Source organism: Eleginops maclovinus, chromosome 3 (genome assembly GCF_036324505.1).
Source record: "Eleginops maclovinus isolate JMC-PN-2008 ecotype Puerto Natales chromosome 3, JC_Emac_rtc_rv5, whole genome shotgun sequence".
NCBI classification, from domain to species: Eukaryota; Metazoa; Chordata; class Actinopteri; order Perciformes; family Eleginopidae; genus Eleginops; species Eleginops maclovinus.
The window spans coordinates 12404404-12638232 of record NC_086351.1 but is presented as its reverse complement, the minus strand read 5'-3'; the positions used below and the strand labels follow the sequence as shown (position 1 = coordinate 12638232).

Below are 233829 nucleotides of genomic sequence, written 5' to 3'. Positions count from 1 at the left end.
GTTGTGTCTTATGCAGAGAACCGTGTTCAGTGCATTTAAAAAGTGCCATTTTGGATTGCAAAATGTGTGTAAACCAGAAAATGTGTTTAGAGTTTTGGAGACTTGAGAAGAGGTTTTGCTCTCTATGTGTCAGTTTAAATAATTGTGCTATGCATGTCATTTTAATGTCTTAGCAACTGTAAAACAGTAAATGGAATAGAAAACGTTGAGTAAAAAAATCTAAAAACATTTAGGCTGCATTTGACCACCTGGCTGGGTCTGACCTCATCATCAACAGGAACATCTTCCCTGCAGACATGGAAGGAAGAAGCTAGATCTGTGTCACACCAACTACACACTGTTGTTCTCAATCTAAAGCACTTTCATCTGGCAGATAGCTTAGTGGTTAGAGCTTGTGGCCTACTCACAGAAAACCTTATCCTAGTAGGCTGGTTTGAGTCCCGAGCTGGCTGGACATCTCTGGCTATGACTGCCCTTCTGTTTCCCCCTTTTACTTACACCACATACTCTAACATCTCCAATAAAGGCCATCTTTTCTTTATTGTAAAAGAAAACATTTTCTTTCTGAAAATCTTCGTTAGAAAATTCTGCACTCGAGAAATATGTGCGGAAACACCAATATACTGTTGGAACAAAACGTACCACCATGCATGCATGCATACACAGGGTGAGTTGTGTGAACAAAAATAGGCTTTCTATCAAATAAAGTACATTGAAAAGTAACTTTGAGCTAAAAATATAAAAATGTATTTATACATAAAATAATTATTTAGATTTAGGGACTAGCTGTGAGTGGCACCAACAACTCTTCACCATCACAGATGATATCTCCCCTCTCTTCCACTGCCTGTAGAAGAAGAAGCATGAACACAGGGCTGACATTCATTCAGTCCATACTGAAAACCACTACTCAATCACTAGATCTCCCTCTAGCTCTTCCTCTCGCTGCTATGTCCACATATCCATTGTTGTTGTATACAGTTAATACGTGTAGTCTTTTTCTAGTGTTTACATCCTGATTATTTTGTCAAGGATAAAGCAGTTCCATGTTTATGGTCATTTGGCGCATGTATTTGTTAACTGGTTCATTTGTGTAGCATTTTTAATGGCAGTGTTTTGAAAATGGCAAACAAGTGAATCTGTCAGATTTCTGTGTCTTACTTAAAGAACTGTGTGCAGTGTTTTGCAAAAAGTGCCAAGATGAATTGAACATTTAGTACAAAGGTGAGAATGTGTTTAGAGTTTTGAAGACTTGAGTTGAGGTTTTGCTCTTTGAGTGTCACTTTAAATAATTATGTTTTATGTGTAATTTTAGTGTGATAGCAATGGAAAAAAACACGTGAAGGATAAATTAAAAGTAATTTGCACAAAACTATTTCAATACATTGAGCATATCGGTCAGTAACTGTAGTTATACAACAAGACAAAAAGGCAAAAGCATGAGTATCAATGAACCCTACTTAGGGGGTAAGGATCTATTTCCTTAAGATAGTTGCATAATGTTTTGGGTATTTGGATGACAGTTATCTATTTTAATTGTATGGGATGTTGATGCTTAAAAATCATATTTTTAGAAGTATAGTTCACCCAGTTTTTCATAGTTATATAGTTATTAACACTTAGCAACAAAAAACAGAACCCAACCTTCCAAATAATCCAACCTGAGGGCTGAGCTTGATTAAACGAAAAACAACAGCCAAGAAAGATACCTTCAAAATAAAAGCATAAATAATGGCCATGAACAAAATTCTGCCATAATGGCTATTACAGTAAGGAAACAGTGTGTGTGTGTGTGTGTGTGTGTGTGTGTGTGTGTGTGTGTGTGTGTGTGTGTGTGTGTGTGTGTGTGTGTGTGTGTGTGTGTGTGTGTGTGTGTCTTTTGATTATTCATTCTTGTAAATGAATAGAACATTTCACAGCAAATCAAATGTTCACACAACAAAATGCATTAAAAACACATTTCTGAAAAATACGACATGAAGATTCAGTGTTTTGGGGTTATTCATGTTGTTGTTTCTGATCTTAAAACAAATACATTATATTGGAGCTGTTATCTGGTTTGAAGAAATGTGTTGTAGGTCCACAAGAAGACAAATAAAGGACAGAAAAACAAAATAATCCTCTTTATTATCCCCAAAATAATGTACGTATGTAAGAACAGAATAATAGCAAATAAAAGATTACAAAACAAGACGTTTTAAAATATGATATAAACTTCCAGGAGTCGAAACAATACAAAAACTACAAAACTTAGAAATCAAAGAAAAGGTTGAAGTTTAAAACACCAATACTTTATCGATGGCCTTCAGTTATAAAACTATGTTACAAATAAACAGGTAGATGGACACAAACTAAATAAAGGTGACCTACAGTATCTCGAAGAAGTTGCTCATTCGCATGCAATCAGCGGTTTGAATATTTGTCAACTACTAGTTTATTTCTTATTGTATGACACTGATGCTGTGATGTATTGTTTGGTACAATACGGAATATATAAGTACCATGTTAATATGTGGTTGGTCGTTGGCTTTTGACGAATTTAATCTCCTTGTTTTAGCAGTATGGTGGGCTGCGGAAAAAGAGAATGACCATTTTCAGTAACATATCATCTGGGTCATCTGACAGTATGCGGTTGCAGTGTTTCTAAAGAAAATGACATACCAGCTCATTGAAATGTTGTCTGCATACAGCATGACTCAACCAGTAGATCAAGAAAAGGGATATGAACATTTCAACGCCCAGCAGAGTCAAAATCAGTCCCACGATGCCTCTATAGAGCTGTATAAAGACATTTGATACAGAGGTGGAAGTTAGTACACATTGCCTTGTATTTCAGAGAGGTTACTTAAAGAAATATAAATGTTGTGGTCTCTTACACCGACTTCGTTTTGAACAATGTCTTTGTTTCGAACTTCATAGGGCAAGAAAGGAAGAAACAGGCGGAAGCAAAAAAGTCCCCCAATTGACCAGAAGAAGCTGACGATGTTCAAGGAGAATGACAGCTTTGTCTGGAAGGTGAAACATGCATGAATAATGTAGGTGTTACAGAAAACAATCAGGAACAACATTTAAATACATTTAAAAAATAATCAGACCAGCATTTTTCACACAGAATTATTAAGAACGCATTCCTAAAATCCAAATGTGTTAGTAAAAATGTTTCACTTATTGTTGCAGCTAACTACAAAATACTTTTACAAGTCACATTCCAATTGGATGGCAAACATAATTAAAGCTGTTTTCCCTTTTTCATTCACTTCTACAAATCGAATCAAAGCATTCCGCAGGTCCAATATTCATATTCAAAATAATAATAATTTGGGTTTGGATTAACAAACCTATAATTCACTGAAATAAATCCTGTTTAATTAATAAAAAAATAAAGCAAATACAGCAAAAGTTTGGACAAAATGTGACAGAAGCTTAATGTCCTAAAGAAACATTTTAAATATATATCTAGAATAATACTACTCTCCACTCTTGAATTAGGGTAATTCACCTATTGTAGTGGATTTTTCACTTGTGAAAAATAATCATTATTCAAAACTTACCAAATGCATGTTTGGACACTGTCCAGCTGCATAGGACAGCATACCACAGACTGAAAACTAAGATATTGATGAAAAATGTGAATTATTATACACAAAATATAATATTCAAGAATCTGAAAAAGCAACAGATTACAAAAAAATAAGATATGATAAGAACAATTGTAATATATATATATATATATATATATATATATACAGTATATATATATATATATATATATATATATATTATTATTATTATTATTATTATTTAGCATATGCAAGGAGTCAAAATGTGCCAGAAAGCAAAAGGAAGTACAAGAACATTTGCATTTATATAACGTTCTCCTTTAAAGATCGAATAAATAGAAAAGGAGTGTCTAAAAAAAGGGTTTTTAAATGTATATGTATTTATTTAGATCCATAAGGTACATATGGGAGTGAATTATATTTGTAATTGAGCATTTGTATTTACCAGGACACTTGGTAGGGTGCCGAACATAATAAAGTCTCCTGGGTAAACCATTCCGAGCGCCAGAATGAACACACCAGCGATGGCTTGGGCTGCCTGACAAAAGAACAACACAATACTGCAATCCTGCATGTTCTGTGTTTAGGTTGAAGCCACAAATGGTAGATAAAACAATGAAGTATTTTGTGATCAAGACAAATCAATTCAACTTACCCCAAGAGGTTTAGGTTTCCCTTTCACAGCAAAGACCTTGAAGTGATCTTTGTACACACATTGAAATTTATCCGGCATCAGATGACCCTTTCTGGCGTCCCTCAGATTCCCAATGGGAATGGTGATGATCATTGACTCGTTGCATACAAATGTCTTCTTCATTCTGCTGTGGATACCGTCAAAGCAATACATGTTTAAACAGTTTTTGTCACTGTGGCGACCTGAAGTAGAGGATTTCAGCAACATACCTTTTCCCTTTTCTTATCTCGATTCAGACCTGAAATCCTGTTTTCTCAAATAAGTTCGACAAGGAAATGACCTGCAACGACGACTGTCTGTGCCTCTCACTCTGTTCTGTTTTTCTCACACAAACACACACACGCACACGCACACGCACACGCACACACACACACACACACACACACACACACACACACACACACACACACACACACACACACACACACACACACACACACACACACACACACTGTTCACATGCATGACAAGCATATAAAACAGTCAAAGCTTGATTATTATATATTGTACATTCATTCATCCATACTGAAAACCACTACTCAATCACTAGATCTCCCTCTAGCTCTTCCTCTCGCTGCTATGTCCATATATCCATTGTTGTTGTATACAGTTATTACGTGTAGTCTTTTTCTAGTGTTTACATCCTGATTATTGTGTCAAGGATAAAGCAGTTCCATGTTTTTTTTTCATTTGGCGCATATATTTGTTAACTGGTTCATTTGTGTAGCATTTTTAATGGCAGTGTTTTGAAAATGGCAAACAAGTGAATCTGTCAGATTTCTGTGTCTTACTTAAAGAACTGTGTGCAGTGTTTTGCAAAAAGTGCCAAGATGAATTGAACATTTAGTACAAAGGTGAGAATGTGTTTAGAGTTTTGAAGGCTTGAGTTGAGGTTTTGCTCTTTGAGTGTCACTTTAAATAATTATGTTTTATGTGTAATTTTAGTGTGATAGCAATGGAAAAAAACATGTGAAGGATAAATTAAAAGTAATTTGCACAAAACTATTTCAATACATTGAGCATATCGGTCAGTAACTGTAGTTATACAACAAGACAAAAAGGCAAAAGCATGAGTATCAATGAACCCTACTTAGGGGGTAAGGATCTATTTCCTTAAGATAGTTGCATAATGTTTTGGGTATTTGGATGACAGTTATCTATTTTAATTGTATGGGATGTTGATGCTTAAAAATCATATTTTTAGAAGTATAGTTCACCCAGTTTTTCATAGTTATATAGTTATTAACACTTAGCAACAAAAAACAGAACCCAACCTTCCAAATAATCCAACCTGAGGGCTGAGCTTGATTAAATGAAAAACAACAGCCAAGAAAGATACCTTCAAAATAAAAGCATAAATAATGGCCATGAACAAAATTCTGCCATAATGGCTATTACAGTAAGGAAACAGTGTGTGTGTGTGTGTGTGTGTGTGTGTGTGTGTGTGTGTGTGTGTGTGTGTGTGTGTGTGTGTGTGTGTGTGTGTGTGTGTGTGTGTGTGTGTGTGTGTGTGTGTGCGTGTGTGTGTGTGTGTGTGTGTGTGTGTCTTTTGATTATTCATTCTTGTAAATGAATAGAACATTTCACAGCAAATCAAATGTTCACACAACAAAATGCATTAAAAACACATTTCTGAAAAATACGACATGAAGATTCAGTGTTTTGGGGTTATTCATGTTGTTGTTTCTGATCTTAAAACAAATACATTATATTGGAGCTGTTATCTGGTTTGAAGAAATGTGTTGTAGGTCCACAAGAAGACAAATAAAGGACAGAAAAACAAAATAATCCTCTTTATTATCCCCAAAATAATGTACGTATGTAAGAACAGAATAATAGCAAATAAAAGATTACAAAACAAGACGTTTTAAAATATGATATAAACTTCCAGGAGTCGAAACAATACAAAAACTACAAAACTTAGAAATCAAAGAAAAGGTTGAAGTTTAAAACACCAATACTTTATCGATGGCCTTCAGTTATAAAACTATGTTACAAATAAACAGGTAGATGGACACAAACTAAATAAAGGTGACCTACAGTATCTCGAAGAAGTTGCTCATTCGCATGCAATCAGCGGTTTGAATATTTGTCAACTACTAGTTTATTTCTTATTGTAAGACACTGACGCTGTGATGTATTGTTTGGTACAATACGGAATATATAAGTACCATGTTAATATGTGGTTGGTCGTTGGCTTTTGACGAATTTAATCTCCTTGTTTTAGCAGTATGGTGGGCTGCGGAAAAAGAGAATGACCATTTTCAGTAACATATCATCTGGGTCATCTGACAGTATGCGGTTGCAGTGTTTCTAAAGAAAATGACATACCAGCTCATTGAAATGTTGTCTGCATACAGCATGACTCAACCAGTAGATCAAGAAAAGGGATATGAACATTTCAACGCCCAGCAGAGTCAAAATCAGTCCCACGATGCCTCTATAGAGCTGTATAAAGACATTTGATACAGAGGTGGAAGTTAGTACACATTGCCTTGTATTTCAGATAGGTTACTTAAAGAAATATAAATGTTGTGGTCTCTTACACCGACTTCGTTTTGAACAATGTCTTTGTTTCGAACTTCATAGGGCAAGAAAGAAAGAAACAGGCTGCAGCAAAAAAGTCCCCCAATTGACCAGAAGAAGCTGACGATGTTCAAGGAGAATGACAGCTTTGTCTGGAAGGTGAAACATGCATGAATAATGTAGGTGTTACAGAAAACAATCAGGAACAACATTTAAATACATTTAAAAAATAATCAGACCAGCATTTTTCACACAGAATTATTAAGAACGCATTCCTAAAATCCAAATGTGTTAGTAAAAATGTTTCACTTATTGTTGCAGCTAACTACAAAATACTTTTACAAGTCATATTCCAATTGGATGGCAAACATAATTAAAGCTGTTTTCCCTTTTTCATTCACTTTTACAAAGAGAATCAAAGCATTCCGCAGGTCCAATATTCATATTCAAAATAATAATAATTTGGGTTTGGATTAACAAACCTATATTTCACTGAAATAAATCCTGTTTAATTAATAAAAAAATAAAGCAAATACAGCAAAAGTTTGGACAAAATGTGACAGAAGCTTAATGTCCTAAAGAAACATTTTAAATATATATCTAGAATAATACTACTCTCCACTCTTGAATTAGGGTAATTCACCTATTGTAGTGGATTTTTCACTTGTGAAAAATAATCATTATTCAAAACTTACCAAATGCATGTTTGGACACTGTCCAGCTGCATAGGACAGCATACCACAGACTGAAAACTAAGATATTGATGAAAAATGTGAATTATTATACACAAAATATAATATTCAAGAATGTGAAAAAGCAACAGATTACAAAAAAATAAGATATGATAAGAACAATTGTAATATATATATATATATATATATATTATTATTATTATTATTTAGCATATGCAAGGAGTCAAAATGTGCCAGAAAGCAAAAGGAAGTACAAGAACATTTGCATTTATATAACGTTCTCCTTTAAAGATCGAATAAAAAGAAAAGGAGTGTCTAAAAAAAGGGTTTTTAAATGTATATGTATTTATTTAGATCCATAAGGTACATATGGGAGTGAATTATATTTGTAATTGAGCATTTGTATTTACCAGGACACTTGGTAGGGTAGCGAACATAATAAAGCCTCCTGGGTAAACCATTCCGAGCGCCAGAATGAACACACCAGCGATGGCTTGGGCTGCCTGACAAAAGAACAACACAATACTGCAATCCTGCATGTTCTGTGTTTAGGTTGAAGCCACAAATGGTAGATAAAACAATGAAGTATTTTGTGATCAAGACAAATCAATTCAACTTACCCCAAGAGGTTTAGGTTTCCCTTTCACAGCAAAGACCTTGAAGTGATCTTTGTACACACATTGAAATTTATCCGGCATCAGATGACCCTTTCTGGCGTCCCTCAGATTCCCAATGGGAATGGTGATGATCATTGACTCGTTGCATACAAATGTCTTCTTCATTCTGCTGTGGATACCGTCAAAGCAATACATGTTTAAACAGTTTTTGTCACTGTGGCGACCTGAAGTAGAGGATTTCAGCAACATACCTTTTCCCTTTTCTTATCTCGATTCAGACCTGAAATCCTGTTTTCTCAAATAAGTTCGACAAGGAAATGACCTGCAACGACGACTGTCTGTGCCTCTCACTCTGTTCTGTTTTTCTCACACAAACACACACACACGCACACGCACACGCACACACACACACACACACACACACACACACACACACACACACACACACACACACACACACACACACACACACACACACACACACACACACACACACACACACACACACACTGTTCACATGCATGACAAGCATATAAAACAGTCAAAGCTTGATTATTATTATTATAATTGTTATATATTGTTGTTTGACTTGTCTGTGTTCTTGAATGTATTGAAAAAAATAACCGCTTATGTCACTGAGGTGCTAAAAGGCAGAAAAATATGACTTGGAGAGATCTGTCTCTTTCAGAGCGAGGAAGTTAAGGTGTGAGCTGACCTCATCTTTCAAAGCATTTGCAGGGAAGTGAAAATCAAGCTTAAACAGAGAGGCACTTGTTTGACCCAGATGAAGAGCGTGAATTAGTTACTTCTGAAGCCAAACTTGGTAAGATCTTAATCTGTATCTTTTTTAAAAGGCTTTTCTATAGATCCGATGTTTTGGTGAAATAAAAACTGTTTACATTTGCAAGCTGTTAATATTCGGCAAGTACTTGAGTATACGATTTTTGGGAGCTGCAAAAGCCCTGCAATAGAGACAACCTTATATAGTTATAATATAAGTTATACCTTATTCATATTTTTGTTGTCATGTACTCCTTTAATTGTTTGGTTGTTGAGTTCCATGCATGTAAAGCTGTTATGTGTGCTGATGATTCATTGGGATGTATTTTAGTGAAATATATCCCTAACATCAACATCTTAATTACATTTAATAAAGAAAAATCAAAGATGATTTCAGTCATCACTTCACTGTGTCAGCAACAATTATAGATCTCACATTTTTACAATCTGTTACGTGGCTGTTTTATGGCATTGCAATGTAAAGAGGTTACTATTGTTCCGGTCTTGTTGTGTTCTTTGAATAAATGAATGAACACATAATGATTTTGGATTTATTATATTCTATATTCTATATTCTATACACAAAAAACCTTCATCCCTCCAGGTCAGAGAAGCACCATGGCCTGTGCCGATGTTGAAATGGAAATCGATGAGGACGAAGGGGCCCCAGGCAGACCCCTCCCGAGAGAGCCGCCGATGATGCAACTGTACCAAGCTTCAGAGCTCTTACCGGACCAGAAAGGGCCTCTGTACAACCTGTTGCAGAAAAAACAACCTGCAGTATTGGGGGTAAGACTGACACAATTAAAGATGCAATGCCAATCCTTTGAGAAGGCCATACTGGAACTGTTTTTGAGATTGTGTCAGAGAGGTGTTGACTAAACTTCTTATGGTACGACTGGTGTTCACTTAATGTCACTTTTTTACTCCAGCCCTTATTATTATCGGAATTTCAAGCTATTGTATACATTAACCCCCATTTTGTATTCTAACTTTAGCATGTGTAAGACCCAAAACCCAAGAGAGGGTCACGTTTTTATTTGAATAGAGCTGACTGCACGTTGCAAATGATTGGATTAAACACTTGTCTGTTTAAAAAACTGCATGTTATAGTACATTTTGCTGGCATTATTTTTGAAAACTTGTATGTCATTATTACATTTCATTTGGCTGACGCTTTTATCCAAAGCGACTTATAATAAGTGCAAAAATCGTAGAGATTCAAACACCAAACAACAAGGGAAGTGCAGATATATTCACTTTCAATTCATACCATTTTAAGCTAACTCTTTAAAGTGCCTTTTTTATTTATTTATAATAACCTGTATAGCGGCAAAATGTGACCAATATGGGTAATTTACTGTAAATTGGTAGATTTTTAGAAAAATGTTCCTGTGGTACTTTAAACATTACGGTCTCTCATAGGCAGACATTTGGGCTACACTGTATGTCTTGTTCCGAGAAACCACAAACTCTGACTAACCATAAATAGCCTTATCAAAAAGTGTCTCAACTTAAAAAAAACATGAAACATGGTTTGTGTACAGTCATAGTAAAAAATGAAGAATGTGTATTTCACACATTTCTACTTTGTATCAATCCTTTACTTTGCAAAGTCCAGGCATTAGTGACCACAATATTTTACTGCCTGTTACTGTGTTTTTATGTTTTAAAGATTTAGCAAAGTTTATATATTATGAAAGACATCACAAACAGATTAGAGTTTTAGTAAAAGAGGATGTCCAAAAGGCTTTGTACCCGTAGTGCAGGTGTGACCAGCAGCAACAGGAAATGCTTGATTGAGGGTTTTGTGGTCTTCTACTTCTTGAATGTCACAACTCACATTTTTCTATCATTATAATACTGTGAATATGTGCCCAATATTTTTAACTGGAGTGTTATCTGCAACTAAAATACATCTTGTTTTGGGAACAATTTTCAGTTTCAGTTTACATGCATTGTCATGAATACATTTATGAACTGTTCAGTTGTTTCCCTCTCAGTCTCTGCAGATGGTGAGTGGTCTCCTGAGTGTTGGAGTGGGAATTATTTTTGCATTAACCCAAGAGATGGAAGGCTCTTTGTTCAATCTGTTTAGAGTTTCCCACCTGACTGGAACCCTTGTAAGTGTCTTTTTCTAACAAATGAAACTTGACAAATTATAAAAAAGTAAAGTGAATCAGATACAACTGTAAGGTCTTGTTGAATTACTTAAACATTTGCCTTTTTCTCCTTCAGTTCATCATTGCTGGAGCTGTTTCCCACCTGATTTTCAAATATCCAGAATTGCTAAGTGTGAGTACAACTCAATACAAGCTCAATATGCAACATTTATAACAACAATTCATAAAAACTTCTGTTCCAGGTGTCCCTCATGGCTAACTCGGGCTGTATTATTGTAGCTGTAGTTTCAGCTTGTCTGATAAGTGTTGACCTGGCTTACTGGCGCAGAGAAAATGATCAGCATTTGAGGGTAAGACCATGTAAAGAATATAACAAACCAAGCACTGATATTACTGTTTATTCGCTGATATAAAACTTCATTATCTTGATGTTTCTAGATGGAAGTGCTGGAATTCTGTGTGTTGGGACTCGAGGTTTGTCTCTCTGCAATCCTTTGCTTCTGGATCTATAAAGAGAAACGGGCCAAATCATCATCAAGCTGAAGAAGACATTTGAAACAAACTTCGTAATTCAAATAAATTATTTGGATAGGACACTGGGGTTGTATATTAGTGCTGAATATAATCTAGGTCTCTGTAATAGCAGACTTTTTTGTTGGTTTGTGTGGCTTTCTGTTCCATTGCGATTGCCTGTATAGGGGCATGGGGCTGTGGTCTGCGCCTAAAAGTCTCACGAGGACACAGAAATTGTGGTAAATGAATGTAAGCTCTCTCATGTGAAGAAAAAAACCCTCCTCATCCTTCGTCTCTCTGTGCAACGGTAATAATGATCTATATGCAAAGGTCTCTGTGTGTGGTTTGACACTCATGCTTTAGTATCAGTGGAAATATCTGCAAGGTTTTTTTTTCAGATGCGTATACACTTCCAGCTGGTTTCACACACAGAAAGCTTTACCAATCAAAGGTTATGCGGGTATGCGAGAAATACGCAAAAAGTGTCAAACTTAACTGCTGTAAAGACAGAAATACAACGTTATGTTTTTAAACATTTTAATCACCTGTACAAACGTTTCATTACAAAGGACTGGCAACAAAATAAAAGAAACATGACAGTTAAACATTGATCTGCCTGCTATTTTTTTTTGTAAAACACATCTACAATATAAACATGGATTATTACCTAGTTTTTTAAAACAAATGTACAGACCATTTAAGTACCATCATGGTATTGTATACTAAGTGTCAAAATATCCAATATACAGTGAATTACAATGAAATGTCATAAAATAGTTGAGCTTCATCCTTTAGTGCTTTGAAGCTGGACTCCTCTTGTCTCCATCTCCTTGTCCTGATAAGCAAACCACTGAGACGTCAGTAGTATTCAGCTTGAGGACTTCACAGCTACAGAGAGAAAAGGAAAACACAAGAAAACATATTTAGAAAAACATTTCGTCTACACATTATGCATTTTGAATGATTTTACTTGAGAATACATTATAATATACATCTAAGGTTTTTCCTACTTATTTAAACAGTTTGAGTCCATTGCATTGATCTTACTTTAAACTGAACTGTTGATGAATAGATTACTGTGCTTTATACAAATTAAATCACGCTGACACATTTCTTTGACCACTGAATGGAGCAGAATGAACAGAGTATGTTCATTAAAAGAAACACTAAAATATGCAGCAGGGGATATTTGGGTGAAGCATATCTAAATATATTTAAAAAAATACTTAAACCTTTTTCAAAACAAATGGTCACATATGTAACTATTTAGGACTACTTTGATTCAACAAGCTAAAATTCAGAAATTCAGAATATAATTGTTTTTTTTCTTATTGAATTAAAAATGTTTAAGTCAACAACATTGATATCAGTCCAAGCAGAGGTTTTTATGACAAGTTCACTCAATTTACAAAGGAAATCACACTGATTACTAATTACTTTAACCACTGAAGGATTAACTTTATTTCCTACAACCTCCAGGGCGTTAATTGTAATGCTGATATTTGCATTGTAATATTTTATGTATGAAGTCTTTTAGTGTATATTTTCTTCTTTTGAATTAAATACAATACACATTTTACACAAATAATAAAAAAACTAATTAATCAGATAAAAAACAAAAAAAGCACAAATGCATTCCAAAGCCCCAAAACAAAGGTGGTAACAGAGCATGCGTGTGTTCAAACATACATAAAACTCTTGATAACAAAGTTCATTACACAAATTTCTCCCTCATGTCAAACGGACGCACAGAAGGAAAAGAGAGGATGAAAAAGAGACAGGAGTTTCCAAAACAAACCACCCATCAGGGAGATCCCTCAGGACACAGTGCCATGCACGTTTTCACACAGATTAGTAGCCAGTCGGGTTCCTTACAGTTGTTAATGAGGCTTGGAAGGGAACAACACAAGTGTCCGCTCCGGTGACATCGGTTACTTACGGAGCTAAAACCCCTCAGCTCTGAGTCAGACCACAGTAGAGAGGCCTACTGTTATATGAGAGGTCTTGCTCTGGTAAAAACAGAACAGCAAAAATGTAGTGAGTGAAACTAACACTTCAAAACTTTTCACTACCAATTGTATGCTCAGTGTCTTGAATCCAAATTAAAAATGACCTGATAATTTAAATAAATAGTTCTTCAACATTGGTTAAAAGAGGCCTGTCAGTCTCTTTTTGTGTAGTGAAAAGACAGTATATCAGAATGAAAGTTCCACATTCAGAATAACGTGTGACTAAAGAAGAAAAATATAACCAGACTTTCGCATCTGCAAAAAGTACACATTGATGTTCAGAGTTATATATTATAATACAGGCTTAATACAATTGCATTATCCTTGTACTGGCTTAATGCTTCTTTACGAAAAATCAACATGATGCTAAAATGTTTCTAATCATCATTTATTCGTTATGAGTTACAAAGTGCAGTAAATAGGCCTTTGACTCAAACGCTATTTCCCTGTAGCAGTCGATATAACAAACATTTTTGGTTGAACTTTCCATAATAGGAGATGAAGGCTCAACTTGAAAAGACTCACAAGATCAATAGGTAACAATATAGAAGGCTATGGTTTACATTCAAAGGGTTTAGGTACAATCAAGAAGATTACCTCTCTTTTAAACAATTTAATAATGTAAGTACTCCTACTGTCCCTGAACCAACTAAAGTTTTTCAAACGGTGAATTGAACAGCAGAAAAAAACAAACAGATATTCTTGGTTGAAGTGTTCATATATCTATATATAGGTAAGCTTAATCTAAAAACACAGCACTTCAGATTCAGACACCAAATACAAATGGGTGTCACCACAGCTACCTAATTATCCAAAAATGCACTCGCATGAAACAACATGATACGTCATTAACATCTGGTCATCTTTGTATAAGAAGATAATCAAACACTCACTGCTGTGATGAACTTGGTGCCCTGGGGTTGGAGGTCATCCTCTTTCTGGAATATGGAAGGAGAGGTGATGGAGGAGGGAGGGCTTGAGGCGCACAGGAAAGGTGGGGTCCCACTGTTGTTGTTGTTGTTATAGGAGTCCATGCTGAGGTTGGGGTGCCCGGGTATAGTGAGGGTGCTCAGCCCTGTCACACTGTCACTGGAGGTACACTGGGACGAGGTCTCCGAGCTCTCAGTGACTGCCACACAACACACAGAGAAATAGACATTAATACTGCAGTAGTGGATAAAAAACACAAAACTCCCATTCATTTCTTATTAAGGCGAGAGTTTAAAAAAGGTCAGTGAGTTGGCTTTTATATGTTCTTGAAGTTCTTATGTGCAGTATTTCAAACTGTCAGACTTTGGCAGCTCCTAGTGGTAGCAGCAAAGATGACACTGGCAGTAATCCCCCATGTAGTCCTATAAACATCTTACAGATAAAGTGTATATATCTGTTTTATTATATAGCTTGTTTATGTGTTTCACTTCATTTATCTCTTTTATGTTGCTCTGTGAAGCTATTTGTAACACACTGTAAAACTGACTTGGACTGGGTGAATACATGTGCAAAGTATACTATTGTGCATTTGTAAATAACTTAAATCACTTCAAAGAGATCTGTTAATTATAATTTAAAAGGGTCTTTTATAGTTACAGATTGCTCTACTTTTATTCAGTGTTGTAAGACAGTTAAACCTGAACACATAAATACCTTTTATAGGCACTGTGTGGTTTGAAGAGTCCTGAAAAAGGTTTTATGATCAGATCTGCTTATACCGTCTCTTTAACCCAGAGTTTATGTCCTCACACATCAAAAAGTTGTTGAGTTTTCTACTGTAAGACGATACTGATTACAGCAGTTTTAATAAAATAGGTTGGTGTTAAATTCACAGCTCAGAAAATACTTTCAGGGGTAGAAACGGAAAGTGGGATGGAGCAGAATTGATCTTCAAATGTAGCAGTGAAAGCCCTCTTAATGTATGTTTTCTCCCAGAATGTTTTTTTTAATCTGTATAATAAAGAAACACAGATACAGATACATTCCTGACGTTTTTTTGTTGCTCTTTACAAAAAAGAATGATTCAACAGCGGTAAACTAGCCACTCACTCATGGAGGGCTGGCTCCCGGTGTCCTGCTCCAGCTCATCTTCCTCTATGCAGTCGTAGGGCCACTGGGCAAAGGAGGGAACGCTGGTCACCAGGTGTGGGTGTGTGTGCGGGTGAGAGGGTGAGGAGTAAAGATGGAGATTGAGCGGGCCCATCAGGGAGGAGGACGACTGACTGCTGGAGGAGGAGGTGCTGCTGTTGGAGATGGTGGAGTGAGGTCTCTTGAACGAAGTGGCGTGTTCAAACGAAGACACCGCGATGGATGCCCTAGTCCTGGACTCTGTTGGTAGAAACACACAGTGAGCTGTGAGATCATAGGAGTGATGACAAGTGAAGAGAATATATGACAACTCCTGTGGTTGTTAAAGAGGGTAATTACGGCATGAAGCGTTTTTTACAGCATCTGTGGTGTGCCGTGAAAGGACAGAAATGTAATATTATTTACTGTGGATGAAATGACTTCAACTCAGTATGGATTAGATTACATCTGCGTTAACTTGACAAAACTCTCATAAAGCTCCTTACATTAAAATACTTGTAAGCAAGAGACAAAGGAAATAATTGTATCTACATGATTGCAGTGAAGATTGAGGGAAAATACAACTAGTTTTCAAGCTCACCTGACCCCTTCATGAAATAGTCAATGGCTCTGTCACTGATAGCTGCATCACTCGGCTTGATGTCCATAAAAGGCTTGCTTCCAATTCCCATGGAAACCATCTCCTGCATGCGCAACTCTACAATCCAGCAGTGAAAATCTTTAGTGCCCAAATCTTTGTCTTACATGGGATGAAGATGATAATTACAGTTACAAGCACCTCTGTTTCTGAGCGCCTGCCTCCACAGGATCTTCCCTATGATGGCTGTCCACACAGCCTTGACCTCTGCGGAGCTGGCTTGCAGTATGAACGTGTCCTGTGACTTCCTCCGACGGAACCAAATCTCAAAGCGTAGGCCGCTGTCGCCAACATTTTCAGTCATACCTATCTCTGCTGTCTAAAAGAAAATAATAGAGAAACACTGTTAAATGTATTGTTATTGTACGAGCAGAAGAACCTGCCAAAATAACCAAAATAAACTCTTACTTTGAAGGACTGTTTATAGATGTAAAAGTCATATCCTCCTTCGATCTTCTTGGTCTTGCTGAACAGGATAAGGTCTTCAAACAAGAAGACGTGGCGGAGGTATTTCCTCCGTCCACACCAGACTATGAACTCATCCTGGCAGCGGAGTTGACCCTGCTCTTTTAGGTTCACCTGGAGAGGAAACACGGCCAATAACATGCGTCAGAGAGGAACAATACAATTCCTGGTGGGACGCTGACCTCACTGTGCTGTGTGCATAACAAGATGACCTCCAATTTAAAAGTAGTTCTTGTTAAAGTGTCTCATAATAAACTTAAGTAGTGTTTGCCTTTTTATGCTGACATCAACATATCCTTCATAGCAGCAGACGCATTTATACTTACATCACATCCACGAATGGCATCCATCGCCAGCAGGTCGTTGCCATGGCGAAGCTGAAACTTGACCATCTCCTCTGCGGTGCGGAGGTCGCTCAGCTCTTGCTCCTGGGACTGACTGCACTCCTTGTTCAGGTCTTTCAGCAACAGCGCATATTTACTCATCCTCTGGATGGGCTTCAGCAGGTAGGAGGCCAGGTCCATCTTGTCCCCGAGCTCCATCTGCATATTCTGGAGGGAGAAACACTCAGGATTATTATCGTGGCATCACTGCTTTTACTACGAACTGTTGTTTTTAGTATGGGTTACTTGTGGAAACGTTAAAACAAGTGCAAACTGAAGGACAATAATTGTTTCTTCTTGTTTAGTAGCTCTGTTAAAGTATAGAGCATGACCAATACCACATTTTTTTAGGACATCATCGATATTGCTATTGTGTTGTATAACATTTTAAACTATAACAACTGATATTCATTCGCTTCCAAATCAACACGTGACATAACCAAACCTTTATATAAATATGATCAATACAAAATTGTGATATGAAGTTAAGATAACAAGAAATGTAATACGTGTTGCACCTCTAGAAAATATGTGCTCTCTTGTAGACTTTACTTTATGTTAACACTGAGTCTAAATTTCCTCAAAGCTCCATCCCTAATATTGTTAATAACATTGAAAACAACAAGGAGGAAAGATCTTGAGCTGAGATTGTGTCAAACTCAAACATATTTTTGGGCATTTCTGTGCTGTAATTTTCACTTATTGCAGTAATATATTTTGATACCAATAGGTTATCTTGTGAATAACTGAAATCCATCAATATAAAATAAGTCATTGTATTTCTCATAAATGTATTTGTGATCCATAGTGTAACACATAAACATCATGAACTTTTGACCGGCCTCTGTTCGAGGAACGAAACCAAAGTTTCCAGACGCACCTTAAAGAATTCGTTCCCATGGCTGCTGAGCAGAGTGTCGGACTGAGGCTTATTCTTGCTGTACAGAGCATACATTCCAAACTGATCTTCCTGCACACAAGATCAACATGTTACAACACTGACTACAGTAAGAAGTATGCATTTCAGCATGTCAAACGCCATAATGAGTCAACTCCTAAGAGACAGTGAAAAATGTAATTGTATGGGTTCATTATGCTGGTGATGAATGACTTAAAAGGGGATAAAACAATAATAGAACTGCGCGTTGGTGAAAACCTGAATACGCTGAAAACAAAGCCATAAATTGTTTTTTAAAAAGTCAGTAACTACAGGTCAGCACATCATTACTGCCACTTAAACCTGACTGATGTTTTTCGGCTGTCAGTGTGCCGCTTCAGGGCGAAATGACTGACTGTCTGGACTCACGTGTCTGAGAAAGCAGCTACTGATGGACAGCGGGGAGTGGGCGCATGACTCCAACTCCTTCAGGAAGTACTGGCTGTGGAAGTCCCACAATTTCTCCACGTTCCCGAAAATGATGCTGCGCTTCCCCCGCAAGTCCTGGGGCAAATCCGGGCGCTCCATCTCGGGGAAATAGTGCTCAATGATGTAACTGAGCGAGCGGACGTACTCCCGCTCTGTGGTGATCATCTCGTCCATGATGTGCTGCACTTTACTGGTGGACAGAAAGACATGATAGGGTGTAAGAGTATTTATGATACTTACAATGCATTGACACTTATACAAAACAACATCAGGTAATCACACACAAATTAACAAACCATTTTGATGATTGAGCAATCCTTTAATAAATAAAAAACACTAAAACGCCGTATATATATATTTCAGCATTTGAAATACGATTTGCTTCTTTAAATCTGAATTATATTATGATATAAAAATACAAGTTCTTATTTTAGGGATCGTTAATCAATAATTAAACCATATGTGTCAGGGAATCATCTCAGGAAAAACCAGACAGTAATCTTTATGACAGATTTAGAAACGCTTTTATTAAAGAACTTTCAAAAGAAGTTTAACTGCAGGTTTACAGCTTAGTTGTTTTGAAATGTCATGTTTGTTCTGTTCTTACCTACATATATATACACTTTTATAATACCAAATTACAGTTTATGTTTAATATCTTTGGTTTACTTCCTCACCTGCTCTGTTTCTTGCCCTCTCCCTCAGTGCATCCGCTGTTGATCCTGGAGGGCGTAGACATGCTGCGGCTGCGTCCCAATGCGGGGCTCATTACATCAGGTCTCTGCAGCTTCTTCTCCGCAGACACGTTATTAGCCACCTCCAAACCCTTTATGTACACACCCGTGTAGCCATGAATGTGGCTGACGTCCGAGTGATGACTGCTGTCCCTCGGGGTCAACTCATAGCTCATCGTCTTCTTCATGATCTTCTTCATTGGCTGCTTGCGGAGGCGGGACGTCCCAGAGTAGACGGGCTCGGAGTGGCAAGATATTGTCGAGTCGATGGTGCAGTCGCTGTCTGTGTCGTCAAACAAGGACGGACTCTGCCTGAGTTTGCTGTCTTGGTCGGGGGAGAATGTGAAATGTGAGGAGGAGATTGAACTGCTTGGGCTCTTGGAGAAAGGCCCAGCAGAGTTGGGCTTGTCCTCAAAAGTTAATGGTGAAACAGGGAAAAGAACACACGCTTTCACTCCATGATGTTCTGTGGAGGAAATCGGGCTTTCTGGAGTCTTTAAAGAAGCCTCTATGTCAACAGCCGTGGTGTTCGGAGTGTGAGTCATGGCTCGAGCCAAAGTCTCTTCTAGCTGCTGCTTGGTCTGCTGACACTTGTGCCACACGGTGGTCCACTGCTGAAGCTGCAGGGGACTCTCCAGGGAGAGCACCATGTCGTTGAGGATGCTGAAGTTGTCCATGGAGAACTTGGACGCCTCGGTGTAGTAATCCTGCAGGATCTTTACCACAGGTGGCGAAAATCCGGCACCTGTAGCGTCCAGATTCAACTGATGGAAATAATCCTGGCAGTGCTCGATCCATTGGTTTGCCTACATATTTTAAAGAAAGATTAATCTATAATGTAGTTTGAGACAAAGTATAGGTAATTCAGAAAAAAATCCTTCTGGATTATGTTAGACGTATATAGTACTCATTGTAAAGTACTTTGGATGAAAGTTTATTCTTAATCCTAGCCCAGGCTGTATATTAAAAATATGCTTTTGCGCTTCCATTTTATCTTCATTTTTAATACTTACAGTGTCATAGAAGTCATACAGGTTGGTTAGGATGTCTAGCTGGGTCTTCCTTCTCTCCACTCTGCTGAGGATGGAGCCCAGATGTTGCTTGAAGTCGAGCAGAGCTGAACCTTCGAGAGACTCCGGAGAGTCCTTGACCAGCTGCAGACCATGCCTCTGCTGGTGCTGTCAGGATAAGGACAATACAGATCAATAAAGCACTGATTTTCTTCTAAAGATTACACATGAGAATATGTTTGGGGCCATATTTACCACTGACTCCTCCAGAAACGGTTCCAAGCTCTCTCTCAGCTCCTTAACTTTGGCCACAGACAGAGTGATTGATTCCAAAGGAGTGAGCTGCTTCTCCCCCTCTACACTGAACCAGAGTTTGATCTGAAAAGAAAGGGTGGTTGTTTTTTGAATGAGTATTCGAAAGACATCAAAAGCATTAGAACATGTGCAGCACAATGATGACAACGACAAGCGTGAAGCTCACCTGTTGTGTTTGCTCCTCAAAAGTGCGCACCTCCAGCAGGCTCTCTAACTGTTTCTGAGACTTGTTGGAGAGGATCACAAGCTTATGGACTTCTTCATCTACCTGGTTGTACAGTGCATTCAACATGTCTACAGCATCTCTAAATAAACAAAGAAAACAATAAGAGGTTTTGAGAAGTTTATTTAATCGTCACCACAGGTTTTATTCACAATAACACATGTGGTTGAGAGTCAACACACTCTTCCTTCAGTACCTGTAGTTTTCATTCTCAGAGGCCTCTTCCTTCCTGATGCGGGCGAGGACAGTTCCTCCTTCTAAGCGCAGTCTGTTTAGACGGGTGTCATCGAGTACACACTTCATGAGGGTCTTCTGCTGTTCCATCACCTCAGAAACCTCCTGAAAGGTGAACATACATAACTTAAATGTTAATTAATACATATCACCATGACACTTCCTGTTGATTACTTACATTAGGACATTTGTTTTGTATTTCAAGTTTGCCAAGGTGTAATCTTTATTTAAAATGTTTTGTTTCTGGTCTGTTATGGGATCCTGTTATTGACCAAAACAGCATAACAATCATGAAATGTAACCATAAAACAAACTCCTAAACTGTTTACTCCAGTTAAGGTGAAAAAAGGCCAGCCGAAAGCTATTGTGTGTCAGACGCATAATAAATCAGACGGCCAGACCGCCTGCAGGAGCTAGTTTCTGACCTTAGATGTCTTCAGGTTGCCGCTGTTGCTCAGGGTGCTGATGGACCCCTGAAGCGAGGAGATGGCTGCGCTACAACTGCTGGCAAATGTGTCGATTTTCTGTGAAAGACACAGAGGGAGAATATTAGCACTAGCAAATGTAAAGAAATGTACTTTAACTTTAAAAAAAGGCAATTTAGTAACAAAATCACTTTGACAAAACAAGTGAAAAATAATATTATTGCACAGGTATCCCCACCCTAACCAACCTATTAAGCAAGTTTACACATATGTTTACAACTCCCAGCCACCTCCGTCACACCCACCTGTCTGAAGTGAATCCAGTGCTTGTGGTCGTAGTGGAAGTTACCCTCCAGCTCTCTTGTGAACTGGGTATGATCGATGTGCTTCAGCAGGGCTTTCAGAGACGACAGTGTTTCAGTCTGTTGCAGGAAACGAAAAACAAACACAATTCTGAGTCATCACAGCCTACAAAAAAAACATTAAATGGGAACACATCAAATCTAAATCCATTTGAAAAGATTGCAAATCCCTCATGAAATGTACTTAGATTCAGCATTCAAACAGGTGTGAATCACTTAATTAAAAACTCCCATCATCCATCTAATTAAAAGGGTCATTCACCTGTACATCCATGTCTCTCTCGGGTTTGGCTGCTGTCTCCTTGTCCACCAGGAAGAGAACAGTGTAAAGTGCATTTGGTGCTAACGCCTGAAAATAAAAACAAGCCAAATTAATAACAAAGTGAAATAAAATTAAGAAAATAAATTATAACACATGTAGATACAGAATATACAGTTAAAACTGACTTATGACGCACGTGTTGTGGTTTAAAGAATTGTGACCCTGACATCAGTATGAAAACTCATCACCATAACATGATGATATGTCTCTTGCAGCCAGCCCGCTCCCAGTGTGCGGTTAAAAACAGACAAGTAAGTACAGGCTGCCCCACAAGAACCCTGAGGACAGCCTTTTTTCAGAAAAATGTCTTCACCTGCAGTCCTTACACATTTGAAGGTGTGTCACTTAAGAAAACCAAACAGGAGACTGTGTAGCAGACTGAGAGCTAGAACAATCAGAAGTGTGTAAGGAACGTCATAGTGCAATGACTCTGAGAGAGCCGGCCAAGAACACAACAGAGATTTAGCAAGGTCTGAACACTCTCTGGGTGTGTGTTGGAGAGTAATTACATATTTTCCACTGCGGGCTCACCTGTAATTCAGACAGAGATGACAACAGAGCTGGAACAGGCTGCTGCCTCCTGCTGTCTATTACAACAGTTAATCCTTGATCACGCCTTTCTTTCCTGAAACCGAAGCATTACTGTCAGTGCACTGTCTTTTATCAAACACTTGACTACATGAAATACTATTATTTGACAGCTTAGAAATTAATTGAGGGAAACCTTTCCAAAGAAGACGATAATATCATATTTTAAGATGGATTTGGAGAGTCTAACAACTTCAATTACACTTATCTGCTACGTCTACTAGAAAGACTCTAATAAGTTGCAGGGTTTTCTTATCCGTAAGTTTACTGGCCTAAACCCATATAAAAATACTGACTTTTTCCATTAATTTTTTAAGTTCTCAAAGACAGCTGCAGGTTTAAGCAACATTCTAAATGTGTTATTACAGTCTTCACAAGCCAGCAGTCAGGTTAACCTCAGGGCGAAGACACAGCTGTGAAAGTCACTGGAGTTATTCTTAACTCAGACAAAACAAACCCAGAGTGCATGACTTACCGCAGCGTGGAGTAGTAGTAGCCCAGTAAACAGGTGAGGTCACTGACCGTGCAACTCTCACCTGCCCACACCTGAGCTCTGGTGCACACCTGCAGCACAGCCCTCCCACTGCGATCTCGAGTTCCTGGAAGAGAGAAGGCCAGCAGGGGGTCAGCACTGACTGCTCACATGTCAACTATCATTTTTTATGTCAGGAGGGTTTAAGCTTTGAGAAGCTCAGAATTATGGCTTCAATGTCATGTGGGATCAGATTCTATTGCAAAAAGTATTTAAACTTTGTTTAAAAGTGAGGAAAAAAAACAAACACTGGGAAGGGTATTACTCAGTTTTGCATTATGATCTTACACAAAAGACCTTACGTTGTGCAACATAATGCAGAAATAAACCGGTAGTATATTAAAAACTCAAAATGACCACAAAGGTTCATGAACTAAATTGAGGATAATGTTCATTTCTATTCTTAATTTCCAGCAATGGAGAAGACATGTTGGACACTTTTATATCATAGTTCAAAGGTTTTTTTTACTAATGGGTAACATGTTAAAACACATTGGACATGCTTTTTTTGATTGTGAAATTAACTGTTATTCTTCAAAAATGTGATTGAAAACATATCATTTCTTTTGTTACATGGTTTTTTCCTTTACTATACATACAGCTGCAGAGACAAAGGAAAGGGGGAGAGAGAAGGGATGACATGTATCAATAATGGCCAAAGATTGTGCTCAAACCCGTGGCTACTGTGACCAGGACATAGCCTTAGTATAGGCTGCAACTCTACAAGGTAAGCTACTGGGATATATGTTCTGCTCTCAATGTGAGTGAAATATGATACAGTAAAGGAAATGTAATGAGTTTGCCTGTTCAAATGAGATACCTGTAAGAAAAGCCGTAATGTCAAAATGAAAGCAGCTTATATCAGCAATGTCCGCATTACTTGTTCCCTACCTGGCAGGATCACAGCACCCGATGTGAGCAGCTCTTGGTTGACCTCTGACACCAGTTTAGGAAGTGCTGAGAAACTCTCATAGGTTGAGCCTGACGCTGAAGGCCGCCTGAGTGTTGTCCCATTGGCAGCTTTAGGACTGTGCAACTCTTCTCTGCTATGCCTGTGCCGCCTGCTCTCAGTGCTGATGGTGTCATCACGCTGTCCTGTGGAAGAAAATTATAAATAGTTGGCACATATTGTCAAAGTGCACAAAAATACAGTGCTATCAGTGGAAATGAGAAGCTTCCTTTCACCTCAGTAGTAATCGTAACTCCTCACAAAACAAGTGTTTATTATAGGTGAGGTAAGTACTCTAGTAGTGAGTTCACTTTGAGTCATCGTGTGGACCAGGTGTTTAGTCAGCCTGACTCATGAGTACTCATGGCGGTAATAGACTCTCTTATCTTCACGTCCTCATACTCCATACCTGGAGGCTTTGTTTAAGGAATGCTGCTCCTGACACAGTTTATAGGCTTCAAGCTATTTCTGAAGCAGAAAACTCAGTAAATCTGTTAAACCACTGGATACTTCAGTGGGCGTCGCTAAATTATGTAAGATAATTGACAGAATAATTACGGGCAACCAGGGTGTTAATCTGAGTCATTTTACAACCTTTTAAGAAAAAACGATTAATCATTTGCAAAAGAAAGCAGTTGAATAATATTTGAAAATAAATAGCCGTAGTTTAACAACTCAAGAAACTTAACTAAGGGTATTGGATTTGTAGTAAAAAGTGTGACAGCTCATCTGTTTTGGTTGCCATGTTTGCTGCACAGTCCTGAGCCTGGTGTGAATATAGCACCAAGATCCTATCTATCCACACGTATCCGAGTTGTGGCTATTTTGTTGGGTTTTCCTTTGCTTTTAAAATATAAAACCAATGTAGCTCATCTACTTTTCACCCTAATGATATCAGACTTCAACTCAGTAAGTTAACTTCATTAGTTCAACACATTTGTAATAAATACATACATTTTACCATCAAGTTTACTCTTGTCTGTCACTCTTGAGATCAGGCTGCGACAAATGTAAACACTTATATTTTATGAGAACATTTAAAATACCATATAATAAGACTGTCTAAAGTCATGTCTGTGGCTAAGTTAGGCTACAATTACGCAGAGGAATGCTTTGATCTAAATGCCATTACCAGCATGCTAACAGAGGAGGGCGAACTGCATTTTGTACTTTAGTAAAAGTAGTACCAGAGTGTAAGAATACTCTTACAAGTAAAAGTCCTGGATTTAAAAGTTTACTCAAATAAAATTACAAATATATTAGAGGCAAAATATACTTAAAGCCCCCCAAACATGACTTGTTATGCAGATTGTTCCATTTCAGAATAATATATACGTGTTATCAAAGCTGGTAAAGGTGCAGCTAGTTTTAATGACTTTGTAGCTGCAGGGTAGCTTGTGAATTTACTCCAGGTGTAACTAAAGTATTAGTTAAGTGTTGTTTGTCCTATCTAATCATATGTGTAACATTCCAGTGGAGTACAATCATTCCAGTTCCTTTAGTTTGTGCACTAAAAATAGATTAAATACAATATTAGTTGTAAAGGTATTTCAGTCTGGACCAAAGCGTTGGTCTTACCAGCTGACCGGCAGACATTCCCATCCCTAGAGCCCCAGTCATAAATTAGAGAGGTTCTTTCAAAACATCCACAAACTAATAGGTTGGGTAACAAATATAAAACCTTTGTGCAGCCAACTCCACAGTTAGATCTGTAAATATCAGTTTGTGATGGACACCTGTTGTGTGTTGTCATTTTAAACAGTTTGAGGCCTCTTGTATTGTCCTGCTCTGCTCTGTGACAGTAAACCCTCCCAGCTCAGCCTCTATTGTCTTCTAACAGTCGGTGTATTTCCTGTGCGACTGTGTGGCCAGGCCAGTGTTTGGGGCATGTTTCCTAAATTGCTTTGTTTTCAGAGGAAGTGGCAAATGTAGAGTAAAGCCTCCTGAGTATTGTCCTGTGTGAAAGTGTAGTGTGTAGTCTGCGGGACACATTTGAAAGCTGTCAAAGAGGCTAAATCTGCACTGGTGGATGGACCTCTGAGTAACTGATCTCATAAATCACAGAGGATGTGTTTTGATATTGCACAGTTCATATCATGAATTATTCGACGCCTTCCGGAGTATTTTTTTTCAGTGTAGCGTGAGTCAGAGCAAGTTAGATCTTGTGTTCCTGGACTGAATGGACTCTCCAAAGACACAGGCATGGATTGAAAGGCTTTTTTCCCCCTTGTGGATCCCCAGTCACTGATTGATTTACAAAGAAACTTTTGTAAATGAGGCAAACCATCTGGGATCAGTGCAGCCCCCAGCCCCAATAACACTGTAGGGTCATCTCATTGTGGGATGCTGGGGTCCCTGTGGTTGGTTTACAGGGTTTACAGGATCCTTTGTTGCCTTTGAATTGTCGTTGTGGGAAACCTGCTTTGCAACAGCTGAAATACAATCCCCTCTGAGGTAATCTCAGGAACACAACACTGATGTGATTTAACTACTGTATTTTTGCTGCATGGTGGCTATTTCACAGACTTAAAAAGAACACGTAATCGCCTCTATTTTAACAATGCTTACAACCTTAGCTTTGCTCTGGCATTGTCCAGGGTTAGGATTCAAAGATTTAAATAAATTCAGCCAGTTTTAACCTCATATTTCAATTCACGGAAGAATCTGTGTTTTCTAAAACAACTCAATTCCCTGGGTGGTATTTTCACATCGGCGCTTTCCTGAGCTACCCTGTCTGAACCAACACAACAAAAACAGAGTGAGAGTGGTAAAGAAAACACAGGGTGGTGAGGTTGTGAAGTTTTGTTTCCATGGTAGGGCCATACCTGTACCCTGAACGTGCCAAAGACAACACTGAGTGGGCTTTGAAAAGCAATCTGTCACCAATGACAGCGTTAACGCTTTAGGGATGCGAGCTGTCTCAACTCAGACGCCAACTGCAGCCACCTGACGTACTGATGTAACCACTCCTGCTGCAGGGCACGAGTACTCACCCAGGTGAGGAACCGCCATTATTTTACTATTAAGAGTGAAACTCGGTTTTCGCGCCCTTAGGTTAGGAAGGGAGGAATGAGTCATGGACTATAATTAAAATTCAACCACTCTTGTAAAAAAACAAAGCTCAATACAATCCTAAATACGTTTAGAGTTCTCCAGAAAGCATATAATACCACCAAATCGATTTGATATATTTAACCCTTATTCAACTGTGATGTGTTCCTTTTACAAATGTGTTTTTTATTGTTGGAAAAAATAATAAACAATCTCGAAAAACAAAGAGTACTGTAATTTAAAAGAAGCTTTACTAAAACAGTAGATGATCCTGCATTTATTTGGGACTGTTTTCAGCAGTGTGTTGATAAACTTTTTTTGATCTAGTGAGTTTTTAATGCACCAGGTGTGTATGGGATTGACACAAAATAACCATATGGCCTTTGTTCATTATGGTAAAGTAACATGTCCTGCATTTAAAATTGACTTTGATAAATTACCAAGTTTAAACTGTTCCTTTACTCCCATTTTGAGTAATATACATATGGTAAGTGTCTCAAAACTGTACTTAATGAATCTTCTTTGGAACTTTCTATTGATGGTAAAGCCAACAGAAAAGGTATGAGCATGTAAACTGTAACAGTAGCAGTTTGATTTCTTTTGACAGCATCACATACCTGAGTCGTCTTTGCTGCTTCTTCTCTCAGAACCAGGCAAAGCTGCTTCAAGGTCCAGCTTCCCAAAGCGAAGAGCGTAGCCATTCATCAGCTTTTTGGGGGAGGTTCCAGCTGCGCCTCCAGAAGAGGATCGCTCTCTGTGGCCTTTAACCTGACCAGCTTTGTTAGTCCTCTCCAGGGACTTTGAGCGTCTTTCCGCTCGTCTCTCTGCGCTCCTCAGGCCCCTCTGTAAGTAAAGTAAAGGTGTGCTGGGCCTGGAGTCATCACCACCGAGCCAGCTCCGGCTGCCCAACCTCCGAGATAAGTGTTCTCTGGAGGAGGTCCGGGGGTCTGGGCTGCTGCCTGGTGTCAATGTACTCTCTCTTAAGCCAGCACTATGCTCTGAGCTTTCCTCCAGTATGGATTCAGAGCTGGACCCGAGACTCATGGGGTTCTGCAGGGCCTCCATGTAAGATTTCCTGAAAAGTCTTCGACTCTCAAATTGAACAGAGTCCCTTGGGAGGCGACGGCAAGGGCCTGGGTTACTGAGGTCTGTACTAAAAGACAGCAGCTTGGATCCCCGCCCACTGCTATCGTCGCTCCCTATCCCACACTCTTCAGTGGGTCTTTCCATTTTAATAATGGGTGTAGCAGTGTCCGGCGCACTGTCACTGTGGTTCCCACTGCTAGGGTCCATGTGGGGTCTGTTTGGTGAGTTTGGCTCAGAGAAGATGGAGTCAGCTCCCTGAGAGTGCAGCGACTCTCTGGAGCTGCGGTGGCTGTCCAGAGTCCCTGTGGATCCACTGGTGCTGCAGGTGCTGAGATGACCACGGAAGCCACCTCTGCTGCAGTGCGCCTGCATGATGGCGTCTGCCGTGCTGCTGACGAACAGAGGGTTGACCACGTTCTTCCACGGCGTCCTGAACACAGCTGTACCAGTGGTGAGCAGACAGTTCTGTAGTGGGTGCAGGTTTCGGTCCCGTGTTACATTCTGCAAGAACTCAGCTGTGAAGACGCTGCCATACATGCTCTCTGCGATGGGTACCTCTGTAATGGCCTGCCCAGTGACCGACAGACATTTTATTACAAGCTTGGCAGTCTTGCGGCCTAAAGGGACAATCTGTAAGTAGAAGTCTCCTTGCTTTAGTCGCACTTTGTGCAGGGGGGCAAGCTGCAAGACGACTTTCTCGTGGATGCAGAGAGGCCACCCCTCATGATAGAAGAGCAATCCTTTGAACCTCACCTGAGAGAAAAGAGAGAAATCAGTCAATACCCACTCCCATAAAAGAGTATCATGTGTGTGTCATTGCTCAGCTCTGGTACGACTGACATCTGCAGAGCTGTGTTCAAACACATGTTTAACTTTAATGGAGTGGCGAGATGTTTTCATGGGACGCACAGGATGAATCACTGTCAGCAATCACTCGACTAAAAAGGAAAACCTGTCTGATCAGGCCTGGTTTCGCAGCAAGCACAACACAATATTTTTTCTTTGACAGAATAACAAACAGGCTCTAAATGCTTAAGGGCTTCAATACAAAGACTCTCATGCACAGCAAGCTGTTCTCAGGGGCTATGCTTAGGAGAAACTATTGCTATCGTCAGAGTGAATGCAGAGGAATAAAGTTTCCGTGCTTCGGTTGTAGAGGCCTAACCAACAGCAATCAAAGCCTGTGAGGGAGAATATTGGATTTCACTTTGGGCCCAAGAGTCCATGGCAGCCTCTCAAATAGACAACAGTTTGCCTCTGTTTTCCTATTCAGAGAAAGATGGCAGCTTTTCATCTGTTTTCAGAACAATAATGAACTCTCAGTCTGATGCTCCCCCTTCCCACTCGACAGAGATATTCACTCAGCAGCACTGTTCTCACATTCTTTTGTCAAAACATTGTTGTCTCCTCACTTTAGTGGCTCATCTATCATGATATTTATTATTCAATGTTTAGTTTGGTCAAAGTGTTTAGGAAAGGAGATCAGGATATTGTTTTAGGAGGGCTTTAAGATTGTTTTCTTGTGTGGGCAGATTTTCAATATTTGATTTTGGAATAAATCACAAAAAGTTAAATCAATGTAACGTCAGCCCCCATATTGATCGATAACTCACAGAGGTTTCTTGTTGTATGATTTGCAAGATCCTCTTGGCAGGAAGCAAGAAGTCAATGAGGCAGCGGAGGCCGTCTCCCCGGTACTGCCTTTCCACCACACTGAAGAGCTGCCACAGGACGGTGGCAGCGGTGGCACTGAAGGGGCGGTAAAGGGCTGACAAGGTGCTCTGGATACAGCTGTCCAAAGACTCAGTGTCCTGAGAAGGAAAACAAAGAGTTAGATTATGTTGGGAATCTTAAAAAAGATAACGTTTTTTGCTAAATATCTCAAGGTAACAAGAAGTCTTAAAGTCTCTTAGACATGACAAAACACTGAACAATATGCTATATGGACATGAGAGTGTAGACGAGTAGTTCCCGACCTTTTCGGATTTTGATCCCTTAAAGCAAACAAAGTCTACATCATCACAGGTTATGGCCTTGGTGCAATGGGCTGTGAGCAGGCTAACCTAAGAACAATTTTTCCCTCGCAGGTTTTAATTTTAAGGACTTTCAGTAGTGTGAATTAGTATGCAGCATTTTACCAGATTCAAACATAAAAGAAAAGAAAAGAAAAACACATTTTGTTGATTTTTTTTATGTATATGCCCTTTTTCTTTGGACTCTTTGAATTATTTAGCCCTTATTTCAGAAACCACTAGTTTGTAGTGCGTTTAGAGGAACCATAATAAATCTAAGAGGACTCAGAGCTGAACTCAATGCTTACAGGCTCACGGTGACGATGCTAACATGCTGATGTTTAGCTGTCACTGCAGATTGGCATGTTATTAGGTAATTAGAAATAAACAAAGCAGCTCAGGCAGATGGACAGTTCAAAAACAAATAGTTTGGCAATCCATCCTAAAGTCTAGCTGCAAAGTATTTCCTTGAAAGACAGAAATGTCCACCTTTTAATGGACTTAAAGGGAAAAGTTAGGAGATAGCAAATGTTACCCTGGATTAAACCTTTGTGTCTCATGAATATTGGTACGGAATTTCAGAGCATTCAAATATTGCCCAACAATGACAATGCATCTGCTTACTGTAGAGTAATTCAACCAGATAAACATACAATTGCATGATCCCACTTAGCCAGACAGTCAGGAAGTTTGAACATGACAGGAAAGGTCAGCCATGATGGTCTTTCCACCGTAGAGAGGGGAAACACCTGGTGGGAGTGACGTCACTGTCAGCGATCACAAACAGCAGAACTGGAAAGTACAGACTGGACTCCAGTTGCAGTCGGGATGGTGCAATGATTGCTACTAATAACAACTGTGTCATCGCTGACTTTTCTGACCCTAACATGACCTGGGCCACCGCCACCTGTCCCCACCAGAACAGATGACATGTCAGACAGCGTTAGTTACAACTTGTCCGGTGATGAGATTGGTCATTTGGGACTAGAGCAGTCCTGCGTGAGGTTGACCTGGTCTTGTAGTTGTGTTCACGGTTCAGGCTTTGACCTTCCTCTCAGCAGTGGGAGCCAAGGCCAAACATGCCTCGGCTATCAGTCCTTCCCGAATGGAACACAACAGTGGAATAGAGACATCTGCCTCCAACGATAACCACACAGATAGCAATGCCAGGGAAAGTCCGCACTATGACAACTGTGTAACACACTGAAGAACGTGGGGGTTGAGGATGTAGCTCCTAACTTTCACTTGAATGTCGAGTCTGGATTTACATGACAAAAAAAGTGTGTTAAAAAAAGAGGGATGTATAGAAATCTAGAGATCGCCCGTGCTCTGGTGAATTAAACCTGTCAGGCAGCCCATGTTTCACCCTTTGTAGGATCTGTCCTGTTGATCTAAGCAGCTCAGCACCATCAATTAGAGGAGAGTGAGTACAGTTCAGTGCATTGGTACACATGCCACGACTCTACTACAAGGCGCTCATTGTGCACTCCGCCTCTCTAAGTGGTATGTGCTGTACAGTGTTTGGTGCCCTGAAACAAAACGCCCATCTCCATTAGCAGTCAGCTTGCTTTTAGCAAGACAAAAATGTCTCTGGGCATTAGTCACTGTTGCACCCGGGAGGAAAAGAATAACATGTGTTTTTATTGGAGGAAAGCTAACAATAGGAGGAAAGCCTACATAGTTAGGTCACGCCAGTGAGTTTCTCTTAAGGTTTCCAAGGCAGAAAAAAAACAGAGACTTGAACTCATTGATCAATTAAATGCTATTCAACCTGTTTCACAGGAGTGGCTGTCCATTTAATCCAATGCTTTAATATGGACAAAAAACTGCACCTATCTGAACAATAGATGCAATTTTTACATTCAGAGGAATGGCAAATATTCACTACATCATCCCTAAGGAAGGAACAACATATATTGTTTTCTATTTTCAGGAAGCTTTTGGAAATTTCCAAAAAGTGTCACCTGGCTAGTCGGAGACATATTTGCCTGTCTCAGCAGAACTACTGAGCTTAGCCACCAAAGCTAAGCTTCCCATCCGCTCTGAGCCACAGAGGAATGCAGTGTGTATGGTTGTGTATGTCTAGCCTTAGACCCTCAGCCAGGACAGGAACACATTGGGAAGTCCCACCCTTTCTGATGCCAGGTCTTTGTAAGCATCCGCCTGTGATGGAGGACTGAGGTGGTAATTAATGGTTCAAGCTCCAGGTGGGACATAACGTCAGCAAACCAGCTGCTCAGAAGTTGCACAGAGCTGGTAAGCAATCACATGATGGGGGTTTTGTCCCTCAATAAAACAGTAAAACACAGACGTTTGGTTTGGTTACAAATACTGCCATTTGAGTTGGTAAGTCACTTCAGTATTATGTTATAAAAAACATTAAATATTCCATGGGCAAATGTCTTATTTTAATAGCTGGTAACTCTACACGTACAGCTCCTTTAAAAACATTTATCAGAACGCAAAGAAGAAAAAGAAAACATTAAGTCAGAGCGAAAGAAACAGAGCAGAAGTGCATCAAACACAAAGAAGAAGTGAAAGACCTACAGAAAGAGACAGAGAGAGTGAGCGAGAGGTGGTTACTGACACATTTAGTGGGTCAGGGACACAAAAGGCGCTGCCTACCAGGCCTCCAGTGGAGCATGAAGCCACCAGGGGAGTGTAACAGGAGAGCCCTGGAGCCCCCATACAGACTGCTCACTAACCAACCTGCTAACAGCCTCAAAGGCTGCGGGATGACAAAGGCCACAGGTTGCTCAGACCTGCCCCGCTGCCAGGTGCCAGGATGCCAACAAAGGAGTCTAGAGCGACCTCACCATTGAAGCTTCAGTTTGATTCAGCTTTTGATCCGTACCGACAGAAATGGTATCTTATGAGAAGAGGAGAGGCAAGGATATAAAGGATAAAAATACCTGAATAATGCACTAATAATTAAATGTTAGCTATGACATTACTTATTAATGCTAAGGCAATGTCTTACATTAAATATGTTATGACATTGAATTTATTTGGTGCAGTTGGCAGATCTTTAATCTAAATTCTGCTTTTAAAAAGTGCCTTTAAGAGCAGCTCAGCTAAAGATTGCATATCTAAGTATTAAAAGAAATGTGTGCTTGAACACATCCGGATACATATGACACAAAAAAACAATCATTGTTTGAACACTAGATAGCACTATCTTCAGTGGAAAGAGTCATAATATTAGAATGGCCACTTTGGTAAATGTTATAATGTTATCTCAGCAGATAAACTTTAACCCGAGAGGCCCACTCTGATTGTGTGCCAAACACAGCTGGGTCTGTGAGGTGACAGCGAGATCAACAATAATGGAAGTCTGGAGGTGATAAACTAGCCCACCCATAGCTTAAGTTACCATTTTTTATTCCGTAAAAAACATTTAAATCTGTATGTCTTGCTTGTGATGCTAATGATAATCACCAGCCAATTGGATATGTTGCAAAGTGTAAAACCTACATATTTTCTAAGCAGTGTCCTAAAGGTGCTGCACAAAACAAAAGCTGTTAGCCAAGAGATTGTTCTTGTTTGAAAAACAACAAAATGATGCAGTTTTTTATTGTGTTAAAGGAAAAAACATAATGAATTCCCACATTGGTTATCAGAAAGACTTGATTTATGCAGTGATCTAATGGCTTTGTCATACAGGATGAAAACAACATTGACAGGAAATTGTTCCTCGGCAGCCCTGACAGACCCTATAGATCACACACACACACACACACACACACACACACACACACACACACACACACACACACACACACACACACACACACACACACACACACACACACACACACACACACACACACACACACACACACACACACACACACACACACACACACACACACACACACACACACACACACACACACACACACACACACACACACACACACACACAGGAATGGAGGTCCTCCAACCAATCAGAGCAGTGATGAGCAGTGACAGGAGGGACAAAGGAGAGTAACAAAGTCTGTTGATATCTCCGCAGGGTAAATATAGCACGACTCATACCACAACAAAAGGGATGATAAAGGAAAATGATTTATCAGAAAGGATACAAACTCGTGTATTTTACTGACCCCAGCAAAAAGATAAATAACACATTAATTAAATGTTGTTTTTGTTCTTCTGCTTTTTGTTTAAAGATGAGAGCCCACCCTTGCTGATGATGGCACACAGCAGCAATATGTGGATGTCTACATTTCCTGAAGAAATACATTTAAGTTTTTAAGTAAGGGGTATTTGAGTGAATGTATGTGTTTAGCTCCCTATAAAGTCTGTCCACCTAATTTGTCTTTAACCACATATTTGCCAGCCACTTTTTACTTGTCATCAAACAGATTGAGAACACATTGGAGGGCCATAAATGAGGAATTCCCTCATGCCCTTCAAAGTGAACACAGAGTATTAAAAACAAGCAGGTATCTGAAATCAGTAGACAAAATGTTGCTGAAAATGCAACTATTTACACAATATGCCACACTCAGTTACCATAATGAAACAAACTAGAAAACAAAGGCATTAAATACAAACTAAATGAAGGTCAAGGAACGTAAAAATTATGAACAACAAACATGCTGCTCTTTGCTCTCTCACTTTCTGAAAGTCTAAATATCTGCCTCTATGTGTAGTCATAAGAACAAAACATTGTTCACACAGTCAACAACTGGAGCCAGGTTTGCACTCAACACAGGTGAGTTAAAACATACAAAAACACACCCAAAAGAAACAGAATCCTCAAAAGGTCTTATTAAAACTACAAAGAAGACATATTTAAAGTTCATACCTTAATACTCAGGTAGTTGTCACAACTCCGAGACTTGGCTCTGGAGTGCATTTTGCCCAGTGACAGCATTTAGGCACCAGACGAAGCACCAAACTTAAGTAAAGAGACAAGTGACATCAATTCCAAGCGGTCGCATCCACCAATGTACAATCCTCTGTGTAAGTGCTGAAAGTCATTGCAGTGGTATCAACAGGTCCCAAGGCTTTTCTCTCCCCAGCTCTGTCTGTGTGCTGTGGTGTAGGCAGCTGGAGCAGAATAAACTGCTGTCGGAGCGTGAGAGACGCAGAGCGCTGGCTTCCCCAGTCACTCACACTCCCTCCCTAAAACGTAACCTCCCCCGCCCTGCTGCTCTGCTACTGAAGCCTCTTCCAGCTGGATAATGCACACTGCTGCAACTTCAGGCTCATCATTCAGAGAGACAGAGAGAAAAAAACACTACCTGACCTGCACACCACCACCGCCCCCAACACTCCACCCGGCAGGGGTCAGACTCTGACTAACTCCTCTCTGCCCCCCCCTGACCCCTTGCACCCCTACCTCCACCGGCAGCTCCCCTCCACCCCTCCTGCCACAATGGTCTCTCTTTGTCCTGAGAATACAAATGGACTAGGGTTTCAGCTTATTCTGCTGCTTTTCAAAAGGAAAAAGAAAGGAAGACATCAGCATAGGATTGGTGGCTCAGGTCACTCTCTACAATGGTGTTCCTCTTAAATATTGACAGGGGAATACCCAATCCTTTAACTGGCTCCACTGACATATGTGGGACATCCTCCTGTTATATAAGACCGATATGACATCTTCAAACTACATAAAATGTTCTTCTTTATAGAGCTTTCAGAACAGAGTGGTCGTTGAGTTTAAGACATGGAACAATAAACTCAATTATGTCATTAGTCGACATTCCCGATTATATCTGACAGGCATCACAAGAAAACCTCACCAGACACAAAAAAACAGGAGCATGTTTTTACCTCTTGAATGCAGTGAAGCGGCAGTTTGTTAGCTCCTTACCAGCTCTTCCCAAACACAGGAAATCCTTGTTCGGAGGAAACATGCTCTGTGAGAATGCATACCTTGTGTGATAATATGAAGATCACATTAAAGCAGCCTGTGTAAACTGAGACGGTAGTGAGGATAGGTAATTGGGTTGGTTTAAATTTAGAGAGGGACTCTATTCTTGATTCACAATGACTTGGAAGGAGACAAAAAGACACGCTGTCACTGGCTGCAGTCACACAGCACACGTGGGTGTCACACAAACACATTTTAGTTGATCTCACATTGATGAATGTAGACCTTTACACACACAAAAGAGCAGAGACGTTACTGTAAACTAAGAGGTAAGATCATAAATAGCATCAGCACATATTGTTATACAGTAGTATCTACTTTTAGTCTATATATACATCTACTGTATAATCTGCTATATAAACAGACACACACATACCTCACATATGCACTATGCAAATATACACTCTACCAGTCTGCCATGTCTGACCCTATAATTTCTGCTGCCCTGGCCTTTCCACTAGGCTGGTTTTACGTCTCCCTTTTATGTCTCCCCTTGTTTTCTTCTTTCCTTCTTTTTAATTCTTACTTAACTCATTGGTTTGAAATTATAGCACATGAGCGACAAAACGGTTCATATTGAAGTCAACAAAGGTCTCGGGTCGGCACATGTCCAAGATGCTAGCACGTCAGCCAACTGAGCCAGCAGGATGCCCACTGAAACAGCTCTTAGTTGGCCTTGTTGACGTTTGGCCAGGGAAGTTTAAGATTGTAATGTAAATTAATTAAGTCTGACAGTAGAAAGATGACAGGAAGTGAGGGGGAATGACATGCAGCAGAGTTCCCTCGAGGCGTCAGTACTGGGAACGTTGTTTTTGATGGCCACTAAGGAACCATGAGTATAAACTAAACTGTGCTCCAATGTCTATGAGTGTTGTTTTTAAAACACGTTCAGTTTATAATCATACATAATATATATGGCCCATTTAAATCAATAATTATGTTTAAATGAGCCATAAAACTGCCATGCTAGGTGTACACTGTGTTGGTTTTTTAAAGGTTGTTTTAGACACAATGGATTTAATTTATTTCGAGAAAATTAGTAAGAACAATAATTACAATATTATTATGGTTGGGACAAAAATATATACTTAGAGAAAATCTATTTACAAAATCGTTTGCATTTGCTGATCATAGCACCATCAAATTGCAATCAGATGATATAACATTTCAAATTGATGAAAGTATTACATGATGCGGTAACAAAAGGTATATAAATTCAAAGCTACTTACTCAGAAAAGACCCACTTTTTACTATTTACTGTATATTGTCCCCTCTTCATATGTCCTGTCTGAGGATTTGGACATGTGGTTCCTCAGTGGCCACTAGAGGAAGCATCAGCTGTGTTTGTTTTCCTGGTGATTTATGTTCAGAGTAAGCCCTGCTGCCCTGAGATAAACAGTCAACAACATGTATCCTGGAGCATAACTGTATGTTTAAATGTATCATACTTAGTCCACAGTGCTGAAGACATAAATAAATCCATTTGTTTCATACGTTCTTATCAACAGAGTGCTCTGATTCAAATCAACACCGCAGTAAAGTTTTAGACAATAGCCTAAAACATAAACTCCATGTAAACTGCAATGTTTGTACAACTACACAAATTAAAATTTTCCTGCTGATTTTCCGCAAGCAACCATGAGGTTTAAAATAGCCTCGTTTACGCAGACTTCTGGTAAACAATATTTATGTGATCTGCAAGTCCAGATAGGGTGGTCCCAGGGGGGGCATGCCATCTGATAAAGCAATCAGGGGAACAAATTAGTCAGATGACATGAGAGCTCCAGTTCCATCATTTTTCATAGATATATCTTACGGTAGTTCTAGAGATAAAAATATGAGACAGATGTCAGGGGGTAGTTTTTGTTTGTATTAAGATTAATCTATTTTTGAAGTCCACTTTAGACCTGTACAAAAACAACCAAAACACTTTACCTCTAATGGATTCATTTTAAGTTTATTTCTAAAATGTAAGCATGATTTGATCAAGTGCAGGCACTGTTGTAAATAGATGGGTGGTCATTTGGGATGAATCCAAACACACACACATATACACACACACACACACACACACACACCAAACTGTGGAATGTGACACATTGGTCCTACCTCACTTCGTACCAACCTCACAGTGCAACACAGGCCACCCAACTGTTGGTATGAAAACTTTAAACTTCACCCTTTTTCCCCCTCTTAAACTCGAGCATTATATTTAACTGCGGCAGATTTAGCAAAACATTGTCTGTCACTACAGCATTACTGTTATTAACATTTATATGTCCTACAGCAGCAACTTTTCTGTTCGATCAATCTAAATTGAGCATCTTTACAAAAACTCAGGCAATACATAACAACTAGGGTTGCAACAAACAATTATTTTCATGGCCGTCAAATGTGATTATCGAAACAGAAGTGACATCTCCAAACCTCTTGTTTTGTCTTACTTTTAGCAATAACCAACAGTATTTCATTTGATACAATTCATAGCCAAGAAAAGCAGCCTATTCTTACATTTCATAACCTGAAATCATATTGTAGGTAGTTTTGCTTGTAAAAAACTTAAACAATGAATCAATCGAATAATAAGGCAATTCGTATCAATGTCTTATATTTAGCCAAAGTATACATGCATTTTCATGCTTACTAAAGTATGTCAACCAAGTACATGACAAATACAGAATTACGGTATCTGTAGCAGAAAGTCACTGTTTAACATAAAGACAACATAGAGGAACACATTTATAAGAACTGCATTTTTCAGAAGTTTTATACTTACATTTCAGACCGGTAAAGAAGCTGAGACCAGATGATAGCGGACAGAGTGAAAGAGTCATCACTCTCCTTTTGACCGCCTCACACAGCCATGGGAACTCACATAACATCACCATCCAGCCTCACACAGGCTGAGCTGCTACCCCCTCTGTCCCCTCTCAAGCAGTCCCAACAGGCGCGTAAAAACAGTGACTGGGGGATCTGACTGAAACCGTTCCTCCTCTCACAGACAGAGTTGCACACTTTGGGCTCCAGGACTCAGATTGATTACCCTGCTACCCAAATGCACACAGCTACACAAACACAAACACCCACCAACCTCCTGTCCCAATTGCCACGCAAACTCTGTCCCAAATCTGTATGGAGACATGCATATGTTGCACTAAGGCATTCAAGAAGAAGTGTCTGTTTCTGATGTCTTTGTCAAGAATTACATTTTCCTCCACCACCGTGGCCATGTGGTGCAGCTGTTGCACCAACAGCCCGACCGTTTTCATGCTCTTACTGTGGGGCAGCAGAGGAAGAGCATGCCACCTGTCATAGCCGCCTAATGTACCTCAGCCCCCCTGCTGTGTGGACGTCTCACTCCTACACAAAAGCCAGTGTTTTCTCTGAGCGCGCGAGCACAGGTGGCTGGAAGATGCAAGGTCGAGTTACAGCAGCGGCTCCCACAGTGGAAATTATCAAGGAGTCAAGGAGAGGACAAGCTCAGTCTGACACAAGTGCACATAAACTGTATTTGTGGACAAACAGAACAAACAGACGCTGAACTTCATATTGTAAAACATAAGTAATCCTGGGTCTAAAACTACAGTAATCCAGTTTCCCTCCCCTTTAAAGTCTAATCACACAGAATCAAATCTAATCTGTGCTGTAGGGCAGAAGAAAAGGTAAATCATGAAACAGATCTTATCCTTTATTAAACACACTGATGTTAGATTTTACTAGTCTTGCACAGACTTGTCTGGGTTACCACGTACCTTTAAATCTGTTTCAACAAGCATTTAAAACATCCACTAAATACTGTTGACTGACCACTTTGTTTTTGCTGTATTGCGTTGCATTTCTTTTATTTATTTCAAATATATATTATATTTCTTAAGACAATAGAAACTCCATACGCAGGTCATAAGACATTTCCACTCTTACATTTCTATTATTTAATTAAGTCATGTGAGTGTGTCATGTTTGGTTTTACAAACTAACCAGGAATATTCCTTTTTAGTACTTTGGCGTAACTTAGCGCACTTTCATAGATTATAAATTCCAAAACACTGACTAACATCCCTTGCATGAAATACTGTTCAGCAATAATAAAGCTTAACAGTGCTTTGCTCTTAGATACAGTTCAATTAACTTGAGCTTAAGAACAAAAAAACAGATCCCAAAACAGAACAATGCCCCAAAGATCACTGGGCGCAACTTGACTCAACAAACCCAGCACAGGAAATAAATTATTCCAAGCTAAAGCTTTTGGATTGTTTTTTAAAAATCAGCACTCACCTCACTCTGCTGTCCTGCTTTGAAGCCTTTAACAACACATGGAGGAGTCTCTGGGTCTCTGTGCTCTGGCAGGCTGACAGCTGTCTAATCGGAGAGGACCAGCCCCCGAGTCCTGGAGGAACCTGACATGTTCCATCAAACGCACGGCTTTGTTGACTGAGGAGAATCACAATATTAAGGCTAGCCAGGCAGAAAGTTTCCCAGCCCCCCAGGCATCCCAATTCCTCGGCGGGGCGTGACCCAGTCGTTTTATCTGCACCCATCTCCCTCGTGTGTGTACACTGTGAGGGGAACCGAGAGCAGCTCCACTGGCCTGCCATGTCAACAAAGTCTAGACCACTGCACTTTACCTGTGCTTTCTGTCCAATTAATAGTCTTTAATGTGTACAAAAGTTATGCTTCAGAGATATATTGTTTTTTTTAAACAATCTGTTCCATAATTTCATCACATTTTCCGCTAATTTAAAAAGCATTTTAACCCTGTGGACTCCCTACTGTGCTGTCAGTAATAAACATAAAGGATTAAAGAGATCAACATCGCAGTCACACAGATCTGGAGAGACAATGCAGCGCCTGTCAGAGCAAACGGCCTCCAGTGCACCTGATGGCCCCAGATGTCAGCCTGCATTGTTATATGGATTACCAGAGCCACTCAGCAAACACCTCCAGGTGTGCATTCCTCACCAGGAAGGGGAAAAGGCGGGAGCTGCTCCTCCGAATCAATAAAAAGTGCTGACGTTTCTCTCTCTCCTGAACTCTGTGTGCCTGAGCAGAAAGAGAGACGGTTGGAATTGGGTTACCTGCTGATGCAACCGTTTAACTGGACGTCAGGAGAAGCTTTCCTGCTCTAAATGTAATCTGTGCACCTTCACAGCGGCGGTGTCCACGAGCAAGGTGTTTATTTCGTGTAAGATGAAGGGAAGAGTGGTGGGTGTCTAATCATTGGTCTGAAGTGTACACCTGGTCTAAGCAGGGTCTTTAATCTTTTGAGGAAGGAACAGAAATTAGAGGCCCCTCTCCTCCATCTCTCACATTGGGTTAAACTACCAAGGGCGTGTAAATATTCACCAACTATGAAGTCAGAGGCATTGTGATGCAAGTCAAGCTGAAGAATGTTGGAGGATTAAGGTTTAAACAGTGGGACATTGCAGTTAAAGTCATATTAGTGACTTGGAAAACAAACACAGATAAACATGTCTGCTTTATGGGCTATAAAAGCTTATTAATTGTGACATATTGTTGTTGTTTGTGCTTCATATCGTTGTAATTTGAATGTTGTAGCACTTTTGGGCCATTTGTCTTAAACCGCTAGTTTAGTAATGGGATATTTTGTCAGAATATAAACGAAAAGAAATGTACCATTTAATCCATTATGAAAATGACTGGTTTTTCATTCTATCATGCATATACATGAGCAAGAATGTCCAGTGTTGCTAAATTGTCCTAACGTAATATGCAGCAGATTCATTGCTTTCTGGATTAAAAAAAATAAAAACAGGCACAAGCCATGTCCTCATTTCCAGTAAACCCAAGAATCTAAGATGCCCTGATAACCATCACAGGACTCATTATAGTCTCTGCACCTGATAATTTGTACAAATAAATGCACATCTGAGAAGACAGAGAGGAGGAGGAAGACGGAAAGAGTGTATGGGGGCTGGAGAGAGGAGGGAGAAAACGATAGGGAGGGCGAGGTGTTTCCTGTTTCCATAGCTCTAATTATACCTGCCTCTGGAGGATACGGCCTACCAGGAAGAGGAATTTTGTCAGTGAGTTACTCCTCAATGACAAAATGCTGAGTTTCTATACTTTGCTATAACTATGTTAATTTATCTGCTTTAGATAAAGTTAGTAATAGCCTACAGATTGGACCAAAAGGTAAATCCACACTTAGCTTTACATAAAGTGTAACATTCAGATTCATGTGGAGAAGAAATTCACTGAGCTGTTTCTGTTCTGTCAAACTGTTATAATCCTACAAATTAACCAAAAAAACAAAAGCTCTCTCGCTCATTATACTGACTGTTGGTGTGATGGTAGTTTTTTGCAATTGAGAGCGTCTCTTCTTATATAAACTAAACACTCACTCCATCTGTTTGTGAGTTGTTGTCAGAGTAATGAATACTTCCTGTTTAAAGACGAGGTGGAGATAGTCTCTTTTGACTGATTGCTGAGAGTAGGGCAAAGAGATTATACCTCCCAAAGAAGTTTTACAAACATTTTATCAGAGGACATCACAGCAAAAACAGTTACAAGAAGGTCTACACTACAACTGAGTTTACTGCTTCCAAACATTACTTGGACACTGCCCTCCTCTGGTGGACAGCATTTTCTTGTTGAATACAACAGGACACATGCAACTAACAGTAACTGCAAGCTGCTAGACTTTCTGTCTACTGTATTTCACAGTGAGTTAGTGAGAACCATAAATATAACAAATAACAAAAGACGAATGAAACATAAACTACGGCCCCCTGAAAAAAAGACCACAAAGCGAGGAATATTAATAATCAGTTTGACAGTCCTGCTTGTAATCAGCTTTTTGTCTATCTATTAGTATGCAGAAGAGGAGAGGCAAGTTAAGAGGAGAGGTGGGGGGTTGCAAGACAGAAAGAGATGGAGAAAGCAGCCTGAGGGGGAAAAAGACCCTCCAGAGCAGCCTGTGTCCAGCAGCTCATATCGCCTGGCAACCTCACCACCAGACAGAGAATGTGTACAGTGATCTGCTTCTGCGTACTCTCGACATTAGAGATAATTGCTTACAAATACAGAAAAATCAGTGGGGAGGAATGGATTTCAACCTGCTGTTAAACTCTGAGCTTGCAGTTTAGTGGCACAGGGAGGTTTCCAAACAGCAATAAAGAGCCACTCAAAGAGAAGCTGTCAGATCCTCGCCTGAATCGTAAAGAGTTGTCATAAATCGCATTGGTGGCATTCACACCAATCCTTGAAAACTAGTGTCCACATCAAAATAAACAACCCTTATAGTATTGTTCATGCATTGTTATGTTTGCTTGATAATTAACATCTGGTCTGGTTGCTAACAATCTGCTTTTGCTGTAAAACGAGCATTATGCTTACGTGTCGATTTGTTGTTGTTAATCAGTTGTCAACAACTTTCAATGCAGAACTGATATTCTTGTTATAATTAACACAGTATGTAGCTACACATTTGTGCATCCTAAAGCTAGAATAATCCAGCAGGAGCTAAATTATTAACCTGAAGATACGAAAACGTTTAGTTTGCTTTCAGGTGTCTGTCACACTTTGGCTATCCTTTGTCACACAATATGGGTTTAAAGCCAGCAGAAAAAACTTGTGTCAACTTTTTGAATCAGATCAAATTTTGAAAAAAGAAAACAGCCTTCCTTCTTTTGTGTCAGAGCTTGAGAGTCAGAATTAGTGAACCATTTTCCCTCCAGATTCAACTCTGCTCAGTTTAGGGCTTAATCAAGTGGAAATTGGGAATAGGGGGTTGTGGGGGTGGTCAGCGTTTGGGTGAAGGGTAGAATGGAGCAATTGTTCAGATAAAGGCCTCATGTTGGGTCTGCTTTGATGTTTCTCAGGGGGATATGCTGGGATTTTACAGTAGCATTTCACTCCATCACATTATGCTCACCGCTGGCAAAAGAGTGCAGGCTGCAGAGATGATGCAAAATAGGGCTTAGAGCTGCCTATTCAGAAACAACTAAATTGTATAGCCTTTGCTAGCACACCATTGAACACTTGAGGGTCAATCTCAAACTTTGCATGTACTATTTCTTCAAATAGTGTCTGTTTTATACCCAAAATATCAACATTCAAGTGAGATACCCCTCCGTTAGCCCCACGTCTACAGGCAGACAGGCTCCCACTGATCTATTATGTTGCAAAGCCTTTCTCATGCATGTCTTGAATGAAAGCCAGCGTATCGATGGTCTGAGGATAATCACGTTTTCCTGAGACAGGCTTAGCTGCACTAAATAAGCTGCACAGAAGGAAAAAAAGCTGGGTCGAACAAAACTGTCGTAGCCTATATTAGAAGAAAACATCCAAAAGTTTTCCACAAGAACATTCGTCAACAGAAATGAAAGTAGCGGTGAGGATTGTGAAAGAAAGGGGGGAATGTAGTTGTGAAAGGTTGAACCGACGGAAGGGAAGAAGAGGAGAGAGTTTCAAAGCAGGCTAATGTCCCAGTATGCTACATCGTGATGCTGCACTTGTATTTGAACGCCGTATGTTTCCTACCTCTCGGTTGCGTCCCTCAGCAGGTGCACTTGGCACATTTCAGAGATGCTGCAGCGTCCTGTCTGCTCAAACACTCTCCACTTCGCTTTGCCACTTGTTGGTGAAGCAAAACCGCCTCCATGTGAGAACTTTGTCCGCAGATGTTTGCAAAATACAAAGACAAATACCGAAAAACGTCACTCTTTTAAAGTTGGCGTCTGTAACACCAACTCACTTTGGGTGGAAGTTGGTAGCTAGTTGTCAGTGTTTAGTGCAGGTTCTCCAAGGCGCACAAAGTGGATATTTGCATTAGGCCGACCCTCCCCTCGCCTTTCATAGCTGCCATTGTTTGTCTCAGTCGGGGCTCGGATTCAGACCTTCCCTAAATCCCTGACGACCGGAGCAGGGAATGCTGCTTTCTCTGAGCTGGACTGGCAATTAACAAAAGCGCGTTGATATGAAGCGACACAAAGAAACTATTATGCCAACAGCTTTAAATTATAATACATTAAATAATACGGTCGTCTGGAAAACACATGCCTAATATAGCAGATAATTAGCATAAGATGTGGCTGTAGTTGGGGTTATTCCGTTTTACTTGACAGGTACTGAATGTTGCATCTATGGTCACGTGAACAGGGCATGCTCAGAAAGGTGACAGCTCCACTTGACCCCCTGATGGAAATACCTGAAATAGCTGCATTTACATAGACGCACTCAATGGCATTTGGTCTTACTTTACCTAAAGGAAGGAAGCAGTGATGTGCTTTAAAGCCTTATTTATATAGACAACAACTTGTGCAATTGAGTTGAACAAAATATTTAAATCAATGTTGTGCTTTCAATGTTCATAGGTCTGTTCAATATTGTCTTGTTAACCTACCTCACCCGACTCTGACAGCTTCAAAAACATTATTAGTATATTTAGATTCAGGGTGAACTATTGACCCTTGGAAACAGCCGTTGACAATAGGTACCCTGTTTTTTGGCCACAGATGAAGATGTGAAGTGTGAAAAACAGCACTATCTAGAAGGTGATCATTATACAAATTCCTGTGATGGGCCATGCCCTCTGAGGCAGACTCATTTAAACAGTAGTCAACATCCTGTCCCGTCCAACAATTGTTACCAAGGTCAAGATAAAATAAAACAGATTACTTTTCTAAGAACTCAAAGATACTTGAATGAATATAAATCTTTATGCCAGAACAAATGGAATAGATGTTGTCTGATTAATATTGTGGGAGACAGCAGGCTTGTGTTTTGCTGGTGAATCAACTCTTTTGTTTACATGTGGATAAGAAACTCTGTCTTTTCTATACAATCTGAGGTGTAGGTTGGCTCAGTTATTGTACAATGATTCCCTTTTTATACTTACTTTATAACTTCAACAGATCTAAGATGTGGCTGTTGCCCTACTGAATTGTACAGTCTTCCAAGGAACACTTCACTGCTATCTTCTTACAATAGGTTGTGTCTAACAATGGTGGCCATTTGTTGCCATCTAGTGGCTGACTAAATGAACAGTTTCAGGAGCCAGGTAAGGTGTATGATGGCTCACTGTCTTGTTAACAATACATCTCCGCTTTTCCTTCTTTGACAATTAAACATATCTGCTGTTGATAATATGCTCAATTAAAGCAACTGCCAATATTAATAGGTTGATCCTAAATTATAACTTCTAGAGGCGCTTTCTTTAAGTTTTAAAATGTTGTTTTCTTATTGTAGTTAATATTGTTCTTGCATAATCAGTTTGTGTTTATTCAAATGACCAAAAACTACTCAAGGGGCTAGATGCTGCAGACCGCAGGAACTACCATGTGGTATCAAACTATTCCCTAGGCTTCCTTCTACTTGGTCAGAACCACCGGGGGCATTGTAATTTCACTAAGGTATGGACTCTTTAGGGAAACTCAGCACAGCCGATTACCACCTTTGTGTTATTACATTATACTGACTGACTGTTCACACTATGGAGGAGGTGCGATGCTCTAAAACAGCCAGTGCTCTGTCTTCTTAGAAAATAAGAGGGAAGGAGAAGAAAGAATTTGGAAACAGAAAACTAAACAAGACACTCTCTTATAGTTACATTTGTGGCCAGACAATTACACCATTTGCATTATTAGTAGACAGTAGCGGTTGTTCCCAAATATATTTGTATGGCTGATAGTCATTTTCAACCTTTCAGTTCTGCTGTAGACCTTTTGCCCACCTGGTGCATGCTGGTTCTTCAGGTCTTTGTAAAAATGAATACAAAGCAATTGCATGTAAATTAAATAATTATTTACTATTGTAGCAAAATGTAGGTTTTTGTTGTGCTGTTGTTTCTATCCACACAGCACCGCAGCAGACACAGCATCATCAAATACGTTGTGCTCAGAAATAAACAAACTGTTGCTGAATTAATATAAATGAACTATATAACGTTTATTAAAATATATAAAAGACAAAATACATATATGCATAATTATATCCATGATAAAATATGCATATACAGTATAATAATTATACAGTAAAATGTGTTTACATATATAGATTTTTTTATACATATAGCAAGATATTTTGCATTAAAACTGGCAGTGGTGATTTTTTACTTCCCTCTCCCCCAACAGGATACTCCTCAGTCCATGTCAGGCCTCCAAGAGGAAGCAGCCTCTGTGAATAGCTTGAGAGCAGCAGCACCTTTACACCTGAGATCCATGTTTTGGAAAGGTCTCACACAGAACAGCACACCTATTCTGACATATAGCTTCCAGGGACTTTTACCCGCAGCATCAGGAGGGAAAGGATGTCTCGTCAAAAGTCCTCTGTTCCTTTCTGGTACCTGCGCCCTTACTGAACATGGGTACAGTTGCAGCAGTCCCAGCATAAAAAACAACGAGAACTTCAAAGCTGTGCCACACATCTTTTGTTATTACACAATAACTTGAGAAAAAACATCCTTCCGCTCCAATATCATCAGCTATCGCACTACAGGATTCCCCATTACATCTAATCTCAGCATATATCTGTTTAGCTTGCAAGAGGATAGTAAAAAGATCCTGGACAGAGCATGAGACACTCCCGTGGGATGACGTAAAAAGTCCTACAGACTGGTGTGGTTGGTTTGTGGTTGGTCCTGTACAGTTTCAGTCACTGCACGCTGAATGCGGTCATGTCTGATGGTAATGGTGGTAGTGGTGGTGGTGGTGGTGTTCATGGTGATGGTGGTGCTCGTGACGCTGGACCACGGGAACCACAAATCCCGGACTCCCAGGTGGACCCGACACCTGCTCTCTCTCCAGGCCTGGCAGTACATGGGGCTGCTGCTGGGGGTGGGACTGAGGGGACAGCGGGGCTTTGGATGGGGACATGGCCTCTCTGGCTTTTGCCCTAAGACGTTTGCTGTGACTGTATTGCAATGGGTGCTGGTGGTGGCCGGAAGATTGACCTTGGTGTGGAAGGTGGTACACATCCTGCCCCCCGTGTCCTGCTGCGCTGCCGCTGTGTAACATCCTTTCCACAGGCGGGTAGTGGCCGTGACATTTAGTGGATTTGCCTCCGCTGCCCCCGCTATTCCCTCCGTTCCCTCCCTTGTAGGTTCCTTTCGGAGATTTGACAAACTGCGTGCCTTTGCTTCGAGACTCCGCAGGGTTGTAGCTATCACCGATGACCTGTGAGCGGCGATGGTGAATAATTTGGGGTTCTGGTTCCTGGGAACGTGAGCGACTCTGGCTCTGGGAGCTCCGAACGTTAGTCTCCTGGGGAGGGGTGGTTCCTGGGAGCCAGGCAGGAGACACAGGGTCAGAGGTTTCATGCACTAGCTGTTAAAGTTATAACCATGCTGCTGTTTACGCACTTTCAACATTGTCATTGTGATATTATATGAATTAATTAATCAAACTTTAATTTAAAAAGTATTATACAGATGACTGGCATCCAAAAATAAGACATTTTAAGTACCATAAAAAAAATAATACTAAGTGATAAATGATTATCGAAAAGTAAGAAAATATCATCAAAATACATTATAACAGTAATAGTAGTTAAAACAACATCATATTTCAAAAATGATTTAAATACATATCATTTAAAAAGTTAAATAAAACAAAATTGAATTAAAGACCATTTTGAATAAAAGGTATGGCTGAATAGGTTACTATTCAGCCAGTATTGGTTTAAAGATTTCAACACCTGCAGCAGCAAATATTCTAATAATATCTTAACCAAAAAACAAGGAGGCAGTTAAAAGGCTGTTATAAAAGATAACTACCTTCAAATCTGGATGTGTAGTTCTCTATGCCGGCCAGGTCCAGGTAGTGATTCCTCCTCTCTGTGTTTTCATCCACACAGTAATGCTGACCCTCGGTGGCCGGTGCCTCATTGCTTTGCCCTTTGCTGCTAAAAATGTGTAAATTATTCACAATTAGAGGACTGTAAATTATTTTTCAAACAATAAAACGACTTTAATTACTACAACAGACACCCACCAGCCTCTAGGCAAAGTATACATGACTTGAACTGACCTAACGTAGGAGGACAGCCGCTTGTCAGCTGATCGACCCTCTTCCTGGTGACAGCGATCTGAAGAGGGAAAACATGAAATAGGTAGAAATGTTTAGGACAAAAGAAAGTTGCTTTCTAACACTCAATTCACCTGCTCCATTACAATTTGCACTACCCATGCTTTCAAAGGAATTTTGAGTGCAAGAAGCGATGACATTTGATATTGAAATTATTGGTTTGTATTTGAATTAATAACACATTTGGCATGTCCAGAAATACATGTGTTTTCCAGACTCAGTTTTTCAAAGCACATTGGGCTAGTAAATGTCTGAGATATGATGCTGTTTTTGTTTTCATTCACCTGTTCCTGTTTCTCTTCTGTGGGACCTAGGCTCTGGAGTGACGGTCAGTTTGACACGCAGAGTCTTGCTCTTATTATGGCAGGAGTGATTCACTGAAGCATCCACCACATCATAGATGGTGTGCATCAGACTTGACATGTCCTATAGGGATAGACAAAACACATTTTTTAAGCATTATCTCCAACAAAATAACACGTGAAAGGGACAGACTATCAATTGAAAAAAAACGTGGCACATCAAGGCGCACAAATAGAAAACACAGCACTTAAAGTCATGGAAGCTAACAAACACGTACGTCCTTTGTGACTTTCCCACTGTTGTCAAAGTCATATAGTGTGAAGATCCACTCCTGGCGGTTGTCATCCTCCACGGAAACGTCACACTCCAAGTCCTGTGGATACCAACATGATCATACTTAACACAAATAAACAGTTACAAGGTTTGAGCTACATCTTTCTGTTAATAATAAGTTAAGAAATTGTTCTTCTACAGTATCTCATTAAGCATTTATGACAACAGGGGGCTGCAACCTATTCTCAATTTAATCATCAAGGCCACTGTATCTACACGTCTCCCTTCTGTCTGAATTTACTGTTAACAGGGATTTATGAAACAATCTATCCAATCTACAAGCTATCTGATCACAATCAAATCACACCTAGCTTCAATGAGCATGTGCCTTATCAGCAAGTACATTTAAAGTACCTTCCTATGGCAAAAAAGAGCATAGGGTGCTTAAAAACATGGTTTTCAACATGTAAACATATCACTTTCTGCTGCTTTACCTTGTGTGGGGGAGCACAGAGAAATCAGTCAGCACAGTCGGCCCTACCACTATGACCTTGTATTTCTACTTTCTTCCAGGAAAGAATGAGCAAACCGCTATTCTCAGTTACGACTCGTTGGCAGTTACTTTGATTCAAATGTATCTAGTAACATGGCCATAATTGGAAAAATAAACATCTGGAATATACGACCTGCCTGCAGGCATGTTGGGGAGCTGACTCTGTGTGAAAGGCAGTGTGCATTTACAAGGGAGGCGACCCCAGGGAGAGAAGCAGATCTTTATGGTGCTATAATATCTCCTCAGCTCACATAACCAGGAGTGATCACCAAAGGGCAGATCTAAGCAGTTCTTTAAAACATGCAAGTCTAAACATTACAATCTATTTATTCAATTTATTGATCCCTAAATTCAATCAGGATATGGTCTGGAGCAGTGTCAACATGCAGACAGATGTTGTGTGCACAGTGTGAAAGCATACAGCTTCAGCTAGGCTAGAGGTTACCCACCATGCGTATATTTTATAACCTATGAAAAAATGCTTTCTCACTCCACCACAGGACTAATGGACAATTATTATCAGTTATTTAGATTCCTCAATCCCTGTTACACCCCGTGGTTGCATATACATGTGACATGTGACTTGTTGTGTTATTGGAAACTAGTCCAAATTACAGCATTGGAAAAGCTGCTTACATCCAGACTGATGCGTTTCTTCCCCGGAGCTTTATTTGAATCTCTCAGTATATCCCGCACCCCGTCCTCTGAGTGCAGGTACTGCAGGTAGCTTTCACAGCCCTCGGCCTTCTCTGGAGGAAGAACCACTGTTGACACAGGAGGACCCGTTTACTATATACTGACAAAAAACTTGCTGAAGTTGGGCAACATTTTGTACACTTCCAAAGAAAATCTCATGATCTTGAGAATGGACATTAACATTGTAATGCATACAGTTATGTCATACAAATCACTGAACATAAGTTCTAGTGTTGTTTTATAAATGGGATCATAATTAGTTATTTCACATACATGTGCTCATTTATCAGAAAAACATTATACCATCATAGCATAAAGCTTATCACTATGAGAGAGAATACATTATTCTCTACTTACCCTCTAGGGGACAGTGTTGATCTGTGAATTGTCTCTCCTTCAGACTTCCATTTGGAAACTCCTGCAACAAGGAAAGAAATGAAGAGAGAGAGAGAGAGGGAGAGGAGGGGGGTCAGAGATGTAAGCGAATCTACAGTTCAGACCTCAGACACAGAGAAAACAAACAGTTCCAGCTAAAGCATTTCCTACTCAGATGAGAGGAGAGGGCTGGAGGCTCCAGAGCGGCCAAACACTTTGAACATCTGCACGCTTATTGTGTTTCACTGTCTGGGACACGGCGAGTGCAGCCCAAGCCAAGCTTTCAATAGTCCTCCAAGCCATTCATTCGGACCCTCGCATCCATCAAAAAACCCATAATGGCACTTTATCGTCAGAGCTCTCTTTCAGAGCCAACCTGTTTATTCTCATCCTGCCTGACATGGAAGCAGGCGAGGAGATTTTGATGGAACAAGCTCAAAGTTGCGTTGCATTTCTCATTGAAAACTGGACTCAGGACTGAGAAGTTGGTTTATTTAAAACAAACCTTCCAATGAGCTCTCAGCAACATGTGTGTATTTATTTTTTAATAAAGAATACTTGCCAGATGGAAATTTCCATACAGATAGGATGGGACTGATTTAATACACAATTCCACAGCCATAAAACAAATGCAGGACAAAAGGGTGGAAGGGGGAAAAAAGCTCTGCTGTCATATGTGAATAATCTTTTTCCAGCAAAAAACTGAACCCCAATGTATTCATAACCATCCTACACATGTGCTTATGCAGAGGCACAGTGAGGCAAAGGCAACCATGTCTCTATGCACGCACACGTAGCCATTCTTTAATTACAACTGGATTGTGGAAACAATGAAAATTAAGTGCAGAACAGCCCCCTAAACCACAAGTATTTAAACAACAAATGATTCATCTTATTTACGTCATCTCAGTCCTCTAAGCTGCTCCACACACACTTTGAAATAAAATCCCCACCAGATTGAATCAATGAGGCCCATTGAAACGAGACAAATAAAAAACAGATAGATGCTAGAAAACAAAAGAACTCCATGTACCTTCAACAGAGCCGAGGCTCAAGCGAGATTCTGAACATCTGCATGCGTTTAGGTGAACGAGCCCCCCTTTTCCCTTACCCTTCCCATCTTTCTCAGAGTAATGACAGCGCCAGGGCCTGTGGTTCTGTTTAACAATCTCAGAGCCCTTGATTATTCCTCACTTCAGAAGATGATAGCACCAGCCTGCGATCTGGCCCTGACCTTCACTGCTGAAGGGGGGAGCCGGTTGAGTCTCAGGGTCAAGGCCCGGACACCCCCTGCAAATTGGCCACCGGAGAGATTGAGAGAAAAACAGTAAAAAGAATGGGAGTTCAGCTTTGGGGAGAGGAGGCAATGGGAAGCAGGAGAGGAGCAGGAAATAAGCAAGAAAGAAGAAAGAAAGGAGAGGACGGAAGAGGGCACAAAGGGGAAAAGGAGGGAAGGCAAGATAAGAGGAATAAAGATGGAAGAGGAGAGAAGCAGATAAGAGCTGAAGCAGAGGAGGATGTGGTTTGTTAAATGGGAGATAGGGCCTATCTATTCCTGACTCCAGTCCCTGGGAGCTCAGTAGGAGAGGTGGAGGTTGGATTTTAAAGACTGTGGAAGCCTTCTGGGAAAGGTGCAGACAACTGGTACCGCTTCCTGGGTCCCAAACAAGCTGCAGTCTTTAATAACAACACACACGCATTATAAACTAGTCGAGTGTATGTGCAACACTATGAGAAAACATACACCATCTTCTGTGGTTACTGAAGCCAAGTTGTTGTTTCCTTTCTACACTGGATGCTTTTATCTCCCCTCTTTGTAGCACAGGCCCTAATGAAGGGCAGTATGTAGGGAAGAGGGAGTTCACACAGACTCACTGTTCAGCAGCTCAGAGGAACATCAAAGACAGCCATTGATTCTTCTTATCCTTGTTCCCATGAGGGTGCAGAGCAAGGTATGCGCACCTCTTAATGAAAAGACAGGTTCCTGCGTTAAATATAATGAAACAAATCAATCAACCAACTGCCAAACGTGAATCTGGTCTCTAATTAAAATGCTGATAACCATAGATGTCTTGCTGCGTGTACAAGGAGGGGACCAGCAGGGCTTGTGTTGAACACATGGCTCCCCCTCAGCACCACCACCGCCACCACCTTCGTGCTCATTACATCCATCGGGGGAGCTAATGAGAGAGCAGGCTGGGTCTGACCGCAGTCTGCCGTTTAACGTCTAAACACATGGCATCTCCATCCACATCGCCCACGGTGTCGGGCTTAAATCTGCCCACCACATGTGTAATTAACTGCTTTCTGGCATCCGAGCTGCTCTCATTCCTTCACTATCAGATCACAAACTGCTCTGGAGGCAAATGTGTTAGCATTTTAGAGTAAAGTGTTCTTTGTTTTCCACCTGAAGCCATTCATATTCACATCTACACACAGCTCGTGATATTAAGTATGGGGAAGACTGCATGTGCGGGGCAGACGCAACGACAAGAATGACAAGGAGATGATAAGGTTTCAGATCTGCATTGTCTTAAAAAAAGTGCATTGAAAATATGCACTGACACTGTTCCATGTAAACAGGATCCCAGACGGCTTGACATAAGAGACAAACAGAGAGGTGTGTGATGTTTGTTCCTGTTTAATGCAGCAGTTCTGCCAAGCTTCCCTAAAGCCTCAGCCTACTGCCAGACTTTTATGTGGGATAGGGTAACCAGGGGAAGCTTTCATAGCTCCCTACCAGGTGACATCAGACATCCCCCAGCAGTCTCTCTCTCTCTCTGCCTGCCACCCATCCTCCCGCTGGAAAACACTGCACATCTTTGTTCTCACATCCCCCTCTTCCAACTCACCCCCTAAATATAAGCACACACTCTTCTTTTAGACCATTCTTCAAACCATACGATGCACAAATGATTTTGTAAATCACATTTTCAGAAACAGGAGGAGGCCAACGTGAAGATTGTTTACACTGCTCCTCTGGCCTCGGGGTGTGAAATATATGTGATCAGACGTCTGGATGTGTATCCAAGTACAAACATATGCTGCAAACACAGGATACTCTGGATGCTTCCTCATATCATTTTTAAGATACATTGTTTTTGGAAATAATTACTTTTAAAAATATATTTTTTAAATTAGTTTAAAAACTACTTTCACAATTTACTGTACATTTAATTCTGTGTTATAATCTAATTCTTTGTCCAAGTCAGACCAACAATCTCAGTGATTTCCTTTATGTGATGAAGAGAGTGCTCGGGAGACAATTACTGAGCAGCTAACAGCAGGTTTCCTTCAGGATCTACAACATTTGTAGAAATCCAAAGTCACCCGGAGCTGACACTTAAAAGGCGCCACAGGAAATCTTTGAGGACCACCAGCAGACCAGCATTCCCGCTCTTACTGGCCAATATTGGGATGATTGTGGGGTTCCCCAATGATGAAAATGGGGATTGAGTAGAGTCAATATAAAGAAAGGAACACCAGTTCATAAACAAACTGAATACTCTTCACCGCAATATGAAACTGGAGAGGGAGTGGGGCCATTGAGAAATAAAAGCCCTCCATTCCAGAAGAAACCAACCTGGCCTTGACTCAAAACCAGATGTGAGCGGTTACACTGAAGAGAGGCAGAGCAAAAGAGAGGGGATGAGGGGGTGGAGAGAGGGGGGGAAGGGGCTGGGGCTGAAAATATGGAGAGCTGAAGAGAGAAGGCCAATTGCACAACTTCTGTCTTCTCTTGCAAGACATTGAAAGAACAATATGTTGGTCTCTTGACAACGAGAGCTTTCTTTTCCTCTGGCTCATCAGACGTCAGCTGTCAGTCCAAGTCAGGGTAATTATAGTGTTCAGAGACAACAGAGCAGATTGGCACTGTAAAATCAACAGCACTGTATATACTGCTAGGTCTGAGTTAGCCAGCCTTATAATGTTCATCACAATATTAAAACAATCTAAAGGCGTTTTTAAGATTCAGTTTCTAACACTGCTGTGGTGTCCTGGCTTATCTCATACATGGTTTGTAATTATAAAATCTGACCCACATAACCTAATAACACACATAATTGTGAGCCAGGAAATGTCATATTATAAAAAGCAACCAAATTGTGGATAGTAAAGAGGAGGGGATGGATGGGTCAAACAACAGAGGACGCCAGGAAGCAGAAGTGATTTCTGTCTACCTAACTTCCATACTTAACTACCACTGCAACCCTAGACCAAACTATGAATTTTTCCCCTAAACTTTACCAGCTAGTTTGGTTGTCTTAACAGGTTTCACACTGCAATCATTTGACAGCTCATGTTGAGAAATAACAATAACATTTTGTATGATATCATACACGTATGAGGAGACCTTTTATTTTCAAAACTAATCCAAGGATTTCCAATAAGGGTTTGGAGCATTTTTAAGTTCAGCCACACCTCACCTTTTGAATCTTCGCCCTTCCTTGACAGTAAGCTAAAATGTGCCTTTGTGCACTAATTACGATATTTGAGCTATGTATGTGCTCTAATATGTCTTTCTATGAATGGAGCAGAATGCCATCCTGTCAGCTGGACTGGACCCATTTGGACAAGGTGGCCCAGATATGGCCCTTTGAGGGTAGAGGGACTCTCTCTGAGGTCAAACAGGAGGCAAAGCCTCTCCCTTGGCAGGACATGAATCACTGGGGTGAAGTCTCTTCAGTCCTAGTATAACAACAGCTGTGCGGAGAGATGAGCATGCTTGCCTGTCTATGTCAGAGCAGCACGTAAACCACTGAAAGTCAACCGCTTCCCTTCAATCAGGAGAGACTATCTCTTAAACTCTGCACGCAGTTCCTAACCCCCCTTACCCTCTCACTGATCTTCCTCCTCACTTTGATTATGACCTGCTGGATGGCATAAACAAAGATTAGCATCACTGGCTGACCACCCTGCATCTGTCACCGGTGCTGTAATCAGCTCGCCTTCATTAAAGTGGGCTTTGATGGGAGTCTGATGTAATGGTGTGCCCTCCTCTCAGCTGTCACACAGGCAGCTACTGTAGGGACTTGGAAACCATGTGCTTCATACCAGGGACTGGAATCACACTCATGAATCTGGGTTAGGCAAATGTATTAAATTATAGAGGTAGAACATCATAACACTATTTGATCAGTTACTGGAAAAGGAGAAATACAAAGTGGCTTTCATGCTTCACTATATTCCAAACACAAAAAGCTGAAGTTTAGTTAGAATGTGGTGCCACACACATTATGAGTGCACCACAGAGAGCACGTTGCTTTAATTCAGAGGTAACAGGCCTTGGTGGTGTAATGCAATAGTCTCTGGGTGGACTTATATATGACCACTGCCATGTGTTATATGCACTCAAACATTTTACAATGAACTCTTAAAAAAGTTTTGTAAAATGGGTTATTTTAACAGTCAGAAGTTTGTACTTTATTTGGTTTTTGGGTTCTAAAAGCTACAAAACTCACTTCAATGTGTTTGCTTGAGTTTCCAGTTTTTAGAAGACCATGTTTCAGGTGGACATGCTTTGTGATGAGGTTAACTAGTTAGGTATAAATCATTTAAACTTCCTTATATCTTTTCTTTTAACTTTTGCAAATAAACGGCAACTAAGTAGTTTTCACATTATTATTATTTTCCAATCAATAATTAAAACATCTTCAAATTCAGGGAATGGAAAAAAAAATCCCTTTCTCAATATTCCAGAACACTTTAAATGTCCTTTTTTGTACAACTTTCAGTCCACAATCCAGCAAATGGTCGGCAACATTTTAAAATAACATTTCAAGTATTATTCCATATTATCCCATTAATCATCCCAACTTTAAACTACAAAAAGCAGATCCAGACGCAAGAAGAAAAAAAAATGTACACCAGAAACTAGACAGGATTGTGAAACATGCACACACACACCCTGACAAACACGAAAAAAGGCATATCAAAGCCAGTGTGGGACAGGCGGTTAGACTCAAACAGGATGTTCCTCTGTTTCTGGCCTTCATGTGAAATTCTGTAAGCTCCCGCGCAGGCCTCTGGCTCTTAAGCTCGGCCAATGGGGAGCGCGCCCAGGCCGATAAAGCTGAGGGGATTTGTTCCACATTCCACAGGCCCTTTAAACAACACAGTGGATCTCAGAGTGCCAGGTTGTGGGTGAGGTGGCTGCAGCACCAAACGCCACCTCTCACATGTAGAGACTTTTCACAATTGTCCAGCAGAGCATTATTTTAATGCAATGACCTGATGTAGCCAGGGTGTTTCTTACAACTTAACTTTTCAAAATGTCAGTCAACAAGTCTTTGTAAGTGCATCTCCGCTTTGTCTGTGTCTGCTGGGTGAAAACCATTTCAACACACTCCCTCTCACCTGTAAGGGCGCTTTATGTTTACTGTAGTAAGTGTCAGGTTTCCAGCTGTCTGTCTAGCATTGAGATGTCAGTTATAATTGCTCTCACCTGTGACATAACCGCCAACACCACTCTTTTCACTGCTCGTTTTTGTTAAGCTGCAAGGGATTTGAGTCACAGCTTTGAAAGGCAGTCCTGGCGGTTCATAGGGGCGAGGTTGTGGTTGGAAGCTGGTGGAGCTGCAGGCATTACAGTGCTGCTGTGGGTGACTGAGAAATGTAAACAAACGGTGTTTGGGAAGGACAGCTGCGCGCCAGTGTGGAAGATCAGCGACATTGTCGAAACTTAACATGTAAAGTGGTTCTCAACGTTTATCTCTGTGGGATGTGTCCCGTCAGCATCAGGGGGCGATTTCTCCACAACTCAACGTGTTCGCTAAACATTTCAACTTCTCTGTTCACTTCCAGCTAGTTTTTTTTCCCTTTTAACTGCAACACATGGCTAAGATTGGTATGCAGCTTAAAGATTACATTTACAAACGATTGAAGTCATAAATATTAAAATATTTTTCTTAATCAATATACATCATTTTTTCCTTTAAGTTAGTTAAGATTTTTTGAGCTTTCCATGTCCACCTTGCAATAAGTGTATCCCCAGATAAGTACCCCCTGGTTGGATATCACTGGAGCACACACTTGAATAATGCGGTCTATCTAATCCACAATGACTTTTGGCTGCTCACTTAAATCTGAGGCACTCCCGCTGTTAATGGGCTTGTGGATGAGCTGCCCGCTGGTTTCCTGAACATGTCTTCCAGCAGGATAAGAACAGGTTCAGGGTCAAAACCACAGCTTTACCATCCACTAGTTACTGCTCCCTACGGGGAACTTACAAAGAGAAGTACAGATCCATATGACTGACCACGATAAGAGGAGCTTTTGTAGCCGTGACCAATCAGCCGGTAATGTAGCATGAACTCTCAACACATCCATCTGTGAGGCATATACTGGGCGAACAGAGACGGGCGGTTCTTGTACAGTACTATTAATGCATTCAGCCCTCAGGGAAAATTAGGCTCACTGGTCACAGGCTGCCAAAATAAAGAGTTCAGTGCAGCAGGATGCAACAAATAAACAAGGTAGACAGGCCCCTCATAACTCATCCAACTATTCTCAGTGACACTTGCCAAACTTGAAGTCCAAGGAGACACTAATTGTTTGCACAATTGGTTCTGTTACTCACTTGCTTACTATGAAGTATTTAAGGTTTTGGTTGAAAAATGTGTGTGGATTTTGCAGAGCTTTAAACGTTTTTGACAGTAAATATCATGAATCTGATTGAAAAAAGAGCTGCTGGATATTCAAAGTGGCTGCACCTTTTTTATCTCATGTCTCTCTCTGTGTTGTTGTGTAACTTTCTCTGGCTGTCTCTGCCAGTTGGTCGGGATTGCCAGTCTCAAAGACCACGAAAATTCTTGACACTGCAAGAACAGGCTTACTTCCAAGCTGTGAAGTTCCTCACAGTCCTGGAACTGGACAGGGGGTCATCCCAGGGTCAACACCCAGTGTTTTCCTGAGGATTCCTAAAAATACACTCCTGCTGGGTGCAGGAAGCAGAGGAGACTCCACAATATTCAGACGATGTGAAGGAAGCCTGGACATGTAAAATGGACCATTGCCAAAGAACCACTGGCTGTAATGCTTTGGAATATTAGATGCAACTTCCCATGAAGAAGAGGACAAAGTTGAAAGCTGAGGATGAACGGATGAGAAAAAAGAAAGTAGCACATGCGCCAATTACTGATGCACCAAAATCATGCAAGCTTTTTCATATTTCTGTTGAATTATTCTCAAAGAAAATTACTGGTCAAAAAAAAAAAAAAAAGGATATGAGGATATGCATATTACTATGAAAATGTAGCTACAAGACAAGAATTTTAAATCCCGTGGCGCAAACCCTGAATTCCAATTTTTATTTGTGAAACATCACGGAAATATGCCAAGTAGAGATTTTGAGGCCGCAGTCAGCCAGACTGCAACATATGTGCTTCTTCCTTTTGGACTGAAGCTGCCATGTGTGCACTTTAGTGACCTGACAGACAAGCTGTGTGTGTCTGAAACACTGTTCCCCAGTGTGAAATTCTGGAACGTAATTCATCCATGGCACAAGCAGAGATCAAAAGGCTATGGTGCAGAGGGCAGCTCAGCAGAGCGCACAGAGAGCTGCTGCTTTCACAGCCATAATTACTGGAAACCTGGGTCGTGAGGCAATATGAAAGAGCACTTAAACATGAGCTGACTTAGCTTAGCTTAGCTGCTTGTGTATTCTTATCTTATCTTAGGTATAAAGCTAAAAGTCTGATGGAGTCTCCTCTTTTACACAGCACGTCTGGAGGCAGTCCACTTGAAAGTACTAAGTATGACACTTAATGTGTGATAGAAGTTCTTGAAAGAGAACTTGTGGCTCAAAAAGTCGAAGGTGCTGATGTGCAATAACACCTAATAGCTATGACATAATCAGGTGCTGCCAGGATAGAGCAGTTCTCAAAGCTGAGCACATGACACTGGGGGTAAAAGTTCAGATATTCTGATACACTGGCATTCTTGAAGTGATAGGATCAGTCAGCCCCTATCAACACGCAGAAGTAGGTGCTGGTTATAGAGAAATACCTTTCCGTTGGCTTTATCTGAGAACTTTTCTGTATTATTTTATATGCAAATACTGCCTAAATGTTTACTGTCACTGCTTGTGTCACAGACTTTCAAAAGCAAATTTTTTTGTACAATATTTTAACACATTTTGGTACACTTTAAGCTGAGTACTTTTTATAAGGCTGGATACGAAAAGCACTCAGCAGCAATATCATGAAAGAAAATCCTGATTTAGAAGAGTGCGTTTTCTTAGTGAAGCACCTCCTTCAAGCAGATGGTGTCTCTGAAAGGCTCTCAGCGAGGGGGGGCAGGCATTTCAAGGAGAACTGCTGTTTATTTGAAATGAGCCTTTAGGTAAACAAGTTACATGGCACACACAGGGCCAGGTCAGCTTTTGAAGTGGACGAGGCTCAGGAAAGAAATGGGCGGGGGAAGAAAAGAAGGCTGCCTTCAGAGGAAATGAGAACAGTGGCCTCTTTCAGCGCTGTTTCATCCTCTGCCTCCCTTTTTGTCACATATACAAAAAGCACAAAAGGTGTTTTTGGAATATAAATACACCAGCAAAGATTGTGAAAACAAACTTGTTATTTCTCCTGAACAGTGAAAGGAATCATTCTGCAGTCATTACTTCCTAAATAAATTCACCAGAAAAATGACCACCCGTGACAAGAAATAAACCACTTCCTTTTCATGGAGACCCATTGAGGGTTATGATGACGGGAACAGGTTTGTGTAACAAAAGCAAGTTTGCAGCCATTCCCCATCGGAGAGGAATGTGATGTGCAGAAGGAAGGCCAGGCATGGGCTGTCTGCAGAGCCTGGATGCAAGCTTTGAAGCTGCTCGTGTGTTTCAACAGCTAACCACTTTCAGATGGGACTGTGGCGTTTTATGAGCTGAGTAATAGCGATACCTACACATGTGCAGGCTCGGGGTCCCAAAGAGGGGGAGGCTCAGCTCAGAGCAGAGAGAAAGATGCCTAACTCCTCGGGGGTCTGGGCTTGGCTGTGTTTGATAAATGTTGTGCTATGGCATTCTGTATATGAAATTGCACGACAGGAAGATGAATGTTGTGTAAAGTCTGTTCAACTATAAACACAGTTCTGCTATAAATTCATTTTTTCCAATGTTCTTGAACTTCGAATGGATTAAAGGTATTGACTCCTTGTATGGAATAAACACTCAAATCCTGGACATTTTCCAAAATCTCACCTGGAATGTATGCTTTAAGCAAACATATTTGCAGAATGCTTCGTCTATATCTAAAGAATAAATCAGCCCAGCATCACAACAATGAGAAGCAATGCCAGTCACTTTGGGTGCCCTCCACTAGGCCTTTTTTTTTTTAGCATACAGGAAGTGGGGTTTGTGGTGTGTGGTGTTTCAATCTCCAGTCTCAAACCTAGCAGGGCGTCAGGTTCAGGAATGTGGAGCAAGAATGAGGGTTTAAAGCATTTAGGGGTGACTCTGAAAGCTTTTTGCACCAGAACAACACTAAAAGTTAATGCAATCCACCAAAGGGCCAAAATGAGATGCATGTGGCATCACAGGAGGTCATTTTCATGTTCTACCTATATTTTTAAATGTATTTATTTCAAGATATTCAGGTCAAATATTTACATTCTAACTCATTCATACCTTTCACCATATTGTCCCACACACTGCTATTTAGTTTCCCCTGCACTGTGTATTGTGGAATATAAGTCAGGTCAGCATCTGACCTCTGTGTAGACAATGTCATATTTCCAATGGCAGAAGTCATAGGATAACACACTTGTGTCCAAAAGAGCAATCCCCTGTCCTGTTGTCCAAACAAGCAAACCCTCCGTCTCCCTTTCAATCTGCAAATATTTAAAGCAACTGAATATTGAACAAACATAGATCTGCAGAGCCACCTCTGATAATGTTTAAGTTTGACATCAAGTCTGAAGCTGTCCGTGTCCTCCCTGAGCTCCTCACATGCACTACGCTCACTGAAGATGTAACTTAAACAATGTAATCAATTAACAATGGCTATAACGAAAGCATACAATAACACCACCAACAACCATAACTGAAAAAATGTGATATTCCCCTGGCTGCTCTAAGGCTTGCGAAATGAAATCCACTTGGAAAAGAGCTAAAGCTTTCTAAGGGGGAACAGGGGTTTATGTGGAAACATACCTTACACACTAAAATGTAATAACCTTTGAGTCTCCCGGTGTTTTACTTGGCTGGGAGAAGCACAAGATCAAACACAGACTTGGATCCAGCAGCCTTTGCCAAAAATGTCAGCGCTAAGCACTGGGCTCCAGCTTCAGGTATTTTCTTTCCCCTGGCAGGGACAGAGAGCATAGACACAGACCAGTGTTAACCCTAGGCGGGGCCGCCCCATACAGCCACCAGCACACTAACCATGAAGGGGAAGTGAGGTATCCCTGGTGTCATCACTGACCATGCACGTCTAGGTCATGTAATGTCACTGAAATCCTGTGATGGGCGACATTCAGGAAGTTGAGATATGCACATACAATTGCACGCCTGATGATTTGCTGCAAACCAGTCCTGTTAAGTTACACTGATCTCTCTGAAGTATGAGATAACTCATAAATATCATGAAAAGCAATGACAAGAAATGACTTCAAAGCAGCGCTGATGGCACTAGATAGCTCCAAAGGCGACAGAGCTTCATTCCATATGTCTGCAGATAAGAGATCCAATAATGAAGGAAGCGACTGTCATTTCTCTTATCTAAATATAGCATATACTCTTGTGAGCTGTAAGAACATTTTATATATTTCTATAATGCCAGCATACATATGCCATATAAATGAGTATGCAATCTGGGTATATTATACTTAATTTGATGATAACCTCGGCAAAAAGAGGCATAAATAATGCATTTCAGGTCTTATTCCACTCTGATGTCTGTATAGTAAACATGAAGCTACAGCCTGTATATGATAAAATGAGCTTAGCTTAATGTTTTGAAACAAGGGGAAACAGTTAGCCTAGATCTGTCTAACGGTTACAGAAATTAGCGTACAAGCATCTCTAAAGCTCACTGAACATCATGTCGTAACTTGTTTTTCAACCACAGTTTTTTGGCAAGACACAGTGACTTCCTTAACAAACAAGATATAATGTGTCGATAAATGACCTATAGATGTACTGGAGGGGGGTTATTTTGCTTCAGGTACAAGTGAGACTTTAAAGTCAATCCAGGAAGTCTAGTTTCAGTAACAGATCTGCGAAATTAAAGCTTTCATACACAGTTGAAATACAGTGTTGTTCTACAGCAATCGGCCATTTTAGTGGTTGACAAATTATGTTTTGTTGCATCAAAGGTTATGCTATGTTTAACTTTTTTTCTAGTGCTCATTGTGTTGCCATCCTTGCTGCCCCATCAGACTGGATCCATTAAAACGTCAGTCTGAGCTTTAAGGCAGAGGTAGTCGCTGAACATTGTAGCTTCAAAATAAGTATTTAGTAAAATGATCGTACATTACCATCCCAAATATAAAGTTACTAAAGTAAATTTAGGATTAACCTGATCTTAGATTTAGTTTAGAGCCAGAAATCAAAGTGGGTGGGAATATCAAAAGGGCAAACAATTAATTAATTTCCAGACACCTGTAAAGATAAATTAGGCCCTGGCTTGTGCTGAAGGATTTTGAACCATGTGTGATGACTCTTTGATTCCTCCTGATGTCCAGAAAGAGGGGAATTAGGGAGAAAGTGAGCAAACTGCTTCAAAGCACTTAAATTAAAAGTTAATCCGCCTGCAGTGTTTCTAATGTCTTTCTCCATAAGGCACACAAACCACTCTTTGCCTCTAACTCAGTCATTCACTCACAAACACACCGTTAGGAAGTGAGAGAAGGACAGGACGTCTGACTTACAGGCGAAGGAGCCTTGTGGTGTTTCGCACTTACACACTCCAGCATGAAAGAATGGCTAAAACAAGCATCTCACACTTGGGACCAGAGTCAGAGCCCCCACGGTGATGATGTTTACATTGACAGAGACGTGAATGTTCAATGTTTGTTCAGGACAAATGGCAACCAACATAGAAAAAAAGGTCCCAAGAGAGCGGAGTGATTTGGAAAAGTGAGATCAATGGTCAGCTCCTGCCCAACAATGCAGTGGACCAGGCGGATGTGGCTCTCCATTACTTCCCTCCCCCCACTACCTTGAAAACCCCTCAAATATCTCCCCCATGAAAAAAAACACCCTTAAAACCCCCCACCTCTCCTCCTCCTCTTTTCCTCTTCCCCGCCACCCTCTCCCTCCCCCTTCCCACCACAGCCCCTCTCCCTGCTCCAGGATTTTGCTGTACAAACCAGGAACAGATGTCTGCCGGGGCCGTGCTGAAAGACCCCGCTGTTCTGGATGCCAGCCACATGCTTTTCATTCAGAGATGAAGGCTCACAGCTCGCCTTCTTGTGAAGCCAATTTCCCCCAAAAAAAGGGCTGGAAAAAACAAACTCTCCAAATGCCTTCAAGTCCCTTCAAAAGCAGTACATATATGAGCACACCTTTTTGTTTCGGCTCTGCCATGTACTGCTCCCTGGTTGTGCTGGTTTGTGTTTGTGAGTGAGGTGGAAGAGAAAAGTCATGAGATGTTTCCGATGAGAAAACTTCTTAAGAGCTCTCAAAGACTTTAGGAGCTTTGCGATTGTATCCAGTGTACACAACTCAAGACTACCACATAACAGACCTTAGTTTTAAACTTCTGGTTGTGTACTGAACAATAAATTATAATTTTAAATCAAATACTGCTAACTCAAAAAGGAACACGGTGACTAGAAGACATTTTGAAATACCCAGCGGAATTTTTTTCCAAACAAAACATCCATTTAGAGGGGGGATTGCCAAATGAGTATTTTTATATAAAAAAGTCTTATTCAAAGACTCAAAACGACTGTTAAAAAAACATTAGATTTCAATTAGTTAAGTGAGCTGCTTTGGTTCGCTGCATTTAAAACAGATTTACTATTGAGCGGTGAGTGCTGTGTAACTCTCCGCAAGTCACAAAAAATTTGCCTCTCGTAGCTTTTAGCCCATCAGTACATCCAATTGCATCCCTAACTGAGCCCTTTTTAACCTCATGTGTGATATGATTAACATTTCAAAGTGGAATAATAAAGCTCTTTGTTGTGGTATTTAAAATGTTGACACACTCCCTCTTCACAGGCTAAGTCTGTGGGAAATTTTGAGACAAAAGATGGTGCTGAAAGGCTGAATTAGCCAGGCATTATTTGGGCATCCAAGCATATCAGTTTGAAGCTCCAAAGTGAAGCACTGTGGTTGTGTGTGTGTGAGGGTCTGGACTGTGGATGTGTTGATGTTTCCAGAGGTGAAACACACTGAACCTTCACAGAGCTCTTCCATTAATGAACGCAGGTTCGGATAAGTACAGGGTTAGGATTTTTTCTGCATGTGTTATATTTAATAACCACAGATTAGGCTCATATTTTGAGGGAGGGGGCAGGCAATTACACCTTGGACTACCACTTTGATCTCACCTGTAATATTCTTTCCACCAGGTGCTTTAACAGGTAACATTTGTTCTGAGCAGCTGCAAAGAAGTGTCAAAATCTGGATGACTGTTGCCAGGATGAGCCAAGTCATCCTGCCGAATCACGCTTTCTCTTTGTCTACTAATACCTCTTTTTAAAGAGCATATAAGGTTACACACTGAGAGGAACCTGCCAGGTGTAATCTTGAATCATGGTTTGTGGCGATATCAATATTTAAACAGGCCTTTGCATCCTTTGATCTTTTGTTATTTCTTGCCAGTGCAGCAAAGCATTCACAATTTGTTGAAAAGAAAATGACTGCTTTACTGAAAAGATGGATGGGTTTACACAAACTGATGTTGGGCACAGGCTTGTTTTCCTGGTTGTACTCCATCCTTCAGCCCATCCCCCAGGACAGGGCAGGGGGATAGAGGGGTGAGGGTTCGGAGGCTCCACTGATATCAGAGCCCTTTTATAACTCCCAGCTCTGCGCTTTGAAGTTGCAGCCAGACAGCTCAGGAATCCTACTCCCCCATTTGACAATGAGGAGGGGGATGGTCATAGCTAAACAATTCGTTTGGCAAATCTCATCCTGTACAAAATCATAAGCAATTTTATCTGTCCCTGCTGCTGATCAACACGGTTAAGTGAAACTGCTATCTGGTGAGAGTTATATGCTGAAACACTCAGGAAGAGAAAATATGGCACAATTCCATGATATATCATTAAATCTCATTAAAAATGCAGTTTCCTATTTGACTTGGACTTGTTTAATCATGGTCCAATGGTCTCCAGACATCTTACAACTCATAATCCGATAATTAAATCTGGAAATGTCACAATGTAATCCCATCCTGGTGCCATTAATTAATGGTGTGTGGGATCAAAAGAGGAAATGTTGCTGCAGATATAAATTTGATCTGTGTTGAAAGTCAGCATGTAAGATGGGAACCTATACAGCATGAGAAACCTCCCCAGGGACATCATCCATCTTTACGTTAATGTAGGCATTGACTCATTTCAAACAGCATGAACAGAGCTGTCACTGCATACGAGCAGGCTTTCACATATTGCCTCTGTGCCTCAGTGACCGTATACGCAAGATATCATCCTAGTATCAATTTCATTCATGCGACTCGTTTATTTAAAATGTGATACTTTTACTACGAACCATGATTTTCCTTATCAGTAGGTTTGCACATTTTTTTTCATTTTGATCATATATTGTTTGGTATTGTTAAGAAAAAAATTTGAAAATACAAAAAAATGCCCTTGAAAACAGTTTCCTGAAGCCCAAAGTTCTGTCTTCAAATGTTTTTGTTTTGTCCATCCAACAATCGTACACCAAGAGATATGTCACATTAGACATAAAAAAAAGCAAATCCTCATGACCGTGAAGCTGCAAATTTCAGAATATTTCGATTTTACTTTATCTATATATTATCTGGCAAAGACTTTGATAATTTTCTGTCAGTGATCTATTTTATATACGTATGTTGGACTTGGCTATACTTTGAATCCTGCTTTGGGTTTTGTTACACCAAGCCCATTTTCACTGCTTAAATCTTGGATGTTTTTCGCTGAAACTTCATGTTACACTGAATTGAGACAAAAAGCAATATTAAACACATTTTTTTCTGGAGTAGAATATGTAGCCTGAACAATATGTAGCCTGGCTCCCATAAATACATGATGACTGATGCTATATATCATATGTAGTTGTATTTTGGTTTGTCCCTCTCCTCTCACCCAATCCTAAATTAGCCTCAAAGAAACAAGAAAAGTAGTAGGCTGGTTAGGTAAATGCTGATAGTTATCCAGTTCTGGCCTGGGAATTAATGACACAAAATAAATCAGGGGCCTGACTTTGATAGAAGTGAGGGTGGGACCCACCTACTATTAAGTGCCAAACTCATGCATTTGGTGGTTTTCCTTGAGAGGAGTGTGAACTCAGCCTCCTCTGAAGCAGAGTAAAGTTCTCCTTTAATTTGCCATGAGTGGGCGGTTTACAGCCCTGATATAATCCATAACTCTTCCACTATTACAACCACCCACATCACAGATTGTCAGTACCTCTGTGTGAACTTCTTGCAATTTCTGTCTGAGAGCTCAGGACTCTCATACCCCTCAAAAACGACACACTAATTGAAGTGATGTAATGTTATGCCACAAGGGCTGCCCACTGGGAGCCGCACTAGAATGGGAGGCATTGAGGAAAAAGACACAGCCCCGAGTCATGATGCCAGCAGCCACAAAAGCAAACGTTATATCCCTCAGTCTTAGAAACGACTACCTTTCCATCCAGTCTGTGTGTATGTGTGTGTCTGTGTGTGTGCTGCCTTGCCAAGCCGCTTTACACACAGGGCTCATGGCTGTCATAACCCATCCAGTGATGCTGGCAGGGGAATAACCGCTGCAGTGTTGTGCCGGAGCCAGACATGACAGAAAGAACAACAACCTACAACTTTGCAAAGACATCAGCATGTCCTCACACAGGCTTTATGAAAACAGTTCCCCTTCCCCTCAGGTAAAGAATTTCTTAGCTTTTTTTTTTTTTTTTCGGAAGAGGGAATGTAACAGCTTCTAACAGACAACTTTGAAGTGCTTGACAGGCTCATCCCCATCAGCAAACACACACATACACAGACACACTTATTACAATCATTTGTATCAAATAAAATTAATAAACATGAGAGTTGTGCAGCATATGAAAAGAGAATTTATAACATTAAGAGTTCACAATTTAGACAGAAAAAATAATAATACATACAAAAAAATAAGAGATGAATGCGTTTTTTTTTGCGTCTTTGTAAAAACAACCACACAATCTTAACAATTAAATGGAATAATTATAGCCTTATACCGTTTTCTTTTAATGAATTTTAACCATTAGGAATAGGGAGCAAATAAAGCCGAAATGCCTCATACCTGCATGCTCTTCAGCTTGTGATCCGTTGCGCTGTATCTCTCGCATTCTTCCATCCCTTTTCGGAGGAAGGCGTTCACTACAAAACTGTCTCCTGAGACATGAAGAAAACACAACGATAAGCAGGTAAACATTTGAAGCTTAACCTACTTCATAAGATAATCATAATTAATAAACATTCATTATACAAAATAACCAGATTATCCTCACCTTCAGGGTTTTCTCTGCGCTTACACGCTTCAGTTCATCAGAAACAGGGATGCAAAAAAACATTTGTTAGTCTATGTAAGGATATAATAGAAATAATTTTAAATACTGTCAATAAATGCGGAACAACTTAAACATTTCTTACCATGTTTTGACTGAAGTTTCCCCATTCTTAAGTCCCTCTTCCCTAGATCATTAAACGTACTCCGATATAGCAGAAGGTGAACACAGTCACTGCTTCAGCATGGTCACATTGTGTTTATTCTGCAAGAAGGAAACTCCAACTTCATCCATAGGCAGGTAATTTAATCGCTTGTTCATTGAAGTATCACTTGAAATTATATAAATGTTTAGAAATATCTGAGCAGGAGACAGGGAAACACTCGCTGTCTGCCTCCAGACTTCCCTTCAGTCCAACTGAATGTAGAAGCGCTTTGAACACAGCTCACATCACGGAGCGTCAAGATAGACAGCAGGTAAAGCACTTCCGGTTAGTGTTTCTACAAAATAAAATATCAACATGACGAAAGCGTTGATAACATTTGAACAAGTGATAAAACATTCATGCAGAGAGGAACATGTATAAACTAACTATTGAATAATAAAAGGAATTTGTTTTCCAAATGAAGTTGTTCACATTATCAAACATGGATGTTGTTGACATGATCAGTCATGGATACACGTCCATTAAATCATAAATCTTCTTTGCAGATTACAGATTGCACGATTTTGTACCAAATTGTCTTTATTTCATGACCAACATTTCTGCACCGACAAACTGGCCCAGTTTGTTGTATATTTATAATTGAATATTTAACCTTTTAAGAGTGTCGACAATTATAACAAAAAACATAGCCCTGTTTTGCACATATGCCAAAGTTAAGGCTCAGAATTGTGTATGATATTCCAGACGGGAAAATATTTGAGTACACTTATTGATTTGAAACCTTGTAAAGTGCTTCGAAAGGGTTCAGTGAAATTGCATTGCGAACATAATAGTATTTTAATTAAAGGTTGCAACTCAGTAGATCTGCTGCCTTTTTTCTTTTAAAACATTATAAATAGAAAAAGACAACAACACAGTACGAACCCAGCACATCCTTACATTTGACAAGTTGTCCATTCTTTGTATGTTTTACAATACGTTGTATCATTTTGAAAAGTGAATTAATTCATTTCCGGTTGTAGGTGTTGTTTAGCTTGTCGCACTTTTGGCTGGTTTGGCAGCTCGTGTGATGATGAATGTCAAACCGCGTCCTCTGTCGGTGTGATTTTCCGAACAGTTCCATTCATGGTTATCAAAGTAGACCGATATTTATGACTAGGACATATTTTTTAAGAATTAGTTTCCCATTATTCAATGTCAAATTTGTTTGTAGACCTGTTAGTATCACACGTCAATTAAACGGGTAACGCTGTACACTAGCTTCTTAAATTGTGAAATAACAGCTAATTACATATGTCTCCACAAAGTGCTGTGATGTGCACAATAATAACAGGAAAACAATTTATGTTGGATCACAACAGAGGTTTCATTTATCTGGTGTGCTGTAGAGATAAATGTGCAATTATTAACATTATTAGTAAGTTGTTACTGTAGAAGTCTGTGTGTTAAGCAAACACCATTTAGCTCCCCATTATTTGTTTTGATTGTGTATGCAACAGATGCTTGAGATAAAATCTTGTTTATAAAAGAAAAACAGGAAGAACATGTTGTACCAGACATCAAAAGCTTCTTAGCAGTTTTATAGTTGTTCCCTTTGGCAGGGTGTTAAAACTGGGCCTGGCTGCAGGACACATGCCAAAAGTTATGATTTTTTTCATTCAGTAAGGCAAACTTTGGCTCAGTAGGAAAACACAACTGTCAGTGTTTTGTAAATATTCCACTCCTGTGCTGCTGATTACATTCAAAATGAGAAGATATGCTACGTCGATCTTTGCATGTTATCAAGCCATAGACTGTTAGTACACGCCTGGTGTCTCTCACTTGCTCACTGCTCAAAAATGCTGCTGTCAAATAAAAACTGACAGTCAATAACTTAAATCTTATCCTTTACCCAAACAGAGCAGCTCTGGAACATCAGACCCATGTTTTGTCTGCGCTGCTGGAAGAACATCTTCTTGTCTGTAAAAATAGTACTATATCATAGTGTCCCAGTTTCACCACCATACCGTGATGAATGGGGAGTGCAACTATATATTGCTCTTCCTGTCAATTTGTCTGCCATTTGACTTCTTCACAGCCTTCTCTGTGGCTGACAGGATGAGCCGACATTTGCATAGCTCATTGATGGCAGCTTTCTTTGATCCTTGCCGTGCCTAATTATCACCATTTCTTTATGCAGCCTTGCTCCCAGGATTCTGTCTCTTTACAAGGTATCTCTCCTTTATCCCTATCCTCTATCTACCGTTCTCTCCAACATCCAACTTAAATAGATGACATACATATGGGATGCAAAAAAATCTGAAACAGAAACAACTGTTCGTGCAGTTTCTGACAGGATCGGCGGGAACAGACAGAGGATGTCTTTAAAGAGAAATGATAAAAGTCCTGGTTTTTCATCAAAGGCTGTCATGCAGATGAGGAATTGTAAAGCCCTGACACGGCTTAACTTTTATGTGCTCTTAGTGCGTATTTGCACAATGGATATGGATCATTATTCTGGCAGAAGTGGAGGGTTTCACTCAATTTACGTCCATCAACCTCTTTAAAATCATCTAAAAGATCATATCAATGTAAGCCATAACCTCTTTAATCTATACTTTTTTACTCAGAGAAATTAGTGATAGTTTCCACTATTTTGTGGGCAGCTCTGTTCAGTTTCTCCCGAACATGCCTATAAGTTAATTCCCTCCCTATGTGAATCACCATTGGCACGTGCAGCGATATTCCATTGCTTTCAGCCATGTACCTGAACAACGGTTGAGAGGATAAACATCAGACTGTTTGTTATGTTTGGAGTTTTCTCGCATTTTCAAACTTCTCGAAACAGTGATAAAACCCTCTAACAATAAGGCTTTTGACTTTTCATCCTTCTGCGTCTTGATTGCCTTTTAACAGCTGCCTGGTTTTGGAGCAGCTACAGTCAAAAGGGGGGGGGGGGGGGGGGGGAAAGGCCTCCAGACAGAGTAATTATGGTTTTATTTACCATGCCCGTTCTTACAGCTTTCTTTCTTTCCTCTCTGCCCTTTGTGATCATTGATCAGATTAGAAGAAAGTGGAGCTTTTTCATCTGATTCATCTCACATAAAAAACTTAATTGACATAAAAATTGTGGGCACTAAACAATTAAATATAAAAGATACATTGGAATTAAAAGGGATAATTCACAAAGACAACAGTTACGCATCCTTAATGAAAAGACATGTTTCAGGGGAAATCCATTCTGGGTTTCTTGTAAAACCTAATACTTGTCTATCCTTTAAGGTCCTGATTACAGTATAAATCTTTTGCTTGATCTTAACGCCAGACAGTATAATCAAATCCATAAAAAATTCATGTGAAATGTACTCAATGGAACAGCCAAGAAAGGTCATTTAAAGTGTGCTAGCGATAAGAGTATAAATGAAGTGTGTGAAAAGAGATGAACTGCAATGTTTGCTTTCCTTTTACATCGTGGAACGGCCTGCAGAATGCGCCTTTGAAGTGGAGTGAAAAAGCTGTTGCTCAACAACAAACAAAGGGCACATTGTCTGAACCCGGCAGCTGACATGCAAAGCGGCAGAGCATTCACAGAATGCAAAACATGTTCATACGAACAATAGAGCCACTCATCTGTTCATGTAAACTGTGCATTTGGCCGATACATTTCATAAATGAACCCTCTTTCAACAGTTTTCTTTTAAGGGCAAATTGGTGGCAGCCACGCGCAAACAATCAGTCGGACAGTATAGACATATTTCCCTTTGAGCCCCTGCAGGAGCCTGTCTCATGGACCAGCTTTTTTACCTCCAGATCTGAAAATGTATATTAAACATTTGTTTGGGTTGATTGTTTCATTCATTAAAATGATTTGGATAACCAATGAGACATTCTCAAGGTCATCCGCAATCTGGTGTCAATGCTATGGGCCTTTTCATTTTCTTCTGCTGTTATCACATATTTTCTAAAAACCCACAATAATTAGCCTCTATTTAAAGCTGTACAATGGCATCTGTGCGCCACCAAGTGGTGGCCCACAATCTCCAAAACCCATCTGCATATCAAAAACAAACATAAAATACATTGTTTATTACAAAGTTATATACAAAATAAAGTCGTAATGAACACATTAATCCAGAGAGTTTAAAGAGGATTTCTTGTTAACATAAATATATAACTGTGATGTGATGGTCTATGAGGAACATCCCTTTTAAAAACACATGGACAGTGTAAATGTCATGTTTAAGGGAAAGTTCACATTTCTCAACATAAGTCGGTATCTTGCGTGAACATTTTCTACAGATCCTGTGGATGGAGTTGGATAGCATCTTGTAAATGAACAGCAGAAAAGGGGAGTTTAAAACATTTCCACATCTCAATGAGATATCTTCAAAACAGTCCATGGAATGAGCTAATGTGTTTTGCAAAAGGTAACTTATGCCGAAACAGATGCGAACTATCCCTTAAACAAAGGAACCGTCAAAGAAAAGGTGGCACTGTTAAGTTTAAAGCTAAATGTTACAGCAGAAAACACAAAGCATTTGGTAGTTCATCTTAAACCAGACCACAAATACTCATAGCATCTTGGTCTTTTGAGGCAGCAGCACCAACAGAATAACCTGAACAAACATTTATGTTACAACGATATAACTTACCAATATATTTAACACATTTCTGCCAAATTAATTGAATAAGCTTTATAAAAATATGTAAAGGTCGTAGTTTTCCAAACTACAAACAAACAAGCCTTGGGAGAGCTCATGAACAGCCGTGTGTCTGCCTTTGGGCATTGTAAAAGTTCAGATACCATTCACCAGATTAGCCTTTTCCTCCCTCTGTTTCTCCACTGTTTGGTGCATAGCCTCCATAAACCTCTCAAGGGTTACTGTTGGTGTCTGCAGGCAAACAAACTGTGTTAAGAAAACAAAACAACTCTTTTCTTCCTACACTCGGAAGAACCAAAATCCAATCTTACCTTTACAAACAGCGCGTGGGCTAGAAATGGTAACTTCCTGAGTGCTCTTCCACTCAAACCTTTGCTTTTTCTGGAAAGGAAAAGAAAAACAACATAAGCCTAGGCCTGTTTCAGTTCCCACTGGCACTCAGTGCTATACAAGAGCACAGTGATGGTGCAATTTGGGTTCCATTGCATTATGGGATGTCGGTGATACTCACTGAGCAATGCTCCTCAGTTGCAGACTGTGCTCGGACACCTCACTCTTGGCGAAGCGCATCGTCTCCAGCTCAAACATGGTAAACAGCTGCTGCCGGGGGTAGATGATCTGGCACTGCACAAATCACACAGCACAGACTTATGGGAAATTAAAAATACATCAATCCACCGCATTATATTTTAAGTGTTGCTTTGTTTTGTGCCACGAAGAGTCAATCAATCAAATAATTGTCAACTATTTTGATAAAAGCTTGTATTTTATTGGAATGTGTAGATATCATGCTTTTATATCATAATAAAGTGAGTATGTTTGGGTTTCGGCCTGACAAAACTAAACATTTAGAGATATGACCTTGCACTTTAAGAAACTGTAACGGGCCTTTCTCACTACTGACAGTATATATAGAAAAAGTGAAATTGAATAAGCATGTTGATAAAAAGAGATAAACATGATTCCTACCATAACATTCAAGTTTTATATTCAACTGAAATATTACATGTAAGAAAATATTTAGCGTTTTATCATCAGCCCTTTTATACAGAGCTCTTCATGCTGTTGCTGACCTACAACCATTGAGGGGATTTGGGTAGGATCTTGTTTAAGTACACTAGACACATGGGGGTTAAACCACCAACCCTTTAATGATAGGACAATTCAATAGCTTAATAATGGTAAATAACAACAAAATGTTATCAAATGTTAAACCACCAACCCTTTAATGATAGGACAATTCAATAGCTTAATAATGGTAAATAACAACAAAATGTTATCAGATTGCTCGGTCACCTTCATCAGCTCCTCCAGGCAGGAGAGGTAGATGTTGTAGATGCCCTTCTCTGACGGAGGTCCGATGTACTGCTTGATGTCAGCTCTGTCCACAAACGCCAAGTCTATCTTGTCCGTTACATTAGAGGTCGTCAGAATCACCACGTTGGAATGTCTAAAATATGAACCCAAAAGTCAACACAACACAAACTTGTGTAAATAGGAAAAAATTAAGGTCTGAAGGAAGGATTTTCCAGTAAAAAAATAAGAGTGATTATAAGAATGCAAACCTAAGGCTTACGGTGTCACATGTTATAATGGAGAGAACATAGACTATTTTCCTTCCTCACCGTTTGATCTGGTCCAGTTGAGTGAGAACGGCGTTGACCACTCTAATGGCGTCAGAGGGCTCTGTTCCCGCCTGGCAGGCACTCCTCGCTGCTGTCAGACTCTCCACCTACCCACCATTAACATGTTCACAAGGAAGCAGCCACGGTCACATCAACAGGAGATCACTAGGTCTAAACAGGTTATCTTGTTGATCTAAGTGAATCTGAAACAAACCAAGACATTGAAGCCAGCCTCCAATAAAGGTATTTCATTTTTACCTCATCAATCAGAACAAACACAAGAGCATCTTTGTCGTCAATCAGCTGTTGGATCTTTTGAAACATCTTTGTGACCAGCTTACCGCTCTGTAACAAAAAAGCATGATGAAAATAACATCAATTCAATCTGGAACATTCTGCAATCAAACAATGTTACATAAAAGGAGCCAGGTGTACCTCTGAGAACCACTTCGAGAACAAACTGTGGCTGTTTATCTCCACAAATTGCCCATAGGAATACCTGCAGGGAGAGGAGTGTATTATCAAATGAAAAGAGCAGATGTTATTATTGCTCAAACAGTTACACTAAAATTAGGATTGTCTTACCGACTTGACAGTCTGATAGACAGCTTCTGGGCGAGAGCTTTGCAGAGCGATGTTTTCCCTGTGCCCGGGGGTCCTGGACAAACAGTGAGAAATCACTTTTCACAAACCATTTCAGACATGTCAACCAAAAAGGTGATATCTCATTTATTATTTACCGTGAAGCAGCACTACACGGTTCCACGAAATCAGGTTGCTGTTGACACTTTTGTCAGAGAAGTAAATTGTTGTTGTGACATAATCCAGGAGCTGAAGGAACATTTAAACAATGAGAAGTGAAATAGAGATGCACTCATTTTCTCAAAACTGCCAGTTAATCTTTTTACCTGGGTTTTTACTCCGCTCTCGTATACCAGACTCTCCCATATCCCATGGAATTCAGCTGTTAAAAACAGATCAAGTCATTTCAGGGAAATATTCAGCAGAGATTGAAATGAAATGAGCCACACATAGATTCATATTCATAAGATGAATCCAAGCATCTATTACCTATGAAGAACAAAAAGAAAAAAAAGAAAGCCACTTTGAATCCAACAGGGAGTATCAATAGGTTTACTTCAGTCTTTTTTTTCTGTCTTTGTTTATTGTCAGCACTTTGCCCGTTGATTCAGCTGCACATTGCTGTAACAACCGCATAGATCTCCTTTTCACATATAGGAGATAAGTCTCATTCTTTTTGGATCCTTTTTGATGTATCACATTACCTCATATTGAACTATGACATATTGCTGGCCAACATGATAACTTCCTGTTTTAGGTTGTTGCTGGCTCTCCAACATTTCACATTAAGAAGACAAGCCTTTTCTCAAGATGGTTTTCTATTCAACGTGTTATCCTTCTCAATGTAGGGAAGTGTCACCTGCTGGCAGCAACCAGTGATTGGCTGCTGAAAGCTCCTCATCCTCCTCCAAACTGAGCGTGCTGGGTCCATCCTCATTCAGAGTGAAGATGTGAGTGGAGATAGAGCAGCTATTCAAATCAAGGGGCTGAGCAGGGGGGGGGGAATGGGGAAACAAAACATAGCTTAACAAATGCTAAGCATTATTATTACTTCATAATGACAAAAAAAGATGATGTAATATATTTGCAAAGCAGACCAAAGTAACAGACCTGTGTAACCATTTCCTCAACATCAACTATAGCCACAGACTCCACATGTTTCTGCAGGTAGTCCTCATCAAACTCTGTCCATCTGTAGTTTCCAAAAACCATGCTGTGGCGATTCAGAAGAGCCAGTATGTGGATCCTCACTTCGGACAGTTTAGCTGTGCTGAAATTTCCACAAAGGACGGGAAAATCACAATTACATTATTGGTTATCATGAGGATAAAACAGTAAGTAAACATATTCATGGCAGATACCATTCAATAGCAATACGAATATTGGTTTCTAGACATTTAGAAAAACATACTGTGGGTGTGCGTGTCTTTTCTGTATTCACGGTAGGCTCTTTGTTTTTAACGGATTTACGTTTTCAATGACCTGTTTAAAACTACTTAGACTGCCTACCTGTGAGATTTAACATGGACCTCCACGTTGATGTTTTGTTTCTGGTTTCCCACCTCCATTCTGTCGCCGTCCATCCCTGCAAAGTTGTGGACAACCGAGCAAAAATCATGACTTTATTGTAGTATTGTTTATTTCCAGAGGTATCGAGTACTGTCATTAAGTAACATTTTGAGATACTTGTGCTTAACCTGAGGATTTCCATTTTTAGCTTCTACTGCTCTACAATTCAGAGGTAAATCGTGCACTAGGCTACCTGGAGTAAACTCACAAGCTACCCTGCAGTATACAACGTAATTAAAACATTAATGCATCAATAATTATGATCAAAACATATCATATATTATTCTGAAATGGACTAATCTGCATAATGAGTACTTCTACTTTTGGTACTCGCGATAGTGAGCTTTAGCTAGCTTACATAGCTGGCTAACAGGAACTCACTTTGTAGCTGAAGCTAAACATTTTGCTACATTAACAAAACTGTAATCATACCTCACACCATTTACGATAAGACTGTGAATACTTGCCTCAACCAAAGTTGTGGTACCCAAGAAACTACCGACGGTCCGCTGTCAGAAAGCAGAAATTACTCGCTCAAATACCGCGCGCGAGTTAAACCGGAAGTGTATCATTTGTTTTGTGTATCACTTCCGCTTGTAGCTAGATTTCCTGCTGCAGATCTACAGTAGTGACTGCTTGCAATATAATTGGAATAAACAACAAAATCGTCGGATACAAAACACGGAGGGATGGGGAAAAAACACAAGAAACATAAGCCGGAGTGGAGAACAGTTGAAGGTACCCGAGTGCATAATCAAATAACACTTACCGCTTTTGTTGCAGCTAGTTTTACGTTAGCAAGCCTAGCTTACCTTGCTAGCTCAAATGAGAAGGACATCATATTTGCATTGTTTTTGTTTGTTTTGAATGTCCACCCTTATCAACCAACATGGTACACATCCCACATATCTCTGTTATGGTTTCCTTCTAAAAGTCCAAGTAAAGTGTTCGTGTTTGTTTATTGATCCCGAGGGATCTATTACAGAAGAAATTACATATAAACGGAATAATATAACTTTATTACTTCAATAATAATAAATCAACGCAGAAGTAATAGCATAAAGCAAGAGTTTACCAGGGTATTGCACAGTCAAATTATTTAGTATGGGGTTATAGCTGATGAAATCATTGTTGAGACCGTTGTATGTATCTGCTTTCTTTTGCATTTTGATTTTAAAATTGTAGTTCAAGTAAATAATTCCAACACAAACAGTTGAGCAAAAGCACAAGAGGTAGAATCAATTACACTAAAACAACACAGTTAAAATGCAATTAAACTCAATCATCCAACATACAGTGGAAGGTTTTCTACAACATTTTATTATAGCTACTCGTTTTACAATACACACCATCTTTAGTGTTTAAAGCAATACCAGAGAAAACGTTCAATATACCTATCATATTAATAAACATCCTTCATTCTCACTTACTCCTTCCACAACTTTACCCTTTGCATCATGAATTCTGATCTCTACAACTGCCTTCAACTACGCTTCTTTTGGCTCTAGACTGTGAAGACAAGGCTCTTGAGAAGCCCCTGAAGCTTGTGCTCAAAGTTGGAGGAAGTGAGGTGACAGAGCTCTCTGGTTCGGGCCATGACTCCAGCTTCTACGATGACAGATCAGACCATGAGCGGGAACGGCACAAAGAGAAAAAGAAGAAGAAGAAGAAAAAGTCGGAAAAGGATAAAGACAAATATGTGGATGATGAAGAGAGAAGACGGCGAAAGGTTTGTTTACAAAAGAGCATTGTACCATTTGTATCTGGGTGTTGTGCCTCTGTAAGTTAAAAACCGGTCGTTCATCATATACTACAGGAGGAAAAGAGGAAGAAGAGAGAGCGAGAGCAGAACGAATCAGAGGCTGCAGCTTCTACTGCTGCCAGCAGCGTGGGTGTGCCTGTTGAACCTTTCACATTGCCAAAAAGCATCAGTATTGGACTAGAGGTAAGTAAAATAATTTAGCCCTTCAAAAGCTTCTTGATGATTCCCTCACTCACAACGTGAATGTATCTCCTCAGCCCGAGGAGAAGAAAAAAAAGAAAGAGCGAGAACGAGAGAGAGAGAGAGATAGAGAGTTTGAGCTTGAGGACGAAATGGATGAGTTCAACCCCCATTTGAAGATGGAAGGAGATCCGCTAGGAGACAGGCCGGTCCGATCATGCAGGACACAACAAGGTTAGAATGCCTACCTCTCTATCAGAACAATATCTTAAATTACATCTCCTTTTGGCAATTATTCACTGAATATTTAATTTTAAAATGTTTTCCAAATGCAGAGAGTGAATCCACTCCTCGTCAACAACTGCTGGAACACTTTCTAAGGCAGTTGCAGAGGTAAGATACAGTGATTTCAGTCTTATTGCAGCACCCACCTGTTGTGCCAACATTCTGTCCTTCATCCATCCTTATTGCCAGAATTCTGCTTCTCAAGAGCTTTAACTATATCAAGTATAAGGACTAAGGGAAAGGCAGGATGATACATGTTCCTTAAGCTTGATATGGATGTTTTCTTTCTTAAACCATCAAGCACATAAACATCATACATTTATTTGTGTATTATCATGATATTTAATGATCCCAATCATATTGCCCAAAACATGAGACCAAAATGTCAACTTTGCATATTCAGAATGTCAAATTGACAGATCGACATTAAATGTACTGAGAGCAAATTCATACATTGTCCTAAGGTGACAAATCCCTTTGATTTAAATGGCTTTCCTCTACCCCCTGTAAGAATCTAAGAAGAGTGATTTACGCGTCACTTATACAAAAGCATGTGAAATAAACTTTGCAGCATCCACAGTAGTATATTTGGTCTTTCTTCCTTTTCTGTATTCATAATTTTGAGTGTAGTGAGAGTCATGTTTTGATAGAAATGTGTGTAACCTTTGATGCTTAAGCCAGATGTTGTTATCAACACTAAGACAACATCAGACCAAACGTTAAGTCCACAGTACGATGTGGTCTGGTTCATCAAATCACAACACAGCAAGATCCATTTATATTGATCGTATTCACCTGAAAGATAACGTGCGCCAACATGGTCTGAACAAATCTTAAGCATGGTGCCGTAGTGAATAATTTCCTGTCATGCACTACTTGTCCTTCCAGGAAAGACCCCCATGGATTCTTCTCATTTCCAGTAACAGATGCGATTGCTCCCGGTTACTCAATGATCATCAAACATCCTATGGACTTCAGCACCATGAAAGACAAGATTATGAACAACGATTACAACACAGTTACAGAATTTAAGGTGAGGAGACTTTTCAACACAAGGAGAAGGTTGGGATGTTGAATATGTATTTTGTATGATACAGAGTGAGAAAAAGTGTCAGTAAAACAAGTTTGCCTTAATACCTGTTTTAACACTTTGTATGCCTTCAGGGGGATTTCAAACTGATGTGTGACAACGCCATGGTGTACAATCGACCAGAGACCGTCTATTACAAGGCTGCCAAGAAGCTGCTACATACAGGATTCAAGATGATGAGCAAGGTAATGCGGTCAAATGGTAGTCCATGTTAGCTGTCCTGTGTATTTGCTTAATTGAAAAGTAATTTACTTGTAGTACTGCTTCGCTTCCATTTGTTTCAACTTTTCAACGTTTTTTATTACTTCAAATGCATCACCTTAAAAATATATTTCCATAACTTGTACATTTTAGTTCAATATATTTGAATTTGAATCGATTTTAAATATACGTCAGGCAGGCAGACTGAGTGCAGTAATGATGTCACCTGGAGTCAAATCGTGGCACTGCTCCATCACAGGGAATAATGGAAAATGTTCATAGTACTATGACAGTTTCCACTGTACAGCAGCAGATCCTAATCAGCCGTACACATACATAAAACTCAAGTCTTGATGATATGATCTTGTCTAAAATTATATTATTTCAGGGCGGATTTCACCTTTAAAATCTCCCTCTAATCATCGACCCCTTTCTATTCCATCTCTTCTCTTATCCATGACAGTAAAGCGGTTACAATAAGTGTTGCCCTATTCTCCTCTGCCCTTTGTACAGGAACGGCTGCTGGCTCTGAAACGCAGCATGTCCTTTATGCAGGAAATGGACTATACCCAGCAGGCAGCCATTTTGGGAGATGAAGATCTTGAAGCTGATTTACCTCCTCCAGAAATAATCCCCAGCCCAGTGGAATCAGCTAAGAAGTCCAAGAAACAACCAGTCAAGGACATGAAGGAAGTCATCAGGTATTCCTTATTCTAGATTCATGTGCCTTTTGTACACGTTTATAAAATTCAATGTAGTCAAAATGAGCATGGAGAAAAGTCCTAGCTTATTTGATGTTTCAGTGATTCAGCACCCTGTTCGTGTAATATTGCTTTAACGCTCTTATTTGTGTCATTTCAGTTACCTGTTTGAACCGGAGGGAAACGCTTGCAGCTTGACTGACAGTACAGCAGAGGAGCACGTCCTGGCGCTCGTTGAGCATTCGGCAGATGAAGCTCGGGATAGGATCAACAGATACATGCCCAACTCCAAGGTATTCTTCTTACTGTGTATACATTAATATTTATACACACTGTTTCTACCAACTATAGCTGTATTCTATGAGAATAAATGACAAATTGGTAGTTAGGATTCAGATAAGATAAGATATACTTTTTTGATCCCAATTTGGAAAATGTTTCTGCCACAACAGCATAAGACATTAAGTGAATAAATAATTTAAGCCTCTTCTATGTTTTTATTGACAAATATTTGATGTGTTTTCAGATGGGCTATTTGCGTAAAGAAGCAGACAGTTCTCTTCTTTATACGGTTGTAAATCAGCTTGATGCTGAAGCAGAAGGTTTGTTATCAACGTGATAATACATCTTTAAACACATTTCAAAGCCCTATGTTCACACATGATTAGTATGATTATCCTTTTTTTTGCAGAAGAGGAGACTCATAAAGTGGACCTGAGCTCTTTGTCAAATAAGCTTCTGCCTGGATTAACAACTTTGGGTTTCAAAGATGACAGGAGACACAAAGGTAGGGCAACAGAAACTTTTGTAGATTTAATTACCATCAATCAAACCAAATTAATAACATTTGCTAGAAATCGCCACAAAGTCTATGACCTATAACTGATTTTGTCTTTCTCTTTTTCTGTACAGTAACTTTTCTGAGCAGTGCCTACAACGTCCAGACCCTTCAGAAGAACTCCATCTATCCAGACCTGCAACCTGATGAGGTGGACATGCTTTATTCAGCCTATGGCGATGACACAGGAGTACAATGTGCTCTCAGGTAAGGCATTTTTTATATCATAAGTTACACTTAAACTTAATACATAATGTGTCCCCATTCTCAGCTTTCCAGTTCTCAACATGTTCACTTTCTCCCTCAGCATACAGGAGTTTGTCAAGGGCTGCAGTGGTGTCACGCAGCATTGGGTCGACAAGCTTCTGGACAAGATGACTGCAGACGATCACACTAAAGCTGTCAGTCAAATCCGACAGGTATCTAACTTTATACTTAAAGGTCTCCTATTATGCTATATTTTAATAATATTTTGTAGGGCAATATCTATACATAACATGTCTGTGAAGTGTTTTGCTCAAAATACCAAACAGATCACCCATTGTAGCATGCCTCATACGCCTCTATTTCAGCCCTGTTCCTGAAGTGCTGATTCTGTGACTGTTGTTTTAAATTTGAGCTGAGCTGAAGCTGGCCACGCCCCTTTGAAGCGCATGCAGCTCTCTGTCTGAAGAGAGTTTTCTCCTGGAGAAACTCATGATTAAACGCCTTATTATGTCCAAAACCACATCAAGCATTATTTCTGAAACACTTATTTTCTCAGTGTTTACCACTAGAACAGTGACACTATTTGTATTTTATATATAGCATCTTTACAATAAGTCCCTCCTCCAGACATCCTGTTGAATACACAGACACACACAGCTGCCTACTCATTGAGCTCACAACAGTATATAGCGGACGATAGGTTGGGAGGTGTCACGAGGGTGGGACGTTGCCAGGAGTTTAATGTGAAGCCAGCCCACATTTCGGTTATGACGTCATATCGGCCACAAATCTGGATCAGCTCGTTTGTACCCCCGTTTTTAGAGATGTGGGTAAGGAGGAAAAGAGAGAGGGTTGTATTTTCTGACACTTTGTGAGTCTCCTTACACACCGGGGACACATATTTGTATATAAAAGACAGCAAAAAGTCCATCTTGCATAAATGGGGAACTTTAATGTCCAGTATTACACACATTGCTTCCAGTGTCAAGGGTATAATGTACCATTTGTAGCATACTGCTCTCTGGCCTATCATGTGTATGATGCTCATTTTACATTTCAGAAACGAAACATCATGCTTAAACCCGATGAAACCAAATCCAACATCTGTGACATGCAGGTATGTTGTATTTTTTCAAATGGTGATATTGAATTCAAATATTTGCTTCTATTTGTCTGGTTGAAGTTGTTTATTTCTGTTCAGATGGCAGACGGCACCGGCCTGGGAGACAGCAGCTCAGTCCTGGACTTCATGTCAATGAAGAACTACCCTGATATGTCTCTGGATATATCCATGCTGAACTCATTAGGTGATTGTCCCCATCAACACACGTGTGTGGGATTAACATTTCTCCAATAATCCACTAACCTCACTAATGAAAACTAAAAGGTGTAGTCTATGAAAGTGCATAACTTGCGCTAATGGGATAATATAATCTTCTTAAAAGCTCGAACAGAGCTTTTACTACATTATGAAACACGTACTGCAGTGGAGCTACTTGAATACTTCTTGCATTACAGAATTTTTGGATATAATCCTCTACTCCTTTTCTGCTATGTATGCTCTTGCATTTTTTATTCAGTTCTTTGCTAATTTAATGTTATTATTGATCCTTCTTTTTCGACAGGTAAAACTGTTAAAAAGGAGCCGTGCACTGAGGATGGCCAGCAGCAATTTGATGAAGCAGACAAACTCCTGCAGGAGTTCCAGGATGCTCAAGTGGAGAGAGTCGGCTCCAGACCATCATCCAACCTGTCCTCCCTCTCTAATGCCTCAGAGAGGGACCAGCATCATCTAGGTATTTGTAATAGGACTTACAAACTAGGTTAGCTCAGAAACGAACCCTGCTCATGCCTTTTAGCTTCACATTTTATATAACATTGGTGTCATTAGGATGCTAACGTTCCATAATTCTATGTTGCTCAGCTTCTGGGAAAATATCAACTAGGCATAGCTAAATATTTCCATTGCTTTCCATTGAAGAGATACACCAGAGCAACAACATTAGAGCCATATTTTCTGTCTCCCCAGGGAGCCCATCACACCTGGGCGTTGGGGACCAGTCTGAAATGGTTCCTGATCCCTACGAGTTTCTGCAATCTCCGGAGCCAGAGAGCACATCCAACAGCTGACCACACACACTTCCAGTTTGTTATCCTGGTGTTAACAGCACTGGGTACTCAGTCTTGGGTTAATTTTAACACTGCGGACACTGCAAGAGACCTGTTTTAAAGACTGAATATGAATGTACAGGATGTTTGTATCGTAATTGTATGTTTTTTTATTAGTGAAACAAATGAAAAATAAATGCTTGCACCTGTATTTATAAATGTGTGTGGTTCAATAAGCCAAAGAGAAACTGTTATCAGCTGCATTGTACAATAAATATGCTGTGGGAACTGTCAACCAGTATAAAAGTCCTCCAAATGTAATGCATCTGCAGTTAGAGGATGTTGTAAGGTTATCCGACCGAGTCCTGGTTTGTGAAGAAGTAAACTTCTGTGTTTTAACTGAGCAAAAATATTCTTTGTTTTCACTACATGAGACACAAAAGAGAAGTTTTAAAAAAAAAAACGATAGGCAAGCAGTATACATTGACATTCAGCTTATTGTTACATGAGAGGTTTAAGATGGAAGAATTGGTCTTTTCAAAGCAGAAGTGTTGCGCAAATCTGTGATTTCAGTTCCCTTATGCTATAATGATAACCACAGGCTATTTTTGAGGGCCTTATATTCTCCAGGGTTTAAAAGTATGAGAAACGACAGCAAATACTGTTAGATTGACAAGCAGTTTACATGCGCAGTCATCCACTCGGTGAAGGGCCACAATAAAAAGCTGTGTGTCTTGAGAAAAGCGCATGCGCGGTAGGACGGTTTCCATAGCGCCGCTCCGACCTGCTGAGTGAGTTGATTGTTCAACTTCTGATTCAGTTCCCTCGGTGACACAAACCCAAGGACGTCGTAGCATTTTATCCTTTTTACGGTTTTAATTGTTTCGCTTTATTTCCGGACATTTCATTTCAGTATGTGAATTTTATTTATTGAGGCACCTGCTCGGCTGACTAATTATGGGATATCAAACGGTAAAAATCGACTTCAGGATCTGAACTGGAATATTTAGTTTTTTGTTTTAATGTCGGTCGCTTTCCTAAAACGGCAACAGTAAGTATTTTATTCGTGGATGAAAACACACGCTGCTCTTACAAACGCTCGGGTATTTTCGGCATTACTTTGTGGTCTCTTTCGAGCCGTTGAAATGATTTGAATTGTAAATAAAGCAAAACAAAACGCTGGGAGAGCTAAAGCAGGCGACCATTATTATAAGCCAACTGCTGTTAAGGAAAACGGACGCAACAAAACCAATAGGCGTGAAGACAACACAAACGAGTTGATGAGTTGACTTTGACTTCACAAGTAGTTGCTGCTTTTTAGGTTTTGTATGCTATTTAATTGATTTTTATCATAGTGTTGTGTCCAGCTATAAGCCTGAGGAAAACATGTGATTCCAAGGCCTTGTTAAGGAATCGCATGTAGTACTTTGTGTAACTGTTTTACTCTGGATCAGCTGTTTGCTGTAGACAATATGTGACAATATGCTCCTTATTTATACCCACTGGTTCTGTCCATTTGTTAGAATGGATAAAGCACTCTTCTGCTACTACCTTTTTCACACAATACACAGCAATGCCAGTTTATTAAGTAGAGTATTGTAAAAGTAATGAAATGTAAGACAGCAGCTTTACAATCACTCCTACCTTAAGTTTTTAGTGACAGTTTTTGTTAAGATCAGTTTAGAAAGCTGTAGTTTTTTCTTTTTAGTATATTATCATTTTGTCTGCTGTACCTCTGATGAATTATTTATTTAACTAATAAGTTTAAGGATGTTGTATTTGTTGCTAGAATATAAGCTACATCCAGATAAGGCAGTGTGAGTGTTGTACCATAATGGCTGAACATTATCATGCTCAACTCATTTTCCTAACTCATTTCCCCAGCAAATACAGCCACACTCTGCCGGAGCTGCACTTGCATGTGTAATGTGTGGACGAGGTTTGAAGGCGCTTGGATGAAGCTTTTATATGTGACTGTTTATTCTCCAGATGAACTGCTTCAACAAAAAGCTGAGACGCACATCTCCCATGCATGGCAGCAGTAAAAATGAACTGGTCCCCTCAAAACCTCCAAGGGTGAACGGATGGTCGTGGCCCCCCCAGGCTTTCCAAGTAGTCGGCTGGGTGGTGTACAGCTACCTCGGGATCGTCAGCTTTGGCATCTATATCCCTCTTCTGCCTCCACCATGGAACCATGTGGTCTATTCTGTATCCTTAAAACACACAGCCGATACTGTGTTGTTGTGGCTGACTGTTAAGTGTGTAGCAATGGGTCTCTCAGAATTGATTATGGAGCAAACCGTCTCTGCTACAGTTTTGTTTGGGCTGCTGGGCAAGACAGAGATGTTGTTGTGTGTGCTGTTTGTATGGGCTTCAGTCATACAAGACATCACTGTCTCTGGTTATGTAGTCTCTATAAAGCCTAAAACACATCATTTTGTCACATGTTGGATGCTGCGTGATGTCAACACTGGTTCACTTCAGTCATAGGAACAGTTGATTTCTTCAGAACTGACTTAACACAAAACATTCACTTGTATGCATCAGTTTGCAGTATCTCTTACTGCCACTAACTATTCTGTACTGTATTAACACATATTGCAGAATTGCACTAACATTTTGGCTATTTTCCTTGACTCTTGTTGTGTACAGGTAACTGGCATAGCTTTTGTTTTGCACTTTCTCACCAATATTGCAGCTGTGACTATAGACCCAGCAGATGGCAGTGTGAGGGCAAAACAGAGCTACTCAAATCCAATGCCGTTTTTTGACCGGATGAAGCAACCGCACGTCATCAAGGATCTACACTGTTATTTATGTGATGTCAAGGTGTAAGTATTTAAAGGAGGGCTGCAACGGTTAGTCCATTGATCTATTAATCAATTGATAGGAAAGTAAGGGCTAACAGTTGTGACAATCCATTTATCAAAACTGCTTTTCTCTGTTTTATATTACATTACACTGAATATCTTTGGGTTTTGGTTTGATAAAACAAGATCTTTTAAAAATATCACCTTGAGAAACCAGGATCAACACTTTTTTACTTTTCTCTGTAATTTTATGAACCAAACAATTATTCTATCTAAAGACGAATCAGCTGATTAATCAATAAGGAAAATAATCAGTAGGTCCAACTCTTTTCTTCTGCATTAAAAATGAGAGCTATATCATTTTACAATCGTTCAAACGTTTAATGACGTTCAACATCTTTCCGTAGTGGCCCCAAAGTTAAACACTGTGGTGTTTGCAACAAGTGTGTTGAAGACTTTGATCACCATTGCAAATGGCTGAACACCTGTGTGGGGGGCAGAAACTACTGGTAAGGCAACATGGATGGACGTTCTGTATCTGACTCCATAGCTGATGTTTAAATGAAAGGTGCAATGCTGTGTAAACTAACTACAGGTTTTGTGTGTTGCCTTCAGGTACTTCTTTGTGGCACTGTGCTCTGCTACACTTTGCGTCTTCATGCTCGTTGTTGTCATCTTGTTCATATGTATTCAGCATTACCTGGATCCAGGGAGTCTCCGGACGGCCCCTCAGTTTCACGGTGAGTCACCATAATATGGAACTTTGCTTTCAAAACAGCTTTGATCATATTTTTGTTAAAAGCTGACTGCATAATTCTTCTTTTGCTCCTTCTTTCTGTAGATATGCTGGGGAATGGTACCTGGCTGGTGTTTTTACCCCTGGCACCCATAAAGACTAGTTCAGCTGGTCTCCTTATCTTAGCCTTTGTGACAGCCATTCTGAGCATCACCTGCTTGCTGCTGCTCGGTCATCTGCTGGGCTTTCACTTTTACCTCTGTGAGTCCCAATCTGCAAGACAGACATTTGAATTGGGTTAATTTTCTTTCATGCAGTCAATAATTCTCACTCTTCTTTGCTTTACAGTTTTTAAAGGCATAAGCACGTATGATTATGTAAAGATGCAGCGCCAAAAAGAGACCAGAAAATCTGACTCAGGAAATCCAAAAGATGTGAAAATCCATAACAAGACCCTACAGGTGAGACCCGTCTTGCCTCACACTTGTTGACATTTGGTTAGTCTCTCTTGTGTCTAAAAACACATTTTGTTTCCCCTTTAAAGTGTCAAGATAACTCCATTGACGGTGAGCCAGCATTTTCACAGAGTTCAGGGTAAAACACATTCCTTACAGAGGTTGTTGTACTATTATTTAAGATATTTTGAAGGTGAGTTAATGTCACTGGTTTTCCTGCAGTACCTGCAAATTTGAAAAGCCGACTTTCAGAGTCAATATGCACTGAGGTAAGTGTGCCCTTTTGTATATCTGTTGAATTGTTTAACATGCATCAAATGGGTTTAAAAAACAAAAAAGTCTATTTTTATGAAGTGAAAAGGTAAAAGAATACTACATAGAAATTCTGCTTGCTTTCTAGTTGGAGAACTTTAGGAAATCAGAGAACAGTTTCCATTATGGCACAGAAAATCCAAGTAGGTATTTGACAATTTGCAATTATCTCTACACATTTCTTTGCATCAAGCTAATTTAAGATGATGTAGATGCAACAATATTTCAAAATAGCAGAATGTATGGACTGCATTACATTGTAAATGAATTGGAAATAAAGTATACATTTATATACATTGTAGACAGATTAAAGGACTTTTGTCAGCCTAGTTTATTAAATATGGATTACAAAATAATATTTGTCCATGCAGTTTGTAAACAATACTTATCCCCTCTTCATTCCTGTGTCTAAAAGGGGAATTGAACACCAGTAATAACAAGATGCCCGAAAATGAAGAGACTCACAGCGGCGTTGTGACGTCTGCTCACCGAGTTCCAGGAGTGCAGGACCCTCTGGGCAGCGCCGTTATGACTCCAGATGACACTTAGCAGTAACTGAGGTCTGCATGGCGATGCATCGGGATAAGCTGCTCTGAGGTTTCATAATTTTATCAAGGAAGATGTGCATCACAAAGCTTTGCCAAACAATCACACGGAGCATTGTGTTTTGGACAGAGGACGTGTTGAACTTCATGGAAACCGTTTTTTCCTCCAGTGGATATTTTATCTGCAGTCTGAACAATTGTGAAGCCGTCATTGTGTTTTCTTTTTTTTTTTTTATCTGCACTGTGTTTTTATGACGACCTTCGAATTATTTAAAGCATTGTTTTTTCTCACTGATTTTGAAAAGAGAGCCAAAGTCCGGCCCCCCTTCCAGGTTGAGCACTTTTCCACTGATCAGATAAATGGATGGATTTTGGCATCTTTCTCAAACATGTTATTGAAGTTTATTGTTTCTATTCTAAGCCAAATGGGATCAAGAAATGTACTGGCAGTAACCTTTAGCTTCATATCATTTTATCTGATGGCCAAAGAGAAACCTTTTTATGGAAAAATGCATAGTCTCACTAAAGGTAGTGGAGCGAACTAGCTTGTGAAAAGGACAGCTCTGTAGCTCTCTGTTGCTGTTTATGATTATTTAAGGATTATATAAAGCTGTTTGGGTTTAGAGACTGTTTTTACTTGATTTGATAGTAAAGATTTTAGATTCAACAGTTAATGTTTGATGCAGATTCTTCTTCAACCTATTTGACCACACATTTGCACTTTAAAGGCAAAGCATAGCCACCTGTTCCAGCTTCTACAGTTTCTAACACGGTATTCTGAACTAAAAACGTGTGTATCTGAATGGATTTGTCAGCAACATACAGCATGAACCACTGATTCGTCAGCAAAAGTGGTTAAAACAAAGCATTGAAGAGGGTCCATTTATTGACATCCACATAGAGCCCTGTACATTGATGTAAAAAGCAGTTTCACTCATTCAGCAAGAGGGGAAAAAACATCGCCAAATAGATCAATGCTAAAGGCTACAGTTTAGGGAATATTTTAACCTGTTTTTTTAATGACATCACAAAATGATAATCAGATGGATGTGTCTAGAAGGGAACAGCAACATTTGACAGAATGTAGCCACAGAAATGGACATGGAAGAAGTCAGAACTGAGCCTTCGGCTGAAATTCAATGATGAGGAAGAATATGTGTTATCTATTCCGTAACATGTCTGCTCGAAGTCTTTATTGAAAGACTGTTACATATTTTCAACACTAGATGGCTATTAGCAGCATTCATGTAAAAAGGGGGGAAATAATATCATTATTGTATGTTTTAATACCAAAGACAAGTTGTTTGTAAATATAGATTATTTTCCCTTATTCTACATGAAAGGGGGATATTGAAAGGAAATGCTGTAAGTGCAGCTATTAACCACACTGGGGCGCAACTGAAGCAGCTGTAGATAGACTATTATGTCATCAAATGATTTCACTCAGTCCAAGATGTTTTCATCATGATCTGAGCCCTTTCTTTTGCTTATGGACATGCAGGTTTGTGCCAATAGCACCTGTCTTTAAATTGTATACTGGAGATTCGCATTACAATATAATTCAAGCCATGAGTAAGACTAAAGGTTACATAAAGTGTCCAACCATGGCTACTGGTTATGTAACACATTAGTTCACTGGACATCAGATGAGTAAGGTTCTGAGGTCCGGGCAGGATAAGCATCATTCTTGCCAGAAGAACATTTCTCATCATGATTTAAAAGGACATTAAGACATCGTTTCCCTGGACAAGAGCCAGGAGAAGAGTGAACTCATATTTTTTTATAAAACATTTTATTGCTACTGTATGTGACCATTGGACTATCATGTCCTCATATAGTTCATGATTACAGAAAGGGTTCATCCTGGTTGGTTATTAATGAAGCTGCAACGACCCTCCAAATAAAACGCTCCTCGTCGTTTGTTTACATTTTCCATCTCCGCTTCCTGAATCACCCAAAAGATGCTTCGAGCTCCACTGAGCACTGTGGCACCATCATAGCTACAACACCGAGGCGAGAAGAAAACAGCCCCTCGCACAGCTCGGCAGCCAATCAGCGGGCTGGTTTCTCTTCAGCATCTCGGAGGGCAGCGCACTGTCGGGCAGACTAGAGCACAGGCGGCGGGGAGGAAACACGCTTCAGGACTCCGCGACGCGCAATTATGGTTTTGTGAATTTGACGGAGGATTAGCCTACATCAATACCAGGTGATTAAAAATGGATTTGGCACTTCTTAAATTGTTGCCTGTTTTGGCTCATGGCACTCATGCATGTTTTCACACTATACATTATTCGATTACTGCATGCAAGCCCACACAAATAGATCTTTAGGTGTTTTTTGTTTTTGTTTTCATGTCTCTGCACGCTTGCTTCCTGTAGAGGTTCTAAATGTTGCAACATAAGGAACATTTTAAGCTATTGTTTAGGCAGAATGCTACACCTCGAGTTTAAGATTGAGGATTTTAAAGAATTTAAACCAATGTTTAGCTATAATGCCATTTTTGGTATTGACATGCATTGGGGGGGCTGACAATAACACATTGATCACGTGGACTCTGTGGGGATCTGACATTTGCCAGTTTATGTAACATGTTTCGCTCAGACACCCTCGTGCAGCAGGAGCTGCAGCAATGTCCACTAACATAAACAGGAGCTCTCTGTTTATCTTTGAAACGCGGGGTCAATGACAACCAGAGTGAAGGCTTCTCCATTAAGAACCGTTATTGGTCAGAGGCAATGATTAACAATGCGTCTTGCCTGTGGCTACAGCTTACATGCCAAGCTGCTGGGTAACATGCAGATAGTTACATAATTATGCATGAAAAATGTAGTCCCTACTTGATAAGCTTACTGATTATATGCAAATTAATGTCATAGGGAAATTAATTAAAAGGCCATTCAAACACCACTACGAAAAAAAAAAGTTAATACCTTCTAATTAATTTTGTTGTGTATCTGCGTGCTCTCCATAGGTGGAATTAAGTATGCATGAGAAGAAGACACAGTCACTGACTTTGTCCCAGATTTCTCTGTTCTAGGTTTCATTGCATTGGTCTGAGAGCCTTTGGGTTCTGTCACAAACAATTAACCTCAGAGAGTAATTTACCCTATTTTGTTTGTGATGACTCAATCTCAGGTCAGGTTAGAAACAGGGGAAGGTTTTCGGGCCAAATTAAGTGTTGCAGTCTATCAGCATTTTCTTTACTACACAAAACCGTGGGGCAATTTTCTTTTCATGTTGACCTTACATTGGGGAGTAGTTGCCATGGTGTTTTTCACTGTGTTTATCTCTCAGCATTTGTGGCTGCTATAAATATATTGCAACAGAAACACAGATGGCATTAGCATAGCATTGCAAATACTTTAAAATTAGTTTAATTAATTAATTGAGATAATATTATACAACCCAGTCTGGCTTCTCAAAATCTTAAACTAGATTCAGAGATAATTTGCTGCTGCTGGCCCAACAGGCCTCTCTCCATCGGAGCCATGTCATGGACACTATCCTGTCTCAGGCATCATGTATTCCTCACAAATGTGGGGTTGCATAAGGACCCCCGGCTGTCTTTACACTGCCTTATAACTCTATTTGGCTTGCTGTTGCTGCCAACAATAACCACTGTAGCCTGTTTCAAACAGCTTATTTTTCTACTGCACAATGCTTGCCAAGATGTTTGACTCACAGAGCAGTTAAAGGGGTTTAGGGAGGCGAGGACTGACAGAGAGAGCGTGGTGGTGACCTCAGAGTCGAGCTGCAGCAAGCTGATGTCATGCCTTCCCTCTTTGTGTCTTTGGGCAGGGGGGGGAGTGAGGTTGGAGGAATGGCCATACTGGGAAATGGTTATATTTATTGGTGTCTGGAGACCATGTTGATGGATAGGGATTCCACAATCTTGTTTTTATCAACAACGTCTAGGAAAACACCAAAGCCAACAATGTTCTTTCCAATTCTGTGTGATAAAAACACATTACTGAAGAGAATTTTATAAAAAATATGTTACGTAATGTTACAAAAAGTGCGAATATCCTAAAGCATCTTCTTGATAAACTCTACTCAAACATGACCAAGTGATTGATTTAGAAAATAGTCAGCAGTCCTAATAGACTACACTGTAGCACTGGGTGAAAATTGTCCCCTAAATACATTTTTATGTACATTATTTTAAAATAAAATCCCACATACAGTGTTGTATGTCATTATTTCCTTGAGACATATAGGTGAGGTCATCAAACATTGCCTACAAACAGAATGAACTCTTAAAATCTCTTGTTTGTCTATCCATTAGTTCAGATCACCAGAATATATTTATATTTTAATAAATAATCCTATTCAACCATCAAATGTTTGCCATTTCTGCTTAACATATGATTGAAACAAGTAAATTGATGATTTAAATAGTTAGTACTTACTTTCTATTGATCGGCTAATGAATTAATTAACTCATTGTTGCAGTTCATTGGCTCAATGATTGAGTTTCAGGGGGAAAATCATGGTTTGCGGCTGTCTAGTCACCAGAATAGGTAGCAAATAGCTGGAAGATATGTGTACTAAAGATGGAGCTCAGTTTTGAGCACAATGGGGGGCTCCAGTGTAGTAATGATGGTCTCTGCTTTATGTTTTGATCATCTGACACAGTCACATTCCTGAGCAGCTGCCTGTAAAGGACAGTGATCCAGATAAAAAAGCAGATGGGATCTCTAAAAGTCCACTTACTACGATGGCGTGATGAGGGAATATACCTCAGTTACACATTCTCCTCTCACAGACTCATAAATATTCACATCCTTTTGGGACCAGTGTCATCATAAGTGACAATCCATCTGCCGGGCTAACAGTTAAAACTCAAAATGTAATTTATTGGTGTTTAAGTCTGCATGTTGTCTACCAGCTGATCTCCCCCCTTGAGAATGAATAGAATGTTCCAGCCATGGCTGTGTATTGTTGCTATGAATAGATGCAGTTCGAAATGGGTCAATTTATGGTTAAAGCACTCATCTGTGCAGTGTATTGCCAGAAGGCGAGTGTATGTAAGCATGCTGTCATCCAGTCACAGATTTGTCTCTGGAGATCTGCTCTTGACCAAATGGCTCATTTGTATCTGGAAAGTGGGGCAAAGTAAAAAAAAAAATCTACAACAATGTTTTTTATTTGTCTCATTCATTTTTGTATCAGTGCAGGAATTTGGCCAAATTACCCTATTGGTGAAGTAAACCTTCACTGCACCAAATTATTCTCCAAACTGTCCATATAGTTTATCATAATACCATCACAACAGCTCGGTAAGAGCACTGAATTTCCTTTCATCTGCTTATGTGTAGTACTTGAGGCCACTGAACTGTGTTAATGACCTCTCTCTCATGTATTGAACATGATGTGGTTTGAGGAGGCTCGTTGTACTGAGGACTCAGACACTTGGAACGACTGATTATAATTTGGAGGAGGAGAGTGAAAAGATTCCTTTGTTTCACATTGATTTTGCTGCTGTCATTGACGCACAAAGGAAAACACACAGCAAGTGGCTACTCCATTTGAAGGATGTGGATCCCACATAAAAGTAAATTTAAAAATAACCTCTGGGCATCACACCTAAACACAAAGGAGATTTTACTCTGCTTGAGGTTTCCTTGTTGGTAGGTTATAATTTGAATAAACTGTTTTATTAAAGTACAATTCTATTGAATATAAATTACAAACCCTCCATAAACTTTTTTAAGAACAGAATGTGATGATCTAAAGTGAATGTGATGTAATTAGTGCTGAGTACATGGATTAAATTCAATATACGTTTGTTTTATCCACAAATGCAATTGGATTTTTGTGATCCAAGTGAAGCAGACAGAAGATATTTGCATAAACAGAACTTAACAAGCAAGGAATCTGTTCAAAACGACTTTGGGCTGATGGTGAAACTGATATAAAAATGATGAAGGATTTTATAGTCCATTGTCACAAAAATGTATTGCAGACTATAGGGATTAATACATCGTTTAAGTAGTTTATTATGCAGATATTTTCTAGTTCTAGCCTCTCAAAGGAAACAAATTGCTTCTTATATTTTTTATATTAACTTAAATGAATCGGTATTGGACTAGACGTTGACATTTTATTAACTAAATGAGTAAATGATTAATACAAAGAAAATCAAAATATTACTTAGTATATAAAGTAGCTGCAGCCTTTGACATGATTGTATTAGTTCCGTGAAAAAATAAACAAAACAATGGTGTCTCATGTATGTTGAAAGAACTATGGCCCAGTTTTAAAAGTTGACACCTTTTACTTTATTATTTCAAATATTTTTACATTTCTTTTCTAAGTGTACTTAAAAATATGATCATATAATGAAGTGTAACAAACTGATTTTAGATTTTTTCATTAACTACTGATCTACTTATATCGTAGTGATGATTTACACATATTTTGTGGTATGTAAACTTATAAAAAACATGAAATGTTCAACAACCTCTATCTGGATTGTGTTGGCCTGAGTCCTCGATGACATATGACTACAAAACCCTGCCATCAATAGGGGTGCTCTGCGATGTCCCCATGCGTGTGTGTGTATGAAGAAATGGGCCTGGGTCAGACAGAGGAGCCACTAGTATTAGACAATAGGGTCCCAGTGTCTGCTGCTCTGAATGCCATTATTCATAGACATTAATAATCTATTCTTTTTTCTCCTTAGAATCGACATCCTGATTATAATGGCTTTATGCAGTGTCAATCTTGGAACTTTTGTACCAATTTAAGTGTTGACAGTACTTAGCAAAGTCCCATTTGTGACTGTTGGCCACAGAGTCGTGGAAACAAACCCCTTCGCTGTACATGGTCCTGCTTAGGGTGAGTGAAAGCTCTTGAGGGACTTGCTTGAAAATTTGCTAGCTGGAGCAGACGGTTTGGTCCACAGGAAACCGCATCTATCTACGGTTTGCATCTTGCATACAACCACTGTTTTTTGAGATTTTGTTTGTGTGTACTTTGCTACACACAAGCTTTAAGGATGCTGAGCTAAGTATGGGAACAGCGGAAAGGTGAGACGAGCACTATCATTTGCTACAAGTTTAGGGTTACATTTTGTTCATGGAAATAACAGAGGGACTTTTTTGTTGTTTTGGATGAAAGTTATGTGACTTTAATTATTAAGGACTTTTAAAAGCCCTTCAGATGTTGCTGCTCTGTACATAGAGATGCAAGTCAGGATGATGATGTGCTGAGAGAGAAATCCCTGAAGTCAGACTGAATGAAATCATCTTAATCGAGAGAGGGAAGCAAAGTTGTTTGCGTGCTAGTCTAATCCTCACAGCAAACAATTACTTACAAGCGGATGTGATCTTGAAGTAATTTGTTAATGATGATGAAGACGAGGAATTTTTATCTTGTTCCTTTTGAAAATGTAGTTATTATTAGAAGGTTTCCCGCAATGTCTTTGTATTTGTGTGACTGGATTGGGTGTTTCTTCGTACATAATCGTGTATTGATTCATTCAGGATCAAAGAGTGTATAGGACAAGAGTGGGATATTGCATTTTGTGTCGTGTTGTGTCGTGTCAATTGCTTTAATGTATTTTTTTTCTTTAAATTCCTTCCACTCTCTGGCACTCACATATTTACAGACACATCCTCTCACCGTATTCACCTCCATTTTCATCTTTTCCACAGCACAAAGAGAAAACAAAAGTCAGCTAATCCAAGCACTGCACAGAAGGAACCAAATTCCCACACAAGCATGGCAGACCAGAAGTAAGTGTGCAGAAGTTATGAGTGTTCACTTCACATTTTGTATGTTAGTTAAAAATACCCATCTGCTCTCTTGGTTCTTGATTTGTGTGGATTCTGAATTCCACAGGGATCTATTTATATCCTTCACCTCTATGCCAGAACACGCAAGACATATGTGCATTCACAGGCACTGCATTCACAGAAACGCACCTCTTAAGAGTCTAACCTTGCCTTGTTACACAGAAGTACCTAACAAAGAGGGGATAACAAAACACAAATTAGCCAGTTGTGTCTTGACCTTAAGGAATGACACACTGTTCAAATTCTGTGGAAGGGTTTGCCCGTTCCAAATCTTGTAGAACAAAACCCCTCTTCTTCTTCTTGTGAACTATATAACGTTGTTGCTTGATGTTCAGCCAACAGGACCTCTTGTAATCTGTCTGCTGTCATTGGAAAGTGTTGCTGCATTTTCCATTACATCACCTCAACTGAAAACTGCCATGTTCACCTCTTACAAATGATGTTGTATTTCTTCCCCATCAGAGACAACATAGATGACTTTAAAGTTCAGACAGCCAAGCATCCTAACTTGGGCTCGGCCCCTTTACGGCCACACAGTGAACAGTCTAAAGACCGGATGTCCAAAAGGCTTTCAACTGAGTCTAATGGGACCAGTGACGGAGGTGTGGGCTCATCCACACCGGTGGAGGTAACCGCTTTAGAGGAGTCGTTTCGCCGCTTCGCCATCCATGGTGATACTCGCGCTACAGGCAAGGACTTGCACGGCAAGAACTGGTCCAAGCTCTGCAAGGACTGTGGTGTAATCGACGGCAAAAACATCACCCTCACTGATGTGGATATCGTCTTCAGCAAAGTCAAGTAAGAAACACAAACTGTAATTTTGAGCTACAGTTCACTGTATAAAGCAACCTTTCATATATCTGGCAACATCTCAGCCTGCAGGCAAGCCATGACATGATTCTTATTCTGAATAAGAGATGACTACATGTTTACACACTCAGATTAGCAGGCCCAAAGGTCACTATAGGGAGGAAAGCATGGTTGCATTGCGGTTGTTGAGAACATAAGAAGTCTTTTGACTGTTCATGTAGGAATGCTTTTATTCTATTGTCTTTGTGTTGAGATACACTCAGTGGCATCGTCTTTGGCAAGCAGTCAAATAAAACAGGCTTCAACCTTATCAATAACACCTAATAAAAGTGTCAACTGTTTTATTAATGTATGCTCCAACAATATTAGGCCAACAATGTTTGTCAAATTAGTATATGCAAGAGACTATAACCGCACACATTTTGGAGTGACTGATTTCCGTGACTGTGGGCAGTCTTGACGATAACTTGTTTTCTTATATTAACTTGGGTCAGCTGTCAATCAGCAGCAGCCAGAGCAAGAGGCCAGGATGGCTAATCCTGTATCTCCTCAGGCCTGGTTTATTTATCCTTTACTGCCTGATATAAATGGAGTAGAGAGTCTAATAATAATGAGATCTTGTACTTAAGTAGAAGTACCAGAGTATAGGAATACTCTGTTACAAGTAAAAGTACAAGCATCCAAATATACCTAAAGTACCAAAAGTAAAAGTACTTATTATGAAAATTGACCCACTTCCGGATAAACATAGAAAAATATCTACTCTATGTTTTGATTATAATTATTGATGCATTAATGTGTTACCAAAGCTGGTAAAGGTGCAGCATTTACTTTGTATACTGCAGGGTAGCTTATGAATTTACTCTAGTGTAACTAAAGACTTATTTGTCTTAAATAAGTGTTGATTATATTTCTCATAATTAATCTCAGTAAATTAACTAAAGGTATTAAATAAATGTAATGGAGTAAAAGTATACGATTTACCTCTGAATTGCAGTGGAGTAGAAGTTTAAAGTAACATGAAATGGAAATACTCAAGTAAAGTAAAAGTATCTGAAAATTGTACTTACTGTAAGTACAGTACTTGAGTAAATCTACTCAGTTATTTCAAACCTCGGGCTTTAACCTTGATATTATTTAACCAAAAGGCAAACATGTTTCTTTTGCTGTGTGTAAGATTACCACGAGTACTAAAGAGTATATTTTGACTGTTGGTGATAGCACTATGTGAGAGGAGGGATTTTTTTTCTCCATTATGTTCAGTCATACATAAAGCAGCTTTGATTTTTTTCCTGGTTTAGTGTTATGAATAAAGATTATTCTGCTAGGCAGCACCAGAATAAAACAGTATGACTTGAAGCCACTTCCTTTGGTCTTGCTGCAGGAATGAGAATCTCACATTGAATCAGTGAATTTTCCATCATCTGCTGGTATGTAACAATTATCCAATCTTACTCACTATGTCTACATACAATAAGGTGATCCATAATAGTTTTAATGTAATTTGTCAGTGGGTGTTTAACCCTGTGTCTTTAACATAAGAATTGTAGTCTTAATGTATTTCCACCAAACTAGGACTTACTGACTTCAACGGTTATGAATATACAGTATGTGGAAAACGGTTATATTTTGGTGATTTCATATTTGTTGTGTATCACATAGAAAGCAAAACAGAATGAATTATAAAATAAGTATTGTACTTTAAAATCAATTTGGTAACCACCAGTTAGTTTAAAACAAAAAAATAGCCTTAATATCGTAAGCTTTTATCAAAAATAGTAACAAAGCACTGAAAATTGTGTGTCTCAAAAAGGAAGCCAGGCTCACAACCCTAAGTTCAAAGATTTTCTAAATAAGATTTGGAAATTCTCTGTTGAAATATAATAAATAACTTAATTATTTCTTACAATATGCTTGAGATAAAGTTATAAAGCACAGGAAGTTTACTGGTGGTGATTCAAACACATAAACACCTTCACTGTTGGCATGGCAATGGTTGTCAATGTTTACTGTTGTTAACACTTCTTGGCAAGAATAGCAAGTGAAGTTAAAGATGACAGCATGATTTAGGCTTGTTTACCCACTCTTTGGAGAGCATTATTTAGAAATATGCTAAAAATATGGTGCAAGCACTTTAAGGGAAAAAAACATGTTTCCTGTCACACATGCTTTCTGTGGTGAATCTGTGAAGTGTTGTTTAAACATTACAGTACATTACGTTAATACATAGTCATTGGATGTCAATGTGTCATCGAAGCTGCACATGTTTTACTGAGGGTCCCAGATAGCTTGCTTTATGAACCACAGCTGTGTCGAGGAGGATATTACGGTATACTTTCCGACTAAGCGTGTGGTGAGCCAGAAGTACAGACTGGGGGAAGGGCTCGTGTTCTTGTCTTCTCTGACTCCAAGCATGAATGAGCTGGGGAGGGCTGCCATGCCACAGATGCAGATCTCCACTTTGCCTTTAATCAGTGTCAAAGCTCTTTGCTTGCACACGAAAAATTAAACATCCTAATTAGCACTGGCTGATCACGGTACGGCCGAATGAATCTGTATCTATTGTGGGTGTGGAAGTCTGCTGCACCACATTGAGTCTGGGCTGTGTTGTTTCCCTGCTTGGAGCCAGAACACCACAGCTTTAACTAAGGATGAGGAACAAATCTGGTGTTGACTAATTAACTGCTCACATGGCCTTATGGTGGCTTCTTTTGTAGGCTTTCGCTGTATTTCCTCATCACTGAACATGATCGTAGGCAGTGCAGGGGCGTATTAGCATGACACAGATTCAGCCAACTACTGTGTCAGATCCATATGGATCATGTACTGCAGATGGTTGAACTATGTAAATAAACAGCAGGTAAGATACCACAGTAACCAGGAATAAAATAAAGCTCCACTCACCCTATAACCCTTGTCGTTCATTACCTTATCACAGCCACCTCAGATTGTGATTTACTGTTTATTTACGCACTTTAACAATGTATTTGCTTGTGGGAATTTAATAGCTCAGTGTGGGGAGATTTGCAGAAGACAGTTATCTTGCTCGGACAGAAGCGGCAGCTGGAAGTCCAGTTCCCCTGTGACAATAGACAGCATGGAACAGGCACAGAGGAATGGAGCTCTCAAATGTTCTACACTGATGAATCGCCCAAACAAAACCACTCACTGGATGAGTCAAATTAATAATAAACCCAAACATCCCTGTTTACTGTGGCTTGTTGCTATGACAGCAGGTTGCCCAGGAGGACTGTGGGTTTTATGGACTGTTGTTTAGGTGATTTATTACCACGGCGATGGCTGTTTGTGTTTGTGTTACTATGCACTTTTTGCATGGAAGTAAAACGGGCAGAGGGCCAGTTAAACAACTGGAGCACTCTCAGAGGGAGAGGGATTTATGATGATGATCTGTGGTACGGTACTGTCAGTGGTTACAACATTTACTTTTATTAATGAATACAGGGCTTCAGCAGGTTGAAGTGTCGAGAGCTGGAATGAGAAACATCAGTGCTCTGGATCCTGACTGCAGCTGAAGTGTAAAGCTGGACACAATATGATCCATGGTATGAAAAGACAGTCACATAAATGTGTGCGGTTGCTCAGACAACAGTTGAGTACAGGGAGACGACATCAAAACAGTGAAAGTTTCTTATTGTTTATCTCAGCAGGATATCATCTCCATGCTGTGTCTTACATCTGCCATGATGAAGTGATCACACATGGCTCTGTGTACAATACTGTTAAGCTTCCAAACTTTAGGCCCGGGCCATGGCGCGGCTGGCTGGGGCACCTGCACCGTGCGCCGGCAACCCGGGTTCGATTCCCGACCCGTGGTCCTTTCCAGATCCCACCCCGACTCTCTTCCACTTTCCTGTCACTCTCCTATCCGATTAAAGGCAAAAAGCCCCAAAAAATAACCAAACTTTACTGAGAGGCTGGAAAAAAGCTGATAAAAAATATGGCTTTTCTGTCCCTGGAGACAGTGGTTTTTGTGGGATTTATGCAATATACTGTGACAAGTGTTATCCCATACTTAAGCTCCTTTTCCGACCTTATTACAGGAAGAAATCTTGTCGCACCATCACATACGAAGAGTTCAGGGCTGCACTTGCTGAGCTGGCAAGGAAGAAATATAAAGAAAAGACTGGAGAGGAGGCCGAGGCCGAGGTCTTCAAGCTGATTGAGGGGAAGACGCCCGTCATTGCAGGAGTCACGGTAAGACTCAAAGGGTGAATATAACACTTATTAATCAAGGAGGATCGGGATAACCTTAAATGTTTTCTTAACTTCCTCGCAGAGGGCCGTGGCTTCCCCGACAGTGAGCCGTCTGACGGACCCAACCAAGTTCACGGGGTCACACAAGGAGCGTTTTGATGACACCGGCCGCGGGAAGGGTAAGGCTGGACGAGTGGACGTGGTTGACACTTCTGGATACGTCTCGGGGTATAAACATCGAGGAACGTACGAAAAGAAATTGAATAAACTCGCTTAGGGCAAACCCATGCGAGTGCGGGGTAAGGAAATAAACAGTTGGACAACTACTAGGATAATTTTCTATTAAAAGAGTACTCAAAGAAAGCACAAAAGAATAGGATTTCATATTATATAGGATTTCCCCAGCCATCTATTTTTGTGTGTGTCTGTGTGCGTGTAGAAGAGTCGTTTTTGAGTTCCTCTCTTTGAGAAGTGTGAGAACTGGAAAACTGTTTACATCTATTTTTACAATGTCATCACCAGCTGGTACATTCCTGTCTGATCGCAAGTTACTGCCAAACACTGAAGAGAACAAACGAGAGAAACTTACGCTATGAATATTAAAGATTTGTTCCATGATAGGGCCTTATAATATTTATTGAGCACAATGAACAACATGCCAAGAAAAACAACAGTTGGATGAATTAACAACATTGCACTTTTTAATGGAGATTTTTCTATTCCCCTATTTAGCTGAACAAATGCATTTTTTATTTGCTGTGCATCGTTTCAATGGAAATCGGCACAGTTCTGACAGAGATATTATCAATGTTTAATTCTTTACAAAACTTAAATTGTTCCATCTCTGTGTTAATTGTCAGTCTGCCATCCCCACTTGTCAATTGTTATGAAGTCTTAAAAATAACCTGCTGTTCATTTTTTTTATTTAAGGAGCTCACACTGTTATTTGTATTATTTGCCTTCAGCTCAAACCAAGTAAATATCTTAAGGATTTTGACACCTAGTTTTTTGCTTAGATACAAAGTAGTTAACCGTTAGACTACACATTTTTGGACTTTTGCCATTTCTTCTTACTTTTGTGAAAAATATAAACTCCTTCCATGCAATCCTTTACAATATGCCTGATTATAACACTTCAACAAAACAAAAAATGAAATAGTAATCTATAATATATGTTCTCTTTTGCCAACATGCATTTTGAATTTCAAATTAGTGGATTCAGTTTAAGAAGCTCTTACCACATTAGATGAGCTCAGTTGTACAAGATTGTATTTTTAACATTTTACTTATATTTCATCATTAGATTTCTATACATTAGTTCTAATATATTTGTGGTAAGATTGTGTATATTCCAAAAGTTTTAGCCACATGGCTTAATTTATGACACAACTACATATGTTGTTGTTTTTCTGTATTGCTGTACTTTGTGCATGTTTATGTATATTGCATTTGATTCAGAAGCATATAGACGAGCAGGAGTTTGTCATATCTTATCTGAACTGCTGTGAGGACAGACTACTGGACAGACTTCAATATTTTACTGCTAAAAAATGTGATGTGAAATAGTGGGATTATGATAAAATATTGTATTGCTTTGTAATCAATATGTATCAACTTGTACATACAAAGTCAGCTACACTCCAACGTTATATTTGTCTGTTGGTAAAGATTAAGAGTACCCATTATGTGCGGTACTGTCATCCAAGGCACAAAACCAACTGAAAACAAAAGCAGGGCTTTACTGTTGTATATGATGTATGAGATGAAAGGGAAAATAGCAAACAAGTGACATACTTTTGTAGAATATTTTTCCAACATAGTGACAGTGTTTTGGTCACACACTACCTGTAGCCTCAGCTAATGAAGAATCATGCATTAAAACCAGCAGCTATTACTGTGTTAGTTTGTGTCTGCTGCCGTAGCTTGATCTGTTTTCTGTGCTTTATGCCAAATACTGTGCACCTTTAATGTCTTTTGTATTTTGCAAATAACTTTTAATGTACTATTGTGCCCTGGTGCATGCAGCGTGTTCTTGTTCTTTAGACCTCTTAATGTGTGTTCATGATTTGTAGTGCATTACTTAAAATAAAAACAAACCCCAGAACCTCTGCGGAGCATGTTTCAGGGTGTCAGTCAAAACACTGTTTTATATTTGTATGGCTTTTTTTCAGGAATATGTGAAACCCCCTGTTTCAGCTTTACTGACCTGTAATATTTACTTGTAAACAAGCTACTTTCAGTTTATGTAGAAGCATCCACATGCTAACCTGGTATGCCAGGTCTCGCATTAGTGCTTGTGAGAGGAAAGTGCATCTGTGTGTGTGTGTGTGTAGCTCTCCAGCCCGAAGGCAGAGATATAAATAAAGTCACAGTGCAGCTGGAATCTAGATGCATTCATTCCACTGCAGCGTACAAAGCAAAGGAAGACACAAGTGACCTACAAAATAGAAGAAAAAAAACGCAGGGGAAAGCAGAGAGACACAATCTTGCTACTGGTCCAGGAAATACATTATGACCTTCTCACTAACATTTTCCCCCTTAAAACCATTTAACATAACAGCCCTGTCACACACTCATACACAAACTTCCTTGGATGAATTGCCTTTCCCCAAATTGTTTACATCAAGCAAACACAGCCTATACAGATTTTGTTTAAATAATAAACACGTTGTTGTTGTTTTTTAAAACAGGGCTTGGAACTTAATACACACATATTAAAAAGGATATCACGTTAAAAAAAAAGTCTGTAGCTGCAGGGGCTTGTGCAGTGAATGCAATGCTAATATAAAGCTCAGCAAAGTCTTGCTTTGAAATTTGTATCCCACTGTGCATTGCTCTTTAAAGTTCTCCACTTCCCTTTAGCTCAGCTAGCAAACACTCGTTGGTAGCCACCAGAGACCTGCAGTACAGAAACAGTGAGAACATCATTAATTGTGGACACGAAAAAAAAGAGTATTAACATCAAGATGTCCGCATCTTCTTACCCGTGGCTTTCTTGCAGCTTATTTGACCAATCCTTGACTTTCTCCGTCTCATGCACTTTCTCCCTCAACCCCTCGATTTCTTTCCTCAGTTCCTCCACTTCTGTCTGGGCCTCTAAGGATTTTCAAGAACGAAGTGTGAGTTTTTCTAAAATAAAACTGCCAGATTAGCACTCCTACTTTTCTCCAATAGGCATACACACCCACCTTTAATCAGAGTAATTGGTGAACTTTTCCTCATAGACTTCAGATACTGTCGTTCTAACTTGATGAGCTGTTTCTGTAGGCCGACATTTTCTTCCAAGACAATCCTCAACTGCTCGTTTAGTTTGGCCTATGTTTGAGAAAATTAAAACAATAACAGTATGCTCATTAAAATCATCAAGGCCTCCTAAAGCTCAACATTGCCTTCTAGTGTTGAATCCACTCACAACTGCACTGCGAGCTTCTTCCAGTTGATCGGAGAGGTAACGAACTTCAGTTTTGTGCTCTTCCTCACGTGCTGCCCCTTGAAAGCTAAGTGCATCGGCTTCCCGTCTTAAGGTCCTGACCTCTGCCTCCCGACTGGAAATATCGTTTTCCATCATGGAGAGGATCTGGATTGCCTGAGCTAGAGCCAAAAATAGAATAATGAGAAGACATTTATTATCTTCAGGCTCCTGTAATCAGATAACACATTCCCCAAACCAAAGTCCAAACTCACACAGGAAGTTGTTGTTATGATGCAGCGATCGCTCTCCAGTCCAGTGTTTGTCCACGAGGTTGAGGAGCATCTCCAGAGGTTTCCTATAACCACCCTGGGATGTAAGATACGATATTTGTTTATATAAGAAAATAAACTATTTCAAATCTGTTTTGTAGAAGAAGTAAGAACACATTTCCCACCCTCTTTTTCTTCTCTCCTTGCGGTTGAAGGGTGATACCTCCTTCTGTCTTATTGAAGCTAGAGTAGGTCAGTCTTGGAGGATGTAAGATGGGGTTGGAGGGGTCAGACAAATTCAAACCAGGACCACGTGGACTGGGAGGCCGGATATGAACTAACGCAGAACTATGACGATGACTTTGATCTGAAAAAATGTTGAAAACACATTTAATTACATGTCAAGAAAGTGGAGTGTGGATGTTTATTAGTGTCTGACAAAGGATTGTATTGAGGACAGACATTATTCTTACCAGGATTAGGGGTATAATGTCCCTTGGCCGCCTGTCTGGTTTGCTTGGCAAAGTCCTTTTGCTTTCCAATCACAGGTCTGCGTTTCTCTACATAGGGGCCAAAGGACACCTTTGGTCTTTCAGTCACTTTAATTGTGGAAGAGCTTCTTTTATGAGATGGTTCTTTCATGTGGGGCACTTTGGACTCTGTTTTATCTGGTCAAATTATAAATGACATAATAATACACTGAAATTAATTTACCCTCGTGCTCATGATTAAAATAAGATTAATACAATAATAAAACAAGAATTGGCTTCTGTCTCCACCTAGTGGAAAAGACAGGTCAATGATCAGGGTGCAGCTGTTATTTAGATAAGATAAACTGGACCTTTCAGTTCAATTCAGGTGTTATAGCAGCAACAGAATAAGAGATTAACTATTTGGATTTATTATTAAGTTGCAACAAAAGAAACAGGTGCTTCGATAGCTCCCTATCATCAACTGACACTTACCATCATTTGTAGGGGGATTCCTGAGGATGGATTTAGCCCATTCCTAAAAATAAAACAGAAACACATGCAGTAAATATAACAATGTAGATGTACTACTGACAATAATGTTTGACCAGAAGTAAAAAAATGACCTGTTTCGGAGTAGAACTCCTCAGTTCTGTAAAATCTTTGGATTCGTTGTTTGATTCTGAGCCAGAAAAAAAGTTTGAATAGAAGTTAGAAAAAAAACACACTTGTCGCTGGGTTGGTTTTAAACTGAAACTGTATTTGTTGACTTTCACATCTTACCTTCTTCCTCCGGCGCTGAGTGAGACTGAGTGTCACTCTGCCCTTCATGATTCCTCGCAACAAAATTCAACACAATATCGTCAGTGTCAGTCAAGAGAGAGAGCCTCTTGGTTAAGCGGTTAACAAAAGCCAGCCTCTGATCACTGCTTCTGTAAACCACAAGCAAGACAGTAAAGATACAACTTTAGAGAATAACAGGTGAGATATTTGTTTGGATAACTGCAACTGTGAGTGAGTGTTTTGTAACCAAAGTCCTAAAAATCTCTACAGTGATGTGTTTGTGGTGCCTGTCTTTATAATTAATCACTTGAGTCACTCTTTTTTTAACAAAATTGTCCTTCTCTTACTACACTAACCAAACATCACAATACATTGAGTGTTCTGATGTTCTCAAGATCATAGTTAGACCTATTCAGTCATAAATTGAAGTGAAACCCAAGCACTTGTCAGTTTACCTTTGGTCGGCAACCTGATTTAAAGATGAGCTCTTCTGCTGAGTTAGAAGGTCGGAGGAGAACTGCATTATGGCAACTTTGCGCTCTGTGTCTCTGATTGGACAGCTGTCTAGAAAGCAAGAAAGGACACTCTGTTACATTGAAAACTGACCATGGATTAGCCCAAGCTGGGGGACTAGGTTATATTTTACCTAGTTTGCGTAGGGTGGGCATGGCATGCACCAGGAAAGGGCGGTATTGCGGGTAACTTTTAGTCAGAGGGTTGAGTCTGAGGTCGAGCTCTCTCAAAGCTGGCAGCTCGTACAACACATTCACCTCTTCAAGGGAAGGTATGCGATTATAGTACAGGATCAGCCTCTCAAGCACTTTCAAATGTTGAACCCCCTAGGGAGGAAACAATACAGACTTGAAAAGAGTTTCAGAGTTTCTAACAGATATCAGATCAGTATTTTCAAGTACAGATTTTGAAAATAGAATATTCTACAAAGATATCTTAAATTAGAAACATTCATAACAATGAATACATTTAAGAGCGTCATTAAGACTGTGCTGAAAGAGGCATAAGGTTGTTTGTTCTTTGGCCCTTATGTTCAACTGTTTTTTTGTTTGATTGTACATTTTTGTAAATAATATTGTATTTCATGTGTTGCGGGTTTTCATGTGGCTGCCATGGCCTGATATCTCAATGCAATTTCCTGGATAAAAAGACTTGATCCAGAGATAACCCACCTCAATGCAGACGATAGCGTTGCAGGAGAGGTCCAGAGACTTCAGACGGACAAAGTTATTCAGTGCGTTTCCCAGATGTCTGATCTTCTCCTCATACGTCCCAGGGAGGCTCAGCGATCGTACATCACCTGTTTAAAAATAAAGACATGTGCTGTGAGACTGAACTGAATTATTAGCTTGTGGGCTTTGGTTTGCAGCAGATCACAGTCATCGTCGGTGGCTATGTTAGCTGGTGCTAGCTTAGCCGTCGATGCTAAGGTTTTGGAAAGTAACTACGGTTAGCTGCAAAAGTGTTTAAAACAACAAAAGCTCAACGCCACGGGTTGACCTGTAAAATTAGCTTGTATGTATTCCCATACGGCGCTTGTATTAGAATAAGATAATTTTACCGAGACATGGATGTTTTAATTGTAATCTCTCCCGTATCCATTGCTCTGTTATGGTTGTCAAACTCTCCGCCGCCATACTTTTCGAACTGCAGCTGCTTTCAGGTACTGTCGGAAGAAACCAAGAGCATAAATCCGTTTGGGTTTACATTAATGCACCCCTATGGAGCAGCATCTGTTTTACTGATTGAAACCAAAGACTGTTATCACAATCGTTTGCTACTCATACTAACATTATTTATTATTTTCTACCGGTAAAATAATCATTGTTTTAATGCAATACTGATAGATATGATAAACAACATTACATTAATTATAAAAAATAAATACATAAATTAATGTGTATGCCAACGAAACAAATACATATGTCTATTAAATATAAAGGCAACACAATTCACAATAAATGGTGCACCTATTCTGCTTGTACGTTACAAACAAGTTTACAAGGAGCGACGAAGGCGTCTTTTGGAGCCTGCGTGTTGTCCTTATCACGTGTCATAACAAACGTGTTCCTGTCTAAAGTTTGGTCCTCTGTTTAGCTGACTATAAAACACCGTCAGATTCATACAACAGTTCTAGTAGTTTACTACGTACGCTTATTAGAAACAGCGCATTTGTTGCCGTTAGTAAGGGTAGCGTTGTCAACATCCTGGAGAGTGCCAGTCGTCGTCAGGATCAATGGCGTCCTGTGCAACAGAGTTGATAACACCATGTTCCAACATCGTGTTGTCTGCCACAGCGTTATACTATTCCTACAGACTATTTAAGGTAGGTGGCATTCAGTGTAGTGCCACATATCGATTATGTTACAATTTACTAACTTTACTAAATCGATGTAGCCGTTTGTGGTCGAGCTAACGATGCCCTGTGTAGTAATACAATGCTGCACTGTTTTATAGTCATTGGGTCACACTTTTGAAAAAGAAACTTTTGAATTGTCATTACAAAATTGTTATCAAAGAGAAATACACCCATTTCTTATAAACGATTCTAATTAATCAGTAAGGTACATGATACAGCAGTGAGTAAAAATATATAAGAGTTTTAATAAAACAGCATATTTATAAGGAAAATTAAATATTCAAATAAAATCGAAGAATTATTCAAATGTATTTTACTTGTTCATTGTATTACCACAATGCTGCATTCATTTAAAATGATGAGGTCACACTGCCTATGCATTTATCCCTCTCTGTAGGATCACAGGGCTCCATCAATAGGCCTCTTCCTGCTTGGACTCTCTGCAGCACTTTGCATCTTGCAGCCCTCCAGCTCATACCTCACCTCTTTACAGAGAGAAGCAGAGTGGACTGCCCAGGTTCTGGCTCCAGCGCTTGTCTCCTTCGACTTCCTATGGCTCAGTGAAGACCATAATACAGCACATATCCTCCTGTGTGGCTCCTGTCTGCTGCTGGGACTGTGTGACTGGCTCTCAGCCGATGCTCTCACGCTCATGACGCGATGCCTTGGTTTGTCTTCGCTGTCCTGCTGTCTGACGGTCTGTCTGTTTGCTGGCAATGCTTTAGGGGCCTTGGGTGGTGTGGCCCTCAGCTTGCCATTGCTTGTGGCTCAGAGAGTCGGAACAAACACTTTTAGTCCACTTATTTCTCAAGCTGCAACTGAGGGACTCATCAAATGGCTTTTAAAAGGCATCATGTCTGTGGGCTGTTGGGCCTCAACACAGGCCCTCGGCAAGTTCCTGTTGGATGTGACTGACCAATGTAGCATGGACCTTTAGTGAGTCAGTAGATGTCTGTATGATGAGTCAGGATCCGTGTTTAGTGATGGACTTCAACAACAAAAAAGTCCTTTGACACTGACCAAATGGACCCATGCAAAAGTGAATGTGCCTAACTTATTTTGCTGCAATATTTTTTTTGCCATTACAACAAACTTTGTCATTATTTTTTTTACTCACGTCAAACAAGAAATAAAACATAATAATAATGATAACATTAATGTTAACAATAATAATACAATTTAGCTTGTATTTTAAGTTATAAAAAGATTAAAGTAGAGAAAATGAAATCACAATACATTTTCTAATTGATTAATCAAGAAATTGTTGATTATTTAGAAAAATGCCACACAACAGCTTCTCAAATGTTAGGACCTGCTGCTTTTGTCTTTGTTTAGTCATCACAAAACAAATATCATATCGAGATAAAGACTGTTACAACAAGCAACTTAAAAACTTCTTCTTAGGCGCTTGGAAACATTTAAAAATACATTCTGACATCTTACAGATAATATGATTAAGATAAATTCAAGATGAAATGTACTTTATTGAATCCCAAATTGAGAATTGTTTTCATTGCATCAGCATAACAAAATCAAGGCATTGCACATAAAAAGAAATTAAAGGAGTAGCAATAAACAATAACAAAATATAAACATCTCAAAATAGAAATAAAACAGCATTAGAGAGTAGAAAAATATACAGATGACAGTGAAGATAAAAAATCTATAAGCTATCTGACAAATAAAACACGACTGAAGAGCCAATATAAATCATGATAATGATTCATTTAAGATTCTTAAAAAGACAATGTAAAAATATGCATTTGTTTCTTAATATGGGGCCACATGCACTAAACTATATGCTTCACACATTTATGTTTAGGAACTGAATATAATTATTATTTAGCACAATGATTAAGGCGGAGATGTATAAAACATATATTCTTACAAGTGCTTTTTATATGTATCACACTTTGTGTTCAAAAAGAAAAATCAAGCCAAATATTCCACATGGTAATGGGGAGTCAAACTGCAGCTTACACTTCCTAGTATTTCAGAAATCAAATTTAGTAAATTATTTGTAGTACCAATTAAGTCCCAGATTGGGTTTACAGTATCCACTGAGCATAGACCTTGGCTGAACTTAATACGAACTTTATTTGAATAAAATACAAAGCATTAGCAAAACACAGATGCCGCTGGACATTAGCATAAGAAAACCTGACCACAATTAACCACTGATAGCCCATGGTGGCGTTCTGCATGACTGTGATGCAGCAATGACCTTTATTAGACATATTGGAGTGCTTGCTGACATTTATTATGCTGTTCAATTTGAATATTATGTGGGCGGTTTAATTGGCTCTCTGATCATTTAAAAAAATGTCTTGCAGGCTGTATTCACTGTCTGGCTGTTAGAAGCCTGCACACATCTCTTCAAAAGTTTCAACATCTAGGTGCTTCAGAGTCTGGGTCCTATTTTTTCTGCAGCCTCAGCAGTATCACTGTTTCGATATCTGCAGTGGTCTGAGCTCTTGGCCCTGCTCTTACCTCACCATGCTCATTTGATACTTATCAGTAAACATGTTACATAATGGTTTGCTGCAGTGGTAACAGAAATTACCTCATCTGTTTAACATTTTGCCCACATTGTTGTCCTAGCAAGATTTCAATATTCTGTGCAGCTATGTAAAGTGGACACTGCAGATTCTCTCTCATGATTTCAGAATTGTAAGCAGCTGCCTCAGCATATTTACTGCAGTATAACAACAAGAATGTGTGCTTGTGTTCTTGTTTGTGGAACAATGCCTTTGTCAGACCTCAGGAAACGGGTGACAAGGGATATTTAAAAATGTATTTCATTCTGTACACCCCGGTGAGTTTGGTTTGCATAATGATGAGGCTGATTGTGCTGTGATTCATCATTAAGGTCAAGTCTTTATTGGAGACATGAATCTGTTTTTAAAATGTCCCATGTTGTACTTTATTTACATGTTTTTAATTTGTTAACAAAAATGTGATAACTTAAGGCATTTTAAGTTGACATAACTTAAATAAATGATTGAAATGTGTGTAAAGTTACTCTAGCTACAGAATATGATTTCTTCTCTGGTGGCCAACTTCTGTAACATATACTGTCCTTGGAAACATCTCAAAAATTGCAAGTGCATATGTTGATGTATCTGCTTTTTTATGAACACCTGGAACCAGGCACATCTTTTCCACCCCTGTCTCTGGCCTCTGTTCTCAGCACCAACCGCTCCTGGTTCAATCTGCCTCAATACAGAAATTGTCACTTCACCACTGCAGCGGATCAGTAAACTGCACTGAGCATGCTCGCTGCAGATGCAGCCTGTAGATGGAGCAAAGTGGAGAGGAGGAGGAGAGAAAGCGGCAGAGAGGGAGACAGAGGAGCTGCACACAGCGCCGGGATGCTGTTGCAGCTCTGAGAACAAAACCTGCATGGGAGGATTTGTCTTGATCAACACAGATGGAGTGTGAAAGGGGAATAAAAATGACTGGGATGTCAGATTGTCATCATCAAAGAGAAACAGATATGTGAAAAGGTAAGAGAAAAATCTCTGCCTGATGGAATGAAGTGACATTTAAAAAAGAAGAAAGATAAATGTGTCTTTTGAGAAGTCCTGATGTATTGAGAACAGTTTTTTATATTGTCATCCTTTGATTATCAGCAAGACTTGAAATGGAATTGTGTCTGCTCTGTTCTAATGCAAGATCGAGATTAATGAGATTATTTACTGAGTTAATCTGTCATTCACAGGGACTCTTGGACGGCGTAGAAATGTACGCCTTCTACTCCCTTTTAGTCTACATCTTCTACACTGTCTTCAAGAAGGATGAGGAGGAGGAAGCTTTGGAGGGGGCATGTGGATCTTCCTCAAATGTATGTCTAGCCACATCATGTCTAACCTCAGGGGTCCTCTGTCAGGAAAATCATTTTTTATTTTGGGGAACATGCATGCGTCATCATTACCCCTGACAGTACAGAATGGCTCATGTATAAATTAGCGGTGTCATTTATATATATTTATATATATATATATATTTTTTTTTGTAGATTACTTTGGATGTAATATGTAAATATTGAGCCTGTGCATTAACATCTGACCCTAATGCATGTTGCTGTTCAGGAGCCAAGACCTGTTTCCATGGAAACAGGGAGAAGGAGGAGAGATGGCCACACCTCCAAAAAGGGGAAGAAGGCTTGTGCTCAGCTTGGGGAATCCAGTGAGTGCTCAAATAGCTTTTATTTTTAGTCCAATGTAAAGGCTGGCATGTGATATAGAAGATTAATAAAGCATTTATGATGTGGATGGATTCTACTAATTGAATATTTAGTATATGCATTCCTTTACACTTTATTGTTTATGTGATTGTTTTCATCCAGGCAGTAGCAGTGACAGTGATGAAATGTCTCTGAGTGATGAAGGTGAGGCAGATGGCCCCGACATCCCAGCATGCACACCTCTAGCTGCCTTTTTGTCCTTCAAGCATGAGGCTGAGAAGAGGAGGGCTTCACAGGTCCAGCTGGAAACCACAGGAAAGGTAATGCAACTGTCATCACCTAAACTTAGATCCTCACTTTATACATAAATGAGAAGTTCCCCAAATAGTAACTTCTTATGTGCTGCTCAGTCGACAGAGTCTCCCCTGGTGGCGGTAATGTCCCACTTGCTGACTTTTCTGGAGCAGTACTCCCACTTCCAGCAGCTGCAGCAGCAGGCCGACCAGTACCGGGTTCAGCTGAAGAGGCACCGTGTCAAGCACCGCCGACAAATGAAGGCCCTACGAGCGTCATACCGCCAGCGCCTTAGAGACAAAAGCAGCATCATCAGCAGCCTGGAGGAAGCCATCAGCCAGCAACATACCCCCAGCCTGCTGAGCGAGGGTGAGGGAGAGAGGGAATGGTCACGTAGGGGAAGGAGAGAGGAAAGAAAGAAGGGGGAGGGTTTTTTTTTCAATTTCCATCCGGTAGGTGTGAGGAGGAGGAAAATCAGAGAGGTAGAGGTTGAGTGGTTGTTTTAATAACCAAAAGTAGATGGATTAGTGTGAAGCAGAAAATGGCCCTAGAGACTAAAGGTGGATTTAAATCCATATGAGACTTCAGATTGGGGGAGATCCTGTGATGGATGGTGATTAAAAGGAAGCACTTCACATACTCATCATACAGGTTTCTTTCAGGGGTTACAGAATAAAAAGAGATGTGTTTTCATTTAAACCTATGAAAGCCCAGTCATTTCCACTATTATATAAACAAGTGAGTAGGATTTGAGAGTGAGTCATCAGTTCCTAAGATAGTGTCTTACCATCAGTGTTGTCATGGGGATTTTCCATTGTTGGCTCACCCTAAATTAAAGTTTTAACTGGGGATACTGTAGACCTTTTTATAGAATAATACAGTCTTCAGCAGAGGAGCAGACTGATTAGATTTATAAGTAAGTCAAGAGGCCAGTCTATCTCTGTACAGCTGCAATTAACCTAAAAGCTTTAGATCTGGGTATCTGCTGTGTTTCAGTTCTGACCAGATGGTTCTTTGACCGCGGAGCAGAAGGGTAGCTGTACAAGCTGCACTGTCTTACATCACTTTCCTCTGCGTATGTACAGTATAGCGTGTTAACAAGTGCATGAAGCTGTTGTAGACGGATCACATTCCTGTCCTGAGGCTGACTGTTGGTTGGCTGTTAGTCTTGGAGGAATATGGCCATACATATGAGACCCAGACGGGGTTATATGAATCTCAGTGTGTAGGTGTGTTTAAAGGGAGGATCTCATGCGTACTGAATCTCATTAGCCATAGGAAAAAGATACATGATTCTGAGGCGAGGTTCTTTGGGTACTTGGATAGTGACTCTGTGGCTCCCTTTCGTGAATAAAACATGGCTGAGAGTTATGTTTTATTCCCTGCAAATGCACTTACAAGTTTTGGCACATGCAAGGAGCCACGTGTACTTGTGTTGGACTAAAAATAGCCCACGTCAATGCCCCAAGTGTTACAAGGCTGTTTGGTATGTTTGTTTACTGTTGTCCACTGGGCAGGCCTAAGTGGAGTAGTGATGCTTGTCTTGGATGTGCAGCATTTCCTTAGTGTCTCACCTTTCTTGCAAGAATGTTTCTTTTAAGATGCACAGCTGTAGCCTTTCCTTCATTTCTGTTGTTGTCTTTCCTTCACATCACCACCTCTCCTTGCCCCATTGTGACAGCAAACCTGACATGGCGACATTTATAAAATTAGCATAAGGCCTTGCAATGGAAATAGGAGTTGACAGTGCCCGATAAATCATTGAGGAGGAAGAATGTCATTCAAATGCCGAGGGGCTTGCTCCATGGAGTTTTTAGCAGGCTGTTGCATTGTAATAATTATCTTCAATGCTCCAGGCTGCACGTGAGAAGCTGCAGCAATCCTGTGTAGATCTGTAAAGATGCCCAGGAGACTTGAGGGTGTTAACCTCACTGCAAGTCATGGTGACTAAAGGGATCTAAAAGAGCTTCAAGTGCATTAATAATAAAAAACTTGCAAGCATTCAGGCATACTTCAGAATTTTGTCACAAGATAAGCTGAAAAACTGGTCAGAGGAAGTTCAACAGATATTGGCTTGTCCTATTCCTGGGTGTCCGATTATGAATATTGATATAAAGACTTCAGATTAAAACTAAGGTTATTTTTCCAGGCTGTTGATAATGATGATGGTGCTGCTGCATAGGCTGATTTTAATGTTCCTTATATGTGTCCCCCAGGTGAGTCCAGCAGTGATGCAGGGACACACGCTGGGGTTCACCGGCTGGTTGAGTCTCTGTACGGTCTGCAGGGCGAGAGGAGTAAGCTGAGAGGAGAGTTGCGTCTGCTGCACTCACAGCTGGAGGAGAAAGATCTGGACAGACACTCTCGTATACAGACTTTCCTGCAGCAGGTAGGCAGTTGCATATTAGATAAATCCAAAATGCTTTATCCATTTAGGAACAATTTGCAAACCGAAACCATACATGTAATATTGAAGTACTTATATGTATAAAGTAATTACTTATTATTGATATTTACAAACACAAAGCAGTATAATGGAATGATAGTGTGTTATAACGTATATAGTGAGTAAACTATGTCTGTACTCTAAATCTGTCCTCATACCTGTTCTTATTTCTTACACAGATCGACGAGCTCAAGAGCTGCATAGAGGAGCGTGAGGAGGAGCTGTCCAGACTGAAAACAGCCACTGTAAGCTCGGTGTACTATTGATTTAATAATCTGTCACTTCCCTCGTCATCAGCAAAGCTGCCACGTCTGCCCACACGCTTCTAATGAAATGCCAAACATCAGTGACACTGCCTTGTTTAACACCTTAATTATAAACCCACTACAAGGATATATATGTGAGGTAATCTGGTTGTGATGCATCTCTGGTTGTTATGCTGAACATTTTCATTTATTTTCCTCAGGGGGCCACTGACTCAGAGAAGCGAGTGATGTGTCTGTCAGCCGAGAATGAGAGTCTGAAGCAGAACCTGAGCGTTACCCAAGGCCTCCTGCAGCAGCTGTCAACCATCCCCTCCCAGTCCAGCACAATGCTCATCAAGGTGAGACGCTCCAGCATGACTAAGAGATCGTTAGAGTGGGGAGACTGTGGCGCAGTGGGTTAGAGCCCTGATCTTCAGGGGGACACTGGTTCCATCCCCACTGCAGACAGCATGTTGTTGGGCAAGACACCTTAACCCAAATTGCTCCTGTGGTGATTGTCCACAGTATTGAGTGTATGTAAGTCACTTTGGATAAAAGTGTCATGTCAAGTGACATATAATGTATTGTTAATGTGCTACAGAGGAAGCCATTAGTCACCACAAACATTGTAAATTAACTTTATTTTGTGTACTCTCTCAGGAGAATGAAAACCTCCGCAGTAGAGTGCAGCAGCTGGAGATGTCCCTACAGCAGCGTGCTGAACAGCTATCACATCTGGAGCGACAGAGCGAGCAAAGTGAGTGGAGGAGAGGAGAGGAGCTGAGAAAACGAGAGGACCGAGTGAGGGAGCTGCAGCTGGAGTTGGACAGAGAAAGAGGGAAGGAGCCAGTGGTGAAGGTAAATCTTAGGGAGGTTTATTAAGTACAACAAGGAATAATATATCCCATAGCCAAAAATCAAACATTTTTGAGTAGTTGACCCTTATCAGATGTTTTGTTTCTCTCTCAGTATGTCACCCAGACGGTGGAGGTGGAATCACCAGCCACATTAAAGCAGCTGACCAAAGCCAGACAGAGGAATGAACTCCTGTCTGATAAGCTAGCCAATCAGAATGAGCGGTGCAAACAGCTGGAGGAACACATCAGGAAGTCTGATGAATACAGCTGCAATCTGCAACACAAGGTAACAAGGGCCAAAGAGTTCACGCTTAACTAGTTTCTTGTCAATTCTTATGTGTCAATTCTGTGTTGAAGTATATACTAATAACCAAATATATAAACAGCCAGTTCAAAATAAGGTATACTTGTGAAACAAAAAATTGGGCTACACCAGGCAGTAACAAGCCTGACATAAAATAAGATGGGCCAGCGTAATGTTTTATCTTAATAAATACTGTTCGCTTCAGGCCACTAAGATGCAAGGAACCTGGTCAGAAATCCCAGATGTTCCTTTTGGTGCTGTCAACCTTAATACAAAAATAAAAAGAGACAGAATTGAAATATCCAGAGGGGTAAATAAAGCACATGCTGTTTTAGAGGATAGCTGATCAAAGCGGTGAAAATCAAAGACAGGGTGAGGAAGTTTCCTCTTTGCTGCTGTAAATTCCCAACCAGATCAATATGATCGACAGATGAACTCATTACAGAGCTGAGCCTGCACAGATTGGAAAGGCAAGCTGACATTTTAAACAAAGTGCTTTGTGAAACCTTTCACAGATTGCAGCGTATGAGCGAGAAATCACTAAACTGAGGGAGGAGCTGTTGAAAGAGATTGGTCACTTGGAGGAAAAAAAGGAGGAGGCTGTAAAGGCTGCCTCCACCTGCTCAGCCGAGCACTTCCAGAACCTGCAGGACCAATTCTTCGGTGAGTGATAGAAAAAGTCCTTCAATCTTTAAAGAGATAGTGCAGCAATTTGGGACATGGGTCTATTAGCTTTCTTGCCGAGAGTTGGATGAAAAAATGGATACCACTCTTTTTGTGTAAAAGAGTGAGGTTAGGGGCCTGGTAAGGAGATTTTATTGACTTTGAACAAAGCAAGGCTAGCTGGTTCCCCATCTCCAGTGTTTTCGCTAAGCTAATCTAACCAAATGCTGGCTAGAGTGGTATCAATCTTCTCATTTGACTCAAGAAAGTGCAAGAAAACGAAAAAGCGTATTCTTTAAAATTATTATTTGATTCAAAGTTGTATTTGTTTCTGATTCCACATGTCTTTTATGTCAGGCTTGCAGAAGCGTCTCACTGCACTCCCTCCAGCTTTACGCTCCATGAAAACAGACTACACCAGTCTGAGGAGCCAGGTTAGAAACTTCTCAGACTTTTACGGAGCAGCTATCAATGACGCAAAAAAACAGGTACGTCCTGTGACTTCACATCATCATCACTTAAGGCCCTATTGAATGCATAAAGGGAGTGGATCTATTGGACTAAATCAATATGTTTTTTTATGCATTTGTTTATTTGTCAGATTACAGCAGCTATTAGTGAGATGTCTGAAGCCAACAAAGATCTCCTGGAGAAATACAGGAAGGAGGTTGCACTGCGCAGGAAGTACCACGAGCAGCTGGTGGAGCTTAAAGGTAAGCAGAGAGAAAAAAACAAAAACACTGCAGTAAATGAAATGTACATCATTAACTGGGCCATCTTTTTTTCAGGCAACATCCGCGTGCTGTGCCGTGTGAAGCCTGTGCTGAAAGAGGACCAGCACGAGGAGGGCCAGTCTGTGGTGGTGACCACGGACCCCAACAACGAGTCCTCACTCAACGTGCTGAACAAGGGAAAGGATCGCATCTTCGAATTGGACAAGGTCTTCCACCCTCAGGCCACACAGGAAGAGGTATGAGGACGCACAGCATATGCAGGAAATATAATCGTAAAAAGAGATCTGACACTTTATGTGGTTTCTTTTCAGGTCTTTCAGGAGATTGAGCCTCTTGTGACGTCCTGCATCGATGGCTACCATGTTTGCATATTTGCCTATGGACAAACTGGCTCTGGAAAAACCTACACCATGGAGGTACACTCTCTAGTCTCTAGCATTTTTGGAGCTGAATATATTGTACACACAGGTATTTGTTCCACAATATGGGCTGCAGGTTAAGTATCACTTGATTTTCAGGGCAGTGTGGAAAACCCAGGCATCAACCAGCGAGCCCTGAAACATCTCTTCAGCGAGATCGAGGAAAGGAAGGATATGTGGTCTTACACGGTCACCGTCAGCTCTGTGGAGATCTACAACGAGGTGCTAAGGTACAATGTGCTGCACGTTTCCTTGGATATCCTTTTAGCCTGTTATATATACACTGCCCCGCCAGAAAAAAGGTCACACACTCAAATATTCGTTGGACCGCCTTTAGCTTTGATTCACATGCATTCGCTGTGGCATCGTTTCCACAAGCTTCTGCAATGTCACAACATATTTCTGTCTTGCATTAATTTTTCGGCAAGATCTTGTATTGATGATGGGAGATTCGGACCACTGCGCAAAGTCTTCTCCAGCACATCCCAAAGATTCTCAATCGGGTTCAGGTCTGGACTCTGTGGTGGCCAATCCATGTGTGAAAAAGATGTCTCATGCTCCCTGAACCACTCTTTCACAATTTGAGACCGATGGATCCTGGCGTTGTCATCTTGGAACATGCCCCTGCCATCAGGGAAGAAAAAATCCATTGATGGAATAACCTGTTCCTTCAGTATATTCAGGTAGTCAGCTGACCAAATTCTTTGGGCACATAACGTTGCTGAACCTAGACCAGACCAACTGCAGCAACCCCAGATCATAGCACTGCCCCCACAGGCTTGTGACCTTTTTTTTGGCCGGGCAGTGTATGATATCTACTACATTTCTCACATACTGTTTTGTTTTGTATATTATATATCCAATTGTATCTATCAAATTATTTTCCCTAATCGAAAGGTTTAAAGATAAATACAAGATACATTTTCTACAGTTTTCATCAGGGTCACCCCATCTCTCTGCTCCTGTATTTCCCTTTTATTGTTTTTTTCCCTTTTTTTTTTGTTTTTGTAATTGCCTTGATTTCATTGTAAATAAGGTACGCCCCTCAAGTAACATACAAATGTAAATAAATGTTGAATGAAGGATTTTGTTTCTCAGAGACCTGCTGAGTAAGGACGGTGAGAAACTAGACATTAAGATCAACCCAGATGGGACGGGACAGCTGCATGTGCCGGGCCTCAGGGTCATCGAAGTTAAGAGCTTTCAGCACATCAAGAAGGTTTGTTTTAAACATTTTGTACTTATTAAATAATGTTTAATATATATATATATATATATATATATACTGTATATATTAGTGTTTTTTCTTAATTACATGTGTGGTAATTATTCTTGTTATTGTTAAGATTTTGGCTAAAGCCCGAAGGAACAGGATCACCTTCGGCACTCAGATGAACCTGCACAGCTCCCGCTCCCACGCTCTGCTCTGCGTCACCGTGCAGGGCACTGACCTCGCCACCGGCTCCAAAACCACCGGTCAGTAACACAGGCACTTCTTACTATACAAGAGAAAGTGTTTGAAAGGCTCCCTATTAATATTTGCTATAAATCTGAATACGATTTGGCATTTCTCTTTTGAATCCATCTGTTTTATTCAAGCTGAGTGCAGTCTACTAAATTATGCTAAATAAAAAAATCAAACACTTCCAAGGCGACGTCACTGTGAATATCTGCAGCCCTTAGTCGTTGGGGGAAAGAGTAAAAGTGTCAAGGAGGAGCTTCTGATCAGGATTCAGTCAGACAGTCCAGAGGTAACTATTCATCGTTTCCTCAGGAAAATTGAACCTGGTGGACCTGGCTGGCTCTGAGAGGGTTTGGAAGTCTGGAGCAGAGGGAGAGAGGCTGAAAGAGGCGCAGAATATTAACCGCTCCTTGCTGTCACTGGGGGACGTCATTCAGGCACTGAGAGCTCGGCAGACTCATATCCCTTTCAGGAACTCCCGCCTTACATACCTATTACAAGACTCCCTGGGAAAAGGTAGCAAGACTGCCATGGTGGTGCAGGTGAGATTTCGGATACAAATGTCTTGTTTCTCAGCCTTAAAAGTATAACATATTATTACTAAACTACATGTTTATTCTTCGATGCTTGTCATGAGCCTTGTTTTGTTTCCATTAAAGGTATCCGCTCTGGAAAGTAATGTGGGAGAGACATTGTGCTCACTGAAGTTTGCCCAGCGGGTGTGCAAGGTGGAACTGGGTCCTGCAGCCAGGAAGATTGAATCTGGTGGAGGACAGTGCGACTGACAGTCCTGCACCAGCCACTTCCTGTTCCCCAGTGTTTACCAGGGAGCCATGAATCCACAAGTCAGATTATCACCCACCCTACCAACCAATCATAACGCTTCAATATCAACAAGATCAAGAGCAATCCTGCTCAAGGGCTAAATCTGAGGAGGTCTGTGTGCCAGCCGAATGCCAGCCTTTGATTGAGGTTAGGTTTTCAGGCCTCCTCGTTGCCATGTTCTGCTTCTGACAAGCGATAACCCTTTATCTTTCGCTAATCTGCATGCAGGGGTATTTACTCTTCCTATCCGAGTCCCAAAACAACCTCTGACTCCCCCCAAGGTCTAGATACGATGCTTCCCTTGAACTACAATATCTCAGTTTCCTTTTATGAAATACCAAAAACCAGGATTAATCTTATCAGCTTTTCGTGCTGATCATCACAGTATTTAAAGCAGGGTGACGATAGAGAACATGTTCAACAAGCTTCCAGAGCCACAATATCAACACCTCCGTTTTTTGTAGTATTTGTGATCTTGCTATTAATATCCGTAGTTTGTGAGCTTCATCGCTAATGTTGTATATTTTGGAGGGTTGTAGTGTGTAGGAGTGTGTTTGTCACGTTAATGCAGTTTTTTGTGAACTTCAGAAGAGCATTGAATGTTTTCTGTTTCTCTTTAGAGCCTTGATCATTTGCCTTTTGAGAACAGAGGAACGCTGTTGAAGGGACAGGTGGCCTTGAATAAGAAGTGGTAATGAACGGTGCAATACGCTCCCGGTTGAGGAGACAGTTAAGGCCTACGTTGTCGGAAGAAGCACTTTATTGTGGGAGAAAAGGAACATTTTCGTTCAGAACAGGTATATCCGTGCTTGCCATAGATATCACTAGTGAATGTCATACCAAAAACCGCGTATCTGTTCATCATTGTTCCTCTATTTATCACCCATTGGATCAACTTGGTTCAATAGTAGCAAGACATTAATGTTGCAGTAACTATCATGAGTGCATAGGGCTCACTTAATAAGGCCTAGTCGGTGAATTTTCAGATAGTTTTCTGAATAAATACCACGTATTTACAAAGTGTCTTTTCTCTTATTTGATGTCCAGCAATAAAATCATTAAAAGTAATAATTGGTGATAACATGAAACCACAACAGCTATCGCTTAAACATCTCAAGATGTAGGAGTCAATGTTTATGGGCACGAATTTGTCAATATTATATTCCACTACATAGTTATTTTTATGATTTTGATGTCAGTGTTTTTGCATACTGTATTATATTCGTCATATATATTTATTTTTACCTATGCCGTGATGATGGAATCCTTAATGCCCACCCCTACCCTCAAAATAAAGGCAGCATGCATACAAATAATAATCAGGCATTTGAAAAAAATCACATTATTTTACTTGAAAATATAAAAATGACAGAAAGATATTGATGTAACATCACCAATGCACATGAATAAACCACATAAGCAGTATGTTCCATTACATATTAATATGTTATAATGTAATGATACAATGCAGGATTCATTACTTTACACCCTGAAAGTGGCAGTCTTTGAAAACAACACAGATGTGACAACACTTTCCCATGTTGTAGGCAGAGGCGATCACTCTGTAGTCTTATTTTTATCCGTCACATTTTGGATTCAGTCCGAGTCCCCGTTCTCCACTCCTACTGCTCCCACCGCTGCGGCCAACTCCTCCTCACTGCCTCGCAGACGATCCCCTGGTCACACAAACACTCACGGTCAATCTGATACATTCGTTCTTCCATCAATAGATGTTTAACATTTATAGAGACCATGAGTATTGACCAAAACCTGCTTACGCTCTTATTCAGGTTGATTAACATGCACATATTGTATCTATCACAACCACAGAGAGGCAGAGATACTCCCACACAAATAATGCTATTTACAAAAAAAGTAATTTACCTTAAAATGTAGACAAAAAGAGTTGGCACAGAAAGCTCCAACCAGATTAAATAGAGTTACTGCTGTTTACGTGTTCTCCATGAAAGCTCATGGCCATTAGAATGTGGATCAAACCTCAGTGGAGGACTCGCACCATTGATGTAATCAGATGGCGTGGAGCCTCTGGAGTCTGGAAACCACCGAGCAATTAGCCTCATAATTCACGCCTCGCTCAGACCTGCTCGTCACTGTGGTGCAAAACACATGAAAAAGGAAATACTAACGGATGAGCTCAGCGATGGCTCTTTGTGTTCTCCTCTCCAACTTCTCCAGTTTCTTTGCCACATCACGCTTTAGATCCCTACGATCAGAAAGAATATATATTTTTAAACACAATAAAAAGACAATGTCAGTAACATTAAATCAAATCAAGATTTAGTGCAATTTGCAGGGTGAAACAACATTTTCTAATAGCTCTTACCAGTCTGGTTTTCTCGGGGCAAGGTTGGCCAAATCCTGAGGAAATAAAACATCTGATTATAGCAACTAAAAAAAGGATTCTTCCACAAACTAAATCACATTTACTAAAAAGGAGTACTCACCACTTCTTCAATGATGGGTTCTGGATTAGCTGCCTCTAATTGGTCTTTTACTTTATCCTCAACTGCAAACAAAGAACATGTATCATTATTCAGTACATCTATGGTTAGCAGGAGTCTTTGAGTAGTACCCAGGAGGTGCTGTTCAGATGCTGACCATGTGCTATTGCTCAGGTCTGATGTGAATACTAAGTGAATGTTTTCTTAAAGCTCTCTTATGATTGAAGAATTTTCACCTGATGCTGGTTTGGCTTTGGGCACCTGCCTCTCTTTCAGCTCTTCATCCTCTGGAGTGTAATTTCTTAGCTTCAGCTCTCTGAGGACAGAAAAAATCAGAGTAATGTCAGTTTACTTTAGAGGTAGGACTGAACAAAGAGATGCTAAACATACATGATCAGTCAACAAGGCTCTCCCTCTCTCCCATCCAGGAGGTGGCAGTGTAGCCACACATATTCCACCAGAGATTAAGAAGCATAAAAGACCATCTGCAAACCCAACACAGCTGCACGGTTAGTGTCCAGAGGAGGTTGGGTATAATGTCCCTCTTTATTCCTGTGAACACGTCTGATTAACATGGTCCACCTGCTCCTGGGCAAGGACTTGAAGAGAGCAGCAAACAGCTGAGGAATTCTGTCCTTGATGTTGAATTACGCAGTCTTTCATCGCATATACACAGAGGAATTCTTGGCGAGTTTAGCTGACATCTCTGCAGATTATTCAACGCCATCCAGACGCAGAGGTAAACTATTGTCCCGCTAAGCACGGACCCCGAGGGTTTATCAGCTGCTCTGAGCTTAACATGGATTTGCGATGGGACCGAGAGGGTGCGCTCTTGACACATTCATCACACCCCTGCTGCCAGCAGACAGACCGATGCCTTGTATGGGTATGGGCAGGAATGCTGGTCATGTTTTGCCTTTGCTGGACTGACGGTTACTCTTAGTTTACACACATCTCTCTCTGTGCCTTCAGAATCCTCGTGAAGAGGAATACGTCTACATATCTAAACCTATATAGAATTCTCAATACCGCTCATATTGCAGTCAAAATAAAATGCACTTTTTTCATGTGAAGTTATGATAATCTTAGAACTATGAAACTAAATTACATTGATTTAAATAAACAAAAGGAAACTACACCAACGGTTGTCGTAAAGGGCTAAAAATATATATAAAGGTTTTAATAATATTGCCAACATTAGCTCCGTAGTCACAGTGTAACAAAGTCCAGATGCCCTGACAGCAAGTTTCTTAGCTTGGAGTTTGGAGTAGCCAGAAGGTATCTGTCCAGAGACAACAACAGGCCATCAGCCTCCAATAGATCATATTGGGATGAGACTTAACATAAATAAGGAGGGAACAATGTGCCATAGATCAACAACATTGAAGATGAACCTTATCTAGGTAATATACTCAACACAATCACTACAGGTGTAAATGATGACACTGACTGAATGGAGCTGCTTTGATTTCAGGTTGCTGGTATTGCTCATGCTCACTCTCACTGGGACTCTCGATCAGAACGAAGCCATCATTAGCGTTATGAGTGACACCTTTGCTAAAGCTGGGCTGCATTATGTAATGTAATGTGTGGGAGTTGAAGTATTGGTGTAAGGGTGGCAGTAGTATAAAGGGTCATGACTATCAAGAGAAAATGAAATTGCATTCCTGCCATTATTAATCCATTTCTACAAGATTCATAATTTCTCCAAACATGATGTTGGATGAAAGACAGACAGAGGTCTTCTTTGGAGGGGTTTGTGGTGTAAGCTCTATGACAATGTGTTAATTAAGATTTTAACTTTTCGTTTTTTTGGCACGAAAGGGAAGGTGAAGGGGTCACCTAATAAGGTACATCATAGGAAAATGAATATTACTGAAAATGTAAATATCGAGGCATCTTTTTTAATATCCAAACTGAAGTCATCTATCCTGGCTGGTAAATGTCAAGATATTTTTTCATATACTAAAGTACATTTGGAAAGAGAAAGAGACTATTATCTGCTAAGACAAAAAACGGAATTAAGGACTTCAATGAACATATATACATTTTGTATCCGGATTCTTAAATATATTTACATGTATTAATCAATGTAAATACATTTAACAATCCATATACAAAATGTATATATGTTCATTGAAGTCTTTAACTCCGTTTTTTGTCTTATAAGATACTTACTGTACATCATTTTAATCATTTTATTTTTGTTTTATTATCCTGTGAACCACACTGTCCTGTTTTTCATTCTTATGGTGTTGCTGCTTTAACTGCTGAATTTCCCCACAGGGATTAATAAAAGTACATCTTATCTTATCTATAAATAATTTTCCTACAAGCAGGACACAAATCTACAAGAAAATGTACTGCACATGTCCTTCGTCCAAAGTTTGACATCACTTTTGCCTTTCTTATTGTATCCAAACCTTTAAAGTGTGTTTACACATTTCCACTTCAAACACACTGTGGCATCAAAGAGAGCCAGTGATAAATTCAGAGCTGTGTCCCAAGTGTCACCCTTGAAATGTTTAGAGTGAACCGTGGCTGAGGAGGAGGTGCAGCAGTGTTCAATTGTTTACACATATATCACGCTGCTACATTCACCAGTGCAAGAAATAATTCAACAATTAGCCTCCTCAGTGAACCACGGAGACTGTTTAAGCTAACATGTTAGCATATCGATATTATAGAGGCTTTTTAACTTCATTGAGTCATATTTTTACAATTTGAAACCATTTAAGGTAGATTATTTAAGCCTTAATTGGTTTAATAACAGCAGCCCAACAACACCTCAAAAGATGTAATAAGTCATTCAGTCATCATTATTTCAATAAGAGGAATAACTTTAAGACAAACATGTTTATTGTTGTGTTTTTTCATGCCTGGGCTTTGCAATTTGATCTCACATTAAATTTGAATAGCAATTTTAAGACAGATTACACCACACCTTGCTATAGGTGCATCTTGATTTAGAGAAAAAAAAGTATTCAAGAACATTTAACACTGAACTTTGCTTCACTGACATTGGTCTAAAGCATATAAAGTCTGCAGTCATTTTCGTTCTCATGAGAGAGCTCTGTCCTGTTGGACTTGAGGAAAAACAGCAGCACTCCCTCAGTGCCGTCATTAAATATAAACAATGGAAACAAGGTCCTGTAGGACAGGAAAGATGGCTGCTGCTTTCTACCAACAAAGTAGAGTAAGCTGCAGGATATTTGAGCAGCTAATAGCACGAGGTTGTGATCCGGCCCCGTTTAAACACTGCATCTTATGACCTGCACTGTGATACAAGGAGATGGTGTTCAGATAAAGCTTAACAAACCTCAACTGAATGTGCAGCAAGAGTGAGTTTTAGAAATATTTACAAGCTTTATGAAATGTATGATTTATTAAATTAAAACAAAGAAATAAAATGAATGAGTGTGTAGTGTGACGAACTGACCTGTGCCTTGCTTCAGGAATCTCCTCTACAGAAGCTTTTTTGTTCTCTGGTTCCCCCTCCTCCTGCTCCCGGCCCTGTTAAAATATAATCATGTCATGAATAATTGAAATAAACCAGCCACACACAGAGAAAAACAAATGTTGACCCCCAGTCATAAGTGACAACAAAAGGATAGGAACCCCTCCCATCATGCATTTTCCCGAAGAGGCTTCCTGTCCACCTTTTAGAACAATTCAGGGGACTGACTCATTCTTGAAGTACAGTACAAAAGGACAACAGTCCCGGCTTTAGGAATGTCAACAACGGTTGATCGATGCTAGTCATGCCGAGACGCTTCAGCTCAACACCAGCTTAGTGAAACACTGTGTAGAGTAACTGCCATAACAGTGGCTTGCACATTGAACAGGGTGTTTCCTGTTGAATGAGAATTCATACTCAGAGCTGAAAGATAATCCTAGTGGAGCAGATTAACTTTGTATTGTATAAGTAGTTCAACTCAGACAGCCATAGTGAAACTCGACAGGATGCTCTCAGTCCTATTTAATACAAGGTTTAAGAGATATGACATTGTGACAGTACAATTATCACTGGAATTACTTCAGCACAAATCGTGTGACTGATAAGATACAATTCTTAGACACTTCATACACCTTACATTTTACAGTAGAGTGTGTGGCCACAGAAAAGTGCTGTTACTCTGTTGTTGTGCTGTGTTTCCACAGATTCTTCATTTCATAAGCACCTTTCTTGTAGCTAAGATATGTACATTCTTCATGCACGTTATCTGTTAAAGCTGTAAATGTTTTCCTTTCCGTTTTTCGACCAAGATTCCTCAATCTTCCTTCATAAGTGTGTATTTTCCTGCCAGTGTACAGTTTAAACATTGGTGGCACAAGGTCTTCGTGCTTGTGTTCATTGTTGTTTCAATGAATCAGGTGGAAATAGGTTTGTGAAAGAGATTGAAAAATGGGTGTTATTTATTGGCGAATCCATGACGTCCTCAGATTATCTTCACCCCATTATAGCCATCGGAAAAATCTCTCTATGCTCCATTGTATCCCAGACCTTTATAAATCGGAAGCAGGACTTTATATGGCGTGTTTATAATAAACTGTGATTTTATCATATAATGCTTTAAATGATTCCTATCCCTTTAAGGCATCAGAGATCCTTCCATAAAAAGAGAGTCAGAGCTCATTGTCCTCAAGCCACCTTCATACCATTTTTTCTTCTTAACAACAACCAGTTGTCTTATTTGCTAGGTAATACAACTGCTGGATTAGTTCTGGTTTTACCAGTCTGTCGAGAAGCGTAACATGTGGCCTGTAGATATAAAAGAACCATCACGTGCCTGGTTGACTGGCCTGTTTGAACACCTGCCTTCTGTTTGGTTATAGTATTTCACAGAAGATCTTTACCATTATTAAAACACACATACCGCGGGTGAACGCTTTATCTAAAGCTGATCATATCCTGCCAGAAGTGTTGTTTGTCGTTTGCGTTAATACGTTTGTTATAGTTTTCAGTCATTCATTCAAACTAAGATTTAGCTTCGATTTTAATTTTGAAACATGAGTAACAAACTATAAAGGGTCTGTTATTGTCTCTGAATAAAAATACCAAACAAGTTATCATAGAAACGGACTAATTCATAAAAAGAATAACTAGATCAGGACTCAAAAAATAAACAACTTAACATCACAACAAAGACAGCACTGATTATCAAACTACATTAGTATGCTAACGTTAGCTTCAAGCTAAGTCGGCTAACGTTACTAACAAATGAAGCGTTTTATAGAGGCTATGTTGCATTTAACAGACACCAAGCATCACAAAATAAGTGACTTACATGAAGTTGTTTATCTCTTATTGCTTTTAACCTCTCTTTTCTCTTCAGGGCCTGCTCCTGTAGTGACCCAACATTTCGCTCCATGTTTATTTCTACACGCCGCTCAATGCTCTCTGACCTCCATTAAGGGTCCTGGCTCAGGATGTGAAAACGAGCGTCGAGCACATCGATTGAGCTGGCTTGTTGCCTGTTTATCATGTGATATTGTTATATTGAAAAATACAATCATAAATAAGATTGATGAAATATGAAGCCTTTAAATTTAGTTGGATGACCATGGCATAATATTTGAATTTCTTGACTTTAAGTAGCTTATAGGCTATTTGATGAGTATTCATTCAGTATTCAACATACCTATGTATGGACTATGAGCAGACCTATACTTTGAGGGGACATACACTGGCACAGTGTCCTGCCTGTTGTTGGTCCCACTGTCAGGTCCTGGTTAGTAATGCAGGCCATCTTCGCCATGGTAATACAGCTGCCCCGAGCTTAATGGTGTTCATCATCCTAATGACCAAATGTGTGACAAAAGGTGCTCACAAGGTTAAAGAACATTACACTTATCAATAGATAATCCATTTGTAATACATGTTAATGGCCCAATAATAGACAAATAAACTGTTGTTATATGTTGAATATATAGGCTACTATAGAACATATAGGATAAGTTGTCTTTACTGTAAACCCTCTGAAGATAGTGCTTTTTTTATGCTTTTGTTCAATATCAAGCAACTGATACTTTACAGGGTAAATCAAAAATAGCATATGCTTGTCATATTTAACAAAGGTTATATTATAAACAGGTAAAACATGAAACGTTGTTAAACTTGGAGAAAACACACCCAGCTACATTCAACGTTTGGGCCTTACTACACTTGCAAAGTATTTAAAATATATATAGAATTTATAGAACTCCTTATACTTTAAATATTGCAGCCATGTGAAGTGACTTTAACTAATAATTAGATGTGCTTTTTTTGCCAGAGAAGTGTGGGTTTACAGCTTATGGAGTTAGGCCAAGCACCACCTGCACTAGGCCTACTACCTTTTGATTAATTAAAGTCATATTTTGAATATATTTATATATTTAACTTTCAGTATAAATCAATGGTACCGGTCTCAGCGATTTGATTAACAGTTTTCCTCAGGAATATGAGACAAAAATACATGCAATAATTAATACAATCAACTAATGCAACGGGAGCCATCATTGATAGTCTAGTTGATAGTCCAAAGTTCACGCGTGTGTGTGTGTGTGTGTGTGTGTGTGTGTGTGTGTGTGTGTGTGTGTGTGTGTGTGTGTGTGTGTGTGTGTGTGTGTGTGTGTGTGTGTGTGTGTGTGTGTGTGTGTGTGTGTGTGTGTGCGTTTATGTCTTTATGTTATCAGCATTAAATCTTGCTTGGTGTGCAAAGACACAGCTCGATCCTCATTCAACAAAAATTGCACAACAAGGTTTTTTATATTCAGAAAACTGGGTACCTTGCATAGAGTAATTGCTGTAGCATATTATTAAACGTTTTATTAGTTTTTCATTTCTGTCTTTTTTGATGATTACCTAATAGAAAAACAATTTTATTAATGCATGTAGCAAGACTTCAACATTCCTTTATCAGGTAGTTTAGAGTAATCCTGAAGGACGCTTTCTTCATGTGTGCGTGTGTCTTTAAGAATACCAGCCTACCTGTGAGCATGATCTACAGTCAACTCTTCAGTATTGTTCACAGAGTCAGACACTAGTTGATGATAATGTGCTCATCACAGGACTCTGATGACTGATCCACAGTCGTTTCTTGGTGTTGAGCGGATGGCATCTATCGCTTCCGTGGGAACTCTCTCCAACAGGAATCATACGGCAGCAAGCTCGCTGTAAACGCGGACATTGGGTGTTCCTCCAGACATGAATTTCCACGCATTTTTGTTCCTGGTTTTATAATTTCGACTGCGATCGCACCGTGGCCTCATACACACACTGTTGTGTTTTTCCCTCTCATGCCACTCTGATAACTTTGCGCGTCGAGACAGAAAGCACTTTTGCGTGGATTATTGTGCCTGAATAATGGTTCCCAGGAGCGTGCTGCGTCCTGCTGCCTTTAGGAAACAATTTCAAACAACGCTCTCTTTGACCATGCTTACCCGTTTCATGATTTAATAATAAAAGGGCTATGAGCAACCACAAATGCAGCGGGATGGCATCGAAGGAAAGACTGTACGAGCTGTGGATGTTATATTACACAAAGGTGAGTGAAGTGCGGAAGACCTGACGGTGACACCTGTTGCAGCAGGTCCTCTGCGTGAAGTTATGTATGAAAACAATATCACGTTGATGTGTGTGATCTACTGCAGACGCGTATCATGTCTCTGACTTAAACGGTTAGGCTACATGAGGAAGTGGCTTATTTAGCGCCTGTTTGAACAGCAGCTGTTTATTTACTAGGTGGTCGAAGCTGTACTGTGCACACTAGTACATGTCATATCATATGACTGTGTCACTGAGCCATTTAATGTATTGAAATCCCTAAGTAAATATTGCAGATTAGCTTACTTGAGGAAGTTTTGTACCTGTAGCTACCTGCGATGCAGGTGTCACTGTAGCTACTTCCTGTTCTTGTTCCTGCCTGTGTTTCTTCCTCAGTTAAGCACACGGTTGAAATATAATGGGATTTATATTATAAAACTTAATTTATATCCTCACTTGAGTTGGTGCCAGCAGCACTATGTCTGTTAGGCTAATATATAGGCATATTTAAATGAGAAATGAGAAACCATGTAGGTGTCAAAACTAAAATGGCATTATCCCAGATGAAGTCAAATAGTTTTGTGTGGTATGTTGGTCTTTCCTGTTGTCCCTTGTGGATGTAACTGCAACTTTTTTCTTTGGTAGGTTATAAAGGACCAACATATCTGTAATAAGAATACAAATGAGTTGAAAGTAAAAGTATGTTGATGCTTTCATGGTATTGTCTTCTCCGGATGGAGAAATACAGTTTGGCTGTGAATAACTTCAGTATTACTATTTAATGTGTTTGCAATCTGCTTCCATGCCCGAGGACAGAGAAAACAAGATCAGACTTCTTTCAAATTTGCATGCACTGTATGTTCACTCTTGGGTATAAAGACTGCTCTCTTATTATCAAAGTGAATCTAAATGGCATAATTCTTTACAAGATAAAGTCTAGTCATGGACAAGGACATTTTTCATTACATATCTTAATTAATGTTGCTTTAATTTACAGACTTGGCTTAGTTCCAATCAAGGAAACCAGACTATTGCTAAACAGGGCAAAAGTCAATGCTGGAAGAACTGCAAAATGCTCTACAATATATTCACGAGTGACACACCTCTTGCAGCATTTACTATCAAAGTGGTCATTGTGGTCACTTTGGGCATATCCCAAATCTGAAGTGTGTTTGTAATCTGCTGTGTTACAACTTCTCTTGGCTACTGTGCTTGTAACTGCAGACTCACTTTCAGACTTTAATAAACATAATGAGTTAAATGCACTGTCACAAATAATCCATGGCTGGTGTCATTGATGTGAATGTGTGTGTAGGTGTGTGCACACTTGTAGGTGACTCTGACAGCTGTGTTGTATCTCTATGTGAGACAACTTCCTATTTAGCTGCCTCTCGACTCTAAGTTTTATCAGTTGCCCTAAAATAAAGAAAAATGATAGACGTCTCTCTCTGTCTGTCTCTTTTTGTCTTTGTTCACATTTTCCACCAGAGAATGACACATAGATTTCCAAGCTTTCTTGTATTTGCATTTGTGCAAATGTCCTGCCCTTATTAACAAGCTGCGATGAAGAATGGCACAAGCAAGAGATTTAATTAAGCCTAACATTAAAGTGCACCACCTTATGTGACTCAGAAGAGCACAAAAGACTGCAGAAAGGCAGCAGAGCCATTTCAGAGAACAATCAGCTGCCTCTCCTATAGCATTCAACTCGAGGTTTTGTTGTATGTAAACTGGACACATCCTTCTCTGGCTCACCGATCTTTAATGATTGTCACACATCAAGGACAGATTTCACTATTGCAAATGAGCCAAATTGGACAAGAGAACTAAGCTCAGTATAATAGGATTTGTGTTAGTGTTGCAAACAATCTTTTACTAATAGGAGCAATGGCCTGAAACTCTGTTTGAGCCACAACAAACAAACAAACCCAGGTAGCTGTAAATATATCTTTCTTGTGATTCTCTTTTGATGATGTTTTTACTGCATTCATCAGCCTGTTTATGCAGGCGAAATCCTGACAACATCAGTCCATGTTTGCTCAAATATGAACTTAGTTTAAACAATAGATCCGCGAGGCATCCTGACAGTTGATTCCAACATGATTTAGTACATGCAGTACCTCAGCCATCATTCTGTATTTGCAACAAGAAAAGCAAAACAGGTTCAGGCTTGTCGGTGAGAAAGGAGCTCTGCTTCCTCCAATTGTGCAAGAAATCACACACCCCTTGCATATTGTTAGATCAGCTGAGGCTTAAGACTGTGATAGTCATTGTGATATAGAAGCATCTTATACTCAAATTGGGAGTGTGAGATATAATTCTTGCACAATTGATCCAACAGACTGACAGACAAGGATAGATGAATTGATGCTTTTCTACAGAGTCTGTGTCACAGACAAGAATGTTGATTATTTGCTATCATTGAGACACTATTTTAAGGACACACAATAGAAACACATTTATGTCATCACGTTGATATATATACAACTGTATTGACAATGTAAATGTCCAATGTTTACTCACTAAATGCTTCTTTCTTCAGGTTTTTGCACTTTTAAGTTAGGTGAGAGCATGCCAAGCGAAGCTCAGTGCACATCATTGTCTTTCATCTGCTGGAGTTTCAAACCCACTTATTTGCAATTTCTATGTATCTCACATCTAAGACTGCTTTCAAGCCCATGATAAAATGCTCATGCCTTACACGTACGGACACACATTAAAGAGCGTGATCTTATCGCTGAGGGAGTACCAGAACTTGTCAGATCGTGTCTAAAGACAACCAGATTTTGTGTTTTTTGGATAGTAATACTGTTAGACTGCACTTTAACAAATGTTTATTTCAATGTTGTGTCATTATACTGTAAGCTGGTTGTAAAGCTGAAATTCGTGCCTCTTTTTTAACACCTTACTTTGAGGATGAATTAAGGTACTGTGATCAATTTAATGATGATGAATTGTGAGGTGTTTCTAATCTTCATGTATCTGTTCTGTAATTAACTGCAAAAACACCCACTTGTGTTTAGTTGACAGTTGTACAAAAGTGAGAAAAACAATGAGTTACTCATATTTGAGAAGCAGGAACTAGAAATGTTCAGTTATTTTACTGGATAAATGACAGATTGTTAAAATAGTTGAAACAACAAATCAGTCAAGTTATTTTTCTTAAATAAGCTGCTAGCAGGATATATATTATTGCTAAAGCATTTTGAATTGAAATTGTGGTACAGCAGGAACAACCGATCCAAATATAGATTTTTGGCTTTACAGCTTTATTAACTTTTCAGAAAAAACATTTAAACAATCCCTCACTGAAGCCTCTCAGTTGTGAGAGTCATACTTTTTCTTTGTTTCATTTTAAAAGTTAAATGATAATTAGACTTGACAATCAATCAGACCGAAATTTGAAGACACCCACTTTATTTTCGGTTGATATCTTTACATTTTTAAGTAAAAATGATGAGTGATGTGACTGAAACAGTGTCTACTGCCTAGAGATAGCTGTTCCAAGACGCATTGAGTTAAGCTACAAACCCGCTGGAGCTAATAATCCTGGATTGAAGTGATAAACGTCAAAGTATAATTCCCAACAGTGTATATACAGTAAGAAGAAAGACTTGCAGAGGAATAGTGTGTGATTATCCTCAGACCATTAGTTTAAGAGATTGGAATAATTCAAGTCTGTAGCGGTAGAGATGGACCACAGGGACAAACCGACTGCAACCCATCCACACAGCCATGAAACCCCCCCTCTGCTTGGAAAGAGAACAAGTCACATTTCCTGGATTGGTCACCACACTTTCAGTCACCCAAATGTGTATTTGTCTCAGTTTCTGATTGTGCTATGATTCTCATCAATATCAGAGGTGAAACAACAACAGCCACGACTGCAGCTCTCTATTAAAGCCCTATGAGCCCTGTTATTGAATTCCCTCATGTGTCTCCATCTCCCCTGTTTACCAACAGAGGGGCCAACCAGAAAAAATCAAAGTGCTCTTTGCCTTCACTTGTGCAGGAAGCTGGAGCGAACAGAATGCCAAGCAGCAGAGAGCGGCACAGCTGCTTGGCCATGTGCAGAGAAAACAGGGATAAATGGCACGGTTTATAGGGGTTGGTACCTCATGGTTGATCTGTGACATCTGGTCTTATAGTGACCTTATCGAACAAATCCTGGAGCTAACTGCACTGGGCCATGTTGAGTGAAATAAATTGAACTGAGAGCGAAGGACGTGTATCTTTTCTGAGGCGTTGATCAATAGTAATTTTGTAAGGGATGATATCAGGTCAAAGGTTCAGACATAAAGTAAGGCAATGTATGTATGAAGCAATTATGTCTTGAATACAATTCCTCTGCTTTACTTCCTCATGGCAAACGGGATTCACTTACTATTTAATTGTCCTTTAATTATGTGTTAAAATTGTTGCCGTTTCTAGTTATACTCTGCAGTTCGGGCGCTCCTACACCACACAGCTTTGCATGAACCTACGTGGGAACAGAAAAAAATGATGCATCTTTTCTCATAAGACTAGAAAGCAAACCTCACTTCATTTGTTCATAGTTGATGTCAAAATGGTGTCATCTTCTTATAAAGAGTTGTAAAGTTTGGTAAACCCTATCACTGTGTCTTTGTGAGTTGAAGTAGATTATAAGTGGTGTATACTTTGCATGGTGTCGTCATCATTAACACTGGACGATTAAGAAAAACCTGTTTTCATATGCTGAGTGATGTTAGGGAGGACTCAGTCTTTCAGCTACTGAATCTATTAATGGAAAGTAAAACAAAGCCAAAGGAGTGTTTCAAATATGTCTTCACGACCTTGCCTCACCTACTCAATGTTTCAGATACCTGATTGTCAAGATGTTGGAGGCACCAAACAATAGGTTGTTCGTTTAGGTTTCCTGTTTTCAATCAGCACAGATATATTATACAGTACATGTGTGATCTACGACTTAAATATGATTCTTTCCATAATTTATCAGATGTTGTTCATAAAGTAGGGTGACAGGGTGAAGGCATATGAACTAAGCTTACTCCAACTGAAAATACAATTTGCTGTAATTATGGCATTCATTGTTTAAACTTGTTCCATTTAAGTCTGTTTGTGCATATATTCGGTTTTGTTTCTCTTCTACATCTTTCTGTTCCCCAAAAGCCTTTACGCATAACCGGTGTTTCATAGTTTCTGTGGGAAGTTTTTTTTTTATACACGCCTCCCTTTCTATCTGCTCACAACTATAGTAGTAGCAACACAAGAGGAAAGGGTTTGACAAGGAGGCCACGAGTGAAGGAAATAAACTACAGTTAGAGTGAAATGTCATTTCCTGGTTGCTTGTTTGACATTTAGAAGGCCATAAAGGGGCGCGTCAGACGCTGGTGTTGGTTTAGGAGTGATGTGCAGCTACTGAGCTGCCAGCTGGGCAATAAACTGAAGGCTTTACCTGAGACTGGGTTCGCGGGAACCTGGCACCCTGCTCAGCCACATACAATGAGAGATGGACTTTCTCATAAGTCAATGCCAGTTGGTAATGTACATTTAACATTAATGCAGCATTAGAACAGATGGAGTTGCACTTTGTTTTCAGAGTTCACTGCATTAGATATACATTTGTCTAGAGGAGCCGTGGCAATTTACTTCACATAAAACATGCAATGAGCTCCAGTTTTGCAGCATTTTGGGTCTCTGTACTGCAGCAGCTTTTAGATTGACCGATATGTAACGGTTTACTCATTGCTAATGTTAGACCTATTTGATTGTTGGCTTATGGGGAAGTACTTGATTTATTGCAATATCATGTGCTGTTTGCTGTTCATTATGCTATTTGTGTACAATGAGTCAATCAGTCAGTCTGAAACAACTCATGTCTTCCATTCTTTCCTGCACTGCACTCCATCACACGGCACATCGAGGAACATTTCAGCATGTCCTGTGTTTTTGAAATTGTATTTTAAATAATTAAGTTTAAAGTTGGTTCCCTGGTGACCCATGTCACATTTGTTCTATGTGAGACTCTAAGTGACTCATGTGAAGAGGTAAGAGTGGCAGGATATGTTGCACTGCAGAGGCAGATCAAAGCTGCGATAACACCATCAGTGTGTAAACATCCTCACATTAAATATTGTTAATTGAGTCTATAAGGACGCATCAAAGCAGGAATGTCTCATTTAATATGACATGCTTACAGTAAGATGATGTTTTTGTAAGTTGACATAATTTACTGAATGTTTGAAACTTTAAACTTAAAAGATAGGAACATTTCTTTTGACCTCCCTGTTAAGAAAAGGAAAGAATTGGCGTGTGTGTTCCTCTGTGAGTTATATATCTCTTTGCAACATCCTGTTACAAAAACGGGTCACAAGGGTATTGCAATGTTTTCAGCCTCTGTCACAGTTAAAAGCTTAACCTATTTAGAGCAGTACCTGAACAACTGCAAAGAACATGCGCCATTGATGCTTATAGTGTAACCATGCGCATTTTTCACATACACTTTTATTTATTTACCCTGCATGCCTGCACGCATGAAGGCCTCATGTGTTCTTTCCTCCCTCCTGCAGAAAGACGTGGGTTATCTGCAGCAGTGGCTCGAGGCGTTCGTGGCTTCCTTTGAGAGACTCATTGATGTGCAGTCACTGGAGCCACGGAGGTGAGTAGTAACAGTTATATACAAACTACAAGCTCCCACCAGTTTAAATTCCCCATATCAGGATGAACTCGACCTTCTGTGAGATACCATTTGACATGTTTATGGCATGTGTAAACAAAGCCCCTATAACCTCTCCCATCTTTCAGGCTGGAGGAGTGCAGCTCCGAGGTGCCCTTGCTTCCCAAGGAGGTCCTGGTGCTCCTCGGTACACAGCTATGGGAGAGTGCAGAGCAGCTCACCGACCCCCCTGAGTCCAACGGCACCGTCCCTCATCCCCTGCTCCTCATCAAGTTCTTCATCATAGTCTGCAGGTGAGGGCTCCGCCTCCTGTGTATACGTTTTATTCATCGTGACCATGAACATGCTATATATAAAGGAACTGTGTTAAATCAAATATAGATGTTTATAATGAAAAGTCTCTAGTTACAGGTTATTTTTCATTCCTTTCATATTTGTTGTGGTATTACTTGAAGTAATAGAAATGAGCCTGTTAGACATATGTTTACGGATGAAATAAATATTATTTAGGAATGCACTTGGCATTTGACTAAATCTATTTTTTGTAAATGCAAATTTACCTAAAATGTTTGTATGTAATATATGGAATTAGGTCATTTTGTCCTATCCCTTCTCAATTTCCTTTTTTAAATGTTAACTCTGTTTTAATAACAAAAGAAGCAATGGCACTAAAAGGAACTGGATGTATTACAGTTTTTGAACTTTTCCAGAAATTGCAAGCAGGTTGTGCAAACAGGCTGCAACTCAGTGTCAGGATGTTCCTCCTTATGTTCTGTGCGTCCATTGTAGTGTGTCTTTTTCAGCCTTATTGGGTAAGCATCCTCCTTAATACTCAATTGCACACATTTCTCTCTGCTTCTAGGAATATGGAGAACATAGACCCAGACAACACTCCTGGTTTTGTTTTTGAAACCATCAAGCTTTTGAATTTCTGTTTAAGCCAGGTAAGGCCAAGATAAACTGTACCTCAAACAGGACACTGATTTCATTGATATATGATGGGAGTTAGCTTCACTTTAAGCTCAGTAAATCAATCATGCAGGGATTATTCTGTGCCCTTGTAGACAATCTGTGCAGAAAAGTGATATACAACAGAGGTACAGGAAGCCTATACAGAAGTAACCAAACTTGTTTACACTTGAAAAGAGATGGATGTGTAGTTGACCTTCTATTCTTTGAATTGGAATGTGTATTTAATGCATATTTTACAGATAAAGATGAATCTGTGTTGAGGAAGAATCACAAAATATATTTCCAAACTTTTATTTTTTACAGCTAAAGAAGGGTGAAGGGGAGCAGTCGTCTCTGCAGTTGGCTGTGCAGTACGGACTTGTGATGTTTGAGAATCTCTTTGACCCTTATCAGACATGGAGGAGAGGCCTGGCGGGGTGAGTGTGTGCTGCCTACTTTGCCCTAAAGATCGCCTGTTTAATGTGTGGGAGGTGGAATTTAGCCACACAAAGACCCAAATACTCTTAGATGGATTTAGTATCTTGCCCAACCTTGTGGTGATGTGTAACACCCTGTCTTGTTGCTTACAATCATTGAAGTCAAGCCTCATAATGCCAGCTTTAGTGGCAGTCGTTGACTAGGCGTGATGTGAGTCAGTGCAGTGACTCGAGGCTTTGTTTGTTGCAGGGAGGAGGTGAGCTTGCTGGAGAGGAACAAGTATAAGTTCTCCCCACTGGCCTTGCCAGAGGAGCTGCCTGCTCTCTTCCACGGTGAGATACTCCCCTTCGTCAGATCTACCACACTGATCTCTGTCAGACCTCACATACCACAAGAATCTGAATGTTCCCACTGCTGCCTAAACACCACTTAGATCTGTCATCTTTGACATGAAAAAGTCTGACCTTTCGTTTTCTCAAAATCAAATTCTTTGCCGTGTTTATTATAGTGAAAGATAACTGGTCAGTGCATTCAGTGAGAGTTTTGGGCTTAAAACTTTAATTATTCACCATCTAATTATCAAGTTTCAATCTCCGGAGTCCAAGCATTTCTAAATATAGCAGCCCATTTGATCAGTTAGCACTAATCTATAAACCATGTGGGAAATCTCTGCCTGGGCAAATTACAGTATGTCCACATTTTAGGAAGATTATCCCATAATAGCAGGGTTTAATTAGAGATGTAAAGAGCCAACTGTGTAATACCTAGCCAATTAGAAAGACTTAAGCTTTAGTTTTTCATGTAATTCCAAAGTACAGCGGTGTCATTGCAGGGGAACTTATGTTCAACCATGTGACATTTATTATTCCTATGATAATAAACAATCAAAATGTACACTTTATTTTGACAGCATGGTATTAATGGTTGCTGTATGGTGGCTAAGTGATGAGTGAAGTAAGTTTTTTAAATTTTTTATAACTTTGTTTCTTGGTTTGAATGTCACAGAATGTCTGCAGGAAAGCGAGAAGATCCCCGAGGTCATCACAAGAAGATTTGTTCATCTCCAGGGCTCTATCATCAGCGGTGGAAGGGTCTGCTATTCTTTCCCACGTTCATCAGTATTTATCATGAAAACACCACAATTTAAGACTGATTTCGAGGGACTAACTTTGTCCGTATGATTTTCTTACAGAAGAATGGCCTTCTCTCCATCACCCCTCACTCTGTTGAGGACCTGTTCTCTGTTCTGCGAGTGTGGTGCTGCCGGGCCTCGACCGAACCCAAGAGCACGGCTCTCTCACGGCTGACCCTGCAGTGCCTGACGGCGATGATTCACCTGCTTCATGCCAGCAGCCCTGCTGAGCGGCAGGTGGAGATCAGGACGATACTGGAGAGCTACTTCCAGCTGCTCAACTGGAACCGTCCTCTTAGCAGTGAGCTGAAAGAGAGGCAGAACTGGGAGGAAAGCCTGATCTCCCTCCAGCGCCAAATGCTAAGTAAGAGCAGGACTCAAGTGTAGCTGAGCGATCATTTTTTTTATGTCTCTTAATCAGTATGGACGCTGAATAATCGATTTTCCCAGTGTCTGAAATATAGTACACATCCTTCTTGTCAATTCTAGCTGCTGTACCTGAGATCCTGCAGTGCCCTGACAGACCCGTCCTGCAGGCTGTGTTCCTCAACAACAACTGCTTTGAACATATCCTTAGACTGGTTCAGAACAGCAAGGTCAGAAACCTGCTCATCTATTTGAATGTCATGTCTATTTCCTAATTTATTTGCCTGGATGCCATACTGCTATTTTACTGCTTGGTCAAGGTGAAATATCCCCAAAAACATTAATGCTTTCAGTTTATATTTCCCCTTACTGCTAAGACACATGTTCCCCACTGCAACTGTAGAGAAACCAGGATCTCTATTACCTCTGACAGATGACTGTTTTGTTTAATTGTCTGTCTTTCTGTGTTGTGTGTATGTTGTTTGTTGCTCCATGTGTACATCCTGCAGCTCTTTCAGAGCAACATGCATAGACCGGAACGTGAGGTTGTGTGTGACCTCACTACTTGTTTACTCACAGAGGTCGAAGTGGACCAGGTACTTCCCCCCCACTTGGTGTTGATATTGGTCTCTCAGCAGGAAACTCAGCCTTCTCTCCTCTCGTTAACTGCTCTGAGCTATTTAAACAGGAAACTTCAAGCAGGAAGTCTGGCTTTCTCTCATTTTGTAAACAAAGCAGGTAAAGGCTAGTCATTAACATCTCTAGAGCTCCCTTTTTTAATGTATCGAATCCAACTTAAAAAAAAATACAATCAAGGACAAGTTGGCAATAGTTTTGAGCGCAGGATTCAAATGATTAGTTGAAGGATTCATTTTTGCTAGTGCTGGAGTGTCGATTGATATAACATGAGAGGCTGAATTTCTTGTTGACATCTAAAGGCAAGAAGAGCATGCTGAGTTTTTCTTGGTGCATGCATGAAATGGTGGTTTTTCAATAAGCATGTCTTCCTTCTACTCTTTGTCTTTGCTGCTTTGTCGTGTGTCCGGTTTGTCTTGTTTAAAATACCTGGCAGGACTTGGTGTTTTGATATTGCCTAATTTGTTGCAATACTGGGGATTTCCCTGAGTTTTTTTAAAAACATTTTTATGGTGGTTGGCTTTGGATTTTGCATGCTAGATTCTATCATTCATTAACAAAGAGGCAATTGTTTAGTGACTGGTACAGCAATGCACTTACCCATTCTGCTCCAATAATTGTGGTGTGGAAAAAAAAAAGGAAATGAGCTGTACTTCCCCTTGCACTTTACAGATAATCATTCATTCATCTGGTGAAAGATTTCTTCAATGCTGATTTATTTGTTTTCTTTCTTGGTTCTTTAATGATTCACGTTTTGAACTCTGCAATGCTTCAATCAGCTTTGTTTAAACACAATCTTTATTCTTATGTAGGTTTTGGAAAAAGGATCAGACAGTATTACAGTTCATGCCCTAGGAGTCCTCACAGCTATAATGAATAACTCCCCCTCTGCTAAGGTAAGACACCTTTTTGATGCTCTGTGGTCAAATCTTACATCCCTAATACTTCTTTATTACATATGATATAACCTACAATCCCAGAAAGAGTTAGATCCTGATGAGGAAAGCTGGTTTCCGTTCATTTAAGACCTCTCATTGTATTCCCTTCCGATGTATGGAAGTGTGCCAACTAGTTATCCCCTGTGGAGCAGCTTTCTCCAGCCTATTTCTGTCTCATTTCCCCACAGGAGGTTTTCAAGGAGAGGATTGGCTACTCCCAGCTGTTTGATGTGCTGAAGAGTCAAGGTCAACCCACCAAAAGGCTTCTGCAGGAGCTGATGAACATGGTATAACACACAGCACTCATTATCCCCACTGAGTGACAGTAGATGTCAATTAGCTGTTCTTATCTAAATTGTGTTGTTATTGATAATATGACCACATATCATCTTCATTCTCTGTCTTTTATTCCAGGCAGTGGAAGGTGAGCATGCCCACGCCCATCACCTTGGCATTAGTAACGACCAGCCTTTGCTGCTGCTCTTGCAGTGGCTGCCTGACCTGTCAGGTCAGAGAGACCTGCAGCTGCTGGTGGCCCAGTGGCTGGCTACCGTCTGTGGCGGCTCCCTATCCTGTCGCACCGTGGCTGTCGAGGCAGGCATGGTGGGGGCTCTGCTGCAGGTGCTCTCGCAGCCCCAGAATCTAGACAGGCAGTGTGCAGATGCCCTGCTTGGCCTCCTGCAGGACCTGGGCTCCCTGTGTCTGAGACCAGAGGAGCTGAAGAGCCTGCTCAGACTGCTCAGGGTGGATCAGGACAATGGCGCAGTGGTGGGGAAGGTGCACCCCTACTGCGCTCGCGTAATCCAAGTGCTCTCATCCATGGCGGCCAGAGAAGGCCAGGACAGTGCCTTGCAGTACTTTGACCTCACGCCCCCCATGGCTGGCATTATGGTGCCGACAGTCCAACGCTGGCCAGGCAACGGGTTTGCCTTTCATGCCTGGCTCTGCCTCAACATGGAGTTCCCATGTCATTCGGAGTCCTCTAATCAACGTAAACCTCGTGCAAACTCTGTCACAGGGGTTCAGTATGACATGGGAAAAGGACCCCGCAGGAAGCAGCTCTACAGGTAGAGAGAAGTTAAAGTGCATGCTTTTATAAATAGATGTCTGTGTTGCACACTTTTTGACAGAAAGTATTCTTGTAAAGTTTCTTCACAGCAAGTGGAACTGGGCTGGAGGCCTTCTTCTCCTTGGAGGGAGTGCTGGTGGTGGCTGTCTGCACTAAAAAAGAATACATGGCTGTCACGCTGCCCGAGCACCCACTAGCTGACTCATGCTGGGTGAGTTTGGACACACTTAGTACAGCTAGGATATTAGTCAACATGTTTCCTTTTTTAGCCTGTCCCAAATAAAAATGGATTTGATCAAGGAGAAAATAACACATCATTTTCTAAGCGGTGCTGTCTGGGCCCGTAACTTTGAAAAATAATCAAGTGCTCCTCTTGAAGGAGCTGGAGAGGTCTATCATTAGGTTGAATGAAAGCTGTCAACTGTCTGGAGACTATGTTGTGCTGCTATTTTCTCAATACATAAATGTACCTAATTTAGTGTCATCATCTTCACAGCATTCAGTCGCTATAGTCCACATCCCAGGCCGTCGTCCTTTTGGTCAGAACCTGGTCACCATCTACATCGACGGAGAGCAGCGCAAAACGGCTCCGCTTCGCTTTCCATCTTTCAGTGAGGTAAGTGACACCAGTATTTTAATGATCCTGGCAATAGATATCATGTTTCTAAATAGTTGCCCTATTAATCTCACTTCCTATTTTTCTCCCCCAACATGACACCTGAAGCCTTTCACTTCCTGCTGCATCGGATCTGCAGGCAACCGGACTACTACCACCACCACCACCACCTCCCCCAACCTGCCCACATCCTCGTCCTCCAACCCATCAACGCCAGAGTTTTCTTTCCCCTCCCATGCACCCTCCCTTATCCGTTCCCAGTCCTTCCCAGCCACCTTTGCAGGAGGTCGCTGGGGGTCTTCAAGAGAGAACACAGTGCACACCATCCCAGCAGGACTGCAGGACACAGAGTGGGGAACCCCAACGTCTCTGGATGGGCTATTGGGCACCGCCTTCATCTGCCACGAGGCTCTGCAGCCGACACAGACAAGAGCTCTGCATGCTGCAGGTATGTCACGCAGTGCAACAATGCAAATGTTGTTGTAAACATTATACACCTTGTAATTTGACTTTTTCAGCTCTTAGCTCTTCCAGAGTTCACTAGACAATCTAATGTACAGAAACCAATACTGAAGTAAATCAAATAATTCCCCTTAGGATTCTTATTTTCATGCATACCAAGTAACGTTTGCATATTTTGTGACCTACATTGGTTTTTGCTCCCCCTCACAGGCCCGAATCACGTGTCCTTATTCAAAGCGGAGGGAGAGTTATCTGATCTCAACAGCAAGCTTCTTCTGTACTACACTCCACAGGTGATCCATTTTATAACACTGCTTTTATTATGTGAATTATGAACAACCCCAGTAAAATATTCTTCTTTACGTGTAACTGTTTGTATTTTGCAGGCGTTCAAGAGCCAGAAATGTCTGGACCTGTCGCCCAATCACCAATATGATGGCAGGCTCACAGGACACAGTGTAGTGAACTGGGACATCAAGGTTAGATGTGACACAATTAAATCAAGAGAGTGAGAAGTCAATTAAGAGAGTGAGAATTGAAATGTCCGCCATGACCAGTCTCCTTATTGTTTTAGCTTTCATTTTTCCTTGTTGGATGATCAATTCAATTTCTAATCTAAATAGGACGAATTTGGAAGTTTCCGAAGATATATTTTTGTTCCCCTTGCAGGATGTTGTAAATGTGATGGGAGGTGTAGGGGTTTTGCTGCCACTGCTCGAGCAGGTATGTGAAGCAGAGCAGGTTAACAACGGCAGTAAGGAGATCACCGACCTGCTGGGACCAGAGCTCACCTCCTCCAGAGGCCCCGCCGCCATGCTGCTGCCACTCAACAAGTCTGCAGGTCAGCTCCTTTAGCTCAGATATTTACACTAGTAGATTTTTCTTAATGAAAGGGTCAGTTCACCTTAAAATGAAGGGGCAGGAACATTGTTTCTGGAAGGAAATGTCACTATGTTAATGTCATTTTTAGAATACTGTGAGCATCGAACGTATGTAGACGTATGTAAGTCAGAAAACACTGTATGTTCGTTTTTGTAATTTTGGTAAATCAACCTGTAAAGCATCATTAATACGTTATGCTTTCAGGGCTAACTGTGTCGTTGTCCCTGGTTCTTTTTGTTCACTACTAATCATATGTTAAATGATAAATATGATTTTCTGTTTAGTTTAGAATCAGAAGATAATTTGTAATGGCGGTGAGTCAGCGTCTAAACACTTTTCATAGTGCAGGAACAAACAGGATGTGCAAGACAGATAAGAGGCACATGCTATAATATAAAACACACAAACATAAAACAGATTGTGAAATCAATGCTAACAGTTTAAATGTCTTAAGCAGCCTGAGGTATAACATTTGCCAGTATTTATCCAGTTAAGTGGCCCAATGCACCTTATTCTGCAAGAAGTCTAACATGAGATATATGAATCAGATGCACAAAAGTGAGAAAAATACCAAAACCACAACTCATGTTGAGTTATGCTAATGTCAATAAAGTGCTTGGTAATGCAGAAATATCACTGTGGGAGACACAGGAAACCATAAATGTTGTTTTGCCCCTTTTCTTTTCTCTCAGAGGGCAGACTAGAGAGAAACAGCGTAGCCGCCTTCCTGCTGATGGTGAAAAACCTGATTCGTCATCACCCTGTTAATCAGGAGTGCCTGCTGCTCTGCCATGGACCGAGCATCATAGGAGCCATGCTCAGCAAAGTAAGCACCCTGTTCTTGGTGTTGCTCTAGCAAGTGGGAGTTAATTACGAGAAGAGCTGATTAGCATCCGAAAGTGAATATGTGACCTTTTTCTATTGTAGCGCCGCAGTATAATTGCTGTGTAATGAATGGGTTTGGTGTTATTGAAACAGCATTGGTTCTATGAGAATCACAGTATCACATGTTTGTGTGGGAAAATGAATGCAGCGTTTGCAAGATTGCGAGGGCTCTTTCACTGAGCACAAAAGCTGGCTATAAAATGTGTTTTTCAACAACAACAAAAAATGTTGAAAGCAAGGAAGATGAATATAAATTTAATCAAAATCAAAGACTTCCAAAATGCTTTGTGTGTTGCTAGCAAGAAAAACTGAGCATATTTGCTTTTTGCTGATATAAACTGTGAATATAACCTTATTTATTGATATGGAATTAAGGACAACTCTTATAAGGTTCAAATTAATGAGTTGTTGAGCCCCTTGTGCATAACAAGTATTCAGTATGCCATATGTATTAATGATTTTTTTTAATTGATGATATTCAGAAGTTTCAATTGTCAAACAGTGGTAATAGATCTCTGATGGTGGCAGCCAATAAGATGCTATGTTGGTGCAGCACAGACACAGATTTTGTCTGACAGGATATGTTGAAATACATGCTGTGAAGGTGGAGCATCCTGTAAGGAAGTTGTGTCATAATATCTCACGGGGTTGCCAAGTTTGACCGTGGCAAAGACATGAACACTGACAGAACAAAAACACTCATATACTAAACATACACTCAGCTCCCATTTCTGCAGAATCAAGTGTTACCAAATATAGACAGTCCATAAACCCTAGTTCACAAATAGCAATCTTTAACACAAACACACATTAACACCTCTCCTCTTGACTTGCTCTGCTGCAGGTTCCTGGCAGTATGATGGACATGAACGTTTCAATGGCCTGTCAGCTGCTCTTGGATCAGGTTTTCAATGAGGGGAACAGCCCACTTCTACAGCAACTTTACCAGCACCTGCTCTTTGATTTCCGCATCTGGACTAAAAGCCATTTTACCGTTTGTCTGGGTAAGGCACAAGTGGCCCTCGTGTCTTCAAGTAATGCACCTGTGAACCTTTTCATGTGTGCCGAAGCTGTTTGTGTCCCTTTTTATGAATGCATAAGCTACACTGAAAGGAGCACAAGCAGGCTAAAAGCAGAGAGAGCAGAGGTAGAACACATTAAGGTTTCTAGTTCAGGCTGTGATGAGTGAATCTGCGCCTGAAGCCTCACTGTGTTTCCCTTTTTTGTAAATGAATGCGATGTCAAATTGGAGAAAAATGACAGAAGTATTATTTTTCTTCCAAAGCCCACGTGCAGTACATGGTGTCTGTGCTTAACAAAGGCAAGCAGCGAATGAAGAAGAAGTACGGAGTCCAGTTTATTCTGGATACAATTCGCACATACTACAGGTGAACCTCTGACATACACTTATATAAATTCAACATATGGTTTCAATGTGATGTCCAACAAAAATATGTTTTAAAAGGTCAAAAGTTAGTCTAAATATACTGTTTCATATTTAACTATATCTTTTTTCTATTCACCTGAATGCAAACTGAGATAAGTGATTGATTGCTTTACTCATTTTTTTGCTCATAGTGTGGAGAAAGATGGCAGCGCTCTGTCCGATGAAAAGCAGACGATTCAAACCTCTCTCTTTGCCTTGCTGAAAGACTTTCTAAAGTCTCCTACTCCAGAGGAGATTCACATTGTTCTCGCCTACATTGTGTCTGTCGGAGAGGAGAAGCAGGTAGAGCATATGTTTTATGCCTGTGTTCCTTCGGGAGTTTATTTTGTTATCTTTTGACCTTTTTAGCTTGATATTTCTATTCCTATCCCCATATGAACTCTCCCTGATCATCCACCTGATCTATCCTCATGTTTTCGCATCTCCATACTTACGAGCTCCTCATGTAACCACTTAAAACACTACCCTCCCTAAATCCATATTTGTTGGTACTTTATTCTCCCCTTTCACCCCTTCCTTATGAATCTCTCCTCTCTCAATCAGGTGGTGAGGGCCTTGGACGTGCTGTATGAGCTGTTGCGGAGCAGCCCTCCTCGGGAGCAGGTGCAGGCCGTGCTGCTGGAGTGGGGCGTAGAGCAGCTGTACTGCTTGCTGCTCACTCCGAGCTTCGGAGACGAGGCCAGAGAGAGGGTCTTCAGGGTGAGAACAACTGAAGTGGCATCTTCTTAAAATACTTCAGCTTAACACTTGGCAGATGTTTTGCCGTTTACAGCATCTCCTGTGTGATCTATTGTCAGAACTGAAAAAACAACCACTGTTACACAATATCTCTTCCATGTTGCAGGTTTTGTACAAAATCCTTAAAAGCGAGCGAGTGTCTGAGCGAAACAAGCAGCGCATCAAGCTCAAGGATTTCGGATATCTTGGCCTGGTTTGTTTCCTAGATGCGATCCCCGTCACCATGAATACTGTGCGGTGTCTGTACGAGCAGGTCCTTGCTACAGGTAATGTCAAAGCAGCTCAGTGCTCTGGGGTCGAGTGAGCTGGAAATGAATGATGAAAGAGACGTCTTTAAATGCTGAAGCAGCTGAAAATTTGATTTCAAATATTTTTCATTAACATTTAAAAAACTGTCATGAAAGAATATCAGAATTCAAATTAAAAAAAAGATTTGAATTCTCAAAAACTCATCTGCTTCATAAATGATGTAGTTTTATTGACCGTTGTGTTTCCCTGGTTGCAAAACTGTGATATCATAAAAGCTGTCAGCAGTGTCTGATTCTCAAGATAGTATTTGTTGAAGTCATTAACACTTTATTTCCATAAGTTCCTACTTAAATCCATTTATTATTTCCCGAAAATGTCCATAACATTTTCATTGATTTTCCCATGATATAATAAACCAAATTACATAGTTCTGAGGATCTGGGTTCTACAGGAAACTTTCCATAAATAGGGAAAAGTAAATCTATAATATCTTGATTACTATCATTCCGATTTTGGAAGATAATAGGTGAGTTTATGAAGGATCCCAACACTTAAAAAAAATTCTGCCCCACAGAAGCGACCCCAAACTTCAGAGACCTCCTGGCTGTCGTCTGTCTCTCCCATCGAGCTGAACTCACTGTCCGCCTAGATGTCTGTCGCAAGGTCAGTAATTTCTTTAATTTATACACTTTTTAAACTGTCTTAGTCAACTTTTGAGTGCAAAAGTAACATCCCAAACACAATCATGCTCTCTGTAATACAAACAAACTGGTCCTCTTTGTTATCACCCCAGCTCTTTCATCTGATCTACTCCAATGAGGATTATGTGAAGCAGCTCGCTAAGCAGCCCGGCTGGCAGGATGTTTTTACCAAGCTGTATGTGAAAGAGTCCTACGAGTCCCACGCTGCCAGCATCGCAGGCTCCAGCAACCACACCTCCTACCGGCCGCCACTGCAAAGGGAGCAATCTCTGGTCATAGAGGACGCACACCCGGACATGTTCCTGAACTACCGCACCTCGCAGGACATCGGGGATGAGGAGGAGGAGGATGAAGGTGGCCATCGAGACACTTCGGAGGGATTCTCGGATTTATCCCAGTCTCCTCCAAGTGGAGGTGGAAGTACACTTAAAGACTTCACTGGTTCCCTTAATTTTAAGTGTTTTGATTCAGTGGACCAGGAGAGCCACTCGTCCTCCATCTCTAATGCAGTTGATATCACCCCATCTCGCCCTGATTACGAGGGGAGAGACTACCAGCCGCTCTCCCCCTTTGGCACCCCTTTTGATTTGGACCTAGGGGGCATGGGAGATAACGGCACACACACTCCTGCAGGCAGTCTGACAAACACACCGTCTCCTCTAGAGAACAGCAAACCTTTTCCGCCTGCCAGACCCAGGAAGAGCTCCAGTCTGTCCAACGTGCTGGATGATACCAGCTATGGGACGGACCCTCCAACTGGAGACACCATCTCCAATACATCCAACCCACAGGTAGGGCTGCTCTCGCCGCTCATATGTTATTCATATTAAACCTATTATTTGTCATTTTTAAGAGCATTTATTGTCTTGGATTCAGAATGTGGGTGTTGTTTGCATTACAGCAGACCCCTGAAGAGGAGTTGTGCAACCTGCTCACCAACATCGTCTTCTCCGTGCTGTGGAGCCGCAGAGGGCCGGAGGCCTCGGAGGATGTGGTTTGGAGAGAGAGAGGACAGGTATTCTCTGTTCTCACCAAACTGGGCTCCTCCTGCCAACTGGTGCGCCCTCCCGATGACATCAAACGCAGGTCAGTGACAGTGATTTCAAATTTGCCTCCACTCACAAACACATTGAAATGGCAGTGACTCACAATGGAAAAATAAAGTGAACCACACCTCAAACTGTCACCTTTTGTGTAACTATCCAGACACATTGTTTTATGTTACACTGGGGTTATTAACTCATCCTGTTCGCAACTTTTGTTCCAGTCTGCTGGAGATGATGCTGGAGTCGTCTCTGTCAGACCTGAGGGAGGCTCAGGGTGTGACCCTGCCTTTCTGTCCCAGCCTGGTTCGCCTCCTCAGGCTGCTGCAGGACTTCCTGTTTGCTGAGGGTACAGACAACCACACCCTGTGGAGTGAAAAGGTACATCAAACACCCAAATTAAAATATATAGACTACTGACATGTTCTGTTGGGACTAAGAGTAATTTCATGACTATCGAAAGGCTATTTTGGTAAAGGTTGGTTAACTTTAAATACACAGTTGTCAATGATTAATATATAAATAAATTGACAACTAGGTAAGAATATAGTCAGTTAACCTGAAATATCATGATACACTTTAATTCCATATCCATGCTTTCAGATTTCAACCTAGCTGATTAAAAACAGACTATAAAGCAGCTCATTGTAGCCTTATATGTACTGTACAGACATGAGAGTGGAAGTGATCTTCTTGACTAACCCGCAAGAAAACCTATCTCCAAAACAGTTGAACTATTCCTTTAATTTGTTTTGTTGTGTCTGGGGATGAATAGTAAAACCACTTTGGGTATCTTTTGTAGAACAGCATTAATTAGACAGAAGCTGTTGTGGGACTTCACTTTGCAGTACTTACATTAGGAGTTTACTACCAGTGCAAGGCGGCCCATGTTTGATTTCCATAAATACTCTACATAAGTAGAAATTAGATTACTGATGAACTACTAATCTCAGTCCACAAATAATCAATGGTGTGTCTTCCAGGAAATGTCGTCCTTTGACATTAATATTGTGATAACAAGATATCATAATTTATACAGGCTAAATGTAATACAATTATTAACACACTCACTACATCGTGGAACTATATTATCAGGATGTGATGTGAATTGTATTTGTTACATTTGATAAGTTAAGAAAATATTAGATATTGTATTAATATAGACTTGAGAAGCAATACAGTAATACATCTAACACAAAGCATGGTCAGCTGGGTGTGGTTGTTGAAGGTTACTATGTTTAAATGTTCCTGAATGTTTTACTGGAGGGTGGAGAGTCATGGTTGGGTGAAGGTAGCATTTGAATCACCTTTTTTATTCTAGGTTGTTTAATGTAGTGAATGGCTTTTGGTTGTCCAACAGTAGATGCTGCAAGGTGTGTAAACAGGTCTAGCCTTTATTCAAGTCCTTTGTTGAAGGTAAATGTTGTGTTGTTGCAGATATTTGAGGGGGTGGTAAACCTGCTGGACAAGTTGCAGGCCTGGCATAGCACCCCTGGCAGCCCAGGGAACACCGAACTGAAGGAAATGGCCCAGATCGGCCTGCGTATCATCACCGGATACATCCAGCAGCAGCACTCGCAGGTCAGCTGCACACACAACGTGTCCTTTCCGTCAACCAGACAGCCCGCCCAATTTAAAAATAACTTCACAATATTTCACAACCCAAACACCTGTGTTATTTGACTTTGCAGGAAATAAATTGAAAGGGGTGTACAGTGTTTATTTAACTGAAGTGCAGTCAGATAAGGCCATTTTGGAAATGCTAGGCCTTCTATGGGTTTCCTTTCAAAGACATTGCCGGCATTCCTCTCAGGGAGTGTTCCGTATGAAAGGGCAGCTTCTCTCAGAGTTATGGCTGATGGATGATTGTGGGATTGAGCAAGTGGTCATACATGAGCTGACCATAAGGCTTTCCATCACATACTGCTGGTTGTGTTCATCTTCAAAGCAGTACAACCCCACGCTTTTACCATTGGTCACAGAATCAAGTTTGAAATAAATCAATTTCATGGCACCTTGACATATGTACTGTAGTTCTCTTGGAACTAAAACAAGCCTGGACCCACTCTTTAATTTCACAAATTAAACAGAAGGAATATAAACATGGCTTTATTAATGTCAGTGGTGGAAGGTAATTAAGTAGATTGTTTAACATTAGATTTATGATACTTCATACTTCTACTCTCCTTCCTTTCAGAGGAACGTATTGTACTTCATCAGCTTGTAACATCAGTAAAAGATTTCTTTAAGCCTATTTAGCTGATACCTACATAATATAAAACCTTTAGTTTTACTGCAGTACTTTCAAAATGTGGTTTTGAATACTCCTGTACCACTGATTAAATCCTTTTTTCGGTGCCATGAGAGCTAACCAGGTAAAGGTCGACTTTTACCGCACCATCCGACCTTGGACCTTTTCTGCATAGCATTCCCTTCCTTTCCTACGTTCCTATCCATCTTCGACTGTACTAAACACGAAAAAGAAAAAAGTCTATCCTACCAAAGATGTTCCCCCTTTAGCAAAATCTGGAAAACTAAGCCATAACATATAAATGTTTATTTATCATATCTTTTTTGGAACTCTAGAGAACCATAGCAAGTGATTTGCCTGTTACCTCTCTTCAGGTGTGTGTGATGGCCTATGTGAAGCTCCACAGCCTTCTTCAGACCGTCCTGTGTCTGAGCTGGGAGGAGGTGTGCTTCCTGTTGGGGCAGCTGGGCGCCCCCCTGTGGCCAGGAGGGATAATGGACGGTACCAACTGTGGACATGCAGAGACTTACTCGCAGCTTGTGCCCATCGTGCGTACGCTGCTTGACCAGCACGCCGACCCCATCACCCTCCATGAACTACTACCAAACCTGCCCGTCACTAATGGCAGCACCACCTTCGCTGAGGACCTAAAGACTTACTGCCACACTCTGGAGTGGCAGGAGTTTTACCAGCATCAGGTCGGTGTTTTGGTTGTGAATTTAAACATAGATGTAATTTATATTTTGTTTAGAGAGTCTAGGGGGCCTCCTCTCCAGTCTTTGGTATGACTGAGCATATATAATCAACCATCCTCTCTGAGATACTGCTGGCTCTGTTCTGTGTCACATTAGTGCACATTCAGCATTTTGCAATTGTGCCCCCAGGTCTGACCGGTTACCTCCCTGTGTGGGGCTGAGAAATCTAATCCACTTATTTAAAAACTGTTATCATAAGTTTAGAATGTAGAAAAACAACTCTAAACTCTCTACGGTTCTTTCTAGCTGACCCTCAATGTATTTTAAGCAGATATGAGTGTATGCTCAAACTTGAAGCTGACGCCAGACAAACTCACTGCGATCTGGAGGATTTATCATTGCTCTGTGTGACAGTGAACGTTCATAAATCTGTTTTGTTTAGATTACTTTTGTATACAGATCCAACAATAAATTATACAGTGTGGCATAACTTTGGCTGCCATGACAGTTTTGCAACTTGGCCGAAGGTTGATGTGACCGTATTAACAGTTTAGCCTACAGTATGTATGTGTTTTGAGTAATTGTATAGGGTAGTTCTAAGTGTATGTATGTTTATTCAACTCCATGCTTTAGAGTGAAGCATTGAGACAGTAAGAGGAAATAATGAAACAACAGATGGGGTTGAAGTGCAGGAGTAAAAAGATTTTTCCTAATTCAATTAATAGACACAGGGAAACAGTTAAAGAAGCGGGGAAGTGTTTTTCCCGTCCTGTCTCTCATTTTTACAATGAGGTTCATCGTGTTGTGTACACTTACCATAAAGTAAGCTTCATCAAACAATAATTAACCAACCATATTTGAAAATGCTTGAGTTATGGCTTAAGGGAAACATGGAAATTTACGTTTATCATCTAAGTGATAATTTGTAGGCATTCCCAAAGGCTCAGTGTCCCATTTGCTTCAGCATACAAAATGTAGCCTAGCAGTAAGGGATTCAAAATGACCAGAAAAGAAACCAACAACAACAAATTACACAACAAAGTGACCAAAAACAACTGCAAATACATGCTAAACATCAGCAAAAAAGGGGCAAAACAACTTCAGGAAAAAAACCAACTATAATTACAACTAAAGAGACACAAAAAGAGGCAGAAAGCCATGGAGGGATGTGTGATGACACAAAGAGAAATAAAAGAACAAGAAAAAAAAAGCTCAATATTTAAATCTGTGTTTCTGGCTCTATGTAGAAGAGGAGGTAGGGCATTATGCGTACGTGTGCTATATTATCTGAATGTGTGTGTTAATTTCCCCCTTCTGTACATCCCTCTCCAGGTTCAGCCCACCATGGAGCAGTATGAGCTGGACAGGTTTGGGAGGAGCCATGACATCATGTCCAATTTCTGGAATTCCTGCTTCGATGACCTGATGAGTACAGCCTATAAACGGGACAAAGACAGATCCGACAGCAAGTCCAAGTTTCAGGTTATTAAACTTTCAAGCTTCATGCAACAAACACTGACATTAACCAGCTTCCTAAAATGCATTTGAGCCTGTTAGCCTTTCCATGACTGATTTGTATCTGGCTGTCTGTAATCAGGAAGTGATTGTGGACCCCTGCCTGAAACGAGCGAAAAGTGAGAACAACAGGTACATGAGTGTGCAGAAGCAGAGCTCCAGCCAGCAGGGGGTGGTGTGGCAGCACTGGAGAGCTCTGCGCAGGCTTCTGACCAGTGAGAGAGGAGCGTGGGCCAACAAGTATGACATCCATTTTCTTGTAATCACTTTGACCAAGAATGACATATAACTCCATATATAAGGGGAAAGCTATTATCTGAAACTATTCTGTCCGTAAAGTGTTTCCTGACCTCCAGAATGTCCTTAAATGTAATATTTCCTTTGCCTTATTTTGCCAGAGTTCAACCAGAGGTGAAATTGAAATTGTCCAACGCAGAGACTTATTCAAAGATGCGTCTCAAGCTTGTGCCCAACTTCAACTATGATCCTCACAGCGAGGCCAGCGCCCTGAGGGACAACATGGGTATGTCACTGATTGTAAAACATGTGCACGCTGCTCTTCGTCATGTAGGCAAAATGCAATAAAGATGTTTTTTGTGATCTCCAGGAGCGGACAGCCCTCGTAGCTCTGAACCCCTCCCTGTGGCTGTTGCAAAGGAGGCCAAAGTTAGTGACATGGAGGATGATCAGTTAGGAGACGAGGACCTCGTCTTCTTAGATAACAAGTGAGTCTTTAATTCCCACATACTTTTGTTCCAGTATCCACAGCTTACAGCACGTCTATGGACAATCAACCAAGGATTGTTTTTACATAATTGAAATGTCAGTAAATATGTTATGGTTTAAAATGTTTATTTGCTGTCAGGGTGGAGGGAGAAGACGAGAACCAGAAAGAAAAACTGGTTCTGTCTGAAGACTGTGAGCTTATCACCATCGTGGCGGTTGTTCCGGGTCGTCTAGAGGTTACCACGCACCATCTGTACTTTTATGATGGCAGCAGTGAGAAAGAAGAGACAGAAGAAGGTAAGAAAATATGTGACGACGGGCATCCCATCTAACTTTTGGACTGTAGGCTTACAGAAGTGAATAAAATCTGCTTCATTTAGGAATCGGGTTTGATTTCAAGAGACCTCTGTCTCAGCTGAGAGAAGTCCATCTGAGGCGCTACAACCTGCGACGATCTGCACTGGAGCTCTTCTTCATCGACCAGTCTCACTACTTCATCAACTTCAGGAAGAAGGTGATACTCAGTTCCAAAGTAATTCCTTCTGCGCTGATATCATTATTCAATTCATGTTATTTAATGATTTTTGTCTGCCTTTACAGGTACGAAACAAAGTGTACTCCAGGATTCTGGGACTGCGGCCTCCCAACCTGTTTTACTTTGGCTCTCGATCCCCCCAAGAGTTACTGAAGGCATCTGGGCTTACACAGGTAATTTTTGATTCAGTTATCTTTATGGGGTGTTACTCTAATTTCAATTGTGCTCATCATGATGGATTTATGTTGGTGTGTTGAACAGAAATGGGTGTGTAGAGAAATCTCCAATTTCGAGTACCTGATGCAACTGAACACCATTTCTGGACGCACTTACAACGACCTGTCGCAGTATCCTGTGGTGAGTATGCTACATCTCCACTGACACTCTGCACTGTCTATATTTATGTATATTATATCCTAATGTAACAATAGAAGATACACTAACAGTTCGAAGTAGCATCATGTTGTTTTTGGGTGTTTTTCCTTTCTCTTCAGTTCCCCTGGATCCTGTGTGACTACACCTCTCCCATTCTGGATCTGGAGGACCCGTCAGTTTTCAGAGACTTGTCCAAACCCATTGGTGTGGTCAACTCCCGCCATGCACAGAATGTCAGAGAAAAGTAAGTGGTTATATAGCAATGGGATTTATGTTGGATTAAAAGGGTTGCCCACCAGTAGCTAACTGAAAATGCAGCATTTTCAAACAAGGAGCTAAAAATGCTCAATAATCAGTCTTCTGCTTCAATCAATGGACATTTTTTCTGTTTGTCTATAGGTATGAGAGCTTTGAGGATCCAACAGGCACCATCGACAAATTCCACTATGGCACACACTACTCTAACGCAGCAGGAGTCATGCACTACATGATCCGCATGGAACCGTTCACAACTCTGCATATCCAGCTGCAGAGCGGCAGGTGGGGACGCTGGCTGGTGCATTATATTTCATGAAGCATCATTTTTTTGCAGCTTCATGTTTGTAACTTCTGTCGTTTAGATTTGACTGCGCAGACCGACAGTTCCACTCGGTGGCAGCAGCCTGGCAGGCTCGCATGGAGAGTCCAGCTGACGTCAAAGAGCTCATCCCAGAGTTTTTCTACTTCCCAGAATTCCTGCAGAACATGAATGGTGAGGAAGCAAATTAATCAGCTCGGTTTCGCTCTGTGATGATGCAATTATTAGTTTAATGACAGAACCTAATGCGGCTTTATTGTTGCAGGCTTTGACCTGGGACAGTTGCAGATATCTCAGGATGCTGTGGCCGATGTTCTGCTGCCTCGCTGGGCCAGTTCCAGAGAAGACTTCATCAAGCAGCACAGAAAAGCCCTGGTGAGTTCACACAAACACTGTACAGAGTCTTAACCCTAGCAATGGTGCATGTGTTTTAATACACACTTTATTAAGACAACTATTAAAGATGACAATATTCTGTATCTTAAACTGTAGGAATGTGAGCATGTGTCCAGTCACCTCCATGAGTGGATTGACCTGATCTTTGGTTACAAGCAGAGAGGCGAAGAGGCAGTAAACGCCCTCAATGTCTTCTACTACTGCACTTATGAGGGTAAGACGCAGGTGGATACTCTTTTGTTTTAGAGATCAATGGAACCTCCTTAGCTTTTTACAATAATATATTTCTCCTGATTTCCAATTTTACTCTTCACTCTTTATACATGAAAGTGTTTATCTGTGTTGTTTGTGAGTCTCACTCAAGCTTCTCGTTGGGCTCTCCTGCAGGCGCTGTAGATCTGGATGCAATTGCCAACGAGACGGAGCGTAAGGCCCTTGAAGGCATCATCAGCAACTTTGGACAGACTCCCTGTCAGCTCCTGAAGGTACATCTCCCGTATTCAATCACAGCCTTGATTATAAACAAGTCGCTTTTATGTTTCAGTTTGAAAACCGTTTTCTATCACATTACTATCTCCAACCAGGAGCCTCATCCTCCTCGTATGTCAGCTGAGAACGCAACTAGGCGGCAGGCCCGCCTGGACACTATGCCCCTCAGTATCTTTGAGCAGCTCGACAAACTCCGACCATTTGTAGAAGTGAGTTTCTTAGACAGTATTCCTCTAAATAGACAAATGATATTGTTTTTCCGTGTATGTGATCAAATGTGTGTCTATGTGTGCCTCAGGTCGTAAGCGATGGCTTTCCTCTGGTCCAGGCAGTGGTTCCAAAGAGCCAGAATCGCTCCTTTATAATCCAAGGCTCAGATATGCTGGTAAGGATCAGTCACCCACATGTAAAATACAGCCTTAACAACTCATTCATTTTAAACAGTTTCAGCATTTTGTATTATGGTTCTTTTACTTGACAGGTGACTGTTAGTTCGACTGGGTTGATAGGGACACACAGCTGGCTGCCTTATGACAAAAACATCGCCAACTACTTCACCTTCACGAAGGACCCCTCCATGAATAATCCCAAGTGAGTGCCCTCAGAAACCCACGCCCATGTGAAGCCTATGTTTAAGTTTTTGTGGTTTACGCAATCATCTGACATCTGAAATGACTGTGTGGTATATATCTGTTTACCAAACTCTGGGGAATGTCATTAGCTGACTCTAAAACAAGCTTCTCTGTACTTTTTAAAAAAAAAAGTTGTTTTTGATGGACGTCAGAAATCCTCAACCAGGTTGCTGAAATTCCTTTACCTCACAACATTAAAAAGATGTATAAAACTTTCCTGACAGCTGGATTGAAGCATAACATCTGTCTGACTCTTTGTGATGCTTCAAAGCCTGTTTTCATTCATTGAAATTTCCTTTAATGGGTCTTATGCTCCACTGACCTCGAACATGGATCACAAAAAGGCGAAATAAATCTAGAGTAAGAACCATTTCAGCGCTGTGTTTCATGCAGGCTGTAATTTGCAGATGTTATGACAGTTTAATGCGCCTATTATGAATCTCTGCCACGTTTGGCTCACTCTCGCTTCCTTTTTTCTTTTACCCCTGCTTTGTGGTTCAGAACGCAGCGATTCTTAAGCGGACCTTTCTCTCCTGGGGTGGAGATCAGCGCTCAGGTGCTGGTGGTGTCCAACGACGGACGCCTGCTCTTCAGTGGAGGACACTGGGACTGCAGTCTCCGTGTCACCCAGCTGGGGAAGGGCAAGCTGGTGGGCAGGATCTGCCGGCACATTGGTGAGCTCTTATATTTGTATGTCAATTTATATTTATGCTTTGTTTCCAAATGTGTTAAATATTTATTGATATTTGTATGTTATCCTCAAAGACGTGGTCACTTGCTTGGCTCTGGATCTCTGTGGCATCTACCTCATTTCTGGTTCAAGGGACACATCCTGCATAGTGTGGCAGGTTCTGCAGCAGGTAAATGTTTACAAATCATCTCATGTGCCTGTCAATCATGCATGTGCATCATTTTGATCTACAGTAAAAGTTGTGGCTTGACATGAATTCTCATTTTGATTGTCCCTCAGGGTGGCTTCTCCAGCGGTCTCTCTCCTCGGCCAGTGCAAGTTCTCTGTGGCCACGACCAGGAGGTCACCTGTGTGGCCATCAGCACCGAACTAGACATGGCTGTGTCAGGGTCGAAGGTCAGTGATATCACACTATATGAACATTTACAAGCTTAATAAAAAACATAGACATTTCAAAAAAATGAAATAAATAATAATAATATAAATAAATACTATTGTCAACTTGTGATTTTTAGTCAATCAGGGGTTCATTTTGGTCCAAATATTTGTTTACAACAATGAAAGGAAAGTATTTCTTGATTGTTACAATAGTAGCAACATGTTCTGTTGATCGACCAATATATTTTATGACTAATCTTTTGCTCACTTTGGTAAATATAGATTACAAAATACCTATGCCTATGTAACGCCATGATTTTTAAATGTTTCTCTTGTCTTGCTTGAGTTCTTTTACAGGTTTCAAAAAGGCTTTTCAACGTAAACAAAAATAATATACTACTGAAAATACTACTTGGACGTTCTCCAAGCAAACTTTGATGTGGCTCATTAGAAGTGAGAATGTAATCTGGACCAGCTACATGAAATAAACCCCAAAACACACACTTCAATGAAGACACAGATGTTGCAATCTTATAGCCACAATTTTTTCCAACCAAATTAAGCAAACCACAGCTTTGGCTGATGCTTTCTTTTTCTTCTTCCGGTGTTCCTAACTGGTTAAACTGGTTAGATTATATAATATATATGAACATGCAAGCCTGTTATGCATAATAGTAATTTGAAGGGTTTTTCATTGTTCTATTAAGATTCTCTCTGTTGCCAAAAAGTTGCAGCAGGACAGATTGCCAAGACTCCAATAAACGAGACCATGTGGTTTTGGTTTGCATTTCTGAAACCAAAACGATGCATAGTGGAGTTTGCTTTGCATCTTAACCAACCCTCGCTTCTATGGAGAAGATAACGTATATTCTGAAAAGGAAAAATGAAACCTTTGATAGGGTTTGGGGCCCGTTTACGCAACTCTTAGGGAATGTTAATGTGTCAAACATGCTAAGAAATAAGAACAATGGGAAACCATGAGAGGGATCTGGTTGAGAGGAAAAGTAAAGTACTTCTTAAACTGCAATGACTATGTACACTTTGTAAGATACTTTTGCTACTGACCAATTGTTTTTGTTTTTATTTGATTTCATTTTGTCTTTTTTATTATATATTTCAATTTTATTTTTTTAAAATGGTGTCCTGTCTTGCCTTTGCCTTTTTTTTTAATGTAAGTTAGTGTAAGGTATGTCGTGACTTGTAACTTTGTTGTTTAAAGAAATGAAAAATGAATAAACATATTATTGTTATAAACAACAAAAAACTAACGAAAAAAACCCTCCCTTGCTGTTCACTGTTTCAGGATGGGACGGTGATAGTGCACACTGTCCGACGAGGCCAATTCTTGCGGACTCTGCGGCCCCCTGGAGATAGCTGGGTACCCGTACACATCTCTGAGCTCCAGGTGGGCATGGAGGGCCACATTGTGGTACAGACCTCGCTGGAGGCACGCTCTCATAGAAAGGTACTGTAATACCGTACAGAGCATATACAAACACACTCATCAAGTTTCTCTCCCTGCTAGTTTTATTACTTAAAACATGCTTATTCTTTCAGGGCAAGTACTCCATTCATGTTTACACAGTAAATGGCCGTCTGCTGTGCTCCTTCACCATGGAGGAGCAGGTGACTGCTCTCCACCTTGTGTCTGAACACATCATCGTGGGAACCGTGAAAGGCAGCCTTCACATACGAGATTTATGCAGGTAGAGACAAAAGTTATTATAATTCTTCCAATTTACAGCATGTATAATGACTTCAAGTCTTTAACTTTGGTTCTATATTCTAACTCTGTTTGACAGTCTGGACGCGTGTGTAACACCACTGGCCTTGAAAGTTCCTGTGAGAAGTGTGTCTGTCACCAAAGAGTGCAGCCACATCCTTGTGGGACTAGAAGACGGGAAGTTAATTGTTGTGGGGGCAGGGAAGCCAGAGGAGGTGAGAAGCAAGACATCAAGTGATTGTTAGATGTGGGAATGGGGTGGCAGTGTATGTTTGTGACTGTGTGAGGAGGAGGGGGGGCTAATCATATGCTAAGTGCTTGTTAAAAAACAGGTTTTTCGGATGATAATTGAGCGACTTTGGTCTAACATTTCTGTTTTAGCCCTCAAGTAAAGATTAACATATTTACTCTCCTGTTCTCAGGTTCGCTCAGGACAATTCCACCGCATCTGGGGCTCCACACGCCGCATCTCTCAGGTGTCGGCAGGTGAAACCGAGTATAATCCTGCTGGCAAATGAGGTGAGCAATGGTGGAAGAACTCGGAGGACACTGAAGGCTGCTGCACCACCTAGATGCTCACCAGACTGTTCAAGGCTTTGTTCCCTTTACAAGCTGGGAGACTATCCTCCTCAGCCTCTGATCTCTCTGAGAGAGCAACTATACACTGTGCACTTTTTTATTAGTGATTTAATATTTTATTCTGTATTTCTTTACATGTGTGTACTGTTTTTAATCTGCATCATTCCAAAGAGTGGCCTTTGTTGTTGTTGATGAAGAAGAGCTTGGCGCCAGAGGTTGTGAACTGCATTTAAACAGCGAGTCATAATTCAGGGACGCGACTCATACTGATTCACGTGCAGCCTCGGACATAGAGAGATGTAACGCTGTGAAGTCAACAGGGTCCATGTTCTTGGCTCCGTTTCTGCCAGAGGAACAGCTGTGATGTCTGCAGTTGAATGTCCCAAAGCGGCTGTTTTGGCAATGGCACCTTCTTAAAACTCCTGGAAACTTGAAAACTGCTGTAAATGTTGCTCGAGATTTCCACATTGCAATACTAGTAATTACCACATAGGGGTTGACTTTGTAAAAGAAAGACACAATGGGTGACTGATCACTCTAATAAACCAATGCTGTGTCGTGATCAACATCAGGACTTGCAGATCCTTGCAGCAGAAGATCACCGCAATACCACAGTGTATAATTCTGGATTCCTTTAGGCTCTAAGTGAAGTAAAACTGTTACAATTAAAGCATTAACTGCTTTAATGGTCAAGTATGTGAAATAAATTCACCTCTTTATCATGCCTCTGGAGCTTAGATGCAATGAAACTCAAGAGGGTAGCTTCCTGTTGCCTTATACACACAATGGATTAGATCTTTACAAATGCATCTGTACTAGTTTTGTTACTTCTCTGTTTATCACACGACTATATCACTGTTTTTACTCCATCTTAAAAGTGCCTTTTTTAGCTTGTGTCTTGAGCCATGTATAAACACTGAATTCTGATCATATATTACCGTGTAAGATCACTATATGTCTGAATGTTGCCCTGCTGTTCTGATTCAAACACACCGTACATGTCTGCTATGAGTCAGATGTAGATAAGATGTTGTTAATGAACTCAGTAAACCCTTGGTCGGATGCACATACTTGCCTGTACTGGTGTTGTACTGTTTTATGAAGCGCTGAAAACATCTGAAGACATGATGACTCTGAGACACGTGAGCATGAAAGTCTGTGAGTGAGTTTCCGAGGAATTCACTTCCTGCCAGCTGCTTTTACTGTGGTTGGGACAAACTAGTTGTTATGCAGTTTCATGACGGAGCGGAGACAAAGGGAACTATTTGGGTGTAAGGCAATACCCATAACATTGTCCTCACATACAAATTACTTTGTCTGTGCAAGTGATGCTCAGAGGACTGTATTTAAAGTGTTTTCTTTCTCTTTTCAAATCATCTTCTTTCTACCCGAGGAAATACACAATCAGTAAATCCAGGCTGTCTTAAATAACAATTTATTCAAATCATACAACTGTAAGATGAGATGGAGCGTATCTCATCTTGTCTGTGAAAATAAAGGATCGTTTGGCAGCAGTTCAAGCACACATTTGATACTATAGGTTGCTATTGTGTGTACTGTTTACTATATCAATTCATGTAATGCTGCTCTGTTTTGCTATAAATGTTATGAATGTAATGTTTCACTTAATTATGCAGGAACACTCCAAGCCTTAAGTTTAATCCGATCAAAATGGAGGCTTCCTTTTATCATGGGGTCTTTACAAAAACTGGGTTTAAGATGAATTTTTATGACGGTTTTGGTAATATCTGTTGTTCAGTTATCCCAATTTAGATTATAAATGATCATTCAAAAAGCTTTGAGTGCAGCACTGCCTTGTATTGTGATTATTTTTTAGCTTTTGTTGGATGATTTGAAAATACACTTTAATTTTAAAAAAATGAAGCAGTCTGTGCTCCTTGTAACCTGACAGTGGGGATCGTGATTGTCTGTTTTCTCTCACTTTTATCCAAAGTCGTTTTCAGAGTCTTAAGCCTTCTAGAATGTGTCCTTATATGGCCAATTATTGTGAATTCACGCTTATACTTAGGAACCCTCTTTTCTGTGGACCCCTGCCCATAACCTGAGGATAATCGGCCATTACTGAGAAATGAGCTCGATTCTTGTGTGTGAACAACAGCAGGAAGGAAAATGATCCACTGCCACAGGGCTGATCATCCAGCTCGTCTACTGTAATCCCAGCCTCGCATGCGTCTGTGATATTAGCCCTGTTTGAGTTGAAAAGGTCACAACAGCAAGCAATGGCACATTTACTTGAAGAGGAGACTTTGATCTCCTGATGGGACGAACATCCTGTCGGCCTCCCCATAAACACCTCTGGGGGTACAATTCAGAGGGGTGGGGAGGGGTGAGGAGGGTGATAAAAACCGACCTGTAGACCCCCAGTCAAATACAAACCACATAATAGTGAATAAGGGAAGTGGAGTAGGAGTGGAAGAGGGATGCAGTTGCTCTGATGTTGCTCCACTGACAATGGTGGGAGGAGTTGCCACCTTGCTCTCAGTTATTGACAGTATATCTCCCTCTGACCTCCAGACCTGAGGGCAGGCTGAGGGGAGGTTTGTCATGAAAAGCTGCAATTTTAGTGTTGTTCAAGTTGTTCCTGCCAAGAACCGCAACAACCCTCAAACAGGCCTCTGTCAACAACCTCAGCCCTCCCCCCTCCCTCCTATCCCCTCTCCTTCTCCCCCTCTTGTCCATTTCTCTTCTGCCTGTGGGCTGCAGGGTCATGTTTTTTTCTTTATAGCTGCCTTATCATTCCCCTCATGTATGAACACAAAGGGCCTTGCCCTCAGATAAAGAATCTAAAAAAAGTAAAGGCTAAAGAATTGAGGGAGACTGTTTATTTTATGATTGGTACTAAACTAGTGTTTGTGTTTTGTGATGATTGAAATGCACAGGAAATAATCTCATCTTTTTATCCTAAAAACCTTTTTAGATTGAATTACACGTGATGAGTTTACTACAACATGTTAACAGATTTGTTTATAGACATTATCTTGAAGCAAGAAAGAATAAGCAGAATAAAACTGCTGGAATTGAAAATAAAGAAAAATGGCACTATAAAATAAATATTGAAACAAGTTGTTTTTCCTTGGAAACATGTCAAACAACAACTTCACAACATAGAATGCAATTAATTGGAGAAAATGAATAGATTATTCAATTAATACATTATAATTTCAACAACAAATTAAAACAGTATGTTTTTTCAAGAAATTAAAACATTTATGTCTCAATTCATAACAAACCTCTCTTGTTAAGAGTAGATGTCACTCACTTTTAAGGGAGCGCAAACTAGGCTAAGAAAGAGTGCTCTCTGTATCTGTGTGCGTGAATGAGAGAAACTGATTTAAGTCTTGAAGTTTGATCAGAGCAGAAACATCTTCTCTGTCTCCTCTGATCCCTCAGCAGGCTTTGAAGTGCAAGTAGCATTGTGTCAGAGAGATCTCTCCATTTGTTTTCCACTGAAGTCTCCAGGCCCCCCTGTGATGCATTCACTGAATTTACAAGGTGTGTAATTTACCCTGCGTTGGTTTGCTAATCTTTTGAGTTGCTGAGATCAAACATGTGCTTCTTCTTAAGACCAGCTTGTTTGATTCACATGCTCTCTTTTGTTTCTGATAACAACTGATCACAGCCCCATGTAAGTATCCCTGTAGGGCTGTAAAATGGTGCCATGAACAGAGCCCTATTTAATTTCATCCAAGGATCCACATACAAGGTTTTAAATTACCTATGTACATATTGGAGAGTGTAACCCACATTGTGTAACTATGACTAAACATAGTTATTTAATTGAAATATAAATACTTCTGAACTTGTGGTTTCTTCCTGAGCAGGATGACTCGGCATTTCAAAATAAATGATATATCTATTCCTTTGCTTTCCAAAGATGGAAGAATTATTCAGATCCTTAAAAAAAAAATCCACAGTGAAGGTTACTCCATTATAAGAAGACTTATGGTCCAGCAATACAATATTATCAAAGTAAAGATAAATTAAGAAAAAATATGTGACACACAAAAATCATTCTTAAAATGGCCACTTTGTACTTTATATAATATACTACTGAGTTATTATAACGGATGCATTAATGTGTCAGTTATATGTTATATTCTATTTGGAATATACTTATCTATTTTAATGCACAACAATGAAATAAAGTTAGTATTGTAACTATAGCCTAGAACTATAATTCTAGTGTACACTAAAACAAATACAAATAGTGGCACCAAATGGAAATACTCTAATAAAACATGCTTTTATATTTAACATGTGCACAGTACTTAAGTTAACATACTTAGTAACAACCCACGACTAAACTATCACTGCTTAGTATTATGTGTATTATATTTTTTTGAGTTCGGCTGGGGTATAAGGGTATAACAGTCACTTCACTACATGATCACTCCCATAGAGAAACAATGTCAGTCTTGATGGCAGTTCTTCCATTACATTGCTGTTCCCGACAGCGCGTCGCAGGGATGCAGCCAATCACAGAGCCTCATTGAAAGCCGAGGAGAGGGGAGGAGAAAAGGCCCAGGAGGGCTTGCAGGAGCTTTTCCTGTTTCATCTGTTGCAAAGCTGCGGGAGAGGCGGCAGTCCATGCATCCTGCTAGATGAAACAGTAGAAAACTTTGTGTAAACGTACACAGTATCAGCAGGGAATCCATCGAAAGACGCAAATGAAAGAATCTACGGATTACTCCGTTTGCGTTTTTTTCCGTGCGTAAAACATCTGTTTACTGGACTATGCGCAAACTTGTCGCTTCTGTACAACCTACACGTCTTTTGAGAGTTGGCCTTTTTAGTGTCACATTCACATTTTGAGAAGTGGACGTTTCAATGAGCCTTTTTATGCGACTGTTACGGGCTGCAGACTGAAAAAAGAGGCACCATTATATTCGCTTGGAGTCGATGAGGATTTCGGAGACTGCAGACATGGGGCCGTTTGTCATCTGCGCGCTTCTGCTGTTAAAAGTAAGCAACAGTTTTTTTAAACTAACAAACTTATTTCCACTGCTAGGATAAAACCAGTAATAATCTACTATTATATCACACTTGTATCTTCATGACATGTAACATACAGTGTGAGCTTCATACACCGAGTTCTCTTAAACTATTGTTCCCAAAGGAAATATGTTTTACACCGACACGGCTATCACACGGCCCCTGTTGGGTGAATGTGTTTGTTGTCATTCTGCAGTTGGAAAGTTACGGTGGAAGGAGTCAGAGCGGACATTACATTTAACTCTCATCCTGTCTTTCTTTTAAAGTTTCTCATGACCGATAACAGCCCTACAACACACCACAGCTTTTTTTTGTTTTGTTTTGTTGCCCTGTTGCTGTTTGTCTTGTACTATGGCCTACTTACTTATCCCAGACTGACTTTCACAAGAAAACCCTGAAGGTATTTATTAAAGACTCATTGAAAGAATGATCATACACCTTGGAACATCAGACAAGAACAAATCACAGGAGCACACAATTAACTGGGATTATGCTCAAACACAGCGATAAATTAAGTATTTTATAAACGAATTATGGTTTCAGTTTTGTTTAATAGCATATTATTAAACCAGGATCAGTGTGAAAAGAAGGCCTCCACAGTTACAGACAATAATTTGACACTCATTTACATCAGAAAGCCCATGGGGCGTGTAGTCCTGTCTGGACACGCTCCTCAGAGTCAAAGCACTTTTGTTAGATCAAAGTATTTAGATAAAACTTAAGCTTGTAAAAAGATGTGCATTTCCTTCATATTACTAGGATTTGATATCAAAAGGGTGTTTCTCAAACAAACAGGGCCTTAAAGTGTGTTTCTTAAGCACACTGCAGAGTATTTGTGCTGGCAAATAATTATCTTGTTACTCACGGGATGATGTGGTGCAGAGGTTGATTATATCTTACAGTATGTGACAAGTCCTCATGATTTACTGTTTTCTACTCATTTTGCCTTTAATTTATTGTGCATGTTGCCATATTTGCTGCATACAACAATTCCTGGTGAAAATGTGGCCTAGCTTTCTATATAGCTGGGTTCTGGATATCCGGAGCAAAGCAATTATCACAATTTTCTCCCAGTTAGTGGTGTGTGTGTGTGTGTGTGTGTGTGTGTGTGTGTGTGCGTGTGCGTGTGTGCGCGCAGAAGTGGGAGGCAGTTTAGTTTGTTACCACAGTCATTTGAATTTCCATAGTGTATTGAGTAAAGCAGATTTCTGTGGGGGGTAGACATCAGGATCATTAAGAAATTTGAACCTCCTCTCAATGCCTTGGTGTAGATTTGAAATCAGTACATAAAAGGTTAACCAATCCCTGTGTGGTGTCATGTTTGATTTAGGATTATAGTTTTTGGTGAATTTTTATGCCTGAAAAAAGATAAACCCATGTCCTTTAATTTGTCCCGTATGCTGCCTGTACATAATGACAGTAATCATTGCAGATGGGATGAGCAGCTATGACAACTTTCCCTCAGCTCAGGCAGTCTCTGCTGAAAGACCTCTGTCTGTTGCCCTCAGAGAATGTGAAGGCTCGTGGGGTCATTGTCTTCACACGAAGAGAGCATCCTTTTACGTGTTTATTTTCACGCAGATTAGATTAACTGTTGGAATTCCAGCCTGCATGCTTCAAAAGTAGCCTCACATCAAAAGAGCACAGAAAAAGTTTCAGTCACAGAGAAGGTTGAAATGAAGTGTGTGTGTCTGTGTGTTTGTGTGGGTTTGTATGTGATTCGCGATGACTGAGTTACTCTGGCAGCCGTGGAGTTGAGAGCCCCATTGAAAGCATTGCACCCCGGTGGTCCGTCTGTTCTCACTGGGGAATCCCTTCAGATTGCTGCTTCTTACCTTAATGAAAAAAGCAACTGCAGCCCCCTTCCCTTTCTACTTTCTGCCCCCAAAGAAACCAATAAGACTGAATACTCCTTGATGCATGTAAATGAATCTTAGCTTGACAATTGGATTTGACAGAAAGTAGGATGTTGTTGATCTATGTAGTAGCTTTTTATAAAAGTTGATCCTCTGAAGAGCAAATGAAGAAGGTAACAAAAACACGTCTTGTTATGAAGTAGAATTGTACGTTAATATCTAATTTTCATTGATTACAAATTTATTTTGGATGATACAGTGTAAATATATCTCTTTACAGTCTGTGTAATACTGAGTGTAATAAGAATTGATAGCACACTGAATATTTTCTCATGTCAGTAAACATTAAGTGGCCCACATGTAGCACTATCTGATACACTAAAGACCACTCTTCTCTAGTGGGCCTTGGACTTCATATTGTATTGTACTCTGGGCTCCAGTGGGTGAAGTGCTAAGCCCTTGGAAGTTCCTGCCTCCAGGCAGGCCTACAGAACTACACCAGCCCTTACTCACACCCAGGCTCTGTGAAATGACAGAAATCCAAGCAGGGAGGTAAAAATAAAACAGAGCCACTGTCACTAAATATTTATCAAAGCACAGATCGAGGGCTAACAGGTTAGCTAGTGTTAGCAGAGGGGCTCCCTCTGGCACAGGGAGAGGACCAAGAGTGTTACAGGAAGCCTTCATGCTACAAGTTATTATGGTCCAGGATTGGTCACAGTCCGCCAACTACAAACATCCTACTGGTTCCTGCCTGCTCGATCCTACTACCCTGACGCCCTAATAGCTCTGATCTGGGTTCTGTGGCTGCTGCTCAGATATCATCAGGCTCCACTGTGAGCTCCGTAGCAAAACTGGCTGTTGTTCTTGGAACGCGGCAACCCTCGTTTCAAAGCTGTGGTATCAGCAAGGAACATTTCAGTGTTTTGCAATTGGGGGCATGGCACGTAGTGTGTGTGTGTGTGTTTCTGGTGAGCTTTTTGTTTGAGGCAGGTTCACACATGTTGACTGTGTTTGTTGGCAGACATCAGAGACAAAGAGAGAAGTCAGTGGGTTGTTTAGCTGTTACTTTTCCCCTTTGCAGGAGGTTAGTTGTTAGACATCTGTTTGCTCTTGTCGGCCCCCAGGCGGCATGGGCCAATCTCCTTTAACTGTGTGCATGTTTAAGATGCCGTCGTTCAGAGCCTGGAGAAGGGGAGTTAGTGAAATACTGACCTGCAAAAACACACCTGGGACTTCAAAGGCCCCCTACTACCCAAACAGACACTTGCATGCTGGGCAGCCTTGGTTAACTGACACCCTCGCCTGAGGCTGGAACCGTCTCTTTTAAATACCCCACCACCCCCCTTTCTGGTGTCAATAAATACACACACATTCACTGTATTCACACACACATTTACACATTGTCATTCGCTGTGATTTGGAATGAGTGGGAGGGCGGAAGCGCTCTATACTTCTTCCTTTCTCCCTTTCTCAGTGTTTTTCCTTCGCCCCTTCATGTCTTATTCTTTCCACTGGTCTAAAGCCATCTGATTAAAGCCAGCCACTGCTGACAGGCACCAGCCCTGCTGCACAGGCCCATAGGAATGTCTGATCTATCCCTCATGTCATAACCCAAGCTGGGCTCTCCATTACCCACTTGCAGATAAGGACTCAGAGCACTTTAAGGGTGAAAACTGAGGCAGATAGATAGATAAAAAAGAGGGCTATTTCGGTTTTCTGTTCTTCATTTGCACAGGGGCGGGAAGTGGGAATGTGTTTTTCTTCCGACATGTTTCAAAGGCAGAAAAACTCCTTTGAGAAAGAAACAAAACCTCTTCTTTAGTTTTCCTGTTTGGCAACTACTTAAGTTAAATAAGAACCCTGTGACTGCTGATTCGGAATCGCCTCAGGCATAAGATGGTATTTGTTTAGTTACACAGTGGTATTTCTATTTATTTACTGTAGGTTACTCTTGGAGATGCCTGCACCAGTGGCCAGTTCACTGAATCGGGGCAGTGTTGCAGTCTGTGTCCTGCTGGCTCCGAAGTGCTGGTAGAGTGTGGGAAAGAGGATACCAAGTGCACACCATGCCCAAAGGGTAAGCAATTATAATCTAATGTTACTGCACCAGTTGAATATGTTTTACCTGCATCATCATTATCTCTGTCATCTGTTTAAAAGCTCTGAAGATGTAAATAGCAACGCGATTTATTGTCGCCACTGATATTCATGAGAGAAACAGTTCACCCACACTGATTTTTAAATCTGTTTCCCAGGAAAGTTTTCTTCATCGGATGGCCTCGGCCCCTGCAAACCATGTACAACGTGCCCGTCTCGTATTCCCACGCATGCCTCTTGTTCTGCCACTCAAGACACACAATGTAAATGTCACAACGGCTTCTTCTTTTTGAGTCAATTCGGCCTGTGTGCACCTTGCTCTAAATGCACTCAGGCTGGCGAGGGTGTTACTAGGGAGTGTGGCCTGCAGGGAGACACGAAATGCGAGATCTGCGCCTCGGGAACTTTTTCAGAGGAGCTTATCAGCACCAAACCCTGCAATAACTGCACCCAGTGCTCCGACAGCGAGGTGGAGATCCGACCCTGCATGCCCTACTCCGACACACTGTGCATGGGTGAGTTGAAAGTTAGATTTATATTATTAAATGCAAGTCCGGAGACATTTTAAATGTGTCTTAATGAGAATAAATCCAATGAAAAGACGCAAAACAAAAAACTGAACCTATTATCTAATAAACTATCTCTGTGTAGCCAGAGCCAAACCTCTATTATGTCAGAAAACTACACAGGCACTGTCACAAATTTTGAACCAATCCTACAGTCTCCGAATCAAAGGCAGATGAAAAGATATCTCAAAAACAGAATTTACTCCCGTTTCAGTAACGTTTTCTATAACATATTGCAGTTACTAATGTTTAGTTAATTACTTTACCTTAAATGTTTGAAATATGGATAAAAACACAATAAAGGTTTTGGTCTTTATATAGGATTTACCTGTCGTAGTGCTTGCCTTATTCACTCTTTCTCTATAAAGTCTCAACAAGTTTGGAAACATCCCAAATTCATCTGTATGTTTTTAAGGTTAGATATATTCCTGAAAAATGAATCTGTTCATGTAAAAAAGTGTCCTTACACATGTTGTTGTTGTTGTGGGTATGAGTTTATTATATATATTTGTTCTGCTATTAATTTTATTGTTCCAAACTAGACGGGAGGATTAAGGCTAAGAGAATCTTGTAGAAGATGTGAAAAAGAGGCTTATCCCTTTAAGATAATGCAGGCGAAGGCAGCCGCAGTAAAAGATGAAAAGATAAAAGAAAAAGCTAGAGGAATGAGGACAGGGAGTGGGAGGATCTGTGAAACTACACGGACATGTGTTCAACATCTGCATCCACACCTCGTCTGAACACTCTGAGCTGAGAAACATGAGAAGTGGGAAAAGAGAACACTTAAGCGCTGTAATCCAATTGGTAGGAGCTTGACAGGTCTTTAGGTTAACTGCCCTCGAGAACTTGAAGGCCGAGGGAGGCTGCTGACCCTGACAACTAGTGTGCTTGCTCCCAAATGGCTACACTCGCTCTCCAGGAGTAAGGTCATCTGTACACACACTGGGTCCATATGTCATGGCCCTTTGACCCCTGAGAGTTCAGCACAGTACCGTGTGGTGTTTGATCCTAAAATAGGCAGACCACAGGAGGGATAGGGAGGCTGAAAACAGGGGCAATGAAAGGTTTCAAAACCCCAGGGGACCAAACGTCTGAGGCTATCATTACATCAGGCATACAGGCTTCTGTGGAATTATTTCAGGGCCTAATTTATGCAGCCCAAATGTGTTTCTGATGCGCATATGTGCCAATTTGAAGTTACTGTTGCTGACACGTTGCTCTTTTTTTCAATCCCAACAGATAAGAAGCTGCACATTCTGTCTCGTCCTCCTCTGGATGGGTCTGATACCCCTCAATGGCCAGGTGCTAATGAGGAGGAGACAAGTTCTGCCACTGGAACGCCAAAGTTCACCCCGCCGGATGAAGGAAGCAGCAACAACATCCTGGTCTACGTGTCTGTTCTGGCTGCCGTGGTGCTGGGTCTGATTGTTTATGTTGCTTATAAATGGTGAGTTTCCTGGTCATTTGGTTTAATAAGGACTGAAGGCCTTAAGATTAAAAAAAAGTAACTGTGGGAAGTTTAACTGATGTTGTTTTTCCTCTGCTCTTCTCAGCTGGAGATCCTGTAAACAGAAGAGGGCTCTCTCTAAGGCCCGTGCGGCTGAGTTGGGAGCATCTCCAGAGGGAGAAAAGCTTCAAAGTGACAGCGGTGTTTTTCTGGACTCTCACAGCATTCAGGACAACCAGCCCAGCAAAGGTGTGGTTCAGACGCAGTCCTTGTTGATAAAACGTATCTTAAAAGTAGCCTGTATAGTATTTGCTCACTGACAGCAGCTGTGCAAAACTATGTTTTTTTAGAAGTTCATTTAATAAACGTCTTTAACTCGGCAGGGCACCTTTTAGTTCTCAATGTTCCTAACAAAAATAATGACATGAAAGCTTTCTAATTTCATGCCTATAAAATGTTCAATTTGGTATTACCGCGGTATTTATACGGCAGGCTCATTTGTTTATTGTTTCCCAGGTACGAAGAGGGACAGCAAGCAGGACAACCGTCTGTACATTAACCTACCACCCAACAGACAGGAAGAGGTGGAGTGCCTCCTGCAGGAGAGAGAGGGCCGAGGGTGGAGGCAGCTGGGCGCGGCGCTGGGCTATGAACCTGAACAGCTGGACTTGTTTGGGCGTGGAGAGGCCGCTGCTCACACACTCCTCTCTAACTGGGCCCAGAAAGAAGGCTCCTCTCTGGGACTGCTGTGTTCTGCACTGGCCCGCATTGAGAGGCCTGATGTGGTCACAGCTCTGAACAGCCCCACGCAAGGTGTTTCTGTGGTTTGACGGCCCCTCAAACACACACACATGACACTAAAAGACTCAAGTGAAGAACTTTCATTGAAATGACAAGGCAGGCACTCTGAAATCGAAACCCCTGTCACTCATGTTCCTCATTGCTTTGTTGAACACTTATAAGAGAACAAAAAACCTTTTCTCTGCCCCAGTTTATGTGACCGATTGATTTTGTATGAATCCAAATTCACGACATAATTTTGTGCAAAGTTCTACCATCGCTGCAGAACATATACCAACTTTTCCAGTGAAAATGAAAACTGACCATATACAACCTCTCATTGCGGGTACTGAGGGAAAAACATGTTCAATTCTAGTAAAGCCTAAATGCCTTTCTCAATGCACACTGCAAAAAAACATGTTCATTTTGTATTGGAACTATAATGGCATCCACTTCCACAACAGTAAGTATATTTATAATCTTGTTTACAACAACACAAATCATTTGTTTACACGTGTTGCAGAAGTGTGATTATTTATAAAAAATGTTGTTTACACACTATTTGGGAAGTAATCAGACTTATCCTCTTCCCAATATGAACAACAATCAGCCTTCCATGTTCTTCTGTAAACACATATAGCTTAGATCATGTTGTTTGTAGTCTAGCCAACCTTGTTTTATGAACTCAACTTCAGAAACTTCTTTGGTATTGTGGTTGGTTTTGGCCAGACCTTTCAACGACACTGCTCTCCAACATGATGTGACTTTCCCTATTTGGGATCATTTTCCATGTAGTACTTCAAAAAAGAGAAATAAAACTCCAAAGAAACATTAAGGGTTTTTCATGACTCACGAACCAATCTTTCCCGATGACGCCTGCAGTTAAGAGGAGTGTAGATAGAAACTACGCACTACATTGTTTTTTAAGTTTGTCGCCTTGATCTTTTATTCTTCTTTTGCTGCAGTCACTACGTTGCCTTGGTATTTACTGTATATACATTGAGGACATAAATAAGCACCAGTGATGTTTCAACTACCATCAGAAGACACGAAAATGAAGCATTCTGTGTTAGCTCTTCCTAATAATCACATATGCTTGTAAATATCTTAAATACTGTTTGTTTTTGTAAGTCATGGCTTAAAGTGAAATCATTTATGAACTTTGAAGACTGAAAACAGGGAATACAAAGGAATCTATTCTACTAAAGTGAATTAAACACAGCTCCATTATGTCACCTTGATTTCGTTTAATAGGAACAAAGAGAAAAGTATCCAAAGACACCGCTGACATCAATGTTTGTGTCCAAGTTTCCATCTTGCTTTTGTATTTATTTCATCAGCATTTCAAATATAAAACAAATGAGAACCATGGATATCTGCGGTGTACAACCTACACTGTCATAGTCTCAAATGGTTTGAAATTGTTTGAACGCCAGCCATGTTTGGTTTTGTGTATATATTTCCTAATTGTATGCCTCAATGTGTTTTTGTAAGAGTTTTATTCATTTAATAAATAACTTTGATAAGTTGGTGCTCTTGTGTTTTAACAGAAGGATCATATGTGCATGGTAGTTTTTATCCTGTAGACCGGTGATTCTCCCCCGTGGGAAACCTATCTCTGCAGTCGCTTGTGGTGAGATCGTGAGACATTGAGTCATCTTTAATTCCTGAGCACTACGTTTAAAAGAGTGTCTGAACACTCATTAACAAGCAAGCAGAGCTCTTAAAAAACACCAAGTTAAAATAATTACCATAAAATAATGGCTACACAGTTAAAAAAGAAAACATTAAAGATTAGTTTACATAGCAAGCTTTTATTACTGGACTGTAAACTACCTCAAATTGGGAAAAGTAAAAAAAGAAAAAGTTATTATATGTTAAAGTTATGAATAAATGTTGAAATATATAATGTCAGCCAAATACAATGTATAGACAGTTGAAAATGGATGACTTAATAGTTGCAAACAGTGTCATTACAGAAACTCTGTAGTTTTATCCTTTTTTAAATATGTTTTATAATTAGATATCCTTACATCACTCCTCTCAAAGGCTCTAAATAATTAGCAGTTTAGCACAATTGATCATGTTATTCGGATGAATGCCCTTTTGTTAACGTTAATGGAAATATGATAATTACTAAACCTCAAACAAAGTCCTATAAACATGTCTATCACTTGCAGTAACAGAAACCCACATAATGAATTTCTCAGTGATGAAGGTTTGGACATATTGACACTGTTCTGCCCCTTATCAAGGGATTCAGTGTTTAAGAACATTTCCTATCCATTACCCCGTGGGAAATCAGTTAAGAGGGATTTAATGATTTAAGGGTGAAATGAAAATAATATCTCCATCCAAAATATTCTGGAGAAAAGATTGCTCTCGCTCTGTGAGGCACAATCTGCTTATCCTGCCCCCCCACCTCTGCTCTGCTCAAATCTGTTAATGATCTCTCTGCATTCAGCTCTAAGTAGGAGCAGGCATCTTGCATGGCCTGGGGCAGTGTTACATGCCGTCACACTCTCCAGACGGGACTGCTTAACTGCGGTCTGAAGCACACAGGCATGGGGCTGCGGAATGTGCATACGCTGGGAGGGGGGGGTTGGGACCAGAAGAGAAACGGGAAACACAGCAGCGCCTCTCTCCACTCATCAAGGGTCGCCATATTTAGAGCACACTGAACGTCTCTAACGAAGGCAGTCGATTACTCAGATTCCCTTTACTGAGCCCAAACATCTGGCTCAACTGTTGGTACGTGCTGTAGCGGCATCCATGACATGTGCACTCCTTATTAGAGGAGGGAACCAATCTCAGATGGGATTGGGTGTGCACTGAGTGGTTGATCATGCAACAGAGGTCACTCACTTTTGCAGATACTAAAGTGAACTTAATTGAACTGTACAGCAGGGATTTCATTTTACAAAAAAGTTTATTATCTTTTAAAATGTTTGTACACTCGGTATGACAATGTGCTTACACAATACTTACAGTAGAGTAGGGTGGAACTTACTTTATACATAGAAAAATAATAAAAACTAAAAAAAGAAAAGGTGAAATCTCCCCCACCACTGAAATAAAACAGCACTGCGAGTCAGCAGGGAACTTAGTTTAACAGAGCGGTGCAGGAGCTGCATCAGGAGGGCTGAGCTGGTGAGGATGGGTGGGCTCCCTGACCCTACTCTCCTGCGCACAGCTTTGGTAGGTTTACACATTATTTACACTTTCAATGATGAAATGATAGGCATTTTACAAAGTGTCTGCTTATTTAAACATTCTCAAAACTATTATTCAATATATTCACATATAAAGCAATGTACATATGTTGGAACTTCGTTTAATGCAATTAGTTAGGCTGTAACCAATCGGTGACCTAATGCTGATGAAACCCCCAAGACAACTGTAGAAATCTTGGAAATTAATGAGTGACAGTTTGTGAAGCAGAGCCGGCATAGGTGTCGTTAACAAGGACTAACAGTGAAAAGCAATAGAGAACACAAGATGATAAGAAACTGTTAAAACTGCCCTTTCAGTATTATTCCTGTAAGAAATGGAAACAGAGCAAAATGAAATGGCTAAACTGAACATCAAGCATAGCATTCAAACCCAGCTCCCGTTAATATACACCAATTCATAAAAGACGAATGGATCACCTTGCCAACCTGCTGGTTATTTGCTGAAGTGTATTGAGAGTAAAAGCTCAACCCAGTAAGGGCATGTTTCTTGAAAAACTAAAGGAATTTTCATGAGGATACCACTCTGACCTCAGCCTACATCATGCATCCATAAAACAACACAGGCTCCAAAGTCTTGTGGTTAAGAAGGCAGGGCTTGAGGAGTGGAAGCTTGGACCTCCACAGCCCAGTTAAAAGCAGCACCAGATAGTCAGTGGCAGGGGGGTGAAGCGTGCACAGGAAGTGGGAGGGAAAAAAGCACTCAGCTGTCATTGATCCATTTTAAACAGTGGAAAGTAAAAAAAAAATACCTCTGATAAATATGATACTGAAATCTGCTGATAATCCATCATTCAGGGCTAGAAGAGTTAAAAAGTGGAATTGAGGTGATCATCTCGGGAACATTTAAGAGCCACATATGGAAAAAAGATGCTTAAAATCAAACAGTCTGTGAAAACGTTAGTCTCTGTAGCACCCCGCAGTGTCGTCCTTGGAGAACACTGCACCTGGAGTTTTCGGGTCGTTCAGCGACACTCGAGTCTCCGTCAGTCTTTATAGCGGGGCTCCGCCATGATCAATGAGGCCTGGAGAGCTTCTCGGGCAGCAGTGCAATTCTTAGTTATAAATACGCATAAGAAACTACTTCAGGGCTCAGGCTGGCCAGTACATACATGAAGGAGTGACTGGAAAGGCAAATCTGTGCTTCTCCTGTGTTCGCACAGGAAAAGGGCAACACCTGTGGACGCTGAAGCTAGTCCAGCTCCGTGTCCTCCTTGGGCCTGTACACAGTGCCAAATCTCTGCATGTACTTCTTGATGTACTCCTTGGTCTTGTGCTTCACATTCTCGTTACACTCAAGGTCCTCAGGATTATTGCAAGCTTTCAACTCCTTGTTCATAACTCCATGAGTTAGCTAGAAGAAAGGGCAGAGAAGAGGAAGAGTTGTCAACAGGCTTCAGTTAATTATTGAATTACAATGCAAGTTGTGGTTGAGTGGTTGGATGACATATTTAGTGACATTGCCCTTTATAATTTGAGACAATTAACTGCAATCTCTGCATAAATGAAGCCCAACTTGTCTTTTTGTTTATTGTACCCATGCCCTCAGAGTTGTGGTATGTCTGAGTGCAAACCACTCCTTACATACACAATCCGGGGAGACAACGAAACCCATGGAGAAAAAAAACAATACTGTCCTTTGAAGAAATGCTTGTTGCTTTTAAATGCAAAGAGTAAAACAAAAGAGAAGGGATAATGGTCTTTTCAAGAGACACAATACAAAAACATTTGGCTGGAAAAAGAAATCGTGGGAGCTCAACTATTTAGTTTTGGTTTGGGAAAACTTTGAAAACATTGCCTTTTAAGAGAAAAGCTGACCAGTGCTGTCATTGTGGTTCAACCACACAGGGGTCAGGGAAAGGTTTACAGATTCTTTGGAGTTGTGTAAGCTTGTTTATCTTACCTTTCTAGCCAGGTGTTTGAAATCTTCCGTGTTGATGATGCGCCCAAGTTTGCAGTCTGGCTTCCGATAAGGATTTAGACACTGTACTATGAACTGGGACATCTGAGTAATATACACACACACAGGAAGACTTGTTAAGAGAGAGATGAATATTTAAACAAGAACGAAACCTTGCATGGGTGGCTAGAAGAGGTTTGAAACGCTGAAACATCTGGAGTTAAATACCATTGCTGCAACCATTGTGTACAGATACTCTGGCTCACCTCTTTGCGAAATGTCTCTTTACTCTTTTTAGCCAGCTCACTGGAAGTGTCTGCCTCAGCTGTCTTTGTAGAGAACTGTAAAGAAAGAAAAGATGACTTGTGTTTCACATTAGGGTGTGCATGTGTAACTTGTCATAACCAACTCAACAAATGATACTTCCTTCATCACATTGTCAAACGTTTGCTAAGCTATAATGAAAGTAATAGTGTGCCATACTGACTCAATCAGTAGAGTCATTTCCTACCATTAAAATCCCACCTGTGCATGATATCAATCAAACACGGCAACTGGCTACTAAATTGTGGCTATCAAGGTCAGCGGCGCATCAAACAGCACCTGCTTGCCAGCTACTCCACACAAAGCAGGGATATCCTGCCAGGATGCTGCCTCTGTGGCCAGCCTTCAACAACAAAGACAGACAGGCAACAGCTGACTGCCTTCACCAACAACAAAGTGGTGAGGATCAAAGCCAGCACCATGGATCCACACAATCATCCTGCAGGGCCATGACTCCAGAAAGAGTGAAATCGGACGCTTTACAAGTGCAGAGCCATGTGTCAAAGCTTCTGGACGTGGACGCCACTGTCTGAACACATGCAGGGAAACTGTCCATGACCTTCTAACTGTTGTTGGTGGGAAATGAAAAACATGAATCTTTCCATCTTTTTATAAAGACAAAAATGGGACACTTAAACTATAACACAAGAAACCACAACTAAATGAAGGCTAGGACTTACAGATGGTCTCTATTATCCTCAAAGTCAGGAGAAAAAACAAACGAGGCAGAGGAAGAAAAGATGAGCAGAGCAACCCCTCCCCTAAAGGCCTTGAGGCTAAGGGACAGCTGAGCAGGGGGTGGAGTGAGTGAAATCTGTCTTTGAATCTTTGTCACCAGGCCGATTCTGATGAAGCCATTTTGCAAGGACGAGCCATTGAGGAGGACACAGCGCTTTCTTAACGTAGTGTCGTGCTGAGGGTTGTTCTCTCTTTAGACACATCTGAAAGTAATCACTAGTGCTGCATCTTCAATTACCTCAAGGAACAAACACTATAATCATGTTCTGCGTTCAAGCACACTTTCTGAGAACCACACTAAAACAGAGTGAATGTGTGTTTCCCTATTTGGTTAAAGGAAAGTTAATTTCTTCTATATAAACACACACAAAATCTCCAGCCCACCTTGGAAGGATTCTCATCATAGGTGGGTGTCCCCAGGTCCATCTCAGATTCATGGTCCACACTTGCGTTGTCGCTATATCCATCCCATGTTGGAGGGTCCCACTGTGTTTGCCTGGTGCGCAGAGGAAAGTAATGCCAGACAGAAACACAATGCGGGGGGGGGGGGGGGGGGGGGGGGGCGGGGGGCGGTTCTACAGGTACAACCACACACTTTAAACAGTAACACACAGCAATACCAACCTTGTGCCGATGTGGTAGTAGTAGATCTTTCCTTCAGGGTCCCGGGCCACTTTCCAGTTTGGAGGTAGGACTATTGTTTTGGGTTTGGGAGGAGAGGGAGGAGGCAGGTCTATCACGTTGTTGGGTACAATCATTTCCTGAACAAAAGCAAGTGGAGAATAAGTGTTAGCAGCAAATCTTCACAGCTCGCCCTTTAAAGTACGTCTTTTGAAATGTTGACTGATTCATTGAAGCTGAATCTTTTATGACATGTTGTTTAAAGTAACATACGACTTCCAGTTAGATTCCAATATAGAAATGAAGTCCACTGAGCCATTTCCTTAATTTGTTCCATCTTGACTCACATCTTAAAAAGGGCTTTTCATTATTTGTGACATGATCCACATGGTGTGGCTGCTCAAGAGCTGCACAAATTAGACATATACTTCCCCCTTGTGGCCACACTGACGCACAAGATCCTGAAAGAGTAGAAATGCCTAATGTTTCAAGGATAATCACCATTTAAGACGGTGTATGAAGTGCGTGTGAATTACCTGTTGGACCGTTTGGGATGTGACAATAGTGGTGACGGTGCCTCCCTGCTGCACCACCACTCCCTGCTGATGGCCAGGATACACAGGCTGCCCGTGCAGGTAGCTGGCTGTGGGTTCAGTGTACGCCTTCAGAAACACAAACATTTAAATCAGAGTTAGACGCTCACCACGGGCATTCTGACGTCTTGGGCATGTTGAGCATGAGCTCAGTGTGCTATAATAGTTTATCACACATGATGGATTTGCAACATCCCCAAGCAAAGGATATCTGAGATTGTTGAGCTTTGATTATTTTTTTTCAAACGTATATTATTATTTTTGCTAAATATTGCTTAAAAAATTAATGAATGGGTAGGTCAAAATAATCACTACTGGACCCTTAATGTACAACCAGTGGAAATGGGGATTTTAAGAAATACATTTTATAATACAAAGAAACATGTACTTGCAAAACGTTGTAAAAAGTTGTACACAGTGGATTCTAAAAAATCTTGGTTGAATATTTTGCCATTATATATGTAAGAAAGAATACGTTTCTGCAACAGAACACAACAGAAAATCTCCATAAAAATTAATTGAATTTCTTCGGGACCGCTACAAGTGCAAATACGGCACCTTTAATGTGCCAAATAATTTCAGTCCTTGATGATGATGACGACGACGACAAAGAGCCCCCTACCTGTATGACGGGGGGGTTGGCCTGTGGGTAGGCGGTGGGGATGCTGTAGATGGTTTGGCACGGCTGCCCCTGGTAATAGATGGCTGTCTGTGTCTGAGGCGGTGGTGGGGCTGTGGTGTACTGCTGCGCTGGCTGTGTCTGCACAGTCACGGCCTGCTGAGTAGTGGGATCCCACAGAGTAGTGTAGCTCTGCTGGCCCTGTATCGGAGGGGCTGCGGGCACGGAGAGGACCGCAACCCCTGCGTCCTGAGTTGCTACAGTTGGCTGGGCATACTGTGGAGGGTTGCCAGTGGCAAGGTCAGGGGTGATGTGCTGAGGAAGATTAGAGACCGGAGTGGCCTGGGAAGTGGAGGATGGAGAGGACAGTCCCAGGTCTGAGATAAGACGCTGGGGAGGCGTCTCTTCATAGTTCAGGGAGGGATCAACCGGAGGTGTGGGTAGCAGTACTTTGCCTAGATTAGGGTTTGTGGGATCAACATAGGTCTGGATGGGATATCCAGGAGGGTAGGTGATGAAGCCAGCGCTGGAGACATAGGCCAGAGTGGGGTCATAACCCAGTGTTTGAAGCTGCTGTTGTTGCTGCTGCTGCTGCTGTTGTTGCTGCTGCTGCTGCTGCTGTTGCTGTTGTTGCTGCTGCTGCTGCTGCTGTTGTTGCTGCTGCTGCTGTTGTTGTTGTTGCTGTTGTTGTTGTTGCTGCTGCTGTTGTTGTTGAAGCTGCTGTTGTTTCTGGGCTTCCCGCTGTGCAACCTCCTGCTCAAACAGCTTCCTGCGCTCCTCTGTAGACAGCTTGTTGCGCTCCTTACCACCAACTCCCCGAGTCTTGCTGCTGTTAGGCGTGTCAAACCTTAACAACGCAGAGAAAAAGACCAGAGTTTGTCAAAACTTCCATATGGTACACAGCTGTTCCAATGACAATCTGCTTGGACGACACACTGCACAATGTTATCGCAAGAATTCCTACCGTTCCTCGGTGCGTCGGCTGCTCCTCTCGTAGGATGACGGTGGTGAAGCAGATCGTCTCCTCCGTCTCTCTGTGCTGCGTTGAGGAGTTTTGTCGGAGCCTCGATCCCGATCCCGATCTCTGTCTCGATCTCTGTCCCGATCCCGGTCCCGATCTCGGTCCCGATCTCGGTCCCTCTCTCGATCCCTGTCTCTTTCAAAATCACGGTCTCTCTCTCTGTCACGCTCCCTCTCCTTTTCTCGCTCCCTCTCACGCTCTCGGCTACCAGAAGTGGTGCGTGGCATCAAAGCTGTGTCTCTATCCCGGCTACGATCTGTGAGAAAAGTCAAATTAGCAAAAATGACACTGAGAAAAAAGACAATAATACGCATCGTTCTAAACTTACCATTTGCCTCCTTCTCCACCTGAATCTTCTTTGGTATTCTGTACACCTCCTGAAAGGTGAAACACAATTTTGACTTTAAACTTCTGAGTACTGTGGTATCCAATCAAATTATATTTGTATCTGTGTTTCACAATGTCTGTCGTTTATATTATATCTGTTTGAACCCACCTTCAGATCTTTCCAGCTGTCCAGAAGCCTGGCAGCCATGGCACAGATGTCCAAAGAACTGAATTGAGGCTCCTGACTCCTCTCACTTTCCACATCTGAGACACCTTCCTCTTCATCTTGAGAAGGAGTTCCTATGGCTGATGGCTCCACGAGGGTTGCTATGACTTCAGAGGGCAAACTGGCCTCCGGGGGCTCAGAGTTAGAGGAAGCATCAGTGGTAGATCCACTAGGTTGTGCCTCGATGCCAGGAAGAGGCTTCTCAGGTTCTTGTGTCTCTGCCTTGGCCTCTGTATTCTCTGAAGGCTGCTCAGGTGGGAGATCAGCAACATCTGTTAGCATGGGCCTACTCTCTGGTTCAGGAACTTCAACAGTGGGCTGGTCTGCTTCGAGTCCAGCCTTTTCCGTCACAGCCTGATGTGTGTTCTCCTCTCTACTGTCTTGTTCTTTACTAAGCTCTTTCGGCACTTCAAGTTCTTCCGTAGGACCCTCAGTTGTGTCCTCTTTCATCTTAATCTCAATATCTTTCTCCAAACCCAACTCCATTTTTTCTTGTACCTCTTCAGTTTGAGGTTGTTGCTGACTGCTGGCACTCATCCCCGTCTCCTCCTCTTTATCCTCTTTGCCCTGGACATCCTCTTTGCCCTGGACCTCCTCTTTGCCCTGGACCTCCTCTTTAATCGTCTCTTCCGTTGTTTCTTTCACTGGATCTGCAGCCTCACACACCGGCTCTGCCTCCAACTGTTTGTCGTCAGGAAGTCCTACATGTAAGGATTCATCTTCTTCCTCATCATCATCCTCCTCCTCCTCCTCCTCCTTGCCATCAGATGCTTTGCTAGCGTCAGAGAGTGCACTGTCCAGACTGTTTTCACTGATGATTTTAAGGCGGCGGTACACGGCAGGTTTGGATTCGCCATCCAATTCTGGTCCCAGTTTGGTGGAGGAACCATCAGGAGTGTTGAGGGGGGTTTGAGCGCGGGAGGTGTTCTCACTAGAGTAGCCGTCCATCTCAGCAGGGTGATGGAGCGATTTCGTCTGTGCCCATCGCTGGATAAAGGTAAGTATTCTGCTCTCCTCCAACATGTTCTTGGTGGAGATAGGGAGCACAGCCAAGGTCTTCAAAATCTGTAGACAGAATCATAGATAATCAGATCAAATGGGAATGAGTGCACACGCTCTGAAGAAATAAAAAATGTGCTCAATGTTTAAATGCAAAGTTTATGATATATTTCACCTCTAACTGCAGTTTGACGTTATTGGCACTGTTGCCTTTAGCTTCAGAAATCTCCACCATGAAGATCCACAGCAAAGACAATCCATGATGGTCCAGGAACTGCTTCAGGCATGATGGATTTTGAGTATCCTGTGCAACACAAACATGAAATATTAGGTATCATAAATGAAAATATCAAAGTACTAACCATATAAAAAAGGCATCAATACTCATCATACTTGTATCAGCTTGAGACAGAGGAGTTTCTGCTCCATGGTTTCCACTCGGACCATCAGTCTGCAGAGAGACACCACCTGTTTCTCATCATACAGGCCTTCTCCATTTTCTAGTAGCGCCTCCAGCTCTTCATCAACCTGAGGAAGGACAAAGTGATGTCATCATCAGATATAAAACCTTTTACTTGAAATGTAGAAATGTTGGCTTGTTTGCATATAATAAAATGCTAACATCACTTTAGTCAAAACACAATTCAAAAGAGAGAAGTTGGTGTGGTTGTGATTGTGTAGAGGTGTGACCCTTTACATTACTGGCAGCTTGTTGTAAACCAATAACAGGACACACTCAACTATGACTGAAAGTACTGACCGTGGTGAGAGCGCTCTTTCGGCTGCGGTCTTTCTTCATCTTCCCACCAGCTGCCCGAACACTGACTCTGTTCTCCCCGCCGAGGAAGCCTCTGCAGCTGGGTGCTCCACAGAAGCATTTCTGTGCTTCTTTGCTGTAGGAAGAGATAAAACACAAAAGGTGAAATCCCCAAAGCATATCCAGTTAAACGTATATAAATAAATTAAAGAAGATGCCCCTCTATGAACATATTTGTGTGACCATATCACAAACAGCACAAAATACAAAAAATGACTAAAGAGGAACCTTACCCGTATCTCTGGAACTGGTAATCAAATGTCAGTTCAGTTCCTGCAGGGACTGGCTTCGAGGTGAAGAACCCAACCCTAAGCTGGCCATTGACCGTCCACTGGAATGGGATAAAATATCATCATCAGACAAGTACATTAGGAAATTAACCGTCAAAAGGATCATTTCTTTGCCACTCTACCTTCTGGGTCTCACAGTTGGGCTCACAGCTATGGTTCATAAAACGGGAGCAGTTCCCCTTCAGCGTTGCATCAATGATCTAAAGGGAAAAACAATGTAAACTCTTTCTACAGCTTCACCTGATACCTTTAGACGGATCTCAGTTCAAATGTGTCATTACTAACCTCATTGTTCTTTAGCGCCATGAAGTAGTAGTGGATGTTCTTATTGCGAGCATATTCTTTCACCCGGGTTTTGAACTCCTTGTGGTCCAATACCTCCCCGCAGTACTCCAGCACAAAGGTGTTTCTGAGATTGCAATTAAAGTACCATTTAATAATACAATCCAGTAGAGTTGGTGTGCAAACTAATGTAGTAAATATTCTAATGATACATGCGAGAAAAATACTTTAAATGTTGTATTGAAAGGTTTTAAAGAGGCTTACGCAATCAAGTCATTCCCTGCCCGTAGACCCCAGCCCTTGTCTTCTGTGAGGATGACCTCGAAGTCTGCATGTTGCTTCATCTGAAAGCGTCTATTAGAGCAGTAGTGTCCATTCAGACACCGTGAGGAGCTGAAAAAAATGTTCAAAACATATTTACCTTAGGTCAACAAGCTTCTACACATTCTTAGTTGGAAAATACCATATTTTTTAAGGAATCAGCCCTTTATTTAACTTAGCTGAGTTTTAATGTTAAAGAGCCTGATTAATACCGACTCTCAAGTTATGACCAATTTTAAAAGTGTTGTTTGTATACCCAGATTTCCCTGCAAACTGTTACAGCATTAACAGTAATTATGAACTTACCACTCAATCATGAGCAGCCGATTCAAACAGTCTTCCCCGCATGCCAATACTCCTCTCGAGCGCTCCTCTCTGGGCAGCACTGGGCACTCGCATTGCATTCTCTTGATATCTCGATGGGATTTGCTTTTCTTTCTGTAAAAAACATTTTAAAACAATATCAAATCTCCAGCCTAAAACCACTTATAATTAGGATACTCTTTGGACAAACAAAATATTAGGTTTTGATAAGCAGACCGGACAACAACAACCTACCTTTCTGTCAGGTACAGGTTCTCCTCAATCAGGTCAAAGTAGGGGGGCATCTTCTTAGACCTGGAAAACTCTCTCCATTTACTGGAGTCTTGAAAGTCTCGCAGATTGAGCAATGGACGCTGCACCTCAGCTTTGGCATGACTTTCCTTGGGGACGTCAGCACTTTCTTGCCGTTCCCTCTTGCCTGCAGGCCCAGCTTCTGCTTCATTGTCTGAATCTGACTCAATCTCTGGCCGCCTTTTCTTGGGAGGGCCCCTTCCTCTGTGGGGTCTGAAATGTTCTTCTCTAGGGGCGTCCGGCAAAGCAGAGCCCCTGCTGTTGCTGCTTATTTCGTGGCCTTGAACAAAGCTTGAAGGAGTGCTAGGTCCACCACATTCAACAGCTGTTTTACTGAGGTCAGATAGTTTATCCTCACTGAAGTCGTCCTGGTCATTAGTTAGGGAATCAGGATGGATTTCACCTGCAGGATCCGGATAATGCTCATGCAAATGGAGGTAGGGTTGTCTGCTAGTCTGTGTGTTTGGGGATTGATGGTTCCAGGTGGCGTTACTCTGTCTCTGTTGCAGTCCCATGGGAGAGGTTTCAGTCAGTTTAGTGTTTGCTAGGTTTGGCCCATGACTGCTATCAGGCTGCTGGTATGTAGTACTGGGCTGTTCTGGATGCGGAAATTCCCAACCCAGGATGAGTCCGTTCTTATCATTGATATTGTCAGCAACAGGTTGGAAATGAGAGTACATCCTTTCACCTCTGCTGCTAACAGTATGCTGTGTATGCCCTTGCTCACCCTGCCTTGAATTATCAAGGCAGTGGGCAGGCTCCGTGGCACTTCCATGGGCAGCCATGTGACCCGCCACGTAACGTTGTGCACTGATGAAGCTGGAACCCTCTGAGTGACTGGTGCTGTCAATCATATTACTCTGGGATTGACACAACATGCTACTATGGGATGGATCATTTACACCATCATAAGGACCAGTTGTTGGCAGGAAAGCAGCCCCCTGCCTTTCTTGTGTGCCTTGGTTTGGGACTTCATTGATATTCGGGTTCTGCTGTTCAGAACTGTTCATTAGACTGCATGGAAAAGCTCCCGTATCCTGTGCATCTCCTATTAGCGAAGAATTCTTTGGCACTACCACCACAGAGTGCAACCGTTTTATAGCCTCGCCGCAATCGGAGTCATACTCAGAGTTGTCGCTATCACTGACCTCACTCTGTGCTCCTAATCCGTCCTGATTAGGTAATGTTCTATTACTCAATTTATTCTTGGAAGTGCTGTCCTTGGCTTTGTCTTCATGACCATCGCCATTCCAACTCTGCATCTTTGCAGCTTTGTCGAGCTGCGATGTATCGTTTACGTGCATAGGCTCTGTTTTTGTTTTTTGACAAACTCTCAGCTTTAAGTCACAGTGGTCAATGCTGGTGCTCGCCTGTGAAGGCTCACTTTGGTCTTTGTATTTATCTGATATGGATGTGCGGTCTGAACCACCTTCCTGTCTAGAGTTCTCTGTCTGCTTAACCAGTTTGGAATGTGTTACAGCTCCTTGCTGAGTATTTATGTCAGAGTCTTGTTGGCTATGATCTTTAGAAACCTCAATTTGTTTGACAGAAATCAATTTTTTTAAAGTCGGCTTACTCTCTTCACAAAGTGACCACTGTAAATTATCACTCTCTGGGGTGTTCTGCCCAACTATATCCCATCTGGACTTTTTTGTCGCACTGCTGCTCTTTTGAGAATCCATATCTTGCGGTTCAATTATCAGCTGATCCTCAGAGTCAAGACACAGTGAATCAGATTTGAGTGACAAATTTGCGCCAGGCAGCTTGCCAGCTGTCAAATCTTTAACAATCTCTGGTTTAGTGTTCTGCTGGACATCATGGGGGACAGGTATATCTGCTGTTTCTAAGGACTTTGGCCCTGGTAAATAGTCAACAATGTTCTTGTCATGGTTGCCCATTAAGCGATCATTACTACTGCATGAATTTAAGACAGCTGCATCAGAGTTCACATGTGGTCGATTATTCGAAGAAAGGCTATTCTTCACATTGGTCAAGTTTTCCAGGGAGGCGTGCTTTAGGTTTTCACTTGGGGTTATAGCTGAGGGGTCTACATCAAGACTTGATTTAGTTTCTTTTGATCTCTTCGACAACGATTCTTGTAATTTTTTATCAGGGCATGAGACTATCTCCTTAACATTTTGACGACTACATTCATTACCATCTTTTGAGGATTCAGTCTTCTCTTTCTCACTCTGAGAAAAAACATCTGTGGTGTTTGTGTTTGACAGTGCTTTGCCAGGGCTATTAAATATGTGATGTGATTGTCTATCGTGTCCACTTGTATTTCCAGAAGATCTAGAAGGGGTCATCTGCTTTGAGTCTGGCCTACTGGTTTTCTTCGGGTAGTTTTTACATTTATCTTCCGAGCCAGACCTTTTGTCAGATGCCTGTGATTTTCCTTTATGATCTGTCTCAGAGTCATTGGAGCTGCTCTTTCGCTGTTTTTCACATGTTTGAGAGTGTGTATGCATGCTGGAAGAAGATGATTTGCTGTTGGTCTCTGATTTGTGATGGGTGCTAGATTTACGGTAACTGGAGTCCAGATCCGGAGAGCACTTGCGCTGGGAATCAGAGTCTGATAATCGCTTTGAGGTCCTTTCAGACTTTGACGATTGTGTTCTTTTATCAAATTCTGAAGAATGAGGAGAATCTGAAGATTTAGAAACTTTCTCAGACTTGGAGTAGGAAGATGATTTTGAGTCTTTATGTGAGCTTGAATAGCTGGACAATCTACTGGAGTCACTAGTCCTTGTTCTCGTCTTCCTGTGGTCATCCTCGGAGTCAGAACTGTCCCGAGTTCTGTCAGTGCGAGAGCGAGAACGCCTTCTCTCTCTGCGTGGAGAACTTCGGTGTGATCTCCGATCAGAGTCAAGGTAGTATGACCTTTCGGAGCGTGATCCTCTGTCGCCTCGGGATCTCTCTGACCTGGAGTGAGATGAACTTGTCCGTGACCCTCTTGATCTAGACCGCGATCTAGACCTGGACCTTCTGCGGTCTTTATCGGATCGAGATGAGCGTGAGGATGTGTGTCTTGGATCACGTTCTGATTTGGAGTAACTAGAAGACCTTTCATTATTCTCTGACCTCCTGGAGTAACTTTTTTCTTTTTCCTCCACATGTGAACTTGAGGAAGACTTCTTTATCTCTTTGCTTCTGCTGTCAGAGTTTGCTTTACTTTTGGAGTCAACAGATTTGCGACGAGAAGACATCTGGCCTGAATCTCCATCAGATTCAGAGCCAGGGTGAGCTCCATCTGAGTGGGACCTGGTTTTTGTTTTCTCTACCATAATACTCTTCTCAGCACTGCTGGAACTCTCTCCATCTTTTCCTGAGAAAGCCGCTGGCTTCTTGAGGGTAGGGGTAACCCTTTTATCAGGGGACTCAATGTGAACATCTTCAGACGGGCAGACACTGATGACATTCTGAGGCTGAGGAGATGTAAATTCAGTTTCACCTGTTGGTTTCTGCAAAACCTGCAATTCGAGAGAGTGTGGCTCCTCTGGCACAAGAGTTGTTGGATTCTCTTCATTCACAGAGACACTGAGAATTTGCTTCTTGAAATGCATCTTAGCCAGGTCTGTTTTCAGTATAGTGGCTGAAGCAACTGGTGTTTCAGACTGTGTCTCTGCTATTGATTTTTGCACCATTGGGGTCTGGTTCTGCTCAGTTTCGATGTCTATAATTTCCTCTTCTACTTCTGAGGTTGACTGTGACAAGGCAGCATTAGGCTCAGCAACAGACTTGTCAGGACTGGCAGGGAGGAAGAATGGGCTCTGCAGTGGCTTCTTGATCTGTGCGAAGCCGAAGGACACTTTCTGACGACCCTGATCCTCTAGGTTGACCTTCATTTTGGTCCCTTTAGGCAAGAGATGGTTGGATAGCATGACTCTGGGAGACAGGCTTTTGATTAGAGCTGCCTTGGATAAGCCTTCCACCTTTACCTACGAAAAAAGAGAGACCACTTTTTACTTGAGTTAAATAATTAATTGTGGAATTGGACATCAGGATCATACTTTCTTTAGTTGAGACTTACCGAGGCATTACTCCCTTCCTCTCTGAGGTTACACAAGAGCATCGCAGGAACATAAAAAGAGAGGAAAGACAGAAATCAGTTTACACAGTTCATGCATCTCATCAAGCTCGGGTGGAATATAAGGCTCCAAAATTGTCAATGTAGCCTTGCTGGAAGTGAACATGTCCCTGAACATATTGTGTGCGCTCCTAAAAGGTAATGACTTGGAATCACAACATCTGCTGCCATATCTACAACAGTGTATGGTGTAATTTCCTACCACCTGCTCCTGTAACTCTGTTTTCGTGAAAATTGTAAGCCTGATACATTATTAATAAGCAAACTTGACATTTGTGTAAAAGTTTAATTAAAGATAAATATAATTTATTTTTGGATTTCATGTTAAGCACCTTTGTGATTTAAAAATAAAGGAGTCTGACTGCAAATATGGGAACCGGCTGACTCATGACAAATGTCTTAGGGTCCATGCCAATTTAGGGCAGTCACATCACAGTATGTGAACAATCCTTTGGAATAGGTAGAAGAAGAAATAGGTAACCATAGTAATGTTTATAAGGTCCAAAATTAGTTATTTTATAAACACAGACCAAAAATAACATCAGGAACATTTACTGTTGTCTGGTAATGCTGGTAAACCAAACTCTGTATGCCCCATTAGAATGGAACAGGTTCAAGGTTCAAGGGTTTTTATTGTCATATGCACAGTAGCAACAGTGCAGTTATGGCAATGAACATCTTAGGTCCTGAGCTCAGTACAATATTGGGGTGATTCTTGCTCAACAGCACATAAATATTGCATGATGAACATTGTCTTAAATATTTCAACCTCCAAACCACAAGGTCAAATGCTTAACTGCTTTGTTCTGGGGACAGAAACATACAACACCATAGCTTAATGTAAAGTCAGTTATTAGATACCACACTGGATATTAGAAAAAACTGTTTTAAACCTAACCCAAACTGAGTTTATTTATAGGGACATATCCCGTCTGCATTTGATCCATTCTCAACATTTTAGAGATGTGTTTTCTCATGCCTAAGAACTACAGTTGGAAAGCCAGTGCCAATAACAGGAGCATGACACTGGTGTAGAGGAAAATTGATACAAGCTTCCAAAAAGATACCCTTGAACACCAGGATTAATTGTGATGCTACAGTTCTAAACAATGAGCCACCATGCAAAACATAAAATGTATGTCAGATTGAGGTATCCTCTACAGCAGAGGTAACCAACAGGTCGATCGCGATCGACTGATCGATCTTCAAAGCCTTCACTGTCGATCCCTAGCATTTTCACATTTTCTAAAAAAAATAAAAAATGTTCGTGCTCTGGTTGGTTGGTTGTTTTAACAAGCTTTTTAGACCTAGCTCTGGCTTGTTGATTTGAATCACGCATAGGTCATTTTACAAACGCCAATTGGTTATTTGATATGCTGAAGTCTATGCTGAGGCTGCATGCAATTGTGGGTGGGGTTAAAAAAAAAATCAGATCTAACGGTCATCTTGAGAAAGTAGTAACTTTAATCTGTGCCAAGTTCTGCCAACCTTAACTAACAGTTAACATCGATAGGTAGCCTTGCCAAAACGTGGCAACCTGGAGCGCCATCATGCTAGCACGCATGCTAAATTCAAAGACTCATATCCACTCAAGAGCGCATTAAGATCAGTCTTACTCCTAAGTGGGTTTTTTGGAAGATATCGGATTGGTAGATCTCGGCTTACAATTTGGAATAAAAAGTGATCTTGGGCTTTAAAAGGTTGGTTACCACTGCTATACAGGGATAGCCTACCATGCAAAACATACTTTTAAGGTCTCGTTTTTCTCAAAGCCTACTTAATTAAGAAAACCATTCATGTCAGATAGGAATATAGCTACGGTTAGGCTAAGTATACATCATTCATTTTCTTCTACAGAACACCACTGAGAAAACAAACACATCCGCTGTTGCTGCCATGAACTAAAAAAGCTACAATACCTGGATGGGTAAAGCTGTAAAGGCCATATGAAACGTATTTGTATGACAGGAAGGACATTCTATAATTAATCTTACTATTGCCCTGTCCAGGCAATTTAGTTTTTCAACAGAAAAACTGTATGTTACATCACATTCAAAAATAGAGGCAACAAAAAAAAAATACAGGAAAAGCAAAGGTTTTTGTTTCTCTTTTTTTCATATTAAAGCTAGTTTGTTTTCTTTGAGGTATTCTCATCAGTACTAGGCAACAATTGGGTCATCTAAACCTGGGGGATTTTATTATTTTCCTTTTTTTATTCTCTCTGACCTTCAAAATGAGACACTTATGCAGTGACATCCTGTTAAAGGGATATAACAAGAAGCTTTCAGTCATATTATTAACGGACTGTGCCTACTTCATCAACGTTGCCTTTGAAACTTGATGTTGTAGACATTAGATAACAAACCTTCAATTATTATTTTTTGGAACAATGTATGTAACTGTCAGGGTCCCAAAATATTTAGCAAAGGAAAGTGCTTTGGATGTTAGATAAGTATCAGAGCAAAAATAATGACAGTGCCAGATGACCTTGAGATCCAAATGTTTCAACAGTAAACAGGGGCCAGAAATATCTTCACTGGCTACACCTAAAACAAAAATAAAAGCTGGAAACCACATCAAAACAATTTCCTGTCAAACTACTCTAAAAAGACGTATACTGTGAGTTATATTTTGCACTCTAATACCTGATCTCAGACTTGAGAAGAGTGTCCATTGAGAAACTCGTCTAGGATTAGTAGGCCCGAAGAGGCTGCTGGCCAAGAATAATCCAAATCAGAGAAATGAGCCCTCCAAATTGACGCCACACCTGGCAAAAAGAAAGACAGAGTTGCAATGAACTGAGTTTGTTCACAACAGCTTACATCTACTCTGTCAGGAACTAAAAACAATTCTGACATTTGAATAGAGAAAAACAAGTTCTTGGTTCAACAGTGAATATGGATTGAGCGATACACACTCTATACTTGATGTACATCATGTCAATAAGTATTGTTTGTCACATGCGTTCAACCGTTGGCTATTAACGACATCTGCAGCCTTCCCTTCCTGAGTGCCATGTTATCTATAGTGGCATATGTGGCAGAGATGCTAATTGCAGTTTGTCATATTATTGTCTGCTATGGGACCAACTTCGTTTAAATTACAGCAACAATAAAAGTAAAGGGTTAGATGTACCTATTGGTAACAAATAGCACTATTATGTTTGGAAATAGACCAAAAACATGGATGCATGGAGAGCAGAGAACAAGCCTCTCATTACTGGACATTTAGAGCGAAAGAAAATGGCATACTTAAAACAAAGGCTTTACTGTACAGCAACGATTTATGTGAAGGAACACATTAACGCTGTTGTGAAAACAAACAGTGACTGGTTCGAAGCAATTAAGAAAGTAACTAAAGCATGGCCTGAACAGGAGAATTGAATGCAGCCAAAACATGGCCTTTAAAAGGATAGTAACTATAAAAACGAGTAGAGGATGTGTAGCAAGACTATTCATTTAGTAAACTAATTTACCAAGTTTTACCAAACTAGTCATACTACATCATAAATAAATAAATGTGTATATATAATTAGTAAGCAAGTAGGTGAGGTTGCAAAAACTAAGCTGTTCGACTGTGAAACTGGTTTACACAATCTAAACCAGCTAAGCTAACCTGGTTGAGCTAACATGAACAGGGAGCTTTCGTGTGCCATCTTTAAAGATAGCGTTAGCCAATTTTCTGTTATCTATAATTAATGTTGTTAATGTTGATTGGCAAACCTTTAAATCATTGAAAATACAATAAGTGTGACGATTCGTTGGGTTTTCGGTTGCGCATTAAAAGGTAAACAAACATTTGTTTCTGGGAACGAACACGGCTAGCCAAGAAATTGTACTAGCATCAGCAGCTATCGCTAGCAAGGTTAGCACTGTAGTAGCAGCCACTATGCTAACGTTACAGTTGTTAACTTGTGTTTTACTTATCGATCTGTGGTCCGTGCCGCATGTGTAAAGCCAAACTAAAACATTTTTCGACTAGCTGGGAGCTTGTTTATTTTCTAATTGAATTAATGAGCAGGAAGGGTTTCATTCGTTTCCGTTTAAGGATATAATGGACCCGTACACTCGAGTCTCTGCACCCGGCGTTACTAGCATGCTAGCTGGTGATGTTTTGTCTTACTTATGTGTGGTAAGATGGCTAAACCACACTGCCACAATTTACACAACGATAAGAAAAAATGTGCTTCTTACAAGGTACTCACTTTACGAAGTGCTTGAGGTCACAAGGTTCCCCCATCTTCGAAAATCATCGGTAATCGACCCTTTGTAAAACATCAAGCAACAATATATGCCGACGTCAAATCCATACGGAGCTGTCGGAAATGATCGTCGGCTAGTGGCTGTGCTGCTGCTGCGCCCCAGCTTCAGCCTGGGTGAATGTCGGTACTATCGAGCTAACATGAGCTCACAGTTAGCTTTAAGAGTACAGATCTACAACACAAATGACCACGAAAACCAAGCACTACATGTTGTCTCAATTTGGCCAATCTGTATAGCACAATAACACTGAAAACCCGATCTGCCTGAACGGTTATGAACATTTATTTTGAATACTTTTTGTTCCACACATTGATCTTCACTGTGTCTCTGTAGCTGCCTGCTGCTTCCAACAACATCACATGATGTGTGAACATAGCTGGCGCGAACCCTGGAGCGCACAGGAGTACGGAGCCACCAACAAGTATTTTAACAACCTACAAAATAAATCATATAAAAATACACTCATTACTATATTTAAATAATTTACATTTATTTGGACTGATGACACTTATTTAAATCGTTGCATCGCCTTCCATATGCCGAGAGATTAAGAAATGACTTTTTGTTTTAAAATGTATACATCATGTCATAAAAATCCACCTCATTTATTATTTTCGTTTATTGTCATAATGTTTTAATATAAAATGCTATATTGTATGTTTTATCTGTGTGATCATGTTCTTTAAAGTCTTACCAATAAATAAAAAACAAATCTTACAGATATAAATGGCTTATTTAAACATTGACATGAAACCGGTTTCATATCCATATTTTTCAGGGTTATATTTCCAACATCATAAGCACCCCGGTACAGTAGGTGGCGACACGCACATTTTATGTCGGGTTGACAGTCATTATGAAATAAAGAAGATTCTCCACAACACTTCTAGACGAGATTGACGAGAAGCGAAACCCAACTGACTCTAACCATTTTTCTTGATCTAGCAAGAGAGTTTGTGCTTTTCATTTGTGTAAGTGTAGATAGTTATCATATTGAGTTATCCATGAAGATTACATTGTCATTGAAGCACGTCAGTGAAGGCTTTCAAAAGCTAATGCTAATCATGAGGCCCTCCTGGTTACACTGCTAGAGCTAGCTCTGTTCGCCGTTTTTCTGAGCTTTGTTTGGACAGCAAGGGTGTTTGCTTTGGGGGCTAACCCTATCTAACGCTGTGATCAATATGACCTCGTACACAACGTTAGAACATTTTCAGATTATGTATGATTGATCACCTAACGCACATTGACTTGGAAATGAAATGCTGGTGTTATTAATGGCGACAAGCTAACCGTATGTGATTGGTGATGGTGGGGTGTGCCTTAAATGTTGTTCGGGTGGGATGGCACTCTTAATCAGTGATTGTGTCATTGAATGTCTTAACTGTAGGTAGAACTACGTTGTTGGCCAACTTGGGAGCGTTGATTTGCTAAATGGCCATTGCTCGTTTGTTGTGCGACGCGTGATAGCAGTGAGCTAACATTAGCCTTTGAGGGCTAACACTAGCTACCCTGACTTCACGGCGATGTGCATTGCATAATGAACGTGTTTCATAGATTGACATTGATTGTGGGTGTTTTCATGGTTTTTCAATGCTTTGGTGCAATTGTGTCTGATGGCTATGTGTAGCCATTTTACGGCCTGATGGTTAAGCCGAGTTGCTATTTGATTTTACTTACTTTATTGTGGGCTTTTGGTCAGCTAGCCATATCTCAAATGAATGCTTATGCTGTTGCAGTATTAATGGAAATTAGAAGTAGCTTTGCAAAGTCTGCTTCCTTGTGGTGCATTTACATACTGTTATGTAGGTCTGACTGTCAAACTTGCCATTCTGCTGGCACATGGTATTACTGTTATTGGTTTGGATGTTTGGACATTCTACAGGGAATACTAATGATTGTGAAACATGAATGTAGTACAATAAGTATGATACTTTGAATGGTCTATGTAAATAAGGTTGGTGTTTTCAGTGGTGAAGTGGAAGTTTTGATTACATGACAGCACATAAATGCTCCCAAATAGCATGATAAGGAACTTGGACAAGAAGACGATAACACTCTTTGCGGGTCAACTATTGTACTCTCGGTTTGCACCAGAATTTACAGAGGAGGAAATGTTGATGGTGCCAAGTACCATCCTGGTGTTACTGATCAATTTTTGTTGGCATCAAGAAGTGGTAATACTTGGTGGTGAACAAAAAAATGTCGGACCTACAATTGTGATTTGAAACAACTGGATACAACATTAATGGTTGGAAAAGGTCTTAAAGGTGAAACGATGGCTGAGGTGAGCAAACATGACAAGGAAAAAGCATGAAGAGGGGACACAGCTGCTATTGGATTACCAGAATGCCAGTGTCTGGAACAAAGGAGCTATAGCAGTGGTGTAGATTGCCAAACAATACAATCCACAGCAGGGGGGGGTGGGGGTTCTGCCATGAATGGGATATTTGTGGACCGCTGTCAGAAAAGTTGGAGAAAGGTGACAATGCACTTGGGCAACATTTTTTAGTGACAAAACATCTTGATAAAGTGCTTTCCTGCAAAAAAATGAGTTGTACTTGTCAAATTTAAATTACTTTAAGGTGGGAAATATGTCCTTATAATCAATCAAACCCTTTATTACTCAGAAATAATTTTTGTCTTTGCTATGGAAATAATATATGATATATTGTTTTACAAGCTACATCATAATTATTGTGATTTAACAAAGGTGTTTTGGTTGGTGAAGCACCAAAATAATTGTTTTGGAAAATATGGCGAATCAATGGGCTTATCCCTAATCTTGATGCATGCTTTGGAAGATAAAGCAATGTGGATATGACATCTTCGCCTACAAAACAAAAGTATGTATTAATAGTTTTAGTTATCACTTTTAGTACTGACAGATTTGGATGTCCTTTTTTTTTCTTTTTTTTTTGGGGGGCAACCAGTGCCTTTTTAATATAGTGCAGTTCAAAAATGGGTAGACAGAGGGGATGACGGGTGGCAAAGGGACTCGACCGGATTCAGATGGGTCCACTGCATGTGGCTCAAACCCCAGTATATGGCCACCAGCTCTGCCCACTGAGCTATACGACGGCCCATTTGGATGTAATTTGATTTGATCGTATTCTGTTTGCAAAGGCTTTGTAGATATTATTCCTTGACGGAAGTCATATTGTCCTTGCTGTCTCGCAGTCATTGAACTGGCTTCTTCAAAGTCTGCATTTCAAAAATAATTTATGACAAATCAGAAAGGCTGTTCCATTCCATTGGTGTTATTGATCACTTTGCTGGCTGAATAAGGGAAAATGACTTGGTAGTAAACTTGAATATTTTCAGACATACAATTGTGTTTAGTGCATCAATGTTGGGGAAGTCATAGATTTGACATAATGGCTATGGTGATTCTCCTGAGTACTGATGCATTCTGAAAGGTGATGCATTTTTAGTATATTAGCCTTTAGCATTCTAAGGGCATGCTTAACCACATTTTATTCAAGAGGAATATTTGGAAACCAGTTAGGCTAGTTGTGGTTATTGGTTGAACTAATTCGTAACTACTTTCGTTGAATCTTGAATTTGAATATTTTACCTATGTGTGTGGGTTGTGGTAAGGGTGTGATTGATCAAAGGTACTGGTGAGATTGATTTTGGGGGTAAAAGGTAAATGATTGTGCCAGATGGATATCGCATGTACTGGTGAAAGGTGTGCCAAAAATGTTGGTGTTTTCAAAAATGTCAGAGCAATGATAAATTATATGTTGTAAAGTGATAAATCTTGCATGGAAAGTGATAGAATATAAAGTCAATACAATTAAGGATGCAGTTGTTTGAAAAGTGGTTTGTTCATATTTTAATTTATCAGTCTAGTTGCCATTTCCTCAAAGAGCAAATGCGTACATTTCATATTGTGGTATTGGACTTTCCACTTGCAAGCGGAGTTGTGGACAATAATCTTAATGGTGTCCCTCTTTCTATGGTGTCCTTTGTGTCATTGGTTGTCTTGTTCAGCAGTGTTATATTGGAATGTCAGGAAATTGAGGGGGAGCTAGAGAAGCTCTGTTGGCAATAATGCTGTTCTATACCCTTCTGTCTGCAGGTGCTGTTGTTTGTACTTCAGCATGGCGGTCGTCATCCGTTTACAGGGACTAAGAGTCACTGCAGGTTCCGAGGATATTCGCAAGTTCTTCACTGGCCTCAAAATTCCAGATGGAGGAGTGCATATAATTGGTGGGGAGCAAGAGGAAGCTTTCATTATCTTTGCTTCAGATGAAGATGCAAGAAGAGCCATGATACGATCAGGAGGTTGCATCAAGGGTTCACCTGTAGCTTTACTACTAAGTAGTAAATCAGAGATGCAGAACCTGCTTGAAAGAAGTACAAGAGATGTAGAACTAGATCAAAAGAGACGACTGGAGGAGAATGCAAGACACGCCCGAAGACCTGTGGACCCTGAGGCGGGCAGGAGATCAGCTAGCCGATCAGACTATACTCCTCCACCCCAGCACCAGAGGGCTTCCAACACTAATGATGACTTGCTTGTGTTTCTTAAAGGGATGCCCTTTTCTGTGACTGAAGAACAAGTCCGTGACTTTTTCTGTGATCTACTTATTGATGAAATAGTCTTAATGAAAAATGGAAATGGTTCCAAAAATGGGAAAGGTTTTGTCAAATTTGCAACAAGAGAGGATGCAAACGAAGCTCTGAACAGAGATAGGCAATACATTGGGTCAAGGTATGTTGAAGTTTCCTCAACAACAGCAGAGGATTGGCGTCGGGCTACTGGTAAAGTGCCAATGGCTGTCAACAAGCATGACAACTTTGAAAGGGACAGATCCCCTATTCGACATCAGAGGAATCCCCATTATGTGAGGTCCCAGTCCCCTGTGGCTCAGAGGCCAGATGCTACTTCGGATGAGGAGTACTGTGTATTGATTGAAAATCTGTCCTATACGGTGGAAAAAGAAGACATAAAAAAGCTTTTTCGCAATGCAAAGCTTGAGAATGACCAGATCCTGCATCTAATTGGCAATGATGGAAAAAGAACAAGATCTGCATTTGTGCTGTTCAAGAACCTGTGTGACTATTGTGATGCCTTGACTCATGAAAAAAGGCCCTTTTGGAACCGATTTATTCATACCCGGCCAATCTCAAGAGAAAAAATGATCAGCCTTCTGCAATCTCAGAGCATGGATGCCGGACCACCTGGAAACTCTGAAATGTTTCAGGAAAGTCCTCCAGCTTTCCTCAGCGATCCCTGTGACTCAGAGAAAATGTGTCTGTTTGTGCGGAACCTACCATTTGATGTACGGAAAGTTGAAATCATGGACTTTTTCCTTGGGTTTAATATCACAGAGGACAAGGTGTTTGTGCTCCGTGACCATACTGGTTCAGGAATTGGGAAGGCTTTGGTTGTCTTTCGGTCTGAGGCAGAGGCTATAAATGCACTCTCTCTCAATGGACAAAGGTTTCTTGGGTCAGAAGTTATACTGAAATGCATTTCACGCTCTCAGATGCGTCAATTGGGTGTTGAGCCACCAATGTTGCAAGAGACAATTGTGCAAGAGCCACAGCAAAGAAATGCGCGATACTCGGGCAGGAGAGACGAGGAAACCTATCCACCTGGCAACGAAGGCTACCCTGACTTAGGAATTCCTTCTGATGGTAACATACCAATGATTAATGAACAGGCTCCCATCTATGGAGGCAGTGATTATGAGCCCTATGCAGTACGCCGTTCTACTCCACAAGGCAGGGGTAATGGTGAACGTGGTAGCTTTGGTTCCTCTGTGCCGCATTTTGATGGCCCCACCTGTGTTAAGCTACTTAATTTGCCATTTCAAATCCGAAGTGAAGAAATCTATGACTTTTGCTACGGATATCGCATTATTCCTGGATCTGTTTCAGTGCAGTATGACCAGAGTGGGAAATCTAAAGGCTCAGCGACTGCAGTGTTTGAGTCCCGTAGGGAGGCGTTAACAGCAGTTGAGGAACTGAGTGGAAGACCGATAGGTCAAAGAAAAATACAGCTACTACTAGCTTGAGTGACATTGCTTTTCAGTTCACCTATCATGCCCTTGTAGTGTTGTTGGGACATGTATACAATACTGATTTAAGGAAAGCCTTTTTCTTTTTGATCTTAACTTTCAATATTTTTGATGATTTATATTGCTGGGAGTGCAGTAAATCTGGCTCGGCTTTGTTTTTTTGTTATTGTGATAAGGCCATTTAGTCTATGATTAATTAAGGTTTTTGTATGCAATGTTTATCTTAAAGTTAAACACTCAATTTTTTTTCTATGAAATGTGTTTGTTAAATGTAACTTGCAACAATTGTTTGATTTGTTTGACAATGTTTTTACATTTTATTTTACCATGTAGTTGTTGTGAAAAGTGTTATCAATAAAATGCATACCTTTTTTCTTTTCGAAATGTCAGTTTTTCTTCACAGATCTTTTATTTAAAATGAATTACTTGTGCTTGCCATATAAGCCTTATGTGTATAAAGAGCAGTTTAATGTCCATTCAAAAATGAATACCATACTGATAGCTTTAAATATTTGTATAAATGGGATAACCTAAACTTACAATTTTGAAACATCTCTGTTTCGTTGTCTTTGGTGGCACTTATAAGTAGTAATAGGTTTGTGGGTTTTTTTTCTTTTTCTAATCCCACTTCCCAGTGATGCGTTACTCCAGTCATTTGGCACTTGCTCTCACAAGTTAGTTAAAAAGCAAGACAGCTGCTTAGTTCTGTTCACCCACTCTGACGGATCAACCACTGCTGAGTGTTGGAAGACACATCACTGTGGGACGCACACTATTTTTAATACGTTGGTAATATTACAATTGTGGAGACTTGTACCTCTGCACCATAGAGTCTATACATTTTTTAAACTGTAGGCCTTCAAAAATATAACTTAAAGTTGTGTGTAAGATGAAAAACCTTTGATAAATATCAATTGTTCCAAGACTTTTAAAATGAGATAATAGGATGAATAACCATACGTGCAATGCAAATGTATATTTATATATTTTTATCATATTAATTCAAACTGAATTATATATATGTATTACAATTTGCAATATCAATTACAATACACAATCACCAAGTGGCATATGCAATGTTTTTACGCTTATGATATTGACATTGTTTTGAAACTGAAAATGTTTTAATTTGAAAATTGCTAACCGGAAGTCATGGTTTTCCCTTGACCACCGTGCCATCGGTGAGGTGCGCAGGAAGACATCCACGCGGAGGGAACTTTGTTGAACTACAGGTGAATAATTTAGCACGAAATGAATTATATTTAAAGTAAAATGACTGTCAGGAACGTTTGACTTTGCGAGTTGTCCGGCTTATGATGTCATCTAGAGTAACGGTTTGCAGAGTTTAAATGTATGACTCATTGTGAAATTGCATTTGTCATCACTTAACTAATATATTTTAAGTGTTATTATGTTAGGTTGATGTAAAAATGCGAGGATGTGTGGAATCGGATACAATCCCTTCCAGTAAATATGCAGATATTAGTCAACGTTAAACAGAACCGCTAATGGTAGCCGCCCGTCGTGCTCATGCACTCCGTGGTGTCTGCCATGTAACAGTGATGGGTAACAATGTCCCACTTGTTTTTAGCTCCTTCTTTCAAACAAATTAACCCAGAAAGAGTTTTAAGAAGACTTTAAGTCGAGTTTTTGTTCAAAGATATTTATTTACATCAATTTAGTTTACAGTTAACGCAATAATATAAACCTAATTGAAGTTGTTTCTTTTGAATTGCTCTCGTCAAAATTAGCTGTTATGCTACTCTCAATCTGGGAGATCCCTGGTCAATGCCGAATGATTGTTTCATTGTATCTTTAACTTTTTTATATAACTTCAAATTAAGTCAAAATGTGCAGGATACTTTTGATCTGGGAATTGTATATTTAACTAAACTACACAAATAACAACCTGTTGGCTTTGTTTACATTTCTCAGCCTCTTTTAAGTAAAGAGATGAAATTATACCTAACCTTACCTACAACCAGTAGTTGTTACAGGACCCATTATAGTTTGCATATCCCACTCAGCAAAGTACTAATTGTTATTATATTGAGCATTGATAGCTGGGCAGGTGGCTTGTAGATTTGCTTTCTTCACCAAAAACACAATGATCATACTTTGAGTGGCTGGTAAAAACAGAAATATCAGTAGCTATTTGGTGAATGGACAAAAAACAACAACATTGCCTGTGGTACTACATTGTTACTGAGAGTAGGCCTGATGAGCTAATCTTTTAGAAAATGTAAAACATCTTTAAGATTCAGTGACACCAGAATGGAGGTTTCCAGAAGAAGAATCCTCCAAAAGCATCTAGAGCCAGCCAGACCCCTGCGCCGCAGCATCCATGCTGACACTGGTAAATAGTTTGCATCAGTAGGTCAAAGAATATATCAAATGTTTATAATGTAAGATTATTCATATATAATTCTCATATGACAATTGTATCACTTCATTTAGAGCCCCAAGTAAATGCTGCTACATGTGCACAGGCCATGATGGCTGAGGAGAAGCATGAGGTAAGGAACCCCCAAGAAAACAATATTGGAGAGTTGTGAATTACAATTATGGATCATTCTGTTTACTTTTTTCAATGAAACATCTTAAAAACACTTTTTTTTAAAGCAGCAAATTATAGCATTTGAGACTTTGAAGCCAGACAGTGTTTGTCTTTTAGCTTTAAAATGACTTCCACATTCATGGGTAATAGCACTTTGAGATTGCTGAAATGAAAAGTGCAATACAAATAAAATGTATTATTATTATTATTATTATTATTATTATTATTATTGTTATTATTAATATTATTAATAATAATAATAATCAAATTCTTTCCATTTTTTATCAATAATAATTTCAGCTCCAATATTTTAGACTTACAGGTTCAATTTAGCATTTTTCTCCTCATTAAAATCACTTAAAATAAATGGTACGTCTGTTAAGCAGTGTGTTAAGACAACATAGAGTTTTCTTTAAACTATTGTAATGTTCTTCTAATGTTGTGCTTGATAGACTACTATTGGCATAGAGCAGTTCTACGAGATTGTCAACCTCCACAAGCAGAAAGAAGGTAAGAAACACAGTGTTTTTCATGTCTATTGAAAAGCAGGTTAATATTCATAATAGTTACGTTTAATATACATGTCTCTTCATTTGGAAGCTGGAGGCTAACCAGGGATGTAATTTACAGTGGTTTGGCAAAATGCAAAACAAATGAATTGGTAGGCAGCGGTACAGTGGACTAGTGGGTGATCTTCGGATTAGGGGAGCACAGGTTTTATGTCATTGTGTCACTGGGCAAGACTCTTCACCCCACATTGCTCCTGTGGGGATTGTCTAGAGTAATGAGTGTATGTAAGTTGCTTTGGATAAAAGTGTTTAACAAGAAACATCAAATGTAAAATAAATAAATAACAACCTGCTTTTGTCTTTTTTTTATCTGCCTGATTTGCACTCTTTCTATTTTGTTTTTCATAGCTAGAATATCTTACAGCAGAGATGTTTTACTTGCTCTTGCAAGTTGTCCTGAGGCCAAGAAGAAGCCGCAATTCTTGCCAGAGCACCCCATAGTCCTAATGAAAGCTGTAAGTTGGGTGATAATATTCAATATATGGCGCTATCCTCTCTTAATATGAAATGTGCTGTTTGGCTTCAATAGTGTTTGTGTATCTTAACAGAGAGATTGGGCCCCTAACGCTTCATGAAGTGAAGTGGAATAGAGGAAATGAAGACATGTGAGTTTGAAAGTATATTGTTTTGAAACTAGCAAATTAGATACATTTAAACATTATAGGATTCAATAAATAATTTGTCAATATTATTTTTTATTATTAGGGTGGCAGAAAGGCTTCGATCAACCTAACACATTTGTGCATGTGTATAATACCCAAAAACTGTTTGTTTTTTTTCCTAATGTTTTGAGTGAATGTAATGTAACATTTCTTATATATTGCATATTAGCACTGTTTGCAGTGATGTGAAATTGTACAAAATGATACAGTACTAAACGCCACTTTATTTGGCTTTAAGTATTGCAGTGTGATTACATTTTATGATGGGTAAGATTGTGAGTGAGGTATTTACATACTGTACAAATGTTTCAATAAAAGATATCAATCTTTACTTGTCAGCTGAAGTGTGATGTTTCATTTAAAGAAACTGGTGGAAGAAATGTTATTTAATGTGGCCTTGACTCATTGTGTTGAAACATAAAACAAACCCTGAGGTGACAGTCGTCAAATGTTGGTTGTCATCCACTGAATATGCTGGGATGACATCATCATCATAATAATAATAATAATAATAATAATAATAATAGTAGTAATATATTGTATTTGTATAGCACGCTTTAAAAACAACATTTTCTCAAGGTGCTTCACAATGCTATGGGGAGAAAGAAACAAACTAAAATGAAATAAAAGCTACCTAAGGATCATATTTAATAAAATGCATTTAAAAAGAAAAAGAAAAACAAGAATGATGATTGGCATGTCTTACTAAACATGTTAACACTTATAAAGAATTGTTTGGCCAAACAGTTTTGTGTGATGGCATGTAATTAAATGTAAAGCTGGAATAGTTATGCAGATTTAAGATTCACGATGTTTTATTGTCATATGTTCAGTATAACAGGCGATTGAACTGTGCAATGAAACTGTATAGTTTCTTAATTTCGTCTTTTGGAGTCTTTTGGGTCATTATTGTTGGATTTCTGGCCAACAAATGATTTTGCAACAATGGCATGTCAGGTTGTTATTTTTTTACTTTGAATGACAGAATGGCAGGTTATGACTCAATGTAATGGTACAAAGAAACAAGAACTGGAATCAAAAAAGTAATTAAAATAAATAAAAGTAAGTATTTTTTTGTGCTTGAGTGTGAAATACTTAAGCACAGAATTGAGTGACACTTGGGGTAAGTTTTGTTATTTAGCTTTTATATATGTAAAATATACCACGCATAATCAACATGTTTTCATTTACATAATATTACCACTTTTAAAATGTCTAATGACATGTTCTAATATGATTAGTAGAGGAAAAATATTTACACTTTTATTAATGTCCAAAGGTTACCTACATTTGGATACCCTTAGAGTTTTTATATTGTGTAAAATGTTAATGTGTACTTTTTTAATCTTACTTTTTATACGAATTCCTGTGTTGGGCCATGCCCTCTGAGGCAGCCTCATGTGAACAGTGGTCAACATCCCGTCGGTGGGATCGTTGTGACGTTCGGGACGTGCAGGACGTCACGTCATTGTGGGCAGGATGCTCGTGTTACGGTGTCGACGTCAGCTCAGAGAGCGAAATTAACATACCAGGGAAAGAGGAATCGGCTGTCGAACAGCAACATAGTAAAGGTACATTTCTATTTGGTGTTTGTATTGTAGATTTATTTGTTCTATTGGCTTATATCAAGGGTAAAGATGGACCTATTTGTCTCTATTCCCCACGCTGAGGCAAAGTGCTGTGCGCTGCATTGAATACGCCGGGTTGTTAATCATTTCAAGAATATGTCTTAATTGTGTTTAAAGTTAGTCTGATTCTTCAACTCATGTATGGGGATACAGTGTGTAATTGTAAGGTTCAGTGTTGTTATAGTTTGGTTTTGTTCTCCGTTACTGTAGCTTTCGCTTTGTTGGGACATCGCTTCCTTTTATCGGCTTTTCCAGGAAGATGAATCAAGAGGAAGAGAAACGGGCCGCGCCATGCAGCAGGTGAGTAGTTTCACCACCACCACAAATTAAACCCTAGGTCAAAGAATTGTTTTAAAGGTTATGTGTTGAAACACTAAATGATTAGTCTATAGGACTAAGGTTTATTTTTGAATTATGAAAATAGGTTTGACCGGGTGTTATTTAAGTATCCATATTACGCCACCCTATTTAGTTGAACTATCAAACACATAGAAGATGTTGGTACTGTATAAGTTATTTTACATTTGAATTGAAATGCCAGTAGACCTACTCATAGGCTCCCTTGTTTACAATGACAACAGGGTCATTTCACCTAATTATCATGTTTTCACTTAATACATGATCTTACTCTGATTAGTGTGTGGATACCTTCATGAAGCTGGCAACTTGTTAGGTTACCTTGCTAAAAACAAATGTATTCCATTAATATCAATGACGGTATAAGATAAATAACTGAAACACCTTTGTAGAATATAATACAGTTATCCCCCACAGGGAGACAGGATTGATTGCAGGACTGCTGTAGTTTTATAGGTGTAGCCTACTTTATAAATTGGCATCTCAGTTTATGTATGGTATGTGAATATCCTTTTGTTTCATAGTGATAGGTTACTCACTTCTGAATTGTAATGTGGCAGCCCTGACACAATATAGAAGCATTTTTGTATGTTCTACTCAAAGCATTGAAAAATGTAATTTGGTGATAGCGCACAACCTAAAATCAGTCATACCTTATTACATACACACCCTTCTATTGTGTCATATTGGTCATCATTTTGGATATGTTCACAGCATGATGCAACCCGTCTATATAATTCTAAAAGTGAAGTGTTCACTGTATACATAATGTACATGTGTTCTTATTCACACATTTAACGTATTTCTTTGCAATATTTACATTGTTTACATCGCGTATTTTTTATGTGTTATATATTAATAGTCATGGGTAGTTTTTTGTATATTTTTAACTGTATATAATGTTACATCTGATCCTAATCATCTTCAATTGAAAGTATGCCTGGTTATATAATAATGGTTTTAGTAGGAAAATAAATCTTGATTGAAGTGACCTCGCTTGGAGAAGCCCAAATCACAGAATTGTTTACCCAGTTATTAAATGAAGTGAAACCCAATTGCAATTAATTCTGATATTCAGGCTAGAACTGACCCTGTCAATCATTTTTTCCCCCTATAAAGCTCTGTTTTTGTTAACAACCCACACCTGGATGTAATGAAAGAAGACGTCCTCTACCATTTTGGTTTAGGGACTGCAACTCACGACCTACCAGCTAGGTTTGGTGATGTCAAAGTAAAGATTTCTTATTACATTCATTTGTCAAAATGACCTCTTAAATTGTCTTCCTTCTGCTATAACTTGGTTTTTTGTGTGTGCTCTCTTTCAGTTTGTGTGTGTCGGCGGCAGTCCATGGAGAATGAAATCCTTCACTGAGTATATTGCTGCTGAGATCAGTATGGAAGACCCAGAGTCAGAATACCCAAACATCTGTGCTGGAACGGACCGCTATGCTATGTACAAAGTGGGCCCTGTGCTGTCTGTCAGTGTATGTAAGACCTAAGATTACTTTGAATAAGAAGTCATCTTATTAAGGAATGTACTTGGTAAACATACTATAAAGTAAATAAGTGCTATAGTATTCTATTTTTTAAAAACAACATGCATTTGAAAATTGTATGTGACTTCTCTGTGCTTTATTTTTACAGCATGGGATGGGCATCCCATCTATTGCCATAATGTTGCATGAGCTAATAAAGCTCCTCCATCACGCTCATTGTCAAGATGTTACGATTATACGTATTGGGACGTCGGGAGGAATAGGTAAGCATATAATTAGAAATGTATTTTCTGTTACCTGATTGCCTGATAATAGCTCTGGTCATATATCATTCTAAAATTCATAAACGCGATGCAAGTTATATTCTGTGTTGTCAAATGTCTTTGCCATAAGATGGGTTACTGTGGCGATATAGTGGATGACATTGAAGTAACTGGTATTCCACAGAGACATATTTATTTAGTGTAACCACAAGAGGGAGCCAACGTCTCTTAGATTTTAGAGCAGTGTCATCCAATGTTGTTGGTTTTTTGCTAACAGTTGCTATCAGCCCTTGATGATATTTCTCCAGTTTTAAGATAACTGAAATTTCAGTCTTTACTTATAAAGTGAATCGTCCATATTTAGTCTGAAATATATCTTTGTTTTTTCCTTTAAGTCATTAACCACGTACAGCAGACTGTACAACTGTATAACAAATTGAACTAAAGACATGGAGTAACTTGAAATCATGCTTCTTTTTTTTTAACCAAAGTGAAACATTATGCTTATTTTACTGAATATAGAATGTATCAGTCAGTGTTTCATATACATATATTAAACTCACTTCTTAGTTGCAGCTTTTTGTACTTTCTGATTTGAAATGTTTGCTTATCCTGTAAACATTTTTGGTGTTCAGGGCTTAAACCTGGCACAGTTGTTGTCACCAAGCAGTCTATGGATGCCACCTTCCTGCCAAAGTTTGAGCAGGTGATCCTTGGGAAGACGGTGGTGCGCAATACGGATCTGGACCAATGCCTGGCTGAAGAGCTGTTGCAGTGCAGCAACGAGCTGAACCAGTTTGAGACGGTGATCGGCAACACAATGTGTACACTAGATTTCTATGAAGGTATGACATTTGATGCATTGATTTGTTAATTACCACTGTGTACAGTATTTCAGCTGTAATGTCCATCTTTTCTCAATCACCCATGCAGGGCAAGCCCGTCTGGATGGGGCATTCTGCTCCTACACTGAGAAGGATAAACAGGAATACCTCAAAAAAGCCAGTGAAGCAGGAATCTGCAATATAGAAATGGAGTCATCAGTTTTTGCCGCCATGTGCAAACTGAGTGGTCTACGAGGTGAGCAAATATCAGCGTTACTGTATATTATAGCTTACAAATTGTCACTGTTTTGAAACACAAATAGTTTTCTTTACCTTGTTGAGTTTCTAACATTTATTTCTTGTTGTGTAAAGCGGCTGTGGTGTGTGTGACGCTACTCGATCGGCTGAAGGGGGATCAGCTGGGCGGCTCTCATGAAGTTCTTCACAGTTACCAACTACGTCCTCAGATACTGGTTGGAAACTACATTAAGAAGCAGTTAAAAGCCAAAGCAGGACGTAGCTAAGTGCAAAAGTATGTAAGCATATATACAAATCTTCTCATGAAGACATGCAATGCAATTATTCAGCCTTAAACCTTTTTCGTACACATTTTATCCTGCTGTCACCAACAGCCATACATTACCTTTATTACCTCCTGTTTTTTAATAAATTCCATTACGCTGTATCACTTGATTGATTCCTCTTCATTTTGACTTAAATGTTGTGTAGCATCTTATGGCAATGACCTATTTAGTACTGCCTATTTTCTTTTGATATATAAAATATGTTACCTGAATCTGTTTAGGACTTTTGGTTTGTTGATGCTAACGAAAGTACCTCAAAAAGTAATTAAGTTCCATTAAAACTGTACTGCAACAAAATATACGTATTGATGCGAAATAAATCTCGTGATTATCACATTATTATTTCATTCTAATGGAGTCTGGTGTTTGTCTGCTCAGAGTTTACATCATCCTGTTGCTTTTTCTCAGTGCATGGAGAACTATGTGTGAAGCTGAAGGTTTGTTGCATGACCAATATCATGAACACTGCAGGCTCCTCTTTATAATTACATGGAAGATTTTGAAGATGATCCCTCTTGAAACATTAATTTGGCTGATAGATTGCATCCTTTCCCCTAAACCAATGCAAACATACTCAAGAACATTTTTTGTCCTATATTTTGATTAGCCAGCTTATCATGCAAACCTCCTACACAGTTTTGCTATACATTTCTGATTTTGGGGCACAATTTGTCCAAGTAATAGCCTAACTCTCCACGCCTTACTCCAAAGCTAAGGTTACGTTTAGGATTTGATGGTCTGACTAAAAACCATATCATATATAATATTAGTTGGCGAAATAGTCGTTCAAATATCATTTACAATCAAATCTGTAGATCCTTCTGAATGCCATGAACCCATTTGGATCAGATTGGGCTGGTTTGCAATCGACATATTTTCCTATGCATGTGGCACAAATGAAACTCAAGTACGCTAACAAGTATCCGGTGTGGAGAATATATGTATCGACCGCCTTGTGACTGCGCTGTTACAGCCATGCTTTAAGGATGCTAGGATATATGGTCACATAGGATGCTGAAAACCGCTCTGCGCGTCAGATCACGAGAGGAGGGGCTGTTGCGCGCTCCCGTGCATGTGTGCCCACCCTTTCCCATCCGATCCAATTCAGATCTATTCGCTGACTCAGTGCCTTAAGCAGCATCACCGTTCACCTGAAGAGAGCTACAGCCTGCTCTGCGGAGAAACACATCAGCCATGGCCAAAACAGCAACCGGTAAGGGTGTTTAAACTGGTGTTGTTAGAAATGATGCTTGCATGGATGGATGATGGATGGATGGACTGACTTGTGACATATTATTTCTGTTTAAGCGCAGGTCGGCCCGGTATTGTCTAGGTGGTCGTGCTTTTGTAATGGCTCCACTCAGACGTTTTCTATTTTGTATGATTACAACTAAGATCACCCACCGTGATATGTATCAAGTCTGAACCTATTGTCTCAGCTAAAGAGTTAATGACAGAAAGGATAATGGGTTTACAAGCCAAACATCTTCGTCATTACAGAAATGCCTCCTCCATTATCTTCATCTGCGTCAATGTGGCTTGATTTGCTTTGATCGTATATTGTGTAACAGTTTGTAATTAGATAACACGGATTGGCCTTTGACAGCTTTATTTACTACGCCGTACCTGCGGTTCATGCTACAGCGGCCCCAACATGCAGCATAATGCAGACGGACCCCACCCAAGATGCTGTGCTGCCGACCTTTTAGCAGACAACGAAGCTGAGAGGGCTCCACGCCTCAAAATGTTATACAGCTTTGCTAATGTTATTGAAAACGTGTTTTTAAGACCCTAAACGTCTCCTGAAAGGTCGTTACATCCGATTATTTATTTAGGATTGCACCTCATCTCAGTGCCTTTCTTCTCTTATTTCTTCCTTGCCTAGCATGCATCACAAGCTGTTACGGATGGGGTGCCATGTTCTAGCAAAAAATACCCTACTGGCATTTTAATAAATAAAAATGTGGCGTAGGAGTTAGCATTTGTATTAACCAAAGATAAGACAGCATGCATTAGTCATCTCCTCTGATGGACAGTTATTGTTAGGCCTAGAGTTCAGCATATTTGTTTTCATATATTTGTTTAGCCTCTTGTATAAATATCTTAAATATTAGTAAAGCCATAAGAAATCATTTGGTTTCTCTAAAGCTGGGTGTGCAGGCTGGCTTTATTATGGTATGTGTGGTGGGGTGGTGGAGGAGGCAGGTGCATGGCAGGGTGGGAGGCAGGCCAGCCCTGCAGCAAGGGGCCGCTGCACACCGGCCTTTGCAGCAGAAGGCATAGCAGCACTGACAATCTGTAGTCCTCTATGACAAGCCATGTGGGCACTTTGTCAGATACTGCGGAGACCATGGAAAAAGTGACATAAATTGCAGAGGAAATTTAAAATAGCTAGAAAGGAACGGATGAAAGGAAATCAACCCAGAAGTATGAAAGACATGACCATTTATCAGTTGCTTTTGACAGCTTTATAGCAACAACAATAAGGAGAAGATAAGACAGATGAATATACAAGCTTCTTATTATTGTGATCATAAGCTTTGAGTTCACCCGGAAATGAATAACTTGACGCAGAAGTCTGCCATCAGTCATCATATGCAGATTGCAAAAGGATTCAAGACCTAGCAATGATTCAAATTAAATCAGACATTGTTTACCAAGAATATTTTTAAAAAACATCATCATAGACCCCATGACAATTAATCATCCTATGACCCTGATTGTTTCATTCTGTCTTTTTTTGGATATGTCAATCATACTTATCAATGTTTGTACGGTTTGTATGAATAAACCTTTTTCAGGTTGTGTATTTGTGTATGTGTACAAGTAACATATGTCTCACCAGAATGCTTTGGTGTCTTTTGTTCTCACAGCATACAAAGAGAAGATGAAGGAACTGTCTGTCCTCTCCCTCATCTGCTCCTGCTTCTACCCAGAGACACGCAAGACACTTGTGTGTGACTTTGAAGGTACGGATAAGCTAATGAATTTATTTTCTTTTGGATCAAAAAGTCTTCCCCCAATGGATGTTTTATCTATCCTGAAAATACAGATGTTTGTGATAATGCCACAATGTTGGACTGATAAATTGTCATATTTGTCCAATTTACAGACATGGAGGTTAAAGCTTTAAACAAGCGAGCCTCCGGCCAGGCCTTTGAGGTGATTCTCAAGCCAATATCTCCAGTGTCAGATGTGGCTCACAACCTCCCCTCACCCCCAAAGAGGGATATTTCTTTGGAGGACATTGAGAAGAAACTGGAGGCTGCTGAGGACAGGAGGAAGGTAAGCATTTTACCTGTTTGAAATAGCGTTAGCTGTTTGAAATAGATACAAAATAAACACATTTTTTATTTGAACTAGTCAAAATAAATCAATTGTTTTGTTTTTTATGTTTAGTATCAGGAGGCCCAGGTGATGAGGGCTTTGGCAGAAAAGCGCGACCATGAGAGGGATGTGTTGCTAAAGGCTATGGAGGAGAACAGCAACTTCAGCAAGATGGCTGAGGAGAAGCTCCAGTATAAGATGGAGCAGATCAAGGAGAACCGTGAGGCCCATTTGGCAGCCATGATGGAGCGTCTTCAGGAGAGGGTGAGAAATTGAGAAATATCTGTTTTCTAGATATTCTAGACTCTAGACCTCCCAGGCCTGAGTATAATCAGGTTTGGGCACCATCTAATGACTTTTTTTTACCTTCTGTTGCTGTGTGTTTAGGAGAGACATGCAGCTCTGGTGCGCAAGAACAAAGAGCTGAGGGAAGAGCAGAACGCATGAGCCTCACACAGTCCTGACTTCCATGATCCATCAACGTCCCTTCATCAAACCCCTCCCTCTTCCTTTCCCTGCCCTCTCTCTCCTCAGAAAAGACCCAACTCTGGAGGCTGAGAGGTCCGAAGATCTTACCACCACATCACACCGCACCTCACCACCAGTACTCACTACTATCAGTATTATCAGTGGATACAAACATCAATAACAACCATCTAGAGAGTTGAGTGGAGTTGTTGATTTAACAGAAAATGTGAGATTATGGCTTTTATTTTGTAAATACTTTTCCTTAAAAAGTCTTTCTATCTATCTATCTATCTATCTATCTATCTATCTATCTATCTATCTATCTATCTATCTATCTATCTATCTATCTATCTATCTATCTATCTATCTATCTATCTATCTATCTATCTATCTCTATCTATCTATCTATCTATCTATCTATCTATCTATCTATCTATCTATCTTGGTAAGTGAAGTACATGCAAAGATTGTATTGTACTGCACTGTACAATTTCAAACATTTTGTTTGTGATTGATTAATGTTTCAGTTCTTGAAATTTGACAATACAACCATTTTCTTGTGAAAGCCGTTGGTGTTGTGAGTTGGCTGTAGACTGGCATTTGCAGTGTTTTCTGATGATGTCATGATGATGATGTGTCTGTGTCTTTGTGAAGAATGATGGACGGTGTAGCTACACCACAGGCTCCTTTTGAGATATCAACATATCCTATCTGTATCTTCCTCACGCACACCCACTCATTTTCAACACGCACGCTTTGAACCTAACAATACACCACTGATCCATGAAGTGCCCACCTCCTCTAAAATGAGCTTAATAATGAACTACATGGGCCTTTTTTGTTATTAAGAATTATCTTTGCCCATTGGGAGTTTATACACTTGCAGATTTCCACTTACCCCAAAAACAACAGTTCTCAATGAATCCATCTTCAGCTAAATACTTAGCTCTGTTACATCCACAGTATTTTGGCATTACGCTCTTGAATGTTTTGACACCAGACTGATACCATGCCAATTGTCTTGGACAGTGGAATGTGCTGTTGCTCCCACCTTGATATTGATAGTGTGAACATACGAATGTCTGTGTGGGTGTGTATGAATGCTAATTTACCACAATGCACCATTAGCCTCTGCTCTCTTTAGGGGATTGGATTGAGAATGGATGCAGAATGCTTTACATTCAGCACACTGAACTAGTATCTTTTTAACATCAATGCCACTGATATCTGCCTGCATCCTCTGCTGCTTGTGTTTCTCCCTTCATATATTTCTCTGTGAAAGCTTTGCTGAATAAAGGTTTGAGGTTCTGTGAACATGGCATGCACCATCTAATAGTTTCCTGTGCTAAAAGAAGAGGGAAAATGTAAACTGCCAAATAAAGTAACCAGTTATCTACACATCCTGAGAAACACAGTCTTCCCTAGTTGATTTTTGATTAATACATTCGGTATACAGTAGACTGTTTTTGGCATAATTTGAAAATATAGTCTTATTCCTCGAAGTTTAGATTTACATTAAACATATTAAATAATCATCCATGAACTATGCATAAGACAGGGTTTTCCACTAGGTGGCAGTCAAACCAAAGACACCAAGCTGGAGTCCATACCGATCAAAAGTAGGGCGACAAACTAAACATGCCCAATCCTTATTGAATAAATATATATATATATAAATTTAAAAAACACAGACAAAAACTTGAGGTCATGTGTGTTTGATATTTTCATGAATGTCATGATTTGTAATTTAATAACAACCTCATCCAGAAAGAGCAAGGTTTGTGTCATTCATCAGAACTCAGAACATACTTTTATACATGTACATGTTTAAAATTGACTTATATTTCAAAGAAAGACTACATATATATTTCATAAAGCCCTAATGAAAGCGATTACAGACTGCCCCTCCTGGAAGCATGAGGTGTTTCATGGATGTATACATCTGAGTAACTAATAAACAGTTACACCTATATAAATCAGTGAATCTCAGATTGTCCCTGAAACAACATCATGCTGGTTCAGCAATTTAATGCTCCAGCTGTCTGGTGTATTGTTGTTACTTTTTAACCGCTTTCTTACAATGTCCCCATCCTGTTCACACTATTGTCTCCGTTTCAGACCAACCCAGGCTGTTGAGGTCAGGGCAACATTGTAAAGGATTTCCTCTGACTCTTAATGATTTCCTGGGTATTCATAGGGGCAACAATGCTCTCAGATTTGGTTACTTACCTGGCACACAGTAAAGGAATGCCTTTCAGTCAATAACTGGGACCTTATCATCTCATGATTAACTTCTGGACTGAAACAAAAATGCACAGGCAGATTATATGTCATTAGGGAAGATAAATTTGTATTCATTTGGAAGGCTGTAAGTCTGCATACATAAGGAACAAATATCTATTAACCTATTATACATTATGAAATCAGACTGTAAAGGAGCAAATGCAACATGTTTTAAACTTTTTACACAATTTATTGGTACAAAAATATTACAAATAGGTAGAAGAATGCAAGTTTCAGATGTTCAAGTGGTTAGTTTTCCAATATTGGCACATATTATATGTTTGTTTAACGCCACAAGTTCTCATACCACTAAAGAAGCAGACCAAATTAAGTGACATTATGTTAAAAACCGACATCCGCCCTGGGCAAATGTAAAAGGTTCAGTGTGTGGTCTACAAAACATTACCTCTACATGTGCTTACAGTAAATCTATTCATGGCCCATATGTCACATCATGATTTCAGTTTCCGCCCGGAGACAGTGCATGTTAACAAATAGTGAAAACATATACTAACATAAAATCATTTATATTTCCTTTCTTTAGAGTAATGACATACGGGAAGACAACCACTCCAACTTATACTTTATACTCAATAAAATTAATTCAGCTTGCTTTATTCTCCGGTGTTTTATTGCTATGAGGCAGGATGTCTGCCTAGTCTATGGTGATGGGCACAGCTCAGCTGTTGCCTTCATTCCAGTTGTTAGCTTCAGAAGGCCCCAATCTCCGTGCCCCACGGCCTGTACGGCTTTGAGAGGGTGGAGGAGGGGCTCACTGTGCCGAGGGCTGTCGGGGACACCAGGGGGAAAGCACCTAAGGAGAGGGGGAAGGCTGACAGCGAGGAGAGGGATGAAAGGATTGGGGGTGAAAGCTTGGATGTTGGCACAGACAGACTGAGGGGCAGCGAGCCTTTCGGGGGCACCCTGACGTTCTCTGTGGGGGGCATGACACCCAGTCTGGAAATCCCAGATGCCTCACTGGAGGGGGAGGAAGATGTGGAGGAAGAAGAGGAGGAGGGTGGGCTACTTTTGCTTCTGGATGCAGGTGTCCTGCCCTGGGGGTGTTGTAGGAGTAGGGGGTGGTGGAGATGGGCAGGGGCAGTCCCGTAGGCTGAGCCCCAGGCTAAGTGTTCCAGTCCAGTGTGCACCTCCCTCTGTGAGGCGTAGTTGCTGAGGTGGGACACCAAACGTACACGCAGGGGGTCTGTACCGTCCCGGCCTTCGATGATGCTCAGGTAGCGAGCCGTCTCTGCCAGGCACTCCCTGAAGCCCAGGCTGCGGTAATCCTTAGCAAGTGCATGAGCCTCAAAGAAACCTGTCAGAAAAGGATCAGAGGGGTTAGACATGTGATTCATAGCAGATGCATATTCAGTTAGGGAATCACAACATTCAATTATTTACTGACAGCCAAAGAAAGGGTATGTTACCTTTGCCACCAGACGCATGAAGCATCTTTAAATGGTCCACAGTCATTTGTAAAATTTCTGCTTTTTCCAATTTAGCTGATCCCTGTAAAGACATGGAAAAGACGGTGTCACTTCTACAATACTGATATTTCCTGCTGTATTCATAGGAACAACATGAATGGGCAAATACTGCAATCCCATAAAGAAAGGATGGAAGTAAGTTTACCTGTTTCTCAAAAGCACTTGGCACCAATCTTCTCAACTCTGAAAGACTGTTGTTGATTCTGTCACGTCTCCGTTTCTCAATGATCTGTTAATTGACAAAATACACAATGTAATTTAGGTCACAGGTGGCTGGGACACACTGGGATCAGCAGTGCGTAACTTGGCACCAAAAATAATGAGTTCACGTACCCCTCTGCGCCTTTTTCTAGCTTGGACTTGGGTGGTTGTGGAGGGTGACATCGAGCCGTGAGAATCAAGTTGACTGAAAGATAAAACAGCTTTTAGTTATGTTTTTGTTGAAAGTAACAAGACATAGACAGTTCCTCTGAGTGTATCAACAATTGCAAGATTACTTTTTTCAACTTCACATAAGACCACATTTAAATGTTGCATACGAATCTAGGTTTTTGACAGACAGTGTAAAAGTGATCTTACCCATTTTCGTCCCCACTATCCTTCTCCACCTCAATATTGTCGTCCAGGTCGCTCTCCGAAGAGCTGTAATTGTTGCTTCGCTTCATTTTGCTTCCTAGCAGACAGAGATCCAAAGTGCTGCACTCAGAGACAGGTCCGGTGGGGAACTGACAGCAGAGGGTCTGGGCAACAGTTTAAACATCGGACCTGCTCTGCTCTGATCATTTTCACACCGCGCAGAGGGGGGCGGGACCCCAGAGTGATGTGGGCGGTGCATGAAAAGACTTCAGCCTGTTAACATCGAGCTGGCCTCTGAATGACATATGCCTTACCAGAATAATCATTTCGAAAAATCAATGAACAAGACCAAAGACAAAAGCTTAAATCGATATGCTAAAAAAACAAAACAAATTAATATTTAAAATGTCATAATAAAAGTAGGATTTTTTGTATTCAAGATTCAAGAACCTTTATTTATCCCGAGGGAAATTGCTTTGCAACAGTTGCAGGACAAAGTGGGAAAGTAATACAAAGTGAGAGGTAAAATCAAACCAACATAAAATAAACTAAGTAAGTACTAAGTAAAAGCAATACAATTACAATTAATACGTAGGTATATACAATATACAACAATACGCACTGTGCAATTTAGCAGCATATTTAAAAATAAAATAAGTATAATATATACAGTCTATGGTATAAACTAAATAAAACGACACAGTGTAGGCCTATGTCTTTTAATAGAGATTATGAGTCCGGAGGCTTGGCAGCTCATCCCCCTGGCCTCAGGTCCCCAGCTTCCCTGCTGAGACCCCAGTTCATGAGCAACAGGCCCCATAGTAGGAGCCCTCTTCTTCTTCGGTGGTGTGGAGGACACACGGCCCATTAGCAGAGTGTGTTGTTCATTGTCTGCTGTCAGCTGTGTGGTTCCACAACAGCATTGATCAGCCGGGAGGCCCAACATTAGTCAGTCGGCGTTGCCAGGCTCTCCTAGGAAACCCCCTCACCCTCCACCTACTCCCCAGTCACTGCAAACAGGTCAACTGACTGGCGCAGACAGACCTTCCCAGGGAAGCATTCATCCACTTTGGGTGAAAACAGGGTGTGATGTGAAGTGGGAAAAAAACAGACTTGTTGTAAGCAAAAACATGCAACTTTAAATTAACGTTTTGTGAGCTCAATTTAAAAAAAGAAACATAAAAACCTACTTAGGCATAAGCACCAAAGCATAAGCGCCTCAATCTAAACGCGGAGCAGGGGTGGTCTGCGGAAGGTGTGAACATTTTGACCACACTAATACACTCAGGTCAGAGGACAAACTACATAAAACACGGGAGCTTTCAATGTTTATGTTTAGCTTTCTAAGTAACTGATCCCTTCTGACTGTTTGTTTCCTAGTGTGTATCAGTGAGAAAGAGACAGGGGATAGCCTACTGATATTTCTGCCTGCCTATATGTACATATATTTATACATAAATGCAGATAAATGTTGAATGATCTTAAAAAAAACCCACATTTTTACTATGCTATAATGAGTTAATGCTAAGTTAATATTATGTTGTACTTATATATTATTTAAACTATACCACTATACAGTGGTGGAAAAAAACCTTTGTACATTTACTCAAGTACTGTTATTAAGTACCATTTCACAACACAAAAGGACTTTTAACGTTATGATGCAGAATATAATGGTTCATTCTACAATGATACAATTCTCGGAGACCATTCAGGATAATAGTACTTTTATTTTTGACTTTTTGTTACCAATACTTCTGTACTTTTCACCCAGTAAGAAGTTTAACGCAGGACATTTACTTTTAATGTTTTATAGTGAGGTATCGCTTCTTTAACTTAACACTGCCATCATATAAGTAGACATAAAATTCCTAATAAAACAGCAGTCAAATGTCAGGCCTGGGAAACGACAGAGCTTGCGGCTGGAATAATTCCTGCTTCCTGAGTCTGACGTGTCTGTTAAGGCCATCAGTGGGAGCGTGACCCCCCCTGCTGCCCTCTGTTCCAGTACCTTGTGGAGCGGCAGCTGTTTCTCTGCTCTGTCCATCAGGTCAGTTGTTAACTTTGTGCGTTGGTGAGCTAGACAAGTGCGGATGAGAGCTTGATTCTAGGGAGCAACTGCAGGCCAACATGCTGTTCCCAGAATGTCAAAGGGCTTTTTGGTGGTGACAGACACAATGTGCAAGCTTCAGTCATTTAGAGTGTGGATGAGCTTTCACACTATCCCTGACACTCCCCCTCCCTCCCTGTCAGCACACACTTTCACTTGAAATCATGCTAACCTTCACCCATTTCATGCATTTCTCTGTGCCATACTACCGCATGGTCGATTTATAGACCTTAGCATATGCATAATCTTGTGGTGAAAACCTTCTGAGGCCTGTACACTCCCTATCTGGGTGGTGTTTCTCATGTTGGCATTTATGTCGGGTTTTTTTTTCCCAAAGATCTTAGCCAATTTAAGTACAAGCCCTCTACTTCCCTCAACCGCATGGCCTTCCCATGACTCTCAGTTGATAGGAAGCTTGATTATATTTGGGATCACTTCAGTATTGTTTATAATGCTATTATGGTAAAGAGCTTTATAGGACAGGGAGGTTCATGTGGTTTCCATTAAGCAGACACAAAACACTCTACTCACACCTGACTGCCAAGGTCCTTCACATTAGCCCTGACATGCCTGTGATCCATTAAACACAATTACGTTTTTTTTCCACAAAAACCTTGACTTTTTGAACAAGGTATACCACAGAATGTTCTCAGCCTCAGCACTCTTGTTGACTTTTGGATGAGAAACAAGTGTTGTTGGTTTGAGTTGTTTTACCTGTGATCTCCCTGTTCTTCTAAATCATCTACGTTTAATAACTTGAACATGCCATTCTGGCCGTTGACCGTGGGCCTATCCTGGCACCAGTTTGAAGAAACCACTCTCAAACCAGTGCCAGGAAGCTAAGAGGTATAAGCAAGCATTTGTTTGAAACTGGCGTGTGCCCAGCTGCCTTCCTCAATCTTCCCTCAGGTTTCCCTTGGTGACTCTTTGTGTGCAAGAGTGTGGCCTGAGTGTGTGCTGGTGTGTCTGCATGTGTTTATGTGTGTGTGACCGAGAGTGTGCGAGGTGCTGTTTCCCACAGCCCTGATCTAATTCCGTGGTAACTCAATCTCCGTGTGAGCGCTTCCCGGCGAGTGTTCTCCCACCCGTCGACAGTCTCTCTCTGGCTGGCTGAGAGGCTGAGTGTGTCTGACAGAGGCCGGCTCAGTCCCATTGGACCCCCCCCCCCCCTCCGCCTCCGTCCTACTCACCCTCCCATCAGGATTGATTTACTATGTCAACCGTTGGGGCTGTCGGCAGCAGCGACGTTCGCAGCCGTGCCTGCATCCTGTGTGCACACCATCCTGACATCTTATACCTGTCATTCAACAACTGCTACAGTGGAGTTTGCATTTGTGTGTGTGGATCTGGGGGATATTTCTGTGTGTGGGAAATCCACAGGCTCTAGTTGAGATCATGCCTTACCTATGCTATACATTCAAATGGACTGACATTTGGAAAAGGTATAAACTTTGCTGCATATATATACATGAACTACATGACATAATATGAAAGAAAATGCCACCCATGCTGATCGTAAATAGCTTGTCCGACTGAGGGAAATGTCTCCCAGACAACTTCCATACAACAATGTTATCCTATGGACCACAGCTTCCTGTCTGTCCCCTCTGGTTCCAGTCAGCACCCAGGCGCTATATTGGGCAGGGACCAGACTAGGCCCGAGACCCATTCCCACTGTTTGATTGTAATACACCCGCCTTCTCATTCTTTACTTTCCTGTCTTTGTTGGCATCTCCCTGTGCTTTTGGATAGGTAAAGCCAGGGAGGATATGTTGACTTCCTTGTTTCTTTGTTTAGCAAGAGCTTTCTTTAAAAAAATTTTTTCTACTGAGGACAGCTCCCCAGGTCAAAATACTGACACCAAGATATCAGCACCGGCTGCCAATTACAGGGCTTAAAGTCAATTACATGGGAAGAAATGAGAAAAAGACTCAAACCAAACGTTTTTATCTTATATAGAAAAACCTTTCAAGTTGGCTTGAAATAAATGTGGATGACCTGAGTCACTCCTGCGTAAACAAAAATCAATTTCATGAGTTTTTCCACAATGGCACACACTCCTTCACAATGGACCTTGACAATTACACTGCCCGGCCAAAAAAAAGGTCACAAGCCTGTGGGGGCAGTGCTATGATCTGGGGTTGCTGCAGTTGGTCTGGTCTAGGTTCAGCAACGTTATGTGCCCAAAGAATGAGGTCAGCTGACTACCTGAATATACTGAATGACCAGGTTATTCCATCAATGGATTTTTTCTTCCCTGATGGCAGGGGCATGTTCCAAGATGACAATGCCAGGATCCATCGGGTTCAAATTGTGAAAGAGTGGTTCAGGGAGCATGAGACATCTTTTCCACACATGGATTGGCCACCACAGAGTCCAGACCTGAACCCGATTGAGAATCTTTAGGATGTGCTGGAGAAGACATTGCGCAGTGGTCTGAATCTCCCGTCATCAATACAAGATCTTGGCAAAAAATGTATGCAACTCTGGACAGAAATAAATGTTGTGACATTGCAGAAGCTTGTGGAAACGATGCCACAGCGAATGCCTGCCGTAATCAAAAATAAAGGTGGTCCAACGAATATTAGAGTGTGTGACCTTTTTTTGCCGGGCAGTGTATATTGTTCATAGGTTCTAACAGTATGTTGCCCATTACTAGGTAACTTATGCAAGTACACAATAGTGGGAAGGCAGATCACAAGACTGGTTTCCCGAATAAGCGCAACAGGAGACAGCATGTGATGTCCACACAGAGAAAAGAACGGCTGCGGAGCAAGCTACTTTTAAGGCCACACATTGTGTTGCCACAGGAAAAACATTGTTTGCATATCAATGGATCATGTGTATGTGTGTGTGTGTGTGTGTGTGTGTGTGTGTGTGTGTGTGTGTGTGTGTGTGTGTGTGTGTGTGTGTGTGTGTGTGTGTGTGTGTGTGTGTGTGTGTGTGCGTGCGTGCATGATTGTGTATGTGTATGTGTATGTGAAGCAAAGAGGGGGGGTTTGGGACTAATTGAAATGTATCTCTTGGCTTACATCATGCAAAGGGAACATCACAGGCCCTGGTCATATCAATTCTTAGTCAATTCAAGCTGAAGACAATTGTCTTTGCCTTATGTGTGTGTGTGTGTGTGTGTGTGTTTTGTAGGAATACAATCTGATTATCTTACTTTAACAACCTATATCGTATTTTTTAACAACCTATGGTGTGTCACAAGTTTATCAAAAAGAAAAGGCAGTCCTTTTTGCGAGCCGGCTTCTTTCCCAGTGGATGTTCAGTGCCAGCTGTCTGTGCTGCAGTAAAGTACTGCTTTCCCAAGCTCCGACCTGTGGGAAAATCTGTTGTGGCCAGTAATTGATTCCGCCCTGCCAGCCCCATTACTCTCCACTGCAGTCAAACTGCCAGTGATCTGCAGAAAGCCTGTTAGCACAGCCCCTTTACTCTTTCTTTCTGTCTCTCCCACTCACACAAACATGCATCAGAATCCCACCAAATCCTACTGTTAATTCTATCGCTACTTCTGTCAGTCCAGTGCATTGTTTTTATTTTATTCAGCTTCACCCCACCATTTTTTCCACTTAATCAGTCCATAATTATGGAGTTATAATTTCCTGGCAATTAGTTAAAATGTCCCCTACTATGTCAACTGTTTTTTAACACAAGTTTAATTTCAGAAACAAATGTAACTGCGTCACTGACCGTCATTTCTGTTTTAGAACTTTTTTTCCAAAAATAACAAACGTTTTTTCACTGGTTTCATGACGTACTGCTATGTAGTCCATTTCAGTCACATATTCATGTTATTTAAATGACAGGAAAGGTTAGGGAGCACTTGCCAGTTTGGGAGATGCCAAAGATATTTATGATCCTTGGAATCATCTTGAAAGGGATGAGCCATGGGTATTTGGCTTCAGAGCTGCGTGGCAGAACCCCTTGAACCCCCCCCGCCCCCTCAAATTGTGTCATGAAATATTAAGTGCAGTCATCTGTTGAGATGGTTGACTTAATTGTCACAGCCTAACACTTACCACATGTCTAAATAAAGGTAAGTGCCCCCCATACCAATTAATCTACAATTAGGGGTTCTGCTCTGTGCCTCTGCTTTTGTGTTTCCCAGTCTTTTCTCAGCAGGTGGGGTATAGGGGTAAGTGTGTGTGTGTGTGTGTGTGTGTGTGTGTGTGGGGGGGGGGGTCCTGTTCATTATGAGAGGGGTTATATGGGGATTACCACGCTCTGAAGGTACCCATGGCCAGGATAAAATGATGATTTCTGACACATATTCACATGTCGCTGTCCCGCTACTATGACTTACCACATGAAACAAACACTTTGATCAAAACCTATAAAAGAGTTTTGGCAGAAGGCATATTTAATTGACCCAGAAACAATAATCGTTCCATGTGAGATGCAGAGAGATGAGGCCTCAGGCCAAGTGATTTATAAGGGATTCTCATGACTCCAGAAGGCTTTATATAACTACCAGCTGAGGGGTGCACTTTCCCATGTTGTAAGGGGTCAGGAGGCTGCCCTCTTAGCATTGTGGCAGTTGTTTTTCACACAAGAATTCCAGCCCACTGTTGGGGGATCTGAGAGAGTATAAAAGAGGAGCAGAGAGTTGTACAGTATGCATCACTTTAGCTCCTGGTGAACCCTCCGCCCACTGCCCTCTGCTCCTGGTGGCTATGACCCATGGGCAACTCTCCCTGCACCACCTCTCACTATAACGATAGAACAAGCAGTATCTCTGTGAGAGGCAGCCACCCCCCTTCATGCCCCTTCAGCCCAAACGTTGGTGTGCTGAAAACCAGAAGCCTGAGGCATAGGGAGCGTGTGGGATGAAGGGATGAGAGAGAAGATCAAAGCAGGAAGGATGAAACAGCTCAAAGCACACAAGCAAGAGGCACCTCTCTGACCTCCAGCACACACACACACACACACACACACACAGACACACACACACACACACACACACACACACACACACACACACACACACACACACACACACACACACACACACACACACACACACACACACACATCATCCTGGCTTTGCAGAATGATTGGCGTTCACCATGGCCTCTGGTTCCCCCCATCCAGAAGCTGTGTAAAAAGGCCCAGAGGAGGGGCCACATCGCTCAGGTCGTGTGAGTCTCTCAGCAGATGGTTGGAACCTGCTGGGAACCAGTCCTGAACTCACACCTGTGGCAAACTTGAGCATATCTTCCCTTCATACTCTTTACTTTACTATTTTTTTCAACGTTGCAACAGGTTTCAAAGTCAAATGTATTAATTCTGTGATTGTTAAGTATTTACAGCATGGCTTTTTTATTTGATTCTGAAAGCACATTTTTATTGTTAAAATGTTTCAGAAGGAAATTAAGACTCAGATGCACCAACTTAAAGACTTGTTTTGGGTTCCCAGGAATGCCAGTGGCAAGTCTCCATAAAATAAATAAATAACTTTTTGGGGTTTGGTAAAACAAAGAAACAAATGATGGACATGTCTCAACTAAACTATGTGAATCACAATGCTAAAGACTTTCATAGATCTCTAGATGCAATGTGTGCGAAGCTTACCTGGCATAGGAAAGTTTAAGTTAGAAGAAAGGGAAATACAAAAATGTTTCAAATAAGTAGGGAAGTGAAAAGACTTGCATGATCTGTAAATAGGTGTTGATTAAATGTTTGGTGCCTCTTTTGTATTCATTTTATTTTTTAAGACTGCTCCTCTGCAGATTCTCACAGTGTTGATCATTTGCTTGAGAGAGTTGCAGCAAAGTTCTCCATCATCATGATCAGCTGTGATCGCAGTTTTACCTGCCGGCACATAAAGCTGTCGTTATAACGAGCCATGTCAGACTTGCTAACTCCCCCTTGGCCCTGAGGATCCTCTCTCCATTATTCATGAGTCCTCAGGTTGGACCCTGGGAACAAGCTGAGCGAGGCCCTGTGTCAATACGAAACACTGGCCGCCACAATGGGCTCTGCCTCCAACTACACTGTTGACAGACACCAACACAAAGGAGCTGAAAGGGGTCCCCCTCCGTTCTCACACACACTGAAGAATGAGTCAGTGTGCTGCCGCTCAGAGCTGTGTTTGTACAGTATATACAGCTTTTGTCCACGGCTACTGTTCTCCCATCAATGAGGGCTGAAGTGTTGATGAAAACCAGGAGGAAAGGACTTCTCTGTGGCTGCCAGTGAGAGTTCATGTTCATTAGAAGGGCTCCTCGCCTGCTGGATGGCACCTGTATGTACGCAGAATCCCCCCCGGGTGACAGAACAACAAGTAATCGGCTTATTGGATTGGAAAACAACATTTCATGACATATCAGAACTCAGCCTCTTTGACTATCAGATCTTTCTGCTTGTCATTGAAGTTAATGGGTAATTAAAGCACTTGCTCCATCAAATCAAATATTCCAACCGGCTGAAAGTCATTACTTAGGCCTTCATATATGGAACGCATTGATTCGTGGTTTCATATTGAGAGCTCATTATGCATTATTTATCAACCAACCCTTTTGATAAAATAATGAACAATTATTAATATAAATGATTATCCCTTGCCAAAGGCTATAAACCATACAAACCATGTGACGTAGTGACTTTTTTTCCAGAGTTTTTCTTCTTTTTCTTACAGTGAACAGTCTAAAAATTGGGCTTGGGCCGTTCTTGTTATATAACCAGAGAAGCTATTACTCTTTCATATTTTAACTACCATTTTACAAGTTGCAGACAGTGACAAATCAATTTTGAGTGATTTAATAAAGCCTTGCTTTGCTCCAAAATGATGTCTCCAAATATTTTGCAAGACCCATGTGAAAGCACTTCAGTGGGAGAAAGTCTGAGGAGGATATAACAATTGAATCCATTTTAATCACAGAGCCCTCACCTGATCTCCCTCTGATTTGCTCTGAGCATCTCAAACCATTGAGGTCTGTAGACTCTCTCACTTTGACTCTCAGCAAAACGGAGGAACACAACACAAATAGAATAAACAGATTTATTGGCTGTTTTTTTTGGTTTCATTGTTTCATCAATATGTTTGCATTCACTGTCTGCCTTTTGTATTGGAATGGGATTCATAGAGAGGATTTAGATTGAAATATATAAATACAAAGGTGAATGAAATGTTTCTATTAAAGAGCTGCACAGTCTTTACTTTTGATCCTTTATTTTATTGTCTTTCCAGAAGCCTTGGACAAGATTGGGCTAGCTAACAAGAAAAATAAACTTGATCACATTTTGGTTAATACGTTTGTTTTCTCTCAAATGCAGCTTTAAATCGATGGCCTTCGGGCCTTTAGTTTTTTGGGGTTATGTGTTTTAAAAGGCCACACTGTGGGGCATTCTGTAATGTATTAGTGAAACCATTGGGAGGCAGTATGCGACTGTCTGATATTTGGACACACACTAGCTGATATCTCGTTTTCTGCTACAGTGTTGTGGCACACTTCCTTTTGTATTTTGTGTTGAATGTCTAACATTACAATAGTTATGCATTGCAGCCAAATGCTTCTTACATAATTGGGGAATATATTTGTTGACTGAAAGTTTTATTACAATCACAGATGTTTAACTTTAATACGATTGTGGGAATCTTTTCAACACTTGTGAGTAGGCTATTCATATTTTACAGCGTGTCAGCAATGTTTGGTTATGAACAGATCCTCTAGAAACAGCTTTATTTGCTTTTCACAGGCGCCATCTACCGGTCAAAGCGAGCATCTGCCGGTCAAACCGAGCATTTCCATTCAATCAGGTAGGGGGTGATGTTGTTTCGCGGTAATTTGTTGCAATAGTGGAGGAAAACATTATAACGACCTTTGAATTAAACATTTACTCCATATTATTGTGAATTTCATTATTTTCTCATTTACAACATTAAATGTAATTAATATATATCAGTTTGATGTCCTAATATTGTTTGGTCTTCATTAGTTACAGTTATTTTTTAATGTTTTTTTTAACATATTTAAAATACGTTATAAATAATGTGTGCAATCAAGCAACATGCCTATATTGCAGCTGAATATTAATGTTTCTTAATGTCGTTCATGTTTATGGATTTTTATTTTAGTTGTAATAGTCTGGATCTTCTGCAGGGGCGACATTCAACCACACGCACACAACCCACTTAATCCACTTGATGAATGCAGTAAAATCAGCAGATTTGGGCTAAACTCAGATTTCCCCTCCTATCAAACCTCATGTGAGACCATCATGAAAATCAGATTTAATAGACACGCCCCCCTAATCCGTTCGTTTACATGGAAACGTCGGAGCTTGCTGTTGATTGGACAGCCCTGAATCAAGCAGGTGGCTGATCAGGCTTCAAATATGAGCTTTTCCCTAGGTGCCAGTCTTTCTGCTCTTCAGTGTTAGCCCTGAGACCCTGAAATATCTTTGATCGTGAAGCGGACTGAGATTACTTTTCATCATCATGGTTGAGCAGTTTGTTGGAACCTGGACTTTGCTTTCCAGCGAGAATTTTGATGAATACATGAAGGCAATCGGTATGGACACATTTAATTGTTTAAAGAACATCATAAACAGAGGGGATGGCTGTAATAATGCGTTCAAGTCTAAATCTAAGGGTGGGAGACTCAAAGTTTACGACAAGCATCCAAAGCATCATTTACAGCATCAGACAGTTTACAGCATCTGACTTAACCCTCATTGTGTTTAAGGTGTGGGCTTCGCCACCCGGCAGATGGGAAACATGGCAAAACCTAACCTGGTGATCAGCGTGGATGATGCTGGCATGGTTTCAATGAGGTCTGAGACTACTTTCAAAACGACGGAGATCAAATTCAAGCTGAATGAAGAATTTGACGAGACTACTGCAGATGGCCGAAAGACCAAGGTGGGTGATCTTCTGTCTGTCTGGTTTATTTTTTTATAAACGCTATATTGTGTTTCTGACGGCCAAATGGGATTTCCAGACCCTGATCACTCTTGAGAATGGCAAACTCGTGCAACAACAGACGTGGGAGGACAAGAACACAACACTAGCACGAGAGGTTCAAGATGGAAAACTAACAGCTGTGAGTAATTGACAGAGTAATTGTGCAGTTATGAATTGTGGGTGGTGGTGTTAATGAATTTGTCATTAAATGGTTGTTGTTGACTTCTAACTTTTTAAAAACATTGTCTCAACAGAAATGTGTCATGGGTGACGTGGTTGCAGTGAGGATCTATGAGAAAGGAGCATAATCCGACATCAGTTTTAGAATAGACTTTCACACTACAAGATGAGCCACTGGCAAACATGCCAATAAAGTCTGAACTGTGAATATCTGTAATGGTTGTGTAGTCATTTATATACTTTTTTTTTCTCAAGTTTTTGTATTTATTTACCAGAGAAGAAAAAAACGTTTCGAGGTAGACGTGGCAAAGATGGACAGCAGTACAAATAAAATTGTTAGACAGAAGGCATGCATAAAAGGAGACTGAAGCATTGTGCATAAAATAAGTTGTATGCCTACTTCAGTTGGGAAAAATAGAGCCAGAAACAAACTTTATATATGACCTGCCATCTTATTGTGTGCACATAAAGGTTCAACAGTCAGAATTTGCAGGTTTGTATGGTCATTTAAACACACTTGCCTGGAGACTTGATGTCCAGATTTCCTAAAAATACAAAATAAATGTTGGGCTATTTATTTTAATGGGTCAGTATTGACAAGAAAGTCAGCAATAAGACCAATGACCAATCTGTTTGGGAATCTGCTCCTTCCAATTTGGGTTTTATATTCAGCTACAATGGCCAGTTTCAAGCCCCTCAATCATTCAAATCTTTAAAGCTTTCAGATGTGGATATAGTGGGCTTGACAGAGGCCTTTTGTTCAAACATGTCTTACCAGAGCAACTCATGTGGGTGACTGGGTGGTAGGAAGGCCAAATCCCTGCTTGGGGTTAAAGCGGTGACCTCTCATTTGTGCCAAGCCCCTCTTGTCTTGGAAGCAAAGATGTGGAGTTCAAGCAAGTGCACATAATTTGTGTTAATTAGGGTTCTTTTGGGCAGTAGGTTGAGGCCCAAATTCTTTGTTAAAATTCCAGACCAGGGAATGATTGTGACTCTGCATGATCAAGAAACAATGGGTATCTACTAATACAAAAGCATATGTTCCATCATGAGAACATGTCACAAAAAAGATTCAGGCATTTGGTATGTCTTCAACAAAATATATATATATATATATATATATATATATATATATATATATATATATCTATATCTATATCTCTATCTCTATCTCTATCTTAAAGAAAAAAAACTCAAGTCTGTGAAGTTACAGCAATTTTTTGAAGCAAACAATAATGTAATAGGGCTACCACAACAACAAAACAAAACTCATTAAATGCAAATAAATGTTACCCCAACTCCACCCCCTTATGAGAACATAATGGTACTGTCCAATCATTGCACAGTACCATTATTGTAACTTCACAGACTTGAGGTTTTTTTTCTTTAAGATCTAGATAGCAATTTTTTGAAGCAAACAATAATGTTATAGGGCTACTGCAACTGTTAATAATTTACTTATGACCATACTAATCATTTAATAATCATAGCTGGAGGTGGCCACATCACTGCAGTTTATGTCTCGTAGAAATGCTACTCCCTTGCGGCTGATTCTTGTGATAGCAGGCAATGATTGGACAGTACCATTATGTTCTCATAAGGGGGTGGAGTTGGGGTAACATTTATTTGCATTGAATGAGTTTTATGTTTTTTTAGTTTGTCAAGAGCATTTGTCTGTCTTTAACACATACATATCCTATTCATTTGAAGGCAATACCGTTTCCAACATTAATGATTACTTGAACATAGTGTTTGTTTTTAGTGAGCCGTCCATGTCCACATGAGTTGATCCGGAAAATCGTTTTACGTGACGCGACGCCATCATCAAACATGGCTGACGAAGAAAACACAAACATGGAAGTCGATAAGGAACAGAATAAACCTTTTGCGAACACAGTTAAGCCACTTGTTGACGAGGTTAGGCAACGAATAAGTCACCAGAACAATGTCAATGTTAAGAAAGACGCGGTTGAAAGCCATACCACAACAGAGTACTGCGAGAAGCTGCAGGGGTGGATGTGGCAGTACTACACTGGAAATGTCAGCTGGCAGAGCTGGGTGGCAGCCACGTCCTGCCCTTATTACTTACAGTCTGACACTGGACCTTCGACGACACCGCTTGATATCAACTCTATGAACTGGTATAATGGTCCGTTTGGGCTTCCTTTGTCGATCTATCCACCTGCCGGCTCCTCCCTGGCAGGTGAAGCAGCAGTGACAGCCCAGCCGCAGCAGCAGCCGCAGCAGCAGCAGCAGCAGCAGGAGAACGGAAATGCACAGAGACCAGGTAGGCACAAGCTGCTGGTTTGCGTTGGTTGTTTAAGTCTCCAGATTGTTAAAATGTGAGGTTATAGACCCCCACCCTAGGTTGCCACATGCCGCAAACATAGAGTTGAAAAGTATGTTGGAGTCGGCTTGTTGACTGGAAAGGATTCGAACTTCGGACCAGCATTTATTATACACGCTAACTGTGTGCATACATTTAGTTTTTTTGCTACCGTTTTTATAGTTTACAATTGACAAAAACTGTAGAGATGACTAGAGATGAACGTTTTCCTTTTATTTAATGCTTGGTTTTTGGTATATATTGTCTTAACTACTTGTGCTTAAAGAAGTCTTATCTATCCTGATTTGCCCATCCTTGTTGCCCTTGTAACTTGCTGTTTTTTGTTGTGCATGTACATAGAATGCGATGGTTTACACACACTTGGCCAATAAAGGTGAATTAGATTCTGATTCTTAATAAGTCTCGGGTAAATAGTTGTATTTCATTAACCATACCAAAAAGACATACTAAAGGATGTTTGCCATACATACCATGCCTTATTCAACACTTTTGGGAACTGGATCTTTGATTGTAAGCCACACTCATAAAGCATTGAGACTGTTACAAAACACATAATGATAATGTTCAACATGTTCAACAATAACAAATGTAACTAATGAGGTGAACTTTTTTAATAAAGCCCCTTTTGAAACCAGAGTTACAAGGAGCTTTCAACACAAGCATTAAGCGGGGTGTTAGGGTGTTTTGCCCTAAAGCTTACTGTACCTGCCTGACTTTCTTTTCTGCTATACTTTTCACCAGGTCGGGAGTATAGCATTCCTTCACCTCTCCAAAGACTCCTGGCTGAGATGGTGGATTTCTTCATACTGTTTTTCATCAAAGCAACTATTATCATCAGTATTATGCATCTGAGTGGAATCAAGTGAGTTTCTTACTTTTGTGCAGTTGTGACGAAGCAATAATTAGGACTGTGTTTTTATAGCTTTTAAACTGTAATTGAATAAAAATTCTCAGGATTA

At 40.4% G+C, this 233829-nt stretch overlaps 20 protein-coding genes across 37 annotated transcripts in view; 13 read left to right on the top strand and 7 right to left on the bottom strand.

The window, feature by feature from the left end:
* The first annotated feature begins 8739 nt into the window (after positions 1 to 8739).
* Positions 8740 to 12116, top strand: si:ch211-269k10.4 (uncharacterized protein LOC100150242 homolog). The gene is made up of 6 exons (XM_063879716.1): positions 8740 to 8912; positions 9474 to 9658; positions 10873 to 10992; positions 11108 to 11164; positions 11235 to 11342; positions 11431 to 12116. Exons 2-6 carry the CDS (start codon positions 9488 to 9490, stop codon positions 11533 to 11535), a joined length of 561 nt encoding a protein of 186 aa, XP_063735786.1. The 5' UTR covers positions 8740 to 8912; positions 9474 to 9487; the 3' UTR covers positions 11536 to 12116.
* zgc:158766 (uncharacterized protein LOC100009641 homolog) lies at positions 11726 to 35318 on the bottom strand. 4 transcript variants are annotated; one of them, XR_010165458.1, is made up of 24 exons: positions 35101 to 35318; positions 29889 to 30086; positions 27807 to 29028; positions 24081 to 24284; positions 23133 to 23256; positions 22601 to 22694; positions 22010 to 22096; positions 21691 to 21807; positions 21386 to 21484; positions 20923 to 21065; positions 20670 to 20808; positions 20444 to 20566; positions 20192 to 20356; positions 19122 to 19984; positions 18385 to 18634; positions 17959 to 18048; positions 17022 to 17246; positions 16639 to 16809; positions 16372 to 16549; positions 16174 to 16290; positions 15555 to 15833; positions 14408 to 14643; positions 13381 to 13514; positions 11726 to 12393 (listed from the first exon to the last, which is right to left on the bottom strand). XR_010165458.1 is itself a non-coding variant. In XM_063879713.1 (24 exons), the coding sequence occupies exons 1-23, from the start codon at positions 35167 to 35169 to the stop codon at positions 13470 to 13472; spliced, it is 5238 nt and encodes a 1745-aa protein (XP_063735783.1). In that variant the 5' UTR covers positions 35170 to 35318; the 3' UTR covers positions 11726 to 12393; positions 13445 to 13469. The 4 variants fall into 4 exon arrangements, 3 of the variants coding, with proteins under 3 accessions (XP_063735783.1, XP_063735782.1, XP_063735784.1); XM_063879713.1 differs by having other exon boundaries at positions 13445 to 13514; XM_063879712.1 differs by having other exon boundaries at positions 11726 to 13514.
* An 11737-nt stretch (positions 35319 to 47055) lies between these two features.
* Positions 47056 to 69476, bottom strand: nkd2b (NKD inhibitor of WNT signaling pathway 2b). Of its 2 annotated transcripts, none has more exons than XM_063878577.1 (10): positions 69181 to 69476; positions 69039 to 69065; positions 68831 to 68922; positions 51398 to 51458; positions 50981 to 51108; positions 49796 to 49891; positions 49500 to 49641; positions 49159 to 49216; positions 48906 to 49030; positions 47056 to 48410 (listed from the first exon to the last, which is right to left on the bottom strand). In XM_063878577.1, exons 1-10 carry the CDS (start codon positions 69203 to 69205, stop codon positions 47806 to 47808), a joined length of 1359 nt encoding a protein of 452 aa, XP_063734647.1. In that variant the 5' UTR covers positions 69206 to 69476; the 3' UTR covers positions 47056 to 47805. The 2 variants fall into 2 exon arrangements, with proteins under 2 accessions (XP_063734647.1, XP_063734646.1); XM_063878576.1 differs by having other exon boundaries at positions 48906 to 49033; positions 69181 to 69475.
* Positions 69477 to 73251: 3775 nt separating this feature from the next.
* trip13 (thyroid hormone receptor interactor 13) lies at positions 73252 to 78239 on the bottom strand. Its single transcript, XM_063879869.1, has 14 exons — positions 78085 to 78239; positions 77558 to 77633; positions 77159 to 77318; positions 76908 to 77034; positions 76375 to 76430; positions 76207 to 76297; positions 76052 to 76124; positions 75902 to 75965; positions 75725 to 75811; positions 75467 to 75573; positions 75138 to 75291; positions 74353 to 74465; positions 74153 to 74222; positions 73252 to 74072 (listed from the first exon to the last, which is right to left on the bottom strand). Exons 2-14 carry the CDS (start codon positions 77629 to 77631, stop codon positions 73977 to 73979), a joined length of 1272 nt encoding a protein of 423 aa, XP_063735939.1. The 5' UTR covers positions 77632 to 77633; positions 78085 to 78239; the 3' UTR covers positions 73252 to 73976.
* On the top strand, positions 78193 to 85209 carry brd9 (bromodomain containing 9). The gene is made up of 17 exons (XM_063879868.1): positions 78193 to 78355; positions 79126 to 79346; positions 79434 to 79562; positions 79637 to 79793; positions 79895 to 79952; positions 80733 to 80877; positions 81009 to 81119; positions 81649 to 81836; positions 81997 to 82129; positions 82363 to 82438; positions 82528 to 82623; positions 82749 to 82881; positions 82982 to 83093; positions 83942 to 83998; positions 84083 to 84188; positions 84507 to 84677; positions 84911 to 85209. Exons 1-17 carry the CDS (start codon positions 78307 to 78309, stop codon positions 85009 to 85011), a joined length of 2043 nt encoding a protein of 680 aa, XP_063735938.1. The 5' UTR covers positions 78193 to 78306; the 3' UTR covers positions 85012 to 85209.
* A 543-nt stretch (positions 85210 to 85752) lies between these two features.
* On the top strand, positions 85753 to 90522 carry zdhhc11 (zinc finger DHHC-type containing 11). Of its 2 annotated transcripts, none has more exons than XM_063880328.1 (11): positions 85753 to 86041; positions 86980 to 87198; positions 87643 to 87821; positions 88208 to 88309; positions 88416 to 88540; positions 88642 to 88797; positions 88885 to 88997; positions 89081 to 89102; positions 89214 to 89260; positions 89392 to 89446; positions 89719 to 90522. In XM_063880328.1, exons 2-11 carry the CDS (start codon positions 86980 to 86982, stop codon positions 89850 to 89852), a joined length of 1152 nt encoding a protein of 383 aa, XP_063736398.1. In that variant the 5' UTR covers positions 85753 to 86041; the 3' UTR covers positions 89853 to 90522. The 2 variants fall into 2 exon arrangements, with proteins under 2 accessions (XP_063736398.1, XP_063736399.1); XM_063880329.1 differs by having other exon boundaries at positions 89392 to 89450.
* Positions 90523 to 91810: 1288 nt separating this feature from the next.
* On the top strand, positions 91811 to 104814 carry LOC134862402 (tubulin polymerization-promoting protein). 2 transcript variants are annotated; one of them, XM_063880331.1, is made up of 5 exons: positions 91811 to 92054; positions 97507 to 97587; positions 98110 to 98445; positions 102519 to 102672; positions 102755 to 104814. In XM_063880331.1, exons 2-5 carry the CDS (start codon positions 97574 to 97576, stop codon positions 102947 to 102949), a joined length of 699 nt encoding a protein of 232 aa, XP_063736401.1. In that variant the 5' UTR covers positions 91811 to 92054; positions 97507 to 97573; the 3' UTR covers positions 102950 to 104814. The 2 variants fall into 2 exon arrangements, with proteins under 2 accessions (XP_063736401.1, XP_063736400.1); XM_063880330.1 differs by lacking the exon at positions 91811 to 92054 and adding an exon at positions 96540 to 96879.
* Positions 104471 to 109927, bottom strand: cep72 (centrosomal protein 72). Of its 4 annotated transcripts, none has more exons than XM_063880324.1 (15): positions 109771 to 109923; positions 109180 to 109284; positions 108791 to 108918; positions 108253 to 108445; positions 108062 to 108170; positions 107607 to 107755; positions 107450 to 107505; positions 107319 to 107361; positions 106827 to 107021; positions 106539 to 106720; positions 106357 to 106450; positions 106085 to 106263; positions 105861 to 105987; positions 105657 to 105768; positions 104471 to 105571 (listed from the first exon to the last, which is right to left on the bottom strand). In XM_063880324.1, the coding sequence occupies exons 1-15, from the start codon at positions 109886 to 109888 to the stop codon at positions 105511 to 105513; spliced, it is 1851 nt and encodes a 616-aa protein (XP_063736394.1). In that variant the 5' UTR covers positions 109889 to 109923; the 3' UTR covers positions 104471 to 105510. The 4 variants fall into 4 exon arrangements, with proteins under 4 accessions (XP_063736394.1, XP_063736395.1, XP_063736397.1 ...); XM_063880325.1 differs by having other exon boundaries at positions 107607 to 107659; XM_063880327.1 differs by having other exon boundaries at positions 106827 to 106913; positions 109771 to 109922.
* A 982-nt stretch (positions 109928 to 110909) lies between these two features.
* Positions 110910 to 123525, top strand: si:ch211-257p13.3 (kinesin-like protein KIFC3). Of its 2 annotated transcripts, XM_063880322.1 has the most exons (20): positions 110910 to 113483; positions 113699 to 113821; positions 114069 to 114165; positions 114326 to 114483; positions 114574 to 114826; positions 116674 to 116846; positions 117083 to 117148; positions 117370 to 117507; positions 117809 to 118006; positions 118118 to 118291; positions 118825 to 118972; positions 119330 to 119460; positions 119574 to 119685; positions 119761 to 119942; positions 120018 to 120122; positions 120225 to 120355; positions 121224 to 121344; positions 121472 to 121601; positions 121900 to 122129; positions 122247 to 123524. In XM_063880322.1, the coding sequence occupies exons 2-20, from the start codon at positions 113720 to 113722 to the stop codon at positions 122370 to 122372; spliced, it is 2775 nt and encodes a 924-aa protein (XP_063736392.1). In that variant the 5' UTR covers positions 110910 to 113483; positions 113699 to 113719; the 3' UTR covers positions 122373 to 123524. The 2 variants fall into 2 exon arrangements, with proteins under 2 accessions (XP_063736392.1, XP_063736391.1); XM_063880321.1 differs by lacking the exon at positions 110910 to 113483 and having other exon boundaries at positions 113663 to 113821; positions 122247 to 123525.
* A 213-nt stretch (positions 123526 to 123738) lies between these two features.
* On the bottom strand, positions 123739 to 130321 carry ccdc12 (coiled-coil domain containing 12). The gene is made up of 7 exons (XM_063880333.1): positions 130163 to 130321; positions 128314 to 128387; positions 125111 to 125190; positions 124878 to 124939; positions 124757 to 124791; positions 124560 to 124636; positions 123739 to 124088 (listed from the first exon to the last, which is right to left on the bottom strand). Exons 1-7 carry the CDS (start codon positions 130244 to 130246, stop codon positions 124009 to 124011), a joined length of 492 nt encoding a protein of 163 aa, XP_063736403.1. The 5' UTR covers positions 130247 to 130321; the 3' UTR covers positions 123739 to 124008.
* A 1562-nt stretch (positions 130322 to 131883) lies between these two features.
* On the top strand, positions 131884 to 164970 carry nbeal2 (neurobeachin-like 2). 4 transcript variants are annotated; one of them, XM_063879140.1, is made up of 55 exons: positions 131884 to 132403; positions 138954 to 139042; positions 139189 to 139353; positions 139923 to 140004; positions 140336 to 140448; positions 140699 to 140781; positions 141455 to 141540; positions 141642 to 141945; positions 142071 to 142177; positions 142457 to 142543; positions 143396 to 143479; positions 143710 to 143808; positions 143936 to 144588; positions 144669 to 144801; positions 145087 to 145206; positions 145315 to 145654; positions 145879 to 145961; positions 146055 to 146147; positions 146338 to 146509; positions 147243 to 147376; positions 148280 to 148439; positions 148721 to 148823; positions 149014 to 149164; positions 149426 to 149581; positions 149727 to 149886; positions 150444 to 150532; positions 150663 to 151361; positions 151475 to 151656; positions 151838 to 151994; positions 153051 to 153194; positions 154239 to 154562; positions 155892 to 156041; positions 156157 to 156314; positions 156473 to 156597; positions 156682 to 156799; positions 156940 to 157097; positions 157181 to 157314; positions 157401 to 157508; positions 157597 to 157692; positions 157830 to 157954; positions 158110 to 158250; positions 158331 to 158461; positions 158553 to 158662; positions 158780 to 158897; positions 159071 to 159168; positions 159268 to 159381; positions 159471 to 159557; positions 159654 to 159763; positions 160306 to 160478; positions 160570 to 160664; positions 160775 to 160891; positions 162177 to 162338; positions 162431 to 162579; positions 162676 to 162811; positions 163019 to 164970. In XM_063879140.1, the coding sequence occupies exons 1-55, from the start codon at positions 132329 to 132331 to the stop codon at positions 163112 to 163114; spliced, it is 8436 nt and encodes a 2811-aa protein (XP_063735210.1). In that variant the 5' UTR covers positions 131884 to 132328; the 3' UTR covers positions 163115 to 164970. The 4 variants fall into 4 exon arrangements, with proteins under 4 accessions (XP_063735210.1, XP_063735209.1, XP_063735214.1 ...); XM_063879139.1 differs by having other exon boundaries at positions 151472 to 151656; XM_063879143.1 differs by lacking the exon at positions 131884 to 132403 and adding an exon at positions 137787 to 137923 and having other exon boundaries at positions 151472 to 151656.
* A 2787-nt stretch (positions 164971 to 167757) lies between these two features.
* nradd (neurotrophin receptor associated death domain) lies at positions 167758 to 176463 on the top strand. Its single transcript, XM_063878718.1, has 6 exons — positions 167758 to 168158; positions 171992 to 172124; positions 172303 to 172659; positions 173950 to 174157; positions 174264 to 174406; positions 174674 to 176463. Exons 1-6 carry the CDS (start codon positions 168096 to 168098, stop codon positions 174985 to 174987), a joined length of 1218 nt encoding a protein of 405 aa, XP_063734788.1. The 5' UTR covers positions 167758 to 168095; the 3' UTR covers positions 174988 to 176463.
* Positions 176464 to 177847: 1384 nt separating this feature from the next.
* On the bottom strand, positions 177848 to 196528 carry setd2 (SET domain containing 2, histone lysine methyltransferase). Of its 2 annotated transcripts, XM_063878717.1 has the most exons (22): positions 196155 to 196527; positions 194596 to 194717; positions 191894 to 191915; positions 187804 to 191801; positions 187552 to 187683; positions 187189 to 187317; positions 186928 to 187051; positions 186765 to 186842; positions 186586 to 186683; positions 186296 to 186428; positions 185929 to 186063; positions 185711 to 185839; positions 184480 to 185601; positions 184312 to 184360; positions 183927 to 184239; positions 182966 to 183809; positions 182287 to 182412; positions 181754 to 181890; positions 181514 to 181625; positions 180334 to 180408; positions 180071 to 180172; positions 177848 to 179521 (listed from the first exon to the last, which is right to left on the bottom strand). In XM_063878717.1, exons 2-22 carry the CDS (start codon positions 194622 to 194624, stop codon positions 179360 to 179362), a joined length of 8049 nt encoding a protein of 2682 aa, XP_063734787.1. In that variant the 5' UTR covers positions 194625 to 194717; positions 196155 to 196527; the 3' UTR covers positions 177848 to 179359. The 2 variants fall into 2 exon arrangements, with proteins under 2 accessions (XP_063734787.1, XP_063734786.1); XM_063878716.1 differs by lacking the exon at positions 194596 to 194717 and having other exon boundaries at positions 196155 to 196528.
* Positions 196529 to 197036: 508 nt separating this feature from the next.
* On the top strand, positions 197037 to 202614 carry rbm12bb (RNA binding motif protein 12Bb). Its single transcript, XM_063879588.1, has 2 exons — positions 197037 to 197183; positions 200294 to 202614. The coding sequence occupies exon 2, from the start codon at positions 200316 to 200318 to the stop codon at positions 202236 to 202238; it is 1923 nt and encodes a 640-aa protein (XP_063735658.1). The 5' UTR covers positions 197037 to 197183; positions 200294 to 200315; the 3' UTR covers positions 202239 to 202614.
* Positions 202615 to 202899: 285 nt separating this feature from the next.
* Positions 202900 to 206360, top strand: gra (granulito). 3 transcript variants are annotated; one of them, XM_063879589.1, is made up of 7 exons: positions 202900 to 203473; positions 204500 to 204597; positions 204699 to 204757; positions 205251 to 205308; positions 205716 to 205822; positions 205916 to 205972; positions 206073 to 206360. In XM_063879589.1, the coding sequence occupies exons 2-6, from the start codon at positions 204516 to 204518 to the stop codon at positions 205940 to 205942; spliced, it is 333 nt and encodes a 110-aa protein (XP_063735659.1). In that variant the 5' UTR covers positions 202900 to 203473; positions 204500 to 204515; the 3' UTR covers positions 205943 to 205972; positions 206073 to 206360. The 3 variants fall into 3 exon arrangements, with proteins under 3 accessions (XP_063735659.1, XP_063735660.1, XP_063735661.1); XM_063879590.1 differs by having other exon boundaries at positions 203395 to 203473; positions 204479 to 204597; XM_063879591.1 differs by lacking the exon at positions 202900 to 203473 and adding an exon at positions 203479 to 203592.
* A 1040-nt stretch (positions 206361 to 207400) lies between these two features.
* upp1 (uridine phosphorylase 1) lies at positions 207401 to 211534 on the top strand. 2 transcript variants are annotated; one of them, XM_063880390.1, is made up of 8 exons: positions 207401 to 207600; positions 207868 to 207957; positions 209134 to 209245; positions 209340 to 209498; positions 209659 to 209773; positions 210409 to 210618; positions 210707 to 210853; positions 210970 to 211534. In XM_063880390.1, exons 2-8 carry the CDS (start codon positions 207917 to 207919, stop codon positions 211119 to 211121), a joined length of 936 nt encoding a protein of 311 aa, XP_063736460.1. In that variant the 5' UTR covers positions 207401 to 207600; positions 207868 to 207916; the 3' UTR covers positions 211122 to 211534. The 2 variants fall into 2 exon arrangements, with proteins under 2 accessions (XP_063736460.1, XP_063736461.1); XM_063880391.1 differs by lacking the exons at positions 207401 to 207600; positions 209134 to 209245.
* A 636-nt stretch (positions 211535 to 212170) lies between these two features.
* stmn2a (stathmin 2a) lies at positions 212171 to 216386 on the top strand. The gene is made up of 5 exons (XM_063880235.1): positions 212171 to 212394; positions 214055 to 214150; positions 214294 to 214466; positions 214581 to 214772; positions 214896 to 216386. Exons 1-5 carry the CDS (start codon positions 212376 to 212378, stop codon positions 214953 to 214955), a joined length of 540 nt encoding a protein of 179 aa, XP_063736305.1. The 5' UTR covers positions 212171 to 212375; the 3' UTR covers positions 214956 to 216386.
* Positions 216387 to 217457: 1071 nt separating this feature from the next.
* LOC134862356 (hairy/enhancer-of-split related with YRPW motif protein 1-like) lies at positions 217458 to 219531 on the bottom strand. The gene is made up of 5 exons (XM_063880234.1): positions 219326 to 219531; positions 219080 to 219152; positions 218892 to 218975; positions 218687 to 218768; positions 217458 to 218574 (listed from the first exon to the last, which is right to left on the bottom strand). Exons 1-5 carry the CDS (start codon positions 219409 to 219411, stop codon positions 217970 to 217972), a joined length of 930 nt encoding a protein of 309 aa, XP_063736304.1. The 5' UTR covers positions 219412 to 219531; the 3' UTR covers positions 217458 to 217969.
* A 10199-nt stretch (positions 219532 to 229730) lies between these two features.
* fabp4b (fatty acid binding protein 4b) lies at positions 229731 to 230740 on the top strand. The gene is made up of 4 exons (XM_063879823.1): positions 229731 to 229951; positions 230126 to 230301; positions 230381 to 230482; positions 230598 to 230740. Exons 1-4 carry the CDS (start codon positions 229879 to 229881, stop codon positions 230649 to 230651), a joined length of 405 nt encoding a protein of 134 aa, XP_063735893.1. The 5' UTR covers positions 229731 to 229878; the 3' UTR covers positions 230652 to 230740.
* A 1434-nt stretch (positions 230741 to 232174) lies between these two features.
* LOC134862109 (protein FAM8A1-like) overlaps positions 232175 to 233829 on the top strand; it is a 3055-nt gene continuing 1400 nt past the window's right edge. Inside the window, exons 1-2 of the mRNA XM_063879822.1 lie at positions 232175 to 232810; positions 233612 to 233732. Coding sequence (XP_063735892.1) covers positions 232354 to 232810; positions 233612 to 233732 — 578 coding nt within the window. The 5' untranslated portion in view covers positions 232175 to 232353. The remainder of the gene's footprint in view (positions 232811 to 233611; positions 233733 to 233829) is intronic.

Excerpts from the sequence above, each read along its gene's own strand:
- si:ch211-269k10.4 (XM_063879716.1), top strand. The coding sequence starts at position 9,488 with ATGGCCTGTGCCGATGTTGAAATGGAAATCGATGAGGACGAAGGGGCC. Across the intron at positions 9,659-10,872 it reads AACAACCTGCAGTATTGGGG|TCTCTGCAGATGGTGAGTGG; the intron begins GTAAGACTGACA and ends TTTCCCTCTCAG. Across the intron at positions 11,165-11,234 it reads AATATCCAGAATTGCTAAGT|GTGTCCCTCATGGCTAACTC; the intron begins GTGAGTACAACT and ends CTTCTGTTCCAG.
- zgc:158766 (XM_063879712.1), bottom strand. The coding sequence starts at position 35,169 with ATGCTGTCACTGGGCAAAATGCACTCCAGAGCCAAGTCTCGGAGTTGT. Across the intron at positions 18,049-18,384 it reads GTAGCTGCTTTCTCAGACAC|GAAGATCAGTTTGGAATGTA; the intron begins GTGAGTCCAGAC and ends TCTTGTGTGCAG. Across the intron at positions 16,291-16,371 it reads GCAGGCGCTCAGAAACAGAG|AGTTGCGCATGCAGGAGATG; the intron begins GTGCTTGTAACT and ends GCTGGATTGTAG.
- nkd2b (XM_063878576.1), bottom strand. The coding sequence starts at position 69,205 with ATGGGGAAACTTCAGTCAAAACATG. Across the intron at positions 51,459-68,830 it reads ACAAGCTGAAGAGCATGCAG|GAGTTTCCAAATGGAAGTCT; the intron begins GTATGAGGCATT and ends TCCTTGTTGCAG. Across the intron at positions 48,411-48,905 it reads CTACACATCCAGATTTGAAG|GAACCACCCCTCCCCAGGAG; the intron begins GTAGTTATCTTT and ends CCTGGCTCCCAG.
- trip13 (XM_063879869.1), bottom strand. The coding sequence starts at position 77,631 with ATGGACGGCGACAGAATGGAGGTGGGAAACCAGAAACAAAACATCAAC. Across the intron at positions 76,298-76,374 it reads AGAGCGGAGTAAAAACCCAG|CTCCTGGATTATGTCACAAC; the intron begins GTAAAAAGATTA and ends ATGTTCCTTCAG. Across the intron at positions 75,812-75,901 it reads TCTCGAAGTGGTTCTCAGAG|AGCGGTAAGCTGGTCACAAA; the intron begins GTACACCTGGCT and ends TTTTTGTTACAG.
- brd9 (XM_063879868.1), top strand. The coding sequence starts at position 78,307 with ATGGGGAAAAAACACAAGAAACATAAGCCGGAGTGGAGAACAGTTGAA. Across the intron at positions 79,347-79,433 it reads AAGAGAGAAGACGGCGAAAG|GAGGAAAAGAGGAAGAAGAG; the intron begins GTTTGTTTACAA and ends CATATACTACAG. Across the intron at positions 84,189-84,506 it reads ATCCATGCTGAACTCATTAG|GTAAAACTGTTAAAAAGGAG; the intron begins GTGATTGTCCCC and ends CTTTTTCGACAG.
- zdhhc11 (XM_063880328.1), top strand. The coding sequence starts at position 86,980 with ATGAACTGCTTCAACAAAAAGCTGAGACGCACATCTCCCATGCATGGC. Across the intron at positions 89,103-89,213 it reads TCAAGATAACTCCATTGACG|TACCTGCAAATTTGAAAAGC; the intron begins GTGAGCCAGCAT and ends GTTTTCCTGCAG. Across the intron at positions 89,447-89,718 it reads TTATGGCACAGAAAATCCAA|GGGAATTGAACACCAGTAAT; the intron begins GTAGGTATTTGA and ends TGTGTCTAAAAG.
- LOC134862402 (XM_063880330.1), top strand. Across the intron at positions 97,588-98,109 it reads ACAAGCATGGCAGACCAGAA|AGACAACATAGATGACTTTA; the intron begins GTAAGTGTGCAG and ends CTTCCCCATCAG. Across the intron at positions 98,446-102,518 it reads ATCGTCTTCAGCAAAGTCAA|GAAGAAATCTTGTCGCACCA; the intron begins GTAAGAAACACA and ends ACCTTATTACAG.
- cep72 (XM_063880324.1), bottom strand. The coding sequence starts at position 109,888 with ATGGTGTTATCAACTCTGTTGCACAGGACGCCATTGATCCTGACGACG. Across the intron at positions 106,451-106,538 it reads AAGGAGAGAAGAAAAAGAGG|GGTGGTTATAGGAAACCTCT; the intron begins GTGGGAAATGTG and ends CTTACATCCCAG. Across the intron at positions 105,769-105,860 it reads ACCAATTACTCTGATTAAAG|AGGCCCAGACAGAAGTGGAG; the intron begins GTGGGTGTGTAT and ends GAAAATCCTTAG.
- si:ch211-257p13.3 (XM_063880321.1), top strand. The coding sequence starts at position 113,663 with ATGAGATTATTTACTGAGTTAATCTGTCATTCACAGGGACTCTTGGAC. Across the intron at positions 114,166-114,325 it reads TGCTCAGCTTGGGGAATCCA|GCAGTAGCAGTGACAGTGAT; the intron begins GTGAGTGCTCAA and ends GTTTTCATCCAG. Across the intron at positions 119,461-119,573 it reads TCAATGACGCAAAAAAACAG|ATTACAGCAGCTATTAGTGA; the intron begins GTACGTCCTGTG and ends TTTATTTGTCAG.
- ccdc12 (XM_063880333.1), bottom strand. The coding sequence starts at position 130,246 with ATGGAGCGAAATGTTGGGTCACTACAGGAGCAGGCCCTGAAGAGAAAA. Across the intron at positions 124,940-125,110 it reads CAAAGCCAAACCAGCATCAG|TTGAGGATAAAGTAAAAGAC; the intron begins GTGAAAATTCTT and ends CTTTGTTTGCAG. Across the intron at positions 124,637-124,756 it reads GCCCCGAGAAAACCAGACTG|GGATCTAAAGCGTGATGTGG; the intron begins GTAAGAGCTATT and ends TTCTGATCGTAG.
- nbeal2 (XM_063879139.1), top strand. The coding sequence starts at position 132,329 with ATGAGCAACCACAAATGCAGCGGGATGGCATCGAAGGAAAGACTGTAC. Across the intron at positions 147,377-148,279 it reads TAGGAGCCATGCTCAGCAAA|GTTCCTGGCAGTATGATGGA; the intron begins GTAAGCACCCTG and ends GCTCTGCTGCAG. Across the intron at positions 159,558-159,653 it reads TCCAAGGCTCAGATATGCTG|GTGACTGTTAGTTCGACTGG; the intron begins GTAAGGATCAGT and ends TTTACTTGACAG.
- nradd (XM_063878718.1), top strand. The coding sequence starts at position 168,096 with ATGAGGATTTCGGAGACTGCAGACATGGGGCCGTTTGTCATCTGCGCG. Across the intron at positions 172,125-172,302 it reads GTGCACACCATGCCCAAAGG|GAAAGTTTTCTTCATCGGAT; the intron begins GTAAGCAATTAT and ends TCTGTTTCCCAG. Across the intron at positions 174,407-174,673 it reads GGACAACCAGCCCAGCAAAG|GTACGAAGAGGGACAGCAAG; the intron begins GTGTGGTTCAGA and ends ATTGTTTCCCAG.
- setd2 (XM_063878716.1), bottom strand. The coding sequence starts at position 196,189 with ATGGGGGAACCTTGTGACCTCAAGCACTTCGTAAA. Across the intron at positions 183,810-183,926 it reads AGCCGACGCACCGAGGAACG|GTTTGACACGCCTAACAGCA; the intron begins GTAGGAATTCTT and ends TGCGTTGTTAAG. Across the intron at positions 181,891-182,286 it reads CATCCCAAACGGTCCAACAG|GAAATGATTGTACCCAACAA; the intron begins GTAATTCACACG and ends GCTTTTGTTCAG.
- rbm12bb (XM_063879588.1), top strand. The coding sequence starts at position 200,316 with ATGGCGGTCGTCATCCGTTTACAGGGACTAAGAGTCACTGCAGGTTCC.
- gra (XM_063879589.1), top strand. The coding sequence starts at position 204,516 with ATGGAGGTTTCCAGAAGAAGAATCCTCCAAAAGCATCTAGAGCCAGCC. Across the intron at positions 205,309-205,715 it reads CCTCCACAAGCAGAAAGAAG|CTAGAATATCTTACAGCAGA; the intron begins GTAAGAAACACA and ends TGTTTTTCATAG. Across the intron at positions 205,823-205,915 it reads CCATAGTCCTAATGAAAGCT|AGAGATTGGGCCCCTAACGC; the intron begins GTAAGTTGGGTG and ends GTATCTTAACAG.
- upp1 (XM_063880390.1), top strand. The coding sequence starts at position 207,917 with ATGAATCAAGAGGAAGAGAAACGGGCCGCGCCATGCAGCAG. Across the intron at positions 209,246-209,339 it reads CTAGGTTTGGTGATGTCAAA|TTTGTGTGTGTCGGCGGCAG; the intron begins GTAAAGATTTCT and ends GCTCTCTTTCAG. Across the intron at positions 210,854-210,969 it reads CAAACTGAGTGGTCTACGAG|CGGCTGTGGTGTGTGTGACG; the intron begins GTGAGCAAATAT and ends TGTTGTGTAAAG.
- stmn2a (XM_063880235.1), top strand. Across the intron at positions 214,151-214,293 it reads ACTTGTGTGTGACTTTGAAG|ACATGGAGGTTAAAGCTTTA; the intron begins GTACGGATAAGC and ends TCCAATTTACAG. Across the intron at positions 214,773-214,895 it reads TGGAGCGTCTTCAGGAGAGG|GAGAGACATGCAGCTCTGGT; the intron begins GTGAGAAATTGA and ends CTGTGTGTTTAG.
- LOC134862356 (XM_063880234.1), bottom strand. The coding sequence starts at position 219,411 with ATGAAGCGAAGCAACAATTACAGCTCTTCGGAGAGCGACCTGGACGAC. Across the intron at positions 218,976-219,079 it reads CTAGAAAAAGGCGCAGAGGG|ATCATTGAGAAACGGAGACG; the intron begins GTACGTGAACTC and ends GTCAATTAACAG. Across the intron at positions 218,575-218,686 it reads TCATGCGTCTGGTGGCAAAG|GTTTCTTTGAGGCTCATGCA; the intron begins GTAACATACCCT and ends CTTTTCTGACAG.
- fabp4b (XM_063879823.1), top strand. The coding sequence starts at position 229,879 with ATGGTTGAGCAGTTTGTTGGAACCTGGACTTTGCTTTCCAGCGAGAAT. Across the intron at positions 230,302-230,380 it reads CAGATGGCCGAAAGACCAAG|ACCCTGATCACTCTTGAGAA; the intron begins GTGGGTGATCTT and ends TGGGATTTCCAG. Across the intron at positions 230,483-230,597 it reads AAGATGGAAAACTAACAGCT|AAATGTGTCATGGGTGACGT; the intron begins GTGAGTAATTGA and ends TTGTCTCAACAG.